Source organism: Hemiscyllium ocellatum, chromosome 2 (genome assembly GCF_020745735.1).
Source record: "Hemiscyllium ocellatum isolate sHemOce1 chromosome 2, sHemOce1.pat.X.cur, whole genome shotgun sequence".
NCBI classification, from domain to species: domain Eukaryota; kingdom Metazoa; phylum Chordata; class Chondrichthyes; order Orectolobiformes; family Hemiscylliidae; genus Hemiscyllium; species Hemiscyllium ocellatum.
In genome coordinates, this window is record NC_083402.1 from 63,660,851 (window position 1) to 63,904,643 (window position 243,793).

General features: G+C 39.5%; 1 protein-coding gene across 2 annotated transcripts; it reads right to left on the bottom strand.

Annotated features, from left to right (window-relative positions):
• Positions 1–10,403: 10,403 nt before the first annotated feature.
• efna5b (ephrin-A5b) lies at positions 10,404–224,387 on the bottom strand. Of its 2 annotated transcripts, XM_060837208.1 has the most exons (5): positions 223,664–224,387; positions 45,740–46,032; positions 18,010–18,075; positions 17,597–17,677; positions 10,404–13,069 (listed from the first exon to the last, which is right to left on the bottom strand). In XM_060837208.1, the coding sequence occupies exons 1-5, from the start codon at positions 223,780–223,782 to the stop codon at positions 12,951–12,953; spliced, it is 678 nt and encodes a 225-aa protein (XP_060693191.1). In that variant the 5' UTR covers positions 223,783–224,387; the 3' UTR covers positions 10,404–12,950. The 2 variants fall into 2 exon arrangements, with proteins under 2 accessions (XP_060693191.1, XP_060693200.1); XM_060837217.1 differs by lacking the exon at positions 17,597–17,677.
• Between the last annotated feature and the right edge of the window lie 19,406 nt (positions 224,388–243,793).

Consider the following 243,793-nt stretch of genomic DNA (forward strand, 5'->3'; position numbering starts at 1 on the left):
ATGGCTGAAGCCGTTTGTCTGAGATTGGGACAATGGAAGTTGACTTGCTGAAGGCTTGAGTTGTCTGGAGTTGAAATGAGCTCATTGCTTGAGATTGTTCTCCCTGTTGTGTCAGAACCGCAGAGGTTATCGGTTTTATAGTCCGATGATGAACTGTCAATTAAACTCGGCGGGAGAAAACAAACAGTATGTCAAATCAAATGGCCCGTAAAAATGCAGGCCTGCCAAATGCAGAAAAGCCTGCTCTTGCCAATGTAATGACTGGGAATAGTTTAAGGACAAGGCGACAATTAGAATTTGTCATCATTCGAATCTAATCCTCATTCAAGTTTGCCTTCAACCTAATTCCAAAAGTATGTTGACGGCACGATGGCTCAGTGGTTATTGTTATATTCGAAACCTTAAAACGATGCTTAATATACTTAAATCGCAATTCTAAACTAGAACTGCTACAGTACATGACAAATTTACAATTTATGTGCTATCTGAAATGGCCCAAGCTTCGGTAAAGAAAGGAGCCGATACTACAGGGAGAGGAATTTGATGGGAGTAAATATAGCTGGAGTAAAGCAGAGTTGGGAAAAGGATTTCAAAGCGCACGGCTCTGAATGCTGTGAGCCAGGTATGGAACTCCAGTCATCACTCAGGCTGGAGGGGGTGGGGTGGGTGGATGTGAAGGGAGTTGGGAGGGAGTGGTTGGAAAACTTGAATATGAAGAGGAGAAAGCAATGAATGGAGCTAAAGTAAGATCAGCCCAAAGCTCAAAACTATTGGTAAGACAATAGGAGCATCATTCTGAGCCACATTCCAAATTAACCTTTAGTTCCCAATTCCCAACAGAAAGTCAGAACCATAAATTGAAAATAAACTTTAGATTATACTAATCCCAGATTCTAGGAAGGTTTCTAATAATCCTACTGTTATTTGCATAGTTCTCACTGAAAGCAAGTGCCTATCATTAGGTATTTGGATGTGTGACCTTAAACTAAAATTAATAAAATCTGCCAATGAACTAACCTTCCTCCCTATAAAGAGAGGACTTTGAGATCACAAAGGTTCAGGATACCTCCCTCACAGAAGCAATGCTGCTTTCCTTTGTACATGGATAGGATTTATTTCCCGTTATGGCATGTTTGACAAACAAGTGGAAACTGGTTGAGCTGTGCCTCGACACCCATATGGCAAGCACTGTGACACACCATGGTGACATGACAAGGAGTAGGATTTGAATCCCAGAATTTCTTGCGCAGAGGCAGGAACACTAACACAGCACCCTAAAACTCCCTGTACCCTCCCTGAACTGACTTTATGTTGCAAAGTGTTCAGGTGTCCAGCAATGCAAACTGAAAGGGAGATTAAAAGAATTTTCTGACCAAAAAGAAATTCAACAGAAAATGATGACATTCGTCTCGAACAGGAGGGAGGCTAGGAGTATGAATGATCTGAGATTGGGGATGATTTTAAATGTGAGAAAGTGCAATGGCAAGGGGACAGAAATGGGGAAAAGGAGGGCAAGACATGAAGGCACAAAGGGTCTTGGTGTATTCTTTCGGGATGTACAGGTTATGGATGGCAATGATATGCTACTCTATCAAACACTGCCAAGTGTATATGAAGTACAAGCAATTCCATTCTATTTGAACTTTATTTCTTACCCATTTGTTTGTTCAGTTTCAATTGTGTAGGATTAAATGTTCAGAAATGAGCTGGTCTTAGTGCAATCTCCTCAGTGGTGGAAAAATCCAAAATCTAGTGACTGCAACAAATGGTTAGTAAGAGAGTCCTAACCCTGAGACTAATGAAACAATGATATATGGGGGGGGGGGGGAGCAATGGCTAAAAAAAAACATAGACACGGGGATGCGGGGGGAGGGGGGGAGAAAGATGAGAGCAGCAAGTGCATAGCCCAAAAAAATCAAATATCAATGTGGAAAAGGAAATAGAATCATAAAAAGGAGATTTAATTAAACAAGAAAGAAATTACAGAATCTCAAAATATCCCAGGGTAATCTTATGATTAGGATCATTTGTCCATCTGTATTTTCTTAGTGAAGTACGAACTTAAAGAGAATAACCACCATGGTAGATGAGAAACCCTGTGGTGAGCAGTTTCATTTTCCTACCATAGCAAGTTATAAAACTGAATCCAATATATCTGGTCAACTGCTAGTTTGGATCAGAGTAAAAGAAAATGAAAGGGGTCTAACTATCTCTATTTTGTCAGGCAATACTGACTATACTTTTCATTACGTAGTTTAATATATGCTCAATGACCTAAGACATTGGGTTGTGTAATCAGTACTCAAAGCAACTAGGCAACTATGTCACCACACCCAGAGAACAAACAAATGAAGGTAGCCTATGAGCCTAAGGTAACAGTTATCATTAAGATTTCAGTAATGTATAACTGTGACTTTTGAAACTTCCTGTTCTATGTGTTCACAAACATAAACAAATAAGTGAAGCTTTATCCTTACACATATGTGCTCTCTATGGAGCAACTTATATGTTACAAATTTCAAATTGTTAACTTTCTACATCTAAACATTGCCTGCTTTTAACTTTCTTGATCTGGCAGCTCATGGTGAATTGTTGTTTTGTTTGTCATTAGCCTTTGAAATAACTTTACAACAAACTCAATTTTACTTATCAAGGTTTGGAAGATTACTTCTGTGCAGTGATTGGAAAATTCGTTTGTGATGGTTTGTGATCTGATTTGGGGAACAGTTTAGGTGAACAGTTTGGAGACTGGTTTCCATGCTGTCTTGTAGACTGGTTTTGATGTTAGTTTTGGGGATTGATATTGATATTTGAAAGTGAGGACTGCAGATGCTGGAGATCAGAGTCAAAGAGTGTGGTGCTAGAAAAACACAGCTGGTCAGGCAGCATCTGAGGAGTTAATTCTCCTGCTCCTCGGATGCCTTTCCAGCACCACACTCTTCCAACTGATATTGGTGCGGTGTTTAGGGATTGCTTGGTTCTAGTTAGGTGATTGGGTTTGGTTCTGGTGTGGGCAATGGTTACAATGTTTGTTTAGGGATCAGTTTTTATGCGTGTTTGGGTTAGGTTTTGGTATTGGTTTGAAGACTGGCTTTAATGTTGGTTTAGGGACCAGTTTTGGTGTTGGTATAGGGACAAGTTTTGACGCTGATTTGGAGATTGGTTTTGATGCTGGTTTGAGGACTAGTTAGGAGCTGATTTTAAGTTCTCATTTAGGGTCTGACTTGGGAATCCAATTTCAGAGATTGGTTTGAGATTCATAGTCATAGAGTCATAGAAATACACAACACGGAAACAGATCCTTCAGTCTAACTTGTACATGCCGACCAGATAACCTAACACAATCTAGTCCAACCTGCCAGTACCTGGTCCATATCTGCCAAACCCTTCCTATTCATATACCCATCCAGATGCTTTTTAAATGTTGCAATTGTACTAGTCTCTGCCACTTACTCTGGCAGCTCATTCCATACACGTACCATCCCCATTGTGAAAAAGTTACCCCTTAGGTGTCTTTTATATCTTTCCCTTCTCACCCTAAACTTATGCCGTCTAGTTCTGGACTCTCCCAGCCCAGGGAAAAGACTTTGTCTATTTATCCTAACCATGCCCCTCATGATTTTATAAACCTCTGCAAGGTCACCCCTCAGCCTCTGGCGCTCCAGGGAAAACAGCCCTAGCCTATTAAACCTCTCCCTATAGCTCAAATCCTCCAACCCTGGCAATATCCTTGTAAATCTTTTCTGAGCCCTTTCAAGTTTCACAATTTCTTTCCAATAGGAAGGAGATTAGAATTGCACACAATATTCCAACATTGGTCTAACCAATGTCCTGTAGAGCCGCAACATGACCTCCCAACTCCTGTACTCAATACTCTGACCAATAAAGAAAAGCATACCAAATATCACTTTCACTATTCTATCAGCCTGTGACTCTACTTTGAAGGAGCTATGAACCTGCATTCCAAGGTCTCTTTGTTCAGCAACACTCCCTAGGACCTTACCATTAAGTACATAGGTTCTGCTAAGATTTGCTTTCCCAAAATGCAACACCTCGCATATTTCTAAATTAAACTCCATCTGATCAAGATACCGCTGTAATCTGAGGTAACCTTCTTAATTGTCCACTACACCTCCAATTTTGGTGTCATCTGCAAACTTACTAACTATATCTCTTATGCTCACATCCAAATCATTTATATAAATGATGAAATGTAGTGGACCCAGCACCGATCCTTGTGGCACTCCACTGGTCACAGTCTGAAAAACAACCCTCCACCACCCCCCTCTGTCTTCTACCTTTGAGTCAATTCTGTATCCAAATGGTGGGTTCTCCTTGTATTCCACGAGATCTAACCTTGCTAATCAGTCTCCCATAGGGAACCTTGTCGAATGTCTTACTGAAGTCCGTATAAATCACATCTACCACTCTGCCCTCATCAATCCTCTTTGTTACTTCTTCAAAAAACTCAATCAAATTTGTAAGACATGATTTCCCATTCACAAAGCCCTGTTGACTATCCCTTGCCTTTCCAAATACATGAACATCCTGTCCCTCAGGTTCCCTCCAACAACTTGCCCACCCACCGACATCAGACTCACTGGTCTATAGTTCCCTGGCTTGTCCTTACCACCCTTCTTAAACAGTGACACCACATTAGCCAATCTCCAGACTTCCGGCACCTCACTTGTGACTATCAATGATACAAATATCTCAGCAAGTGGCCCAGCAATCACTTCTCTAGCTTCCCACAGAGTTCTCAGGTACACCTGATCAGGTCCTGGGGATTTATCCAACTTTATGCATTTCAAGACATGCAGCACTTCCTCCTCTGTAAACTGGACATTTTGCAAGGTGTCACCATCTATTTCCCTACAGTCTGTATCTTCCATATCCTTTTCCACAGTAAGTACTGATGCAAAATACTCATTTCATATCTCCCCCATCTCCTGCGGCTCCACACCAAGGCCACCTTGCTGATCTTTGAGGGGTCCTGTTCTCTCCATAGACACCTTTTTGTCCTTAATATATTTGTAAAAACCTTTGGGATTCTCTTTAACTCTTTGCCAAAGCTATCTCATGTCTCCTTTTTGCCCTCCTGATTTCCCCCTCAAGTATACTCCTACAGCCTTTATACTCTTCTAAGGATTCGCTCGATCTATCTGTCTATACCTTATTTATCCTTCCTTCTTTTTCTTAACCAAACCCTCAATTACTTTAGTCATCCAGCATTCCCTATACCAACCAGCCTTTCCTTTCACATTAACAGGAATATGGTCTCATTTCTGAAGGCTTCCCATCTTCCATCTGTCCCTTTACCTGCGAACGTCTGCCCCCAATCAGCTTTTGAAAGTTCTTGCCTAATACCTTATTGGAATTGATTTCAATTAATGAAAACAAAGGTTTTTAAAAAGCACACAAAAAGGGGTTTTATACAATCTGTGGCAAGAGTAGTTTGAATTTAAGAATTTTTCCCAAAAGCTTAAACACAATAAACACAGACTGAAGTCACATTAAAATTTAATTTAAAAAGGATTTTTTGTTTTAATTGTGGATATTATTTGCATGTAATTAAGTGCGTGGTAATCAACGTGATAGCTTTGTGATTTTAGCAATTATGGTATGAACTGATTTCCTGATCTGACAGATGAACTGAAAACCTGTAAAATCTATGCGTCCTATCTACCCACTAATTTCCTGGAGCCGTTAAATCATAAAACTCAAATAAGTATTTAAAACGGCGCATTCTATCAGTGTATGCCTTACAGCAAGATGCATGAATATTTTACCGTTGGCAATAAACGAGATGACCTTGTTTGGGGGAGGGGAAGATGGGCGGTGGTGGTTTTCCATTTCCTTAATATAGAAGTTGTGTTTGGTGTCTCTGCTGCCACGCGATATTAAATACATAAATCACTGACCTTGAGACACCATATCTGATTTCTAAACAAGTCTCCTTAACACTACTGCAAATGCCTATCTGAAAGGAAACGAGTCTCATTCAAGGATCATACACTGTTCAGAAAACAATGCGTCTGATACGTGTCATCATTGAGGTTTCTGCTCCACAAGAAAATATCAAATTAATAGACAACACACAATCTTGCGGATTCCTATATACATAAAGACACTTTAATAGTTAATGATAACTAGTTCACAAATACACATGCGTCTTACAGGAAATTAAAATAAATATGTTTTATTTTATATTAGAGTCATACATTTTAGCTCGACTTATACTTTCGAAACTTCATTCTTGAAGCACATCCCTCCGGTAAAATATCAATCTTGCTTTTGAAAAAAAAACAAAATATTTGTTTTTACTTCGGTCTAAATCTCAATATTCAAGGGTAAACCTAGTTTAGAGGGGTGAGGGAAGAAGATGAACTGTGAAGATTTGATGCTTTATCACTTCTTAAGGACTATTAGGGATGGTAATAATATACTGACCTTGCCCGACGCTCATTTCCCCCTGCACGCTTCAAAACAACTTGGCGGGCAATGAGGGGTCAACAAGTGCCAACTGTTTCGGGCAATCGATGAGCGCAGATTGCCAACCGTCAGCACTGGGTACAGGAGAACTGTCAACTCCTCTTCTCACTAACGATGGATGTCATTGGCACTGGAGTTTGTCACGTGTTAAATGTACTTTCGAAATGATTTGGAGATGCTGGTGTTGGACTGGGGTGTACAAAGTTAAACATCACACAACACCAGGTTATAGTCCAACAGGTTGAATTGGAGCCACCTGCTGAAGGAGCGTCGCTCCGAAAGCTAGTGCTTCCAATTAAACCTGTTGGACTATAACCTGGTGTTGTGTGATTTGTAACTTTGTACTTTAGAAAGTTCTTTTTGTATTAACTTGAAGGATGAAACTAACATGACTGCCCTCGACAACTTTATTTCCATGAATGGACAGTAATGGAATCATTGATCTAAAAAAATTCCAACGCGTTCATTGTTTCGATATTCGACAATTTGTTTTCAACAGGCATCTTTAAATATTATCCCAAGTGTTTTCTTGTCCAGAGTGTTATAACTTTGGCGCGACAAATGCCTTTTACTCTGCCAAGTGTGCTTGCATGGGGTCAGGAATCGCTCTCACAGAGGCTCAGCAGGAAAACCACTCTGCAACCACTTCATTCCTTTGCTTTGCCATATCACACTAACAGAACTCAGAGGCGACCTGTGAGGCACTTACTCGCCAGTGGCGGCTTTCATTCCGTCCGGATTGCTGTCAACTCCTCCAAAGGCGTGTGTATCAAGTGATTTATTTGCCTTCCACCCCTGCGGTGTTTGCTTTGCGGATATTTTCCTGTATTACCTTTCCCCACAAGTGATGCTCAGGAGCTTCAGCTAATTTAATGTTTTGGCATTACGCCTCCGACTGGTTCAAATTTTTGCACAGGCACGGTTTCAGATCGGATTTCGATTTGAAATGGGATTATATCCTTGCGGATGCCATGATTATATGCAATTTCCACATTTGATCCTAGACAGACTATAACACCTCAGTGTATGCGAAATTACACTGAAGGTTCTGCAGGGGCTTGGACCTCCTTCGGAATTGACAAGATACGGTGGAATTTAGTTCATCTGAACAAATAATTAATTGTGATCGCACTTCCTATAATAGTGAACATCCGCTCAGATGAACCATCAGAAATTGTTGACCTTATCGTAAATTTTTTGGATGTGCTCTGTTGTACTTTTTTTTTCACATTTAAGTCATCATATCCTCGCTATATTTATAATTCTATTTATTGAACATTGAAGTTTCTTGAATAAAGTGCTTCTATCTCATATTTTCACAGTTTCTGCCCTTTCACTTTTCCCTTACAACATCTGAAATACACCGACAGCCGCGGGTCTCTGGAATAACGTGCTGGATCGTGTTTTCTAGGTAGTCACTCCAGGGCACCTTCATAAATATAAACAGAGTACGTATGAGAGTGTTTGGCACAACATTGGAAACATTCTCTCGCCCCCAAATCACGTGTGCAAATAATATAAAACGCTTTCCCTTTTGAACGTTTGATCGGTCATTCTGTCAAATTCCTGAGGGTCAGTGCAAATTCGATGGGCCAAATGGCTTCCTTCCGCACAGTAGAGATTTTATTACTCTTACTCCAACATTTTTGATAATCGATAGTGGCGCATGCGAGAAGAGCTGTGGAGATTGCAAACAACTTCACAGCGCTGATCAAATCAGCAGCTTTCATTACCAAAGAAAAATTACAAACCCATGTGTGCAGTTCCCATTTCGTTGTGAAAGAATAGCCTTTAACCTCATTGATAACTGCAGTTTACGAAGTATAGTTTCTGATGGGGAAACGTCTCTAAATTAGTACTTCGTGCGAAAAGTTCAATTTAACGATGTCAATTTACATTGGGACTCACAGACCACGTTGTTCGATTGGATTTGGAGAGCAGTATGAAAATTGCCGGATTTGTACAAAGTAAGGATTCCTTCAGTGTCATCTAAAATTAATCACGGTCTATGTTCTTTAAACATATATTCATTATGCTGCTATACGTGACAGGAAATGAAATGTACACTTTATTTCAGTCTATGCGGCACGCATATGAATAAGTTCCGATCTAACGTCAATGATCTGCTGCTCAAACAGGCATCTTATGTGCTTGTATTTGTGGGACACACCAGTAAAAGATAACAGCGGGCTTTTCAATATTTATGTTTGCATCGTTTAATTTTGCTGGAGATGCAGGAGGCGGTAAAGATGAACACAAACATAAACATAGATCTGTTCTTCAAAACCCAAAACGGCGGAGATTCTAAGTATGTTTGACTATCTTTAAATCAATAATGTTCAAAGTAGGTTGCACCAAGTTCTATTTTTGGTAAATAGGCAGGAACAGAGGATTGCATTTTTTTTCTCTCAGCTCTGTGCTCTTCACATTTTTGGCTTGTCATACTGTCCTTGTTCTGAGTATCAGACTGAAAGCAATGGATTCTTTTGAATGACTTTTCTGACCTCGATACAGCTCGCACATTCGTCCTGTGATCTCAAAGGGCTTGTGTGCCAGTTTGTGCTCACGTCAAGGGGTCTTTGAAAAAAAGTGTCAGCTCTACATTGTAACATTTAAAGAGCAACTTTCAACTATGCCCATTTTCCAGGTTTCTGAATGTTTTTTTTATTTCAATACGTTAACAGCCAAGTGCTATTCTAAATGCCAAAGAACAGCTTGTTTAATAAAGATGAATAGTTAGTGCTTCTGGTCTTTTATTGGTAAATTGAAAGGGACAGACTTCCTCCCCTGGATTTTCAACCACATTAGAAAACAATGAAACGGCTATGCACCAGACTATTAAACAACCATAGATTTTACATGAGAGGCAAGTCAGCTGCCGGAGATTAATTTTATATTTTAATGTATTACAGTTATAACAGGATACAATCTCAGCAACTCAAATGTAATCGCTATTGTAATCATAACATCTATCTGATGGATGAATTTGAAACGCACGAAGTTAATACATTCAAGAGAAGGTTCAAAAGAGGTTTCATTTATTGTCCTACTCATCAAACTGAGAGGAATATTGGTTCCTAGGAATGGAACACTTTCTGCTTTATTCACTTTCTGAGGTATCAAGCAATAGGAAATGATGATTTAAACTGGGTCAAGTATCGATTCCCCTCTACTCTCCCTTTCTTCTACTCAGAGAAGAGCCTGCATTGTTCCAAAGCGATTAGTCCATTGCCTCTCTACCAGCTGGCTTCCCCGTCAGGTCTGACCTTTGGGTTGAAGTGCGATCAGTTTTGTGCTGTGAATCCATGGTCACCGAGACCAGAACGATTTCGCATCGAGAACCATTACCCAACGGAAGCAGAAAGGATATTTCTACCTACATGGTCCCAACTGAATTCAAACACAGGACTCTGAGCACTCAGTTTTGTCCCCTAGCTTCTTCTTCCGAAATACTGATGTTCCAATTTTCGAACAAGTTATAATAGCACAATCGGCAAATTCACCATGACATCATATGTAACATCACTTTTAAAAGTAGAATAAGCTAGCGGCCTGATTATTTTAAAATACAGGCTCATTAAATTGTATAACCAACCATATTCCTTCTGTTTATATAACAGTTGTGTGTTATATTGTGCTGCCGTTGTTAATTAGATTAGATTACTTACAGGGTGGAAACAGGCCCTTCGGCCCAACAAGTCCACACCGACTCTCCAAAGAGCAACTCACCCAGACCCATTCCCCCACATTTACCCTTGCCCCTAACACTACGGGTAAAAACCCAACTTGCATTTTGAGTTCGCATTTCCTTTGTCCGGGACCGGAATGGTATAATTCCACCAGATCTCGGAATAAATATAACATTTATAAATGCAATGTCAAGAAAAAGACGCAGTGTGCTCTTTAAAACATATTTTCAAACGTTTAATAGCCAAAGACATTGAACATCCATACTATTTATAATGAACACCTTCAGTTTTATTTATGTATAGTTGCTCAGACACGTGTATATACAAAACAGATGTATAGAGTGGTTCCAGATGGCAGTACGCCACAGGTTTGTTTATTCTCCCCTCATAAGCAAGTCAAAATGCACTCGTCAATAAGTGCAAAGAATCTGCTTTTCAAGCGGTTCTTGAGCAGGGCAGTACAGGCACAGGACAACAATGAACTGGACTCTAATATCCAGACGCACACACAATGAGTGGCTCTAACGGAGTGTCAAGAGTAAGCTTCTAAAATAGATTTAGCGGACTCCATGAGTAACCTTCAGCATGCCAGCATTTATTAAACTGTACAGACAATGGCAGCAACGCTATTGTAAGAAGATTCGTCTCGCATCAGAGCGGTCTGGGGGCTAATGCATGGGAAAAACTTGGAGTTGCCAAATAGAACAGATTTACCCATTCACCGCTCAATGAAGGCTCCAATGAAAGCAGGGAACAGCGGATCTACGTGGAGTGAATAAAGGGGGAGTGGATTAATTTCTATGCTTCTAAAATTTATAGAACCATTTCCATTCCACATTGCAAGGTAGGTCAGTGAAGTGCGGTTGTGGTTGACAGGTATAATACACCCCTATTTGGGGCCTTGTCATGAACTGCTTCCACACAAAGGGGGGAAAAGGAACAGTAGACGAAATTTACAAAAGTATATCGACAAACGTTTGTTTTTTTTAACTCCAGTCCATACGCATGCTACAAAGATAAAGGCAAGATCTTCCCATAAAACATTCACTTCATCTCTGGGAGAGAAAGAAAACCAGGAACACAAATAGATCAACTTTCAGAATTACCAGGCCTCTTCACAAAGGGGTTTGTGACCAGAATTCTACATCGTCTCAAACATTTAGGACCAATACGTTGAATGTTAATTTTTTTTTTTGCTTCACTCTCCTCACACATAACAAGCAATTTGCAAGCTGCTCCCGTTCCTGTTCTTGCAACTTTCTGTATGTAGCGTTTGCACTTATTCGCCAAAGCAGCTCGCAGTATTGTAGCAATACATCGTCCATTCCAACACAGATGTTTGCTTAACCTGCTCAGTCAAATCCAGAAATTCTATTGTATTCAATTATAAAAGATGTAAGAATTGGAATTAATACTTTATCAAACACTATTTACAACATAGGTTGCTAATGATACAGGATTTAAACAAGTTTTTTTTTCCTTTTGCCCTCGAAGAAGGTACAAACCAATGTACTAAGCTAACACTAATGTTATAGACTATTACAGGATACATAGTATCCACTGAACAGATTGATCCTTATTTCCCTGCTTAAAAAAAGGCAACCAAAAGTGAAGAAGCAAGAAAGTGGTTGGTCGTAAATGTCCTCCATTATATTAGGGGCATCCATTTCTTGTTATAATTCTCCAGGAGTGTAAAAGTAATCATTTAATGTAGAATCCATTCTTGACTAAAATATATTGGCAACAGTCACTGTGGAACAGATTAAACTGCCAGAAATTAATAACGTCCAATAGTGAACTGTAGTCTACAGCTGCTCAGAACAAAATAATGCAATGGTTACATCACTAATAGAGTTGGATTGTAATCCAGTTTATCAGGAGAAAATGCAGTATTTTTACATTCTCAGTTCATTAACTTTTTCAATTATAGAACATAGAGTTAAAATAAACTGCAAAATTATCAGTTAAGCCCAATATCTATCCTTGTTCACATGAAAACGATCCATATTACAAATGACATCAGCATTTCTAACCTATCATTTAACCTTTATTTTTTGTTTCTCAAATAGTTCTGCAGAATGGTAGTAGCCTATGGCTAACTGCACCATCCCTCAGTTCTGTATTGCTTCCCAATTTCTTCAAAGGTTATTCTGTCTACATACACCACCTACAAAAATACTGAACCCGAACAAGGGCTCGTGAAACAGGAACTGTGTCAAAAATACAAAATATTACAGACAATGTTAGCGGCTGCATGAGCAGTGTCGCTTCAGACACGTGTTGAATTATAACTCCTGAGAGGGATGGGGTTATATCTATTCAGAATATCACCCCTCAAGTCCTGACATGGTGACTCGATGCTTTGCATGATCATCTTACGGTATTGAGTGAGAAGGTATAAATATTGCATGGAGGTATAAACCCTCTTGGGCTTCTGCTCAATATTCTTATTCTTCAGTGACTGCATCTGCCACTTCTGTTTCGCATCCGTACTTGGATGACAAGAGCTAAACCATCTAGGGGTATTTTGAAAGACAAATGTACAGGAAAATAAGAATCATTAGTCTCAAAATATAATTTGGCATTTTTGGGGGCTTATCAGTTTGGATACATCTTCCCTCTCCAATCATTCTCTACTCTCCTCATGTAAAATAAATCTTGTGTCTGGAATAAACTGAATGCTCCCCCTCCTCAACAGTGCAGTTACAGAATCCGTGTTGTTTCCTGATCCAGCCATGCTGTGTCAGAGGTTCCTTGGATTTTTGAGCACTACAATGTAGAAAGTGCCATGATAAGGATCAGCACAGTTGCCAAAATTAGCGGGGATATCCTGGGTATTTGAGCGTTGTTCTCACCACGCGATGGCTCAGCTTCATGTATGGTGTCATCTATTCAGAGAGAACAAACACAGGAAGCGATGCTGTTACATAAAATGACATCAGAAAGAATGATCCGCAGTACTTTAATTACAATTATACATCAGCCAAGCTCCTCAGGCTTGTTCCATGCTAGTGAGACAATCTGCACTGCGTTTCAAATTTCTAATTTCTTTTAATTTGGAAAGATTTTCATTAACTATGCTTTGTAGAAAACCAATGAAAAACAAAAGCAATGGTAGGTAAGAAGCACTGATGAACTTTTAATATTTTAAATAAAGCATACATTTCAGTCTATAAAATCATGAGCTGAGATTTTTAATGCCTGGGAGCTGTTCTGTCAATATCTGGGCAGTTTGTTCAATTTATATTAAGCAATTTCATGCACCACATCTACTGTTGGCTTTCTCATTAAAATATTTGGAAAGATTTTAGTATTGACTGGAGTACATTTTCCTGACAAAATGAAATGAAATATGACCACTCAGGAAGATTTTAGATTAAAACAATTTGAAGGCATTTAAAATAATTCAGATCCAGCCACTTATGAGTTTTTTCACTTTGCAAAAATATTTATTCAACCGCATTAGAAAACCAACAGAACATGTCATCAATTAACATTCACAATTAACTTTATTTGGTATCCAGACAAAGTGACAACTGAATGGCACAGTGAGTATATCTACAAACTCAGATTGAATGGAGAAATGAGGGAATAATGTAAATATTTTCCACTTGATCCACAGAATACAAAAGTTAAATTGCTGGTTGTTGATTATTTCAAAAATCTGATTCCACTGCTGTCTCTGGAACTGGAACCCACAAAGTTAGCATGTGATCTATTCGCTGTTTTGTCTCTGAGTTACAATTTTTTTTATATCAAAGAGGAGGGACTGTTTCCATTCTTCCTTTTATAAACATGGTCATTGAAAACCTTTAGATACAGAAATTTAGTACCTTTTCCATTCCCTGAACAATGGAATCTTTATCAAAGATTTTTAAGGTCTTTAAGTCTGTTTGTTATAATCAGTATTTTGCATTTGCCCAACAGTAAAAACACACAGAATACTTCCAAACTGCATAATTTTAAAATATTATCCTTTCTGGGTAAAATTGTTTCCACATTTGAGTGGAGAGATACTTGCAAGTCATTTTCTATGATTTCTAGTGCTAGTAACACTGTAAACATGTTCTTTCATTTTTTTCTGTTTCAGAAATAGCAAGCAGAAAATGTTTTCTCCTACCACTTATGATGTTATTAACAAAAGCTAGGAGGAGAAATCCACTGTCACCTTTTTCAAAACATTAACCAGGGGACCACAATTCAACAGTTCAACTTTTGGTATACAAGGCTTTGAATTTATGAATCTACTTCTGTCATTTCTACTTTGTACAGGAAATGCTACATATTTGCTATTATATGGAACACCTTTTCACTCTGAGCGGTGTGTAACCTTGGCACTCTCTTTGCTTTTGACCAAAATGTGACAGAATTTCTTTACTGCAGAACTGTGAAGTCAAAACTCTCTCTTACTTGACATCTAATATTTTCACATCCCATTTTCCCAATGTCCATCATTTTTTTTCTACCCACCAAATTATTTTCAAAATGATCTTCAAAACCTCCATAAATTAACTTCAGTCTATCTGGAAAATACTCCGACATGCTTATTTTCAGATTACCCTCATTGTTCCTCTCACTATTGTTTGTTCCTCATTCTCTGATTCACTAGCTGAGGTTGATTTTTCATCCATGTTGTCCTTGCTCCCTGGAACTTCTTTCTAAAATCATTTTGTCTTACTACTTTACCTTCTGCTTTCAAAACCTGCCCAAGCTTTTGGCATCTTTTCCCTACATCCCCTCACTCATGTTGAACATCCATCCATCCTCAAGAAAATACACTTAGATATTCAATTGCACTGTATACACCCAAGTGGTTGCAGCGGTAGTAAAAGACACAAGGACTTTCTATTCAAATTAGACCAATTGCTGGGGATAGAAAGCTTTGCCAAGGAATCCCTAATAAATGGGTTGATTTTCTTTCTGTAATATCAATGTAAACTTAAGCACTAAATCTGTCACTGATGTGCAATCTCAGTGAAAATGTTCTACTTGCTTTTTGTAGCATTGACTCAAATTCATTTACTGCCCGCTTTTAATTTGAGGGGACTTTCCAGCCTCTGTAGACTTAGGAGGAATTTTATGCCTAATTGGCACACCAGTTATTTCCCTGAGAAATGCAGATTCTTCTGCATTTTGATTTTATAATTTCTTCATGGAAATAGGCCACATTACTGGGATGAAAGCCCATTGTTGAAAGATGCATGGATCTAAATAAGGTTACAACTTTGATGTCCTTGTGATCCTTGCAGGGTATGACATTGCAGAATTGTTACTTTAAATTATTTTGCCTGGGTGCCCTCTATTTTGAGGATGGAGTTAAGTTTCAAGTAACAAACAATTGATGTGAAAAATTAAACGTAAAGAATGAAATAAAGAAAATTTTAAAATGTCTAAATCTGTTCAGTGTAAAGATCATAAAAGTTTGAGCACCATAATGCTGACTTAGCCAATCTCAGATGATGAATGCAGAAATAGCATTAATTGGCTATCATTCTGGTGTGAAGTAAAAGGAGTAGAAAGGAAAGAATGAAAATATTAGCCAGGTTTACTGTTCTGATCATAATTCAACAATTGTGTCTAATTTATGGATGCTTGAATTCTAAGTGAGAACAAGTTGGATTAGACTGTTATATTTTCCAGATTTGGACAGTCCACTAGCACTCAGTATTGAGATCACATACAAGTGCATTATCTTGTTGAGATATGAAAAGGGCACCTCTACAACATAGTGGGAGAATTGAAGACGACAGAAACTATAGAAAGTAGAAATTGCAATGAGATACAAATAGCGACAGCCCCTTCACTGACTTTCTCAGAACAAAGACTAATAGATGTTGTTGCAAAATCAAATTTCATGGTTTCCAATTAGCATTGCTTTAATTTTATAATCAGGCAAGAATCTCTGTTCCCTTAGGATGTCTTCTGTTGGTATCACTGAAGTGCAATGGAAACAAATTGCCAATAGATACAGATCTCAAACTTTCAAAATAAATTTCCTTAGGATCATAACTCTCAGAAGATAAGTGAAGCCATAGGTAATGATACTTAGGAGTCAGCCTTTGCTCATTTGGTAGCCCACTTGTTTCTGAGATGTTTGGTTATTAGCTAAAGCTGCAGTAGAAATTTTGTCACATATACTAGCCATCAAATCAGTTTGTAATTGGGCGATTGCTGGATAGTAGAAGATGTTTTCTTGCAGAGTGAATGTTAAATTGAGGGGCCATGTGGTTGGATGGAAAATATAGCACGATTCTAAGAAAATCAGGTGAGCGCTCCTAGATTCTAGGTTAGCATCTTTGCTGAAACAGATAATCTGGTCGTTTATATCATTGCTGTTTGTGAACCTCTGCTGTGCACAAATTTGAGAGTCAATTTTCTTCATCAGAACGGGGCGCACATTACAAAAAGTACTTATTTGACTGTAAATCATGAACTGCATTATGTTAATACAATCTCTTCCTTTGACAGGAAAATCATGTGAGTTAATGCAGAATATGCTTCCATTGATCTGGACTAAATCCAAACCTAGAATCCAAGGGTGAAAGGTGAATGTTCTAATTCACTGTGCCGCTCAGATTTTCACAATAATGAAATGAACAGCAATATTGAGTTGCATCAATTTTCACGTTAGGCTTGTTAAAATATTGGCAGCAGCAGTGAGTTACTAACATGATTAAAAATACTCAGAGACACAAATGGTGGTGGCAGAGTTTAATGAAAAGGACAACATTAAAAATACAGAGAGACACATGTCTGGACATTGCTGTTCAAGGCAGTAATGCTGGCAGACAACAGCCTAGGTTCTACTAAATTGAGGGAGCCATTTGTCACAAAGTGACTATTTTCAAATGTCATGGACAGAACTCTTGAAATACATGAGAACTGCAACCCCTTTCAAATTTGGAATAATCCCTTCCCTCCCATTTATTAATTACATAATTAGTTAATTGCATGCTTCTATTTTTGTAAATCGTTAGGCAGTTTTATTGTAGCACTAAAATGATTGATTAATTTAACTAATTTCTTATTAAGGCAATCTTTTTTGCAAAGCAATTGCAACAAAGCAGTTATAAAGACAATGGGACAATACATCTCCTGGATATACTGTCTCACTAAATTTGTATTAAGCAGAATATCCAGCACTGCATGGAATCAACTGACCTTCATTTTATCTCACATGCCTTTAGCTGACGGCAATGATAAAAATCTGGCACACCATGCAAAAGTTTTTGCATCATTCTGTTCCAATATATACAGAAGAAAATTAGCAATGAGGCCACCACCAAAAAAAAAGCAGGGTGAACAAGCTTTCAACATTGAACCCATGCAGGGCATGCAAACTGTGATGGAGGGTCAAGAACAAAGGTGGGATGGGAACAGACGCACTTGTTAGAAGATTCTCTAAGCATACTAACCTGCTGGTTCTAATGAACTGTCTACTCTGTCGTTAGCACCGAAAACACTTTCATGTACACCTACAGTTTTCGAACAGCTGTCTATAACAAAAATAGAAATAATAGCCAATATGTTAGTGTGACATTTTTCCCTGCTTTTTCTTTTTTTTTCAAATTGTTGCACATTGTGCACATGTCAAAAGTGCTGTTGAACTTGTCCATTTGTTTTAACCATGGAAAATTTGCAGAAACAACAAGTTAGCAACTGCCATAAAAGCTTGGTGAAGAAATGTAAGAAGAAAAATGAAAACAAAATGCAATGTACAGAACAGGTACCGCACAAGATAAACACAGAAAGATTTTTTTTTAAAACCAGTGTTTATGAGAAGGCATGCGCTAAAGCCACCCTTTGCAACCCTGTCAAAGGAACTTACTTGATGGTCGCACGAGAACTTTCAATTTTAAACAAGTCTTCTTTCCATTATCTGGGATAGCTGAAGCTGTGAAGTGTGAAGAGAAATCATTTTAAGACTCTGCAATATTAATAAACAGCATCGTTTTTTAGTAACAAGTCAAAACATGTCTGAAACCTGATGTGGAGCCAATATAAAAATAAATTAGTGCATTGTGGTCTGAGAAGAGGATTTCACATTTGTAAGTGTCATTTTACACCAGTACTGAATCTAGCATATTGCTGAAGGCAATATGTAAAGTACTTAAAAATATTTTCAACTTGAAGGCAAAAATTTAATGTCGTGCCATTACAGACAAAGATAATATTGAATATTTTGCCAGGTCTAAACCACAAAATTGATCATTATCTTAATGGTACAATTTCAAAAAAGGATTCAGGGGTGAGGTTGTTTGATTAAGTTTTGATTTTCCTCCTCCCTACAATTGTCAGCCAGTCCAGCTAAACACTTTGAAATGTGTAACAAATTTGCTGGAGCATAACAGTCTGGTTGAAAGCTCCCACTAAATCACAGCTAAGAGCTGCCACCCCTATCACTAAATTAAAGCATAGAACATGCTATTAGGTCAAAGCTTGAGGTCTGTGGTCACAGGCAGGAAATGACCACTTTCGTACTTTCCTGCGGGTCCCACTGTCCCTATGTTACAAGTGATGCTGTGTAAAGCACTGAGACTATTTACTTGTCCACAGGAAATCTAATAAAAGAGAACTTTCACAAATCCTGGGCACAAGCTAGACAAGGCATGATGTTTTCTGCATCATTCATACAGCCCTTGTCTAGCTTCCTTGAGAAAAGTTAACTTATAAATAGTTTAAAGAGAAAACAAAACAAGTTAATAAAAAGAAAACAAAATAGAAAGAAATGCAGGCAGAAAAATTACGTTAAAATATACCATAATAAAGTGATAGTGAAGAGGCTATCATGTTGGCAGTAGTACAAAGGCAAAATTCTGTGGGTATTAGGAAATTTGAAGTCAAACAGCAAATTCTGGAAACATCTCAGCCGATTGATCTGGAACACTAGGCAGGAAATTAAGGGATGGAAGAAGACTACTCACTCCCTGGAAGGAAAGTCAGCAGCAAGTTGACAGACCAGAAAGAAGCTTACCCACAGTTGTAGCATGTTATAGGCAGGCTATATGTTTAATTGAAGCAGACATTGCTGGAGAAACTTAGCAGGTCTGACAGCATCTTTCAGGAAAAAGCAGAATTAATGTTTCAAGTCCAGTCTGAAAAAGGATCACTGGTCCTGAAATGTTAATCCTGATTACTCTCCAAAGATGCTGTCTAACTTGCTGAGTTTATCCAGCAGTTTCCTGCGTCCACAGTTCTTGGTTTTGTTTTACACTGCTCCATTGTTGGACTTCTATCCTTCACCTTTGGGAACAGCTGGATAATTAGGTTAGCCTAAAGTTCTATCAGCCCTAGAAGAGCCAAAGCTCAGCTATGAGTGCTGTTGGGACTCCAGACAGAGGATTAAACATCATAGTTAACCTAAGAAAGTAAATTACAGGACTTTAGGGTTAGAAGGACTCCCAGAGTCAATAGAGGATGTCCAAGTTTGGATTGGTTGACAGATAGCAGAGAAGGAAAAGTTAAAGTTTGGAGCCCAGTATAATTTCTTCAGAATAGATCAGAATGAGTCAGACCCAACTCAATCTATTTCTTTCTCCACAGATGCTGAGTTTCTCCAGCATGCTCTGTCTTTGATTCAGTTTGAGTATCCACAGTATTTGCCTTTATTATAGAAGTACATGCGTGCATGTGTGTGTCTGTGCGTGTGCGTGTGCGTGTGTGTGTGTGCATGTTTGCATCCAGTGAATGCACAGCACCTCCTGAATGAAATGCTTTCCTTCCTTCCCATCTTTTACGTGTACCCTTTCCCACTCTACTTAATGCCAGTCCCATTTTGGCATGGGCAGCGTATTATCAAGACTAATTGCAATTTTAATAAGCTCAATTAACCTGTTATTACCTGTTGACAGATTGTTGATGGGCTATTGACCCCACCACCTACTTATCCTCTATGAAGGGGGCCAGTTCAAGGTGATAGGAAGGTGGTGGGTTCACTGTCAAACTGATATTACATGCCCCATGTCAAAAACATCACCAGCAGGTGGCATGTAATATCCAACTCAGCTTGTTGACAAATACAGCCTCACCTGCTAGCTGTTTCCAGCATTTCCTGACTCAATGGTGGTAATTAAACCAGGCCAAGCTGTTGCCTGAACAGTTTGCAGCAACTGTTAAAAGTTGCAAAAAAAGTTAACAATTATATTTTATGACAATTTAATTATGACAGTAGCTTCTGTGTGAAGAACACACAGCTGGAGTTGTCCAAAGATATCACTGTAAAACTTGAAGACTGTTCTGCTATCTCAAATAGTCCAAATTGGCCACTCCGTTTTCAAGCAGCAAAATACTCCTGGTTATTTCCTTTTCTCAAAAGAGCAATGTCGGTTAGTGAGAAACTGCAAGACAACCATGCAACAGAAACACTCAAAAAGTTAGGGCTATGAGAATTTAAGAAAAAGTAAATCAGAAGCAAAATAAAAGTGTATGCATGAAACAGCTAGTCTTATGTTAAGGGCTGGAATGAAGCAAACACAGCTGTTACTGTCGTGCTGTGGGCAGGAATGAGACCGAAAGACATTGGAACTAAACTAGCCAGACATACAGATTAAAGTAGTTAATATAATACAGTTAAACCATTCATAAATTAGTCACATCACCAGTGCTGAAGAGTCAGAAGTTGCTAAAATCTTGGCTGCTTTCATACAGAACTTAAATACAATCACAAAAGCAGTGTAGAAGCTGAAAGTTACAATCATAATGATGTCACAGTGGGCTGCTGCTCCTCGGATGCTGCCTGAACTGCTGTGTTCTTCCAGCACCATTAATCCAAGAAATGTATTTAAAAGGAAGCAGCTACATTTCTAAATGCTTTTGATGAGAGAATGGATCAACTGATTTTGTAAGGACCCATTAACTTGGTCCGTGGAGAGATTCGACTTTGTACAGAAAGAAGCACAAGTCGTCAATGTCAACTCTGAACAATGAAAATCCAAATGAAAGTTGTTCCCTCAATTCTTTTTAATTCCTGTCTCACCTTTGAGGACTAACCACGCTAGTCATGACTTTAAATGTTTCCTTCAATTTGGCACTGACTAGCCAACTGTAAGTTTTGCAACTACAACAGTGTTTTTAAAAGCAAGTTACAAAGTGCTCTGGAGGCAGTGTAAATACTTGGCTTGGTTCAAATGGGCATTTAGAAAAGCAAATATATTTAATATTCAAGCAATAAGTCACCAAGGATCTGATTAACCAAGCAAAGTGAATGAATATGACAGCAGTGCATAATTTGAAGCTTTGAGGATAATGTTCTTTTGATTATGGTAGTATTCTGCCAAAAACATAATGACAATCAAAATCTCTTGGAAATTCTATGAGCATTTACTGACTTATCTTGCAATACATAGGTGTTCCTCAAGGCACAGCAAACCAGGGCTCCATACAGCTTAACCTGTTTGTCCATCATCAGTAACACATTAAAGACTGTCATGTTTCCAGTGAAACGTCCAGAATAGGTGTCAGAGTATTACTTAGGTAGAGAGTGGTATAACTATTCTCCAAGTCAGAGAACAAGAACAGCAATTACCAAACTTGAACACATGAATTCACATAACTTTGAAAAAAAAATCACACTCATCTATGCCTTAGTAATATACCATTGCATGTGCAATGAAGACTATCACCCATACCATTCACTCTCCCCCATCATACATATCAACTGTGCCTTTCCTCAGGGAAAGAATGGATTGGTTATTTGCCAGAATAATTTAAGTCACACTGGCAATTTTAAACTAGCTTCAGGTGGTGGGAATTCCTGCAGTGCATTATAACTAGAGTGAAAACAACATTGTTCAAACTGACAGTTTGACTGTGTTGTAATATTACAAATATATATGACGCAATCTCCAATTAGTATTCGCAGGTATTAAATGTTCCTGTGACAACAGGAAACACTACATATTGATAGCTGACTTGGCTCTTATTTATGGGTTTATTCAAGTGTAGAATCATTTTGACTGACTCTGCAGAATAAAATTTGCCTGCAGCAGGAAGTTGCAGACCAAAAGGATAGGTTAAGTGGGCAAAATCTGTCAAATGGAATATAATATGGGAAAATATGAAGTTAGAGTATGCATTAAACAACGAATAACAGGAGAGTTCCAAGATGCACAGGGATCGAGATGTCCTAGTGCATAAGTCACAAAAGGTTAGTTTTCATGTACAGCAAGTAGTTAAGACGACTACAGGAATTTTTTTTAATAGATAGAACATAAAAGTAAGGATGTTATGCATCAGTTATAAAAGGCATTAGTGAGACCGTATCTTGAGAAATGAGCGCAGTCTTTGTTTCCGTATTTATGGAAAGCTGCAAATGTGTTGTCAAAGAAAGCTAGGAGAAAGTGAGGAGATCAGAGCTGAAAATGTGTTGCTGGAAAAGCGCAGCAGGTCAGACAGCATCCAAGGAACAGGAGAATCGACGTTTCGGGTATGAGCCCTTCTTCAGGAAACGTCCGAAACGTCAATTCTCCGGCTCCTTGGATGCTGCCTGACCTGTCAAAGAAAGCTTACTAGATTGATTTCTGGAATGAACAAATTGTCTTACGAGGGAAAAGTGGACAGACTGGATTAGTTTCCACTAGAGTTTAGAAGAATGAGGGTGGTCTTGATTGAAGCATACAAAATCCTGAATGATCTTGACTAGGTGGATATGGAAAGGATCTTTCCTCTTGTCAGTGAATCCAGAATAAGAAGGTTCTTTATAAAAATTAACAGTCACCCTTTATGAACAGAGATGAGGAGAAAATATTTTGTCTGAGGACTTGTGACTTTGGAACTCTCTGTCCCAGATGTCGCTGGAAACAGGGTCACTGAATATTTTTAAAACCAAGGTGGATAGATTCTTGTTATGCAGAAGAATCAAATATTATCAGGAGTAAATGAAAATGTGGAACTTGAAATACAAACAGGCCAGCCACAATCCTATTGAACGGTGAAGCAGGTTCGAGGGGACAAACTACCTACTTCTACTCCCAACTCCAGTGTATGTATGTTCAAAGACCTTCTCAGAGCCTACCATGAAACTGTTTCACATTCAAATCCTTCTCTTCTTTGTGAAATGCCTTCAAATATTTTTTCTCCCTTAGCACCTTCATACATTCTATGATGTTGCTGTTTATTTTATGGTTATCAGGCTGAGTGCTGTAGGGGTGTGTGCACGTGTGTGTGTGTGTGCAAGCTCGTGTGTGTGCGAACACGCATTCGTTTGGGATCTTTCCTGCATTTCTGCAGAAACTTGATGTCTGTGTCGACACATACACACACACTCGACAGACCCGTACACTCATGCAGACTCACTCTCATACACAAGCTCTCTCTCTTACACTGCGGCACGGTGGCACAGTGGTTAGCACTGCTGCCTCACAGCGCCAGAGACCTGGGTTCAATTCCCGCCTCGGGAGACTGTCTGTGTGGAGTTTGCACGTTCTCCCCGTGTCTGCGTGGGTTTCCTCCGGGTGCTCCGGTTTCCTCCCACAGTCCAAAGAGCGGGTCAGGTGAATTGGCCATGCTAAATTGCCTGTAGTGTTAGGTAAGGGGTAAATGTAGGGGTATGGGTGGGCTACGCTTCGGCGGGTCGGTGTGGACTTGTTGGGCCGAAGGGCCTGTTTCCACACTGTAATGTAATCTAATCTAATCACTCACACGCACCCTCTCACAGACTTATACCCCTTTATATTCACTCTCACACATATACATACACATGATGTATATGTTTGTATGTGAATTTGTACTTGCAGAATTACATTTTATTTTGCTCAAAAACTGCATGAATCCATGTAAGATTCCGTAAATCCCATTTTTAAAAATAGAATCAGTCTGAACATTGGGGCACCTCAGACCTTCAATACATTATCTGAGCTGACATGTCAGCTATTGTTAAAGTTCATTTGAGAATGTAACTTTAAAAAAACATTCTGGGATTTACATGTTAAAGAACTGAAACCAACACGGTTATTCTAAAAGACGAGAGACTTAACAAACAATCCAGGTCTTTTTCAATATATAATTTCAATTATATCACACTGTAAACTTTTGCTATAAATTCTGTGTCCTATGATCTTATGCTCTACAACCACCTGATGAAGGAGCAGTACTCCGAAAACTAGTGCTTCAAAGTAAGCCCTGTTGTGTGATTTTATAAAAAATTGGGACTAGATTAGTTAGGATATCTGGTCGGCATGGACGAGTTGGATTGACGGGTCTGTTTCCATGCTGTACATCTCTATGTGGTATCTGTCCTCCCTTTTTTACAGAAAATATTTGTGATTCCCCATTTATTCACCATGGCCTGGAACTGATCTAGCACACTACAACCTTGACAGCAGCACGGAGCAGAGCTTTGTGTCCCTAGAGAGTTAACCTTAGCTACTTGAAACAGGAGTGGGTGCAAAACCAGAAAGCCTATGCAAACTGTGGGCTGAGTTGAAAAGTAATTTTGCAAGCCAAAGCTCCAACATATACTTCTACCCTCACAACTACAGCATACGAAACAAGGGAATGTCATAGATGGTAGCAAGGGCTACAGCTTCACACATTACTTTATGCAAATGATATGACAAGCATTGCATTTAAATGTCAGATGTTCAGACTGTTTATTGTTGCCTTTTATGAGATGGTGCTAGTTTTTACAACAAGCTTTGCAGTTTTCCTGATTTTGCAGTTTGGTATGTGTGCAAAATTCTTTCAAATCTTAACTTTAACCACAGAAGAAACCACAACTCCAACTTCACTAACCCTAACCCTAACCTCTACTGCACCAATGTAATTTTTTTTCCACCTCTCACACAAGCTAACCTTATGTTCCATCTGAATGAGATAAGTAATTCATGGTAAATTAAATGGGCACTGGGTAGTAGGACTGTGGGTTTGTATCTGTTTCACATTACAGAAACCCACTTGATTTGGACCTTGCAACTTTGGCAAGGAAGAGAGACTGGGCTGAATTCAAATCAAGGTTTTGAGATTAAAAGGACAATGTATTAACATGTAGCACGCTCAGACTCGCCTTTTCTCTTGTTATTGTAGTTGAAATGCTACAATGTGGCTGGAATGCACTGGCGTTTAATTTCCCAGATTCATTGGTCAAAAATGGTTTAAAAAATCCCCATTGTCACACAGGAACCTGGGTAAATCTCAAGACAGATTTAGCAATAAATTAATCCAGTGATAGTATAATTTTAAAACAAGTGAAATCTGCATAGATTAGGAAGTGCTCTGACTTTCAGGGAGGATCTAAAATCTGATAACTGAACATTTTGAATCTTGGTCACAACGAAGAGCAGAATATCTAATTTCCTTCATTCACATGGTAATTACCAAAGACAGATGCATATTGTCATAACTAATCTACTTCTTAAATCACACTGGTACAGATTTAGACACAAAAACAGGAATGTCAATATATACTACATATGCAAGTATACATGCACACTCTCACATCTCAAGTACACACACAATTTTGCAAACAAATAGTCTACTTCAGATAATTCACAGTGAGAAACTAAGCTGAACAAGCCAGTAAGGTCCTAACGTTGATCTCTTAACCTTTTTTTTGATAGGTATTTTTATTGAAGAAAAATACATTTTTAATATCATATTATTACAATTATCTATACAATTAGATATTAAATAAATAATGGCCAAAACACTCAGCTAACTACTAATCTAACCTATAACTAACCAGAACGTATAATGAAATATCTTACATTACTTAAAAGGAAAAAAAACATAATAACTCAATAATGAGGTACATGCTCAGAACGAATTAACATTAAGTCATATTAAAACCCATAACCGTATGGGATTCTTCCCCCCGGGAGCCCCGGACCAGCCATTACCCTTAACAAGTTACATGACCTTAGCCAGAGCAATACAAAAATCTGTACACTTGCTATTAATACCTTGGGCTACATAGTGGAAAACATACTATTGTTTTCGTTCCTGACCCTGGACCAATGGAGCCTGCTTGACTTGCATTTACAAGTTAGCTATAACCTAGGGCAGCAAACCTGATTTGGGTGGAAAGCAAGAAAAGAATAGGAGTTTAGAGTGGCAGGGTGGGGGAACTGAGTCATGAGGGAGGCTAGAATATAGAGCCTGATCTCTGGCTTCAGGTTCTGGTCAGATGACATGGTGCTATTCTATCTAATTCCCATCTCCAAAAGTGATGGGACAGGTAGGTAAGGGTAAAAAGTTGGTGGAAGATGCAAGTTGTTTGACAACCTGTTCAGTAAATTCATCTTATTATGTTCTTCAAAGTCTTCAGCTGAACAGAGGCCATTCAAGGTATGTTGCACGTCCCATTGAGGCCTGAAAAGACATCCAACTTTTTCTGGAGTACGAGATTCAGTCCTGGAGAAGGTGAATGCCTTCACCAGCTGGAGATGAAGATCTTGAAGAATTCTTTGTGCTTGACCAGTTTGGGCCAGAAGATTCAGCTCCAGCTTCCAAGTGTAAATGAGCCATCCTAAATATGTTAATGATACTCTCCTTTCAATTTTGTTGGAGGCCATGGTAGTGGCTCTGCACTGTTACACAGGGGCTAGCACAATTGGATCCTGGGAGATTTTTCAGTCCCCTGCTTTACTGCTGTTTTGTTGTTTCAGGAAAGTACACTGAAAGGACTTGAACTTAAAAGGAAAATAAAGCAGTGAGAATTGTGTTAATTGTCTGCATAGCCTGAATTTAGTGCAAAGCTGGAGTAAACACAAACATTGAAGTACCAAATAATGCAGAAGCATGTGGAAATAAGTATATCAACAAGCACATTACCCATGTAATTTGCCTGCTTCTGCAAAGAACTCTCCTTTTAACCACAATCACAATCAGATAATTGTATCTTGGCAGTTGTCACTGTACATCTGAGTCTTAAATGTTTATATTAATGTAATACCATGGGGAATTTACACAAGATACTTTCATACAAAGAAGATCCAGACATGTAAAAAGGTTAAGGAACTACAATACCATTTTATAGGCTTCAGGTGATTTTTCCCAGTTTGTAGTGTGCAGAAGCATGCAGAATTCTAACACCACAGCTTGGCCAAACTCAATTTATTTCCAGGAGCTGGAATGAAACCATTCAAGCCAACTCTGGTATTTAATAAGCTCATGGCTGATCTGATTGTGGCCTCAACTCTGTTTGCTTGTCAAACCTCGATACCATTTGACTCCTTTACAATCAGGAATCTATCAAACTCAGTCCTCAAAATATTCAATGGTCCTGACTCCATTGCTCTGAGGAAGAGAAATCTGCAGACCACTGACTCACAGAAGAAAAACAATCCTTCTCACCCCCCATCTCAAAAAGCAAACTCTTTATTTTCAAACTGTGTTCCCTCGCTCTATTTTCTCCAGAGGAAGAAAACATATTCTCAGCATCTACTCTGTCAAGTCCACTCAGGAAGTTGTATATTTCAAGAAGAACACTCACTCATTATACTGAATTACAATGAAACAGGTCCAACTTATTCAATGTTTCCTCATAAGATAAATCCTTCATTATTGAAATCAGTTGTATGAACCTTCTCTGAATTGCTTATTTAAATATATCCTATTTTAAGAGAGCAAAGCTTTGCACAGTACTCTAGATGTGGTTTCATTTCAGCCTCATATAATTAGAACAAAGCCTCTCTACTTCATGTTTCATTCCTTTCACAATAAATAACATTCTCCTGTCACAGAATACCAGCATTAGTGATTCATACACCAGGACACTCAGATCCCTCTGTATCACCGAGTTCTGCCATCTCTCTCCATTTCAATAATATAGTACTTTTAAACTCTTCTTGCCATATTGGACAACCTCACATCTTCACACATTATATTTCGTTTGCCAAATTTTTCATCACTCAATTAAACCTCTTTATATTCTACACAATGGAAGTATCACACCCAATGAAGCAACTCTATTTTAAATATGCATGCATTAGGGTCTGTAGTACTTGTAAAATGCAGTAAGCTGCACCGAGTATGTGTGTATGTGTGAGTGAACAAGTGTGCGTGAACGAGTACATGTGAGCGAGTAACTGTCTGAAAGAGCACATCTATGTCAGAGAGTGCCTGTATGAGACAGTGTACCTATGAAAGAGAGTTCCTACGTGAGACAGCACATCTGTGTGAGAGACAGTGCCTGTGTGAGAGAGCACGTGTATGTGAGACTGAGTGAGAGAGAGTGCCTGTGTGACAGAGAATGCCTGTGTGACAGAGAGTGCCTGTGTGAGAAAGAGTGCATGTGGGAAAGAATGCCTGTGTGAGACAGTGCCTGTGTGACAGAGAGCGCCTGTGTGAGAGAGTGCCTGTGTGACAGAGAGTGCCTGTGTGACAGAGAGCACCTGTGTGACAGAGAGCACCTGTGTGACAGACAGTGCCTGTGTGAGAGAGTGCATGTATGTGAGACTGAGAGAAAGTGCCTGTGTGAGAGAGAATGCCTGTGTGAGAGAGAGTGCCTGTGTGAGAGAGAGTGCCTGTGTGAGACTAAGTGCCTGAGTGAGAGAGTGCCCCATATGATATTGAGTGCCTGTGTGAGAGAGTGCCCCATATGATATTGAGTGCCTGTGTGAGAGAGTGCACCCCTATGAGATTGAGTGCCCATGTGAAAGCACGTCTATGTGAAACTGTCTATGAGAGCGTGCGCCTGTGTGAGAGCATGCACTTGTGTGAGAGAGTGCCCATGTGAGAGAGTGCCCGTGTGAGAGAGAGAGTGCCCGTGTGAGAGAGAGAGTGCCCATCTGAGAGAGAGTGCCCATGAGAGAGAGTGCCCGTCTGAGAGAGAGAGTGCCCATCTGAGAGAGAGAGTGCCCGTCTGAGTGCCTGTCTGAGAGAGAGTGCCCATGAGAGAGAGAGTGCCCATCTGAGAGAGTGCCTGTCTGAGAGAGTGCCTGTCTGAGAGAGAGTGCCCATGAGAGAGAGAGTGCCCGTCTGAGAGAGAGAGTGCCCGTCTGAGAGAGAGAGTGCCCATGAGAGAGAGAGTGCCCATCTGAGAGAGTGCCTGTCTGAGAGAGAGTGCCCGTGTGAGAGAGAGAGTGCCCATCTGAGAGAGAGTGCCCATGAGAGAGAGTGCCCGTCTGAGAGAGAGAGTGCCCATCTGAGAGAGAGAGTGCCCGTCTGAGAGAGTGCCTGTCTGAGAGAGAGTGCCCATGAGAGAGAGAGTGCCCATCTGAGAGAGTGCCTGTCTGAGAGAGTGCCTGTCTGAGAGAGAGTGCCCATGAGAGAGAGAGTGCCCGTCTGAGAGAGAGAGTGCCCGTCTGAGAGAGAGAGTGCCCATGAGAGAGAGAGTGCCCATCTGAGAGAGTGCCTGTCTGAGAGAGAGTGCCCATGAGAGAGAGAGTGCCCGTGTGAGAGACTGCGCCTATGTGAGTAAAGGAGTATGAATGGGAGTGAGGGGGTTCACATGAATTCGCAGAAGCCATGAGTTTCACTTTGTATGTTTATTTTTCTCAAGCTTGGCAGTTAATAAAATTGTTTTTCTCTCAAACCCAAGAAAACCTTGTGATGGGTGCCTTACCATTTCTAATGAAATCAGTTTACCACATTTAAAATGCGAAAAGACACAGCTGTATGCGAGAAGGAACTAAAATATCTGTCACTGGGCAGGATGAAAAGGCAGGAGCCAGTTCACCATAAGAACACTTACGACAATGGTTACTTACATTTGTGCCACATTGAAAAAGTCTTACACAATAATGATTTTCAAATATATTATTTTGGAATTTTGAAATGTTAGATGACAACAACATATTGTCATTGTTTTACTGGTTGCAATCTTCCATCTATATATATGACGGAAGGAATATTTGAATTCTTATGGTACATTTCAAATCCCTGGGAAGTCAAATTTTACAGCCAGTGTACAATTATTTAAAGTGAGTTACTGTTATAAAAGAGACACGTTGAGCTTGAATAATGCTTCATGAATTACAATGGTACCCTTTAACAGGGCTTTATAGGTTTCATAGTCATAGAGAGGTACAGCACACAAACAGACCCTTCAGTCCAACTCATCCATGCTGACCAGACACTTTATATCAATCTAGTCCCATTTGCCAGCATATGACCCATATCCCTCCAAACCCTTCCTATTCATATACCCATCCAGATGCCTTTTAAATGTTGCAATTGTACCAGCTTCCACCACTTACTCTGGCAGCTCATTCCATACACGTACCACCCTCTGCACGAAAATGTTACCCCTTAGATCCCTTTAAAATCTTTCCCCTTTCAATTTAAACCTATGGCTTCTATTTTTGGACTCCCCATCCAGGAAAAATACCTTGACCCTATCTATGCCCCTCATAATTTTATAAACCTCCATAAAGTCACCTCTCAGTCTCCAATGCCCAGTTGATTCAGCCTTTCCCTATTGATCAAACCCTCCAACCCTAGCAACATCCTTGTAAATATTTTCTGAACCCGTTCAAGTTTCATAACAGCCTTCCTATAGCAGGGAGACCAGAACAGTGTGCAGTATTCCAAAAGTTGTTGTGGTTGTGTTCGCCGAGCTGGAAGTTTTTGTTGCAAACGTTTCGTCCCCTGGCTAGACGACATCATCAGTGCTTTGGAGCCTCCTGCGAAGCGCTTCTTTGATGTTTCTTCCGGTATTTATAGTGGTCTGTCCTTGCCGCTTCCAGTTGTCAGTTTCAGCTGTCCGCTGTAGTGGTTGGTATATTGGGTCCAGGTCGATGTGTTTGTTGATGGAGTTTGTGGATGAATGCCATGCCTCTAGGAATTCCCTGGCTGTTCTCTGTCTGGCTTGCCCTATGATAGTGGTGTTGTCCCAGTCGAATTCATGTTGCTTGTTGTCTGAATGTGTGGCTACTAGGGATAACTGGTCGTGTCGTTTCGTGGCTAGTTGATGTTCATGTATGCGGATTGTTAGCTGTCTTCCTGTTTGTCCTATATAGTGTTTTGTGCAGTCCTTGCATGGTATTTTGTACACTACATTAGTTTTGCTCATGTTGTGTATTGGGTCCTTATTTCTAGTGAGTTGTTGTCTGAGCGTGGCTGTTGGTTTGTGTGCCGTTATGAGTCCTAAGGGTCGCAGTAGTCTGGCTGTCAGTTCAGTGTGTTCTGTGTGCTGCAGTGTGTTGTGGCCCTTTTGAATAGTGTCCTGATGCAGCTTCGTTTGTGTGTGTTGGGGTGGTTACTTTCATAGATAAGGAATTGGTCTGTGTGTGTTGCTTTCCTGCAAAAAGAAGAAGAGGAACACCTATACAAGGTATTCGCCAAAAACGGATACCCACGCAACTTCATCAAAAGATGTCTAAGAGAAAGATCACGGAACGAGGACATGCCACAACCCAAAGGACTAGCCACACTACCATACATCAGGAGCGTTTCTGAACTGACAGCCAGACTACTGCGACCCTTAGGACTCATAACGGCACACAAATCAACAGCCACGCTCAGACAACAACTCACTAGAAATAAGGACTCAATACACAACATGAGCAAAACTAATGTAGTGTACAAAATACCATGCAAGGACTGCACAAAACACTATATAGGACAAACAGGAAGACAGCTAACAATCCGCATACATGAACATCAACTAGCCACGAAACGACACGACCAGTTATCCCTAGTAGCCACACATTCAGACAACAAGCAACATGAATTCGACTGGGACAACACCACTATCATAGGGCAAGCCAGACAGAGAACAGCCAGGGAATTCCTAGAGGCATGGCATTCATCCACAAACTCCATCAACAAACACATCGACCTGGACCCAATATACCAACCACTACAGCGGACAGCTGAAACTGACAACTGGAAGCGGCAAGGACAGACCACTATAAATACCGGAAGAAACATCAAAGAAGCGCTTCGCAGGAGGCTCCAAAGCACTGATGATGTCGCCTAGCCAGGGGACGAAATGTTTGCAACAAAAACTTCCAGCTCGGCGAACACAACCACAACAACGAGCAACCGAGCTACAAATCTTCGCACAAACCTTGAACATTCCAAAAGTGACCTAACCAATGTCCTATAGAGCAGCAACATGATATCCCAACTCCTATGTTCAATGCACTGACCAATAAAGGCAAGCATACCAAACACCTTCCTCACTATCTTGTCTATCTGTGACTCCACTTTCATGGAATTATGAACCTGCACTTCAAGGTCTCTTTGTTCAGCAATATTCCCCAGGACCTTATCATTAAGTGCATAAGTCCTGCCCTGATTTGCCTTTCCAAAATGCAGCACCTCACATTTATCGAAAACTCAATCTGCCACTCCTCAGCCCACCGGCCCATCTGATCCCGGTTTAATTGCAGAATCATTACAGATAACTTGAAGGTCGAAGTTTAATGTTCAGGCCTGCTGAGTTCACTGGTAAACCTGAGGTGAATTTTTCAGCTTTGCCAGTGAACATTTCACTCATTTAGAGAACTGATAAACCTTTATTTCTGGTGTTTAATTTGAATCCTGGTCATTGGCGTAGCTTTGATTCTAATTCACCTTGCTACTGGAATGAAAATGTACTTCTCACAGTTACTTGTAACTGCCACTTGTAACAATTTGTCTTCTATGAAAAATAATAAATGAAATTGGAGTCCTACAATGGAGAAAGTAAGGAAAAAGTGAGGACTGCGAATGCTGGAGATCAGAGTCGAAGACTGTGGTGCTGTAAAAGCACAGCAGGTCAGGCAGCATCCGAGAAGCAGGAGAGTTGACATTTCGGGCATAAACCCTTCCTGATGAAGGGCTTATGCCCGACCCGTTGACTTTCAAGTTGAGAAAATAACCATGACCATTCCAATGTAATACTCATAGGCATCAAAAGGTTATGGTAGGACTGTGAACAAGTACACCCCATTACTTGCCATCATCTAGGACCAACTAGATATGTTTTTTAAAATCTGAAATTAGATCACAATTCATCAATTTACATCATTGCGCTATTCTTGAAAAACACATATTTGTTAAAAAAAGACCCCACCAAAACATTAACCTTGCTTTGTCTTTCAGATGGACCTAAGGTTTTCCTTCAAAATGACCACCAGAAAACATTTTTATTTTTAGCCGCTGCTCAATGTCAGTTTTTGTTTTAAGCTTTCTTTTAAAAACAGTCTCAAAATCCCCTAAATAGGATATAGACTTATTTCCACCCATCTGAAAGCTGCACTGTGAAAGAAATTGCACTGCATATCTACATTAATTCAAGGTCTGAAATAACTATGCCCCATTACCTGCCAGGATGGAAAAAAAAATGGAGGGATTAATTATGCAGCAATAATAACAACAACTTATGCCAGTGACTTTCAGGCAACTGCTATTCCATTCTGTTCACAGCTTTTTTTTTTAACTGCAGGATCTGCTCATCAGCTTTTGGTTTGACTTGATGTTATATTTCTACACAATGTACACATAAACTGTGCAGAATATGAACAGGAATATCACTGGCTTCAAAATGTAAAATTGTATTGTATCTATCCTGTAATGGTATTTGTACTGCTGGTCATGAACCAAATGGCAAATTATTAAAATGATGAACTTGACTAAAAACTTGAATATTTTAAAGTTTTGTTTGGTATTATTGTACAAACCACAAGGAAATAATTACTGATACTGAATTATAATTAATACATAATTATTAGTTTCTCACCAGATAAGCAAAATGACCAATTTTAGTCTTGAAATATGTGCTTTATGGGACCAGGAATGATTATCCTCACCCCAAAACACTGTGCAAAACACCATTAGACTGGAAAATCATTTCATAAAAACAAATCAATGCAACATAACAACTGACTTAAGAAAATCTGCAAGAGGAACAGAAGTTTGACATTTTAAAATACAATATTTTATTTTGTTCTGTGATGTCATTTTCATTTCATGTTTAAAGAAAGACGCTTATCATTTATAAAGATAATCATAAAGATTCTTAAAAGTTTCTAGAATAATAAAAAATCCTTCAAGGTATTCTTCCATGCTCCCAATACCAATACCAGAAGTTAGGAACAATTTTAGCTGCGGATGTTGAATTATCTGGTCATTTGCAAGCCCCACTGGAGTGGACAGGAATGATGCTAGTGCCAGAGGGCATGAGTCAAAATTGATGTCGGGAGAAGATTGAAGTTCCTTGGAAATGGTCCCAAAGCTAGCTAGCAAGGGATGACTTTCGTTGGGGAATTCTGTAAGTCTGTATTCATGGTCAGGCTGGACAACTTACGGTGGGAAGATATAAGTTTTATTTATTGGTTCATGGGCTGTGGATGTTGCTACCTAGGTCAGCAGTTACTGTTCATCCCTAATTACACTGGAGAAGCTAGTGGAGACCTGCTTTCTTGTTCTCCTATAGTCCTGTGACGGGAACGAACAATACTGTAAACAAAGGAGTTCTGGGATCGCCATCCAGTGACAGTCAAGGCGTGATGAAATGGTTTCAACTCAGAATGGTGTATGGTCTGAAGGGAAGCTGGAGTTGGTAATGTTCTCATGTTTTTGCTGCCCTTGTCTATCTTAGTTTTCGAGATTATGGATTTGGATGATGCCGCAAGAACAGCATTGAGAGTTACAGCAGTGCATCTTGTAGATATAGCACACACTATTGCTACTGTGCATTGGTGGTGAAGGGAGTCAAAACTGAAGATGGCTGATGGGGTGCCATTCAAGTGGCTGCTTTATCCTGGATGCTGTTGTACTTCAAGCACTATAAGAACTGTGCTCATCCAGTTCCGACCTTCTGATGGAGGAGGACACTACTCTGAGAAACCTCTGCAGTATTTTGCATCAGTGTTTACTGTGGAGAAGGATTTGAAAGATATAGAATGTGGGGAAATTAATAGTGACATCTTGACAAATGTCCATATTACAAAGGAGGATGTGCTAGACATCGTAAAATGCATAAAAGTGGAATAGTCTCTGGAACCTGATCAGGTGTACCCTTGAACTCTGTGGGAAGCTAGGGAAGTGATTGCTTGGCCCATTGTTGAGATATTTTTATCACCGATAGTTACAGGTAAGGTGCCAGAAAACTGGAGGTTGGCTAATGTTGTGCCACTATTTAAGAAATGTATTAAGGAAAAGCCATGGAACTGTAGACCGACGAGCCTGACATTGGTGGTGCTATTCTTGAAGTGAAATGCTAAACTTTGTTCTGTTTGTTTATATGGGAAAATAAATCTCAGAAAATTCTTGATGTCCAGATCAACTTATCTCCTAACAACCCCATCAAAAAGTTATTAAGTGCCCATTCATTTAATTTTTGTATACAATGGATACACTATTCATCCACATAACGGCAAGCAAAACAATTCATGATCTATAAAATTTTGATGTTTACAAACAAGACCAGAACCTCTCAAAATATACAGTATTAGCCTGGACTCTAGCTTTTTCTTATTGTAAACATAAATGTCAGTTGTTGTGTTCCAAATGCAAGCCATTTGGTCAAATTATTCGACGTTAAACAATACACAAAGTTATTCAAACACTATAGTTAAAACACACAAAAGAAAGAATTTGGAATAACAACTCTGCTGGAAAACCTAACGGAATAATAGATTATTTTATGACTAAACAGTACCCATTTCAAATTAAATGTTACAATATAGTAACATCCCATAAATGTACCCTTGGAAAAATGCAAATTCAAAACATAGACTATGTCATATACAACTCGTGTAGCAGGCATAGAATCCCTTGAGGGAAAAAATAACTTTCATTCCTTCAAGACCCCAACAGCAACTGCTCCTGAAAACTAAACATCCCCAGTTCTGTGGGTGGGAGCATGACCACACCCATTCATGCTGTTTCTATTATTCCAGCTTTTAATAGAAAAACACCCAAGGCTTCACAAGTTATTTATTTTCTCATAGACTGCTGCACTAGTTCCCAGTCTCTGTCTCTCTCTGAAAGAAACCAGGATAAAACACACCTCTTAAAATCACAGCATCGTCACGGGTGTACCATAACAAAATGCATTATTAATTCTCAGTTGCTGTTGAGATATGACAAAGCTATATTTTTTACTTCTTTCGAGTTGCCCTGAAATCATCAAAGCCACACAGATGTAGAATTGATATCACACAGTCAGTAAGGGACACGGTCAATGTGAAGAAACTTTAACAGAGTGAGACGTAGGCTAATTGAGTGGACTGCAGGAAACCTTGGTTCAAGTGGGAATTCAGTGCAAAGGAGACAGTAACTAAGGCTTACTATAAGAACTAAACTCTTCAGAGCAAGATGTGAGTGAGGAGGGGATAAAGGGTGTAGATCGAGGGGCCAACCTGCAGAGTGAAGTCACAAACCACAGGGAAAGAAGCTGATTGGTGAGTAGGATTGATGAAGGGGAAATCATGCCCAAACTTTATTGGAATTTGCTGAGGAGGCCACAAGCAGGATAAATAAAATGGATTCTGTTTTTGGAATACATCTGAATTTTCAGAAGGTGTTTAATAAGGTTCAAAGAATCAGGTTATTTAATGAGTGAGCATGGCTTTGGAAGTAGTATATTAGCACGGAGAGATAATTGGATAATTTTAAAAAAGTTCGGTTAAGGCAGAATTTTCAGGATGGCAACCAATAATTAGTGGAGTGCCACAAGGATTAGTACTGGAGTTACAAATATTTATAATATAAATTAGGATTTGGATGAGCAAAGTGAATGTGCTATAGCCAATTTTGTAGATAACAAAATAGGTGGAAGTGGTGAGGATGTCTGTGGAGGGATATGAAGAGGTTAAGTGAGTGAACACAGATTTGGCAGTTGAAATATAATGTGGGGAAATGGACTTTGGAGAAAGTACAGAGGAGCTGAATATTACTTAAATGGAGAAAGATTGAAGACAGCTACAGCACAGAGGGAATTGGGAATCCTTGTGCATAAATTACAAAATACACATTTTAGCAGGTAATATGGTAAGCAAATGAAATGTTGGCCTTTATTTCTAAGGTTATGGGGCTCTATAACAGGAATTTGGAACGCTAGGCAGACCACAGCTAGAATAGTGTAAATAGTTTTGAACTCCTTTTGGAAAGAATAGCATTGGGGCTAGTGTAGAGGAAGTTCACTAGGTTGGTCCTAGGTTTGGAGATCCTGTTTTATGAGAAGTTGAGTAGGTTGTAAGTTGGAGTTTAGAGGAATAAGGGGTGACCTTACTGAATGTCCAAGATCCTTAGGGGACTTCACAGGGTAGATGCAGAAAGGTTGTTTCCCTGTGTGGGATAATGTCGGACCTGAGGGTATAATCCTAGAATGAGGGGTGGGACACATAAGACAGATATGTGGATGAATTTCTTCTCTCAGAGGGTACTGGATCAATGGAATTCTTTATCATAGAATGCTGTTGGGGGTGAGTCATTAAGTGTAGATCCAAGGCTGAGATGGACTGATTTTTAATCAGTAAGGGAATCAATGGTTTTGGGGAAAAGGTAGGAAAGTGGAGTTGAGGATTATCAAATCAGTCATAGTCTCATTGAATATTGCAGCAGACCTGAAGGACTGAATTTCTACTTCTGCTCCTGTGTCTTATGGTTTAGGTCAGACTGAATAGGGTAGGCAGGTTCCTCTTGCTTAAATATAAAAGTAAAACAAATGGACTTTTAAATCATGCTATTGGCTTTCATGGTTATTTGTCAGCCTGCAATGTGACCAGATTTATAAGATTCACTTTCTTAACTTGCCAAAAGTCAGATCTGAACTTAGGATTTCTGGCTTTCTAAGCTAGTATCACAACTACTTGTTACCAAACTATGACAAAGTCTTGCTTATTTTAAGTCACAACTTGTGATATGGTCTGGGAGCTCAACCTTCACCTTGTTCTACCGCTTTTGATCTCACAAGGTGACATTCATGAATTTTGCTGAGGAAACAAATAGTTAAATGGTCAATCAACTAATGCATGGCATCAATCAGAGTCTAAATGTACATACTGGTCAAGGGGATTTCTAATAGAATATATAATTAAACACTAAGCTTTGAAGAAACACACTTGCCCTATTTATTTAAAGCCATAAATACAACAGAAAAGCCCTGAACAATTTAAACTTCTGTACTGGCTGGTATTAACTCATTCATAAAGATATGGACAGTTCTTAAGTCAACACTGCAGTGCACTTTGGAAGCTATTTTAGTGCTAACAAACATCAGGATTTACTTTCTGCCTTGTTACTGTCTTTTATTGCACAACAGAAAATGCTTAGATCCTTCCAATCTCTCACAGAAAATATCATTACCATGTTACTCCAGGGAAGACTAAGCTCCTGTAAGTGAGAGCAGCATTAATGAATATGTAACAGATAGGCGTTCTGTGAGATCTTTCGAGAAGCCTAAAAACAAAACCTGTAGCCTAGTTTTTCCATTTATAGAACCTAACGAGAGACTTTTATCAAAGCCGAAATACAAATCTCCTAAAATGATGATTGGTTTGATTTAGTTAGTTTCACTGCATTAAATGGCAAAAGAACTTCACCACACTCGATTTCCAAATTAATCCCATGATGTTTCGTCAACATAATGTGTCTTCTGTAAAACCACAAAGTAAAAACTTTCCAGATGCCTTGACTGAAAAATTTAGGCTGGATTTCCCCACTTGCAGTCAAAGACAGTTTCATGGCATCCCGTCCACAGTGGCCAGGGGCAAATTTTCTCACATGCTCTTCTGCTTTTTATCTCATCAATTATTCAGATGAGCTGCTGAGCGTGTTTCTCAGGGAATCATGCAGTGAGCAAGGCAGAACTGTTTGCCACTGGCAAGACCTTCTGGCTTTCATCCTCTGGTGCTGAATTTAAAGCCTGGCTGCATGACACTTCAGATACCATGAGGCAGGAAATAGCTCACAAACTGCAGTGCTCAACCTTGAAAATGTTTCCGAGGAAAGCCAAGCTCACTCCCCACTTCCAGAACAGAGCACTGTCAGTAAAGGTGAACAGGAGGATAATCCTTTCTCCTGCTGACCACCAACAATGGTCATTCTCACAGACCCAGCAAGCCCAGACAGAAATTGTAGCATGGCTCAGTACTGTGTCCTGAGCAAGAAGGGACATTCAGCAATGCTGCAAGCAAGTCAATGATTTTCTGCATTGAACAAAAGTAAGTGCTACTATCTTCTCTATTAGACAGACACAGATACAAGGCCAGCACTCAGTTGAACTACATACATAACACAGGCTCATGGACTACAACTTCCACTATTGCATGCATCATGTCTACTCAAATACTTTTGCTCAATTCATCCTCCCAAACTACTCCTCGTTGTGCACTCTGTGCTTTCTATTCAGTGAGTTGGAACAGTGAACAACATCTGGTCATGCATGACTACTAACTACTCTTTGAACCATTGGCATCATACTCAGACCTTCCATTAATTTCATTAGAGGAAAAACTGCCTTTCCCCAAGGCGGATGTCTCAAAAGCACCCTAATCAATTTACCAGTAGTCCCCGGACAGCAATCTTATGATGTCAGGCCTGACTGTGGCCGAAGCCCTGGAGTATAATGGGAGCAGCAGCTCAACAGACGGTGGCAGAAAAGGTTTCTTGAGATTGAGAATCTGATTTCATTTTATTTCTCAACCTAGTTTGCCACTTCAATTAAGGGAAAATTCTGCCCATTTCCTTTTTTCCTTATCATTAAGACAGAAGCAGGTTCAAGCTACATTCAGTTCCTCCACTGAAGCAAATGTGGAGGCACAAATCAAGGGTGTGTGTGACAAGAACACACAATCAGAAATGCAGCAAAAGCCCCTTCAAAATGTGACTAGAAATATTTAGCACTATATTTATATTGTGGAAAATTAAAACTTTGACAGAAAATATGTAGTGGTTAACGTTTGCAGAGTCTGCAAAACTGATTTGAAGTCACTGTACCATACAACATCCTCCATCTCAAGTCTTAGTGGTGCCAGGATTGATTCCCACATCCAGGGATTTCCACTCGGACATTCCTTGCCGATCTTCAAAAGTTCTGCCACAAAGTAATTGAGCGCTAGGATGAGGAAAAGGGTCATTTGTCACACCAAGATGCACAAGAAATTATTCTGTATCATTCTATTCAGCCATACTTGAGAAAAGTTGTGAGGCATAAGTTCTGAAGGGAGATTTAGGAACACAGTGCTAATGTGCAGCTCTGTTCAAAAGAGGATGGGTTTGTGGGTGGAAGGGGAAAGGCACAGGAGGTGGTGGAATGAGACTAGGCATTGCTGCACAAGTCTGAGGTTCCTTGAGGCACTCCACTGAATCAGAACCTAATCCAAGGATATTGGAGGCTGCAGCAGCTAGTATAAGCAGCATCAGTAGTCACAACAGTAAGCAGGAGGGGATAAAACAGCACACAATGGGGTACTCATCTTAAATACCCTCGTGAAATGACAAAAAAATGGAAGAAACTAAGTTAAAAAATGATCAACGCTAATTCAGTAAACAAATTGTTTTCAACAAATAAATTAATGTAAAAAAAATTCCACTGCAGAACCGTCGCTGCAATTAGAGGTTGGTACACTTATGCAATTCCATGAGTCCTCATATAGGAGGGAATAATGACCAAAGTCATAATCATTGCACAAAAAAGCAAGTAAAATGGCCTTGGAACACCTCATTAGGCAGATGTTAAATGACCAGGAAGAACCCAAGCATGAAGTAGCTGCAGCAAATGGAACTCTTTGCTAAATATTCCACAATCTCAATTCCCCACAGTGTAAAATGTGAACTAGCCAACAAATGGTCAGTGTGTTCAATTGCTCAAGAGGGGTAGGAGGACACAGCTGTGCAATGGAATATAAAAACCAAAATATTTGCCAGTTATTCATTATGCAAGTTTTATAGTGCAGGCTCAAGTGGTAAAATACTATCGTCATTTATGTTTGTGGGAAGTGTCAGTGATACAAATCTTCCCAAGTATCAAGGCAACTCAACTAAGACAAATTAAAAAACAAATCAATGTTCCATCTGCGAAACATTATGAATTTTCAATGCTGGTAAGAGTTAAGAGAAAGAAGGGAAAATGAAATCTATACAATCTAAAGTGATTGCTTTAGGGCCTTTGTATCTATTATTTGTGAGTATGGTTTACTGCACATTAAAGAAACTAATTTTAAATGGCCTTAGGGAGTAGATTATCATCTACATGTGGCTTCTAAAATCAGGAGTACTAATACATGACCTGTGCACTGTATTTTTATGAAACAGGTCATTTTCACAACATAATTCCTGTGTTTAGTAACAGTTTATCGAGTCTTCTAAAGGATTAGTTGCAGATGTACAGCATTTGAGAAGTTTTCCTATATTGTACAATGGCAGTCATTTGAAGTTCATGTCTCTTAATGTACAGATTTTCAAGCTAGGTAGAAGAAAGAGGGAGAAAACACATTTGCTGGCTGAAGGTTTGAGGTGCCAAAATTAAGAAATATTGCCTCAGTTTGATTTTATCCTACATAAGTTTTGTTGATGAACTAATTTCTGTTGCTGTAAAGAACTATACCAACTTTTATCTTTGTCATCTAATTTTATCAGCAGTTCAACAAGCCATCTTGATGCCTCATACAGAACTGGAACACTAAAGTAAAAGTGGATTTTTCTTAAATAAATTGCAAGAACCATTAATCTTTAACTAAGCACTATTATAACTATTTTGTTATTGTGGCAGCTAAAAAATGTTTCGAGTATGCAACTTGGCAGACAGAACATGCCCCAATTTTTAAAAACATTGAGAACTACCTGCAATTATCATAATGACTTCAATTTTTCAGCTTCATTCAAAACAAAGCATTTAAAGGTCTAGCATAGTTGATAAGGGGAACCAGTGGATGTGGTTTATTGAGACGTTCAGAATGCTTTTGATAAAGTCCCACATAAAAGATTAACATGTAATATTAAAGTACACAGGATTATTAGGATGGTGTACTGATATGGGTAGAAAGCTGGAATAAAAGTAAAATATTGCATATGCTGTATCTGGATCAAAAACAGAGAATGCTGGAGACACTCAGCAGGTCCGGCAGCATCCATGGAGAGAGTTAACATTTCAAATCTAGTATGATTATGGAAAAGTCATAGTTTATCTGAATGGTAGCAGATCAGGATAGGGAGAAGTGCAACCAAACCTGGGCATCTAGGTGCAGCAGGTAGTGAATGAGGTAATGGTATATTGGTCCTCATTGAAAGAAGATTTGAGTACAAGTATGTAGATGTCTTGCTGCAAAATAAAAGTGGTTGAGTGTGTGGTGCTAGAAAAGCACAGCAGATCAGGCAGCATCTGAGGAGCAGGAATCTGATGAAGGGCTTATGCCTGAAACGGCGATTCTCCTGCTCCTCAGATGCTGCTTGAGCTGCTGCGCTTTTCCAGTACCACATTCTCGACTCTGATCTCCAGCATCTGCAGTCCTCACTTTCTCCTGCAATTATACAAGGCCTTGGTGAGACCACATTTGAAGCACTGCGTGCAGTTTTAATCTCCTTATCTGAGGAAGGATGTTCTGGCTGGGGAGGGAATGCAACAAAGGTTTACCAAACTGATTTTTAGAATGCCAGGACAGGCACATGAAGAAAGATTGGAATGGTTAGGATTATATTCACTAGAATTTAGAAGAATGATGGGGGATCGCATAGAAACCCATAACATTTGAACAGGTCTAGACAAGGTAAACATATGCTGATGTACCTGATGATCACAGAGGGCAGAAGAGAGGTCACAATCTCAGGATACAAGGATTGAGACGAGAAATTTCTTCAGTCAGAGAGTAGTGAGTCTGTGGAATTCTCTGCCACCCCAAAAGTGATTTGAGGCCAAAACATTGAATGTTTTCAAGGAGTTAGATAAGTGAAAGCAATGGACTAATTATCACTAGATCATTAATCCAGAGACTCAGGAAATGTTCTGGGCTCAAATCCTGCCACAGCAAATGGTGGATTTTGAATTCAATAAAACTCTGAAATTAGAAGTCTAATGATGACCACAACCATTGTCGATTGTAAGGAAAAACACATCTGGTTCAATAGTGTCCTTTCGGGAAGGAAACTGCCATCCTTACCTGGTCTGACTTACATTTGACTCCAGAAACACAGCAATGTGGTTGACTCTTAATTGTCCTCTAGGCAAGTAGGGATGGGCTATACATGCTGGCCGAGCCAACGATGCCCTCATCCTATGAATTAATAATTTTTACAAAATATACAGCTCTTAGGGCTAAAGGATTAGATGGTTTGGGGAGAGAGTGGGAACAGGGTATTGGATTAGATGATCAGCCACAATTATATTAAATGCTAGAGTAGGGCTGGATGGGCCTCCTCCTGTTCCTATTGTCTTTGTCTATGTCTAATTACAATAGAAGGTAGAGTTTAACAGTTACCATGCCTCTGCCCAAGTCCACCATCAGCCATGCCAACAATGAGCTGCAGTAACACTTCCATCTCTTTGAAGAAGGAATTACGTGCGTTTTGAAACTAATTATGTAACAGAGGACCATCTTGAACTGCACCATTAAAACTGTGTTAATGCAGATTTCCTTATGCCAAAGGGGTTGACGTAAAGTTTACTGGATACAAGTTTATTTTTCCCTGTTCTCTCCATCAGCTGATTATACTGAATGTCTGAATCCTCACAGATCAATCTACAGAGATCTTTGCTTAACCTTCATAACTTAGCTGCTGTGTTTAACAAGGACTTTCTTTTACAAACAGCCTGGGGAAAAGCAGAAACAAAAGCTGCTGAGGGCAGTTTTACTCTCTCCATTCTAAGATTTTGTCAAGGTGAGATGTAGCAGGTCTAACTAGCGCCCCTGAGAATTCAAATGGAAGAATTCTTTCCATTTCATACCACTTCGATACTTCTAAGACATTTTAATTTCCCAGAGCTCTTAGTTACACTGCACTTCTGAAAAAATTACAAGCTCCTGTATTTATTTCATAGAAAGATTAAATCAGTTATGAATTTTCTCTTTCCCTGCTGTCTAAAACCATATAATTTTCCAATATGGTGCTCCTGTTGGTTATTGCCACATATACATTTAATTTTGTTAAAAATAAAAACTTTGCTTCAGCAGTTACACACACTTCATTTCCTGCAATGGATATAACTTCTTATTCCAGGAATCTATGATATTAGTCAGTAAAATAATTTCTACTTGGCTTTTATTTCTGAAATACAAAGCAATTCTATGCAGACTAGGATGAAATCATAATGAATGGTAAGTGTTATTAAAATAAAGATTGCCAAAACTATTCAAACATCCACCAGCAAAGCTTCTGTGTCTGTTTTTTGCTGTCCCTGCCTTTATGGTTTCCATGGTTCCCAGCCTGATTACTTACTGGGGCATTTCAAACATCCAGACAGTCACATTAGGTCTTCTCAGCAAAAAGAGAAAACTAAATGCTACTGTCCTCTTCAACAGCACCCAAGCAACAAGGACTTTTGGGTCACCTGCGGGATATCCTACAGAATTACGTTGCTAGGGATAAAATACAAACAACCATACAAGTGACAAACTTGTCTGACTTTAGACCGAACCTAACCTTTCCTGGCATGTAAAATTGCAACCGATTTAGAAAGTTGGCTAGATTCCCTTAGAATCTGAAACAGTGCAGTCAATTATTTGCCCCATGATGTCTAATCCTTCAAGCAGTAGAGGGAACAGTCCAGGGAGTTCAACTCATTTGTAACCTATATGTCTACCTGAGCACAATGGTCTCAAGGTTGACACAATTTCCCAGTATCACTTATTTATTTGATGTTTCGAGTCCATAGATATCGGAGCAAAAGGCTTGTAGATAAGGTTTAATTTTGTAATTAGACCTGGTGCAGCAGCGGAATGTGGAAAATGGAGAAAATAACCAAGTTTGACAAAAGGGAAGTACACTTTTATTACCCTCAGAAGTTGATAGTTCAATTCAGCAGCTGCACTGACTATCCTTTGAAGTGCAACACAATTTTTCCAAAAAGCTTCTGCAAAATCAATTGTGAAAACTTGTGCTCTGTGATCTTATCTCTTGCAAAATCATAATTTGTGAATTAGAATAGATGAAAAACCAACTGTATTTGTTAGAAATAGCCTACTTTGCTACTTCTGTTCTTAAAATAAGGAAGATCCGAGTGCAAAGAGCTTCGTAAACATGATTTGTGGCTTTGTGAGTTACATTTTTCAGGAAATGTTTCCTGAACTTAAGGAGTGTGGATTCAAGGCGGAATTATGTTAAAGCTAATGCTCATCAACAGCCAGTGTTGTTGAATACAATATTTTCTCACTGAATTCAGTATTTCTACATCATGGGGTCATTACCATTCAAGAAGTTCCAAACAGAATCACACTGAAGTAGCCCAGATTAGTGAGGAAAAATGATTGATTTGGAGATTCATAAAGTAAAGAACAGTTATCATTCACTTTTGTCAAAGAGATGTTATATATAAGATATGAAATATGATTAATCGGTGACACATGCGTTTGTAAAACAAACACTGATCAAATGCTTGCTTTTCAAAGTATTATATCTTGCAAGAACAAAAGCAAAGGTTTAAAGCTAAATAATAAGTAATATTTTCCTTGCAAGATCAATCATGAAACGTGGTGCTATGCAGCATTGCTTTCAAACTGTTGGCAAAAAAATGGAAAAGGAAAAATACTCACAGATGTAGAAATATTCTCGTCCAGGCCTAAATTCAAATCCTAATGAAAATGGAGTAAACAGCTGGAATTTTTCAGAGAATTTTAAAGGACCATTGGATGCGTAAGGCCTGTTACACTCCCATCTCTTGAACCCTTTGGAGGTGTGATCGCATGAACTGTAGCCATCATAATTCACCATGTAGAGAACATATCGCTCAGTCTTGTCTTCCGGTACAGAGTCATCATAATGAGGGCAGAAGACATCTAGGTAATCATTGATGCATACTTCAATGTGGAAATCACCTTTCAGAAACCTGTAAATAAAACACCAAACACTATTAATTTTAGCAGAAAAACAGGAACTTTAACTGTTGCATATTAATATTTCCTTTAAAATTGCATATTTTAACAATTAAATTACTTCACTGTAAACTTCAGAATATGCAGCATTTAGAATTTTTCACCTAACTCCAAATAATAGCATGCACACAGCAGGACCAGATAACTCCCTCTGGCTGGCCTTACCAATCATTTAATTTGAAATATAAAGCAGGATCTTTCTAATTTGGTGAGTAGGTTTTACCACTATGTCAATTCCAATCTCCCTCATCCACCTCACAAACCTCAAAAACTTCTTTATATGATGTTTTTAAATATTTATTTGACTACATAGATTAACAATTCTGAATTCAAGAAGAGGTGCACTGAGTCCTTTCCAACCACCAAGGTACAGCATGGTTCACCCCAATGTAGCCTTTGCACATCTTGCACCCCATACTTACCAGAACATTGCTCCCAACATCATGCCCTACCCTGAACCACCAACTTTGCCCCACTGCCTCAACCCAAGTTCAAAAATGATTACAACTTCCATATTTCCAATTGAAACCTCCTAAAACAATGCAATCAAGAATCTGTAGAGATTAGGATTTGAACATGTCACCATTCTTCCTCTGTGTCAGCAGCTTTAGTTCAGCACCTAGTTCCAAAATCAGTTTTAAAGCTGTAATTATTTTGAAAATTCTTTCGTTATGCTATCTGATTTTTTTTAAAAAAGACTACATCTTTAATACAAAACATTGATAATATCATTTGAAGCCAAGGTTTGCAACAGTCCCTGGGTTAAAGGTAACTAATCAACACTGATGGAGATACGTTTCATTGGTCTTCGTGCTTCTCTGATTATGTTACAATGACCACAGGATTACTATAGATTACAGAATTTAGAATTGTATTTAGTCAGCTGATCCGAGACATAGAGCCAACAATGCTTAGTAATAAAGGAGTAATGTTTCAGCTTCTTTGAATATTTGTAAAGAGCTTTGACCTCAGGACAGCTTGTTATTCCCAACTAGGAGCCTGCTGGGAATTTTCACTGGACTGTCTCTCTAGCTGGCCTTGGGCCCCCCCTTGCTGCTAACCTAATGGGCTTAATTGTTCACTTCGGTGGCTCAACTGGACTGTGGGTGGACTGCTCAATGTCATCTTTCTTCCAAAGGTAAAATGCAGGGGAAAGTTAGATGCTGGACATGACACTTGTCATCTTCCTGCGCACCTTTGTCAATCTTCCTGGCTCTCAGCCTACTACTAAGGGATGACAAAATGCAGCCTTGTCTGTGGGATTATCTCAGTTAGTCAAATACTACAACCTACTTCTAAAAAAAACTCCTTCTAAGAAATCCAATGGTACCATTTATGCAAAACTATTGAGAAAAACACATAATAATAATGTGAATAATTGGCTAATCGTAATATTGATGCATAGTTGAATTTTGGAAAGAAATCTGATAGTGAGACTATTTATTTAAAATTCCAAATACTAACTGCACATATGTATGACCCAGCATTCTTAAAAAATTAGTGTGTGTTTGAATTACAAAGTGTACTGCCAAAAATCCAGTAAGAAGCTTCAAGTATTCAGATTCACATGTTATTTGTTAAAAAATGACCATGCAAATTCTAACATAAAAATGAACAAAATATGCAATAGCTGGCAAAGAGTCACAACATAGGTATTCAGCCTAACCAGTGATGACCACATTCCACAAATTAATAAAAAAAAGATACTGAGCCTTTCTATTCAGTATTCTTGTATGGAAGTAGAAGTTCACAGGAAAGTCACACCACTAGTACCATTTCTAATTCAAACATCAAGACCTAAGTCATACATTATTACAGGAATGCACAACACTAATTACTGCCGTAACTGCTTGACTTGAGACCACTGAATGAAAGCCAGCCATGAAATTTGGCTTAAGATGCTGACACAACTGCTTGTGTTAGCTAATAATGATTCTTAGATGCACACAGCAGGAGGTTTTCCCAGCAATACTCCAATAAGATGACATACACTTCTACTTGTACCTGTTGTCTGATACGGCTCATTAGGGACAATTAGACATAATAGGTCACGTTTCAAACACCTACATGATTTTGAAATAACGGATTGATGATCTTCAGTCCTCCAAGACATGAGCTCTAAGCAGGAAGATGAAGTCCCTTAGCATTTTCTACACATTCAATAATTTGATGGCTACCAGCCAAGATTTTTAAAAAAAATTGAAGTCACTAGACTCATTCTGAACATAATTACACCAACTTCCTTTCTTCTGTCCACATAAGGCATATAGATTTTCTGCTTCTTTGCTGATAACGATTTTTATTAGTTACAATCTTTGTGGATAATTTTGTATAAGGTTGCAGTTATACTTGAAGCTATTACAGTAATACTTTAAAAGTTGGAATGGCTACACAAAGATTATTTGCTGTTCACTGTACTGTGAAAAAAGTGAATAGGATTTTAATAAAGTATATTTTAAAACTGTATAGAAATGTATTTTAATAGCTATACAAATGTACCATATGTCTTTCCACTACTCAAGATATACAAAGCATATTGAATTCGAAGATAACAGGTCAGCAATTCTTGCTGATGATTTTAAAGCTTCCTTAGTGACATGCTTTGCTTTTATTTTTAAGAATAAGGACATTCTCTTGACTTTTTTTTTAAACTGTATTTTTCCCTTATATTTTGCAAGTGCAATACATACATATGGGTGAGGTTGAGGAAATTGTTAAATAAAAACAATCAATGAAATACTCAGTTCTTTTTGAGGTTAAGAAACATCTAAGGTCTGTTACATTTAGTATATTTAAGATATACAAAAGTCATGCATTTCACAGTTCTCCATTGTACATTCTATTTATGCACAATTATGAATGTAGGAATGTGCAATATGTTCAGCTAGCAACTTGGAATATGTGTTAGCTAGTAAAGGGAACAATGAGGGCACAGAGCGGCAAGATCATCAGGAAGATCTCCTGAATTACATTCAATATACAGTAGGTTACTTGAGATAAAAACAAGAAAAAGCAACATCTAACAATTTCTTATAAATATAAAACACAATGTTTCCAGGGTACTTCTGGTCAGAAACTGCTCAAAATTTAACACACTCTTGATTCCTAATGATTTTTCGATATATTAATATAGCAGATGCATTTACTTGCTCAGAATTCCATCAAGGCTCAAACATTATGAAAGTGGGCCATGTTCTAAAGGTCAGTCATTCTAAAGACTAGACTAGACTATACATTCACTTTCAAAACCCAAAGATCCCATTGGGACAAGGGCTCTCCACCAACATCTCTGAGCCATAGCACCAAAATACATTCATGTGTTCACTTTGCTCAGAATTACCCTGGATCCAAGCAGGCCAATTGAAGGTTGCAGCAGTGGAAGAATTACATGTCATTATCTTGGGTCAGCTCCCAATATATTCCCACTTCAGACTAGCCAATGAAACTGCACATTACTGATCAGCAATGGGTAGGCAATCATGCTAAATTAAAACTAGTTTTACATTGAAGCCCGAGAACAGCAGAGGTTTACTGATATGGCCGGAATCACCCACTATGGCAATGCTTCAGAGAGGCAGCCTCTCAGCAGGAGATTAGAGGTCCATCAGAAATGGACCTCTAATGCAAACGTCAGGGAGATACAAGGCAGCCCAACATAATTTTATGGAAAGGATTGCCCATAGACTCATTACCCCGACAGTCCTGGACTTTTATTAATCTCCAGGAACTCTTTTGAGTGTACTTCTATTTTGAATTCCTTTTCAGTTGCACTTTTTGTTCCCAGCATGGATGTCAGCAAGCTCGTGTTTTCATAGAAGAATCATAAAAAAAAGGAACAGGACTCGGCCATTCGGCCTGCTCTCCCATTTGATCTGATCAAGGCTGATCTGATTGTGACCTTAAGTCTAATTTCCAGTTCCCATAACCCATAAGTCCCTTGTCAATCAGTACTAGTTTAACTCAGTATGAAGTAATATTTAATGATCCCACCTCCATTATATTCTGTGCAAGAAAATTCCAAAGACAAATGATTCTCAAAGCAGCAATTCCTCCTCATCTCAGTTCTTAAATGGGAATAACCTATCTTTGTATCAGCACCAAACATGGTTATAATTCAGTCAGCCCCGGATCCTAGTCAATAAAATACACGATAAATTGTTTGATGTTAACACTGATCCCCACAATACTTCACTAGTTATAGTTTGCAAGCCTGAAAATGACTCATTTCTCCCAACTGCTTCCTATTTACAAAGCAATTCTTTACCTTTGTTAATAATTCACCACAACACCCTCAGCTCATATCTAATTGTGCAGTAACTTTGTATGTGGCATCTTATCAAATGCCTCTTGGGAACCCAGCTTAATGACATCTAGTGATTTCCTCTCTACATAGAAAAATACAGCGCAGTACAGGCCCTTCGGCCCTCGATGTTGCACCGATCCAAGCCCACCTAACCTACACTAGCCCACTTTCCTCCTTATGCCTATCCAATGCCCATATAAATGCCCATAAAGAGGGAGAGTCCACCACTGTTACTGGCAGGGCATTCCATGAACTCACTACTCGCTGAGTAAAGAATCTACCCCTAACATCAGTCCTATGCCTACCATCCCTTAATTTAAAGCTATGTCCTCTCGTAATAGCTGACTCCATATGACTCTGTTCAATCCTGCGTGTTACATTCTCAACAAACTTGAATAAATTTGCCAAAAATAATTCACTTTCATAAAATCAGCCACTGATTGCGGTATTATGTCACAAATATCCTTAAAAGCCATTTTAATAATGAACTCCAGCATTTCCAAAAGACATTTGTTAGATTAACTAGCTTATTGTTTCTAGCTTTCTGTCTCCTTCCTATTTGAATATTGGCATTGCATTTGCGGATTCTCAATCCAGAATCTAGTGGATTTTGGAATATAGACAAATGATTACACTCTCTCTCTGTACAGTCACTGCACACAAGACCCGAGGATGCAGGCCAGGAGATCTCTGGACTTGTCAGGGTTTGGTCACTTCAGTTTTCCTATTACATTTTCCTCTAGTGATCATGACTGTTTTAAGTTCTTCATTTTTGTTGCTTCTTTTGTTAGTGTTCTTGGGATTTTGTCCTCTATTGTGCAAATACAAGATACTTCTGCTGTTGCCTTACTTCTTCTTATTCATTTCCCAGTCTCACCTTATAACTGGGACGAACAGATGCAGATGCATGCCCTCACCCCTCATCAATGTGAAAACTCTTCAAACCACTGCTACAATATCAAATAGATCCAATCGAGATTAATCAACAAGTAACCTGTAAACAGCTAGTGCACTCTACTAATTGCACTGATAGGTGATGGTGCTGCTGCTGGTCACAGAGTCATAGAGACATACAGCATGGAAACAGACCTTTCAGTCCAACTCATCCATGCCAAAAAGATGCCCTCTACAAATCTAATCCCATTTGCCATATCCCTCTAAAACCTTCCTATTCATATACCCACCCAGATGCCTTTTAAATTTTGTAATTGTACAGTCTCCACTATTTCCTCGGCAGGTCATTCCAATCATATACCACCTTGTACGTGAAAAGGTTGCCCCTTAGGTCCCTTTTATATCTTTTCCATCTCACCTTTAACCTATGCCCTCTAATCTTGGACTCCCCATCCCATGAAAAGGACCTTGCCTATTTACCCTATCCATGCCCCTCATGATTTTATAAACCTCTATGGGGTCAGCCCCCAGCCTCTGACGGTCCAAGGAAAACAACCCCAGCCTATTCAGCCTCTATTTATAGTTCACCTCTGCATCATGCTCTCAATATCCATGCTAGCACATTCAGCAAGAGAGTATTCAACTAGGTCATGCCTCAAGGGCCTGAGCTCAATGCAACATGCTCCTTTTGATGACAAATGAAACACCGGACCCCTGATTTTGTGATCAATGTGTTTGGTGCATTCATGTATTACATATATCTATAACGCACATTTGGTATGAAGATGTAGGTGAAAGCTAGCTTTCTTAAAAGTACAGGACACCCACATTGTCATAACAATATGCTTGAGTCTATTTACAAGGAGTATGTGCCAAGACACAACATAACAGAGTCCCTGGATGTGAGCTAAAAGGAATCTCATCGACAAACACTGGGAAAACTGTTACTAGCTTCACAGTCAAAATCTAGACATTTAGGTAAAACATTTCCTTTAAATAGCAAATTAGTAAATTGTCTCCTCCAAAAGTTCAAACATGGCACCTTTAAAAATCAATGTTGCCAGCAGGAACACAGATTTGTAAGTTTTTCTTTAATACTATAATTAAGTTTTAAATACACTGCATGCATCTGTACTATTTCACCTCTACTCCCCTGAAAACACATGCAAAAAAAGTGAAATGAGGAAGAACTAGAATACAGGCAGTGCTTCATGGTTCTCTCCTGCTCAGTTCAAAAAAAATACTTTGAATACAGCTGTCAAGACCATGGAACTGTTAAAGGTGTGATTGATGTTTGAAAAAAGCGAGACTGATCACAGCCCATTTAAACACATGGAGTTGAGTTTATTTTTTAAGAAGTGAGATACTCAGAAAAGGTGACATTTTTCAACTAAACTGAGTGAGTTGATGACATTTTTCAACTAAACGGAATGAGTTTCAATTCTTGTAAGTGAGACTTGGCAGATATTTAAACCCTAACCGATCTGTTTCAGTTGCCTTGGTCGGCCCAATTATTCAAAGAGTTAATCCAAAGCCACTGCGAGGTTACTCAACATTTTCTGGCTATTCTTGTGCTTACTCTGGGCTTTTCTCACATCTTAGCATGTTGGCCTACTATTAATGAAAACATTGACTTTCTGTAATGAAGCGAGTGCCGTAAGAGATGCTCTGTGCTCAGATCAAAGCCACAAATTGGGTTTGCTGACCAAGCATGCAGACACACACAGATGCTTCTAGACTTGCTGAAAAAGGAGGAAGTTCATGTTAGCGTTGTGACCGCAATCCATATAGGTCACATGCTGTGCAAGTGATCTGTTCAATATTCTCTTGAAGGAGCAGAACACAGCTACCGAGCACTGCATTAAGTGTGAAGCTCCTAGCAGTTTCAAGCAGCATTTCACTTCTTGAGTCAGAGAAAGAATTTCTGCTGTCACACTCTAACCTTTTCCAGATTTCAAGTGCAGCATCTTAAAAAACAAAAGTTCTGTGTGTGCCCATCTAAATGGCAAAAATAAGGTAGATAAATTACAGTGCTCCATTGCTAAGGTGAATGCACAGTCCCAGACTCCTCATATTACTTTAACTGGAACAAAGTCAATATAAAGAACACAAAGACCTCTTTGATATTAAACTGATAAAATTCTTTGTTACAATTGATCCTTATTTCCCTCCCTCTCCACTGACTTTGACTGGGATACAGTTAACAAACAACAATTGTATATTCTCAAAAGCCATACTGCATTGGTGATGAAGGCTTTTGCCTGAAACGTCAATTTTCTTGCTCCTCGGATGCTGTCTGACCTGCTGTGCTTTTCCAGCACCACTCTAATCTAGGCTCTAATCTTTATCAGATGAGCTGCAGGTGCAAGCTTTGGGCTGACCTGGGCAGTGGTGAGGCTGCTTAGAGATCAAGGCGTGCATTCAATTAAAATTTTGGGAAGCCAAGCAGAATGGCTCACTGGGACCAAATGATCTTCCCTGAGGTCCCCTCTTTGGGCCAATGCCTTTTCAGCAACAAGAAGCTCCTCTCCTGCCTCCACATGTGGTGATGACTGAGGGTCGGGGAGCTAAGACAGTCATTACTCCTGCCACAACATACTAGTGGACCCAATATGTAAATTGGCTGCTTGCTTCCCCTTGGTGTAGCCACTTTTCATTAATTCCCACTGTTCCCTGTTTATTATTTGATATCCTTGCCTCCTCATCCACTCTGTCAAGACTGGGAAATCCCTCTCCCAAAAGGTCAAAAAACAATTTACCAGAATAAGAAGTCACCCATACCCCACAAAACGTACCATGCTGCAGGATCGAGTTAAGGTTAGGGTCAAGAGTCAGGAGTTAGTGGATATTAGGAATCCTGACTTCAGTCAGTTTTTTTTTGGCCAGGGTGGCAGTGGAGTTTGACGCTCCAGCTGAAGCTCACCTGCTTCCCCTGTTCTTCCTATCTTATCTTTTTGTCCCCTCAGTGCTCTATGTTCTTCTGTCTGATGATCCCCGGTCTCCAGTGATGATTCTAGGCCTCCGGCAAGTGATAGTTCCTGGCCTCTGGCAATGATTCCAGGCCCTCCACTAATGACTCCCAGCCTTGGGTGACAACTCCCTGCACAGTGTGCAGCCACCTCTCAGCATGGTGTCCTCGACCCAACATCCTCGGCTCAGCATGGCGGCCTGAAGCGATCTCCCAGCCTCATGATCCTCAAGGTGAAGTTCAATCTGGAGCCAGGGCCTGGTGTGAGCTGGAAGCTAGGTGTCAGTGTGGTTTGTTGTTCTGAACTGTAATCTCTACAATGGCAGACATTTTATTTCTTTATTGCCTAAAACCTTATAACTAAGAATCTGTACCTAGGTACCTTGTATCTAATTCAGTGCTGTATGGGACGGCACATAAACTTTTCACTGTACTCAGAAAAAATGAGGACTGCAGATGCTGGAGATCAGAGTCGAGAGTGTGGTGCTGGAAAAGCACAGCAGGTCAGGCAGCATCCAAGGAGCAGGAGAATCAACATTTCAGGCAACAGCCCTTCATCAGGAATGAGGCTGTGAGCCAAAGGGGTGATGAGATAAATGGGCTGGGGCTTGAGAGAAGGTAGCTGGGAATGTGATCAGTAGATGGAGTGGGTAGGTGGGAAGGAAGATGGATAGGTAAACCACTCCACCCTCCTCTCTGACCTATCACCATTACCCCCACCTCCATCCACCTATTGCACTCTCAGCTACCTTCCCCCTCGCCCCAGCCTCTTCCCATTTATCTCACCACTCCCTCAGCTCACAGCCTTATTGTTGATGAAGGGCTGTTGCCGAAAATGTCGATTCTCCTGCTCCTCGGATGCTGCCTGACCTGCTGTGTATTTCCAGTACCACACTTTTCACTGTACTCATTGAGTATGTGTGAAAATAAAAGCTAATTCTAATCCTGATTTCCTCTCTATAACAAATAGTAATTGAAGCTGAGTTCATCAGGCCTACAACATTACTATGGCCTAATTTCTACGCAGAAGACCCTCACTTCAAATTATGCAAAAGATTAAAAAAAGGAAGAGTGCTAAATATTTTTGTTTTCAGATAAACATTTTATCTGTGATAGCATTTCACATTATTAACCAAAGCACTATTTTTACTTCCTTATTTGCTACAAACCATAAAAGATAACTCAGCTTTAATAAACATATATCCTGCTTACACAATGACAGCATGTGGAGATCCATCGCAGTGCGTAAGCAATATTATTGATCCCTAAACTTTCAAGTTTCCTCCCTGGTGCAAATACTGTCCATTCACAAAGTGAAAATTTGATCTTGATGTTGAATCCTGTTTTCAAATGTAATTTGCAGGGTTAATTAAAAATTTAAGAGAAATGCCAAACTTGTTAAATTATGCTAATTGTGGTTCTTGATTAGGGTACAGATGTTCAAAGAGAGCTGTAGTGACACATGAAGGCAAGGCTGAGGAGTAAACCTGCTTACAACTGTTAGATGCTGCTACTGTACTTGGGTACTCACTGCTTTCAGCCTCAGGCGACTGTCTATGCGGAGTTTGCACATTTCCACTATGTTTGCACAGGTTTCCTCTGGGTGATCCAGTTTCCTCCTACTGAGATGTGCGGGTTAAGTGGACTGGCTGTGCTAAATTGCCCATAGTGTCCAGTGATGTGCAGGTTACGTGCATTAGCCATGGGAAATGCAGGATTACAGGGATAGGCTACGGTGATGGGTCTGGGTGGGATGCTCTTCAGAGAGGTGGTGTGAACTCATGGGCCAAATGGCCTACTTCCACACTAAGAATTCTATGGTGCTATACTTACAGAATAGAGAGAACCTTAACACTTGAAGTCTACTTTTGCACCCAATCTCCTGGAGTAAAATTCCCTTACTTGGAATACCAACCCTGATTGGGCCACTGCCATTATAATTATGCAGTTGAGTAAAAATGGCCCAAAGTCAAATGGAGCTCATCAGTCTTGAGATTACTGTTGTCCTCTAATTGCACCCTGCCCAAGAAAGGCTTTCAATCTACTATCCACACCTGCTATATTCCCACACTAACATTGTGTTCCACCGACTCAGAACTGCAAACTATTCCTAATTTTGATACACTTGAAGAAAAGATAGATTTAAACTTACACTGCATCAGTTTTCAAGACACTTGTACAATGTACTAAATTCACTTTGTGATGCCTAATTCTAGCTTTGTACTAAACTCTAGATTTATTCAATATGATAAATTCAAAATCTTTGTCAGCGTTTACACATTCCAATTCCACGAATCAGCCAACATACTCAACATAATTGGAGCAACATCTTCAGCTCCAAATTTCCATCATGAAAACTCTGCCATCTTACTAATTTTTTTCTCCATCTCTAAAGCTTCTTCAAAGCTTTTTCCATCCACAAATTTAATCATCTCTCCTAACTCTGCTACAGCTGTTCTGCCTCCAGTTCTTGCCTGTGAAGCACTTTAGGCTGTTTACCATGTCAAAAGTGCATATGGATGCAGGTTGCTGTTGTTATGCAATTCTAAGAAACCTTAATTATGACAACAGCATTATCAGTAACCAATAAATTATCATTCCTTTATAACATGGTTAATAAAATCACAAGAAGTATCACCAAAACAGATCAACTACTCTCTCATCTCACCCTTGGTTGTTGGATTCTTGTGAGTAGAACTACTGATGTTTTTCTACATAATAACAGTCATTACATTTGAAGGCATTTCATTGCAAATGAAATGCTGCAGGCTCCTTCTGAGAGATGAAGAATACGGTGCTATTTGAATGCCAGTCTATTGTTCACTTTGTAGTGTCCATGTCATTATGCATCAGTGACAGGAAGCAGACAACAGTTGGTGCAAAAATAAACCATCAATTGAATACAGATTTTCTCTAACACATATAAAATACATGTTATAAATGCCTCGTTAGTTTCTTTAAGTGACTCATTTTAAGGTCCAGATGAAAATTCCTCCTGGTTTCAGGCTTAGCTCAGTTAGTAGCAGAAGATTGTGAATTAAATGATATTTCAATCGCTTGGTTTTTATTATTGATACATTTCTTGCTGAGTACCTACATTTATAAGAGCTGGATGGTGATTACTCAAATTGTGATGCACACAGATTTCAAACTACATGCCTAGGAATATAAATTGTTATAAATGCAAGGTTTGATAAAATTATACTTTGGGACTGTTCTTTTAACTTTGAATAAAATTGAGGAATAAAGAGGCCATATGACTGGTTTTGAATCCTGCTCTCAATAAACTTGGATAAATTGCTTGTTAATGGTTAAGGACAGGCCCTGTTGCTTTACTGGAAAGAAGGTGTAAGATATTCAAACCTGTAAACAATGACCAGAACAGCTTTGCTTTCCATAGATAGACCACTAGTCTCCAAATACTGAGGAGGTGTTAGAAATTATAGCTTAAACTGTCTGTTTAATTTCAGGAGAGCATGAAATTGATTAGTGCTACAGGATAGCTAGTTGGTATTCATATCTAAATTCAAGGCCCATGTAATTCATGTTGCCATGATATTGGGCATTGAAAGGAACATGATCCATAGAAAGACATCATAGGATCAGCTTGTAGATTTTCCTAAATGTACCAATGAGTCTGAGACAATGAATACAAGCAGGTCAGAGGCAGGGGACAAAGACATGGACAGTAAAAGAGAGGAACTGAGATAGAGCAAGAGAGAGAGACAGACAGATAGACAAAGGGAGAAAGATGGGGTCAGAGAAAGAGAGGAGCAGACAGAGAGAAGAGCAGCAAGTCTCTATTATGCACAAAAATGAAAGTGGGAGCTTGTCCTTAGACTGAAGACATCAACACCATGCCAGTTTAAACAAAGCTGGCGGATTCACCTCACACTGCCTTTAGAGAGCAACCTCCAGGCTAACTCAGGTTGTGAAAATCAGTTTGGGATTGCAGCGTTTCCAGCTGGAAATAGAAATACAATCTCTTAGTGTTTACTTAAGGGAGACGGTAAATATTACCATGGAAGGAGATTTTTGATCTTTTTAAAATTTTAAATAGATGTCTTTTCTGTAGATTTGTGTATAATTTGCAGATGAAATAATGTTCAATTCATGCTGCTTTTCATTTCTTCTTTCATAGGCTTTCCCTTGAAATCAAGGATGATTTGTTTCCGATACAATTCAATGGGTTTGAAAGTCGTTTAGGTCCAATACACAATCTGCAGACTCTGTTACACGTGGGTCAAAAGGTGCTTAGAGGTTTGGATAGATGGGTTGCTTAGAGGTTCGCGAGCTCCCTCCGATATCTTAACTTTTCCTCTGTATTCTCTCAATGATGTCTCTCAATGTGTTCAGTGATCCTTCTCCATTTTTGTCTGTCATAAGTCAGGCTTTCCCATGAGCCAGCAAGGATGGCTTGACCTCTTCAGGGATGCTTTGAGGACAAATGTAAAAACTTTCTGCTGTGGCCCAGGCCTTTTCCAACCTCAATATGCTTTGAGTCTGTCAACTGTAAAACCTTATCATGTGTCCTCTTGAAATTCGGTTTTAAGCTGTGTGTTGCAGTATGAATCTTAAAGATTAATATGTATAGATGTGATCCTTTCAGTCATTTGCTGGAAGTTTAATTTCTTTTCAAAAGTTACCAGTCTCTACAGGGATTGTAACAGAAGAGTCTAACTATATCGGAAAAATACTTTGTCCACCCATCAGATAAATATCCATGACGTCAATAAAGTGAATTTCCAGATTCCTTGGGAAAACATTACCTTTTCTTAAAATTGCAAGATTTGCTTCATCTAGTGAAGTCCAACCAATCGATGAACTCAAGTCAGAAGGACCACCTGTACCCCACTAGGGTAATAGATGCTGTCAGTGAACCAAATGGTGTACTATACTGTCAGTTTTAGAGAAAGGAGCAGCAGATATTTGAAGAGAGGAAGAGCAGCACTTTAAAAAAAAAGTCCCTCATAACATATTTAAAAATAGCACGATTGACTCAAGGCAAGAATCTTATTTGACATAAGGGTATGCTGCAGCAAATAATATATATAGAATTTCTCTTCCCCACCAAATGGAAATGTTCTTGACTGATAGATGTGGACCTTTACTCAGTATTTGGTTCTTCCTGTAAGTTAAAGCCACACAGTTTAAGTTGTAATCATGTTATTTTGGCTATGCCTCCATCGGCAACCACTGAGTTTAGTCTACTCAATGAATTGTGCACAGCTCTGCAGTTCATGAAGTGAAAGGGCAAGCAAGGGCAACTCAAGTGCTTTGCTTCAGTGTCAGCAACAATCAAGCTTCACACAGCTTGAACCACAGCGAGTCAGGAGTGGTCAAATGCAGCAGACACAATAATTAAAGAAAGGGGAAAAGGTAACTAAATAAATCATTTAAAAATTCAGCGGATTTGTTCATCATGCATGAACTTTTTGATAGTATTTTCAATATGACGTGGCCCTTTGTCTGTGCCGACCAACAAACACCACACTACACTAATCTCATTTACCTACACCTGGTCCATAACTAACAATTCCCTGGCATTTTATGTGCTCATCTAAATGCTTCTGAAATGCTACAAGAATATCTGCCTTCACCACCTTCTCAGGCAGCACATTCCATATATGTACCACTCTCTGGGTGAAAGAAAAATTTACTCCAATCTCCTTGAAACTGTTTACTCCTCACCTTAAATTTATGGCCTCTTTTGGTCTTAAGACAGCGATGGGGAAGAGATTCTCATGATCTACTCTGTCAATACATCTTATAATTTTGTATACCTGAATCATTTTGTATACCCCCGGGGGATGAAGACATCATTAAAAGGGAGGTATATGAAGCAGTGAATGGAAGAAGTGTAATGTAACAGGAAGTAGTAAAGGTGTTAGCAGCTTTGAAAATAGAGATATCCACCAGGCCCTGATGAAATGTGTCTTAAATTGCTTAAAAAAATGAAGAACAATTGACACAGACTCCGACCATCATTTTCCAATCTTCTGTGGCTACAAACATAGTGACAGAGAATTTGTGATCTACTAACATTGTGCTGTTTTTTTAAAAAGGAATAGATTGCATAAGTCAATGAGCCTAACTGGACATATTGTTAGAAAACACTGGGGGATCATATTATTCATCATATAGAAAGGGACAGATTAATCAAGGGCAAGAAGCAAGAATCTATTAGGGAAGGTCATGTATGACTAAATTGGTCGAGTCTTTTGAGAGGTAATTAGGGAGGGTTGATGAGGGTATCACATTTGTTACCATTTACTTGAAACTTTGTCAGCCTTTTAGCATGGTCCCATGTGACAAACTAATCAGAAAATAATAGTATCCTAAACTGGCACAGTGGCAAAAATAAAAAAAAGCTTTCTTCCTTTACACTCATGCAGTCTTAGTTTAAAGGATCCCGACTATATATTACAAAGGGCATTAATGAAAATAAAATCAATGTTATGCTTTGATTCAATGTTTGTTTTCTCCTGGAAAATGTTACAGTCAAAAATCTTCACAGCACAAAGAGAGGCCATTAGGCCTAGAGGGACCATTCTAATTCATTGAAAGAGATAGCGGCAGTGTAATTCCTGACAATTAAAAGGAAGGATGGATTCAAATAGAGGATAAGCAACTACCCTTATAAAGTGCTTGTGGGTAAGAAAGAAGAATGCACATACAATAAATACATTTGAACAATTTATAATGACATCCAAAACTGCAAAATGGAAACTTGGTGAAGATTTATGATAAACAGTAAATCTCAAGAGGGAATTAGTGCAAGTTAAAATTATTTTATTATTAATTTTGATTAATTATGACCTAAAGGTCAACATTTACTAATATAAATGCTGTGTCAATTATTAAATTCCAGGAAGAGAGATAAAGGCTGTGTTTAAGGCCAACACTACCTCCAGACAGAGCAATGTACTCACATGAGGTGTTTTGCTTGAATGTGAGATTAGAGCCTGCCAGCCAGGGAATCTTCTCTATATGAGCCGGTTGGGTTTCAATCATAAACTGGAATTTATGATGCTATAATTCACTATTTTACTAACGTATTGTCCCATGATCAGTTCAGTCATATTACCTGTGAGCATTTTGTTGGCCAACAATATTCAGTCCACTGGCTCAAAGTTAAAATCTCTCACAATGTTAGAAGTCAGAAAGAGGACTGAAATATAAAAGCAGGCAAGATGTGCAAAAGTTTTTGATTTACTGTCCCCGCTCCAGCTGGAGTATTGTCTCTCCTATACATGCACAAGAGCACACGGGCTGTTTCACATGTGTGCAAACTTCTAGTGGCCATCTTTAATAGGATTGTGAATTGGAAAGACTCAACGCATAGATAAAGCCATCTTGATGAAAGGGACGGAGTAGCTGAAAATTTAATTGCATCACATGACTCATGTTTAATTTATGCCAGAAGTTAGAAAATGGATTATTCATTACTTCCTGCTAATCGTTCAGAGTTCGCCCTTTATGCAGAAGAACTGGATGATTCATTCTCCAGCCTTCGGATTTTGCGTGTTCACAATCTTTGTTTGGAGAACTAAGAGAAGTTTTGCTGACCACTCATGTACCATCTACTGTAATATGCCTTGAATCAGCCTCAATTTCCCACATGTAAAACAGTTCTATTTTTAGTAAACAGATTACAGGCCCAAAGCATTAAACTCAAAAGCCACAAGTGGTTCAGAATGGACAGTAACTATTACAGATACTGATGAAGTCTGAAGGGGTAATAAAGAGAATAATTACCTGCAAAAGGAATAAATCTTGCCCAGAAAGAATCACTCTTTCACTAATGCTCACTTTGACTAGCTTGTATTTACAGTAAGTAATATTAAAATAACACTGTTGATTGAATCAATACTGTTTGATGCTAAAGAATACACAACATTCAATTTACAATCGCTTCAACAGTACTAGAGTTTTGGGAAAACATGTCTTCAAGGTTCTCCAGCTCTAAAAATGTAAGCCTTGGGGCGATCAAGTGACAAATGTTGAATACATTTATCTGAAATTTCTCTCCCACTCTAGTAGCTGAAATGTGAACATATACTTTAAGCAATTGGCTAAAGTAGCAACAATGTGTTTATTTATTGCTTCACTAAGTAACTTCAGTAACAATATTTTAGATTTCTCTTGTTAAAAAGTCATTTCATGTTTTGTAGTCTCCTTCTCAGAACCTTTCACAACTGGGGGTGGGGACAGGATTGGTGAGATGTTCCTGCTTTTTTAAGTCTGCTGAACTGAGTTTGCAAAGGAATACACATGACTTGCCCAGTCACAGCATGGCTGCAATTTACAGTTTTTGGCAGCAAAAAAAAAGCAGTTGTGAAATGGGGGTAGCATCTTCTCAGATGCTGACAGACCCACGGAGTTTCTCCAGTCCATTCTGTTTTTGTTTCAGATCACCAGCATCTGCAATTCTTTGATTCATTTGAAATTTAGAGCTACTATTTTACAATGCCAAAACTGTACCTGAATCATTTTAGCACAGAATGTTGGAGCATCACTTGGATATTCACATTCAGGATGTCTTCAAACAATTTGCTTTTGATGAGGGTCAAATTTAAATACAGTTCCCACACAATCATGTGAATTACTGAAGTTATAACGTGCCATCTCAAATAACCGATCAGAAGAAGGTTATATTTCATACAAGTGATAATGTAATATTATTTGTGAAACTTAATGAGGACTGATGCATTTTTTCTGGCTTGATAACTTTAATTGACCGGTTTTGCCTCAGCAGTGTGTGATGAAAATAATTGGAGCAGATCTTCTCACTTCTAAAACTGTTCATGGGCTGCACTGACAATCTGGCCCAGTGCAGTCACCTGACAGATAACTGGAATGCTAAACGAATCGCTACAAGTCATGTTTAGTGCTATGGGTGGAAACTGCTACTGGTTTCTCATATCATTGACATCCCATTTTAGTCCTTCTCTTGTATTTGTACTCCCTTTCTTCTATTCATAGTGCTTTTCCATAAATGCTCAGCATGTGAATAATGAGTTCTCTGGCAGCTGGGACACTAGTGCATCCATTGAAAGATGTCATTGCATGCCTCAGGCAGAGTCAGCTAATGCCAGCCACAGGACTGCATTCCACAGGCTCTTCGAAACACAAGCTGAAACTCTTTCAGTGCCTTCAAGAGATCAGTTGGGAATTTGTACCATCACACCCTGCAGTTTCGTAAACACTCAGTCGATATTGATGAAGTAGAACGAAATACTAGAAATTCGAAAACAAAACTAAACATTTGAACTGCATGCAGAACAATAATGAAAACAATCATGCAACAAACAGCCTTCTATATCTGTCTCCTGAAATTCTGCTAGTTATATAAAAAAATTGATCTCTGGCTAACACCTGTTTACCTAAACCATTATTGTGCCATCTTTCTCTGTCAATTTTCTGGGTCCCTAAGGCTGTAGGCTCTTGCTGTAACATCTTGTCAGGATTTTGAAATCACCTGCTCCTGTTTGGGGATTCTAGCATGCAGCCCAAAATAATCAAAGCAATTCTCTGCCTGCTGTCCTCTGCAGACTCACCTCCACATGGCACAGCTGTATATCCCTCCTCTCACTGATAAACGTCAGATTATTAGCAGGAATTTGCTGAGATGATTATGGTTCTCAAGTTCCCATGAGCAAACGTAATTTGGCCTTCACAATATTCTCCACAATATGGTGTGCAGATGGAGATCATTTTCTTTTAATTTTGCCAACTTTTGTTCAGATGCTATGGGACAAAATACCACATCTTGCTCATATCACTTGTTATTCATTTTGCACAGGTGCCAGCGGATGGCTCCACATCAGAGAGTACTAACTAATCAATTGTTTCTGCTGTAAAAGCAGTTTGGTATCAATGAGCAGTGGTTGAGTACAACACAAGGCACATAGTGGGATGGAAAATGCAGACATGATTAGAATTTTAACCACGGCTGATTAGAAGTTCATTCAGTCATCTCTTCCAGCAAGTTAGACATGGCTGAAAAGAAGGGTCTTTACAAATTTGTAAGATGAACTCCACAGGTAGATTATTTGGAACCACACAGTAAAGTATGCAGCTACATATTCAGACTAGTATAATGGAAATTGAAACAGCAGTACACTAGAGAGAATTCATTACATATTTTTCTATCTTTGCTAAATCTTGTTAAGTCACTTTAACCCGCTTCACCTATTGACTATTTGCACTGTAATTGCAACATCTCTGTTTCAAAATCTCGCTTTTAAATAAAGGATTGTCTGTGATCAACTTCCCTCTTCTTAAAATGGCAACATTTGACAACAAGATGGACTTTCAGCACATACAAGAGTCAATAAATGGAAAGCTCTGAGTAGATCCGGGCCAAGCAGTTTCCAGGAAAATCAAGAAACCAGTAAATTATCAATGATGTAGGTGCTGAATGTGGTACAAGTGATGTTGTCAACTGCAGAAGGAAGCTTTCAAGGCTTAACCTAGCTAATTGTCTCCCTTGATTGTGACTATACTGATTAGAAAAATAATCAGCTCCCAACAGTCTACTTGCAGGGATGCCAACTGTTTGATGATGCACAATGGAAATTGGCCACAAACATCTGATTACATTTTTGCCCCATTGACAGAATAGGACAGATATAAACAATGAAAAGGGGTTCCTTTTCTTTATGGTTAATTCAATAGAATTGGCAAAAGACAATGAACAAATATGGATTAATCAACTCTTCCAGTTTATGAGGACATAAAAGCGGAATGATGCCAAGGGAGCACAGAAAAATGCATACTAAAGTTACGTACATTCTTGCAAGCAGTAATTTCCTACAAATGCAATGTGTGGATCAAAAACAAATTAGGAATCGCTAAATGTTTTTGCTCTGTTTTGTGTATTGGGACCAATAATTGCCCTTTAACTGCTGCTGCCAGCATTTGACTAAGACCAAGTGTGTTAAGCCTGCAAATGTGAATGAATGAGTTTGTGTGCCAGCATGCTCACATTGCAAGTCAGTTTCTAGCAGAGTAACACCATGTTGTAATGCCCCTTTCTTCTACACACCAACTGTTCAAACAATCTGGAGCACCAAAGTAGTACCACAAAACAAAAATCTGACATAGGTTTCCAATATTATTCTGGCTCATCAGTATTATACAAGGCCAGTTCCCAAAGTTATCTTTAGAAACCATCTGGGCACTAATTCCAGTGGGAAGATTTTGACATTTCAATTTTACGTAAGTATTCCAATAAATAAAATGGTAGACTACATAGGTATACTTACATCCCTTTAAAACATGATGCAATTGACCTTAAATTTGAATAATGATTGGGAGGGCCTTATTGCAGTTATTGTGTCATTTTCCTCTCTTCATATAGCATTTCATAATCCTATTCTTAGATTTTATTCTTTCTGTAATGAAAAGCTCAAACTTTGAGGATGAGATCAGGAAGCACGTTCTGAAGCATAATGCCAAACAGCAATTACACTATCTTAGCAACAAGAGCCTGTGATGAAACAGTATCAGCTAGAATGACATGAATGCAAATGAAGTTTGCACAATTCCAGCTAGCTCTGGTCATAAATCGTGCACAACCCTGCTCTTGTGATAGCAAGTCACATTAAAAAGGACAGCAGTCCGAAAATTTACTTAGTTGAACCAATATTTAATGGATGTTTCCTTACACCCAACAGAGAAAACTAGATTTGGGAAAACAGAATTGTTTCTGGCAAAGAGCACAACAGTGAAATACATTATATTTTAGATTAAGCAGCACCTCTTCACCAAGAAAATATGATTTACATCTCTTCCATAAAACACTGCAATCATCTTCTTAGAAACTGGCTGACAGTTCACAATAAACACAGAAATGAAAATGTTAATTTATCAGATTTTATTTTGCCAAGATCACAATAGATACCTCCTAAATGCATCAAAAATTATATTATGATGACTGAGGCACAGTTAACAGGATTATGCTGTTAATTTAAGAAAAGAATCCCAAAGGCAGCCTGCATTGGTAAACAGACAGAATAACAGACCTTCTGAATTAAACACAAATGTATTGAGCTTTACTGTACTGTGCTTTCTAAGCAAGTCAGCACCTTCAAAACAGTGCTCATTAAGTGCATCAGCAAAGTGTCATGCAACATAACAAAGGACTGACAGGGAAAACTGCTTCAGGGTTGAAGATCCTGACCTGAAAACTGTCAAAGAACAAAGGAGTCACATCTGTGGCTGCCTTATCAGTGCCCTGTGACTCTCAGGAATCCATCTCCGTTAGAAACCTCATTACTTATTTCATGACCTTATATGCTGCTGATGTTCATGGAACATCATGAAGTTAACAAATTAGTGATAGTTGTGGGATTGTTTTAGTATGCACAGACAAGACTCAGTCCCAAGTTTGGGGTAGTGAAGTCTTCCCCATCTTCATCCACTGTAGTTTATCCTCTCATTACAGAGTGCTTCCCTTGTAAGTGACTAAAACACAACTGAGCCCTCCAGATGCAGCCATTAACCTATCACTTTAGTCAAGTAGAGGATTCAAGAAGGCCAACTGAAGAAATCACTCAGTTCAGTGAATAGGATTATATTCAGTGAGTGATTACATTCAGGCTGTGCCCTTACTGCCAATCAGTCGATGGTAGGGCCATTCTTTCTTCTGATTTAACTCTGTGCCTGTTAAATTGTAAGGAGATTGATTTGTGTAAAACTAGAGTGTATCAGCTTTTGACTGGGCAGATGCATTGTACATATAGATGAGAGAGAAAGAACGGATGAGCGAGAATGAAAGATGACCTAGTGTTACACAGCAAAGCATTCTGGGTCCTGGCAGTTCTGCTCCATGTCCCACATTATTACCTTTTGAGTATTGCTGTTCAGAAGGACATGAACTATCAAACGGTGCAAAATAGATACAGCTACAATTGGCTGAGTTACAGAGCATGGATATAGTGCAGTAATAAGTGTCTGTTTCAGCAGTACCCATCCCTGTCACAGATCTTGTGTTAGTGAAGCCGTACAGTATAAATTAATTTTCATGCACAACTAAACCTATACTGAATGTATCATGTGTTAAATTAAAGTGAAAATCAATTAGCATGTATCATTCTTGCAACTTTTCAAGAGGAAATACCTCAATGGTCATAGCTTATTAATTGACCTATTCATTTCAACTGACAAAAATCAATCATATCCAACAAGTGCACTAGGCTAGAGGAAGAGGATATTTCATTCAGGGGTCTGCTGAGCACGTGAAAGTCAATCAATGCTCAGCTGCTCCCTCAAACTCAAACAAAAGATTTCTTCATGCTCTTGGAAAAAGGCATTTTAACACAAGAGGTGACACTCTGCTGCAGGCAACAGATTAGCTAAACTCCAAGGCACTACGTAGTTGGAAGCTCATATTTCCACATGACCAATTCAAGCTTTTACTTGTTTCCAAACTAGTCTTGGTGGGGTGGACAGTGGATGCTCCTTTAAATGTTCTATATGAGCTGAACTACTGTCAACACAATCTTATTTCGAGCTTTTCAAGTCATTGTGAATCATAGACTATTTGAAAGGGATACATTTGTGGTATTATACATATTATAATATTGCAGGTTGTAATATGAAAACAAAGCCCAATGAAAAACAACAATTTTGAAAGATTAAATTTCTATTTCTAAGTGAATCCTTTTTCAGGTTTCAATCACAATAAAAAAAAGTTCTGTTGCATACGTAGGTTTCCTTTACTCTGGTGCTATGGGTCCTGAGGAGACTATATAGCCCAGGACTGAATTTGCATATTCACAACTGGGTCTGACTGGCCTAAACATTGAGGTGAGATTGCAGATTTTAATACAATTCTGGTCAAAGTTATGAAAAGAAAAGACTTGTTGGAAGACTACAAGGTTTGGTCAATAGTTGAAAAATTTAAGAAGGTGAACAATGAGTCCATGGAAGAATATATCAAGGATTTTGCAAGGTTATATAAAAGGGTAAAGAAATCTAATGTAAATATTATGGAGTCTGTGCTGGTGTTTAAACTATTAGATTGCACATGACATTTGCACATGGATGGACTTCTGGTTTTAATAGGTGTCCAATTTTGTGGCAGTGATTCTTTTTCAGCAAATGGCTATGTACGTATAAGGATGGAATCATTGAAAGATGTTTTGAAGAAGGTTGTATCTGTAATAGATTTCTGCATTATGGAAAAATACAGGATTGAAATGATAGCTATCAATGAATGGATCCCAGAAATTCAGACAAAATAATTAATAAATGGTTTCAGTATGACTTTAAATATCAATATCTGGAATTGTCCAAGGATAAGGGATCAAGCATTTGAAACAACAAATGAAATAGGTAGCTTTTGAGGATGATGCAGGGTAAGGATAAGATCTAGAAACTACTGTTTGTGGCTGGAGGCTTATGTCAGGCCACGACCATCTTAGTTGCTCATTCATTCAATTATGAGTTGTACAAGATAGAGGTTGTATCTCAACAGTAGGTGGTGTTGATTGGCTAACTGCTATTTGAAAACCCTGGACAAGCAGATAAAAATAGTCTCAAGAATATGAAAGCTCTACCTTGATTTCAGGATGATAATTCATTACCATCTTTAGAGTGTAGTTCTCCTCTCTGAAAATGCAGGATTGTGCCATTTCATAAGCACTGACCTCATCCAAAGTGACATACCATTATTACTGAGTAAATCTTTGACTAGAAGTATGAAAATGCATTTGGACAACAAGAAATATTGGTGTGTCTGTATTTGGTAAAGCAGTAAATTTGCAGTTCACAGGATCCAGGCATTACTGGGTTCCATAGAGGAAACCCGTTTATTTGTTGTTGAGGGGTCAACATAGTATTATTGACCTTGCAGAGAGGAGTCTGGCTGACAAGAAGAGGATTATGTGGAAATTGTAAAAATAATTTGCTCATTCCTCCTCTCAAAATTAAAGCTACTGGTAAAGAATGTCATAGTTATAGATTAAGAATATGAATCCCCTTATAAAACCACATTACAATGTGATAAATGTCTTAAAACTGAAAGGCACTACCATGTTTAGTTGAGAGTGTTCCTTTCATCTGCGATATAATGAAGGAGAAGCCATAAATCTGAAGATACGTGTGAGATCTTAAATATTATAGTGATGCATATAGATTCAGAAAGTCTGTTCAATAATAGCTTGTGTGAAAGCAACCATGCAGTAACTGATGAAGTGCAGAAAATACTGTCAGATCAACCAAACTGCAACTCACAAATGACACTGACACATGTAATACATGCAAAATATTCCCTAAAAATGGTTGTGCGGAAAGAGTGTAGCCCATTCCGATGAGTATATGGTTGGAATGCAAAATTGTCTTCAACAGTGTACAATGCTCCTCCAGCACTAGATGGAAAATAATTACATGTAACTTAAAGATTTTGCATCCATCGAAATGTGTTACATGCTTGTAGAAAAGTATTCATAAAAGGAGCACCACAGAGACACTTCCATCCCAGTGAGTCTACAGATCTGATAACATGGTTTACTATAACAGAGAAGGACATAGGTAATAGGAAGGGCCAGGAAAGATTACCGGGCATGATGGGAAAATATTCACAACACAGGGATCAAACTCGAAAGGCACATTCTTCACAAATAGTAAGGATAGGTTATGAATTTTCAAACTCTGAAAAGGTGGGAGTAGGTGTTGATGGTGAAGCCTCTGTTATTTTGCATACCCATGAGTTGGACAATTTGGAACCAGAGGGTCAGCATTTAAGAGCTCAGGAAATACATGCTGATCTCATGTGGGGATCATTTGCAGATTCAGATGGCTGAAGAGTGACCATGATAAAGGGAAAGGTAGGCAGGTTTACAGGAAACTATAAAATCTGGCTGAATGTCAAAGATGAAGGACAAGACATGAGGGCCATAGATTAGGAGCACAGGGTATGAAATTGGAAAACTAGAAAATATAGTTCCAGAACTGATTCAGGGATACACTTAGGAAGCAAACAGTCTTGTACAATGGAGTGAATTTCTAGCCGACACTTTGATAGGACTCATTCAGAGAGATCTCAACATGAATTAAGAGGCGACAGGTAGACAAGACAACCATCTAGGATTGGCAATGAAGGGCTTTCTTGGACAATGGAAAGAAGTTGAAATCCCAATCATCAGGAGGCATTTGTGGCTACTAACAGAATGAAAGGCAGTTCGGTCTCTTTTATTACCCTAAGAGTTATAAAACTGGAAAGAATTTGGAGTATAGACATGGATGTGGATTTTTGTGGAAAAGATCCTGCCAGATAGGATCTATAAAGCCATAGCTAGGTTGGTAGTGAGAGGCTATGAGGAATGTTTGGGTGAAAGAAGGTCTCCTATGCTTGGGAAAGTAATTTTGAAAATCTTTTTAGTTATGTTAACAATATTCAGTGAAAACGTAACTTTAGATATCAAAGCAGTGTACCTTAAAGGTAATTAGTTCAAAAGGGAAGTTTTCTTAAAAGAAGCTCCAAGATTAATGGGGAAGCTTTGGAAATAACAAAAATGTGCAAATGAATTGAATGATGTTTCTTGAGTGTAGTATTTTTCAGTAAGGACAATTCTGTTAACAGTTGGGGTCTTCACAGCTCAAAGCAAACCTGGAGGTGTCTGTTGGCAGTACAACAGAAATCTTTTGGGCATCTTTACGATGAATTTCAATGATTTGTTTTGTTAGTTATGGGAGGGACAGCAATGACTTTGAAGAAAATATTATCAATTAAATTAGGAGACAAGCTTCTGGTGTATTTAAATATGTTGGATTGGCATTAAGCAAGGCTAGCCAAATGTAATTCTACTTCATGGGTCTTACTTGGAAAACATCAATTCTACTGCAGTTAGTCATACCAGACCCAAACAGAAAAATTATGCTGCTATCAAGAATAAGATGGAACAACTAAGGAGTCTTGCCAGAAAGCTTGACTGGTTAGGCACATAGCCCAGACCTAATGAAAGTTTTCATGTGCTGGAACTTAGTCTAGCCACAACAATATCCAGAGGAGCCAGTCATCTTGAGAGCAAATAAAACTAAAACAAACTGAAAATACAGAGGTGAATGCTGAGCTCTCATCTTTGGATGACCTCAATTATATGACATTAATATATTTAATGATGCCTCACATGCAAATCTTGGTGGTGGATTTTCCAGTGCAAGGGAATTGTTGACATTCCACATAGGAGCAAATGGGAACAGTTGGCTCTGGTAATTGGAGGCAAACAGCAAAAAAAAAATCAGCCACTGAAACTTTGGCTCCTGATGCTGTTGACATGGTGTTTTATTTGTCTAAGACATTAGAGGAAATATTGTTTGTAAAAGGGACTGGAAGTACAACACCAATCGAATGCTACATATATATTCAGACTTTGTGGGATAATGCATGTTCAACAAAAAGTCTAAGCAAAAGAACTCTTAGGATAAATATGGCTAATTTAAATCAGATATAGGAGAAAAATCTTTATGCTTAAGTGGATAGATATTAGTCACAGAATTTCAGAATTGTTATGGCACAGGTGGCTATTTGGCTCATCATGGTTACATCGATTCTACTTCATCACGCCAATCTCCTGTCTTTTTGCCATATTCCTGCACACCATATCTATCCACATAATCATACAGTGCTCTTCTCAAATGCCTAAATTTAATCTGCTTCATCGACATTTCCAAGCAGTGCATTCTATATGCTAACTACTCACTGTGAGAAAATTTTTCTCACATCACCGTTGCTTCATTTGTAAATCACTTTAAACCTATGCCCTCACATTCTTTTTTCCTTTCATGAGTAGGAACAGGTTCTCCTTCTATACTCTGTCCAGCTCACTCATGGTTTTAAAAACTTCAATCAAATCTCTTTCAGCTGCCATCTCTCCATGAAGAACAGGCCCAATTTCTTGAATCTATCATAACAGTAATTTCTCATCCCTGGAACCATTATTGTAAATCACTTTTGTACTTTTTCCAATGCATTCACATCTTTCCTAATAATGTGATGCCCCACAAGTGTACACAATACTGAACCTGAGGCCTAACAAGTCTCTTGTAACATGTTCAACACCATCTCCTTGCTCTTGTACTCTATGCCTCGATTAGTAAATTACCCTTCATTGCTCCCCCTTACCTTCTACACATAAGCCAACCTTTTCCCAGCTACCATTAGTTCTGAGGAAGGGTCACTCGACCTGAAATGTTAACTCTGATTTCTCTCCATAGATGCTGCCAGACCTGATGAGCTTTTCCAGCAATTTCTGTTTAATTTCTGATTCACAACATCCACAGTCCTTTTCGTTCTGTTAATAAAGCTACGAAAACTGTTTGCTTTATTAATCCCTCTTTTCACCTGTCCTGCCACTTTCAATGATCTAAACACTGGTACACGCAAGTTCCTCTGCTCCTGCACCCCCTTTAGAATTGTACCCCCTATTTTGTATTGTCTTTCATTGTTCTTCCAATCAGAGTACATCACGTTACACTTCTCTACATTGAACCTCATATGCCATCCATCTGCCAACTCTATCAATTTATCAATGTCCTTTCAGAGTTCCATACTGTCCTCCTCTCAATTTACAATTCTTCCAAGTTTTGCAAACTTTGAAACTGATCCCTGCACACCAAATGCAGAAAAGCAAGGGCCCTAATAATAATGACTCCTGGGGAACTCCATTGGAAACCTTCTTCCATGTAATCAATAGTCAAAATTTAGATTGTTTCAACCAGAGGAATGTCTCTACAGAAAAACTGCTGAAGGTTCTAGAAGAAGGAATCTTACTATTTAACAGTGGGAATATGAAATTGTGTTTTTATTTATATCAACATATCGTTAAATAAATAATTGCTTTTCTTAAAAGCAAGAGAATCTACAAGCTTTAGAAATGAAGGTCCCCTTAATGTTCAACCAGAAGATATTTCCTAGTCATCCTGTGCAGAAATGCCATTACTCACCTCTGAAGCAAGTGGGACTTGAACCTAGGCCTCCTGGCTCAGACATTGGGACGCTACCACTGTGCCATAAAAGCTTCCTATAAGATTCAAGCAGAACAGCTCCAGAGTTGATCATAAGTCATTGATGCTCAATGGACTGTGTGTTTACATGGTTCCACATGGGAGACTTATCGCTTTTCACCAGGCCCCTAGGGTGGAGTGTTGCACACAGCAGTTCCATGGAACTGCAGATTAAGGTGGTTTATCAGCTCAGAGTCTAATTGTTTACTTTGTGGTACTGTGGAGTGTGTGGACCACGTTTTATCAGTTGAGGGCATTTACATCACTTTTAGTAATTTTTAAAAAAAATTAACATTCTTTTGTTTGCACTTCAGGCCCATATTTCTGATCTTCTTCACCATGCAGGGTGTGAGGGACCTTCTTATGGGCCTGCTCCTGGGCATGACCAAGGTATCCATCAACAGTTTCCGGCAGAGGATTGTGTAGGGACTGGCAGGTTCTGATTGCCTGCCTCTCTTCCATGGTTACATTTTGATATCCCTGGAGAGGCAACATGCACTGTGCACCAGACCCCTCATAGAGATAGGAGTGCACCAAAGAGACAAAAGTACATGATTTACCCCTGCCAGTCCATTTTGATTCAGTTCAGTACCCATCCTTCATTTTTGTTATTACACTGCCCCTTTGTTCTTTTTCTAGTCAAATAGGTGATTTAGTTGTGGGTTCCTAAAAAAGGCATTATTTTCTGACAATTCCTGTCCAGTAAGTGGTAGCCCCTAGAACCACCACATAAAAATTGTGAACAGTCTTCACATGCTCTGCATAGGCTCTGGCCTGTGATTTTTGTCCCATTAGCATGAAACAGCCTCTGTTTCAATGGCAAATGTCCCTGGTCATAAATCGTTAATAGGCAGTGATGTTTTTACATCTGCTTTTTCCATTATGTTCAGAGTTTAAGAAGAAGGGTGTATGAGAGATTCTGGTTAACATAAATATAAGAAAGTAAATAAGGGACTCTTGTGGTGCAGAGGTAGTGTTCTTATGTCTGAGCCAGGAGTCCTGGTCTAAAGTCCTACCTCCATTTTCAGCAGCAGCAGGTGCAGCGAGAGCAAGGATTAATGGGCTGCTGGGAAGGTAAATTAATCCTTTAAAAGCTTACCTCACGCATAGGCGGAGCACATGCTGTGCACAAACGAACATGGGACGGCTGAGTATGAGATAATATATTTGGGCGGTTGCTTTAGCCAAAACACTACTTAGGTTTTGTAGAGGACACGCATTGTCCTCCTCTAACTAAAAACAAAAGGTTCTGTGCGCCAGATGGGTAAGGTTACTAGTTTTTTTTCAATTGTCTCCTTGGGAATTCAGAACAGAGGGAATGGATATTAGGGCAGTTGAATGCTCCTCCTGTAGAATGTGGGAGGTAAGGGTCACCACTTGTGTCCACACTGACGTCATCTGCGGGAAGCGCACCCAACGCCAGCTCCTCGGAAACCTTAGGGAACTAGATCTGGAGTTGGACTAACTTTGGATCATTCGGGAGGCTGAGGGGGTAACTGACAAGAGTTACAGGGAGGTACAGGGAAAGGTAGCTGGGTTACAGTCAGGGAACGGAAAGGGAACAGCAGGGATTTCCTGTTGCTGTTCCCCTCAATAACAAGTATACCATTTTAGATACTGTTCGACAGGATGACTTACCCGGGTAAGCCATGGGGCACAGGTCTCTGGCAAAGTCTGTCCCTGTTGCTCAGAAGGGAAGCGGGGAGAGGAGTGGAGCATTAGTCACTGGGGACTCCATAGTTAGGGGAACAGATAGGAGATTCTGTGGGAATGAGAGAGACTCACGGTTTGTTTGTAGCCGCCCAGCAGCCAGGGTCAGTGATGTCTCCGATCGTGTCTTCGGGATTCTTTAAGGGGGAGGGGGAGAAGCCTCAAGTTGTGGTCCACAAGGGCACCAGTAACATAGGTAGGAAAAGAGATGGGGATGTAAGGCAGAAATTCATGGAGCTAGGGTGGAAGCTTAGAGCTAGAACAAGCAGAGTTGTTATCTCTGGATTGTTACCAATGCCAGATGCTACCAAGGCGAGGAATAGGGAGAGAGAGCAGTTGAACACGTTGCTACAGGGATGGTGCGGAAGGGAAGGATTCAGATACCTGGATAATTGGGGCTCATTCTGGGGTAGGTGGGACTACAAATAGGATGGCCTATACCTGAACCAGGGGGGTACCAATATCCTGGGGAATAAAATTTGCTAATGCTCTTTGAAAGGGTTTAACTAATTCAGCAGGGGGATAGCAATCTGAATTGCAGCTCCAGTGTACAGGAGGTTGAGATAGTGAGGTCGTAAATAAGGTTTTACGGTTGCAAATGTGTACCCGTAGGTAGGAAGGTGGTATGAAGTGTGTCTACTTAAACAGCAGGAGCATCAGGAATAAGGAGGATGAACTTGCAGCATGAGTTGGGACCTGGGACTTTGATGTTCAGAGACATGGATAGAGCAAGGACAGGAATGGTTGTTGCAGGTTCTGGTGTTTAGATGTTTCAGTAAGAACAGGAAAGATGGCAAAAAAGGGGGACGTGTGGCATTGTTAGACAAGGACAGTATTATGGTGGCAGAAATGATATTTGATGAGGACTTGTCTACTGAGGTAGTATGGGCTAAGCCTGGAAACAGGAAAGGAGAGGTCACCGTGTTGGGAGTTTTCTATAGGCTTCTGAAAAGGTCCAGAGATGTACAGAAAAGGATTGCAAAGATGATTCTGGATAGGAGTGAATGTAACAGGATGGTTGTTTGGGGTCTTTAACTTTCTAAATATTGACTGGAAACACTAAAGTTTGAGTAGTTGAGATGGGTCAGTTTTTGGCCAATGTATGAAGGAGGGTTTCCTGTCACAGTATGTAGATAGGCCAACAAGAGGCAACGCCACATTGGTACTGGGTAATGGACCAGGCCAGGTGTTAGATTTGGAGGTAGGTGAGTACTTTGGTGATAGTGACCACAATTCAGTTATATCTACTTCAGCAATGGAAAGGGATAGATGTATATACTGCCGGGCAAGATGGCTGGTGAGAAGGCAATTATGATTCAATTAGGCAAGATGTAGGATGCATAGGATTGGTAAGGAAACTGCAGGGGATGGGCACAATTGAAATGTGGAGTTCAATGTCCCCAAAACAGATCCTTGCGGTAAACCATGAGTAACTAAACTTCAGGATGAACATTTCCCATCGACCAGAAGACTGGAGGATAGCAAATGTTTTCCCCTTGTTCAAGAACGGGAATAGAGACAATCCTGGTAATTATAGATCATTGAACCTTACTTCGGTTGTGGGTAAAGTGTTGGAAAGGATTATAACAGTTAGGATTTATAATCTCCTAGAAAGGAACAATTTAATTAGGGATAGTCAACATGGTTTTGTGAAGAGTAGGTCATGCCTCACAAACCTTATTGAGTTCTTTGAGAAGGTCACCAAAAGTTGGATCAGGGTAAAGTATTTGATGTGGTGTATATGGATTTCAGTAAAGTGATTGATAAGGCTCCCCGTGGTAAATACGGAGGCATAGGATTGTGGGTGATTTGGCGGTTTGGATCAGAAATTAGCTAGTTGTAAGAAGACAGAGGGTGATGGTTGATGGGAAATGTTCATCCTGAAGTTTAGTTACTCGTGGTTTACCGCAAGGATCTGTTTTGGGGTCATGGGGTCATTGCTGTTCATCATTTTTATAAATGATCTGGATGAGGGCACAGAAGGATGGACTGGTAAATTTGCGGATGGCACTAAGGTCGGTGGAGTTGTAGACAGTGAGGGGATGTTGCAGGTTACAGATGGACATAGATAAGCTGCAGAGGAGGCAAATGGAGTTTAATGTGGAAAACTGTGAGGTGATTCACTTTGGAAGGAGTAATAGAAATACAGAGTGCTGGGCTAATGATAAGATTGGATGAGCAGAGAGATCTTGGTGTCTATGCACATAGATCCTTGAAAGTTGCCACCCAAGTTGATAGGGTTGTTAAGAAGGTATACCGTGTGTTAGCTTTTATTGGTAGAGGGATTGAGTTTCACAGCCATGAAGTTATGTTGCAGCTACACAAAATTCTGGCGTGGTCGCTCTTAGAGTATTATGTACAGTCCTGGTCACTGCATTGTAGGAAGAATGCGGAAGCACTGGAAAGGGTGCAGAGGAGATTTACCAGAATGTTGCCTGGTAAGGAGGGAAGGTCTTATGAGGAAAGGCTAAGGGACTTGAGGCTGTTTTTGTGAGAGAAGAAGGCTGAGTGTTGACTTAATACAGACATAGAAGATGATCAGAAGATTAGATAAGGTGGACAGTTAGAGCCTTTTTCCTCAGATGGTGATGGCTTGCACGAGGGGACATAGCTTTAAATTGAGGGTGATAGATATAGGACAGATGTCAGAGGTAACGTCTTTACTCAAAGGATAGTAAGGGCCTGGAACGCCCTGCATGCAACAGTTGAAGACTTGCCAGCTTTAAGGGCATTTAAATGACAATAGACAATAGGTGCAGGAGTAGGCCATTCTGCCCTTCGAGCCTGCACCACCATTCATTATGATCATGGCTGATCATCCTGAATCAGTATCCTGCCTTATCTCCATAACCTTTGATTCCACTATCCTTGAGAGCTCTATCCAACTCTTTCTTAAACAAGACTGGGCCTCCACTGGATAACCATATGGATAGTAACGGAATAATGTAGTTTAGATGGGCTTCAAATTGATTTCACAGGTCAGCACAACATCGAGGACTAAAGGGCCTGTACTGCGCAATAATATTCAATATTCTTGCTTGTGTCATAATGTCACTGAGCATATTGATTAGAAAATAGATAAATATTCCAATAACTTTTAACTGCCTGTAACATTTTATGCAATACTCTAGAATTTATAATATATTTCATTAATTATGTTTTGTAAATTGTTCAAAGCATCACAAACTTGGAATTAGTTGATGTTGGTCTATGTTGTTACACAAGGTAGCACAAGTAAGTGAGGAATATTCTACAGAATGATTAAAAGCAAAGGTATTTTAAGTATTACTCAATGCTGTGAAGATACCTGTTTTGAAGTAAGATAAATTTCATGGCCTTATAGAAAAGTACACAGTTCTCTTTCTGGATGTTTAAGGATCTTATCATCTTCAACCTCAGGAATTTTTTTTCTAAAATTGTACACTCCTTGGGAAATGTTTGCTACCTGCAGCATCAAATTATCCTCGCAATCTTGTCACTGTTACGGTGTGACTAATGTTGCACAGCTTTCTACTCTTTCCTTTCACGGCCACTCTTCGTGCTCATAGTAGTTCAGTGGATAAATGCAATGTGACATATTCTTGAGTCAGACAGACCGAGAAAGTCTCAAGTTCAATCAGTGGCCTGTTATCTGTTTTGGGTTGAGAGCTTGTAGGGTCACGGCAGTTAACCTTTATGCCTCCACATTAATAAGGTAGAAAAGCATCAGCAATTTCTGACTGCTACCCTGAAACTTCAGTTGAAAATGGTCATATGAAGACAAGTTCAATGTCAAACGTGCTAGTTCCCATAAATGAGTAGTCAGCAACAAACTCTAACTAAATCACACATTAAGGCTGGCCAATGGCCAATGTGTATTCTGTCACACACAGACTGTACCCCAGTGTATACTATCTTATGGCTGAAAAGGAGGGAACAATCATAATGTAGCACTTCTATATTAGAAGAATATAATTAAGCAAACCTAGACATCAGCATCAAAATTAATGTCAGCAGTGTTATCGTAAAAAATGCTTTACTTGTTTGCCTGTCTGCAACTTCGCTGAGGTATTAATACAATAATGTAGAGGTGCCGGTGTTGGATAAAGTTAAAAATCACGCAACATCAGGCGATATTCCAACAGGTTTATTTGGGAGTACAGGTAGACAACCCTTTATCTGAAATCCCGAAATCTGAAAAGCTCCGAAATCCAAAGGTTTTTTTTAAGCTTTTTTTCTCATTAACAAGGTTGTTTGGCATGCAAACAGTTAACTCAACTCCACACCCACTTGATGTGTGTCACTCAGATGCGACGTGGGGGTGGGGCATGGCCCAGCACTAGCAGGCCTCGATTCTGTTCCAGGGCCTGTTTTACTCACAGTGAGTCTGCTGTTTGGTAAGATTTTTAAAAGTTGCACCATCAAACTGTCACCTATTTTGAAATTCGAAAAAATCTGAATTCTCAAAACTAGCTGGTCCCGAGCAGTTCGGATAAAGGAATCTGCACCTGTACTAGCTTTCGGAATTCTTTTTCTTATGATCCTGCTTCACAGCTACCTAATGAAGGAGCAGTGCTCCAAAAGCTAGTGCTTCCAAATAAACCTGTTGGACTATAACCTGGTGTTGTGTGATAGGTTAAATCCTCCTTGACCTACTGAGACATGAGCCTAAATATATTTTAAGTTCTCTAATAATAACATAACAGAGCATTTACATTCTATGTCATTTTTAGATGAGTAAATGCTGACATATATTTAGCCTAATTTGCTTATTACAATCACATGATATTTATGAAACATCACGTTTAATCAAAAACTTATATGCTGCATTTAGGCTAATTTTCTGTCATCTAATAGAACCAACCTCAGATAAGGCAGTGGCATTCTTTCTTTGGTTTGTTCATTGAAAACTGCAGCACAATCTGGTTTGACTCCAATTACTACCTGAGATCCTACATACAGGGACGTTTGCACATCACTGGGATACAGGAGGAAATTAAATGACATTTGGAGCATTTAAAAAAAGCTCCTCACCATAGCCACTGAAGCTGACCTGATTGATAATGCTCTCTGACACAGCACAAATGCCCATATTTGCATTGTTTATTTGCATCAAAAATGCAGAGCAAAGATAGTCTGCAACAATGCATTCTTGAGGAAAAACCATTTCTCAAAAATAATTTACAGTATCTTAAATAGTTATTGGCAAGGTCTGCGCACATCAACTGTGACATCAGAGCCAGATTGTAACCTTGGTAGAGGATTGACATTTCCCATTGGCACTTTCCTTTTTGGATTGTGAGATTTTATGACAGAGCTTTGGCAAAACGTCACAAGACACAACACTCAGCAGCACTGACAGCTTGTAAACCCAGAGAGTAGCATGCTGCTAAGGATTGGCTTCTTCCCAATAACCTATCAAGAGCGAGTCACCTCACAGGCTGGTATAAACTGCTACTCCCCAATTCCCAGCCTTTCACATTTTGCAGAAGCTGCACAAACCAGGCAGTAATTCTGGCAGATCTTGCAAGAAATGAGGAGAACTGTTCCCAACAGAATCACCAAGTTTTGTTTCAGTCTTGTTCATATCTTGTGTACTGAACCTGGGTTTTTAATCTGTCCAATGATAATAATAGCTTTTGAGACAAAAAATTCATTCCACCTGGGGAAGAAACAGCCTTGTACACAATAAACACAAAGATAATCTGGGTTCACCAATCAGCAATAGATTATTAATTTGCTCTTGAAAGATTTAATGTCTAACTGTAAGCTGGATGAATATTTGGTTTGTGGCAATAGCTCACCAAACTCTAAGATGAACTGCATCTACAGAACGTATGCAAATGGTCACATTCCTACAAGCTGCCAAGCTAGTTGTACATCATATTCATACCAATACATCACAGCTGCTGCTCAGTAAGTACAATGTTCAAACACAGCACTTGAATTGAGTCTCAGGTTTAATTCCAATGAATTCGCTCAGAAAGAGTTGTACTTCAACTTTGAAAAGATCAGCTGCAAGAAGGAGTGAAACATGGCAGGAAGGGTCTTTCCTGAAAATAAGCACTCCATAGAGGATCGACCAGGCAATCAAATGACCAATCAGTATTAAGGAAATGTCTATGGCAATGTCCTGAAAATAGATCGTCTTCTCCTCAAGAAACTAAAATTTGAATTTGCAGTGAATTCAGCAACATAATTCAATGCTTCTTTCTTTCATTATTCACAAGAAATGGAATCTGTCCATTGCAGTGGCAGAAGGCTCCAGAATTACATATATTGCCTGCAATAATTGAGTGGAAAATTCTCTAAGTACTCTATTGGTTTCTCATGCTTCCCCAGCACCTTTAGGGTTTCTCACCAATAATGACAGGCGATGGATGATGTCTGCTGCTACATCAATGGGTATATTGCAATACCAAGGAAATACAAACTTATATGAATTACAAGATAATAACACAAAAAAAAGTCACCATGTGACTAACATCACTGGTGTTACAACAGGTGGTATGTAATGGAAGCAAGGGGTGTCTTCCATTGCATGTTGCCTCTTTTGGGGAAGGTCTGTCACATACCGAACTGCCCAGCAACAAGCCTTGCCAGGGTTCAGTGATACCCTTCCCAGTCTGGGAAAGTAGAAAAAAGGAATTCTGACTGCCAACAGCTGCTTGTCACCACAGGCCAGCACATGTTCAATGATCAATAGTACTAATGAGGAGGTGTCGGGAGATGGGCAATATATCTGCTGCTAATACTTTACCAGAACTAGACTTTGGTACAGGTATGATGCATAGTCATGGTGGGGGGAACAGAGGGTCAGCACACAGAGGCAGGAGTGTGGCTCTGACTGGTACATCCTTCCCCATCATGTGTTAAAAATGTAGGTGGGCATTAACTGCCTGTTCACAGGCTTAATTGGGGAAGAGGTAGGAAAAGGTGTGCTCCTATCCACCACCCTCCCAACTGGAAATTGCCCCTGCTATTAAACTCACCATGTGCAAAGTATTATACAAGGCACACCCTGTTTAAACCAACCAAATGCAACACTTGAAATTACAAACACCAACACTCACCACACACTGCCTTCAAGTCCAATAATCCTAAACCCAATTTGGAATTAGAGATTTTGATCCTGACAAGAGTCCCCAACTTGTTATGGCTTCAGACCAAACCTCATCAATACTTATCAAAGAGATAGCTGAGACCCTAAGTTTTTCTTATTTTAAAGGCAGGTGTCTAGCATTGCGTTCCGGATGCAATTCAATTGGTCAAACTATCAGGCTTGAAGCAAAACACACTTTATTCAGACATAATTTGGAAATGCCGGTGTTGGACTGGAGTGACCAAAGTTAAAAATCACACAACGCCAGGTTAAAGTTCAATGGGTTTTTTGGAAGCACTAGTTTTCGGAACGCTGATCCGAACCTGGTGAAGGAGCAGCACTCTGAAAGCTAGAACATCCAAATAACCGGTTCGACTATAAGCTGGTGCTGTGTGATTTTTAACTTTATTCAGACACTACAGTTAAAATACAAACAAAATAAAAAGAATATTGTAACTCTATTGAAATACTTAACAAAATAATAAACTACTGATGAACTATTCCAACATAGCAATGTCACATAAGCGTACCCTTGGCAAAGGCAAGGTCAGTAAAATAGACAGTCTCACATTCAATTCTAGCAGCGGGAAGACAACCCTAGCTCTTAGCTGTAACACAGAAAGGAAAAAGAGCTTCCACATCCAGCTTCAAGAGCCCAACAATAGCTACTGAAATAAAAACTAAACATTCTGGTTCTGTGGAGCTTGACCTCACACATTCAGGCTGCTTCTATTGTTCCAACATTTTTAAAAAGAAAGCAAGACCTTACAAGCTGTTTATTGGCTTTGATCAAACCACTCATCACCTCTGTCTCAATCTCTCTTCATTAAGAACCGGACAAAATACACCTCTTCATGCCATGGTATCAGCACAAAAGGCATTAGGTTCCACTCACTAGGTGTAGCAGCGGCCATTTGAAATTTATGAAGTTTGAAAAGTGCAAAAAGCCTGTGAAGTTACTGGGCAGTCAAATAACCAATGCTTGTTTTAATTTTTTTAATTTGACAAAGTAAACAGCAGCACAATGGCTGCCAGTCAAACCACCTCGCAGCAGGCCTCCAAACCCTATTGCATATATTCTCTGCTCCTTCTCTGCCATGGGGATCTTCTGGTGCAGGCCACTGAGACCATCTCAAAACTTATGAAAATTTAGGAGCATTCTTATCACAGCCAGAACTCTTCTCTTGCTCAAGGCATCTAGATCCCATAATAACTGCAAACTTTGGCTAATTCATTAATAGTTCATACATTGTACACTGAATAAATTGATCGAACAACTAGTATCAGAAAAATGTTATTCACTCCCAGACTTCTCAATGCTCTTATAGGAACAGTTGCTGACCAGGGAGGCTCCCCATAATGTATATTCCACTAATGTAATTCTACCAATGAATTAGTTATGTTACGCCACCCACCAGAACACTGAAACCAAATGTCGCCTCACTGCTAATAAATACTGCAGGTTTAAGATCAGTTTAACTCATTCAAGATTGTATCTGTGATTTTATAGTTTTCCAGGGGTCAATATTTGCCAGTTGATTAATTTACCTTGTAAGACATTAAGTTAACACAGTAAGTTTATTAAAGTTGTTCGTCACTAACATGACACTAACTCTAACAACAGAAAGTGTGGTAAAAAGCTCAGATGACAGCACAGAAAATTCAAGAAACCTGCTTTAAATGGAAAGTTCAGGTGGCAATGCTAATATGCTTCTCACTGCACATCTATCTGAAAGGCAATCATGATTTACTAACTATGTAATAAAAATTATTCTATGCAACTATCTGCATCTATGATTTTTCTGCATTTTATGATACTGGCCTTCAAGAAATGCAGCATAACTTTGAAAGAAAACCTTATCGGAATACAAATGCAAAACTATTTCATAGAATACTGAAAAATGTATATTCTGTGAAAATGGACAATGCATTGAAAATAAACCCAACTGAATCAGAAATAAGTGCATAATCAGAGAAAATCAAACCTGTAACAATGCCTACAATTGAGTTTTTCTAAATCCACAGTTTAAATGAAGTATGACAGGATTTAATGAAGTGCATATTTCTATCCATTTTCCCACGTAACTATCTTTTGCATAACAAAACATGCAAATAGGAATCTAACTACCAGCAGTACTCAACATATAGTTTACTGTATTTTAAATTCATTATCTTCCAAACCTAGAGGCTCTGCTAAATCTCCATTTAACTATAGGGCTCTCAAATGAAGAGGGCCAACTTCCTTTTTTCTATCACCTTGCTAAGGATAGACATTTCAACTTGGACTTAATTTAGATCAAGGCTTTTGTCCTGCCTGTCTGACAAGACATTAATGAAGTGGAAGTCGCATCATTTCAGCCATCCTTTCTCCATTTCTCTTTGAATAAGGATGTAGCTGTTAACTACCCACACAACACTCAAATATTTGTTCATGTCGGTAACCCATGGAGACGTAGTGTCTGGTTCCTTTGCAATAACCATACATGTAGTCTGATGAGACACAGTTAAAGCCATTCAACAATAATTCTTCGGAAATGTAGTTGAAGGAGAGCAGCTTGCAGGACAACTAAGGGTTTTATGTCATGAGAAGAACAATAACAGCTGCCGAGTTGTGGTGACATCACTTCAGTCATGACATTATTGAAGAGTTTGATTGGAGTCTTTCTTTCCCTCTTTGTTAACATACTTTTGAACAGTACAGTGAGGATGCTAGAGTAGCAGTGATGATGGCTACACAGGCATAAGCACTGTCTAAACATGCGCAAGACTCACACAAATAGTATAAAACAGTTAAATTCTCAAAGAAGCAGATCTACAGAAAATGTGTCAGGCATATTTCAATCACCCAAAAGTTCACTAAATCAAACAAATTCCTCTCCAGTCAATATAACTAGTTGTGTGTACAAGGCACAGATTCTTCAAGATTTCAAATGGTACACAATGGTTTCAAAGTCAACAGCAAAATTACCCAAAAACCTGCTTTCATAATAGCTTTGCCACAAGTTAATAACTGCAGGATGCCATACCTGGGCAGTTCTGGTTACAGAGTGTGATAGTTTCTCATTAGAAGCCATTTAGGATTCTAATCAAAGACTTCTGATCTGAAACTTTCATACCAAAATCCCTACAATGAGGTGATCTATTCCTAACATATCTAAACTATTGCTTTTCTTACATCTAATACAAGTACAGCTTAGCAAACAGAAAACTAAAAGCTATCCAAGCTATAAGTTTCTCACTTCAGCTAAAAGAAAGAATCAATTCCTTATTCTTCCAAACAGAAAACAAGCTAATGCTTCTTCTAAATGTTTACTCTGTCCACTCACAAAATTTTCCAAATACACACAAATTCCCATTATCTTATCATTGCTCATTCTTGTTGAAAAAAATAGTTTCTCCAGAAATATTAAAACCACTCATATGTTTGGACCAAAAGGATGGCAAAGTGACTCAGTGGTTAGCACTGCTGCCTCACAGCACCAGGGTCCCAGCTTTGATTCCAGCCTTGGGCAACTCTCTGTGTGGAGTTTGCACATTCTCCCTGTGTCTGTGTGGGTTTCCTCCAGGTGCTCTGGTTTCCTGCCACAGTCCAAAGATGTGCAGGTCAGGTGAATTGGCCATGTTAAATTGCCCATAGTGTTAGGTGCATTAGTCTGGGTCTGGGTGGGTCACTCTTTGGAGGGTTGGTATGGACTTGTTGGGCCAAAGGGCCTGTTTCCACATTGTAGGGAATCTAATCTAAAACCCACATGTCACTAGTTCAAATCCAAATGATGTTAAATTGTATAAGTCAAGTATCACTCCTCAGTTCAGCTACACATGCATTTTCAAAATATATTATCTATATACTATTAGGTATGTTATTTTGAGATATATTAAATCTTTGGGAAGGTGATGGTACAGTGATGCCACTGGGCGAGTAATCTAGAACACCAAGCTTAGGTTCTGTGGACATGGGTTCAAATTTCATAATGGCAGACGATAAAATCGGGATTAAAAATCTAGACTAATAGTGACCATGTGACAGCAATGCACTGGACTCTTTCCTCTCTTCTGGGCCATCAATGCTGACCTATCCAGTGAGACTCACCTCCATGAACAAATGTCTTAAAAAGATGGATTTTGAGTTATGCATAATAAATACTGCAAATGTTTAGTGTTAGAAATGACAGGCTAGGCAAGGTAAGAGTCACAAGGTAAACGTAAGAGATTTCTTTCCTAAAGAATATTAGTGAACCAATTGCAGCTTTATAACAAGTCAACAATTTCACTTTTACTGATACCAGTTTGTGATATATGGGTGTGATAAACTGAAGTTAAACTGTACTGTTGAGATTTGAACTCACATCCTCTGAAATATTAATCCAATAATTGACCATAAAGGTCTTTGTTTGGGCATAATATTATTATCACTATACAGAACATGGAGGTGATGATATCATCTGGAAAAATGGCAAACACATATATGAAAGACCGAGGCAGGTGATGCCACATAGAACTAGATGACATTCATGAAAGAGGATATAGATTTGGAAGCTCAGTCTACCTCATGTAGACATTCTGAAACAAAAACAAAAATTGTTGGAGAAACTAGTCAGCATAGACATGGTGGGCTGTAGGGCCTGTTTCTATGCTATAAGACTATGACTCTATGAGATCCAGCAGCATCTGTGGAGTGAAAGCAGATGTAATGTTTTAAATCCAGTGACTGAAGAAGGGTCACTGGACTCGAAATGTCAGACCTGAAACTCTAGCAATTTCTGTTTATGCTTCAGATTTCCAAAATCTGCAGTTCTCTGTTTATATTGCATATATTGTGTTTCAGGGAGAAAGTGAGGTCTGCAGATGCTGGAGATCAGAGCTGAAAATGTGTTGCTGGAAAAGCGCAGCAGGTCAGGCAGCATCCAAGGAACAGGAAATTCGACGTTTCGGGAATAAGCCCTTCTTCAGTTTATGCCCGAAACGTCGAATTTCCTGTTCCTTGGATGCTGCCTGACCTGCTGCACTTTTCCAGCAACACATTTTCAGCTATATTCTGTTTCAGCCTGATACATTGACTACGGAGAGGGATGGAGTTAATGCAAGGAACTACTGTTTGTGTCAAGGTCCAAAGTCGATGAGTTTGTGCTTTCCAATGTCAGCTGGCAGAAGTTATGGTTCATCCAAGACTGAACATTTATCAAGCAGCCTGACAGCGAAAAGACAGCAGAGGAATTGAGAGATGATGGAGAAGTTCGGTTGACCTGTCACCAGTGTACACATGTAAGTGCAGTCCGTGTCAGCAAATGTCACCAAGCCATGTGTAGAGAAAGAAGAGAAAGAGAAGTGTGCCAATAGTGGGTTACCCATGTACTCTAGAGGTGATGGAGCAGAGTGAGAAAAGCTAGAAATACTGCCAGACATCGGCAACTATAATTAGAATGGTAAGACAGTTTTGAACGGAGACCCTGTTCAAAGAAGATGGACAAGGGAGAATAGGTCATGGAGGAAGATGATGCAGCCAAGCTTGTTTAAACCTGAAGAGAAGTGAAGATGTAATGCACCTTGAATACAGTGCATCTCACTCTAAAGGATACCAAATAAAATTAGACTGCTTTATAAAATGTGCTTTGTTTGATATTCAATAAAAAGTTTATGCAAGATAGCTATCAGAAGTAACTAGCCATGTGGAGAGAAATGCAATGTAAGGATTAGAAATGGGGGCAAGGAAAAGGTCTTGGAAATTAGCTGAAGTTGGCAATATTAGCCATTTTGAGGTCACAAATACTCCATAATGATTCTCATAAAAGATTGTGCTGCAGTTTCTGCTCTCTCATTTTCATCAGTCAGCTCTGCTGATCTGTTGTGCAATGTTGGCATTTTCTCACATTACCTAAAATACTTTTCTGGCTGTTAAAGTGAAAATGTATATGGCTCATGTATTTAAATGGAAAGGATGTGGCATACTTTCATTCCATTGACAGTATGCTGAAGCTTCTCTGAAATGGATCTATGTGTTCACGTTGCCTGATTCAGTATTATCTTGAACACAATCCTGACACAAATGACATCACATTCTGTAGTGATACTGACCAGATTAGATTTGTTTTCAGACGTATAAATTTCTAATAGATTCCAGGTACACCAGAATCAAAATGAGTATATTTGAGCTTCAGTCATTGTTACAATTTCCTATGAAAACCAAGTACAAAGTGCACAATCAGTTTGCCTGGGAATTATTTTATTTCAGCCCTTACCCTGCTGAATAAACACAACTACCATCTGTTTAGCACAATAAATGCTGTGACTAACACTTCAAAAAGGTTTGAACAATAATAACCATGTGAGCCAGAAATTCATGCTTAAAAGCAGAATGACTCCTTCTCCTGACCGAAAAACCAAAACAAATTGATTTTTTATAAATGATGAGGAGATCGAAGAAGTTTCAAATGCATGATTTTCGAGTGAAATCTGAAATGAGGAACATTAACCTGAAATTACTCTCTTAAAACAAAATGACTGTAAAGAAATTCCAGACTTTACTGCCATTGTAATTTTTGGTTTTATTTAGTTAGCCTCATTAACATAGGCAGTTGTGCACTAGTTATTCCACACTTGCTGTTGGGTGAGGAGCAAGAGAGTGAAATAAGTGTTGTGAAGTGCTTTATTTTATTCCAAAAATGTTTTTGCCATTTTTAAGTGCAACCATTAAATTACCTCCTTATAACTAACATACCTGTGTTGGTGGCACTCTTTTCTGTTTCAATTGCCAAAAAATAATTTAATGATACTCATTTAACCAGAGATGAACATTACAAGAATTTGCAAGCACTGTATGGACATAGAACATGGGCAAGGCAATCATTACAGAAAACATCCACTTGATAAGCTAATGTAATTTAATAAAACAATTTGCAAAGAAGCAACTCTTGCAGTAACCAGGGTGAGAGACAGTGATTCTTACAAGTATTTACCACTAATTAAAATTTCATGTGCCTGGTTGAAAAATAATGATTAACAATGTCTCGATCATACTGATTTGCAGATTTGGCTGCCGCTCCTGTGTAGAAATGAATCATCCAATCTCAGTAAATATAACACAGCAGTGCAAAATCACAAACTCTTTTTGTTATAGTGTAGATTGTGGTTAAGATGTATTAATCTCCGTAGATAATGCTCGTGCTGTTCCTACATGTATCCCTGGGAAGCTATTAAGTATTTTGTTCAGCCAAAGCTCTGATGAATCAGTTTATATATGCACAATCATAAAGGCCAGGTCCACCCGGGTTCAATTCTTTGCTAGTTCTGTTAATTAGTCTGAGACAAGGTACGCATTAGGCCAAATTTGTGATCTTGATTCTACCCCCAAACATTAGCCATAGACTTTTCCAGGTAGATATATGAATGCAAGGAAGAATAAGATAACATTATGATGACCCACCATGGTTGCTTAGCTGTGTGAGAGCACGGATGACACTCATCTTGGTTGACACAAAGAATGCCAGAATGTGGTTAGTTGCATTGAACTATTCTGATGGAAGACTCAAGGATCCACACCTCATGCCCCAAATTCCCCACGAGCACTAGTTTCCCAAAAAACATTCTATAGGCTTAAACAGCAGAGAACTTTATTTAATTCTTCAAGGGCACAGAAAACATTTGCATTACGCATGTGCTTTCTCCCATGCTGGAAGTGGATTCCATCAGTCTTGGCTTGGAGATTTCCATTTGCAGTATGGGAAATGAGTTTTTTTAAGAAATAAATGGGACATGGGTGACCAGTATCACTTCGTGCTGAAAACTGATAAAATATGTGAACTCACAGCAAACATTTCCATAGGTTGTATTTATATTGGAAAACAGGTGTGCTAATTTATAAATGGTGCACCATGTTGTCACTTGGCCAGAAATCAAATGCACTTTCTAGTTTCCCACGGTCCCGTTGGAATGTAGGATACCTGTCATAGCTGGCAGTCTGCTTTTTAGCAGCAAACTGCAACTGCTTGGCTCAGAAGGGTGAAGATTAGAATATCTCAAAATTATGGCATGTCAAACATCTGTCCCCACTTTTTCATTGTTACCCGGCAACCTAATTAATGTTCTGTCAGCTCAGTCGAGCCCCAACACTGAGCAGCCATCATCTGTGCCAAGCAGCGCTCTACAACAAAAGGAATTCCTTTGGGCCTTGTCATGACATCATTTTTGCAATGTAACCTTGGATAGTGTAAAATGAAGCTGGTATTTATACATGGGTATTATAAAGGGCTCCCATGTCAGCCATAATATGACAAGATGTCAAGTTCAGTCACAAGATAGGATCAAGGCTCTATATTTTACCTGCTTCTCACGATACTAACAAAATCCCAACTGAAAAAGCAATCGGGCAGAGTACATTTCAAGGAATGATGGAGATGTTTCATGTCTTATGATCTATAAGAAAATAATGCAGCAAAATAATTAGTTTACAGGCTTAAAGCACTTTGTTTCTGATCTTTACTTTTTCTTGTGTTGTACAATGAAGGAAGCCGATTATGATTTCAGAAAGCATATTTGCTGTGGAAATGGGGAAGTGCATATACTATAGGCAGGGTCTATACTCCCTCTCTGCACCTTCAACTACAACAAATAAGTCTTTACTGTTTATTTTTAACTCCTCTAGATCAATCTGCACAGAGCAGAGAACAAAACAAACATTTGGTGCCAACCTAGGGTTCTTAAAAAACCATCATCGAATACCTCATTGCTAACCAACTTATATTACATGAATTCTATCAAGTGAACTATTCACCACAATTCTATTTTCTATCTCTTTGCCAATTTTGTATCTATGCTGCTCCCCCTTTTATCCCACATGTTCCAACTTGTTAATAAGTAAAATACAAAACACCTGATCAAACCAACTGTACTTCCTTCATCCACCTTTTCTGTTATCTCAATAAAAAAAGATCAAATCCCTGACAATACTGTTCTACCAGTCAGAGCTTGTCCAAAGGGCTGTTAATTTTCTCATGGATTCTTTCAGAAAGCCTCTACAGTCCGAACATTGAATTGAGCAACTTGTCATTGCCATCTTTTTTTAACATGAGTACAAAATTTACAAAAGTCCAGTTCTCAGTCACTGACCCTTTATCCAAGGAAGTCTACAACAGCGAAGTCAATGCATCCACAATTCCTACCTGACTTGTCTCAGATCAAGATTGGCTGTCTCATCTGTATTAAACATTACCAAGCCTTCAGCAGAATCTGCTTCATGATATTTATCTCACCCAATATGTTAGCAACCTCCTCGGTTAACATAGCTTTGGCAAAGTCCCCTGCCCTGGTAAACACTGACACAAATGGTTTATTTAATACATCATCCACACCTCTTACCTCCAGCAACAACCCATCAATTTGGTCCCTAAATCAACCTTAAAACTCCTCTGACAATTCTTTTAATGTTAATGTTCCTACAGAACTGTTTGGATTCCCTTTCTCCTTTCATTTTTTACTTGACCCCTCACTTTTCATAGCCAGCAGAATTCTTCCTTGAATTATGAAGTTGCATCTGTCAAGTGCCACTCTTTTTAAAGCTTCATCATACCCTTAAGTTCTTCATCATCGAGCCTTAGGTTATGCCCTATGTAGCCTATAGGGGTAGCTCAGTAGTTGGCACTGCTGCCTCACAGTGGCAGGGACGCGGGTTTGATTCCCGCCTCGGGCGACTGTCTGTGTGGCATTTGCACATTCTACCCGTGTCAGTGTGGGTTTCCTCTGGGTGCTCCGGTTTCCTCCCACAATCCAAAGATGTGCAGGTCAGGTGAATTGGCCATGCTAAATTGCCATAGTGTTAGGTGCATTACTCAGGTGTAAATATAGGGGAATGGGTCTGGGTGGGTTCGGAGGGTGGGTGTGGACTTGGGCCGAAGAGCTTGTTTCCACACTGTCGGGAATCTAATCTAGCCTTTATGTGGATTCACCACAATAATGCCCAAACGATCTCTTCTTTAAAAGTAATAATTTGCTCCACTGCATTTCTGCCTATCAGATCTTGGTGCAAATTTACCTGGGCCAGAATTTAATTCATTCCAAAACCAAGTACAAGCAGCAAAAATAACAATGATAAAACTCAATGATTGGATTAGGAATTGACATAGGAGAATCATGATTTGAAGAACTGTAATACACAAATGCACTTTTTTTTGTAATGCTTTCATTTTATAAAATTAATAAGTATAGTTGAATCTGGGCACCTTTTAAAGGTTCTTATTCTGATGTTGGTGCTCTTCAAGATGAAAAGTTTAGTTGAGGTACTCTGAGTCAACATCAAGAATTCAGTTAATGCATAGAATGGATTAGGCACACAGTAAATTCTTTCCCTTTTTAGTTTACCACATAAATTTGGAATTTCTGTTCCATTTCCTGTACCAGTCACACTCAAGTCCCTGAGTGACATTACCAATCTCACGCCAATTCTTACTAAATTGCAAGCTGTTTTCTGCTGTAGGTCCATGCCCCAAAGGAACTACAATGTGATTGTCAAAACACATTTCTTCAAAACCGCGAAGGTGGAAAGCAGAGAAGGCTGCAAAGCCTGGGTTCAATTATAAAGCCAAGTCTCAGATATGTGTAATCAGCTGAACCAGGTAGTCAGCTTTACCTTTTACCTTGTCGACGCATTTTATCAAGATGTTGCTTGGGCTGGAGAATTTTAGTTATGAAGAGAGATTGGATAGAATGGCATGGTTTTCCTTGGAGCAGCGGAGATTGAGGAGAACATGATTGAGGTACATAAAATTATTCTGTATTTATGTAATGAATGTCCATGTAGGTCAGCACTAAGATCAAAGACTAAAAGAACAAGTCACTTGCCCAGTGGTGCACTCTGAACTTCACTTCTACTATTGCCCATACGTTTGCCACTTGTGTAACTGCACTTATGTCATAGGGGAAAGACAATACTGTAGTAGAAGGAGAAATCGTCCAGTGAAACAAACATCATTACTGCAAGATGGAAATAAGAAAGCGAGATTAATCCCTCCATGGCCATCCTACCGGGAAATAGTTATATTGTGAAAGGCTGCACTTTTTTCCAGGGGTTAGATTGTCACCTCTGTCAGCAGAATTGAGCTGGAAAAAGACATGATTGGCTCTGGAGCAGATCATCTGAAGCTCCTGTCTTGGTTGCCATTTTTTTTCAAAAGATGCAATGATCTCCTCTAAGTGATGGCAACAAGCTGGCTTCTCAGCTGTTGAGGGTCAAAAAAATGTTCATTTCTGGTAATCCTGACAAGGATTCATACATCAGAAATTCAATGTACCTGCATGAATGCAGAAACAGCTTTCATTGTCAGCTTTGTGTGGATTTGGCACAGACAAATTATTAATGGAAGTATTTTATGGCACCTCAGCAGAAAGAACTTCTTCTCTAAAGGTTAGATTCCTGACGATATGATTGGCGCCATCACATAAAATTGTTGCAGTCTCAAACAATAAGCTGACTTTTTTTTAAAACAGCAAAGATCTATCAAGACAATGGCAGTTGCATTGAATAGACCCCTCTTACACTTGCCTATCGTTATGCACTGTTATTTGGGAACAGAGTTGTCCTGTTGTGAACAAGTGTGAATCAGTCCAAATTATGTTTATCTCAGTCCCTTAAGCAAACAGTAGTGAGTATGCATTCAAGCAGGTCATTGCACTGAGTTCCAATGTAAAATATTCTACAAACGACAAAAAATTTATAATAAAATAGAATTTACTATGATACAGACAGGCTAACTAAATTTATACAACAAATACCAGGGAGAGAAAACTGTTTCAGTCACATTGAACTATTCGTCTTGAATGTGAATATGCAAAAAAAACAATCGAGCTGCCTTTAGTAGATACAATTGCACAAGTGCTTTTACAGGTTTGAGTAAAAGAGTCAGTCAATTCACTTCCTAACTAGTTTTTGCTAGGTTCTTCATGCTAAGAATTAAATTCGTTCCCACAAGATCAGGTTTCATTGAGAGAATGTTCCATTTATGTACTTTTCATATTAATCCTTCAACTATGGTCTGGACAAAAAATGCATCTTGTACGTCTAGTGTACATATTAAATAAGATAAACAATAACATTAATTAAATAAATTTTGTAGTTTCTCTCATTTTCACAACTGTTCCTAATTCGGCCTTGATGTTTAGCTGTGGCTAATTTCGCTCACAGTAATAATGGATCAGTAAAGCCTTTGTCCTCTGCTTCATTACACTGATGTGAGCCAACTGACATTGACATCCTCAAGAATACATGCATCAGCAGAGATAGGTAAGGTGATCTAATTTGTGAGACATCTGCTGCTTAAATGTATGAAAATGAGATGTACATCTCCAAAACATATCTTCTGTTTGTTGTAAAACATTTCTCAAGGTACAGCACTTTAAAGAAACAAGAACACAATTCAGCATGACATGAGTTCATAGAAATCTCTGTTTTGGACTTGATCAGCTTTCAACAGCTTCACTGTCGTAAACATTATTCTTTAAAAAAAAACAAAATACAGTTTCATTCACACTGCAATAAAAATGCAGTAGCATCCAAGTTTTATCTCTGGGTATCAATAATGCAGTTCACCAACTGAATGCGGCAAATGCCAATGAACTTTGTAAAAAATGGATAAATTTATGAGTTCATGAACGGACAATTCTATTAACCACAATTTTAGGAATTCGATCATTTACCCTGTCAAACACACAAATACATTTGCCTGTCACATCTAACTGAGCAATAGATGGCTAAAGTTTCAATTGTGCTATCCGTTTGCTTTAGCCCTGTTAAAAATATTTGCAGTAATCAGACCTATACAGTCCTTTCAGAGCTCGGTTTTATGATCTCTCTGCCTCAGGGATTACGATCCTGTGGTAGAGAGCAGAATAAAAGGTCAGGCAGACAGAAGCACTGCATGCTGGGATGCTAATTGCATCTTTCTTCTGTTTTTATCATAAACTTGTTATATGTATGTTTCACTGTATAGCTCATTGTTCCACCTCAGCAATATATCTATTAAAATTGGATTGTACAGCAAATAAACTAAACAAATTTGCCACTAGACATTCAAATTAACAATTTGAAGATTGTACAAAGTTCTTTGCATCCGAACTACAGGAAGTTTCAACTACTGACTGTTTATTTCAAGGGCAATCTGACTAAAGGAATGATTTACAGCTCCCACAAATCTCAGCAGTGTGAGATTATGTCGAGATTACATCAGTGCTGTCAGTGCCTTATCACAATATTGCAGGTTTTGCACATTCAGATCATCACATTTAGATTGTTTAATTTTGTCCTGTATATACTTATTCCAGGATCTGAAATAAAATACTGGCAGATTTAAAGGCAATTTATGAATCTAACCTTCAAAGTTTTAGATCAGTAAATTATCAGTCTTATCTGAATTTTTAGTTGGAACAGTGGAAGCTAATGTCTCTCTAAAAAGAAACAAAAAGACAGGTGGACATGACCGGGTGGCGAACCCAAACATCTGGTGTTGTATTGATATCTCTCCTCTACGCTTCACATAGCCTTGGCTTCCCATTTATTAGTGCCTCATTCATAAGCATAATTTACATAAAATTAGTGTTACAAGCGGTTGGCTATAGAAAACGCATGTTTCAAAAACTATAATATTTCTGCGTTTAATGGATTAAAATGCATTCATAGCAGTACTACTTTTTATAATCTTTGTTAACTCATCTGCCTTGCTATCTGATGTAAATATATTCAAGATAAAAACATGCTCAATCCTTTTTCACCACAAGGATGTGACAAATTTGGCTTCCATCTCTGACAGCAGCAGCAGCAACGGTACAAATCTACAATCCCAATGTCACTTTTCATTTTGACAATTTAGACAATTTGAAATTCGGCCAACAGGAAATCAAAACACACAATTTAATTTCAGGAATCTTTTGAAAATGAGCCAGGAGTTTTCTGAATGACCTAGCCAAAAATGGACATGGGAATATTATGTTAGCCACTGGCACAAATATTAAACAACCCACTGAGGTCTTTGTTTATCCCTACTGACAAGGTGGATATCTCTGTGTTGCCTACACTTGAAAAAGTCAATAAGTCAGTCTGCTGATCTAAAGTTCAGTCATATATACATTGTGAAGAAACATAATTTGAGATATGTTTGAAGATTATCCAAAAATTCTCCAAACACATTTACCAGAATCCCAGCATGTCTTTTGGAAAAGAAAGTTTCACCTCAAACTTCATTCACTTTTTGAAGTGGTGACATAATGCATTGGGTCCAACAAATATTAAAATAATAGTAAAACAGACTGGTGACTGGTGAAGTCTCACATGAATCTATAGTAGGTGCATTGGCTTTTGCTATCCTTATTAATGATCTGCATAAAGGCAACAAGGGAGCAGTCCCACAGTCTGCCAAAAGACATGCAGCTATGTGCAGGAGTTATGATCCTTTGACAACATAATCGCAGAAAACAGGCACATTACTGCAATGCCAAGGACCTATATAAAAGAACTAGCCACTTTGCTAAGCAAGTTATTTCATTACAGCTGTGACAATGGCATATATGGACAATTGCAAAATTACTTACTTTTCACAAAAATAGGCTAAATGCAATGCGGCCATTTACTATTTAATTAGCACCTTCTCAATCATCAGTAACATTATGAAAGAAATCATTAATGTGCCTTCAAAAACCTATCAGTTTGCTGGTGGCAAGTTAGGATTTCACAAGAACTATTAAATTCCAAATCTCATTGCATCCTCAATTTTAACATGGATGAAGAGCTAAATGGATGAGAAAAGATGTGAACAGCTAATGATGAAGAAGAAAGCCATATGAAGAAGAGCCACTGGATTTGAAACGTAAACTCTGCTTTCTTCTTACAGATGCTACCAGACCCGCTGAGTTTCACCTGAAATTTCCTTTTTTGTTTAAGAGTCGCTGACCTCAACAAGGCAGTATTTGACCAGTAAAGCACCATAAAAACCTTGGAGAAACTGAAAACAATGAGGAATGTTGTTGGTTACAGGCTTGGGCTAACAAGATGTATTCAATCACGCAAATGCTATTTGAAAAGATCAAGAGTCTAAACTTTGGATCTTAAGTAGCAACAACACTATCCTGAGGGTCATGTGGAAGTTAGGAATTGGCCAACCTTATGAATATGGTGGCAAAACTGATGGACAGAGATTGTGTACTCTGTGATAAGTCCTTCAAAGCCTATCCAACATCTACTGGACTAGAATGAAGAAATGCTCAACTTTCTGCACTTGCAAGAATCCATGCAACAGCAAAGAAGTTGAACACCATATAGAATAGAGAGGATCAGTTCAAAGCAATCTGGGATGTTCAATAAATATGGGAGCACTCACATTCTGAGAGCCAATAGTCTGCAACATGATATTGGCGGGTTGGAGTAATGTCAGACATGCCTGTAAAATTTAGTCTAAGGATTCCTGAAAATGACCTGGAGATTGCCATTCATAAAATATGGAAAGTTTATTCAGGTTTGCAAGGCAACTAGAAAGTTTGGATACATAGTTAATGAGTAAGCAGTTTGGTACTTAATTTTAGCTGTCAAGACAGACTGTTAAGCTCTTGCTAAACTCTGAATTGTTTGCCTGTTCTCAAATATATTTTGGTAATTTTGTCTCAGCCAACTGCGTCTGGTAAAAGGTCCCAGTCAATAGCAATTCAATGCAGCTGTCACTGGACAGCTATTCAATCCAGAATTCTAACTCAAATGCTCCAGTGGTTAGGCAGACTTTCCCATTATGTTATATCCATTCCATTATCAAATCAGAGAAATGCCATTTGCAGCACAGCCTTTTGTTATATATTTCAAAGGAAACTTCGAGGAAAACATCTTAACTGTGCAGAACAAGCTGGCAAATTCAGGAAAAAATCTTAATGAAAGGCCAGATCATTTCATCCTCAAAGCAAAATCATACAAGGTGATGAGTGGAAACCTTGGGCTTAACTGTGGTCGCACTCCTTGAGCCACAGAGGCAAAAAAGCAACTGTGATGTCCAATGCTGCAGTTGTGTATGCAACATAGATGAGGGAAGGATCAGGGGCACAATACTACCGGTAGCTAAATCGTCACCACCTTCACTACATTCACAGATGAAGAAAGATCAATTGGGTGAATCATTGGTTGCACCCCCACCACCCCCTGCTCCCCACCTCCAACCCTCAGCGACAACCCTCACTTTACAACGGGTGGAAAGAACTTTAGAATAGAACACAGAATAATAAGCAACATCACCAACAGAAAGAGTGTTGTGAGATATTTTGTGTACACACAGTTAAGAACAATGAAGTAATTGGAAATGGCAATATGCAAAACCTTGATATTCATTATTTGAAAACTGTAATGAAAAAACTGAAAATGGACTGCATCAAATACAGAACTGTAATGTGGCAGTCAAGGTAATGTTGAACTTCAGTCATTAGCCGCTTTAAAACATCATACATGAAGATACTTTTTTTTTAACTGAAGTGAAAGAAAGCCATGCCCTTGTGCATTTTCAGTTGACTGCATGGCATCACCTACTTTCACTAATTACTCTTCTTCGCTGCACCTACCCTACACCCATACAGTACTTTTTTCCTGCAAATATTCTAAAGTGTTCAGCCAAGCTGCTTCCAAGATGCTTGATCATCATAGGTTGGGACACCATTCCCCTCTTGGGAAGTCAGTTTCCATCTGACAAACAGAGCTGAGATTGCAAAACTTGGATACAACTGTCAGCAATGCTCAAGATGCAAATTCTAATCTTCTTTTGTGTTGTTCTGAGGCTATGGTTGCATCATCGCAATACAACTTAGTTGTAACATAATAACTATCTGGAAATACACATTTGAAAGATTAGCTAGGATTAGAATAGAATTCAATGGGATGGTAGAGGCAGAAACCTCATTGAAATGGTACTTCGGCGCTCAATTGCAATGCCAAGGCATCCAAGGTAACTGGCCAAGTCTTGGAAAATGAGATTAGAATAGTTATGTGGTTGTTTTTGACTGGCACAGACTTGATGGGCCAGAGGGTCCTTTTCAATGCTGTACACCTCTATGACTCTAAGCCTGTAATTCCCTGAGAATACTTATTAACAGAGTACCCTCTGCCTTGTAAGGCCTGGTTCTTTCTACCCACAAAAACATACCTTTAATGAGAGCCTTGCAGATGCTGGGCACCTTCCAATGCCTCACCCAATTGACCTTTCTTCATCTGTGAATGTAGTGAAGGTGGTGACCATTTAGCTACCGGCAGTATTGTGCCCCTGATCCTTCCCTCATCTATGTTGCATACACAACTGCACCATTGGACATCACAGTTTTTTTTTGCCTCTGTGAAATTTAACCACAATTAAGCCCAAGGTTTCCACTCATCACCTTGTATGATTTTGTTTTGAGGGGTCATGGTACAGCCTTTCATTAAGATTTCTTGCTGAATTTGCCAGCTTGGTTCAGTGCAGACAGGTAAGACTTATTTTTCTCTTTTTCTATTAGATCATCTTTCATTCTTCCAAACTCCAGAGAATACAATTCCTATCAACTCAGTCTTTCCCCTTAGCTCAGCAATCAATCCAGTAAACTTTGTTGTACTCTGTCTGAGGCAAATACGTCCTTCCTTAAATATAGAACTCAACATACAATTTTGGAGAAAACGGACCTTGTAGTGTGTGTGGAACTATTTTGTTTGATACACTCGCTGATTTAACTACATTTTTCCTTTGACAAGATAAACAAATTAGTCAAGAATAACTATACATAACAAACTGGAGTAAAGCTAGTCAATATGAGACCCTGTGTGCCACCAGCAAATGATCCTTTAATATGTCAGTTAATATAAACTTATAACAATCTTGTTAAACCTTCACTGTTCGTAAATATACATCCAAATTATGCATACACTGTTGTCGAGCCAAATGTCAAAACAGTTCAATTCCTTCCAAACATTTTGTTGTTTCATGATTGCACGACAAAATGCCAAAAGTATCTTTCTTCCATGAGACTTGTATAGCAAGTGGAAGGATGAGGAATAGAATTCAACATAAGCAGGGGTGCACAGCAGACCCAGAGTGAGGAGGGAGGGGCAGGGTGGGACATGACTAAAGAGCAGTCAGTCAGTCAGAGGACTGAGCACAATACTAAGGAGAAGAAGTGAAAGGAAGGAGGTTTCCTGTCACTTGGTGACTGGAGTCAGCAAAGACTCAACATGGACTTCAATAAGGCGTTCGACAAGTCCCCCATGGAAGACTGGTTGGCAAGGTTAGATCTCATGGAAAAAGGGAGAACTAGCCTTTTGGATACAGAACTGGCTTGAAGGTAGAGAACAGAGGGTGGTGGAGGAGGGTTGATTTACAGACTGGAGGCCCGTGACCAGTGGAGTGCCACAAGGATTGGTGCTGGGTCCACTACTTTTCGTTATTTATATAAATGATTTGGATATGAACATAGGGGAGGTATAGTTAGTAAGTTTGCAGATGACTCCAAAATTGGAGGTGTAGTGGACAGCGCAGAAAATTACCACAGATTGCAATGGGATCTTGATCAGATGGGCCAATGGGCTGAGGAGTGGCACATGGAGCTTAATTTAGATAACTGTGAGGTGCTGCATTTTGGGAAAACAAATCTTAGCAGGACCTATACACTTAATGGTAAGGACCTAGGGAGTGTTGCTAAACAAAGAGACCTTGGAGTGCTGGTTCATAAGTCCCTTGGAAGTAGAGCTATAGGTAGATAGGGTAGTGAAGAAGGTATTTGATATGCTATCCTTTATTGGTCAGAGCATTGAGTACAGGAGTCAGAAGGTCATATTGCAGATGTTCAGATCAGTGGTTAGAACTCTTTTAGAGTCATAGAGTCATAGAGATGTACAGCATGGAAACAGACCCTTCGGTCCAACCCGTCCATGCCGACCAGATATCCCAACCCAATCTAGTCCCTGGTATCCTTCCTATTGGAAAGATGCTGTAAAGGTTCAAACAAGATTTACAAGGATGTGGCCAGAGTTGGAAGATTTGAGCTATAGTGAGATGCTGAAAAGGCTGTGACTGTTTTCCCTGGAGCATTGAAGGCTGAGGGGTGACCTCATAGAAGTGTATAAAATCATGAGGGGCATTGATAGGGTAAATAGACAAGGTCTTTTCCCTGGGGTGGGGGTGACCAGAACTATAAGACATAGGTTTAGGGTGAGAGGGGAAAGATATAAAAGGGACTTAAGAGGCAACCTTTTCACACAAAGGGTATTGGGTGTATGGAATGAGGAAGTGGTGGAGGCTGCTACAATTCCAACATTTAAAAGGCATCTGAATGGGTAAATGAATAAGAAGGGCTTAGAAGGATAAGCGCCAAATGCTGGCAAATGGGACTAGATTAGGTTAGGATATCTGGTCAGCATGGACATATTCGACCAAGAGGTCTGTTTCTGTGCTGCATAACGCTATGATCTATCCAAGGTTCCACTGCATTGTTTGTAGTGTATTTGTACTGTTCTACTACAAACTATGACACAATGTGCTGATGTGGCCATGATGTAAGAGGAATTAATGCTATTGAACTGTCTTTCTTAAATCTCTAACTTCCTATTGTTCCTTACTATATGATATTTGGACTGGGATCCCTGCTTCTGGGCCTCACCACTATTCCCTAGACACACCTATTCTCAGTACCTTAGATCCACCTCCTGGCTTCGAGCTATAGGTTCTAATCTGGCCCAATTTTCAAACTCAGCCTTCAATTGTATTGATTCTTACATTTTTGTTGGATATCTTGCTTGTGTTACTGCAAAAGATGGTGAGAATGCTGAGCAGACTTTCTAGGACAAGGGCCATGATATCTTCCCCTCATCAAGCAGTGTGGAGGACAGCAGTGAACCCTTCCCCCAAAATCTAATCTCAAGAGGTGGGCATCCCACTTAGCTTGGACAGCTACATCACCAAGACCACTGTGGCTACTGCCAATAGGACTACGACACACAGGATAGTATGATCTCGGGTGAGTGCTTTCGGAGGTAGGGATGTGTTTCTTTTGGTTCTGGGAGTCACTGGGAGAAGGGGCTCAAAGCATCCCCAATCTCTATCCAGTTCCTCAATCATGAACAATAGTGACATGAACAATGCAGATAGAGGGACCATCTCCCGACCAGCATACTGCCAGGAGTGGTTTACCAGTCAGTTGGGCCAAATCATTTATTGATATTAAATGGATATAATTGTAACCCTGGTGGAATTAAGCACATAACTCGTCAATTATGTGACTAATAATAACAGTAAAGTGGGACTGTCCATCTTGGGCGTTCCTGCTCAGAGCTTAAATTGGATGGATGTGGGAAGGTTTGGGGTTCTGAGAATCCAGGAACCAACCTAAGTCATCTGCCTTCCTGTTTCCAGGTCCACCATCTCTGGGATTGGAAGATACTGTCTGATACTATTCAACCTTTACAACCCATAGTCAAAATGATTGGCACTTGGGGCCATGGCCATGACTGGAAGTGGTAAGGGGCTCAGCAAAGTTGGAACTGGAATCTAATTCAGAGAGGCTTGCCCAGATCTTAGTCCATCAAAGTCATAGCAGCTGCTGCACACTTCAGTGTTCTTTTGCCCATTCCCAACATTATACTTGTCTGAAATGTGAATCAAAGGTTTAATAAAGCTTCAGTAGCTGTTAGTCAACTTGTTGAATCATTACATCAATCAGTGGTTCAGTCAAGTTAGCTAGTTGGCATCATTTAGCAACAGTATAGCACTGTTAACTTTTTGTGATTCAGGATTCATCAGTGATCTCTCACTGTACAGCAGGAGGGTAGAGTATGGTATATAATGCAAGATGTCTTATAACTCACCTTAGAAAAACACCTTCATGTCTGAAACCTTTAAGGTCATTGTAGCCATGTGAAGCATAATGTATATTATTGAATGATGATGTAGCATTCCCTTTGATCACCAATGGTCGGATGGATAAGTGCTTGGAGCATCTCTTGGGTATTCCTCTCGGTTAGCAGTGAATGGTGAACAATAAGCTGAGGGTAGGGTGAACTACTGAATTAAAGAACATACACTTAAAATTTGAAAATCATTTTGTGTTACAGATCTGTGATGGTAGCAATGTAAAATGGGCTTAGTGTCTCCACGGTATCCACCTCACTGTTAGTTATTTACAGTTGTGTTATTTTTAATTTTGTTCTTGAATGGACTTTTCTCATGCTCTCCAAAAGATTATTTTTCAACTCTTCACCCTTTCTGGTGTCCTTTAATACAGGATGTTTGGATCAGAAACAGTTAATGGGCTGGTTGTATAACTTTGTAGCAGTGATGCAGAACACTGTCAAAAAATTTGAAATAGTATCTGACATTATGTAACTGTAAAAATGGGCCCTACATAGACATTCTGACAGACACCAATGTGTAAGCTCACAATTATAACATTTCTGTCAAAACATGTCAATGTCTGAATGAATCATTAATGATTTTCTCACACACACACACACACACAGAATAAACATGTTTCTACAACAAACTGCATAATGTTAATGCTATAATAAATGTTTAGGAGAGAAAGTGCTGATTTCTGTCATGTGACTAGCATGAGCTTTATAATGATACCTATAGACAACATACAACTAGATATCAACTTACAAAGAGGCATCTTTGAAAATTCAGCTTTTCAAAAACATCTTATTTCTTGAGTTGAAAAATGTTCATCTTTTTGAGATCTCTACTAACACAGGCACAAAAATAAAAACATTTTGTGAGACTTTATGCTATCAACAAGGTGGGGCGACATGGTGGCTTATTGGTTAGCACTACTGCCTCACAGCTCTAGGGACCTGGGTTCGAACCCATCCTTGGGCGACTGTCTGTGTGGAGTTCGCACATTCTCCCCATTTCTGTGTGGATTTCCAAGTGTGCTCCAGTTTCCTCCCACAGTCCAAAGATGTGCAGATTAGGTGGATTGGCCATGCTAAATTGCGCATAGTGTTCAGGAATGTTTCGGCTAGGTGGTTAGCCATGGGTAATTGCAGGGTTATAGGGATCTGGGTGGGATGGCTTTCGGAAGGCCGGTTATGGGCTGAATGGCCTGCTTTCACACTGGCAAGATTCTAACAAGGTTAAGCAGGCAGTTAGAGTATATTGCAGAATTGTGAGCATATTGCTCAGCTTTTCTTCTGCTGTAATCTATGGTATGAAGTTAGCCTGGAAAAGGTTAATGGAAAATGAGTAATGGCAAATCAGTAACAGTTTGCATCCTGACCTATTTTCTTTCTAATTGCCTTTGATGGAAAATAAAATCTGGCAGAATGTAAAATGGGCCCATGATCAGTTTTGTACTAACCACATCCCACCCAGGACAAATTTCACTCCCAATATTCTCAGAAACCTTTAGTTATAAATGAATCAGATTACATAATTGGTAAAGTATAAATTCCTTTTCTTCTGGAGAATTGCCACCTGAATTTCCAAACCATCCCTGTCATCCTTTCATTATTTTGCCTTCTCCTTCAAACTTTCATACATATACACTTTTCTCTCTCACTATAAGTATGCCTAAAACTTAAGTGACAAAGCTCAGTTAACTCTGCCAGATCCACTCTTGTGTTGTGAATTGTTTTGAAGCAGTCAGTCAGTCATTGTATTTTTTTCAGATTGGCATGCAGGATTTCACTGGGAGAAGCAGAGAACTGCAGACAAAAGAGTTTTGCTGAGTATTCACAGCGCACAGGCAGCTTTGAATGTATATTTACCATCTGAAGACATCCCTGTAAACATTTTCTCTGATTCATGAAACACTATTGTTCCATATACAACTGTGCATAATCCCTTAAAAATACTTGAGATTCATTTATAGCTGAAGCAAAGAGCTTATAGCTTCATCAAAAGATCAAATTAATTTCTTCATTCCTTCCCATAACGTGCATTTAAACATATTCAATGTAGTTTAAAAATAAATTTTCCTTTCACTCAGACTAGCTTTAAGGGAGGTTCAGTTCTTCACATACATTTTCCTTGCTTCCCAAACCATAGAAGTAAAAAAAAAGTTATCTAATGATCTTTTCCCTTTGCACTCTTCTGGAAATGTCTCATGATTAAGCCCAAAGTGAATAGTTTCTGTTGTCCATGAACTGAATAACTTGCAGGCATGCAGCAGATCATTATGCTAAGAATTGCAGATTGATTAGCAGGAAGAAACTAAGCATCAGCAACAGTGGTTTCTTCCATCCCTTCACCTTTGCCTGCAGAAGGACCTACACCCAAATACCATCGTCTCTAGCAGACAGTCTTTAGTGAACAGTATAATCAGGAGCAGGTTGCATAATCTACCCACAGCACAATCATAATTATAGCTTTGACTACTAAACCAACTACCTAAGTGAGAATAGGAAAATATTAACATTGGCCCAGGTAACTCAGGCCAATGTTTTTACTGAAAAAAAATCTCTGCTTCTTTTAAATTGAAACTCCAATTTCTTCTGGACTGCCAGCTTTCAATCACTGAAGAATCACCATTCAGACTGAAACCAAAAACCAATGCCACTAGAGCTAAAAATGAATCCACAAAGAAGTTTCCAACAGTTCCATTAATTTTTGTTCTCTGTTTAATAGTTTACATTGATTATCTGTTTTACTTTTCCATTATGGTAAATGGTAATGCTAGTATCAACTGTCCCTCAATTCAATGATGAAGTCTACTCAGAGGAGCAAGTTTCTGCTGTGGGTCTCTGTGTGACTGAATAGACTGCAGATCATTGGGCATAGAAAGCAGCCATCCCCTGAGGTAATGGGACCCATAGTTCAGGAATTTATTTTTACCTTTTCTTCTCTGTTACTGTTCAGCTTCAAGTTCTACGCCCAGAACTGTTTATTGTGAATTCTTATGCAAATATTTCAAACTCTGTCTCCACTGTCATGTTCAGCTTCTCTGTACCCACAGTTGGCTGGCCATAAACATATCAACTAAAAGACAAACACTCCTTTTGCAGGTTTCCACTGGAAGGAAGGCAGCAATTTGACAGATCTTGCCTAGAGCCAAGATAAAACCAGGGAAGTACCCACAATTTGTAATATTTATGATATTTACCATCCTCCAGTACTTTCACCAATTCCCATAACTAAATGTTACTTTGAAACATTCATATCACTTGGATTTGATGACTGTTTTTTGTACCTTCAAATTTCATTTGCTAATTTCCAATGAACAGCTCCACCACAGCCTCCTCAGCTCTTTGTTCAGTCTGATTTTTCATCTTTGCCCAAAGTCATGAACTTCCTCTGGGTGTATGCTTCAACAAGAGCTGGTCATCCTTCACTGTATTGCCCAAGTTGCCATTATTGTTGTCTGTCTAAGCAACAGGTTATTTCATCAAAGAAACATCACTTTTAGATGCACTCCTATCCTCCCTCAATATTGATATAAAACCAAAGCCAGGATCTCTGGGCAATCTAGCCTATTTTTCTCTTCTTATTCCAGCGATGCAAAGATCAATCTTAACACCCCTATTCACAGCCTACAGAGCTAACTAGAACAGATGCTGTCTGACAACATTTCCTATTTTTATTTCATATGTTCATATATTATGTGCTGGAGAAGGAAAAAGCATTCATTTGCTCTTCTTGTCACAGTTTGTCATGATGCACTTGTTCTATTATTATTCCAAGTGTCAGCCACTCCTCTTGAGTAAGTCTGATTTAAATTTAAATACAGAGATGGAAAACAAGTTGCTTATTCAAATTACAATAGCAACCTAGGATCACAAAAATTTCACACAATCTCTGATTTGGATGACTTTATAAACCTCAAGAGCTTGATGTCATTCAAATTCCTTCTGTTACAGTCTTTAACACTCTCTAAGGTAAGTATTAATCTCTGTGTCATCTTACTTCAACAGGAAATACTGGAACATAAAAAGTGTTTGCTTGGGTATGTGAACTAAAAAGCCACCAATGAACCACAAGATAGTAATGTGATAGCCCTCTCTTGCAGATGCCATAAAACACCACCACATAACTCAAGGTATTTGCTTATGTCAACAACATCAAACTCATAGATTGAATTACTGTTCATACATCAACAGATACATTATACATCAACAGATTTATACTGTTCACAGAAGTTTTGTAAATTTTCACAGCCAAATTGTAGGAATTTTAAGATGTTAGTGCATGCTGAGCCAACCATAATTTACAAGATGAAGCTCGTTTTTTGAGAGCTACAAATATCAAAAGATACAAGAAACAGGCAGGTTGCTGTGAACTTTGTTCATGAGAACTGTGAAAAATATGCAGTAGCATAATTATAGACTTTTGTATTGCGTGTTACATATTACATCTGGAGAGAGTAGTTACCTTTTATCATGTGACAGTGGTTATTAACAATAGGAACAAATAGAGTTGATGAATTAAGAGAATAACAATAATGATAATAAAAATAATATTAAATAAATTAAAATTTCCTACTCATTCACTGACTAATGCTGAATAATTTCAGAATTTAAGACATTGTGTTTTCTGCCGGTGATTGTTTTGGGTAAGTTTCTACTTAATTTGCATGCAACCATTATCTATATCATTCTGGTGGCATTGCAGTGAGTTCCTAGTCACATTGGGCTGAGGTTACCATGAACTAGTAGTTGCAGAGGGTGGAGCAGAATCCCTGGGTCTCAGATTTTGTAGATGAATTTTTTGGAATTGATCTTTCTCACCACCAATCATCTCTGTCTAATGATAGAGTAGTCCTATAGTCTGGTCGGACTATAATGACTTTACTTACACAGAAAGTGCCAATGACAGGTGTCACTCACTAGTGAGAGTGGAAGCCTGTGAGGCAGATAGAAAGCTGGGACAGAACAAAGAACTGCAGATGCTGGAAATCTAAAATTAGAAAATAAATTGCTGGAGAAACTCAGCAAATCTGGCAGCATCTGTGGAGAAAAAGCAGAGTTAACATTTCAAGTCCAATGACCCTTCTTCAGAAAAATGTCTGCTGCCCATATTCTCGCCAGCAACAAGTACTGTTGGCTAACATGGACCACCAGTCCATTATCGTAAAATTATCATCCACATCTTCGCTCTCCCCTCCTTTTAGCTCAATACTTTTCACCAAGGTTTCAACAAAACTTTCCTCTCTGATTGGCATTGATATTCGTTGAATTACACTTCTAAATCACCTTCTATGATTGTACATAAATGTAATTTGTTGTTTTTCTTGAAGCTGTAATGCAAATATATTAATGACAGAAAATAAAAAAATCACGATGCATATTGGCCATTAGTGTGTAAATTTCAATATGCTCCACCATTTGAGTGGAGAAAGGTTTCTAAATTAGATCAGGGAGAGTATGTGAAATTCTCCCACCTCATGATGTAGCATGCAAATTCAACTCAGTTATTATTAGTGAAGAATATTTCTGACATGAGTAAAGTAGGCTATCATTTACTGCATTGTGTGCCTGGCAGAATATTGATTTGATTTGATTTGATTTATTATTGTCACATGTAATGAGATACATGAAAAGTACTGTTCTGTGCCCTAACTAGACAAAACATACCTTACATAAGTACATCAGGGTAAGAGAACAGAATGCCGAATATATCGGTACAGCTGCAGAGAAGTTGCAATTGTAATGTATGAGATTCATCCATAAGTCAGATAGTAACAAGGAAGAAGCTGTTCTGAAATCTGTTGGTACATGTTTGCAAACTTCTACATCTTCTGCCCTGTGGAAGAGGGTAGAAGAGAGTATAACTGGGGTAGGAGGGGTCTTTGATTATTTTGGCTGTTTTCCTAAGGCAGCAAGAAGTATCGACAGAATCAGTGGAAGGATGAGGCTTCATTCACAACTCTGTGTAATTTCTTGAGGTCTTGTGCAGAACAGTTGCCATTCCAAGCTGTGATGCATCCAGATACGATGTTTTCTGTGGTGCATCTATAAAATTTGATAAGTCATTGTGGACATGCCAAATTTCCTTAGCCTTTTGAAAAAGTAGAGGCATTGATGCACATTCTTGACTGTAGCATCGATGTGGATGGACTAGTATAGATTGTTGGTGATATTTACTCAGAGGATCTTGAAGCTGTCAACCTACTTCACCCCAGCACCAATGATACAGATGGGGGCCTGTCCTCCACTCCACTTTCTGAATGATCAGCTCCTTCATTTTGCTGACACTGAGGGAGAAATTGCTGTCTTTACTCCATGCCAGCAAGCTTTCAATCTCTTTCCTGTGTCTCATCGTTGTTTGTGATTTGACCAAATACAGCGCTGTTATCAGCACCACCAATGGCCACCAATGTGAGTGTACGAGGAGTATAGTAAGGGGTTGAGCCTTATGGGGCACTGGTGTTGAGGATTATCGTGGAGGAGGTGTTGTTGCATATTCCTACCGATTGCAGTCTATGGGTCAGGAAGGTGAGGATCCAGTTGCAGAAAGGGGAACAAGAAAGGGGAACAGAGATCTAGGCCTCAGATTTTAGAGATGTGTTTGGTTGGAATTACTATGTTAAAAGTGGACCTAGTCAATAAAGAGAAGTCTGATGTAGGTGTCCTTGTTATTCAGATGTTCCAGAGATTAATGTAAGGCCAGAGAGCTGGCATCTGTTGTGGAAGTGTTGTGACAGTAGGCAAATTGTAGCTGATCAAAGCAATCTGGAAGACGTGTGCCATTACTAACCTCTCAAAGCACTTCGTGAAATGGATGTCAGAGCCACTGGGCAGTAGTCATTAAGGCACATAGTCTTATTTTTCATTGGCACTGGGCTGAAGGTGGCTTTCTTGAAGCAGGTGAGAACATCACATCAAAATAAGGAGAGGTTAAAGACATCTGCAAATGGCTCCCACCGGCCAGTCCATGCAGGATCTGAGTACACGGCCAGGGACTTCATCTCGGCCAGTCACTTTCTGTCGGTTCACTCTCAAGAAGGCTGATCTGACATCTGCGGCAGTGACTCGGTATAGGTACACCTGAGGCTGTTGGGGTGGGTGACATCATTTCACTGACCTTCTGTTCAAATCGAGCATAGAATGCATTGAGCTCCTTGGGGAGGGAAGCATTGTTGTCAATGATTTTACTCGACTTCACTATGTAGCCCGTTATACCATGTAAGCCTTGCTACAGTTGACATGAATTTGTGCAGTTAGACTGGGATTCTGGTTTAGTCTGGTATTGTCTCTTGGCATCACTGATGGCCTTACAAAGGTCATAACTAGATTTCCTGTATAAGTCAGGGCTACACAACTTGAATGCCTCATACCTGGACTTCATTCGGGAGTGGATCGCCCGATTCTTCCATGGGGAACCTACAGGTTAATGTCATTGGCACACAGTCCTCTACATGCTTAGCGTTAAGGATGGGCAACTGATGCACCCACATCCCATGAATGAATAAGAAGAAAATGTGGTTGACAATGAAACTGGCCTCATAAGCTGTTCAGTTCATGGTTAATTAGGGATGGGAAACAAATGCAGATTTTGCTAGTGATGCTCAAATGCTCAAAAGCATTAAAACAAAAGCACCCTGGAGACATTTTAGGTAGCTCATAAGTTCATTGCCTCATCATTAGTCAGTGCAGTGGGGCAATTAGAGAGGAATTTGTCAAAGGCTGCCACAGGTAGCCAGGTTGGGATGGCATGTAAGAGCAATACTGGCAGTACCTCCAGATCTACAAAGTGACAGGGAGGTTGAGCACTGCTGAAGGAGGGCATGCTTCTCACATTATCAGGTTCCTCACAATAATGAATTACAGACCAAATGTTTGGCCATTCAGGTTGAGGCAAATACTAAATTACTTTCTTTACATTTTTAAGGTCTTCAGCAACCCTACTTATAATGTTACAACATGATTCTCCCCCATCTCAAAACAGTATAGATTGTTGAAAAGATTGTTGATCTTAATAACGATGACGTGGTGATTTTGGGCTGTCGCAAGAATGCATTCCCCTGAATTGGGAGGAAATTCATATCCAAGAGGCTGTCACAGGGATTTCATGATCCTCATGTTTTATAATAATAAGTCAACAAGATAGGTGTAAACATCACCGCTAGAAGAATAATTTTCCAACTTTGTACTCCCAGCAGACAGCCTTGCTTGGCAGGAAGATATATTGAAAATTCATGCACCGCTACATTCGTTGGAAATGAGTGCTCCATACATGCCCGGATTTCCAATTTGCATTCCTGCTGGGTAAAGCTCTCCATAAGCAATGTAAAGTCTGATAATAACCACTGGAAGTGGAAATACTGAAGTACAAATGTTTCTGTGTAATGTCCTGTATCTGATGCAGTATACTGTGCAATTTTGACGAACGTTCATGGAAAGTTCAAGAGAGGAAACAGAGGACTATGTCCATGCTTTCTTTGACTCTAACTTTAAAATAAATTTGTCTGAAACAAATGGAGCTTTAAACAAAATGAGGTCAGGATTAGCAGTCAGTGTAATTTAGTTTTTGCATCATTTATAGAATAACTATTCTATAACTCGAATAAACTTCCTTTCCTGGTGAAAAAATCTAATCATAAGGAAACACTCAAGATATTAGATTCCCCAGTTTTACCTCAATCATCATTTTACTGCATACAATTTCATTAATTACTGTTGTTCCAATATCAATTACCTTGGGAAAGCTGCATCTAACTGCAGAGAAATGATCAAACCACAGCCCAGCCAATAAAGCTCCCATCATCTGTGGGGATGTGGATGTGATTTGATCTTTGTACAATGTAACTGTTCACAATAAAAGTGATTAAACTATAGAGTACTTTAAAGGGACACAGGGTTCAACAATAGTTTCAGTTCACAAAAAGCATCGTTAATGTAAAATCGATGCCTCAAAGCATTCCACAGATGGATGCATGATGGACAGATGGCAAAGCCAGAAAACCTGTCCATCTAGAATGGACATTGAAAGCAAGGCTGTAAAAATGAGTTTTGAGCTGGTTTTAAAGGGGAACAGTGGAGAGTTAGGAACTTCTAGAAAAATGAGCCAGTTGCCCAATGGGTTGAAGGAGAGGCATTCACACCACACAAATACTTCAGAAGCGGAGAGTTGATAAAGGACTATTAAGTGTATAGTGCAAAGAATTTAAAGATGGGAATGTGATTTTAAATTTAGCTCATTGAGAGCAGGGGAAACAATGCAGTTGTTGTGCAAGACAGTGTTGACATGTGAGAGGGTCAGAATTTTGGGTGACCAATGCAGGGCAGGCCTAACAAATGAAAAGGGTACAATATTGGAGAAACCATTTCAGATGAGCAAGATAATATTCAGGGGAACAACGTGTATGTAGTAGAGTTTTAAGTAAGTTGGACATTAAGTAAGAAGGCTGCAAGAGTGCTTGAGCATACAAGGACTTTACAAGAGTTTTACTGGAATTAAGATTAGGGTAGGGGCAAGCACGTAATAATACTTCAAAGTTCTGTTGGCTTTATTGCTTTTTTACCTATGACTAGGACAACAGACGGTAACATCCATTCAACAAATGACTACCAATGGATTCTAAACAATGTGTGGCATTCAGTCAACAGGCATAAGCTTCTTTAAGGTTAAGCTATTTGAATTCCCCAATGCCGTAATCTTAAAAAGCCCAGCCTAAAGACTGACACCCCAGCACTCTGCATGCGATTGTTAGTGATAGTTGACTTATTTCAGAGCTAAGAATTGAGAGTGTGGTGCTGGAAAAGACAACACATCAGGCTGCATCCAAGAAGCAGAAGAATTTACATTTTGGGCAAAAGCCATCTTGACCAATACGCTTTTCCAGCACCACACTCTTGACTCTGATCTTCAGCATCTGCAATCCTCATTTTCTCCTTATTTCAAAGCTAAATTGTCACTGTTAGAAGATGTGCATAAACATTATAATGGAGAGGCAATGGCCTAGTGGCAATATTGCTGGACTGTTAATCCAGGAATTTCAATTCAATAAAGAATGATGACCATGAAACCATTACCAATTGTCAGAAAAACTTATCTAGTTCAGGAATATCCTTTCAGGAAGAAAGCTGTTATCCTTGCCTGGTCTGGCCTACATTTAACTCCAGACCGACAGTATGTGGCTGAATCTTAACTGCCCTCTGGACAATTAGGGATGGGAAATAAATGCCAGTGACGGCATCATCCCATGAATGAATTTTGAAAAATCACAGTTGTAGACAAGATGAGAATCGGCTACAATGACTCCTACAATTGTCATGTGTTGACATTCACTCTTCAGTTTAAGACATGGTAAAAAGAAAGCCAAACAGGACAACGAGCAGCAAGTACCCATGGAACCAAACTACTCACAGGAAAGAATGGCAGAAAATTAGGACAAATAAAGGGCTCCAACAGAAATAAGACAATTAGCAGACATTGGCAGAAGCCTAAGGCCAAGAGCTGCCGATTACTGCTCATTCTCTCTGTTTGCATACACTTCCAGCCAATTAGTAAACCTCCTTCTTGTCCGCACATTCAGAAGGGTCATTTCAGTAATGTGTCTGCCCAGCTTGTTTAATATTGTTCGACAACTTGACTGACAGTCCTGTTGATATGTGAATTGAGATTGATAATGTACACATTTGCCCAAGGAAGGATGTGTCTGTTCTTTGTCATAGTGTGATCAGAAGGCTTTTCTCTCATTTCATAGATGCTCTGTCCATTATGTGCAGTGGATAACAATTAAGGGATCAGTCACATTTTATATAGGGTTGGTATGCAAGAAGGAAGCTCAAGTCAAATACATGGGCACAATAATTAGGCTTCAACCAAATAATCATAGCTGGTATTAACAGAACACTTAGACAAATTTCCCGGTACAGTCCAATCATTTCAGTGAGAATTCTTGAAGTTCAGCAATGGAATTTGTACATGCTCTCTAGCCCAACGAAACATAAACGTTTCTGAGAGACTGGAATGAAGATCAAAATTGAGCAGCAAATCTTAAACAAGGGCTGAATTTGTATGGATGAAAGCTGCGTAATCCTGTTATATACACTACATGACAGGACAGGTGCTATACGTATAGTTGTGCACAGACTTACATACAATAGCACATCTATAGAAAGCATACAATACAACTTAATACAAATTTTTCATGGACCAACGCATTCTCACTGAGTTGCTGGCAAATATGTGGTTTTCACTGTATTTACTCCGAAGACAGCGATAAACTATTAAACATCACCACTGACAGGATCATTAAGCAAGCTTTGCTGGTGGTGTTTGTAACACCAAGTTATATTATTCAGTTCCACTATTCTTTCTCAGCAGGAAAAGATGATATTGTAAAGGTTACAATGTCGTATTCTGTATATTAAAACTTATCAAGTCCATCACAATATAGATTTTCCCAGGAACCAGATTGTAGATTAAGACCAAGAGATTTCAAGGAGAGGCTATTTCTGGCCATTGCAAGCAACAAGTGACACAGAAACATAGTGAAGGGGAAATTGTGGCTAATCTCCCCTGTGTCCATTCTGCCCAAACGTAGATGCCCAAGATACATGATGACTGTCCAGATCTCAAGACTGGGCATCCACGAGGCATTGTGGGCAATCAATAGCAGAACTGTACACCAACACAATCTGGAACTTTATGGCCCAGCATATCACCTTGTCAACAATTACCATCAAGCCAGGGGATCAACCCTGGTTCATTGGAGAGTGCAGGAGGCCATGCAAGGAGCAGCTCCTGGCATACGTGAAAAAGAGGTGTCAACCTGGTGAAGCTACTGAACAGGACTACTTGTGTGCCAAACAACATAAGCAGCTAGTGACAGATAGAGCTAAGTGATCACACAAGCAATGGAACAGATCTAAGTTCTGCAGTCCTGCCACATCCAGTTGTGAATGGTGGTGAACAATTAAACAACTAGGTGGAGGAGGAGGTTCCACAAATACCTCCATTCTCAATGATGGAAGAATCCAGCACATCATTACAAAAGGGAACGCTGAAGCATTCATAGCAATCTTCAGCCACAACTGCTGAGTGGATGATCCATCTCTGCCTCCTTTAATGGTCCCCAGCATCACAGATTCACTCCATGTGTTTTCAATAAACAGTTGGAGACAGTGGATACTGCCAACATTCCAGCAATAGTACTGAAGACTTGTGCTCCAGAACTTGCTGCTTCCCTAGCCAAGTTTTCCAGTATAGGTACTACACTGGCATCTACCTGACAATGTGGAAAATTGCTCAGATATGTCCTTCACATGAAAAGTAGGACAAATCGAACCCAGCCACTTAGTGCCCCATCAATCTACTATAGATCATCAGTAAAGTGATGGTAGGTTTCATCAACAGTGCTATCAAGCAGCACCTGCTCCGCAATGTGCCATTTCATTTCTTTAAGTTTTTGGACGGCACGGTGGCTCAGTGGTTAGCACTGATGCCTTACAGAGCCAGTGACTCAGGTTTGATTCCCGCCTCAGGCAGCTTCTTATCAGACGTGGTATAAATCTGCAATTTGTAAGAATAACAAGAAGATGGGTACTGGGCTAATAGTTGAATACTTGGTAGTGTGGATGAGCAGAGGGATCTTGGTGTCCATGTACACAGATCTCTGAAAGTTGCCATCCAGGCAAATAGTGCTGTGAAGAAGGCATATGGCGTACTGGCTTTTATTGATAGAGGAATTGGGTTCCGGAGTCCTGAGGTCATGTTGCAGTTGTATAAGGCTCTGGTGCGGCCGCATCTGGAGTATTGTGTGCAGTTTTGGTCGCCATACTATAGGAAGGATGTGGAGGCACTGGAACGGGTGCAGAGGTGGTTTACTAGGATGTTGCCTGGTATGGTAGGAAGATCGTATGAGGAAAGGCTGAGGCACTTGGGGCTGTTTTCATTGGAGAAAAGAAGGTTTAAGGGTGACTTGATAGAGGTGTACAAGATGATTAGGGGTTTAGATAGGGTTGACCGTGAGAATCTTTTTCCACGTATGGAGTCAGCTATTACGAGGGGGCATAGTTTTAAATTAAGGGGTGGTAGGTATAGGACAGATTTTAGGGGTAGATTCTTTACTCAGCGAGTCATGAGTTCATGGAATGCCCTGCCAGTAACAGTGGTGGACTCTCCCTCTTTATGGGCATTTAAACGGGCTTTGGATAGGCGTATGGAGGATGGTGGGCTAGTATATGTTAGGTGAGCTTGGATCGACGCAACATCAAGGGCCAAAGGGCCTGTACTGCGCTGTATTTTTCTATGTTCTATGTTCTATGTTCTAAATGCTGTTGGTTGCAAATCTTAGCAGATCAAATGGATGGGTTGGCGAGACAGTTAGAAGCAATGAGGAATTTGCAGCAGGAACAGTATGTGATGAATGGCAGTAATAGAAAGGGGGAAAAGTCTCAGATACAGTCACACGGATGGGGTAACTCCAGGAAAGGTAAGTGAGGTAGGCAGCTAGTACAGGAGTCTTCTGTGGCTGTACCCATTTCAAACAAGTATGCTGTTTTGGAAAATGTAGGAGGGGATGGATTCTCAGGGGAACGTACCATGAACAGCCAAGTTTTGGTATTGAGACTGGCTCTAATGTAATGAGGTGTACGTCAGGTTCTAAGAGATCAATTGTGTTAGGGGACTCTCCAGTCTGAGGTACAGACAGACGTTTCTGTGGTCAGCAGCAAAAAATCAAAATGGTGTGTTGCTTTCCTGGTGACAGGATCAAGGATGTCTCAGAGAGGGTGCAGAATATTCTCAAGGAGGAGAGGGGCCAGCAAGAGGTCTTTGTCCATGTTGGAACCAACGACATAGGAAGGGAAAAGGTTGAGATTCTGAAGAGAGATTACAGAGAGTTAGGCAGAAATTGAAAAAGGAGGTCCTCGAGAGTAGTAATATCTGGATTATTCCCTGTGCTACGAGGTAGTGAGGGCAGGAATAGGGGGATAGAGCAGATGAATGCATGGCTGAGGAGGTGGTGTATGGGAGAAGGATTCACATTTTTGGACCCTTGGAACTCTTTTGGGGGATAAGTGACCTGTACAAGAAGGAGAGATTGCAGCTAAATTGGAAGGGGACTAATATACTAGCAGGGAAATTTGCTCGAGCTGCTCGGGAGGATTTATACTAGTAAGGTGGGGCGGGGGGAGGTTGGGGTGGGTGGGACCCAGGGAGATAGTGAGGAAAGAGATCAAATTGAGACTGGTACAGTTGAGAACAGAAGAGAGTAAAACAGTCAGGGGAGGCAGGGACAAGGTAGGACTAATAAATTAAACTGCATTTGTTTCAATGCAAGGGGCCTAACAGGGAAGGCAGACTAACTCAGGGCATGGTTCGAAACATGGGATGGGATATCATAGGAATTACAGAAGCGTAGCTCAGGGATGGGCAGGACTGGCAGCTTAATGTTCCAGGATATAAATGCTACAGGAAGGATAGAAAGAGAGGTAAGAGAGGAGGGGAAGTGGTGTTTATGATAAGGGATAGCATTGCAGCTGTGCTAATGGTGGATATTCCTGGAAATACATCCAGGGAAGTTATTTAAAATAAGAAAGGGATGATCACCTTATTGGGGTTGTATTATAGACCCCCTAATACTCAGAGGGAAATTGAGAAACGAACTTGTAAGGAGATCTCAGCTATCTGTAAGAATAATAGGGTAGTTATGGGAGGGGATTTTAACTTTCCAAACATAGACTGGGACTGCCATTGTGTCAAGGGTTTAGACGGAGAGGAATTTGTGAAGTGTGTACAAGACAATTTTCTGATCCAGTATGTGGATGTACCTACTAGAGAAGGTGCAAAATTTGACCTGCTCTTGGGAAATAAGGCAGGGCAGGTGACTGAGGTGTCAGTGGGGGAAGCACTTTGGGACCAGCGACCACAATTCCATGAGATTTAAAATAGTGATGGAAAAGGATAGACAAGTTCTAAAAGTTGAAGTTCTAAATTTTGATGGTATTAGGCAAGAACTTTCAAAAGCTGATTGGGGGCAGATGTTCGCAGGTAAAGGGACAGCTGGAAAATGGGAAGCCTTCAGAAATGAGATAATGAGAATCCAGAGAAAGTATATTCCTGTTAGGGTGAAAGGAAAGGCTGGTAGGTATAGGGAATGCTGGATGACTAAAGAAATTCAGGATTTAGTCAGAAAAAGACGGAAGCATATGTAAGGTATAGACAGGATAGATTGAGTGAATCCTTAGAAGAGTATAAAGGTAGTAGGAGTACACTGAAGAGGGAAATCAGGAACACAAAAAGAGGACATGAGATAGCTTTGGCAAATAGAATTAAGGAGAATCCAAAGGGTTTTTACAAATACATTAAGGACAAAAGGGTAACTAGGGAGAGAATAGGGTCCCTCAAAGATCAACAAGGCGCAGAAAATGGGGAGATACTAAATGAGTATTTTGCATCAGTATTTAATATGGAAAAGGATATGGAAGGTATAGTGAGTAGGGAAATAGATGGTGACACCTTGCAAAATGTCTAGATTACAGCGGAGGAAGTGCTGGATGTCTTGAAATGCATAAAGGTGGATAAATCCCCAAGACCTGATCAGGTGTACCCTAGAACTCTGTGGGAAGCTCGGGAAATGATTGCTGGGCCTCTTGCTGAGATATTTGTATCATCGATAGTCACAGATGAGGTGCTGGAATACTGGAGGTTGGCAAACATGGTGGTAAGGACAAGCCAGGGAACTATAGGCTGGTGAGCCTGACCTTGGTGGTGGGCAAGTTGTTGGAGAGAATCCTGAGGGACAAGATGTACATGTATTTGGAAAGGTAAGGACTGATTAGGGATAGTCAACATGGCTTTATGCATGGGAAATCATGTCTCACAAACTTGATTGAGTTTTTTGAAGAAGTAACAAAGACAATTGATGAGGGCAGAGCGGTAGGTGTGATCTACATGGACATCAGTAAGGCGTTCAACAAGGTTCCCCACGGGAGACTGGTTAGCAAGATTAGATCTCATGCAATACAGGGAGAATTAGCCACTTAGATATAGAACTGGTTCAAAGGTAGAAGACAGGGTGGTGGTGGAGGGTTGTTTTTCAGACTGGAGACCTGTGACCAGTGGAGTATCACAAGGATCGGTGCTGGGCCTCTACTTTTTGTCATTTATATAAATGATTTGGATGCAAGCATAAGAGGTATAGTTAGTAAGTTTGCAGATGACACCAAAATTGGAGGTGTAGTGGACAGCGAAGAAGGTTATCTCAGATTACAACAGGATCTTGGTCAGATGGGCCAATAGGCCGAGAAGAGGCAGATGGAGTTTAATTCAGATAAATGTAAGGTGCTGCATTTTGGAAAGGCAAATCTTAGCAGGACTTATGCACTTAATGGTAAGGTCCTAGGGAGTGTTGCTGAACAAAGAGACCTTGGAGTGCAGGTTCATAGCTCCTTGAAAGTGGAGTCACAGGTAGATAGGATAGTGAAGGCGGCATTTGATATGCTTTGCTTTATTGTTCAGAGTATTGAGTACAGGAGTTGGGACGTCATGTTGCGGCTGTACAGGACATTGGTTAGGCCACCGTTGGAATATTGCGTGCAATTCTGGTCTCCTTCCTATCGGAAAGATGTTGTGAAACTTGAAAGGGTTCAGAAATGATTTACAAGGATGTTGCCAGGGTTGAAGGATTTGAGCTATAAGGAGAGGCTGAACAGGCTGGGGCTGTTTTCCCTGGAGCGTCAGAGGATGAGGGGTGATGTTATAGAGGTTTACAAAATTGTGAGGAGCATGGATAGGATAAATAGGCAAAGTCTTTTCCCTCGGGTGGGGGAGTTCAGAACTAGAGGGCATAGATTTAGCGTGAGAGGGGAAAGATATAAAAGAGACCTAAGGGGCAACCTTTTCATGCAGAGAGTGGTACGTGTATGGAATGAGCTGCCAGAGGAAGTGGTGGAGGCTGGTACAATTGCAACATTTAAAAGGCATTCGGATGGGTATATGAATAGAAAGAGTTTGGAGGGATATGGGCCGGGTGCTAGCAGGTGGGACTAGATTGGGTTGGGATATCTGGTCAGTGATGGGGTGGACCAAAGAGTCTGTTTTCATGCTGTACATCTCTATGATTCTATAACTGTCTGTGTGGAGTTTGCACATTCTCCCTGTGTCTGCATGGGTTTCCTCCCACAATCCAAAGATGTGCAGATCAGATGACTTGGCCATGTTAAATTTTCCCACAATCTTTGGTCCATTAGTCAGTGATAAATGTACAGGAATGGATCTGGGTGGGTTACTCTTCAGAGAGTCGATGTTTCCAAACTGGAGGGAATGTAATCTAATCTAATCATAACCTGCTCAGTGATGCCCAATTTGGGTTCCACCAGGGCCACTCTGTTCCTGACCTCACTACAGCCTTGGACAAAACAGCTGAATTCCAGAAGTGGTGAGAGTGACTGCCCGAAATATCAAGGCCACATTTACTGAGTGTGGCATAAAGGAGCCCTCGCAAAACTGGGATCAATGGGCATCAGGGAACAAACTATCCGCTGTTTGGAGTCATACCTATCACAGAGAAAGGTAGTTGTGGTTGTTGGAGTTGCCAGGATATGTCTGTAGGAGTTCATCAGAGAAGTGTCCTAGGCCCAACCATCTTCAGCTGCTTCATCAATGATCTTCCTACCATCAAAAGGTCTAAAGTGGGGATGTTTGCTGATGATTTCACAATGTACAGCAGCATTCATGACTCATCAGACATTGAAACAGTCCATGTTCAAATGCAACAACATCTGGACTAGTCTCAGCCTTGGCTGACAAGTGGCAAGCAACATTTACACCACACAAATCCCAGGCATTGAACATCTCCAACAAAGAATAGTCTCATCACCACCCTTGATATTCAATCATGTTACTATTACTGAATACTGCACCATCAAGATCCTGGGGGTTATCACTGACCAAAAACTCAATTGGACTCAATACATAAAAACAGTGGCTACAAGAGCAAGTTGGAGGCTCGGAATATTGCAGCGAGTGACTCACATCCTGACTCCCCAACACCAGTTCACCATCTACAAGGCCCAAGTTAGCAGTGTGATGAAATACTTCCCACATGGCTGCGTGAATGTAGTCCCTACAACACTCAAGACACTTGACATCATCCAGGACGAAACAGCCAACTTGATTGACACCACATCCACAAATCATCAGTCCCTTCACCAACAGCACTCAGTAGCAGCAGTGTGTACTATCTACAAAATGCACCGCAGAAATTCACGAGAGATTCTTCGACAGCACCCTCCAAACCAACAACCACTACCATCTAGAAGGGCAAGGGCAGCAGATACGTGGGATCACCATCCATTGATAAGTATCTCTCCAAGTCACTCACCATCCTGAATTGGAAATATATATTGTTGTTCCTTCAGTCACTGGATCAATATCCTGGAATCCATTCCCTAAGGGCATTGTACATCTTCCTACACCAGGTTTACAACAGCAGTTCAAGAAGACAGCTCATCACCACCTTCTCCAGGGCAACTACAACTGGGCAATAAATGTTGGCCAGCCAGCCATCCATGCTATGGCCCATGAATGAATAATATAAAGGAAATGTATGGTCAGTAAATGTGGGCATCTCTTTGTTTTCAAAGAAATAGAAGGGCTTCTTCAATCTTGGAAAAGCTAGTCCTCCTTATTCATTGAACAATTAAAAGTTTCTCCTTACTGAGGAACCAAGGTAATTTTCCACTGCACTCCCTGTATGGGACTTGGCAAGCTGCCCCTTGTTTGTTTACTGTCCAATAACCACTCTCCTGTTAAGGTAAACCCTTCATTAATTGTTTCTTCCCCTCCCCTCTCCACCTCACCATTTCCCTCACCCATTTGGTGTTTTCATCACATCCGACTTCTTCCCTTCTCTTGCTCTTCCCTATTTCCCATTCCCCCTTTCTACTTTTGTTCTTAAATCCCCCTAAATGTTTTCCCTTCCTTCTCCTCTTCACCTCTTTCCATGTGGTTTCTACCAATAAATTATTTTGGACCTGAAGATAGCATATTGTCTTGAGGTTTAACACTGCAGAAAATGAATTGTTAAGTTAAAACTCACAGATTGCAAACATTTTGTGTTCTCATGATTTCCCATTTCTCAGCTCCGGGGTTAAAAAATTCCTTACAAACGTGGAATTTCTGGCAAGTACAGCCATCGCAAATGAAATGCTGCAGAGGTGCAAATAACCTTCTAATGCTATACAGGACCTCTGGACTTCCAGAGGTTTCACATTTTACTGTGTTATCTTAAGAGCAGAGCCATAGCTAGTATTTACACAGGCTCCTCCACTGATAAAACCGAGCTCCATCTGGTGAAATCAGCCGGAACACACATACAGCATTCTACAGTGAAGAAGTGTGTGCCAGGGTAATCAGTAAATGTTTGTGGTAGTAAAACTGCTGTTGGAAACAATGATCGATAGTTACAGCAGGACTGTAAAAACTTTGCAGAAAATAAGGTTCCAGATAAATTATAATAATTTTATACCAGGGAGTCCTTATTTTCACATGTTTTGTTTCCAAATAATAACACCAGAATAGTTTTTACATGAAGTTACTCAACCCTTCTGTTGAGGTAACAACAGGTTTTCAAATTCGTCACTGTTCACAAAAAAAGAATTAAATTCTAGGTTTTAGTTTGCCCTCATTCGAAATTGCTTTCCAATAATAGTTTATTTGTTATGCTTTTGTGAATTCAAATGCATTTACAGCTTACAGTAAAAGCTGAAGCCTTGTTCTAGTCACCTTCTATCCAAATCTCTCACTGACAAATGCAGCTCAGATTTTATAGGTATCATTGTGTCACCACTGAAATGGCATTCGCCTTTCTTATGAAAATATGAAGCAAAGGAAAGGACAATGACTCTCAGAATGTTTCCCTAGAGTTCCTGGTTACTTGCCTGACAGAGCAGGGAGGCAAATGAAGATAAATTAACACTGCTTCTTTTTGGTCAAAAAGGTTCAGCTATTAAACAGTTTAAGTACTATTACGCCTGTGTCAGAACTGATGAAGTGTGTATAATTGTGACAAAGCAGAGTGAATCATATTACCATTTGTCGTGCGATTTTCCACTCGCCACTCAGGATCCTTGCCATCCAATTGCCACAGGCTGGTATCAGAGAGTTCAGAGTTACTGGGGGTGGGGTAGTGTGTCATTACAATTTTCAGGAGCATGCGATGCAGACATCAGGCTTTAACTTGGTAAAAATAAAAGACATTTTTATATTGTCACGTGAAGTGCACCTCTTTAAACAATGCAGCAATGTAATCCTATTAAGTGCAGCAGCAAGCTCATGTCTATGAAGTATTTTTTGCAGCTCATACTAAACTGGAGGCTCTTCCAGTTTTTAATGGTGATATTACTGAGTGAATACAGGAAAGAAAAATACAGCATTGTGCACAATGCAATATGATGAAATTCAGAAGTGTTAAAGTGATCTTCTTTACTGGATACAAGGAAGATTCTTGTAATACTGAAGGGATTTAAGTAGGCTTATCTGTTATATCAACCTCTTGTTCTTTGCAGGGGAAGAATGAGCCTTCCTTCTAGTGTTATATTGTGTAGGGATAAGTTGTAGCAGGATTGAATCCCTATTCTCACCACTGCCCAGTACCTTTCTCCTTCATTACCACCCACTTTCCATCAATATGAGGTTCAGCCCACACCCCACCAGCAACCCCACACTTCCACCACATCCTGCTCTCATCCCCACCCTAAAAGAAATCCTATGAATTCATTCATAAAATTCCCAATGCAGCCACAACACCCCATCAAATGATTTCTCCAATTATGTTAAAGCACTGCAATAGCCACTTCTAAAACTCATTTACCTGTAACATCTCACCTCAGACATTACTAAAGCTTCTTCTGCACTTTCTATTGCCTGCCTGACACTTATGCTCCAGGTGCATAAGGTCTTTTTTTCAATTTGTTGGCAAGATAAAAACTATTATTTCAGCACCCACCAGCATTAACGAGTAGATAGCTCTGATTCCCATCAACTTCTCTCAAACAAAGTCCAACATTGCATCACCTCAGGATCCAGTTGAAACCTGTGCAAGATTTTTCTGCCTTACATCCAATGTGCTACAAAATCACACTCACTGACATCTGAAAGATTTCCCAATGGACCTCTCTCTCACTGCTAATGAAAGCTTAATCTATGCTCACATCAATTCAAATAATAATTTCTATGGTAATAATGGAAATCAATCTAATTAGTTAATATTTCAATATAAGATAAGTTTTCTTCTCAATTATCTAATTCATCAAGAACAGTCTTTTTTATTGAGTGTAGTTGGCAGAGAGGGAGTTGCAAGATTTTGACCCATGTTAGGGACCAGGGCAGACCCCCTCAAAACATTTCAAAAACGTAGCCCAGACCCTAACTTTGCCAATTGTTTTTAGCAAGTGAAATGCAGATATTCCAGGAGGGATGCAGTTGGTCAAACCACATAGTTTTAAGCAAAACATAATTTATTTACAAGATTACCGAATGAAACACAAACAAAAGAGAACAGTATACCAAATAACCTATCCGAAAATCCAACAAATTATATTAACTTAATGTGCTGTTCCCAATATTGCAACAATTCCCATAAATACCCCTTGGCACATAAGGTAAAGTCAAATACAAGATCTTACAAGAAAGACGTCAGAGAAACAGAAGGATCCGCACGAACCTGCTTCTTTGGGTCCAGCAGCTTTTACAACTGCCTGATTGCTTTCACTGAATAGCCAGATTGTCAAAACCAAATCAGACCAGAGAAAAGCTGAGTTGGGAGAACTGTCCACTCCCGTTTCATTGTACAAAAGTGTGCTTTTAAAAAAGACTTGAGGCAGTGTCTGTTAGCAGTAATCAAACTGGCCCGAAAACACATCCAAGCCCAGACGTTTCAGAACCTGTGTTTTTACAACCTCCTGAGAGAAAAAAAACAAGGACAACACCTTGTTAAAGGAGCAGCATCATCCCACTCAGCAACACTGAGAGAATGGCAATATAGTTCTGGGTCAGGATGCTGAGAGCCTTGGAGGAGAACTTGTACATGGCTGGCAACCTGAGCATTTGTTACCTTTGTCCTTCTAGATGGCAATGCTAACGGGTTTGGAAGCATATGTCTAAGGAGCTTTATAAAGTTCCTGCAATGCATCTTGTAGACAGTTTGCACTGCTAGTCTCAATCATCAGTGAAGAGAGTGAATGTTTGTGAATGTGATGCCAATCAAGTGGATTGCTTTGTCCTGGATGATGTCAGGCCTCTTGAGTGCCATTACAGCTGCACTCACTCAAGCAAATGGGTAATATTCCATCACGCTTCTCTTTTGTGCCTTGTATTTGGTGGACATGTTTTGGAGAATCAGAAGATGGGCCTATTATGCAGGCACAGTAACTTTAGGCTAGTTTAGTTCTGTTTCTGGTCAATGGTAATCCCATATTGGTGGTGATAGTGAAGGATTCAATGAAAGCCATTGATCATCAAGTGGCAATACGATTGTTTCAGGATGGAATTGGCCATTTTCGGGCACTTGGGCAGTGCATATGTGACTTGCCACTTTTCAGTCCAAACCTGCATACTGGTCATGGCCTTCTTCTGGACCTGAGGAGCTTTAAAGGTTGCTAATTATTTTCAATCAATCATAGACAAACATCCCTACTCTGCTCTTTTGATAGAAGCAAGATAATTGATATCGAAGATGAAGATGCTTGGGCCAACACTGAAGGGCTCCTGCAGAGAATTCCCAGAGCAAAGATAACTGAGCTCCGACAGCCAACAACTAGAAGCATCTTGCTTGTTTTAAGTATGACTCCAACCAGGGGACAGCTTGCTTCCAATTCTGATGGACTCCAGTTTTGCTAAGGCTCCTTGATGCCACAATCAGTCAAAGGCTGATTGAAATCAAGGGCAATTGTTTTCACCTAACTGCTGGAATTCAGCTCTTTTGTCCATGTTGAACTAAGGCTGTAATGAGGTTAGGAGTGGAGGGGCCCTGTTAGAACCTAAACAAAGTGTCAGTGAGCAGGTTATTTCCATGCAAGTGCTGCTTGATAGCACTGTTGTTGACCCTTTCTATCACTTTACTGCAGTCAATATGATGAGTATGCTATGTTTACTTAAAACATCACTAGTTGTCAAGTAAAAACATATGACCATGATAAGTAGTAAGTAATGGATCAGTTTGAGCATGTTGGTCTAGCATGTGTGAACAGCTTCATCTTTCTTCTCATTTTTATTTCCTTCCGAGAACCTCATGTCTTCATGAATTCACAAACTGCCCAAGGGTTTTAGCACTGATCTTCCATGAAGAGTTTCTCTTCATTGCCTACTGGACAGAGGTCTCCCAATGCCTTTTCCAAGAGTGGAGCTGGATGGATTATTGACAAGAGTTTATTGTCCCACACACATTTTCTTTATTACAAATGTTTTGTGGTCTTTATCTAAACTAAGGGGTAAAAACTTCACATAATGACCAATATTTGGCCACCTCCTGCTACGTTCCAGAGCCTTTGCACATACCTTGCACATCACCAGTGCTTCACACCATCTTTCCGCATCTCACCTGGAACTATTTGCACAACTGGTTCCACATAATCTGCAGCCTTCTAACTACATTTCAGAGCTCATTTTCTTGTGCTGGCCTGTTAATGAACTGTTTAATCTTCATCAGACTATCGGATTGTACTATAGTTCACAAAAGTGACTTCTATTCTAATTCAACACACTAACTTTGCATTGAAACAAGCATCTTAATATGTCAAGGTTAAATGTAAAGCTTAGCATAGTTTTGTAGTGATTATAATTCTTTGAAGATCTATCCATTGCTCTCCTACTTTTTCAGAGGGTTTCAGAGGACTTATCTAACCCTGGCCCTTTTTCAGGCTAGCTACTGCTGTCATCACCCAAGAAAACTGTCCGCACCGTACTGCTTTAGCGAAATAAAACTTGAAGCAATTTCCAGTGAAACAAAAATACTTATCTATCCTTTTACCAATAAGTAATACAGAATAGATATTAATTCTAAGCATATTACTAATTTCTAATGTTTTCAATATGCTTAATGCAAGCCTCCCTGATTCACAAACTAAAAATAATCCAAAACTCAATTGCCTTTATTTACTTCCTTATCCTCCACGCTTCCCCCCCCCACCCCACCCTCCTGCCGTAAAAGTAGTCCACCCATTTCTTGAAATAGAAAATTCATATCAAATTAGAATGAGCAGTGATATAACTCTCCTGAGGATTTTAATGGAAAGGTTGGAATTGAGATGCAAGTTCATGTGATGACTTTTAATTTTGAGTTTAAAATTCATTGCATAATTTCTTTACACTAATATCATAAGTCATTGTTTCAAATAACTCCTACCTGAGAGTTCAGGCTTATTTTTGAATCCAAAATTATAGTAAGGAACCATTTAAACTGGGAAACCTGCTGGTTTTCTTGCATGTTTGCCAAGATCCCCATGTAACAACATAAAACACAGAAAAAGAAAAGGCCATTCAGCACACCAAGATCTTAAGGATGACTTTCAGACAGGAAGTTGTATAGTGTCTGTAAGGTTAAGCAGCACATTTCCACAGTCCTAACAGTGTTACTGGGGTTCAGTCATAACAGGGCCCAGTAGGGTAGTGCAAATTTTCCAGATAGTACTTCTCATGCTCAAGGAAGAAAATCCAGCTCTGAGACAGGAAATTTCACAAGTGTCAGATGCAGATGCCACAATGCAGGTGCTCTTCCATAAATGTAACACATCAATGTGCCAAGCGCTACTGAATATTGGAACAGGAAGATAAGTCAGATGAGCGCATGGCTAAAAGGAACGTGTAAGAGGGGAGAACTTTAGATTTTTGGATCATTTGATGGATTCTCGGAACCTGTATAAACTGAATGGGCTGCACTTGAATGGAATAGGTTCAACACCCTTGCTGGGAGGTTGGATTGTGCTACTGGGGAGGTTTTAAACTAATTTGACAGGGGGATGTGGCAGACAGTTGATGTGAAGGCAGAAGCAAAGTCCAATTGAAGGTAGAAAGAATGACAGGACAGTCAGTAGATGGAGAAAACAGGAACAGGCTAAGGCACCTGGAGAGTTTGGAAAGCTAAATTGCATCTATTTTAATGCAAGAAAACTATCTGGTCAGGCAGATGAACGTACAGCATTGATCAGTGTGTATGATACTATTACAATCACTGTGACGTGGTTGAAGGAATGAAAGGACTGGCAGCTCAACATTCCAGGGTACAGAAGTTTTCTTTTTGGGAGGAGGGCAACTAGAGAGATGGGGTATTGTATTATTGCTAAAGAAATCATCATTAGAATAATGAGGGAGGACGTTGTAGAAGGGTCTTGAAATGAGGCCATCTAGATACAGCTTAGAAATAAAGAGCTATTACCTTTATAGGATATAACACTGCACCCCTGACAGTCAGATTGAGTTACAGGAGCAGATATGTCAGCAAATTACAGAAAGGTGTGAGAGAAAATGGGTCATAGTTGTAGGGAACTTCAACTTTCCTAACATTAAGGAGAATTACCTTAGCATGAAAGGATCAGATGGGATGGAAATTTTATAGTGCATCCAGGAGAGCTTTTTGTGCTGTTGCATGGATAGTCCTAGTTGAGAGTGTGGTGCTGAAAAAGCACAGCAGGTCAGGAAACATCCGAGGAGCAGGAGAAGCAACATTTCAGGCATAAGCCCTTCATCAGGAATGAGGTGAGAAAGTGAGGACTGCAGATGCTGGAGGTCAGAATCAAGAGTGTGGTGCTGGAAAAGCACAGCAGGTCAGGCAGCATCTGAGGAGCATAGATAGTCCTACTACAGATGGGGCAGTACTTGACCCAATCCTATAAAGCTGGCCAACTGGATGAAGTTTAACTGGGTATGCATTTTAGGGATAGTGATTGTAATTCAAAGTTTCAAAGTCATTATTCAAAGGAATGAGGATTGTGCACAAATTAAATGGCTAAACTGAAGGCCAATTTCAATATCATTGGACAAGATCTAGCATAGACTGGAAGCAGTTACTTGCAGGTAAGTCTATGTTTTGAAAGTGGGGATCTTTTAAAAGTAGTAATAGTGAGAATTCAGTTCCTCAAAGAGTGAAGGTCAAGGGTAGCAGGTCTAGAAACCCTGGATGTCAAGGAATATTGAGAGTTTGATAAAGAAGAGAAGGAAACGTTATCCTGCACAGGAATTATGAGTGAAGCTGAGGCTTGAACTTAAAGATCCCAACTCTTACAAGGCAGCTATGGAACTGTTAGGAGCTGTTGTTAAGAAAAGGGAGAGCTTTCAAGAATGTTATAAGTAATCAAACACTTTCTGGGCAAGCAATAAAGAACAAACAAACTTTGATTTGAGGATTTTAGTTTAAAGTTTCTGTTTTTGTGTTTATTGCACATTTCACTGTAAAAGTACAAGTAATTACTTAAGATAATCTAAAAATAATACTTGCTTTTGAAAATGTTCTTATACAGTAAATGCTTGTTTCTATTTAAATATGAAATCTTGTGGTGTAATTTCTTGTGGTTGATCAGCGGGTGTTCAAGTTTCTATTTAAACTTTAATGGCCTCTATGGGGACCATAACAGAATCTGCAAGTAACTTGGCACTGCTTTCAAAAAGACTAGAATTCTGTAGTGCGGTGTTAACATATAAAGGTGTCATTGAGATTTCATTCATGTTGGCAAGTTAAATGGGAGGGGGTGAATATCAGTTCCTACTAAGTAATATTTCATCATTGATTTTAGCTCATTTGTTACAGTAAAACATTTTTAAACAGGAAATATTCTTGTGTGATCATTTGAGTCAGTCACTGGGAATTCAAAGCTCATTTTAAAAGTTATCAGTCTCTACAGGCTTCACAACAAAGGGCACGGACAGCAGTATTCAATGATATCATGCAGGGTAGATATGGAAAACCAGCCATTAATTGAAATAGCTTTTGCTACCTATTATCTTGACATGATCAGCAGAGAAACTGAGGCTGGGGTAAAGATATTGAGGTGGAAATACTTGGTCTTCACAATGACAACAGATACGTTCAGGTCATCTCAGCATCAAATATGATCCCAAGATTTGTAACTGTCAGATTCATCCTTTGACTATTGCCACAATGAGAAACCAACAGCAGATAATATGCACTTGGATAAGTGTTGAGGGACAAATGGTGTCTACTAGTAGTTAGGAAAAAGGGAAAATCGACAGGTAAGTTTATTGTAATGAAGGGAAGCTGGATGGCGATATGCAGGGAAAGAAAAGAGGTGGAATAAAAATGCAGGAAATAGAGAAAAGTTATCACTGTGATATCTGCAGACCAGGTTCAAGGAAGAAATATAGCATTGGTTAGTTTGATGGAGATTCAGTTCCACTTGACCTTCTCGAAACTGATTGTTCTCCATTTCTTAGTCTCCCTTGGCTTTCAAATAAAACAAAATACTACAATGCTGGAAATCTAAAATAAAAAGAAGAAATGTGGGAGAAACTCAGCAGGTCAGACAGCATTTATTGGGAGAGGAAAAGAGTTAATGTTTTGAGTTCAATATGACTCTTCCTCACAATGCAGATCATTCAGGAGGCTGAGGGGGTAACTGAGAGGAGTTACCGACAGTTGGTCACTCCTGAGGCTCAGGATAAGGATAGATGGGTTACAGTTAGGGGGAAGAAAGGGGACAGACAGACAGTGCAGGGATCCCCTGTGAACATTCCTCTCAGCAGTAAGTATATCGCTTTGGATACTGCTGGGGAGGGGGATGACCTACCAGAGGAAAGCCATAGTGGTCAGTTCTCTGCCACTGAGCCGGACACTGTGGCCCAGGAGGGAAGGGGGCAGAACAGAAAAGCGCTAGTGGTAGGAGACGCGATTGTTAAGAAAATTGACAGGAGATTTTGTGGTCAGGATCAGGATTCCCGGAAGGTTTGTTGCCTCCCTGGTGCCTGGGTCCGGGACGTCTCTGATCGGGTCTATAAGATTCTGAAAGGGGAGGGCGAACAGCCAGAAATCGTGTTACATATTGGCAGCAACGATATAGCCAGGAAAAGGATCAAGGATATAAAAAGTGATTGTGGAAGCTGCAGAGCAGGACGAACATAGTAGTGTTCTCGGGTTTACTACCAGTGCCACGACATAGCGAGGTGAGGAACAGGGAGCGGGCATAGCTTAACACGTGGCTGCGCAGCTGGTGTAGGAGGGAGGGCTTCAGATATGTAGATAATTGGGATGCCTTCTGGAGAAGGTGGGACCTGAACTGGAAAGGGACCAATGTCCTGGGTGGAAGGTTAGCTCAAGTTGTTCAGGAGGGTTTAAACTAGTATGGCAGAGGGTGGGAACCTGAGCTATATGGAGGTGAGAGTTGATGGACATGACGCAACAGCAAGAGGTAGCGCAGCCAGTGGGAAGGAATTTCCTGGGAAAGAACCAAGGGAATGGTTAAAGTGTGTTTGCTTTAATGCAAGGAGTATCAGGAATAAAAGTGATGCGCTTAGAGCATGGATGAGTACCTGGTGCTATGATGTTGTGGCCATAACAGAGACATGGGTTTCTCAGGGTCAGGAATGGTTGCTAGATGTTCCAGGGTTTAGAACATTTAAAAATAATAGGGAGGGGGGAAAAAGGAGGGGGTGTAGCACTACTAATCAGAGAGGAAATCACAGCTACAGAAGTTACCACTGTCGAGGAGGGTCTGCCTACCGAGTCAGTATGGGTGGAAATTAGGAACAGCAAGGGAGCAGTCACCTCATTAGGGGTTTACTACAGGCCCCCCAATAGCAGCAGGGAGATTGAAGAAAGCAGATTTTGGAAAAGTGTGAATGTAGTAGGGTAGTTGTAATGGGTGACTTTAACTTTCCCAATATTGATTGGAACATCCTTCAAGCAGATGGTTCGGAAAGAGCTGTTTTTGTAAGGTGTGTTCATGAGGGTTTCCTAACTCAGTACATTAACAGGCCGACGAGGGGAGAGGCCATTTTGGATTTGGTGCTCGGCAATGAGTCGGGGCAGATGTCGGATCTTGCGGTGGGAAAGCATTTGGGGGATAGTGACCACAACTACCTCACATTCTACATAGCTATGGAGAAGGAGAGAAGCAGGCACAATGAGAGGATATTTAATTGGGGAAACGGAAACTATGATACCATCAGAAGTGCATTGGGAAGCATGGACTGGGAACAATTGTTCCATGGAAAGGACACTATAGACATTTGGAGACTGTTTAAGGAACAGTGCGAGTGATCCACAAAGGTGTTCCTCTGAAACACGCAAGAAGGGGTAAGATAAAGGAACCTTGGATGACAACAGCGGAGGAGTTTCACGTCAAAAGGAAGAAGGCAGCTTACGTAAGGTGGAGGTAGCAAGGGTCTTGCTCAGCTCTACAGGATTACAGGCAGGCGAGGAAGGAGCTCAAAAATGGTCTGAGGAGAGCCAGGAGGGGGCAGAAAAAAGACTTGGCAGAAGGATTAGGGAGTATCCAAAGTCATTTTACACGTATGTGAGGAATAAGAGAATGATCAAAGAAAGAGTAGGGCCGATCAGGGATAGCTAGGGAATTTGTGTATAGAGTCTGAGGAGGTAGGGAAAACTCTAAATAAGTTTTTTACTTCTGGCTTTACTAAAGAAAAGGACCTTGTAGTGAAAGAAACCATTGAGGAGCAGGTAAGCATGCTGGAACGGATAGAGATTGAGGAAACTGATGTGCTGAAAATTTTGACAAACATTAAGATTGACAAGTCGCCAGGGCCAGACCAGATTTGTCCTTGGATGCTTTGGGAAGCGAGAAATGTGATTGCTTCACTGCTTGCAAAGATCTTTGCATCTTCGCTCTCTACCGGAGTCATACCTGAGGACTGGAGGGAGGCAAATGTAATTCCTCTCTTCAAGAAAGGAAATAGGGAAATCCCCGGCAATTACAGACCAGTCAGTCTCACGTCTGTCGTCTGCAAGGTGTTAGAAAGAATTCTGAGGGATAGGATTTATGACCATCTGGAAGAGCATGGCTTGATTAAATGCACTCAGCACAGCTTTGTGAGGGGCAGGTCATGCCTCACAAATCTTATTGAGTTCTTTGAGAATGTTACTAGACAAGTTGATAAGGGTCGAGCGGCAGACGTTGTGTATATGGACTTCAGTAAGGCATTTGATAAGGTTCCCCATGGTATGTTCATTCAGAAGGTCAGGAGGAATGGGATACAGGGAAATTTAGCTGTCTGGATACAGAATTGGCTGGTCGATAGAAGACAGCGAGTGGTAGTGGAAGGAAAATATTCTGCCTGGATGTCCGTGGTGAGTGGTGTTCCACAGGGCTCTGTTCTTGGGCCTCTACTCTTTGTAATTTTTATTAATGACTTGGATGAGGAGATTGAAGGATGGGTTAGCAAGTTTGCAGATGACGCAAAGAGTGGAGGTGTTGTTGACAGTATAGAGGACTGTTGTAGGCTGCAGCGTGACATTGACAGGATGCAGAGATGGGCTGAGAGGTGGCAGATGGAGTTCAACCTGGATAAATGCGAGGTGATGCATTTTGGAAGGTCGAACTTGAAGGTTGAGTGCAAGATTAAAGACAGGATTCTTGGCAGTGTGGAGGAATAGCGGGATCTTGGTGTGAAGGTATATAGATCCCTTAAAATTGCCACCGAAGTGGACAGGGTTGTTAAGAAAGCATATGGTGTTTTGGCTTTCATTAACAGGGGGATTGAATTTAAGAGCCGTGAGATCTTGTTGCAGCTCTATAAAACTTTGGTTAGACCACACTTGGAATACTGCATCCACTTCTGGTCGCCCTTTGATAGGAAAGATGTGGATGCTTTGGAGAAGGTTCAGAGGAGGTTTACCAGGTTGCTACCTGGAATGGAAGGCTTATCTTACGAAGAGAGGTTGACTGAGCTCGGACGTCTTTCATTGGAAAAAAGAAAGAAGAGAGGGACCTAATTGAGGTGTACAAGATAATGAGAGGCATAGATAGAGTTGATAGCCAGAAACCTTTTCCCAGGGCAGAAATTGTTAACATGAGGGATCATAGTTTTAAGCTGTTTGGCGGAAAGTACAGAGGGGATGTCAGAGGCGGGTTCTTTACACAGAGAGTTGTGAGAGCATGGAATGCGTTGCCAGCAGCAGTTGTGGAAGCGAGGTCGTTGGGGATATTTAAGAGACAGCTGGACATGCATATGGTCACAGACATTTGAGGGTTCGTACATTAGGTTTACCTCACATGAGGATTAATGGTCGGCACAACATCGTGGGCTGAAGGGCCTGTTCTGTGCTGTACTGTTCTATGTTCTACGTTCTAATGTTCACATAAATGGGATTTGTATCCACTACAGGGCCTTGGTGTTGGTTCAAGAAATTTCACAGGATCAGGCTAATCTACGGTTTTCTTTAGTAGCAGGATACCAGCATACACTTGAAATCTATACTGAGGTTCTACTTGACTTTCTGAAACAAAGAAAGTCTGGCAAAACTGGCATGAATGGCAAGGAGGAGTTTATTGTATTTGATTTCTGGCTTAGAAATATAAAATGTTGATGACTGCATTAGGTTCCAACTAATCCGAAGATGTCACTCTGGAGTGGGAACGAAGTCCAGCTCAAAATTCTGATGGGGTCAGACATGTTATCACTGCCTCTCAATTGTTTTCATAATTATGTTTAACAAGTTAATATAACTTGTATATATTGTCATCCTGGAAAGAAGCTACACTTATTCAGACAAGTGCCTCTTCTTGTTAAGACTTACTAGTGGTTCATCTTGTACTAGTGTTAACCAAAGAGGTCCTCAGGCCCAGAATTAAAAGGAGTAGTGGTCGGAGAACTCTACACCAACCATTCACTTGTAATGATTAGTTCTGAAATACATTTGACAGAGCTTGTTATCAATCATTCAAAATGAGGATGGTGGGTCCATCAAACTGCATTACGCTGTCTTAATAACACCTGGAAGAGTAATAGACAGTGGAAACTTTACAACCATTAAAATGAGTGCTTGAAATGTCAGAACATTAAGACTATGGGTCAAGTGATGGGAAGTGGGATTAGTATAGATAGGTTGGTACAGATTTGATGGACTGAAGAACCTCTATGTTGTATGACTCTGTGATATGAATGAGGTAGAGTAGTGGCACAAAAGATCTACAGGGTGAGAATCTACTTGCTCAGGCACATGACAACCCTATGGTAGAAGCTTGCCACTCCAAGAACTGAGGTCAACCAACTGTTTGTTAAAAGGCGTGATTGGGGGAAAGGTAATGAGTGCTGTAGGATTTGGATTTCACAGTAGTTTGGCCAACAATCCCTGGGACAATAATCTAAGTTTATTCAATGCAAATCATTTACACAAGTGTATCTATTACACTATTGTCAGAAAGCAACTGAACTGTACCAAGGAAATTTGACCCTCATTAAAACTAGATGCCAAGAACACAGCACTGCCATGATGCAAATGCCCACATGCATAACATATAGCATACCCTTGTGGAAAGCATAACTCCATTGGAACATTCCAGTTACCTCTGCTCACTAATGTGCTATGGTAATCAAGAGGAAGATGTAATTATTAAAACTGCAATTTTAACAAGATCTTTCCTTCGTGGGCCCATTCCAGTTTCTTCCAAATATTTATTTTTTTCTGATTAATTCATAGGAGATGGGCTTTAGTGCATGGGTAAGCATTTAACAGTGAACCACACTGTATTTTTCTGACATCAATAATGGCTTCATGGTCATCAATAGACTTTTAATTACAGTTTTTCAAAATTCAAATTCAACCATCACTCACTGAAGTGTCACCTGAGTTTGGATTACTAGTCCAATCACAATCTACTACACCATCACCTTTACTTCAGTTTATTCCATCATTATTCATATATTCCTTTACTTCAGCGAAAGAAGTTACTTTATTTTGCTTACCACCCACACCTGTTGGCAGTGCAGTCTATCATGACAGATTTGTAAAGTATGCAGGCTTTAAAACTTGAGTCATGAAGTTGATGTTGGCATTTTAGTCATTCCATGTGAACACTTGGATTTTCAGCAAATAGTTCACTAGCTGTAGGCTGTGGGCCATTAAAATGTTACATTGATGTTTGACAGTAACTGTATCACAAACCAATGTAGAAGGAGCAAAAAGAAATGTGAAAATATATATTAAATGGCATGTGATTTGTCTCCGTTCTTGCTAACACCTCCCTGGCCCCAGACTGATGAAGTACTGATCTCTACAGATAAGCTGAACATTCAGTCCAGACTTCCTCATACCAGAAGAAAGGTTTGGCACTGACATGTGCTGAGTAAGCTGCCATTAGCAGGGACTATAAAATGAACATGCTTCCTTGTTCCATTAATCTCCATGATAATTGATTTTTCAGCAAATACTACCTGCCCATCAGTGACTCTAGTCATTAACACCACTGAAGTGACTGAGTAGGGACTGTAGTTCCACACCAAGCCCTGATGGACTAAAAATCTAGTGAAAGTGATAAAGTAATATGCAGCTGTCAGCAGCTTCATTCTGTTGCTATCACCATTCTACTTGTAGCCTTGTGATTTAATTCAACACTGGACTCCATTTCCACTGAACAAATCACTTTAGTAGCACACAAAACCACTTCAAAGTTGCTAAACACTCCCTGTTAACTTACAGGCTCTCAGTGTATTTTTTTTAAAGAAACAGTCTATTTCAGTTTGTCTCCATCTGTCTAGTGTACCATGACTATAAGCCCATGCATGCACAATCAGACTGAAGTGATGAGAACTTTAGAGGTGAATAAATCCCTGTGGTATAACAATGCATCCACTAGAATATAAAATCCTACACTTTGGAAATAATAACTGTGGAGAAAGGGATGCTGTTGGTGTCCTGTCTCCTTTCTGACCTTCTGAGATGAACAACAGGAACATTTCTTCAATGTACTTCATTACAAAATAAAGCATGGTTTATAACTAAAAAGAATTCTGTCATTGATCAGGCAGGATAACCTATTATTTCAAAGAAAAGACGAGCACAGCAGATGCTGGAGATCTCAAATAAAAACAGAAAGTGCTGGACAAACTCAGCAGGTATAACAGCGATTGTGGAGAGAGAAACAAAGTTGATGTTTCAAGTCCAGTATGACTCTTCAAGTTGCATCAAATTTGAAAGATTAATTTTGTTTCGCCCTCCACAGATGACGTCAAACCTGAATTTCTCCAGCATTTTTTTAATATTTCACTGATTAACTCAGTCACTATAGAACAGACTATAAACCACTGACAAATCTGCCATATTGAGTACTTTTCCCTGCTCTACATAGGTCATGTCCCTGAAAGGCACATTAAGTTAAGCTTTAATACAAAATAAATAACTCAGATGCTAAAGATCTGAAACAAAAACAGGAAATATAAGAGAAATTCAGCAGGTCTGACAACATCTATTGAGAGAAAACTGAGTTAATGTCTTGAGTCTGGTGACTCTTCATCAAAACATTTATCAGTGTTCTGATGAAGAGACACTAGACCTGAAATCTTAACTCTGATTTCTCCCCACAGATGCTGTCAGACCTGCTGAGTTTCTCAAGCAATTTCTGTTTGCGTTGAAATCGAATAGGCAAAATCTAAAAATATACTGACAAATGTTTTTCACAGATCAACTGTGCTTAATACAGCGTTATCAGTATCATCAATATCAGTATTTCACATGGCTATCATCTTATTTACTGAAATTTTAGTGACAATACAGCATTGACCATCATCACTAACAGAAGCAAAGTGTTTGTTTTTAATATCTTCAGGCCAAATACAAAATGATAAATCAGTCTTGGCAAGCTTCAAGTTGGACCTCCAGACACTGAATATATATTAACAATCAATCAAATGATTGTTTTAGCTTTCATGAAACCTTAAATTGCCTCTTTTGCTGCTGTTTTCATTTTGTAGCAGCTCCTTATGATATGACTTCAAATGGGAAAACCTTTTCATGTAGCAGTTAAGATTTGTCAAGTCTATGTTAGCCTGTCACAGTAATCCACAGATAAAACTTGCAGCCATTCAAAGTCTGATGGATCTAATTTTATCTGGGCAACTTTATTGGTTATGGCCAAAAAGAAAGAACTGAGGAGCTTCGGAAAGCACAATAAGAAACACTATACCCTGCGAGTAGGTCAGACAAAACCAGACGCTGTTGCTGCAATTGAAAATAATTAAAATACAAATTGATGTATATGCTGTTATTTAACGCTATGTCTTTTTGCCAATTCCCAACTGTTTCCACAGACAAGTTCCACTGCTACTACATTATCTTCTAATATTCAGTACTATAACATGCAAGATATTCAAATATGGATTTTCCAATCACCGCAAGAGTGAGGATAAGGAACAAAGATCATCCTTAAGTAGAAGCCAGGTTCTTGAATCATTATAATCAGAGTGAGCTGTGCAGGCTAAGTTTGGGTCAGTAATATCTCATCTCTGAACCAGAATGGTTGTGAGTTCAAGTTCCTCTCCAAGAACTTCAATGAAATGTCTAAGCTGACTCTCCTGTGTAATATTAAGAGAGTGCCGCACTGTTACAGGAACTGTCTTTCTGGTGAAACGTTAAACTGAGGGCATTTTTCAGACACTAATTTCAAATAAAGGTACTTAGTGTCTTGGTCAATAATTGTAACTAATTTAAAATCATAGAAATAGATTACCTGATCATTAATAGATCTCTGTTGGCAGGAGTTTCCTGTGTGCAAATTTACTCATGGAAAATACTGATGCACACTTTTTGTGTACTAATACAGTGACTATACTCCAAAAGTGTACTTAACTGGCTGTAAATTGTTTTGGAAACTACCTCACTTGTAAATTAAAACAGCAGCACAGGTCCACTTGGTCTACCTGATTCCTCAGATGCAACAAAGCCTCTTTGCTATTTAGACTGAGATTATACGTGTTAAACAAGTTCTCCTGAACAGATTTCAGGAATGCTTCCCCTTTAATATTATCCCAACTGATATTTGGGTAATTAAACTTTCACACCTTACCATTCTATAGTCCTTGCACATCTCTATGACTTTCCCACAAATATGCTTTCCAGCCTCTTCTTTATTACATTTCACTCAACCACATGATCATACTTTCCTTTGTTTCTCCACTCTTACATCCTTCACTACAGAAGCATTCACTTCCTCCTTTCAAGGATGTCTTTCATAGAACTCCTAGTGTGGAAATAGGCCATTTGGCCCAACAACTCCACATTGGACCTCTGAAGAGTAACCCATCCAGACCCATTTCCCTACCCTATTACTCTACATTTACCCCTGACTAATGTATCTAACCTACACATCCCTGAATACAATGCCAATTTAACATGGCCAGTTCACCTAACCTGCACATCTTTAGATGGTGAATGAAAACCAGAAAACCAGGAGGAAACCCACATTCACACGGGGAAGGTGCGCAAACTCCACACAAACAGTTGCCCAAGGCTGGAATCGAATCTGCGTCCCTGATGCTGTGAGACAACACTGCTAACCACTGAGCCACCATACCACCCCATGGTCTTCCCAAATCAGTGGTGCTATTTGACCTTTTTTTTACCTAACCTGATCATTTCTGCTTTATATTTTATTCTGTCCACACTATGTTTAAGCCATGGTTCCATTATTGCCATCAGGTCATGTTCCCACAAGGCTATTTGTGCTTGTAGTTCACCAGCCTCACTCCTCTCCCCCCCACCCCACCCCCTCTTTTGGCTTTATATATGTGCATGTCAATAGCCCTCATAGACCTTCTTGGTCCACACTGATGTAATATGGTACTACTTCTTTCTCTAGCTCGAGTTCTCACTCCATTTTGCATTTTATTTCTCTTTTCTAATTCCATTTATTGGATCCATTCTCTCTGCCAATTTGTGCAAAAAACATCCTTGAACTTGCATGAGGACATTGGTAAAAACAATGATTGCAGATGCTGGAAACCAGATTCTGGATTTGTGGTGCTGGAAGAGCGCAGCGTTCAGGCAGCATCCTCGGATGCTGCCTGAACGCTGTGCTCTTCCAGCACCACTAATCCAGAATGAGGACATTGGTCCCAAACCAAATGAAGTACAATTATTTTAATTTGAATCAATGCCTCTTACCCAAGAATAGGACCCAACGCCTCAAATGGAATGTGTAAACTGGCATCACTGCTTCATCACCAAAAGAAAATATTCAATAATCAACTGAAACTATAGCACATCTTTCAGAGTTAAACGGTATTTGAAAAAAATCCCTCTACGGCCAACAAAGAGACATGTGTTTCAAAGGGGAATGAATTTTCCATAGGATTGTGCTTCAGATTCTTTACCATTTATGTCAGAACACATCATAAAATATGCAAATATATATAGAAATACACGCAGCATCTGTCGCCTGTACAGGCTATTTGTTGGATCTCACTGCATTAGCAATTATGTAGCCATCAAAGATGTGGAAATAAAATATTGCATACAACCTAAAATTTCTATAGACCATTGTGAGGTGTTTTGATTGATTTTTAAAACAAAAGTATAAGCTCAATCCAAATAGAACTCTAATATCAATATCACCTACCACTGATTTCCCACATTCAGAGCCAGACTTAGACAAACACCAACTGGAAGGTCAAAGGTTTACTCTGGAAGTGCCAAGGCAAAGAGGAAAAGTTGCTCACTGGGACATCTCCAGTAATTGCATTCTGTCAAATGCTCCAAATCAGAGGGGGAAAAGTGATATTAATATCATGGGAAATCCAACAGGCTGCATTGAATTTTTTTTTTATTGATCTGGAAATTTTGTGGCAATAACTAAAAGGCAGGAAAATAAAAATAACACAACAAAAGAAACAACACAGAAAGAGACCAAGCAACACAGGCTATTGGAATCCATTGATTTTCTGGTGTTATTCTTGCAAATCTTGAGGTAATTGTTAATTTTTTCATTCTACAGATCAAACCAATTGTACTCAGTTGTTTTTTGCAGACATTGGATTCAGAACATGACAAAGAAAGATTACCATAAATAATAAGGCAGAAAGCAAAAATAAACAGGTTCTTCATTATAATTTGTTCAAAAATTAGTGTCAGTGTTCAATCTCAATTCCTTTTTTCAAGTAGCTTAATACAGCTCCCACACTGGAGTTGTATATTTGTTCAGAGCACTGTTTGCTTCATTACTTTAAATATATGTGTTATTTGATATTGACGGTTAAATGTTTCCATACTTGGAACTTTGTGTCTGGTGTGAGTTAGTTTTATTCTCAAGGCTGATATTGTTTCACATCAAGGTCAATGCGCTATGTTGTAATATATCCAGTATATTTTAACAGTAAAGTCAAAATGAGCTTTAACTTCTTTATATTTATAAAAACAAACTAGTCTCTCTTTTTAAAAATTACAATTCAACTGCATCATACAAACCTCTGTTTAACAATCTACAAGTGTTTTCCACTGAATTTTGTAACATTTAAAAACATTCTGACAGGTGATTGAATCAATTATCTTTCACAAAATATTTTCAGGTTCACACAATTTTACAATCATGGTATACATTTTCTGACATGGTATAAACTATGAAAGGCATTAAATACCCAAACGTGGGGTTTGGGTGAAGAAACTTTAGGTGCATGGGATTTGAGGCTGTGTCTCAGAAACACAGGACTTTTTAAGGACAATTAAAAATGGCTAATAGTTGGATATCACTTTAAAGTTAGGTATATTCTCCTACCTCAACTTAAACTCTTACCAAGTTGACAAGAAAGAATACACCAGCATCTTAACAGGTCCAGCAATTACACAGCTTGGTCAACCAGGTTGAATGGACACTTGAGTGACATCAGAAAGAAGCTTTCTTTGACTGAACTGCATTTCTCAAGAATTTCCAAGCTGAAGAGATGGTAAGTAACTGACTCCTACCCATTGCAGAACCCTACCAAATAACTTACCTGAGAAATCAGTACAGATGGTTTTTAAAAGTGATTATCCAAAATTACATAACAATCCCTTTTCTATCTTTTATTTTGCTTGAGGATTCAAGACACTACTGACATCTTATTTCTACCTCCTCATGGTAAATAATATTGATGGAAACAAAGCAACTCTTTAGACATGGAAAGTTTTGACATTTTGTACTTACTTCACTGAACAAAGAAAACAATAATCCCACAATGTTATGAAGGCATGTTTGGGAAAGAACAAATCTCATATATCTTACATATCTCAGTAATACCAACATTATACATGTACATCTTTATTAAGCCACAGGCAATGCATAAGGATGTGACAGTCTAATAATATCTGCCAGCTTCCTGATAATCCATCGAATAGTTCTACCATATTGACCATGTATCACTTCAATGAGTTTATTGGTCTGTGTTGAATTAATTTGTAATCCACCACAATTCACTGTCTCTTGGAGGAGATGAAATGAGTAGATACAGCGTGGTGCTGGAAAAGGCAGAGCAGGTCAGGCAGCATCTGAGATGCAGGAGAGTCAACATTGCAGACAGGATCCTTCACATTCCTGATGAAGGGTGTTTTTTCCAGCACCACGCTCCATCTACTCTGACTCTCCAGCATCTGCAGTCCACACTAGCCCAAAGGTGAAATGAGGAAGTGAACAGCACCTCTTACTTCTAACCATTATCTATTGTCTCATGTTAAAATGGCAACATTAACTGTGATGCTTCCCAAGATGATTGACACATTCATTAATTCGGAGTTGAAAAGTGTACCACTGGAAAAGCACAGGAGGTCAGGCAGCATCTGAGGAGCAGGAGAATCGATGTTTTGGGCATAAGCCCTTCATCAGGAATGTGGAGATAGCCAGAAGACAACCAACCATCTTGGAAAAACCAAAGTTTTATATTCTGAAGAAGACCCACTGGACCCGACAAGTTAACTCTGCTTTCTCTCCACAGATGCTGCCAGATTTGATGAGTTTTTCCAGCAACTTCTGCTTTAGTTTCAGCTACTTGGAACCTTAGTTCTACAAATGGGCAATAGAAGATGGCGATGGAATTCTGGTTTGCCAATTCTACTGAGAGGAGATAATTAGAACAGAAAAGAATCACAAGAAAAGAGATGTGGCCATCAATACAAGGACTTTAAAGGGCTGGAGGATCACAGAATTAGGTCAACTCCAGAGCCATTTAAAAATGGTGGGTGGGAACCAATCCCAGGATTCAATTTTCAGCAATTTGCAGTCACATGAGATAAAGGTAAAGGTAGCAAACCTACACACTCCTTTTCTGATGTGATCAGTCCCATTGCTTGGCTAGACATCTTATGGCACCCTACAAGTTTTTTGGAGTCATGCTAGCTTTTTCATGACTCAATGTCATTGTCCATGGCCTCTCAGAGGAATTGTGAACCCTTGTCTGGATATGGGAACCTTTTGAAAATTTTAGTTAATGATCTTACTGATGTCCCTTTCATGTCTCTCATACCACCTCAATCACCATTTATCTACAAAGTACTGAACCATGCAATGAGCCATACAAAATTACCATGGCGAGTACTAGAATGCTGGAGAAAAATAACACCCATTCAGAAATCTGTTCTGAAAATTAGAACTGCCGTGTGAGACACTTTATTAAAAAGGTCAAACAGGAAAAGTATATTATCAATAAATGAAGCTTCACACTTCTTAATCTTGCCCAAATAAACAGATATTGATGAAGGTAAATCCCAGAAGAAATTTCTCATGTTCCCTCAAACTGTCAATCAAGCAAAAACTCCACTTTGTCCAAAGGACACTCATTTGTATTTTGGAGCTCAGCCAAGCATTTGTAGTGAGCTCAGACAGGAACAGATGTCAAGCCATCTGGTTTTGGTGATACAGCTCCCAAAGGGATTCATTATGAATGTTTGGCTGAGCTCCAGGATTCTCAAATGTATTGGCTCAGTAGGGGAATATTTGAGTGTTTACTTTGCTTGACACTTTTATCGGATTGCAGTTTTTTTTTGTGGAACATATTTATGAATGATTGCTTTTCTCCCTTCAGCATTTCAACATTTGTCAATGTTATTATATGGCTCAGTTGCTCTGCACATAGTGCATATCAACAGAGTGGGCATATAAGGGTCATGAGAAACCTGGAGTTGGCACAGAGAGACAGTAGAAAGTTGAAAGTGTGTAAGGGGTGAGTGATAGTGGGCCTAATCAACTTTCAATACAAGTGTCAAAGTCTAAGAGGACAAAGGCCAACCACCTCATCAATCTACCTCAGTACTCATCTGTCAATGTTGATTGGTCATGATCTCTTCTGCTCCTGACACCCTGGACGAAAATCTGCATGTAATAAACCCCTTAAACTGAGTCAGATCTACTGAGTCAGGAAATTTCCCAACTCAAGCTGCCCACCTTAGTGGTCAAAATTTGGCCTGAGAGGCTCTTAGCTAATTGCAACAAGAACAATGTGCAGTGTATGTAAAATCTCTTACCATCATTTGCAATGGTAAGATTACAAGTACAACCATGAATCCTCCAGCATGGAGTAAAGTTGTAAATAAATGGGATCTCAGAGAGTTAAGAGGTTGAAGATGATTTTAACACTAGTTCATACTTTCTGGTCGAACTTTGAGTTGGTTAAACTATCTGGTTTTAAATTTCTAGATCAATCAAATGTCCACTAGGTTGTCAAATCACACGAAGAACAGTACACAGTAGTGAACAGTGAATATCTTCAGAAGTTCACCTTGAACTTTTCAAAATACATGCATGTTCAGAACTCAATTGCAAAGCTAACTTTAAAATCCCATTAAATCTCAAACATTGAGAGATTTCTGTAAAATAGTGGATTGTGTTCTCATCCAGAGTTTCTAATACATGCATTGTGAGAAGTGACAAGATATCAGCACCTATGTGTGTAACATTCTACAAATTAGTCACTAAATCTTTCTTTTTTTTTGCTTTGCAGTGAATTTCAACCACACTCCTCCCTAATATAAAGCTCAAGGCTGAGGCCATCACTTGTAGGAAAACAGTGAATGTGCATATCACGTTTCAGTGCTGAGGACTGTGTTTTCTATGAAGTCAAGCTTAAGGGGGAAAAAAACTTTAGATATTAATAATAAAGAAAATAATGCTAGTGTTCACATGAGGCCCTTTTAAATAACACATGGTCAGCTAGCAGCTGAAGCACAGCTTCTATTCTACACAGAATTATTTGGAAATTCTTAAGAGCTGCAACCACACCAACACTTCATGCTCCAACAAAATAAAATTGCAGTATGAAAAAGGAGCCTCCTATTCTTTCAATAAACAACATCACAGCTTGGCAAGAGATCAGATAACTATGGAATAATAAAATATTCACTGGCGTGAAGTTAAATTGGCCCTAAAATAGATTAAGGAGAGCCACATTATTTCATACTGACCAGTCCAACTGTCTCCTGAGGTTTTATTTTGCAACAGCTCTTGCTTTAAAATGAAATGTTTTCCTACCATAATGTTATCCAGCTAATGACAAGTAATTTAATGTATTAGTGATAAGCAAAACAAATCAAATACTCATGAAATAAAAAAGCAATCAATGGAACACAAAGTGGGGTAGGGGAAAAGAATATGTGTACTTTTACTGTCAATCTACTACGTCAATTATTTTCTTTTGCTTAATGTTTTCAAAATGGCACTCTTCGTTACCTCAGGATTCTTTTGTGGATTTGATCATTTATTTTGGCAGCATTTGTTACATTCTACAATGTCTGAGGTTCACCAGTAACATTGCATAATAGTGACTGTTTCTCTGGAATTAATTTGGGATTGGGTGGAGCTTGTGAGCACATATAAAGATTTCCACAAAAGAAGCCAAATTTTAATAATTTTCAAATTTAAGATTTAAACACGACATTCCATAATGGGAGTCCAGAAGTGTTCCAGACTGTTGTTCTTTTGAATGTGACACAAATCTTATCGTAAGTGTCTGGAATGGCTCTTCTGACAGCAATTCTGCCTTGGAGTCAGAAAGCTTTGGGTTCAAGATCCATTTGAGCCTGAAACTATGGAAGTTAATTACAAATACAGAGGGTAAATTGCATTCCTGGTTCCCCTTTTTCAAATAAAATTGAAAAAAAACCAAGACCCCATCAATTAACTCAGATGGGTACCAGCAGATCGCCCTGCCCTGCACCGTCACAGCAAGGAGAATGAAGGTGAGAAAATAAGTAACAAAATGTGGCCTACATATGCAGATATTTTCTGTCCAGCTTGTTGTGTAAAGTCTCCAAACTGAACGTTCCAATCTTTCAGTGGAAAGGGCAAAGTGAGAAAAATGACTAACATGTTGTCATCTTCAGAGTACCTCTATCATTTCTTAGTTTACTTCTGATTGAAATATGGCATTAAAAATATTACAGGAAAGCAAAGACAGGTTCAATTGCATCTGGAAATAAATCGTACTTGCTATTCAATATGAAGGTACTTTGAATTATAAAGAGAGACTGTCCATATCAACTGAAATATTTATGCAACCATGTGCATCACGTTCTTTTAGTGAGCAGTTCTTTTACTCAAGACTGTTCCTAGCTGTCAATGATGAGTTCTCCTGATTAAATACGAAAAGAAACTGTCCACTTCTGTAACGCGAACATGACAGCATACTTGTTTCATTGAATTACATTTGAGAGTTTCGCTGTCCAAATATGATATACTCAATAACGAACAGCAGGCTTGTTGCTTTGAAGAACAAGTACTTCATTATTTTAAGACCCCAACACAAAATATTTGAAGAAGTTTTTCTTTTAAAAAATGAGACTATCCACATTAGCTGGTGAACCTAGGCCAGTTACATGGTTATCGATTATTAATATCATTCAGACCAAGCACCCTTAACACAGTTGATTTGTTTTGTAACAATAAAGAGGCTTTTATCATTCCTGTCAAGTCTTGAGTTCAAGGTGGGAGGGCAGTGACACTAAAATCCAACTCGGAACCTTCTAATCAGTTAACAAAATCTTCTATCAATTCCAAGTTAATGTGCAATGATTTTTTTCTGAAATTTAGAACATTCCTCAATCAATATATCAAAGTTAAAACACAGTAATCTTAAACAAAACATCAGAATTAGAAATCAATGCTCTCAAAATTACAAGAATATCTTGCAAATGTTTAAAAATTCTAAATTGAAAATTTAAGAGATATTAGGTTTCAATCAGATACACCATTTCCAGCCTTTCCAGTATTGCCCTGCTCCCCCCAACATGTTAAATTCTATATTCATGCCAGACATTTGATGAAGAGAGCAAGAAGCAAGTTGATTGGTATTATCAATACTGCTATGTATTTGATCTTTAGCAATGCAAGAATCTGAATTCACTCCTACCCGAAAACACATGGTTCATCTTTTCACATCCCATCCCAACAATATTTTCTTCCCTACTCCAAAAACTTGTTCAAGTTTCACTCTAAATGAAAATGGAGCATTCAATTAAGAGCAGGAGTGAAATTTGATTTTCCTAGCTATGAATTCAGTCTTTTCTTCAATACAGCAAGTAAACCTCAAACTCCTATTTACAGTTGATTCTGACAAATGTGAAGATTAGGAAAGCCAGGCTACAATTTTAAGGAAAGCACTTCTTTGTAACACGTTTCTGGATTAGAATCCTCTGTACATGCCAATCAGGGTTATAACTGGAAAGAAAAGCAGAAATTGCTGGAAAAACTCAGCAGATCTGGCAGCATCTACAAAGAAATCAGAAGTAACATTTTGGGTCCAGTATCTCTTCTTCAGAACTTGTTAACTCTGACTTCTCTTCACAGATGCTGTAACACTTGCTGAGTTTCTCCAGTAACTACTGCTTTTGTTTCTGATTCCAGCATCTGCAGTTCTTTTGGGTTTTTGTTTAGTGTTACAACTGATGTCGTTTTCACAATTTAAAAACTTTTACTGGGTGCTAATCAACATCTTTAAATGTCCATTTCCCAATGCAGGTATAACCCTTTCTATATTTGTAGCACTCAGTCCAAGTACCTTCAAACATTACATTGACATCGAACCAGAATTCTGTGGTTCATTACCTTCTTAATGAATGAACCACTTTTGATGGGGCTTAATTTGAGTGAAATATGTTTGCAATTTTGATAAATTTTATCTAGTCAGCTGATTCTTCAATATGCATTGATATAAAGTCTCATTTTGATATTAATGTGTAGAAGAATACTTAATAGATTGTGCTTCTGCATGTTGATGAATAGATTTATTTTCAGAAGAAAGCTAATTCTGTGAAATTATATTTGCATAAGCTTTAAAATAGTCAAAAGCAAGAATAATGTCCACATCTATTTTCTGAATCTGTATTTTTAGTCAGATGTAATCCTTTCGCTTTAATTCATGCTTGGCTTTCAGACAATGTTTTGTATGTTTTACAAATTTGAGCTATGTTCATTGATAAAGTACCTGTGATTCCCTGTTTTATATGATTCTAAAGTCACTGTGATATATTTTTGGCCCTTGTGCAAACATATCACACAAAATTAAGTACTGTAATTGAGGAGCCATGGACTTTGTCCCCATCAGTACAAGTTTCTGTGGCAACCATGCTGTGAGAAGAAATGGAATGGCTGCTGCTTGGAACATGATATATTCAGCTTAAAATCAGACATTATAGATGAGGCCATGCTGTTCATTTATTGGAACAATTAGGAAATTGTCAAGCAGCACGCTCACGTCAGCGTTCATCTCTGAAAGGGAGCTCACTGCTTGTAGCACAAATCTGTTTTCCTAGCTTGGGTGAGTCCCATCAGCTCCAGTTAGTTTACCAATATAGTCACAATCAGGGCAGAAACCGTTTAATCTCTTGATGTATAACCAATCTAATCTCTTTTTTGACATGGCTACAGCGTTATTGGAAATAATTTTATATAAATCTTGCAACAAAACTGGACTCTAACATTGAACAGGTATCACATACGTGTATGTATCCATTTATACATACATGTATGTGCACTCCCTTTGTGCCACTTATTTTCCACTGTACATACTTGGCAGCAAAGCTACACCTCCTGAAGGAATCAGTGCTCAATGCATCTGGATTGGTTTGTTACCTTCTAGGGCTGGTGTTTCAATTATGTTACAAATACTGAGTTCACAATATAAGAGCATTCAACTTACAGCTCAAGTTATAATGTGACCTTCGATATTGTAAACAATATATGTTTTAAAGCAACTTGAGACGTAATAAATAACTTGAAAGGGATTTTCTTACTTTAGCCGCGTAAGATGTTCACAAAATGACAATCAGACCAATCTAATAATACAAGAACAAGGACAGCAGAAGATAACCCAACAGCAACAAATTAACTGCTCAAGGCAAGATTTCAAAAAAATGACTGGCACCCATATAGTGAATGAACAAAACACAACATCATGTCCTAACCTAATCCAGATTTTAAATTTGTAAATATGTTGGTCTGAAAACAGCTGCAGGAAGGTTGTGTACTTTGGCCAAGATTCAATTTAAAGATATGAAGGCTCTCAGGTGTTTGTGTAAGTCAGTTTCAGGGCAGGGTGCCAGGACACTTTCATTTACGCAAGGACCGTAATATGTTCTTGCTGATTGAAAACAAATAACATTTCCTACACAAATGTTAAATGGGAAATTTAACATTCTAAGCTTATATCATTAAAATATTTTTAAAATCAGCATAATTAGTGAGAGAGAATGTTTTCTGGGAACTTCATTTGCTAATTTCCACATCAGATCAGACACTGAGTTTATGCCATCCTGCAATGCAACATCACACAGTTTTGTGAGATTGCCATAACTAAGACTATGCTGTTGACCATAACCCTCAACAAAAGTCAGCAATGCAACTTTGAATTGAACGCCTTTTAAAAGATTAGGTCACTGCAAACCAACTCAAACTGCACCACATCCATCCAAAAGTTATGCAAAATATTTAATTAAGTTTTTCTCCTCCCAAAAACTGTTGCACATTTTATTCCCTTGAACTCAGCCTTGTGTTTTAACTAGTTTAATAATGAAAACAACAAATTAATGACGAAAGAAAATTTACCCAAAAGAGGGCTATTTTTGGCTGTAGTATAACAACATCTTTAACAATTTCACCAACTCCTTCAGTAATAGAATTTGAGGAATTCCACTGACTCCTTCAAGTTCCATCTGGCTCAGACAAGAGTATCAGGTAATAAATCTGAGATGTAGTGAGGGTAACTCGAACTGGCTATTTATTTAACATTGCAACCAGAAGCAGTTAGTGTTTTACCAGCAGTCATTAAATTGGTGCCAGTGACACTGCCTGAAACCACTAAAGCTATGGCATTTAAAATTCATTATTCTTTTCCAAGTTCTTCCCCCAGGCAGTGAAAATAGAAGCATTTTCTACCAGGCTCATTAGGAAATATGGCGAAGTTCACACGAGAAACCAGATGGCTCACATTCTAACAGAATACCTAACACAGGACTGAGTTCAATTCCCAGTCTTTGAGGAGGTTTCTGATCTCACTCAGACTCAGCATCACGGCATCCCTGTCTGAATGAGCAACACGATGCATTTTGTTGAGGGTAATATTTGCCTCAAATCGAATGGGACTATGGTAAAATACAAATTAACACACATTATCAGGATTAACAGAGACATACAATATGGAGAAAACTATTAAGCCTCTCCAGTCCCTGTTTCCAGTAGGGAAAGGCAGGAAGGAAGAAAATTAAAAGTTAATCTAAAACTAAGGAGAAACAAATGGTTGTTTCATAGTACAGAACTTGCACGTAGCTTAAAACAAGAATTGAAGATTTTCATCTTGCACTCATCTGGACAAATTGCAAGAATATTAATTTAAGGGGAAAATCCAACATCAATACCACAGGAAAGAAGTTTTGAAGTAGTAACAAAGAGGATTGATGAGGGCAGAGCAGAAGATGTGGACTTCTATAAGTATTCAACAAGGTTCCTCGTGGTGGACTGGTGAGTAAGGTTAGATCACATGGAATACAGGGAGAAAGAGCCATTTGGATACAGAACTGGTTCAAAGATAGAAGAAAGAGGGTGGTGGTGGAAGGTTGCCTTTCAGACTAGAGGCAGAATGTTGGGTTCACTGTCTTCCATCATTTATATAAATTATTTGTATGTGAACATCGAAGGTATAGTTAGTAAGTTTTCAGATGACACCAAAATTGGAGTTTACTGTACAGTAAAGAAGATTACCTCTTAATACAATGGGATCTTGATCAGATGGGCCTATGGGCCAAGGAATGACAGATGGAGTTTAATTTAGATAAATGTGAGGTGTTGCATTCTGGACAAGCAAATCAGAGCAGGACCTATCCTACACACTTAATGTAAGCGATGCTGAACAAAGAGAAACTGGAGTGCAGATTAATAGTTCCTTGAAAGTGGAGTAGCAGGTAGATGGGACAGTGAAGAAGACGTTTGGTATACTTTTCGTTATTGGTCAGAGTATTGAGTACAGGATTTGGGAGGTCATGCTGTGGCTGTATAGGGCTTTGGTTAGGCCACTTTTGGAATATTGTGTGCAATTGTGGCCTCCCTCCTATCAGAAAGATGTCGTGAAACTTAAAAAGAGTTCAGAAATGACTTACAAGTTTCTTGCCAGGATTGGAGGGTTTGAGCTATGGGGAGAGGCTGAATATGCTGGGGCTATTTTCCCTGGAATGTTGGAGGCTGAGGGGTGACCTTATAGAACTTAACAAAATCATGAGAGGCATGAATAGGATAAATAGATAAGGTCTTTTCCCTGAGTTGGGGGAGTCCAGAACTAGATAGCATAGGTTTAGGGTGAGGGGAAAGATATAAATGGAATCTAAGGGGCAACTTTTACATGCAGAGGGTGCTGTGTGTATGGAATGAGCTACCAGAGAATGTGGTGCAAGCTAGTACAATTACAATATTTAAAAAGCATCTGGTTGGGTATATGAATAGGAAGGGTTTAGAGGGATATGGGTCAAGTGCTCGCAGATGGGACTAGATTAGGTTCGGATATCTGGTTGGCATGGACGAATTGGTCCAAAGGGTCTATTTCCATGCTGTCCATCTCTATGACTACAAGAGCGCTAATTGGTTGACAAGTGCACTCTTGCATTCCTATGGAGAAAACATTCATCATTTTAAAACAGGAAGGTTATTTGATGGATAATTCTAAGCATTTACAGAATTACACTGACAATTTGCATCACTACTCAGATTTGCAACATAGCACACTTGCATTTACTGGAAGCTACATTTTAATACCCAGAGACTGTTTCTTTCAGATAAATAATATATTTTTGCATTGTAAAAGTTTCAACAAAATAGGTGACAACCATCCATTGGTTCATTCCTCAGGGCAATGCCTGGATCAGAGTCAACCTGCCTGGTTTAAATTTAAGTAAAGCTGGTAGTTCATTATCAGTCAGGATTCTCCATGGTGACGCTTCTAGCAGAGTGCACTGGCCAACCATTCAGTGCTCTCCACCCATGCAGGCTTTGTATTGGTTTTCTATCTGAGCTGGTATTCTTGCAAATTGTCCCAATGAATGCAAGACAGCCAACTTAAGACAAACTGTTTCTTTTTTCAGCAAGATTCAAAGTGACACTCTAATGCTTTAAAAATAGGATGGGAATATAACTGAGCAGGCCAGTATTTATTATTCTTCCTGAAATGTCCTAAAGGAGGTGGTGATGAGCTACCTTCTTGACTTGCCACAATACCTCAGGTATAGAGATACCCACAGTGCTGTGAGGGATGGAATTCCAGGATGTTGGTCCAACGACATGGAACAAATGCCAACATATTTCCAAGTCATGAAGATTTGTGACTTGCAGGGAAACTTGCAGGTGGCTGAATTCCCATGCATCTGCTGCCCTTATCCTTTTACTTGATAGAGATCATAGGTTAGGACAATGATGTCTAAAAAGACTTGGTGAGTTACTGTAGTGCATCCTGTAGATGGTACACACTGCTGCCACTGTTCCATGGTAGTGAAGCGATGTGGTGCTAATCAAGCAGTTTGCTTTGATTTGCACGGTGTCAAGCTTTGAGTGTTTTTGGAGCTGCATTCATCCAGACAAATCAGAAATATTTTAACGCACTCCTGAATTGTGCCTTGTAGATGGTGGACAGGCTATGGAGAGTCAGATAGCAAGTTACCTACGACATGATTTTTAGCCTCTGATTTAGTCCTGTAGGTGCAGTACTTATATTGTTTCTGTTCAGTTTCTGGTCTGTGGTAACCGCCAAGATGTTGATAGTGGGGGAAGCCCTGCAGCTTTAGCTGTGCAGGTCGGTGTCAGCCAAAGGGTGAATCTGGCTTTTCTGGTTCCTTGCAACCACTGAGTGATCATTATCGCCCAGCCACCACCTTGCACTGTTATTTTTCAGACTGCACAGCTGCCAGCTCTCTGAGGTGGGATTCCTTCTAAGAGAGGGGCAGAAATTCTTGCTTCCAATTACTTAATGCTTCTCCAAACCATGTTACAGCCACTGATGAGCTCTTGAAGTGTAGTCACAGTTGTAATGTAGAAACCACACAGCAGGATCCTACGCCAACGTGCTGATGAATAAAATGATTGGTTTTGGTAATGTTGATTAAGAGATCCACGTTAGACTAGACATTAGGGCGAGGTCCCTAGCTCCTCAGCCTATTTTGACTTGTGAAGGAAGATGGAAAATCCTAATAAATATGAAGCAGTAGATAAATAAAGGTGTAGTTCGTACATTAAAATTCATTAAATAACTACTCCATTTCCATTGAGCTGTTGAGTTATGAGTAGGACATTTCTTCATTAGCTGGGAAGGCTCAATGGAACTTTGAAATATCCTAGTTCAGCTGTCAATAGATACGAGGCAGCAACAAAACAATTGCCCCCAAATCAGCACCTATTATTAAGTTTGTACTTAAAAAAATACAAAGGTGCCTGCTGTGACAATTCAAAAGAATGAGGCCGTAGTGGAATGAAGTAACATTGTCCCAAAACCTCTGGCCCAGATCAGGGTGGGGGAGATGACTTGGGGATTGAGGTTGGGTCAGGTAGGAAGAGAGTTGGGCTGGTGAAATGATCGGACCTTTTAGTAATAGGTTGGAGTGTGTGTTCAGGTCAGGGAGTTGTTATGGGATAGGAATGATGGTTGGATCTGTGAATAGTCTAGGTATAGTTCAGCAGTAGCTGAAATTGTGGGAGTTAATCAGGTGGGGAGACAGGGCAGGCAGTTGGAGTTAAGACTGGTCTCTACTTATCCAACGCTTCCTGGGTAATTATTCAAGTAAGTGAATTGCAACCCTCTGAATCTTTGACTCCAGCTCAGAATTGGGGACTTTTTTTGGATAGTCCCAGATGAAGTGTAATTGTCCATCAAACATTTAATTCCCAAGTAGTCACTGCATCTGAAGATATTACTTTTCTTTAACGCTCCTATACTTGCGCTGAGAGTACTCTGTAGATACTGAATCTTATGACCCATTTAAGGTAATACTGGAGAAGTCAGATCTTCGCATGAAACCTGGCTTGGTAGATTATACATTTATTTTTGCAGATGATTGCTTAACTATTACTAGTTTTCCTCTTTGAATTGCTAATATAGTGTTACAACTTGCTACTGTTTTTTATGACCTCAACTTCTTTTCAGCTTAGAAGACTTGAAAACTTCCATACAAACTCTCATAGCTACAAGACTTCACAAACTAAAGCCCTTCTGCTAGGGTGCTCATTCTCCTAAACTGAGAACTTGATTCTTCCGAACTGAAGTCAAACTAGCTAGTGCCTTCTGTTTTCTCTGTCTGTTTTCAACTCAGCAGTATAAATATTTCATCAAATAACACCACAGGTATCCTGCTAGGTGTTTGAGTGAACTGCATGCTTTCTTAGAAATGCATTTTTCAGTCACTGTTCTAAATGACTTCCTCATCCTTTTATAAAAACAAATTCCCTCCACAGAACTGAAACCAAAATCCACCTGTTTTAAAAATCGAAAAACCCAAACAATAAATCTATAATATAATGCACCATGTCTGTAATGAGATTGACACAAAGATACAGAAAGATAATCTCCTTTATTCTGACAAGTAAAAAATTCAATAAAGGGAAACTTGGATCTGAGAAAGCACATTATTTTAGTGTAACTAAGGCAGCCTTCTGTCTTGTAAAACAATGCTCTGTGATGATCAACTCTGAATTAAGTCGGGTGTGACTGCAATCTCTCTCTGGCATAGTGATTTCTACTGCATTCACTGTCAAGCAAGATGGTGCACTGAGAAGTTGCAAGATTTGTTAGCTTCTATTTTCTCTTTGTCCTCATGCATAAATCTGAAAAGGCTAGTGTACAAGTTCAGCAGTTAACTGGAATGTTGGACTTTACTTCAATGAGAATAGAGTATATAAATATGACAGTATTGCTAAAACAATATAAAGCATTAGTTAGACCACACCTAGAATATCATGAACAGTTTGATGTCCTTATTGAAAGAAGGATGTATTGGTATTGGAGGCAAGCCAACGATAGTTCACTAGATTATGGCAGGACTGACTTATTAGGAGATGTTGAGTTGGTTGGCTCTGTATACATGGTTAGTAGAAGACAGAGACACGGTGGGCAGCACGGTGACACAGTGGTTAGCACTGCTGCCTCACAGCGCCTGAGACCCGGGTTCAATTCCCGACTCAGGAGACTGACTGTGTGGAGTTTGCACGTTCTCCCCGTGTCTGCGTAGGTTTCCTCCGGGTGCTCCGGTTTCCTCCCACAGTCCAAAGATGTGCGGGTCAGGTGAATTGGCCATGCTAAATTGCCCGTAGTGTTAGGTAAGGGGTAAATGTAGGGGTAGGGGTATGGGTGGGTTGCGCTTCGGCGGGTCGGTGTGGACTTGTTGGGCTGAAGGGCCTGTTTCCACACTGTAAGTAGTCTAATCTAATCTAACCTTATTGAACACACAAGATTCTTAAGAGTCTTGACAGGGTAGATGCAGAGAATATGTCTTCCTTAATAAGAGAGTTTAGGATTAGAAGATATAATTGCAGAGTAAGTGGTCACCCACTTAAGGCAGAAATAAGCAATATTAGTTCAATGCTTTGTGCTTGCACAGCTGTTCCAAAGTTCTACACTTGCCAATAGGTGTTGGCACACTGATCGCAGCATTGACTTCTGTCATGGAAGTTGTTGCCGCACATGGATCTCAGCTTCCCACAGATCAGGAATGAAAAATTAGAGGGAATGCTGGAGATGAGGAGGAATTTCCTCTCAGAAGATGTTGGATCTGTGCAATTCTTTAGTGTAGATGATTATAGAGGCTGGGATATTAAGTTTCTTCAAAGCTGAGATAGACAGACTTTTAATCAGTAAGGGAATTGAGGGTTATGGGTTAAAGGCAGGAAAGTGGATTTCAGGATTATCAGATTAGCCATGATCTCATCGAATGAGAGAGCATACATGATAGGTACAAAAGTAGGCCATTTGGTCTATGTCTTATGGTCTCTTCTTGGCCAACGGAGCTTTTATTTCTGTTCACCTCATCCAATGCCCTTCCAAACCGTCAGCCTCCACAGCTCATGGCCATCAGTGACTTGCTTCCTAGTTGTCAGTGTCAATATATTGCTTTCAGGTGTTTCTTGTGGTGGAGATATGGACACCCAGGAAGTTGTGAACCAGTGCTCAATAAACTGCACACAAGATCTTTGGCTATACAGTCATCAACCATTCAATTAACATGGCTGAGCCAGTGCTTTGCATTGGCTTTGCAAATGACTGTAACATGATGGAATGAGTATACTCTCGAACCTCTGAGTTGGTGACCTTCCAGGAGATGTCAAGGATGTATCTGGCATGTCAAAGTGTAACTGCAATTATGACCACTTTTGTTCTTCAATTCATTTTTCTAAATAAAAGTAAAGCTCAGAGTACACCAAGGATCAGTCATTATGTCATGCAGATTGGTGCTTTTCCCATGTCTTAATTAGAAAGCAGAAAAGATTGGGATAATTACCCACAAGACACTGCAGTTTACACATACTAATTGACTCTGTGCATGCCAGGTCATTGTTGCATTCTGTCAGGCAGTGTATGTAAAGGCAATGATGCGAGCCACCTGCTTCTCTCAATGTATTAAAACATGCTGTTGCTTATGAAATTATTGTTGTTTGACATTTAAAATGGAGCATTAATCACAATTAATTATGTGACATAGTGCAACACATGCCAGAGGCCAGTTGCAAAACTAACCACTGTGGGTGATTTAAAGGCAAAATGAAGTGCCTTGCAGTGGATGTTTTGATTTGTAAGTGCTGCTTATGTGGAGCAGTCATCTAAAGTGACAATTTGTTAAGAAATATTAGGAGAAAGACTCTGTCCTGCAAGCTGAAACACACCTGAATGACTTGATGGTCTGAAAAATACTTTGACCAGTATTACAAGAAATAGTGAAATATATTAGTTTTTTTTGGAGAATAAAACATTAGATATTTTTAGAATGGGAGGATTTAAACAAATTTAATTTTTAGGCATGTTAACAGATGGTCATAAATTTGCACAGATCCATGAATTTCAAAATGAAACTGAACAAAATTTCACTCAAGTAGTAAAATAAGATGCCTTGCTCCCAACCATTGGTAAAATAAATCTTTCCGTGCAGCTGAGAGTCGAACTTCATGTTAGGCTCATACGTGTGCTATTTTCTGAATCTTCATGGACCACTTGCGAAACCATGTAGGCATCTTTAAGTGATTTTTGAGAGAAGGAGGTGGGAATAACTGACTTGAGCTGATTAGCTTTGCATATAAAGAACAAGCAGATGGTGGAGGAGGCAAAATATTACTGCAGCATGTCTGCATCTATATAATGTTTACTTACATCTGAACATGCTATAGGAAGTTGCCACTTATTTAAATTTTGCAGCTGCTACTTCCTTCCAGTCCTACTCCTTCTGCTTTGCACAGGTAGAATTTGACTGTCAGGACAAAGGTTTCACTTTTTGTTACTGTGAAGTATTAATAAACCACTAACTGCTGCCATTAGCAATGTTTTTGCAAAAAAACCAAGAGTTGCTGATTTAAAATGCTTGTACATTGACTGAAAGCCAGTTCATTTCCATTATGTTCAAAAAGTAGACACATGAATGGCACAAATTAATCAAATTTAAGGCAAGAATAGAAGGTTTTCAGCAGCTAAATGCTTGTGAAAGCATTTCTTAAAACGAGGGCGAGGACCCGTCAAATACACATAAAAAATGGTTTGTTTATTAAGTCTGTGGAATTGTGTTGCTTGACCAAGTCTGTGTGCCACCATTGAATGGGGAACAAGGCAGTAGGTTGCGCATGGAGACATTTCCCCCACCCTGCTTAATGCTGCTGTGACTATGAACGAACCTCTTGCTGAGCTGGTGTCAGAGGTTGAAGTGAGTGTCAGCTGACAAGTTTGCTTTTCTAACGATGGCAGTGGCCTATTCAGAGACAGAGATGAAAAATAAACCTCCACCAGCAGATGCTGGAAGATCACTTAATGGCATTTGTGACAAGGAGATCTTGCTTTGAAAGCTCAGGGATTTAACTAAAAATGTTACACTTCTGTAGTTTACCATCTCTTTTGCTATTGTAAGCAACAATTAAAGAGCAATGATTACTTCGTGCTGACCATTGAGATAGCTTTCATTTAAATGTCGCTGGGATCCTTTATTCAAATACTCACAAATTTAGCAGAAATGTATAAAATGAAGAAACAAATGAATGTCAAAATTCAAATTAAATAAATCACTTTAATGCTGGGAAAAGGAAAATGATGCATGTGAAGTCTTTACTAATTGAAGAACGTAATCCATGTGAAAATGGTTATTTTAGTTTTTGCTCTTTTAGACTGTCCTTTGACCACTTTATTTAGGCACTATTCTGAAGGTTGTCAGTCTGTCAGAGATGTAGCTTCATGAGATTTAAATGCATCTGATACATGCTTTGGAATCGTATTATCTGTCATATCTTTACAGATCAATGAATTGAGAACAGTGATACAAGGATATGGTACATCACAGGACTTCATGGAAAGAATAAAATAATGCCTCTATGTTGTGTAATTTCAGGAAGACTTGCTTCCTTGAAGTCCTTTATCACATTTCAAAAATACTTCAAATATTTGATGACTGTTGGTATGAGGCAGGTGCTGCAACCAACTCAATGATACAAACAAGAGTTGGGATACCTGTTAACCTGTGTGATGGCATTTGTTTACGGAGGACCATGAACCTAAAATCCCTTTGGTCATCTCCAAGTAAGTACTGGGTGACCTTCTTGTCTGTTTGTTGAACAAGCCCTACTTGCTAACAAAATGTCAACAAATAATTCTAATTGTGTCAAGAGCATTTACATCCAGCAAAATTAACCATGTCGAAGCACAGTGTTGCTATGCTTCGCCTTGCTTTCTTTCCCCATGCCAAACCTACACCACCATCCAACATCGTAGGTCAGCCAGGCTTTGTAATGGTGCTGACAGATTGTTAGGTCTCATTGATTGATCATCAGCTCCAAATATGCAAAGAACTCACTAACAAACCATGAATTTGGCAACTTGCAGACTACCTCTGTTGGTTGGTTGGTTTGCTCTGTCCATTTCTCAGCCTCTAGTCTTTTATTTGTTGATGTGACAGTAGTTACAAGGATCTTTCTGCCCACACTGTGATTGTTTAGTGGCCCAACGTGGCACATATTTGTCGAGGCAGGTACCTGGAATGGCTTACATACTTTTGGTAAGCTCTGTTTTGTTTTTATCTTGCTCTAACAGCTGAACATGACAAATGTTTAAGCACAAGTGCTTGAGGCTGAGCAGAATATGTGCCTTCAGAAATTTTATATTCTTCCATGCATGATTGGAGAGCCGTTCTCAAGTGGAGAATGTTGATTGATGCTGGTCCCATTTTTACTTTTGATTGTATCTGCTGCAGGGTCAGTGAGCAGATCTCAGCTTTGTTTTGCCTCCAATGGCAGTTCTGAGAACCAGCAAAACTTTAGATAGCAAGAACTGTGAATGTAGATACTTTGCCTCCTTTCATATTCTTAGGTACTCACCCCACTCTCTCATGTATGGAGTGAGGTCTTCCAGTTGCACAATATGATGAACCGACCTGAAATGCAATTTCCACTTCCTTGTTGTGATTTGTCTTTCTGGGTGGGAAACCTCAATACATTCAAGGACAGGCATGCAAATTAACATCTCCCCTGTCACATGTATACCTACAGCAGGGGCAGGAGCTGGTGAGGAGCAGACAAACCACTTTCAAACCTTCAAGTGGTGTTCCAAATTTCTACTCAAAGCAGACAGAATATGTAGTTATTTGTGAACTGGACTTCAAAGATGTCAGTGCTGCTAATTATCTGAACAAGGATGCAGGAATGAATCACTAAAAGCTTATGCAAATTGAATTCAAATACAATATTGATAACATTACAACAAACACTTTAAAGTGTACATGGTAAAATTGGGGAACATCTTTGATATCTTCCCTATTCGAGTTTCAGGTTATAAAGGTTACAATTCTTCAAAGCTACCTTATTGCCATTCTCCAAATCTCTGAATAATATTTCTTCCTGAGAAATGACCCATGTTCAAAGCAGGTGCTGTTTGTATTTCATTCTGTGTTTTGAATTTTGATGTTGAAGCCCATGCTGTTAAATGTTTGCTGCCTAAATACCCTGCTGAAATCTATTGAGATGTCACTGAGTTTTTCTGTAAATAGCAGGAAGCTTTCAAAATGGAGACATCTGAAAACAGAATGATTTAAGTATATCTAGCTGCAACACAGGACAAATGATGCATCTCATGCTGAGGCAACAATGGAATCAGTTAACAGATCTCAAGTTCAAAAGATGGCATTTGTCATGAAATTATCAGATTTTAACCTTTAAATGGACTCTTACCCAATAAAGATAGTATGAACTGGCAAAATTATGCAGTTTACTTTGGACTATTTTGGAACAGAGATGGATAGTTCCAGTACTCCTGCAACAAGCGTACCTCAAGAACATTTCAGGAGTAATTGTTCTAAAGCAAAGGCAACATGAAGATTACTGTTTCAACCCCTCAAAGGCACATTCTGTTCAGATAACTTTATGGTCCATTTACATGCATGACTTTTAAAAGTGGCCTTCCTTGTTTACCCTTTGCTGAGTTCCCCTTCAATCTCTCTCTCCTTCAAAAGTACTACCTGAAGAGTGTCTTCTGAATTCTTTCTTCAATAAACAATGTTAATTTTTCTTAACAAATGACACATTAAAGTGTATAATGAACTTCGTTCAGACTAGTAATATCACTTTTTAAAAATGTGGAAGTCTGGTCAGGTTTTTACTGAAAGGATAAAGACAAAGTTTAAATCAAAATAACCTTCATAAATAAAAATCAAAGAACATGAACACTAATAACTTTTGGTATGTCTTCTCAGACAAAAGGTTTTGGAGGGTTTGTATTCTTTGGTGTGCATTCACTGGATGGTTAGTCAACACTATCCATGGCGAGCAGATTCTCCAACAACAGATAAAAGTGAAGGGATAGTCGCTGCTGGGGACTATTTAATCCAATTTCTCTCCCTTTTCCTTTCACGTTAGTCCCTTGTTATGTCTCAAAAGAGCACTCCCAATTTAACATAGCTTGGCCAGCATTTATGAACATAAAATCAAACACTCGGCCTAACAAGCCTGCTCCACCATCAAATAAGATGATAGCTTGTCAGATTGCAACCTCAAATTCACATTCACACCCACCTCCGATACCATTTCAACTCTTCTTTATTAACAGTCAATCCATCTCTGCTTTAAAAATATTCAAAGATTCTACTTCAATGCCTTTTCAAAAAGAGGGTTGTAAAGATGCACATCTCTCTAAGAAAAACATTTTGCCTCTTCTCTGACAATGGTAGGAAGTCCTTGAAATGTTTGTGTGGACACCCCTGTTCCATTTGATCAGCTCCCCTCTGTCGTCCATTCCAGAAAATGTAATCAGTCCCGGATGGGTGGGGGTTGTGATGTATGCCTGCCAATGGATCTCAAAGATGCAATGAAGGCTGGACTGCTGCAAGTGCTCTAGGTTTCTACAAGTTATTGATACAGGACCCATGACTTAGCACCATACAAGAGGTGGTCATGACTAGGGCTTCATACATTTTAAATCTGATCTGTGTTCTGAGAGTCTGCCAAATGATCTGACTGCTTTAGAAAACTATTATCTACTTCCTTGGCAATGGTGCATCAAATGACATGGTGCTCCCCAAATAAACAGATTGTTTGATAGCTTCCAGCTCAGGTTCCTTGATGACAATGCTAGTTGATGTATACTCTTCTTGGGTGCAGACAGATGTAGGACTTAGTCATCTTTAAACTGACCTTTAGTCAGGGTTGTGATGCTTCAGAATTGTACATTGCAATTCTGACTGTCTGTGGGACAGAAGACTGCAGTCATTAGCAAAAAGAAATTCATGGGAAATGTTTTTCTTCCGTCTTTGTGTGGGTACTGCACTGATAGGATAGTTGAGGCAGGAAACTTTATAATCTTTATTAAGTAGTGAGTCTATGATTCTGTGAAGTATTGTATAAGCACATGAAATGTCATAACATTCAAGGACATTGGCCAAGTGATGGAAAGTGGGACGAGTGTAAGTTTTGAGTAGCCTTTAATCAGTATAGACTCAATGGGCTGAAAGACGTCTTCTGTACCGTACAATTCTATGAAGGCTCCTTGCATCTCACAATCTTGCCCAGTAATGTGCCATCAGTAAACAAGGACATGTTGCATTTGGTTTGCTCATCCAGGTCATTTGTATATACTATGACTAGCTGAGGCATAAGCACCTAGTCTTGTGATATCCCATGAGTCACTTGAAAAGGTCCATTTATTCCAATTCTGTTTTCTGTCTATCAATCAATTCTTGATTCTTGCAAATATATTACCCTTTATACCATGTGCTAAAACTTTGCCAACTAACACTTCTAAAAGATCTAATCAATCCTCTTCTGAAAAGTCCAATCCACTAGTACTCCCTGATCTATTCTCGTAGGTACATCTTCAAAAGACTCCAGGATATTTGTTAAGCATGATTTACCTTTCATAAACTCATGATGATGTTTTTTTCCCCAATCTCTTTAATGCTAACTCCTAATGTTAAGCTAATTAGTCATTTTTGTTCTTTTTCCTTTCTCCCTGCTTTTTAACAAGTTGGTTACATTTGCCATTCTTCAATCTGCTCTACTGTTTGTAGAATTTTTGAAGATGACCATCAATGCATCCAATATTTCCAGGACCTCTTTCTGCAGTACTCTGAACGTAGATAAACAGGCCCAGCTTTTTATTGTCAGCCTCTAACTCTGGTGAAGACAAAACCAAAAAAGGCATTGAATTCCTTGTTTTATATTATAGTTTCTCTGGTTTTCAACTGTACTGACCTGATTTTGTGTTTACTAATCTTTCTTCTTCCCATATTTATAGAAACTTTTACAGGCATTTTCGATGTTGCCTGCCATTTTATTCTCATACTCCGTGTTACGCCTCTTCCCCTTAACACAGAAAACAGAACTTAAACTTATTTTGTTGTTACCAGCATATTTTATACACACTTAAAGGCATCAAAATAAGCTGCTGATCAGTTATCTGATCATAGTCTTCAATCTCAGAGGGGTTCACAACCCCTTGAGATTGATGCCTTTCCACTTGCAGTATAATTTGTTTAGATTTTAGAGGAGAAAGTGAGGTCTGCAGATGCGGGAGATCAGAGCTGAAAATGTGTTGCTGGAAAAGCGCAGAAGGTCAGGCAGCATCCAAGGAACAGAAGAGTCGACGTTTCAGGCATAAGCTCTTATTCCTGAAGAAGGGCTTATGCCCGAAACGTCGACTCTCCTGTTCCTTGGATGCTGCCTGACCTGCTGCGCTTTTCCAGCAACACATTTTCAGCTTTGTTAGATTTTACCCAACTATTGAATGTTGTAGTTACCAGCATGCCCGAATGCTCTGCCTGAAAGCAATATATTTAAAATGGAAAACACACCTGAAGATAGGTGTTGTGACATTTATAGTCTACATTATTTTTTCCTCTCAAATGAATGAGACCAACTTATTCAAGGAATTTGATCTTTATGAAAAAAATGCTGACAGACTTTTTTGTAATAAATACAAGTCATTTGGTAAACAAATTAGCCCTCTCTAGGTATTTTCTGACACGAATCCATTCTTCATCACTTAATAACTCCACAAATAACAGAAAACCCAGTGAGGCAAACTGCATGCCTCTATTTTAACACTCAGTTTAAATCAGAAGAACAAAAAACTAACTACACCATATTCTTTTTAAACTCGCAAATGCAGGATATATTGGAAACTTTAATCTAATGCTCACAGTTCACATTGGTCAAAGGCTTAACAAGCATTTAACACGTAACAAGTATTACAGACACAAATACTGATCAAAAGACACTAGTAATATTGCACTGGGATCACAAGAGAAACAGTTCCAGCTTCCTCAGTGTTAAACCGTATAATCTAGGCAAGCTGCATGCAGTAGTAATACAATTACACTGCTAAACAGGGCGATTTAAGCAAGGGAATAAATGCTGTGATTGACACAAGAAGTTAATTTATTTTTTCCCTACCCTTTGTTCTGCTATCTATTCAGCAGGTACACAATTGAGCGCAAGATGCTGTCCAGGAATCAGTCTGTTTTCCTCAGTATGCTGTACTCGAGCGTTGATAGACAATCCCCATGTCATGGGACAATAACCATGACTCCTAATACATTCCCACCATTATCAATTGTAGATGCAAAAAAAAAGCAGGCGAGTTACTTCTGTTGAGGCATCCACTCTCAGAGCAAACTATTCTATCGTAAGCACACATTCAGTGCAGACTCAAACAGTGGACCTTTGATCTTGCTGCATTCAGGCAGGAATTCCTGCTTTCCCAGTACCCAGCTGACATCAACAGCTTCCTGAGCAAATACCCTGATTTTAGTCACACTGGAGAGCTTGCTGTCTGATTCATACAAAAATAACATCCCCAGGGATTCAAGTCCTTTATTTTCTTCCCACCTAATGACTTCAAAGAGTGAAGGAAAATGAACTGTTTAGGAATCAATGGAGAAATATAATAGCGAAAGTGCAATGTGAGTTCATGTGTGGACATGTCTTGCCATAGTGGTCATAGTGCTTTGTTACAGCAACTTCGTTTCTGTCTTCCTGCTGGCTCCCAATAGAATAATAACTATGATCCAGACAGGCAAGAAACTAACTCATTTTTCCCCCTATAATAGATGCTGTAATTTTTTAGGACTGAACTTGGCTTTGCATTCTTAGGAGTGTTTCTGACAGGTCTTCAGAGGGTATTTATGTGATATGTTTTTAATGTAAAAAGAATCTGACAGTTTACATAAGGGATGTGACCTCATGACTGCAACCCCTGGCTCTCTGATTTTCCAGATGGAAGCAGATTAGTCTCCAGCTTTCATCCTTTAACAGGAGGGGCCTTTTTCTTCTGGCATAGCAAAGCTGGTGGAAAAAGTGATCTTCATGACTGTATAACTTGCACAAAGGCATGCATCACAAATGTCTACTAAAGTCTAGGCCTCACAAAGCTCTCTTCTAAAAAAAACAAAAAAAAGTTAATCTTTAAGTGAAAGGGTGACGGCAGAATTTAGTTCAATTCAATGCATCCTAGAAGTTAACATGGAAATGATTCCTCCAACCTCTTCTCTCAAAAGAAAAGGTGGGAAACTATTTCACAATAATCCCTAAAATGTACCAGAAAAAGAATGGCATGAGAGATTTCACTTAATTCTTTCTCAAAAAAGGAAATGGTAATCGAAAGACATGGGTGGCTAATCAAAGGGGGCCAAAAGGTGAATGCACACTGTGCAAGCACATATCCCATTTTACCCAGAGTCATAAACTGAATAATCAGATTAGAAAGAAAGAGACAAAAAATGTGTGCGTGGGGAGGGGGCAAAGAATATGAGCACCATTTACTGTTTTTAGAAAAGCGATAGCAAAATGCTGTGCTTTTTACCACCTCCGCATCATGAGCAATTACCTCATCTTTTACTTTATTTCCATCTCTATGGCAACTCCACACAGAAGGCATCTTAGCTAACTAAAACCTCTCTCACTGATAATCACCTTAAAATTATCTGCATAACATACACCACATTCTATTTTCTTAACTTCCATGTATGCGTTCTTTTGTTTATGCAGAGCATCTGCAGTGTACAAACATTAACAGTTAGTTCTAGCGAATGGTGTCACTAATAAGAACTACTGCCAACAACATTAAAACAAACCACTGTTTCAAAGACAGTGTGATATCTAAGGAAGCTTTAAACAAATCCAATCCACAGGTCTGAATGACTAATTAAGTTTTCATCTTCAATCTGGAAGAAGTAGAACTCTTTCAAAAAAAAACAAAAAATGATTTCACAAAAACCTTGAATTAGCTTTGCCAAATTTAGAAACAACAATTTCAAATCAAGTTGAAAATCTTCTTCAGACTAACTGAGCCTCACATTTGCTGTCTGCTCAGAACTAGTCCAGATCTCAAACCATTTACCCACTACAACAAGGCGCTTAAATGAGGCAAGAAAGCCATTACATTAGGTTATGACTTTGGTCACTATGCGTGCCTAGTAAGTGGACACTTAAAAACAAGGCTGCAGGTTATAGATCAAAGTACAGGGATCAGCAATGGCATAGACCTCTACTGAATGACACTTCCCCAAGTTAATGAATTCCTTGTAAACCCAGTGCTTGCTTAGATCAGCCAAGTGCAGCAAACTGTAGATACTTCCTTTTTTTCCCGTTTTAAAGTTTCTTCTGAAACTGGTCATGCTTAGAAACAACTCCACACATTCTAACTGCTAAATTGTACCTTTTCCTTATTTTACTGGAAAAGAGACATAGCAAGATGACAGAACATTTAAATGCTGGATGACTTAAAATAGCATTTGGAGAACCATTCTTTGGTCCTTCAGAGTTCAACTAATTAAGTGCAGTCCAGGGAATTAATCTGAGCACCTCATGATCTGGAGGGTTTAACTCAGAAGGTAATTCCCCCTCAAAAAGTCCCAGATTGCCTCCTCTTTCCACTATTGCAACCCGCCTTCCCATGTGGTTGATGATGCCCTCCAGTGCACCTCCTCCACTTCACACTGCAATGCCCTTGAACCCCATCCCTCTGAACCCAACAAGGGCAAAACCCCTCTGGTCCTCACCTTCCATCCCACCAATCTCTGCATGCAATGCACCATCCTCCGCCACCTCCAAACGGATCTCACCATCAGAGTTATATTTCCCTCCCACCCCATCACCATTCCCATTCCCTCCATGACTCCCTCATCAGGTCCACATGCCCCCCACCCCCACCCCCATCAGCCTACACCCTACTCCTGGCATCTTTCCCTTGCCACTGGAGGAAGTGCAAAGCCTGCGCCCACACCACTCCCCTCACCTCCATCCAAGGCTCCAAGGGATCCTTCCACATCCATCTGAAATTTACCTGCATTTCCACCAATGTCATCTATGGCATCCGTTGCACGCGGTGTGGTCTCCTCTACATTGGAGAGACAGGACGCCTTCTTGCGGATCATTTCAGAGAACCTCACTGGGACACACGCACACACCAACCCCACCACTCCATAGCTGAACACTTCAACTTCACCCCCCGCGCCCCCCACTCCATCAAAGACATGAAGGTCCTGGGTCTCGTCCACCGCCAAAATGTTACCACCCAACGCCTGGAGGAGGAATGCCTCATATTCTGCCTTGGGATCCTGCAACCACACAGGATAAATATGGATATCAACACCTTCCTCATTTCCCCTCCCCCCACATTACCCCAGTCCCAAGCCTCCAACTCAGCACCGCCCTCCGAATCTGTTCATCATTCCCTCTCCTGACTATCACCTTCCCCGTCTTTTCATCCACCTATTGCTTTCTCAGCTACCTTTTCCCAAACCCACCCCCTCCCATTTATCTCTCAGCCCCGACGCATAAACCTCATTCCTGATGAAGGGCTTATGCCCGAAACTTCAATTCTCCTGCTCCTCGGATGCTGCCTGACCTGCTGTGCTTTTCTAGCACCACACTCTCTACTCTGATCTCCAGCATCTACAGTCCTCACTGTCTCCTAGTTAATGTCAGAAGGCAGTGTGTTGATTCACTAAACCAATCAATGGCATTTATATCGATAGAAGTTCTAAAGTTCTCTTAGTACAGGAACAAAATGCATAAGTTTTAATGCTAAGAATAAGATACAAACAGTAAGGGCATGGATGTTTTCCTTGACTATGCTGTCAGTATTATTAACCGACTAATTTTGAAAGGCTCTGCCATTTGTTTGGTAAAAATTCTGCTTAAATCTAGCTCAAAGCCACTTTCTGAAAACAAAGTTAACCTGTTATTAATGCACATACAGGACTATCAACTAGGGTTTGTTGCACAGTTCTCAAATATCAAAATTACCAGGCGTACACCCCCCTTAAAGAATCAAACCCTTAGGTTCAAACACCAGATGACGAGCTACATTCCAGTGAATGTCCAAGAATACCACAATTGAGATTGAGCAAGAGATACTGCAAATACGTTTAAATTAACATAGGAATGTTTTAGTTTAAGAGTCACATGAATGGAGATAGTTTATGTTTTAAAACTGCACAGCTAAGTGCCACTCCTAAAATACCTGGGAGTCAGCAGGCAGGGTACACCGCCTGTGTGTTCACAGAGAAGCGAGGAAAGCATGTCTGAACTGTTCCTATTGACAACTGTATCAGTTAATTTTCAGAAATACATCGGATGTCATTATTCAAGGATCTTATCATGAATAACATGGAAATAAGCCCGTCTTGCAGCTCCACAACTTAGAAGGAAGCATACAAGTGTACAGATGTTACAGATTAGCAGAATAAACTGAAAAGCTACAACAGGTGCATTGTTGGCAGGATTCACTTATTTGCAAGCCAGATTTTCTTATATGTTAACAAGGCTTATAGCTATGGAGTTTCAAATCAAACTGCCACCTTTTTAAATAATGCGATATTTAACAACCTAAAGAGCTACAGGAATTGGTGAGTGAAGGCGATACAGCTAAAACTTGGGAAATTGTCAGACTGCAGGTTTGGGCTTGCTGAGTTTAACAGGGTGAGTGGATCTTGACAATTTGCAATAGTATGAAATGAATGATGCAACTGGAATTAAAACCAGGAATAATCCAAACAGGGCTGTGGTTCTACCATCACTCTTTTTTTCACAAGTGCAAAAAGTCAAACTCTAGCTCAGTGAGTTTTCAAAACTTGGCTAAGCTGTCTGGAAGAGACACAAATTTTTAAAATAAAAGTACATTGGTTTTCCTAAATAGGAATGAAAATACTGAGATTGAGAGAACAATCTTTAAAAGAGCTTCTTTCCAAATGATGCTTAGGTCAAAGGCACTGAAAGAGTTTACCTCCCTGCTGACTTAGCTGATAAATGATGCAGGGCCTGAAGAATGGGAAAAAGATAATTACTGAAAGGTTCTTATTAGAAGTCAATATATCCCTTCTTCTTTGATAATGCTGTGAGCAACAAATTAAGATTTCTGACATGACATTACCTGCAACTCAATTTCCTCAGTAAAGTGACAGTAATGGACTCAGAGGTTCAGTTCAAAGTCAGAGCCAAAATCTTTGTTGAAATGCGTCTATGTTTAAAGAGATTTTTTTCCACAAAATGCCACATTTATCATAGTTATAGATCCAAGCAATCATAAATTGAAATAAACCTTTCATAACTTTGACATTCACTGTTAATATCAAGCATTCCCCAGTTTAGTCAAAGAATAGCTGGATGAAGTATATAACTCCACGTAGTCTGTCTGGTAAACGTCTGGTTTGAGTCTACACTCTGTGTAGTATCCAGTCGATAGGTGCAGGAATTTTTCCAATTCAGATAATAATCACCAAGTAGTACTGCAATTTTTAAATGGTCAACACCATATCCTGTTTCTTGTATCGACCAGAAACTGAGCCAGAACAACACAAACTCATTTAAAGTTGAACTGCCACAACCATCTGACAAGGGAATTGTTCAACACATCAGTCTGAGCTGGATTCCAGGCCATGGTCCAGAGTTACATACACTGTGTGTTACCTCAGCTACTGTCACTTGGCTAACTAGGCGGAGATCTGAAACAACTGTTCTGAAAGACAGCGAAAATTATTAACACACAATGAAGAATTGTCTCAGTCTCTTTGAGTTCAGTGACCAATTGAATTGTGCTCCCCGAAACCAATTCAAAATTGACAACTGTGCCAGTTAATTTTCAGAAATACATCGGATGTCATTATTCAAGGATCTTATCGTGAATAACATGGAAATAAGCCCGTCTTGCAGCTCCACAACTTAGAAGGAAGGTAGCGTGCAGGTAGGATTCATTTCCCATCCAGTCATCTTAATTTTCAGTATGTGATGTGGTCCCAAAAAGTAGCACCCCATTAGAGATCTACTAGACCAATGGTTTTAGTATTGTAAGGGATAAATAGCAGATTCAGAGCAACTTTATTCCAGTATTCAATAATTATATTGCTTTTGCCCTCATGAAGGTGCAGATTTATTTCAGGTACAGTTCATTTGAGCTGCCTTGACTGGTTACTTATAAATTCTGCGTCCGATGTATTGTCTGTCACTAGCTACCTGAAGGAGATACGGGGTTCCGAAAGCTTGTGGTTTCAAATAAACCTGTTGGACTATAACCCAGTGTTGTGCGACTTTTGACTATTTTTGAGGAATTAAAATTGTACTCTAAGTTCCCATCTCAGAATAACTGGGGAATGGAGTCAAATTCACAGAGGCCTGACAGGAGGGAATGACAGATTAGGCTTCGTTCACATTGCAGATGCTAGGGTAGTTAAGGCAAAATTGTTTTAGCCCACCTGCTGGCTGGGAAATAAGTGAAAAGTAACACTTACTCATTTACAGGGATTCCTCCCTGTGTATTCAGAAAATAAACAACTTGCTGAGAGATAGATTGGCTTCTAGCCACTAGACTAACAGCAGCAGGATCTGTGGTGCCAAGGATCAGCAGGCAACCGCTGAGGAGGAGAAAGGCAAATGAAAGCCAGACAACTGCTCTAGCTAGACAATATAATGTGTCATAGGAAACAAAACATTTAGAATTAGCTCCTTCAACAGCTTGAAGATTAAGAATGTTCAAAAAAGCGTTGGATTAAAAAATAATATTGGAGTATGAATGAAGGTAAGTGGAAGGCAACTTAATTGTTCAGAAGATGATTTAATGAAAATAACGAATGTATTTCTGTGCAAAGACTTCTACTTCTCCTGAGTTAGATTTGTAAATTGGTTTAAAGAGAGTAAAGGAAAGGCTAAAATATCTGCCCCAAAAGCAGTTAAATTCAATTTATTACACAAATATTATTCCTTTCCTATATACATCAGTCTCCCCTTCATCTACCTGTTGCCATTTCTCTTGTGCTGGTTAAGCTAATTCATGTTTTGTCCGTTTGTTTCAGATTTCAATTAATCATGTGACGAAAGATTTCAAAAATAATTCTCCATCTTTTAAAATATCTGCTTGTACTAGTAAACTATTTGTTAAAGTCTTTAAAGATGTGCATTGTCAGCAAAGCAAATGAGAGGCCAACTAGAATTCCACTGCTTCTCTGGATTGACCCCTTGACTATATCAACATCCTGGTTGATTTTGTACTTGCCAAAACCATCCCAATCCTGACTTTAATTCAAAGTTTCTTTGGTTGAAATAGTATGCAGTTTCCTAGTCACTTTAAATATTAAGTAGGAGAAAGTGAGGTCTGCAGATGCTGAAGATCAGAGCTGAAAATGTGTTGCTGGAAAAGCGCAGCAGGTCAGGCAGCATCCAAGGAGCAGGAGAGTCGACGTTTCGGGCATGAGCCCTTCATGCCCGAAACGTCGACTCTCCTGCTCCTTGGATGCTGCCTGACCTGCTACGCTTTTCCAGCAACATATTTTCAGCTTAAATATGAAGTACCCTATTAACCATTTCCAAACAACGAGGAGCAAGATTACATTTGTTTAATACGATGGCTGCTGTGTCTAAGTAGGGTATATAATGGAGAAAATCCCACATGGATGGGGAAAATAGTAGAATGTATAGGCCAGAAATTCACACTAACAGGAAAAAAAATTTAGAGGCAAGAAAAGACTGATCAAAGTAAGGCAATGTGTGTGTTTAATTTACTCCGAGCTCAGTCTCAACTGAACTGCAGCCAAAAAGTTCAAGGTGGGATTTTGTCTCCATTAAGGTGTTTCTGTGCTGGCTCTTTAGGATGCCCTTTGCTCTTCTATAATTTGTTACAGATTGTTGCTTGTTTTCATTTGAAAGACTGGTCAGAACCTTCTATTAGAGCCTTGTTTATTGTTTGTGTTGGTAATGGCCATTAATGCTGAAAGCGGGTGAAAGGATGTATTTCTATAGTCAGACATTTAGTACTTGTTTGATTTAGACATTCATGAATGTGTCTTCTAATGAGGGGATATCCAAAAGGCTGGACAAGTTTGTTTGAAAATGTTTCTTTCAAGTTCTCGAAATTTATACCAATTTAAAATGTTTTTCTTTCCTGACAGAACCCTCATACGTCTGCACATAGCAGCTCAAAAGCATTGAAAAGTTAAACAATTAACGCCTTGTCGGCCAATATGTTTATTGGGAGCAAACTGTGGACTGGGAATCCAGTGCTTTGTGCTGTGAATGCAGGTGGCCATTTTAAGCAGCTTCTTGTGAGAGAACCCATTGATCTCCAGAAAAGAAATTTCTAACTCAATTCAAATTAACTGCTGATCTGACAGTGTTCTCAATATTAGAACAGCCAGTCACATTGAGAAGTAAACAAACTGCCTGCTCGGCAGAATCCAACATGGCGCCAGATACCAAACCCACGGTGGTCTCTCCCACAACCCATATGAAGTATTTAATATGGGAATGGTCTATATGAAAGCTTTACCGTTTAATCTCTTCAAAGAAAATGCTGAAACAATCATGGCAGACTCTTCTGTAGCCAAGTAGTTGCCTTACCCATAATGCAAGATGCCTTGATCCCACAGTCTCAGTGGGGAAGCCCAGTTTGACAAGAGCACAGGTGGGAGGTCAGCCTACAAGAAAGATAGCCTTGATTCTGTGATCCATGGTCATGTTGAGTGACAGCACAGGATCACCCCGCAGGGTTGCAATTGTTTTTCTCACCCTGTTTTAAGGCAAGTGAGCAGAACTATATAAATGAAAACTGTTGTTTTCCATTTAAGGTTCTCAAACCATGCTACTATTCAGTCATTACACTAGATAGGTAATGCGTTCTGAAATTTTGTTTAGGTCGAGACTCAAGTGTTGTCGTTGAATGGGGAGGTCAATATCTTTGTTTAAATAGCAGACAAAGGAATTTCTGACAAAAGATTCTCAAGCAGTTAATACTAAATTCATGCAAAGTAATTTTAGTCCCCAAGACCTTTACAATGTGGCTTCCCCTACAGTAACTGCACCAAGTTTAAATAAGTAATTTGTTCTTGCAGTCACGTGGGCAAGATATTGATCAGAAATGGCTTGTTGGCTTTCTAACAAGGCAATAATGGTTCTTGCTCCTGAATTCACATGTCACTACAATTGTACAAGCTACAGTTAAGAGCAAAATTCCTGCTGTCCTGATTACAGCTTCCAGCCTAAAGCACAAAGCTATTAACAGCCATTGTCTTCTGGTCTCCCACTTTCAACATTGACTTGGAGGAGCTGGTGTTGCAGTGGGGTGGACAAAGTTAAAAATCAACTAGGCAAAAGTATGGACTGCAGATGCTGGAGTTTAGAGTCAAGAGTATGGTGCTGGAAAGACACAGCAGATCAGGCGGTATCCAAGGAGCAGGAGAATCGATGTTACAGGCAAAAGCCCTTCATCAGGGCCTTTCCTGATGAAGGGTTTTTGCCTGAAACATCGATTCTCCTGCTCCTTGGATGCTGCCTGACCTGCTGTGCTTTTCCAGCACCACAATCTCAAAGTTAAAAATCATACAACACGAGCTATAGTCCAACAGGTTTATTTTGAAGCACTAGCTCTCAAAGCGCTGCTTCATTATCAGATGGTTGTGAAACAGGACCATAAGACATAGAATTTGTAGCAAAATATTAGTTATACAATGATACATTGAACAAACTTAGATTGTTATGTCTTTCATCCTCGAGAATGGATTTCATGGTTTCAGTCCTTTAATATGTAAATCCCAGAACTTCTTTTAAGTCACATTCTCAAGATAATTTAATGATTTGGAGATGCCGGTGTTGGACTGGGGTGTACAAAGTTAAAAATCACACAACACCAGGGTATAGTCCAACAGGTTTAATTGGAAGCACACTAGCTTTCAGAGCAACGCTCCTTCACTATCACCTGATGAAGGAGCGTCGCTCCGAAAGCTAGTGTGCTTCCAATTAAACCTGTTGGACTATAACCTGGTGTTGTGCGATTTTTAACAAAGGTAATTTAAGGTTTTACAACAAAAGGTGACATCTCGGCTCAGACAGCACCTTAAAGGTGTAAAGTTAGAGTCTGTCTGTATCCCAATCTTGAGTCTAGAGCTCTACTTCCAAGTGGAATTTACAAATATTATATGGATTGACTGCCTGAGGGTTCTGTATTTTTTGAGCAAAATAGAATGTATCTGCAAAAATAATTATGCAAATACCAATTCATCCCATAAACCTATATGTGTGTGCACTTGCAGGAGAGAGAGAGAGAGACAGAGTGAGTGTGTGCATGTGAGTGTGTGTGTGTGAGTGCACATAAGAGAGTATGTGCTTGCATGTGTGCAGGCTTGGTAAAGTGTAAGAGTGAGTGTGATGGGGTATAAGCCTGTGAGAGAGTGCATAGTGGTGTGAGTGTGGGAGGTGCATGTGTGTTCCTTATGAGAGAGGGTTTGCGTGTGTGTGAGAGAAGATAAGAGTATTCATGTGTGTAGTGCAATGGGGTCACCTGTAGTGTGACATGAACCCAACGTCCTGGTTGAGGCCATCCTCATGGGTACTGAACTGGCTAACAATGAGGAGGGCCTCAACCGAGTTCTTGGGTTCAAGTCACACTACAGGCGATCCCAATGCACTATACACTCTCTCACTCACACACACACACACACACACACACACACACACACACACACACACACACACACACACACACACACACTCTCTCTCTCTCTCTCTCTCTCTCTCTCTCTAACCTCTCACACCTTTAAGGCACTGTCTGAGCCAAGATGTCACCTTTCGTTATAAAACCTTAAGTTATCTTGAGAAGGTGACTTAGAAGTAGTTCTGGGATTTACATATTAAAGGACTGAAACCATCAGATCTATTCTAAAAGATGAAAGATTTAACAATCTAGGTTTGTTCAATGTATCATTGCATCACTAATCTTTTACTATGTCTTATGGTTCTATGTCTTATAGTCCTGTTTCACAACCACCTGATGAAGGAGCAGTGCTTCGAAAGTAGTGCTTCCAAATAAACCTGTTGGACAGTAGTGGTGTTGTGTGATTTTTAACACTTTCAACATTGGGTGTACAGAAAATAGGGCATGTTGTCACTTTCCCACAGAGAGTCATACAACGCTTTCATTGATGGGAGCATTATTTTTGAAATTGGGGCAAAATATGGTAGGCTGCCTCTGGCATTAAGGAAGAGCTGGAAAGACTCCATAAACAATGAACATCAGCCTCTATTGCTTGGAATCAACTTGTAAGCATTTAGCAATGGTGTAAATTGATCCTCTACATCCCCAGGCTATTCTCTTTAATCCTCTTTTAGTATTTCTTGTATAAAAGCATGCAATCTCCTTCTAAACAACAGCACTAAACTAATGGCTATAATCTGCAGAATCTGGTCAAGAGCTAAATTATAGCACTTTGACATTGCTGCACTGGGTTCAAGAGAGCATTGTGATGTCAGTTCCAAGTACCATTTTCCTCACTGACATTGCACCAGCTGCATTCTAAATCAAATGTCAGTCCAATCGGAAGCTGGTGAGTCCAGCAGCTCATTCATAAAAATGACAGAAAGTGGATATCTTCTGCCTCCAGAATAGGCCAAATTGTCACTTTGCATGTTTTCAAGCGAATGTTAGGGTGACATTGTAAAACCGCATTACTCTAACACAAAAGCATATTTAGAAGCACAGACTCCCAGTTAATATCAGGAATATCAATGTCACAACCAGTGCAGGATGCACCAATTTTGTTATAAATTGCAGTGTTCTGGATTTTTTGCATAAACTTCTAGTTGCTTCAGTTGAACTGAACAATCAAAATAATTGTTTTCAAAGCGGTGATGGGGAAGGCTGGAATGAAGAACTATCTCCAGGTTAATAAACGGTATGTTGTGTTTATGTCATCATCCTATCATTGCAGTGCATTCTTTGGTACTCTGCCCATTAGAACTTGGTTAAAAGTATTAATTTATTTCTGCAGATATTTTCAGGGCTCTACCTCTGGTATTCCACCACCATTCACAAATGCTGGATTTTTATGTAAGCTTTCACTTCCAATTAGTCCCCCATTCAAGGTGATAGTGCATGTGGCTCCCACTACTCATGCACTGTGCACATCTTATCGTGATCCAGCAAAGCTCAAAGCTCTGTAGTTCCCTCCCAAGATTCCTAATCCTGCACTAACCTACTTCCTTTGAGATCCTCTATAAAATCTTTTGATCACACTTCTTTATCTCTCCTCGATTGGCTCAGCGTCCCTTTTTATCCAGGTCAAACACTCAAGAATATAATTCCTCAGATGTCAGTAATCCCACAATGCTTTGATTGAGGGTCTCTTTGTAAAATGCAGCCACCCTGAGTGCAGAACAGCTGCACTCAGCAAAACAGGCAGTATAACTAGGATACCTTAAAGTGACCACTGGAAGTCACCACCAAAAAGGTACACCTTTGTCTGAGGAATGTGGATATACAGCAATGCTCTTCCAAAATCCACTGAAATGTTGAAGGCTATCACTAATACCATGCTGAGGGGTCATCTATTTCAAATGCGTCACCCTGACTCACCTCCAGATGATTCAGAAATTGAACAAAGGAGGCCAAGCAGGTGTCTGAAGCTAGCCAATGTCCCAGGTCTAATATCAAGCAGATCTCAGTATCAGGTAGGCCTAATATCAAACAGGAATCATTCAGAGTCTAATTTCTACTCTTTTGTTTTATAGAAATGGTTTTGGCAAATTAAAATATTATTTTGTTGATGAAGTGATTAAGAAAGATGAAATCTTGAAGAAAACAGATTTAAGCTTGAATATTTTTGACAATGAACTTAAAGTTATTTCTTCTGAAGAGGCAAGAACATAATTGAATAATATTACACAATATAAATAAAAACTTAATAGACGAATGTAAGGCATGAATTATGCAGAAACAACATTTTACTGGAGTGGAGTTTTGGGCTAGTAGTTGTAAGAATGTTTACTTACTGAATTTTATAGCAGAATAGTGATGGGTAATATAATAAAGATCAAATGTTTTCCAGCACTTAAACAGACTTGTGGAATATTAAAACATACTTAATGTTGATATCATTGAATCCTACAAAGGAACTGACTCAGCTAAAATGCCTATTTCCCAGTTAGGCCCAAAAGCAGACAATGCCTGGGTCAGTTGATTTCTTGAATGAATGCTGCCAATGGCACTGCTCAAGGTGCACTCACAGCCTAGCAGTCACAATGACTGCCATGTCACTGACACAATGCTGCAGCTAGTTATCTGCACCAAAGAACAGGGCCAAAAACAAAACTGAGCAGTTTCCAAATATTTTAAATCAATTCAAATTATTGTATGCTCATTGCCCCACTCCCAACAACAGTATGCTGTGCTCCTAACCCCTTGATTCCTGCCCGCTCATCATCTGCAGGAGACAGCAAATGAAGTGATATGTGGAGAGTCAGAAAGCATGACTTCATGGCAACAGCAAATGGAATGAGGGTCACAGAGGTTTCTTGGGAGTCCATAGCACCACACATGCACTGAGTTCCAGTTCCAGGTATTCTTCAATGATGTCAGTAGAACAGAAATCCTGTGCCACTGCAGTGGCAGGAGATGCATTGTTTACTATATTCTGAAGATAGCATTATTTTAATCACTCTGGTGCTGCAAATCAACCACAAAACATGCAGGGAAGTCTGGCAGAACGCAATGGTTGTGTTCCTCTGCAACCTCGTGATATAGAAAATGGTGCTATGGAAAACTGCTACAGAAAATCGCACTGCAGAAGATTGCTATTTTTTAAAAAATCACTATACCCATTTAACAGAAAGTCTGTGCTATCCAAACAGTGTCCACAATTCGTCAATTGCATTATAGCCAATACGTGTTGATGAATCTCGTGTTATACCAGAACAACCTATAATGTATTTAAAATGAAGAAACCTTTGAGCATCATAGAGCTTCTCAAGTTATGAGAGATTTTGAAAGTAATTAAAAGCTTTGAATGCTAATTTATAATTGGGGAAATATGCAATCATTGAAAATTACAAATAGCATCCAGGTAACAAATGCAAAGTAAAAGCTGGTTCATCTTTTGAATTCCCGACATGACACTGAGCCTCCAAGGGGTTGTGTTTCAAATCAGACTTAAACAAACAGGTTTATAAAACTACAAAGACAATTCCAAAACTCCTAGTATAGAAAGAAATAGTAAAGCAAAAGTCTACTAACCTCCAGACTGTGTTACTTCCTTTTTTTAAAAAAAGGGTCAGGAAGTATTTTTGAGATTGCTCATAAATAACGATTCAAGTCTAGCTCTGCTGCACTATTGTCAATCTCATTACCATACTCTCAGAGATCTGAGATTTTATGGCAGGACAGTAATAAATCATGAAGTTGTATAAGTAGCTGTATCCGCTCTGTACCAACATCACTCACTCCACCCCCACTTCCGCAGCTCTCAGTCAATCTAGATTGAAATCTCTTGTTCGTAGTTTGAATTTCTAGAATAGTTCACCCCAAACAACATGCCTGCTGCCAGCTGCATGACCTCTTTCTTCAACTGTCAATTTAGGGTTCATCACAGGCAAATTTTCAAGCATGTGCTCACTTCTCAGCAGGTCGGAAATTGGAATGATTAGCTTGGAATGAGTAAATGAGCGCTGATCACATGTCTGAGCTTGCTCATCTCAAAACATTACTGCAGAAGTAAAAGCCATCGCAAAATAAACATTCCAATCTTAATTTATTCATAGCACTGACTGGCTGCTTACCTTGGCATTGTGGTAACTTCTGCAGCAGAGTTAAGGAGAGGGAATAACTCCACCATGTTTCGACATCTAGCCAAAACAGGCAGTGAAGAAATCTGCAGTCAAATAGGTAGGGATTATTCATATGTGAACAAAGACAAATTGCATTGAATGATTAAAAACTAATCACCACTTATACTGTCACAACAAACTCTGGCAGTTCAAATCTTTATCAACTGTACCCACTTTTTGGATATTTGGAAGCTTTACGTATTGTGCAAGATAGTATATTGGGGAGGTAGGTAATACTGAATTGGCAACTCCAATTCCTCATTTATCAACTGTTGCACACTTTACCTTCAACAAAAGCTTTCAGTGCAGTTTCAAAAAATCTTGGAGCAGCTGTTGTCTCATGTTGTGCCATGATTACATCTTTTTCCACTTTAGAATGGGTTCCACAATACCATCCACTACCTGCACCAGCCAGAATACACTTTTCCCTCCCCTTCTAACCCACAATTATTTTTCTTCTGGCGTGAAGTCTTGCAGCTAAGCTTTACTTCATTCTGGCTTCTGCTGAGGTGAGTAGTCAGTCAGTGATGGCTGAACACAATCATGTTCATTGCCAGGAAACACAAATTGGCTGATGTAGCTTCAATGGAAGCAACTGGCATGAGTTAGTTCTGCATCAGGATCACAGCACTCATTCTCAAGAACTCTTGAACTTCGGTCCCTAAGTTCCAGGAGGGGAGAAGAATTGGATAGTATGGGTAGAAAAGATACAAGTAGAAAACAACACGTGATTAAGACTCTGTTCACAGGGTTCTGTACACCTCTCACTAAGAAAACTGACCTAGCCAGCCCAGCTAAAAGAGTACATACAACAAAATTATTGCCTACTCCTTAGCTTAACCAGATTCTTCTGATCAGGTGATCTGACAAGCTCACCTGAAGAGATCTGGAGATGTTCTCTTTCTTATGATACAATTGAAGTATGGCTAGACCTAGGTGCTTCTTTGTCTTAAAGGACAGGAAGCTGATCGAAACCTTTTTAAACAGATGTTTAGTTCTCCCACAATGAATAAAAACACTGAGATTCCCAAAAATGCATCCGTAAATCTCAGCAATGACTTTTCTACAAAGGTTACTATAAGACTTAATTTATTTCAAATAAATAGGAATTATAACAGAAATGACAACAGATGACTGCAAACTGGAGAAAAATACAGCAATATTCAGGTCATTAAGGTCAGGTCTGGCTTTCTGTGAGGCATTTAAGATTCTGAGTAGCCCTGATGGCACAACAGTGACAGACAACTGGATATTCACAATTTGCACACCTCCTTTCCCACCCTGCTGCACTCCTCACAACTCTGACTTCTGTTAGATGTGACAATTACTTTGCAGCCGCTCTTCACCAATACCAGTCAGACATTTCAAACAAGAAAAGCATTTCAACTACTAATTTAGCCCACGTGATTCCCACTCCCCGAGGAGCTGTTCACCACTTCCTTCCAAATTTTAGCATGATGCAAACCAAACAGTTACTGAATAGGCCCAATTCAGATCGCTATTATTTAGATGTAGACCTTTCCCAACCCTCCTCCCCAGCCACCTACCCTTCCAATCAAAGCTACAGATGAAACCTGTCATACAGTCTAGTTTACAGTGGAAAACTCTTCTTAATCCAGGCAAATTGAAGCAAGAATGTGGAAGTCATTACAAAACAAAGTTAAACATCACACAACACCAGGTTATAGTCCAATACGTTTAATTGGAAGCACACTAGCTTTCGGAGCAACGCAACTTCATCAGGTGATAGTGGAGGGCTTGATTGTAACACAGAATTTAAAGCAAAAATTTGCATCTATTAGAATATAGTGATAGTTTCACTTCTTTCATGTGTAAATCACAAAACCTTTTTTCAAAAGTTGCATTCTCGGGTTAGCTGTTAACAATGGTGATAGCTAGACAATATGTTGAAGGTGTTAGCCCCCTGTGTTCTCTGTCTATGACCTGACGTTTAGATTGATTCTAATCTAAAAAGTGAGATAACAGAGTTTTACATAATTTCATGCACTTTTTGAGCTCAGAGTTCTATATGAATGTATGCAGTTTTTGAGCAAAGTGCAATGTAATGCTGCAAGTACAAATTCACCCCACAAAATATATATGTGCATGTGGGTCTTTGTCTGTCTGTGTGTCTGTCTGTCTGTGGTGGGGGTTGTGAGTGTGAGAAGTGTGTGTGTGTGTGTGTGTGTGTGTCTAGTGAGTGCAGAGTGTCTTAAGTCTGTGAGGGGTTGCATGTGTGAGTGTGGGAATGTGTGTGTCAATAAGGGTATGTGTGCGTGTCTGTGTGCGCGTCTGTGTGTACCTGTGTCCGTGTGTATGTGAGAGTGTGTGCGTGTAGGAATATGTGTGTGTGTGTGTGTGTGTAGTGCAATGGTGATCACCTGTAATGTAACATGAACCCAAGGTCCAGGTTGAGGCCCTCCCTATGGGTACCGAACTTAGCTATCAGCCTCTGCTCAGCCACTTTCCTCAGCTGCATGTCCCGAAGTCCACTTTGGAGGATGGTCACCTGAAGGTCCGAGGTTGAATGTCCTGGACTACTGAAGTGTTCCCCAACTGGGAGGGATCTCCCAGCATCTCCAAATCAAGATTACAAAACAAGATTTCCATTGAATTGCAAAATGGAGAATGAGACACAGATCCAAACTGGATTATCAAGCGCTATCCATCAAGGTTCAGCATTTTCTACTGTGATGAATAATGAATCATTGTAGATGATTAGCAAAGTTTATTTTGTGAATAACAAATGATTTTACAATTCTATGGACTTTTTTCCTTGTAGATCATTAGGTAAGACACTTCACCAAAGAGCTCTCTCTACAACACTCGGTCTAGCAATTGTTTTTTCCCCCCAGAAAATAATTGTTTTTTTTGTTTTCTTATATATCTTTCACAGATACTATTTGAAACAACATATATTTAAGATTTATTCCTGCAGTATTTTTAAAATAATTAAATTCAGCAAGATGCTTCATGGAAGCATTAGAAAATAAAATTATAATGCTGAAACACATAAGGAGATACTAGGTCAGATGCCAAAAGATTGTTCAAAAAAGAAAGCTTTAAAGGAGTGTCTCAAAGGAGGAAAGCAGAGAGGCAAAGGAGGTTTAGGAAGTAAATTTCAGAGCCTGGAGCCGAGGCAACTGAAGGCACACTCACCAAAAGGGCAATAATTAGTATCTGGGAGGTGCAAGACATTAGAATTACAAGAGCACAGATATGTTAAAGAACTGAGACTGCACTGGAGGTGGTACAAAAGAGATGTATCAGGACGGTGTCTGTGTTGAAACATTTCAGCTATGAAAAGAGCCAAAGTAAGCTTGTGTTGTTTTCTTTGGAAAGAGAGGGTTGAAGGGGTAAACCTGATAGCGGTGTATAAGATTACAAAGTGAATAGTGAGCAGCTGTTTCCCCTTCATCAAAGGGCCAATAATAAGGGGCAGGAGGGGATTTGAGGAAAAAACCTTGTCCAGAGCATGGAGGAGGTCTGGAACACACTGCTTGGGAGGATAGTTGAGATGGGAAACCTCCAAACAAAAAGTACTGGATGAACACTTGAAGTGTCATTAACATTCAAGGCTATAGATCTGCTGCAGTAAAGTGTGACTAGTGTAGACAGCACTATATTTTGGATAGTAAAAAGTGAGGTCTGCAGATGCTGGAGATCACAGTTGAAAATGTGTTGCTGGTTAAAGCACAGCAGGTCAGGCAGCATCCAAGGAATAGGAAATTCGACGTTTCGGGCATAAGCCCTTCATCCTGATGAAGGGCTTATGCCCGAAACGGCGAATTTCCTATTCCTTGGATGCTGCCTGACCTGCTGTGCTTTAACCAGCAACACATTTTCAACTATATTTTGGATAGTACAGACTTGATGGGCAAATGGGCCTCCTCTGCACTGTATCATTCTGTGGTCCTATGATTGTGAGGTTGCACGAAATTAGAGATAAGGAAGGTCAAGGCCAAGGAAGGATTTTGAAATCAAGGCATTCTCTGACTGGGAGCCAAAGTAAGTCATGAACAAAAGGGTGATAACAGAATGGAATAAGTTGCAAACTGTAGGCCAGTTAGCTGAATGCCTGTTATTGCAAAAATGTTATGGTCCATTATAAAGGATGTAACAGAAGCATTTAGAAATACATAACACAATCAAGCAGAGTCAGCCCGGCCTGGCAAATTTATTAGAATTCTTTGAGAAGGTAACAACCAGGACAGAAAAAAGGTAAGCAGTACCCTGGATGCAAAGGTATTTGAATTTCCAGAAGCAGTTTGATAAGGTATCACACATTTAGTAACTAATATGATAGAGAGTCCATGACTCTCGAGGTCATATATTAGCATGGATAGAAAAGGGCTTTTGACACAGTAGTAGTTTCCTACCTCTGGGTTAGGAGGCCTCAATTCAAGTCCACCTGCTCCAGATATGCGTCATAACATGTCTGAAATGATTAATTACAAATATCTATCAGAATGCGTAAAGGATTGGCTGACTAACTGAAGACAAAGTTGGGCTAAGGTGGACAATTTCAGGATGGCAACTTGCAACTAGTGGAGTGCCATAGTGATTCAGGCTGGGCCTGCTTTTATTTACAATATAAATTAAATGACTTTGATGAGGGAAGTGAATGTGCTGTAGCCAACTTTGCCACAAAGTAGGTGGAAGGGTAAGTGGTGAAGATGACACAGAGTCTGCAGAGGGATATACTCAGGTTAATTGAATGGGTACAAACTTGGCAGATGGAATACAATGTGGGAATATGTGAGGTTATGCACTTTGGAGGAAGAATAAAGGAGCTGAAAATTATTTAAATTATGAAAAACTGCACAAAAAATACAGCAGATAGTTAGAAATCTTCATTCATACATCACAAAAACATAGCATACAAATTCAGCAGGCAAATGGGCTTCTGGTCTTTATTTCAAATGGAATGGAGTACAAAAATAGCTAAGTCTTACTTAAACTACACAAGGTATTAGTTAGAACACACCTGCAAGACCATAAGGTTTGGGGGAAAGCTCTGGATGCCATGTTCAAGGAAAAATATATTGCCATTGGAGACAGGTTTGTCTTATGAGGAGAGATCAAGTAGTTTCATTGAAGTTTGGATGAATGAGAGGCAACCTTATTTAAACATAAAGGACTTTTAGAGTACTTGACAGGCTATATGAGGAAAGGTTGCTTCTCCTTATGAGAGAGTCTAAGACCAAAGGGTATAATCTCAGAGTAAGTGGCCATCTCAGTCCAGACAGAGATGAGGAAGAATTTTCTTCTCTCAGAGTACTACGGCTGTGGAATTCTTTATAACAGAAGTCTGTCAAAGCTGAGGTATGAGTATATCTGAGGATAAGATAGACATTTTAAAATCAGTAAGGGAATCAAGGAATTTGGAGAACTGGAGGGAAAGTGGAGTTAAGGGTTATCAAATCAACTGTGATTTCATTGAGTGTTAGAGCAGACTCAGTAGGTCGAATGGCCTATTTTTACTCCTATACCTTATGGACTTGCAACACAGACAGAGTTTGGATGATCTCAAGTTGACAAAGCATAGAAAATGGAAACTCAGCCAGGGCCCATAGGAAGTAGCCAAGAAACGATGAAGACAGGGACCACAGTTTCAGTAGCACACAAGCTAAGAGAGGAGCAACATCAAGCAATGTAGCAGAAGTTGAAATAGTTGGTCTTAGGGAGGTCATAAATTAATCAAAACTCATCTCAGGATTACACTACAATAATGGATTTTTTCTATTTGCTTTGAAAAACCAAAGAGTTGTTCACTAACTACTTTACATTTGTCTTGATCAGAAAAATTCTTAACTCAGTGCAATTTAATTCATTCTACTAATAACAAATTAATGCACTCCTCACATCTTGACAGTTTGTGAATATTCACAATATGGAACACTCCACTAACTTCAGGGCTATTGCCTTTCTCTCCACCATTATGGGCAGGCACCATACTGGGCAAACAAATTTGCTTTTCACATTAAACTGCACAGTTGAAGAACTTCTGCATATCATTCATGGAAGCTAGCTTTATATGCCATTTTGTTCAGATTTCTTCCTGAGGGAGGTTTTGACTAGAAGCAAGTGGAGATTTCTGTACTCTTGAAGAAAATGGACAGGTAATAATGGCTTGTTGCATATTGCCTTTCCTCCCTTGGTAGGATCACATTATAAATTGTCATTATTATGACATCATAAAAACATACTGCTGTAATAAATTGCACAAGCAACGGATTTATTCTCCTCCTGGGCATTTGAAAAAAAAGTAATTTTTGTTTTAAAATAAAATGTTATCTTTCAGGTTCAAGTGGGACTCATTCAAATTCATTCATGTGGACCTATAAAAGTGAGTGCCCATAAACCAGCAAACAGGAAGGTGGCAGGAAGCAGCAGATCCATCTTTTCTGTTGTTTTACAATATGGAGCCAATTCAAAAGTGACAACACCAAAAACTGAGGCCCAGATATCACAAGCACGCTCTTTTTGCAGCTAATTTCATCTTGGTGTAAGCTTGATAAATCTTCACTCCAGGAATCTACTCATAAATACACAACATTTATGCAATGGAGTGGAGCAAAAGACTGTTGCAAGGCCATTACCTTGAGCTTCCAAGCTCTTTCAATCCCATTCTCTAAAATATTTCTAATCTTCAGGGACGTTCTGTTTCATTGCAGCTGCATGACCTCCTTTGAAAGCATGCTGTAGATTCCAATGTCCTGTTAGTTCATATTCAAAAGAGCAGCAGCACAGGTAAAATTGACCACACTGAGTGAACATCAAGAATCTGTAGAATTTGCATTTCAGCTGTGTCCTCTGATAATTTAGTTATGATGTAACATCATCCAGAAACAACTCAGGCAGATGCTTCAACTCTAAAGTCTTATTTCAACAAATTAATGTTTTACCCAATTATTTGCTCACACAGTGTTTACCTTTATGATTCTATTGTTAATGAAGATTATTTCATTATTGCCATCTGAATTATTTGTTTATTTGCAAGAAAGGGTTATTCTGTTGTGTGAATCTTGAAATGCAGTTGGGAGTGTACATATTAATAAAATTTGAACTGGTTTTTATAAGAAACATCAAGTTTAGACATTATTAACTCCAAAGTATAGATTAAATGGTAGATCTTTGATAGTTCCTTGATAAGGATTTAGGACGAAGGATGAAGATTTCTTTGATGTGTTGTTGAATACATTTGTCAATCCCATTATTGTAAAAGTCCAGGGCTGAATAGAGCCTTGGTCTATGAAGAAGTTAAAAACTGTCTACAAAGCATTTAAAAGCTAAGTGAAGAAAATTTTCAGTGCTATTACAAAATACGTTTTTCAGAACTTAATTGCACTCTCAAGGAGTCCTCCTCGCAACCAATATTGATAGGTTGGTGTTTGCCTGCATTCTAAATGGGCAACTCAAGAAAGCAGGGGTCCTTCCACTCATCCTGTGAACTTTGGAAGGATCCGTGACAAGGTCACAGAGGATGTAGCATAGTTCGCATAAGATGTGCCTAGATTCTCAATGACTAATTGTTGTTTGGCTCAATTCTACTTAGAACGATTTAATAATTTTTAAATGCAATATTCTGAAATTTGTTACTTCTCCACAAAAACCTCAAATTTTTTTTCTACTTTTCATTTTTTAAACATCAGATGCATTTAGAAAGCAATGTGATCAGTTAATGTTGTGGGGACTAACCTACTGAAACATAGACATGAGTTTGCCAACCTGTACCAACCAATGTTTTTTCTAATCAACTGAAAAGAATTCCTGGGATCCTCATCGTTTTTCAAAAATTCAGGTCGGAAATGTAACATTGCGAGTTAACAGATTGGTTCTCTAACTTGCATTAGTGGACCAATTCATACTGGCTGCATTATTCTACACAGTTATCTCAGAGAGAGATCAACTCTTCCAGGAGTTCTCACTGCCAGTACAGGCTTCAGCACCGTTACATATTCAATCACTTATATTATATTGACACTGAATAATTGAGAATGTGTCACTGAGGTCAAAATTGCAGTCCAAAAATAAACATAATAGGTACACTGAATTGTTGACATCAAATTTATTTTCCAGAATCAACTGATTGAAATTGCATTGCGATATTAGTACCACCTGCATATGTATGAAATTATTGTCCACTGTATTAACAAATGCATTTAAAATAAATTAACATTAATATTAGCTAAGAACAGAATTTCATATGAATGAAAAATAACACATTTTAAATGTAAAGAGATCCCCACACTCCAGACCCTGTCCCACATGGGCTGCTTTCAGCATAAACAACCCATTTTCATGTACTTACGGCCGCCATTACCAAATTTTCTTTGTCATTGGCATACTATCATCCATGCCCTTGTCTGCCAAACTGTCATTCTCCCTCTGGGCTTAACCTTCGCCTAGCCACTCACTTCTCCTATCCTCCCACCCCTGTCTTCTCCTACCCACTCTCAGTTCTGAGGAAGACTTCATATGTTAACTTTGTTTTCTCTCCATGGATGCTGCCAGAACTGCTGGGTTTCTCCAGCAATTTCTGCTTTTATTAATCATTTTCAATTGCTGTTTTCACAATTTAAATAATGTGTTGCAAAGTCCATACTGAGCTTGTTTTAATCTCATTGTTAACTCATTTAAAACAAAATGGGTTAAAATGGCATTAAACAGTGCATACAGGAGTTTAATGCAAAGTCCAAAAAATAGCACACAAGAGGAAATTAAAGTCTCAAGTGTTTTTGTACCTTAATGAGGCATGTGCTACACTGAATGTCTCACACTAACATTCACCACAGCATGAGAAAATCAGGGACCAATTCCAGTAGCTCTCTGAATGAAGCTACTATTTTATGTTACACAAAATTGCTGGAGAATTGCTTTTATTTTAACTGCTTTTATATGTATGGTTTAGAACAGGGGGTCGGTGCTTTCCGATTTTTTTCCATGCTAAGGCAAGACTTTTCAAGCACAGCTTGCTTTAAAACCACACTCAACCTCAATTGTTGTGATAGCAGTTTCAAGTCATTGAGCCTGGAATTAAACCTGAAAGCAACGAAATGATCAAAAGTTAAAAGGTTTTAAAACAAAACGCAACTATAACGTAAGTCTGGTAATGAAGTGTATCATGCGAATGTATTACTCTGTGCAGTACAAATCAGCTTTATTGAAAAGTCCTATTTGCTGCCAGTATATTACAAAAAGAAATTATCTTTTTGATTGACACACCTCACACAAACCAAGCTAGGAGAATCCTAAATTTAGAAACACCTGTTCTAACGGATGCCCCAGTCTCTTGGAGAGCTCTTTACTCAAATCATATGTCTTGCACTCTTTGAAAACAGACAACCCTTTCATCTGTTCTCCATTTTATCAACATTAATGACAAGAATAAAACTGCTGAATCTAACAGGAGTGGACAAATTCAGAGAGAAAACTCAGTTTCCACACAGCATGGAGCTCCTTTACATAGGCACTACATTTCTAGCGTGTACTGGAATGAATCAACAGTATCTATATCTGTTAACCCTCAGGCTCATGAAAGACTACAAGATGAAGAAAGGTGAGACTGTTCACAATTTATTTTAGGGAAAAGCAGGAACAAAATAGAAAGGAAAGTTGTGCTTAAGAATTGAATTTTTTAAAATAAAAAATGTGGTATGGAATATGTCACTTAGCCGAGGGATAAGTCAGGTGAATAGGATGCACTTGGGAGTAATTCCAGCCTCTTTTCCTCAAGTGACGTTTAATCAATTTTTCCTCATACCATCAATTGGCTCCTTGGTTGTTCACAGAATGTCTCAGGCTATTAATAGAATATTTAACATCCAATCACTGTTGCAACATTTAACAATCTATCCTTTTCCAGCCTTCATTATAGAAAGAAAAAAATAATCTACTTGAGATCAGCCTTCATTACTGCATTCTTCAGTGTAGTGGTCATTGCTTACAGCTCCCTGTCCAATAGACAGTCTTTGTGAAACAGCTTCTTTTGCAGGCTATAATAGAATCACAATTATGTAGAAATGCATTTTGCACTGGTATTGGAAAATGCATATCTTGAGGTTACAGGGCAGGATTTTGTCTTTGGAGATTTAAAAATATTTACAGTCTGAAAATATTAGCATTACATTTGGTCAACATAGCTGTCACAGGCAAATCAGAATTGAGCAATAATTGAATTTAATGGTGCTACATATGCAGAGTCACAGCCCAGGAAAACTGATCTACTTGGCCAGTCCTACACATTTTTTCTCTGAAATTCTTTTGCATCATCATACAAGCATAAAAGAAAAATTACAGATAGGGGACTCCATAGGAAAATACAGACAAAGTTTTGAGAATCAATTGGATGCAGCTCTCGAGGGACACGACTGGGCAAGAGTCTGAATTCAAATGACACAGCAAATCTAATAAAACTGTTGCTCTTCAGCATTGTACATAACTATGGTGTATAAAAAGTCTTTTACTTTTGTCACTAGAATGCTGCTTCTCTTAGTATTTATTTTGTGTAATATATTTAGTGGAAACCACGAAGTGGAACTCTTCTATGAAGTGTTGCAGTGGTTGAAATTCCAGATTTAACACAGTACAACAGCTGTGGTTACAGTCTGTTTAGAGACAGGACATATTTTCCAGTCAGAAACTAAGGACGAATAACTCACCTGCAGCCTGTTTCAAATTAATTCGCAATGAAAAGTACTTATTAAGATCACGGCAGTTTATTGTCTCTCTGTTTCCGATTCCCTGCCAATATTAAACTCTGTTTCAAATCAGTCTCCTATGTGGCAAATTACAATGGCACCTGTCATCATTTGACAATTGCCATGAGAAAAATAACTCTTATTTTCTTCACTGTTGAGCTAACATAGCTTCACTTAAAAGAGACTCTTTTAAATGCAGTTTTGTTTAAAATTCAGATATTGTTCTAAACTCAAATAGGTGTGTAAAAGATTGCTCAATTTTGAGACAGAGGACTCTCTAAAAATAAACATTTCTGTCCTCTGTTGTTTTTCTGAGTGATTTTAGAGGTTTTTAAAATTTTGAGGAAAGTATCACATCTCCAACCTTACTGGAGTTATCGGTTTTCTACTGCCTCACAGATTTCTCAATATGACTCAACAAATCGTTAATTTTCTTCAAACAAAAGTATAATTCGCTCTAATTACAGGGGTAGTTATAAAATAAGTGAAAAATAGTTTTCAAATAATCTATATTGATCTATATAACCTTATCTTAAAATGAAAATAATGAGAACAAGGTTGCTAAATGAACAGATATCTTTGTGCTTCTAGTTGGGTCTCACTTGGGCTATTTCTTCCCCACTCCAACATCCTTACTATTTTGATATATTGACAAGAAAGGATTAAACGCAGCATTCAAATTAATAATGTTTTTAAGCAATACAGTAAACTCTGGAGAATTATTCTTTAAGTTTTTAATTTGTCTTACTGAAAGCAAAATTTAATCAGTGGCCCCTCTGAAGTGAGCTGAAGAGGGCACTACTTGAGCTGTAAAGTTGAGAGTTTGTGCCCACATCACTCACGTGAAAGCAAAAAGGGCCAGAATCAGGCACTTGAAAACATACGCAACTATAGGAAACTGACACCCTGCTGAATCCAAATCACTTTGCCAGTATGAACACTCCCCCTGCCAATCAACACCCTGATTTTGACCAAAAGACCCTACTTTGGTCAGTACTGATCCTGCCCTTTCAGACCTCCACCAACGGCCCCAACAAATCCTGACCACACCCAAGACATCAGGCTCCTTCCTACTGTACACATCTCTGCCCTGACCCCACCCAGCGACTTCCCTTTAAGCTATCTTCCAGTCCTCCACAGACCACCCAGAAACTTCCAATATTCCTCACCACAGACATTCCTGGTTGTGAACCTATAACTAAATTGCCGTTCTCTTGTGCCACAGATCTCAAAGATAAATGCACATCTCAAACATGACTACACCAAGACGGGAAGCGCACATCTCAAATATTACTATACCAAGACAGGACATGAACAGCATCTTTAAAATAGATTAGATTACTTACAGTGTGCAAACAGGCCCTTAGGCCCAACAAGTCCACACCGACCCGCCAAAGCGCAACCCACCCATACCCCTACATTTACCCCTTACCTAACACTACGGGCAATTTAGCATGGCCAATTCACCTGACCTGCGCATCTTTGGACTATGGGAGGAAACCGGAGCACTCGGAGGAAACCCACGCAGACACGGGGAGAACGTGCAAACTCCACACAGTCTGTCGCCTGAGTCGGGAATTGAACCCGGGTCTCAGGCACTGTGAGGCAGCAGTGCTAACCACTGTGCCACCGTGCCGCCCACGAGATATCAAGTGGATGTTTGAAGTATCCTATACACCAGTCACTCAAACTCAAACGTTGAACTTAATTTCAAAAAATTTTAAGATAATGAGTATTCATGGCATCGACAGGAGCCTGCCATGCACTACTGCCACACTGTCAGCTTACTTTTTCAATCTTAACCCACTGTCAAAATGTTGATTCCTGCACAGTCAACTCACCCTTCTCTTTCAGCATCATCATTAAATTTGATTATGAGCATCTGCTTTCTATTTCAACCTTTAAGTTACAATTATTTTCAACCTAAGACACCTAGATGTATGCTTAAAGATGAAATGGAGAATAGCAGTGAGTAGGACAGGAAATTAAGTATGTAAAAAAACACCAATTAGGGGATACTAATGATTTGGTTACAATGTCCTACAGACGAGTTGTTACAAACTCTGAAGATGAAGTAATTTGAAAATTTTAAATACAATTCTAAAGCAAAAGAGAGAAACTGACACATTTTAAATCGGACTATTCATTTTTCTTAAATAAACTCCACAGTGTGCTACAGTACTAAGAGCAAGCAAGCCACATAGTACTTTAGGTTAAACTGTCTTAACACAGCATTGCTGTGTCTGCAGTCTCTCCAATCACAAAAGCCACTCCAAAACATTCTACTTTGTTTTATTGCCTTTTATTGATGGATTAAAATGCTGATACATGAAGCATAATATATTCAAAGGAAATAAAGTATGATGTGTATACAATATACAATGTTAATTGTACAACATACAGCACTTGGGTATGGTGGCCATATATTCGAATGGACAGTAAGTCATATTTACCTGAGCTCTGCTCAAAACCAGGCTATTGCTTCAGCCATTAAATTAATATGTTTGACATAACAGTGTATCATCTCATTACCCTCAAAACAAGATCTGCAACTGGACTTTAAAATTGTGTAATTAATTATAGTCAATAAATCAGTGCTGAAGCTGAGAGTTCTGAATTCTGGAGTTATCTGAATATTTCAGTGATTTGTTCAAGAATCACATTCAGTAAATTGCACATAAGGCTTTTCTACCATTCTATTCTTCTTCAGATTGTTATATTTTAAGAACATACTTATACAGGATGATATTTTAATACAGAATTTTGTTTTATTGACAGATATATTAAAGAATTATATTAGACGCAATTCATCTGGATTTTACACATTAGTTGTGGATGGGTTTCAGCAGAAGGATAATGAATAGCAGCAGCATTCTATGTATCATTGTCTTACACGAAAACATTATATTTATTTCCTACATTACAAAAAAGTGACTATTCTTCAAAAGGCTGAACAGTAAAGATACTTTCGGACATCCAGAGGTTGACACCAAGTCGAAAAATAGACTTGAATTTACAATCAGCCATTCCTTCTTGCTTTTGAAATTAGAGTTCAAGAATGATCAAAGATTTCCTTTATTTTAATTTCTTTGAAAATTGGATGCCTTTATGTAATTTTATAATATATAATATTTCATGTTTAAAATTTGTTTAAATATGCAAAAAATTATGAAGTAAATTGGAAAAAAAACATTTTTTCTTACGATATGTACTGTAAGTCAACAAAAATATATTTCAAAATAACAGCAAATTTACATTTTGACTTTGGTAACATGGAATTTTCAAAGGTTTACCTCAGAGCGTTGTATAACACCAAGTCTACAAGATAATTGTAAGTGCCTCTACACCCATCACTAAAAGAACATAGGAATTCATTTAGTAGTAAGTCCCTTCTCACTGTAGTTAGGGGTATTGTTGAATGAATGCTGATTTCATTGATATTTCAGAGTTGAAGCCTGTCAGGATTGAGTATGCAACCCATTTCGCCACTTGCGTGCACACGGCAAGAATTTATAGCACGAGAAACGTTAACGCTTCAGTGGGTTGAAATGGCAACTTGGGCATCGATCGCTCTGTCTGAAACAAATTTTAAAATGGCTTAATCTGCCCTGATAGATGAGTGATTTTGATTTCCCATTGCACAGAAACTTGATTATAAAACATATTTTGAGTCATTCTCTGAGCGCAGATAATGATTCATTAATCAGTGCTTTCATTAACCCCCTACTGACTCACCAAACATATACAGTCCAGTTTTGAAGTGTAAAATGAAAATGAATACACAGAAAGTGACACATTAATGGCAGCAACTCAGATCCTCCTCCCCAAAACTTAATTATCTGCTTGTCTGTGATGGTTGCTAGGCTGTAGTGAATTTTCAGCCAATTGTAATTTTAAAGCAGAGGAAAATTGTTTTATGGTCTATTTAATTCTCAAAGTACTGGACTAATATTTCTGCATTGGTTCATTAAATAACACAAGATTGGTTGAAGTGAATATTTTACAACTTTCACTCATCATCATTTGCTTAAATCCATGCTAATGATTTAAATTAACGGGAAGCCTACCATATATCATTAATTAATTTCATTCTTAAATCAAGACAAGGAATGGAAGCAAAATCCAGATTTTTTCCTCTGCTAAAGAAAAATACATCTACTGGAAGTTCATTAACTAAAATAATTAGCTATATGTTGTTTATAAGAAAGGCTGTGAAGATCCTTAGCATTTACCAGAGAGCATGATCTTATCTGAACAAATATATGTTTAGATTATTCTTTATTTATCTTATCAAGCTTCTTAAATACTGCAGTTTTTTTATTGTATTGACTTCATTCAATGCTGCTGAACAAGATGGTGAAGCAGACAAACCACTATTTCAGCAACTAACAGTCATGCTCCTTGGCCGCTTGCCTCCTGCAGTTGTCCTACCAAACGGTACTGCAGTATGTGGTTACAATAGTGATCATACTGGAAATACACTAGAAAATGCATCTGCAGTTCAAGGTTCAGATGGTCATATCAAAGGAGCTTTGCAAAAGATGCTCTTTTGTTCATGGTTTAGCTATTGCCTGGCTGTCTAAAGCAACCTCTCGCATTCCAAATTGCATTTTATACTGTCAAATATGGCGATAAAGATGTAGAGATTTGCAATGGTCTGCTCTGTAGTTATTGATTCCTTCCTAATCAAGAAATAATTTAAAATAGTGAACGTGGTTTACATAAGATGTTGTTTTTGGAAATTGCATAACTACAAGTATCTTTCTCACTTTCAAACCACCTCAATAAGATTATTGTAATAATAATGATAATTGCACAGGCATTTTCCAGTGAGTAACTAAAACAATATTTTGTTCAGAAACTCAAGAATAAAATAACTAACAATTAGACTGAACAATTAGACTGAACAATTAGAGTGAGCTTACATTAAAAATGGGATTGCATTTTTGTATTAGCAATTTGACATATAATATACTCTTGTGAGCAGTGACAAAATATTCCACTGTGCTATTTGCAGCATTTGGCAGAGATAATGCGGGACAAAGCTTCAATATTTTTCTTATCTCCTTATATTTAAAAATAAAATTGAAATTTAAAGTCTACCATGACGCCAATATGACTTTTTCAAATCAAACCCCAGATCAAGCCCTCTCCAGCTTAAACCAGTGTTTCGGGTCAGTGAATGAGAATCAACCACACTACCCACACCTCACTAAAATGGAAATATCCCTATATTTAATTATCTCAGATAAGAGGAAAGATATATCATGACAATCCAGTATTCCTGCTTCAAATGCTCATGTCAATTAAATAAAATATACAGAGGACAAAAAGGCATCTTTCTCCTCCTTGTACATTCAAAATTAGCAAATACAGCCGGAAGAAAAAAAAGATGTTCAGCAATAGGGAAAACGTATTAAAAAACAAAACAAGGGAACTGTTTTTTCTTGTTCTGGTAGTTTCCGATCCTTCTTTACCTTCTCCAAGTGGTATCTGTTAATAATAATCTACAGAGATCTGTACAAAGGTGTTTGCATCCCTGTGTAGCAGAGGTTTCAAACACAATGAAATGCTGATGCGCAAGCTCCATATGTGCCAATAGATAGAAAACAAATTGATTTTAATCTACAACTATTTTAGGTTCATTTGCTTATCTTCTATAAATTCCTGTTAGACAAATATATTTTCCCTCATTATTTGTTGATGGTCACTTTTTAATGGAATTTTACTGTGCTGACAAAACACAACAGAAAAGTAAAATTTAAAATTGGCTATGCTATCTCAAATTAAATCTGTTTAATTGTAAGATGACACAGTATTCCATCATGTTTTTAAATAAAACGAATAATTTAAAATGTGGATTCATTCACAATGATGTATTCTTGCTTATATAATTATTACCCCCACCCCCCCCCCCCCCAACCCAATGCAAATTGGAACTGGTTTGCATAAAAAACAAATAATAAATTTTGGTCTTGTTTCATTTTGTGCCCTGAGGCATTCAGACAGCCGCTATTGCAATCAACGGTTGCCCCAGTACAGATGGTTTATAACTATAAACCAATACCTTATGATCTGACAGCCATCCAGTCGTTGTTAAGTGTCAAGTCCTGTTATATTTAGATGGCCCCTTTCTCTGCTTCTAGCTGTGCATGCACTGGGTTATACACGCAAACCAGTGATTACTGTACCCACACATCACTGCAGCGCAATGCCAGCTGACTGAGTTGCTGGCTCAATGCACATTCGCATCACATTACTTCTGCTATTCTAACTTTTCCAGTTCTGAGCACCATCAATTATGCAAAAGAATAACAGAGCCATGGCTTAGAGATGTAACATAAAGGACGATTATGACTGTAAATAATTTAGACACCTGCGTGCCATGCTCCTTTTACCAGCAAAACTAGCCCAGTGCAAGTAAGGTACTGACAGCGCAAGTTCCTCCTCCTAATGTACTGACAACTCCCCGTTTACTCTGAAGTCTGTAGAAAGTTCCTGCATTATTCAGCTAGCGGTCTCTTGTCACTGATGAATTTTAGGATATTCTTTTCACAGTCCCTCCCTCCCCTAAGTTTAGGGGCAAAGATACAAACAATGGTTGGCACAAATCTTTTCTAAAAAATAATGAAGTCAAAAACAAAGGTGATCTTTGCGATTTCTACTGCAATTTATATTAAAAAAAATTCAGCACCCTTCTTTGTTAACAGGGCAAAAAAAAACCTCACGCCCATTGTGCAAGGTCCTCAAGTCTCCCCAGGCTTATGAAACGCAGCTGCAGTCACGTCATTGAAGCTAATGGGAAACTTGCGTGCCACTGATCAACTCTCAGTTTTTTTTCAATTCAGAGCTGGGGTCATACCGTGTAGTTAAATCACTTTAATATCAGTATTTCTCACGCTATCTCAAACAGATTCCAAAACCACCTAAACTGGAATCCAGCCAGCAGCCTTTTAAGTGTTACACTGTTTAAGAAGGGGTACATTTGCAGGAATGCTTCAAATATAAAAATAACAGATTTAGACTGTTTGAGGTTTATTAATCCTGATGTAAAATCATATGCACATTAAGTGCTCAAAATAACATCAACAATCACCTTTCCATTTCATGAGGACAAGCTATCTCCTACACAGAAAGCAACTACAAGAGAAATCATATCCTACTTCTGTCTACATTCAGTTTAACACAAAAACTCCCACAGATGATCCTTTGCTGTGAGACTCACATAAATATGACAGTTCCAAGGTCCTTTAATAGATGACCAGACACTTACTTCATGGTTATATTTCAAAGGAAAGTAAAGCCACCATGAACAATTAGAATTGTATGTCAGGTCAAAAACAGCCACAATTCATTTTCAGAGTATTAAAGAAAATCGAAGAATACTCAAATGTGCTTTGTATTTTTCTGTACAATTATTACTATAGAGATAATAATAAGATTATTCTGGAAATACACTGTAGGTTAATCAGCACGTGTAAAGAGTAACTATAGCGTGGCGTTTAGGATGTAAACCCATCATAGGAGCTAACATTCTGTTAAAGGGACTGCACCGAAAACATTAATGTACAGATGCCGACATTTTCTGCTTCCACCCAAGCTGTAGTCTCTTGGCAGCGAATACTAATTTTATCTGCTCAAAAATAGATTTTGAAGGCTATTTTCAATATCTTCAATCGCAATTCAGTCAGTATACAGGAAAATACTGTACCTGTGGAGAATGTGGAAAATGCACAAAGGTGGGAGCAATACACAATGACTATGTCTAAAGCATTTAAAGTAGTCTGAAGCAAGATGGCGATTTTTTTCCCCATATGACTATCATCGTACAGACAGAAAAAAAAATGATCTAGGCAACAGAAAAGGATGCAATATTCTAAAAATTGGTTACCTTGAATATAATTTTTTTAAAAATGTATTGAAGGGAGATCAATATTATGCAAACACAAGAAAATATATTTTGTACAAAATGCTAAGTGCAAACATTATTGTTTAAATATAGGAAGTACAATTTCCTCAAAATGTCCTTTCATGTGCGTGCGAAATTTTCATGCTTTGCTATGCCACTAATTCACGGGCATCTTTTAATTGTTCATTTGCCACAATGTTTTGAGTGTGCCGAAATTCAATGCAAGGAAATGCGTTATCACTTCCCTCACAGACTAATAATCCATCAGAACTCTAAACCAAACATAATTCACAGCAAATGTTTAGGAAATGATGAACAAATCTTCAACACTTTTTCTAAAATATATTTTAAAATGGCAATTCCCAAAACACAGCCCCACTAAACAAGCAAATAAAGTGGCTTAGGTAAAATGCAAGTTTTTGCTGGATCTGGGTCTGAAAAGACAAGAAATAAGTATTATTCCCTTAGGTTTTTAATGTTAAATAAAATGACCTCAAACTTTATAAACAGACCAGGAAAGCATTGTACTGCTCGGTCTTTAAAGTAAGCATTTGCAGACAACTGCCAACCTGCATTGTTTAAATTTCCAACCTAACTTTACTAACATATAAACAGAGAACCCAAACCTTCAATGCTTCAGTTAGAGATTTTATTGTTAGTTAAACAAAAGTCTGTCTGTCAAGAACACGGAGTAGTCACTGGCCATATATATATTATACATTTATGAACGTATCCCACAGCCAGATGACATATTCAAGCAGAGTAAAAGTAGTATTTAAATAATAACCAAGTCACTGTATAATTATTCTCCAAACACTGCCTGTTTCCTCAGAAGTTACATCATTATTGTACATTATGTAACAACTTCCCAAACAGGAGTTCTTTACATTAATGACAACAAGGAACTACTTCATTCTAATATAGTATCAGTGCGTTCATTTTGATTAGTTTGATCAAGACATTATAATATCCATTCCTGACTAAACACGCCATTACATACAACATTGCAAAACAAGGTTCTGAAAAATCTCCAGTCTAGATATTTCAATAGAAAGGTTATCGCTGAATATTTTCTTCAAGCAACAATGGTAGCATTTTCTATGTCCCCCTTGCCACTATTAGCACGGTACAGACAAGCACAATGCAGGAAATATTTAAACTCCAGCTTTTCAAGCGAGTATGAACTAGAGTTTCCAACAGACATGAAAATGACTTCAAGATTTAATAAAATAAAGTATGTTATTCAAACAATTACAATCTAATCAGCTGGTACATCTTGGAATGTTTTAAAGAAAACTTAAGATTGAATCATCCAAAAGACAATAAACATCTCCCTTGTAAATTGAAATTTGTTTTACACTATTTTACTGCATGTGATAATTAAAGGCACTACATAGTTACAGTTTCAAATCAAAATCTGAAAAGTAAGATAAAGTTCATCAGACATTGTTTACATATTATTTGAGCCTGACACCAACCTCTGATGCTGTGTAAACAAAAAGCAGTCTTCAGCTTCTGCTGAGAATGTGAGATATTAGTTAACATTAGAATGATTCAAAATGTAAATTTTCTAGGTTTCCTTGGTGTACAATGGAAAGGCTAAACAATTGTTAAAACTCAGTTCAGAACCTGTTTGAAGTTAATTCCATCTAATGCCAAGGATCCATGCCGTCATGGTCTCCCGTACCTTGAATTCAGATTTCCAACATCCACAATACTTTCCTTTTTACTTCAGTGAGCTCCGGATCAAATTGCAAATCCGCTATTTGAATCCTGAATAAGCTATGATTTCTGTGTCTGCACAACTCAAAGTTTTGCGCAGTGTGGTTGGGGCCTGACCTTTACTGCACCTGTAGAGTGATAACACGTCACTCTTATACACATGCATACCAAAAAATACACTTTGCATCTACAAGTGTAATGATAGCAATTGATCAGTATTGTCAGCCTTAGTTAAGCGAAGGCACACTTTTCAGAGCCAGAAGGCTCTGTGTGTCCAAGTTCCACTGAGATGTTTGAGTACATCATCCAAGCTGACACTCCGAGGTAACTTAGCACCGTCAGAGGTTATGTCCTTCCAATGAGATATTAAGCAAAGGCCCCATTTGACCTCTTAGGTGGACATAAAGATCCCATAGCACTACTTGAAGAGGACCAGAGGCATTCTCATGGTATCCTAGAGAGTAACTATTCATCAATCAAAGCCATCAAAATCAGACCCTTCTGTGATTTCTCCCATTGTTACTTTTGGAACCTTACTGAACATTGGTGACTACCAAGTTTCCCAAAAGACACCACCGTGAAAAAAATATTTTGTCCTACATTAAACATGTTGGGACATTCAGAGATGGTAAAAGATGCAATCTAAGTACAATTTGTTTATTTCTTAATGCACATTCAGAAATGTGTTTTTAGGGTCCATCATTAACTCCATACCACAGTATGATATTATACATTATATCTCATGCATGTGTGACATAATGATTGAGCACCAATCTAACCATACCACATCAATACAATGTGATGTCATAGTACACCTCCACAGAGCAATATTGCAATTTATCATTAATGCATCCACACAATATGATATTACAGTCTATAAGGTGCAAATCACAATCAATTATTGATGGGTCTACATGGTGCAATGGTATAATATCAATGATATTCTGGATTAGTGGTGCTGGAAGAGCACAGCAGTTCAGGCTGCCTGAACTGCTGTGCTCTTCCAGCACCACTAATCCAGAATCGGGTTTCCAGCATCTGCAGTCATTGTTTTTACCTAATATCAATGATATGCAATCTATCAGAATGGAATTACATGATGTCACAATCTATCACAGCCTCACATTGTATACACAATGTTAAAATAAATGCCTGCTGTAACTGCACAGTATGCAAGTATGCTCCATAACTTCTCTAACTTCACGTTGTCAACATAAAATCTATAACTGCTGTATCTACACAGAGTGAGGATGTGTTCTACAACTGCTGACAACTGTGACTTGTTCAGCCCATAAGCATATGGTTGGATAAAACACTTCTGACTCCCAGCTGCCACCACCTCCACAGTACTGTGTCCAGCTTCTCACACAGTACCAGAACAAGCACTTCAAGCACTCCAGCCTATTAATCCTGAGAGAGCTTGAGGACTTTGCTGCTGAAGAAAATGTGGTTTGTATCGAGCATCTGTTAATAAAGAATGTGATAAAGACAAAGCCCAGATCACACAAAAGGTGAGTACTTCTGGATTATAAAGGGACATTTGGAGTTTTGGCCTTAACTAGATGTGGGGGCAGAAAGAAAAACAACAAAAAAAATCCTTCTGCTCTTCTGACCCAGTTAGAAATCTTCATGGATATTAAGCAGCAGCTTACATGAATAAAAATCTCCAGCTGCTACCGTTTATGAACTGGAGTGGACAAAGGAGGGGAAAATGAAGGCTAAAGGGGCAGGTTATTCAAATAGACTTCACTGACAACAAGTCAGTAGCTAAGTCCCCAGTAACCAGCTCAGCCTTTCCTGCCTTTCCCATGGTATTTTTCACCGAAAACAGTGAACTAATTCCTTGCTTCATTGTTTCGCAAGCCTCGTCAGAATATGATTGAACAGGGAGGGGGCAAACTAATACCCGAGGAAAAACTTGAGAATGTGTTGACATCATAGAAAAACAAGAGCGATCTATTCTCTAAAGTCCAATCTATTTCTTCTGCATCCCAACCCCCACATCCCCCTGCCCCCACACATACAGACACCCTCCTCAAACTCCCTTCAATACTGCTGACATGGAGGGCTTAGGACAATTTGAGGTCCTGCTTAAGATCTATTCATCTCATTAGCTTTAAGCCGATTAATAAGAATGGCCAGTTTGCCCTCTGGATATTTAAGAAGTGAAGAAGCTAGCTGAAAGATCTCAACGGAAGGCTTTTGTGTTCAGGACAATGATAAGGTGCTTTTTTTAAAAAATCCTTCATCACTCTTGGATAGGGAGTCTACATTCAAATGAACTGGAGCAGGTCAAATTGAGTTCTTTATGCAATCAATTTATTGTGTATTCTCAGATGTTTTTTCTAAGTATAAGACTTTGCGCTTCTGAATTTTTGTACTTTAAACATAAATTGTGCTCAGCATGAAACAACTTCTCACATAAACCGGCAAACACCAGCCTTGCTGAAACATTTCTCCCATGAGACTGGAAAAGTTTTTTTGATATTGTTTGTTTCGGAGTGGGATGAGGAGGGGAAGGTTTGGTGGCATAGTACAAAAGGCTCCAAATAAAAAGGGGTAAAACTGCACAGCAGGTTTTCAGATGCAGAACCCTGTGTAAAAGGTTCAACACATGTTCTGGTGCTGGGGAAGGATGAGAAAAATATTGGGCACCTAGCCACAATATCCAGTAATGAGACCGATCAACAGACATAAAGCTACCAATTAATAAGAGCTGCAACAAGACTGCAGTAACAGATAAGCCTATACAACCAAATCTCTAAATTTCACATCATTTTGTGGATAGACTCCCAAAAGTATAGTCAGAAAAATCAAAATCTCCCAAGACAAAAATATCACTCATAAAGAATGCTGTATTTGCATGGAAGGATATGATGCACTTTTGTCGCAGAGCATATTTTTCACATTACTGTAGAATTCAGCAATTGCACAGTGAAAAATAAACACATTGTGTAAGATATTTACGGCAATGAAGTTGATCAGGGAAGCCTTAACTTCCTTCAATAATTTCTGAAAAATTTGGAGGCCTTCACTTGTTAAACCTTTTTCTTTCTGCTTTGCAGAAAATTCCGTGCAACAATAGTTTGCAAGACTTTTAGAGCCACTTATATTCCCACCTCGTGTTACAGAAACTATCCCATTTTCATCATTATTGATGAATAGTGTCAAATTTGATATTATGAGACACCCACCCTCATATAACTATGGATGACTGAAGTAGAATATAATTTTTCTACCACGGTTTTTACTCTCACCTTCTGAAGAAACTACCTTATGCTAGTACATGGTTCTAAGGGTGGCAGCAAGGCCTGTGGAATAAACACCTCCACCTAAGTCACCATTTTACCAGTGTGAACTTTCACACTGTCTGTAGGCAGTTATATCAAGGAGGCAACTACATTCAAGCTTAATTCTGCTAGACCTGATTCCATATGAGCACTGAATAGAGATCTATTAGGATAGAGTCAAGGAGTCATCGAGGTGTACAGCACGGAAACAGATCCTTCAGTCCAACTTGTCCATGCCGATCGGATATCCCAACCCAATCTAGTCCCACCTGCCAGCACCTGGCCCATATCCCTCCAAACCCTTCCTATTCATATTCCCATCCAGATGCCTTTTAAATGTTGCAATTGTACCAGCCTCCATCACTTCCTCTGGCAGCTCATACACATAGCACCCTCTGCATGGAAAAGTTGCCCCTTAGGTCCCTTTTACAGCATGCAACTCGTCCATACTGATAAGATATCCTAAATTAATCTAGTCCCATTTGCCAGAATTTGGTCCATATCCCTCTAAACCCTTCCGATTTATGTATCCATCCAGATACCTAATAAATGCTATAATTGTACAAGCCTCCGCCACTTCCTCTGGTAGCTCATTCCATACACAGACCATCCTCTGTGTGAAAAGGTTGCCCCTTGGGCCCCTTTTACATCATTCCCCTTCTCACCCTAAACCTATGCCCTCTACTTCTGGACTCCCCCACCCCTGGGAAAAGACTGTCTATTTATCCTATCCATGTCCCTCATGATTTTATAAACCTCTACATGGTCACCCCTCAGCCTCCGACGCTCCATGGAAAACAGCCCTAGCCTATTCAACCTCTCCTTATAGCTCAAATCCTCCAACCCTGGCAACATCCTTGGAAACCTTTTCTGAACCCTTTCAGGTTTCACAACATCTTTCTGACAGGAAGGAGACCAGAACTGCATGCAATATTCCAACAATGGCCTAACCAATGTCCTGTACAGCTGCAACATGACCACCCAACTCCTGTACTCAATACTCTGACCAATAAAGGAAAGCATACCAAACATCTTCTTCACTATCTTATCTACCTGCGACTCTACTTTCAAGGAGCTATGAACCTGTACTCCAACATCTCTTTATTCAGCAACACTCCCTAGGACCTTACTATTAAGTGTATAAGTCCTGCTAAGATTTGCTTTCCCAAACTGCAGCACCTCACATTTATCTAAATTAAATTCCATCTGCCACTTCTCAACCCATTGGCCCATCCGATCAAGATCCCATTGTAATCTGAGGTAACCTTCTTCATTGCCCACTACACCTCCAATGTTGGTGTCATCTACAACTTAGTAACTGCACCTCTTATGTCACATCCAAATCATCTATATAAATGATGAAAACTAGTGGACCAAGCACCGATCCTTGTGGCATTCCACTGATCACAGACTCCAGTCTGAAAAACAATCCTTCACCACTACCCTCCTACTTCTACCTTTGAGCCAGTTCTGTATCCAAATGGCTAGTTCTCCCTGTATTCCATGAGACCTAATCTTGCTAATCAGTCTCCCATGGGGAACCTTGTCGAACACCTTACTGAGTCCATAAAGATCATATCTACCGCTCTGACCTCATCAATCCTTTGTTACTTCTTCAAAAAACTCAAATCAAGTTTGTGAGACATGATTTCCCATGCACAAAGCCACGCACAAAGCCATGCTGACTATCCCTAATCAGTTCTTGCCTTTCCAAATACATATACACCCTGTCCCTCAGATTTCCGTCCAACAACTTGCCCACCACTGACGTCAGTCTCACTGGTCTATAGTTCCCTGGCTTGTCCTTACCATCATTTTTAAACAATGGCACTACCTTAGCCAACCTACAGTCTTCCAGCACCTCACCTATGATTATTGATGATACAAGGAAGTCAAAAATCAGCCATGGGGTTCTATTTCACTTCAAGGCTATTTTAAAGCAAACTCAGTCCAACTATTGAAACAAAACAGAAATTACTGGGAAGAAACTTCAGCAGACCTGGCAGCATTTGTGGTGAGAAAGCAAGTCCAATTCTTATGAAGACCCCAACTATGTGAGGCCACTTGCAGTGCAGTGGTAGTGCCCTACTTCTGAGCCAGGAAGCCTGAGTAGAAGTCACACATGCCTCAGAAATGTGTAATGACATTTTTTAACAAGTTGATTAGAAAATATCATTACTCATTTGTGAATTGACATCACATATCAAATTGTAGTTGTTTCATAATTGAAATGCTGGGTCTAATAAAAATATTAGATCAATTAGAATTAGTTGTGACTTATTAAATCCAAGCACTGAAACCAAGAAAACAAGTTAATTCATGTTACAGAGATTGCAAATTCATTTATGCAAAATAAACCTGTTTATTCTTAGGTGCATTTGGTAATACTATCAGATTAACCTTTAGTATTAACAAATGACCAACACAAAAAAAAGTCAATGGCATTAGGAATACAGTACTTAACGGTCAGTGATTACTGCACACCTTTCTCCAAAAAGGATGAAACATAGCACTTGTAAGTTACACCGGGTTCTATGTTCATTAATAGGTATCTGTGCTTTTGTTAAGCAATCAGCGAAACCAACAGGAAAGGCAAGGCACTGCTGAATGTCATAAATCAGTGAGTGGGGAAAATTAGAAAGCAGTGATTATGTGACAACAGGCTTAGGTTCTAAAAGTCAGAGTGGGAGGCTGGATGATCTCATCTGTGCGGCACCAGTTTCAAAATCTAGAAGAACTGTTTTGAACCAGTTTGTAAATTATTTTGGTGGTATGAAGAGGAAATGTATGTTCAATGGCAACTCTGAAGTTTCAGAGGTACAAAAGAGGAAATGTCATAGGACTCTGCGTATTGAAATGCTGATAAAAAGAGAAACACTCAAGACAAATTATGGAATATGCTCAAACCCGAAATGTTAAAGGTTTCCACCATCAGTAAAATGGGTCTTGATTTCCAAAGGTAGAAATTGTTTGTACAGGAAACATCTCACATCTCGACAAAAGGATACTGCATAAAATTGAGCAAGGTAAATTTAAAGGAGCATGGATAAGTATTTAAAACAATCTAATAACCAGGCATTGAAAAACATAATTAGCAGTCAATACACCAGGTCAAAATGAAAGTATTCGCTTTTGAGTAACCATTGTATGAATAATATTAATAACAACTGAGATTCAAAGCACTGCTTTATGGAATTCCATTTATAGTGCTGTTAATTATGTTTATGCTACAGTAACTTCTTTAGCTGGAAAGCAAAAGAGATCTGTTTGTAACTTATAATTGTTAGCAGCATTGAACATTTGTGAATTCATCAAATATACATTTTGCTGCTGTAGGAAATGGAATTTTTGGTGTCTTTACAGAGCCTTGGTGTGTTGGCATTGATCCTGACTGGCCATAACACTGTCTTATCTTGCTGACTGCAGCACAAAAAGATCAAACAGAAATAGTTGGATTTCAAAACTGACAAGACAAGAATTTCAATGGTTGTGGAACCATTTCTTCACCCATCTTTTGGTATTAGCTGTAATTTGTGCAAAGGCAGAGACGCAAGTGGGATGAGGTGGGAAGTATGCATCCCAAAATAGCATATATCCTTAGAGGACTATTTCCTAGCATTAAGCACAGGCTATGATAACATACAAAGGCATCAGGAGTGCATGAAAATCGCAAATGCAAACAGCTATGCAGTCCGTCAATTTCCTTGTAACCATGACCCATCAAACTGCAATTTCCTGTGGAATTGTCTGTAGTGTATCTTAACATAGCTGACATTATTCTTTAGTTGCTGTAAAGTTCTCTTGCATGCAATTGATGTGCACAATGTGCAGAAAATTATTTTTGTGTTGAATAAAACTGGAATGCATGTTGAATGCTTAATGATACCTAAACAGTTCTTAAAATAACTGCTAAACTTGTATACATGCCCTGAAGTCAAATGTTAACTCAATTGATCCTCTCACTAAAAGCACTTAACCGGCTCCAATCCAACAGTCTTGGACGTTGTTAAGAATATTCATTTGAGGTATCTGTTAAACTAAATGGGGTAACACCCATTATAGTTACCCATTCAATGAGAGATAAAATGTGATAGACTGAATCATTTTTGTGCCAGTAAGCCCAACAAACACTATTTCACGGCTCAGGGCATAATACTGGGCCGACAGTATTAAATTAGCATTCACTGCAGGCACAGTGTTTTTGCCTAGAATCAATGGCAGGGTTATACATTTACCTTGGTATGCTGAGTGAATTCTTTAATTTACATCACTCTTAAGTCTGTCCACTTGATCACTACCAAAATTGCAATTAGGCTTCATAATTCTCTGTTCATCTGGGTTCAATTTGCGTATCAAATTATTTTAAATTCATAACTAATGTAATTCAGAACTACAAGTTAACTTTTATTAAATATATTGGAAAAGCCCCATTCTCTTTTCTCTGCTACTAACTAGTCCAGAGATGCTTTCTGATTTGTTTTCTGAACAGATAGAAAATATTAAATTCAGCTGAATCTATATATACCATGAATATATCATGTGTTAAGATCTTGCCCAATAGCACACAAAGGGCAAAATGTTAAGTGCATCAATTAGCTCCGTCCATCATAAATCCAACCTCTCCATAAAGGCAGACAGTGTTTTCTTTTGGCTCTGTGGAAGTGTCTGTAATTCAGTGCAAGTCAGTGCTCTTTTGTGTATGTTAATTTCCTTCACACTAGTTCTTCGAGATTCCAATGTTTGGAATGCTTGTTTTAATTCCCTCACTCATTGCCTCTTTTCTTCTATCTTCCTTATGTTGATTCTTAGCTTTTATCACAAAATGCTGTGGTGTTGGTCATGGAGAACTGGCTCAGGGCAGAACAACAGCAGTCTTTTAATTTGCTGGTTCCCACTTTCAAAGTGGTCACACAGTCAATATTTACTAAATTTGTCAGTACCATTTTAAGGTTCCTTCCAGCTGGAACTCAGCAGCAGGGAGCCATGAAAGGGGCCTGGACTTCCAGAAATATTAGGTTATAACATTAAAACAGAATTTTTAAAAAGATGCAAAAAATAAATTACTATCTCAATGAAATACTGCTGTGATACTCCCATCACCATCAAAAAATCTAGAATGAGAAGAAAAACACTGAAGGATTAAGTATCCCAGCAGAAACATCACAAACACTGTGTGCTGACTTGTCAGGAACTTCTCATGCATGTGACTCTGTACAAACCAAAATAATTTTCTTCAATAAATCTACTGGATTGGAATGTCAGCTGTTAAAACAAATTATTATATTACAGCATTCTAACAAGAGAGCCAAATCCAGTATCAAACATCAGTGGCATCTGAACAGTTTTACGTGCCTGCTGCAGTAATTTTGATTCTCAGAGGACTGCAGATCTGAAAAGGGGAGTTGTTACTTTTAAAACAATCGTTTCAGAAACAATTTTGAAAACTGCTGCAAAACATAAACTGTGAACACCTCCCGCAATGGAAAGAGACAATAAACATTTTTAAAACAATAATTTGTTGCTAAAAGAAAGTTGGAGCCCATTAGCCACAGTGAAATATTCAATGTAATTCACTGACAATGTGAAAAATCTTAGCATTCTAGAAATAATTTACCGCTGTGCAATCTCTGGAACTGTAATTCAGGAAGAATTCATGCACAAAATTGTTTTTTATTTTATAAACTGATGTTTGTTGAAGATAACAAAAACCCTTTGGGCTAGATTTTGACATTGTGCAGTATCGTCAATTGGACGGTGACAAGTCAGCAGCCAGCTTTACATTACTCCAGATTTTTACTTCCATTGAATTCAAGAACGTATAAAGAAAACATCTTCTGAGAACCACGATGAATCAAATGGCCTCACTCACCTGTAAGTATCTGTCAATGTACCCCTTGCGGCTACTAATTCTTTACAATCAAAGAGAATAACTAATTCAGTTCCTGGCTGCTAACAGTGACTGCATGAGAAGCCAAGGTTAGTTCACATGTTTAAACTAATCTCATGAATGCAAATCTGTTTTACCTTCAGATGCCCGAACAAACTTTGTTTTGTTTGCAATGCTCTCAAAGTGCTTTGCGACAGCTTCGCTAAATATGAACAGGCATGTTCTGCTGTGCACCAATTATGAGAAGACTTGTAAACAGAATTACCCTTTCACATATAGCTTCATCACAGTTTAGCTTTGTTTCTACGAAGATTCCCACACTGCAATACTGTAATTTCTAGTAGAGATGTTCAGCAGTTTGTGGTCTATCTTTCAAACACGGAACGAACCAAGATTCTGATGTTCGATATGAATCAATGTGTGATGTGATTCTTTCAGTTATACAATGTATTTATTATACTATCAAATTGGAGTCTCCTCTTAAAAGATAAGAATAATAGATGTTAGCCAAAGTTTTCATACACTGCCCTTTAATCAATAATTAGACAATTTGAGTGTTGGTACCCATTAAAATCATGTCTTGTGCCATCAACAAACTCCAGCAAAATCAACTAAAATTAGAGTATTTTGGATGAAATTTATGAAGAAGTAGTAGAAAAAGTAGGGAAGTGATGATGTGGAAGAACTGCTACTGGAATAGTAATATAGAGGCACAGATAATGATCTGGGAATATAGGTTCAAATCTCAACAATTGGTAGAATTTAAATTAAAAATCTGTAATTAAAAGTCTAAGAATGATAATGAAATCATTGATGGCCGCCCTAAAAATTGTCTACTACACTAATGTCCTTTCAAGAAAGAAACTGCTGTCCTTAATTGGTCAGACTCATGTGCCTCCAGATCCTCAGTAAAGTGGTTGCTTCTTTATTGCCTTCTTAATATGAACCACTTGGCACCAACATAAATGGCAATGGCAAGCTGTGCCCTGTGATTCCTGAAAAGTCCACCTTCCCAACATCTGGGAGGAAATCCCAAAATTGCGAGATCTGTGTCACAGACTAGTCAAGCAAATGCCTGACACAGTCATACTCACGGAATTGTACCTTACAGACATTTTCCCACACAACGCCATCACCATCCCGAGGAAGGTCCTGTCCCAATGTCAGGACAAACCCAGCAGAGGTGTTGAGACAATGGAATACAATAGGAGTCCTTAATATTGACTTCAGACATCATAAGGTGTCACGGCAAAGGGCTAAACATGGTCCATAAAAGCTCCGGATGATTATTACCTACAACTCTCTCAGCTGATGAATCAGTACTCTTCCATATTGACCACCACTTGGAGGAGGTACTGAGAGTGACAAGGACTCACAGAGTAATCTGGAGAGTTCAATGTCAAACACCAAGAATGGCTCAGTAACACCACTAGAAAGAGGGAAAGAGATGTATAGCACGGTGACTCATCCATGTGACCAGAAATTAATTTGGTCCCATTTGCAGACATTTGTTCATAGCACTCTAAACCCCTCCTACTCATATACTCACCCTTTTAAAAGTTGTAATTAAACCAACCTCCACCCACCTCTTCTGAAAGCTCATTCCATACATTCACCATCCTCTGTGTAAAAACGTTGCCCCTCAAGTCCCTAAATCTATGCCCTCTAGTTATGGACTCCCCTCACACAGGGAAAAGACCTTGTCTATTCACCCTATCCATGCCCCTCATGATTTTATAAACATCGATAAGGTCACCTCTCAGCCTCTGAAGCTCCAAGGAAAACAACCCCAGCCTATTCAACCTTTGCCTATAGCTCATACCCTACAACCCTGGCAACATCCTTTTTAATAGTTTCTGAATCCTTTCAAATTTCACAAGATCTTTCCATTAGCAGGAAGATCAGAACCGAATGCAGTATTCCAGAAGTGGCCTAACTAATGCCCTGTAAAGCTGCAATTTGGCCTCCCAACTCCTGTACTCAATGCACTGACCAATAAAGGAAAACTACTGACAGAGTGGGTAGTGAAGAAACCAGAGGGAAAATAGACTTCACCATATTCTCACCAATCTTCCTTCTGCAAATACATCTGGTGAAGGGTCACTGGACTCAAAGCATTAACTCTGTTTTTCTTTCTACAGATATTGTCAGACCCTTTGTGCTTCTGCATTTTCTGTTTTTGTTTTCATATTTCCAGCATCCGTAGTTCTTTGTTTTATTTTATGTTATTGAACATGATCTATCCCACAATCACATTGAGGATGCCATCCGTCATACTGCTCGGCACTACTACTGTATTATGGAACTGATTTCAAACAGATCTAGCAACAAAACGCTGGGCACCCATGAAGCATATGGGCTATCAGCAGGAGTCGAATTATTCTCAAACACAAACTGCCACCTCATATCGTAGAAGCCCAGCATATCTTCTATTCCACTGTTACCACCAAGTCAGGGGATCAACAGAGACTGTAAGATAGCACTCCAGGAACAGCATCAGGCATATCTAAACAAACATCTACCAACCAAAGCCACAAAACAAGACTACCTGCCATATCAAATATAACAAGCAACATAAATATACAAGGTTAAACAATCCTACAGCCACTGGACCAGATCTAAGCCCTGCAGTCCTGTTACATTCAATTTTGAATGGTAGGGAACAATTAAACAACTCACTAGAGGAGGCTCCACAAAAATTTCCATTGTCAATGAAGGGGGAGACCCACACATCAGTGCTAAAGATAAAGCTGAAGCATTTACAAAAATCTTTAGCCAGAAATACTCAAGTAGATAATCCATCACAGTCTCCTCCAAACATCCCCAACCCAGCCAAATCAATTCACTCCACATGATGTCAAATCAGCTGCAGGCACTCAATATTGCAATGACCTTGGCCTGACAACATTTCTGCACAGGTACAACACTGGTATTTACCCAACAACGCAGACCATTGCATAGATACAGTGCAGGACAAAAACAACCCAGGCAATTACCAGCAATCTGCTCAATGAAGTAATGGGATCAGCAACAACCAACTCATTAACTTTCAGTTTGAGATCTGTCCAGGCCATGTAACATGGGATCTTTTTCATCTATTCAAGAAGGCAGGGTTTAATTAAATACCCAGTAAAATAAATTCCTCCAACAGACAGTACTTTGTCAAGACTACAATGGAATATCAGTCTTAGTTGGTAAGTTCAAAAATACTTACTTATGTCTATGTCGAACCTTTAACATTAGATGAAAAGCAAAGCACATCCTAGGAACATTATAAAACAGGATATGGCACCAAGCAGCACAGGGTGGCATTGGATCAGAGGACTAAAAGCTTTGTCAAAGATATAGGTTTTAAAGAGTATATTAAAGAAGGCAAGCAGGATGGAGAGACTTTGAGAGGATATTCCAGAACTTACAGTCCAAACAACGGAACGCATGGCCTCCAACAGTAGAGAGATTAAAATCCAGAATGTGCAAGAGATCAGAACTAGATGACAGCAGATATCATGAGTGGTCATGGGATTGTTCGAGATTAGAAAAGGGAAGCCATGGAGGGATTTTAAAAAAAGGATGAGGATTTTAGAATCCTGCTTGATAGTACACACCGCTGTGACTGAGCATTAAGGTGGAGGAAGTGGATGCTTGCGGGTGCAGTGCCAATCGAGCAGGCTGCTTTGTCCTGGATGGTATCAAACTTCTTGAATGTTGTTGGGTCTGCACTCACCCAGGCAAATGGGAAGTATTCCATCACACTCCTGACCTGTACCTTCTGGAGGGTGGACAGGCTTTCGGGAATCAGGATGCGAGTTACTCGGCACTGTATTCCTAGCTTCTGACCTGCTCTTGTAGCCACTGTGTTTATGTAGTGAGCCCAGTTGAGTTTCTGATCAATGATAACTCCCAGGATGTTGATAGTGGAGGATTCAGTATCGGTAACACTACTGAGTGTCAAGGGGTGGTGATGGTTAGATTGTCTCTTATTGGTGATGGTCATAGTCTGGCATTTGTGTGGTGCGAATATTGCTTGCCACTGGTCAGCCCAAGCCTGGATATTATCCAGATCATGTTGCATTTGGACACAGACTGTTTCACTGTCTGAAGAGTCGCAAATGTTGCTGAACATTGTGCAATCATCGGCAAACATCCCCAATTCTGACCTTATGATGGAGGGAAGGTCATTGATGAAGCAGCTGAAGATGTTTGGGCCTAGGACACTACCCTGAGGAACGGGTAGTGCAGATATGTCCTGGAGCTGAGATAACTGATGTCCAACAACCATAACCATCTTCCTATGTGTCAGGTATGACTAACCACTGGACAATTTTCCCCTGATACCCACTGATTCCAGTTTTACTGGGACTCTGTGATGTCACACTCTGTCTAATGCAGCCTGTGTGTCAAGGGCTGTCACTCTCACCTCACCTCACCTCTGGAGTTCAGCTCTTTTGTCCATGTTTGAACCAATACTGTAATACTGTCAGGAGCTAAGTGGGCCTGGTGGAATTCAAACTGGGCATCACTGAGTAGGTTATTGTTGAGCAGGTGCTGCTTGATAACACTGATGATGACACCTTCCATCACTTTGCTGATGATCAACAGTAGACTGATGGGGTGACAATTGCCAGGGTTGGATTTATCTTGCTTATGAACACAGCATACTTGATTTAGTATCCCTACAGCGTGGAAACAGGTCCTTCAGCCCAACAAGTCCACACCAACCCTCCGAAGAGTAACCCACCCAGACTCACTTCTCTACTCTATAATCCTATATTTACCCCAACCAATGGACAATTTTCCGCATTGTCAGGTAATGCCAGTGTTGTAACTGTACTGGAAGAGCTTGGCGAGGAGAGCAGCAAGTCTTCACAGTACTATTGCCAAAATGTTGCCAGGGACCAAAGCCTTTGCAGTATCCAGTGCCTTCAGCCATTTCTTGATATGATGTGGAGTGAATCAAATTGGTGTAAGATTGGTATCTTAATGCTGCGGACCCCGAAAGAAGGTCGAGACAGATCATCCACTCGGCAGTCCTGGCTGAAGATTGCTGTGAAAGCTTTCATCTTATCTTTTGTGCTGGGCTCTTCCATCATTGAGGATGGGGATATTTGTAGAGCCTTCTCCTTCAGTGAGCTTTCTAATCATCCACCACCATTCATGAGTGGATGCAACAGGACTGAGAGCTTATATCTGACTCTTTGATTGTGGGATCGCTTGTGTCTAACACTTGCTGTTCATATTGGTTGGCATGCAGGTAGTCCTGTTTGGTAGCTTCACCAGGTTGATACTTCATCTTCAGGTATGCCTGATGCTGCTCCTGGCATGGCCTCTGGCACTCTCCATTGAACCAGGGTTGATCCTCTGGCTTGATGGCAATGATTGAGTGGGGGATATGCCAGGTCATGAGATTGTGCTCGAGTACAATTCTGCTGCTGTTGATGACCCAAAGCCTCTCATGGATGCCCAGTCTTGAATTGATCTGTTCAAAGTCTGTCCCAATTAGCATGGTGATAGTGCCACATAACACAATAGAGATTATTCTCACCTCTATAGTGAAGGCAGGATTTCATCTCCGCAAGTATTGAGCGGTGGTCGCTCTTACCGATATTGTCATGGACAAATGTACTTGCAGCTGGCAGGTTGGTAAAGATGAAGTCAAGGAAGTTTTTCCATCACTTCCTGTTGCAGACCCAGTCTCGCAATTACATCTTTTAAGACCCAAACAATTCAATCAATAGTACTGCTGCCCAGCTACTCTTTCATGGTGGACATTGAAATCCCCCACCCAGAGTACATCATTTGCCATCCTTAGTGCCTCCTGCAAGTGTTGTTCAACATAGAGGAGTGCTGATTCATCAGCTGAGGGAGGACAATACATGGTAAGGTTTCCTTCCCCATAAGACCATAAGACATAGAAGTGGAAGTAAGGGCATTCGGCCCATCGAGTCCACTCTGCCATTCAATCATGGCTGATGGGCATTTCAACTCCACTTACCCGCATTCTCCCCATAGCCCTTAATTCCTTGTGACATCAAGAATTTATCAATCTCTGCCTTGAAGACATTTAGCGTCCCGGCCTCCACTGCATTCTGCAGCAATGAATTCCACAGGCCCACCACTCTCTGGCTGAAGAAATGTCTCCGCATTTCTGTTCTGAACTTACCCCCTCTAATTCTAAGGCTGTGTCCATGGGTCCTAGTCTCCTCGCCTAACGGAAACAATTTCCTAGCGTCCACCCTTTCCAAGCCATGTTTAACCTGAAGCCACAAGACCTCATAAGGTCCAGAGTCAATGTTGAGGACAATATTGAGAGCAACCTCTTCCTGACTGCATATCACTGTGCCGCTACCTCTGCTGGGTCTGTCTTGGGATGGTGATGGTGGTGCCTGGTGGCATTGTCTGTAAAGTACATTCTGTAAGTATGACTATATCAGGATGTTGCTTGACTAGTCTCTGAGACAGCTGTCCCATGGAGCCAAATACAGCAGTAAGGTGACTAAAGACTGGTTTAGTCTCAGATTGTTGCCAGGGTGGGGGCTGGACTTGGTAGCTGGCAAATGGAATTTGGAACAGAGACCACGTACCACTGCTCTAGCTTCCCCAAGATTTAACTGGAGGAAATGTCTACACATCCTGTACTGGATGTCAGAAAACAATCTGATAATTTATATCTTGAAACAGGGCGTGAATTCACAAACTTCTAACTCAGAGGCAATACTGTTAGCACCTGAGCCAAGGGTGACAGCAATGTAATCTCAAGCATCTTACAATGGTGTTGACCACTCGAGAACTATTAAATACCACTGCAAGTTGCAGCTTGCTCTTTTGATATGTTCAATTACAACTTGCCAGTTCTCACTCATCACTTCTTCCTGGAAATATAGTCATCCACTGTTTTCACCCATCTGCAAGTGATACTTAATTTCTAAGTTGTAAAATGCAATGAGCAATCTTTGTTGTTGCAACTTGAGAGCTATTTTGTAAACGCACAAGAGTGTGTATCCTGAGTAACACCCTGTAAATTAACAAATATAAACTTTTGAAAAGGGTCCAGTTTTCAGAGACAGACCATCTGTATCGTTTTAATTGTGTCAGCAGCAGCAAGCATCCTTTCAATACTCAAGTTAATCCTTGTACTTAATCAAGAGTGATTATTTATTGGCTTAGAGGGATATTACCTTCAATCATCATACAAGGCAGATGCTAAGCTTATCAAGAGTCAATTCCAACCAGTGGAAAGGGATTCTTCAATGTTTCAATCTGCTATTCTCAAGACTTTCCGGCAACATCCATTTTGAAGGTAAATCTTATAAACTATATGCACCCACATGTAGAGTTACCCTAGCCAGCTCTGAGAATGAATGCATCTCAAAGATCGTTCTACGTAACTGAGATTGTGATGTAAATTTTCACTGTCTGAAAACAAAGAGAGCAGATCCTTTCCTCAATACATTAATATTGTAATTTTATATGATATCCAATTGTTATTAGATAATCTCCACCAAAGCACAGTTTAAAGATCTGTTCAATTTTAAATTGAATGCCTTAATCCCACCTTTCTCTCCTCTCTCTTCCTCCTCCACCCACCCACCGCCAGCCCCCACATCTTACTTTGGACTCCATATCATTTTCTTCATTGCCCTTCCTCATGTCATCAAATAAAAACTCTCTGGTTTCCTCTGGGACTTAACCTGTGGAACTAAGTGATGAGCTTTTTGCATTCACAATACAAAAATGCTCTTATTATGTTGCTTTTGGTTATATATGAGGAGGCACCTGTTTGCACCAAAACAGGAAATGAAATGTCCACGAGTTAAAAAGTTCTGAAGTTCTCATAAAATAAATATACCCATAATTCAATTAAGAAATGAATCACTGTTTAAAATATTTTGTATTAAGAATGCTCATCAAATATAAACTGACTCTTAGGAAATTAGATTAATGCATTCAAACTGATGATTCTGTCAAGTTTGACTTAAGGTGCAATATAAATGTAATAACTAAAGCAGGAGTGATTGAATTGCCTGGGGTCAATTCAAAATAGTCAAACCCATAAGGTCAGGAAACGTGCACAAACTGTTTGAGGTTTTGATTAGTAGCAATGTTCTTATGTGGGACCACTGTCTAAATGTTGAGCTTTATCTTATTTACTAATATGTAGAGCTAGTGTCTGTCATTCTGCAGACTTGCTGAAGTGTGGGGCTAGATTTGAGAATCAGGTTAATTTTAACTAATCTACTTCCAACTATTCTCCTGTGCAATCTCAGGCACTTGTGAGCAAAACACTGCAAACATTAAGCAGTCCAAATGGGATACACAATTGAAGGCTGGATTAGTCTGTGATGATACAGTTTTAAAGCAAATCTTTAGACGGGGATGAGGGAGTGATTGAGACTTTTAAAAAAAGTAATATTGGTTCTGGCTTCCTTGTCATAAACTGCCATTTAAACTACACACTTTGGCATGTTCTTTCTGCCCCCAATTGACAAGTTTAACAAAAGTGACATCCATGTGTGTAATTAGTTTTCATTGTTCTCTTGACAGACATTGTTGAAAAAAAGGACTTTGTCATTGCTATTTTAAATATTGTGGAAAATGCTCCACTGACAAGTTTTTAATTACTCTGTGGTGCTGACAGGTCATGATGGGTGCAAAGGAAAGACTGACTGCCACAATCATTTCATAAACAGTAACAATGGGCAGGAATGCTGTTCCTGTCTTTGACAGAGCCATACAGAGTGATCATCTTGAATTTACAGTATTTGTCGCATTGAAACATGTACTTCCCTGGAGTGCACAGTGTTAAGAGAAAACGGAGGTAGAGATAACATGAGGGAATGGATGAAAGCTTGGTAAAAGAGCTTAGTATGAAGGAAAGTGTGAAGAAGCAAAGAAGTTTAGACAGGAAATTCAAAGAGGTTGAGGGCACAGTGGTCAAAGTGGGGAAGTAAAGTGGGGAAGGAAGCACAATAGGCCAGAGAAGTTCAAAGAGGGGTCTATAAAGCTGCTTGTGCTTTTCCCTAGAACCGCTGCAATGTTATAGGAGGAAAACAAAATATAACTGTACAGATTCTGACAGGTAGTTGGTGAAAACATAGGTTAAGCTCTGAGAAGCAACAAATATGTTTGTTGACTTTGGAAAGAAAAGGGAGGTTGACACAGAGCTAGTAATTAACAAGGATAGAAGAATCAACAATATTTCTTTAGGGTGTGGTGGCCTTGAAGTTCATCACAGCAGTTTTGGAGAAAAAAGATGTCCAAGAAACATGACATTTACAATGCCATTAAACGCTCCTCTTTCTATTGACCGGTCTGGCTCCTAATTAGGAAGCAATTATTATTTGAAATACAATTGGGTGCATGTATATCTGAAGCCTGGGAAATTATCTGAGACTGTGCAAGTTAACTGTAAAACTATATAAAAAGGATAGTGATTACTGAGGAGATTTCTATTCCTACGTCTGGTGCATAGATTTACATAAAGCAACTTTCTACGAACCTAAATAAGTTTATGTTCCTTTTATTACAGCTGCTCTGAGCAGTCAATGCTTCATTAGGCAATTGCAACTACTTTTAGCATAGCTAAATACGAGGAAAAAAGCACAAAACGTGAAGAGTATCGCGAAAATTGCCCTATTATCAAAAATTCAGGTAAACGAGTTTGTAAATAAAGTAATTAATTCTGGGATTAGATGCAAAACCTGAAAGCATTGTGCCTACTCAGGATTTAAAGTTTTTCTTTAGGAAACAATATATGTGTTTATGTGAATGAGTGCATTTTGACTACTTTACATTTAATCTTTGCACAACTGCAAGAAAAAGCTGAAATCTTCCATCAGAGGGTCAGCCCAGACATTGTCCTTTGCAGGACTGAAATTTCCTCAAAAAATCAAGACGTCGCAGAAATGTTTGCTCAATCGCATTTTGATATAGTATTTGCAGGCAGAGATGCACAAACATGAAGCAAAAGAATCAGTTTTTTTTCGATATAAATTATTTCATTTTCTAGAAACTACAGGCAGCACAGTGGCTCAGCAGTTAGCACTACTGCCTCACAACACTAGCATCTCAGGTTCGATTCCAGCCTTGGGTGACTGTGTGTGGAGTCTGCATATTCTCCCTGTGTCTGTGTGCGTTTCCTCTGCGTGCTCAGGTTCCCTCCCACAGTCCAAAGATGTGCAGGTCAGGTGAATTGGCCATGCTAAATTGCCCGCAGTGTTAGCTGCATTAGTCAGCGAGAAATGGGTCTGGGTGGGTTACTCTTCGGAGGGTCGGTGTGGACTTGTTGGGCCAAAGGGCCTGCTTCCACACTGTAGGGAATCTAATCTACAGGGCAACATGTGAACATATCTTAATTCTATTTACTTTGTACTGGTGTCACTCAAAGAAATTATACCCAAAATTTGGACTTAACCATTAATAGGGAGCAGCACAACTATTAATGAACAGAAATTAGAGAAGTTAGTCAATTTCCTTATATCAAATAAGTGAAACAATAGTTTATGTTTTCCAAGTTCCTGAGGTACAAGTATGAGCTTTAGTAAGGTCTCTATCCTGTGTGCATGACTAAAGCTATGTGTTCATATGCTTCCATCAATGAATCACTCCATTTCCCTTTCTTCTCTCCTAATTTTCTCTTTCATCCCCCACACAGTGAACACAGGACTCCTGAAGGACTAATTGCATATATTCACCAACTCAGCACAGCATGATGTGGAGGTGCCTGTGTTGGACTGGAGTGGACAAAGGTAGAAATTACACAAGATTAGGTTATAGTCCAACAGGTTTATTTGAAATCACAAGCTTTCGGAGCAAAGCCCCTTCATCAGGTGAAGTGACCTGACGACACCAGAAAACTTTAAATTTTGAGTAGGCACAACTAATTACTTTGCTTTACTTACAAGCTCATTTCCCTGAATGTTTGATACTAGGGCAACTTTCATCACCTGATGAAGGAGCTACGCCCAAAAGCTTGTGAATTCAAATAAACCTGTTGGACTATAATCTGGCGTCGTACGATTTTTGACTCAGCAAGGCATGGTATTGTTAGATTACTAGACTCATAGCAACAGATAGGCGATAAAACTCATCTTTTGTTGCACCTCACCAACAAGAGACATAGCGTCTGGGTGGGATGGAACACAGGTATTTGCAGCTTTGAATGGGAAGAATTTATCCTTTTTTTAGAAAAAGTGAGTGGGGTAATTAACCTCTAATAAGTAGCCTGTTAGTATGTTTCCTCATGAGGCAGCAGTCTGTGAAACCCTTGCTGGATCCTGGTTTCTCTCAAGCTCACACAAAGGGACCACATTGAAAAGCTGGGTTTCCTGCTGAAGCAGTCACTGGATGCAGTGATGCTATTAACTTTCACTAAGCACTATATAATGAACTGCAAAACCCCTTTCTGTTGAATTTTACAACCAAAACCCGGACACATTTATGAGCAGCAGCAGTTTCCCTCACCCCCTGTGAGTGCAGAGAGTATGTAAATAGTAAACTCGAACTTTCTCTTGCAAATAAAATTCTGGCAACCACTGAGTCTTAATAAGTAATATTAACCCTTCAGGCACAGAGTGATTTAAACCTAGAGAGCTGTATTGTGTGCTCTTTCCTTGCTCAGTGTTTTTATTTTCAACTTTCTTTTTAAAACCTTTTGATACAGAAATATAAAATTGAAACAGAGGCAACAAGTAGCAAAATAGATCTGTTTTCAATAATGAATGTTGAGGAATTACTGCATTCAAAAACTTATATATTCAATCATAAAGAACTTGAGAGTTCCAATTTTAAAGTGCTATTATTTAATTCAACCTGTCATACTATACTATGAAATTTTATAAATTTTTTCTTTTTATTTTCAGGTTTCAAAACTGCTTAAAACTAAAACACTACAGTTATTATCCATACAACCTGATCATGTTTCTCTAATAAAAGCTGCCTAATTTTTATTTAAGAAAGGTTACATTGTCGTTTATCCACAACTTTTGCTCAGCTGGAAATAGATTTACGGCCATTTGGAGGTCAGTGGAAATGGCTGATAATGACTGACTGTGCACTAACCAATGCCATTGGGGTATGTTAGAGTCTATGAAGGAAAGTATCAGAAAGCCCTAAAATGCAGCAATGTTTACTCTGCCAAAAAGATGACATTTGGATTTGCAACATGCAATTTTACTAATCCTGAACTCTGCTACCATTCTGCACCCTTTAACAAGGAATATTATCCTGAGCCAGTTTTCTGAAGGCAAAGGTTATCTACAGTCATAACCCGACAGTCCAGAGAACTGGAGTCCCACTTTTCCATTGCTCACAACTGGCAAGACTAAAACAATGGATTTTTAAATCAGCACTGTAGAATATTACATTCAATTTATTTCTATATAAACAGCCTTCAAAACAGAATGCCATATTGTTAATTTGTTCAATTACTTGAAATGCCGAAAGATAATTCTAACTCATAAAAGACGATATCGTATTGTGTGAGTGCAGGCATAATTTTCTTCGATAAAAATAATTACTGAATCCTGCGATATACAGAATCTAGTAATCATAACAAAATTTAGCTTTTTTGGTTCTAAATTCATCAAATTTAGACACGTGAAAGAGATTCTGGTTTTTCAATCATTTCAACCCGGGTGAGGAAATTCTCCCAATAGTTTAAAATCCACTTTGTAAATTAGAAACAGGTTTTTCCCTGACAGTGTAATAAATTCATAAAAAAACATGCCCTGTGACCCAAATTCGTTTGTTCATCACAGCTTAAAGTGGGACATCACCTCTGTACAAGAAAAAAAACGATATACTTAAAACAAGGGATAATATTACTCAGGAAAGAATATACAAAGTGGGATAATTATTGGAATACAGAGACAGACACTTGTGCAAATTTATAAATAATAGTACCAAAAAAAGGGAGAAAATGCAATGGAGAATACAGAAGCAAAAAGACTAAAAATATTGAGAAGCATACATATAAATGTAATCAAAGAGAAAGACAGAGTGAGGTCAAAGTGAGATGTAGCCACAAAGAAAGGAAAAAGTTACTAAACTAATTCGAGGAAACAGGAATTAAGAATGAAAGTAGAGAAATAAAGTGATACACACAGAATACAGAAACATATAAATGTGGGAACAACACATGCAAAATCATTCAGGAGAGGGCTCACATACACAATTGGAGCAACAGACAGAGAAGGAGCAACATAATGGGACAAGAAACAGAGGCCAAAAGAAGAATACTAACCCAAACCACTCACTGTAGGTTTAAACTGTAATGTACAACTTAGAATGAATCAATAAAGCAACCTTTTTTTAAATTGTACTCGCTCTGAATCCTTTAAGTGTTTTCAAATAAAATGAATGAACTTAGGGATGATCATTCAACCTAGATTTAAATGAAATGCAGTGTCTCATTTGTTTGTAGCAAGTAGTTCTTGTTTCTTGTGAAAAGTCTTTATGCATCCTATTGTAAAACTGAGCGTCAAAACATTTTCAGTTTTGAAAGCTCAGTAACAAACTCACAATATTGAATTAGAGAAATATTTGGCTATTTTAATCAAAGTTGGCCATGTGTCATATAAATCTCTGATAAAGAAACAATGGGTGACAGAACTTAACGGTGGATAATAAATTTATGGCGACAATTGGTAACCAGGTTGCTAACTCTGTTTGCGGCACAGCACCAGACTTCAAAAATGTGGTAATTCCTAATGATCTATAATTAAAGTCTCCCTCACAGAAAGAGGTTACTTTTTTTGTTTTTAATCCTCGAATTGCTTAGTAATTATCTAACACATCGACTTGCACTTCTAGTTCACGTTTATAATTAAAACTTTCAGCCTCAATAATAAGAGATTAGTGAACGGGTGCAGCTGCTATTCCAAATCCAGATGTTGTTCCTCAAACGAAAGAAATGGTTTATAATTTCGGTGTCAGAAAGAGGAAAACAGAGAGGCAGCGCATTTAAGGCAAAGGAAATTTGAAGAAATGGAAATGGTCAACTTTGCAAATAACTGTAACTGTACTGATCAGAGTGAAACTTGGAATAAAACAAGGCGAGGCTTTTTCCAAGCGTCCTGACCTGATGTTGCTTGGATGTGTGCCGACTCCGGTCACAGACTCAGGACTGAAGCAGACTCCCAAGTTTACCCAAACTTTTAACTCTTCTACCCCGCTCCTAGGAACCAGCTCGCACACCCCCGGGATTTACATACAGTCTGATTATTTCATTAAATATTGCACGTTGTTCGTTTCTAAACTCCCAAATGTAATCATCGCCCGGTTATTTTTTTTAAAAAGGAATATTTTACACGCTTCTGGAGAACGGACAGTCAGGCGAGAAGCCACATTGTTATCCGATCTTACAACAGTAAATCCAACTTGGCTGCGTAAATGCACGGGAGCCATGTGGAGGAGTCTGCTGCCTCGCTAAGTTTGATGGGGCTCCTCCTGAATTTCAGCTGCGGCCCCCGGCGCCACAGGAAGGCGGCTTTCAATTCGGCGGCACACCGGCTTATCATGGGCCCGCTTTAAAACTCAGGGGCTGCAGCTTTCAGCGCACACAGACCCGGGGGGGGATGTGGCAGAGAGATGCGGCCACCTCAAACAACCGGACCATGTGCTACCTGTGTGTCTGTAACTTGGGCAGTGAGCTGCATTTCAATACATTCCCAATACCAAGCCAGTATATGTTCAAGTGTCACCAGTTCACCTGAAATTACCCTCTCGCCCGCTTCATGCATTACCCAAGTCGGTCTTGCCTGCTTTAAATTATTTCTCTCCCCCCCACCCAACCCCTTTCCATTCTTCATTTATTTCTTGTATTGGTGAAGTCGTAATGTCAGGATGATCTAAACCCAAGATAATTCTCATTTTATTTTAACTTAAAAAGCGAGAGCAGTAAAAGGTGGAATCCTGTCTCGCCCCCTCAGCCGGGACCAGGAAAGCGGGTTCACTCACTTTCCCCCCACCCCCGGCCTCCCCCCGCCGCCGCTCCAGGCGCGCCTCACCTCGGGTTGCTGCTGTTCCAATAGACGGCGTATCGGTCGGCAACCACTTTGCTCGGCTCCTGCGACCAAACACACACCCAGAGGACGACCAGGACGACAACCGTCTCCACGTTGATCATCGCTGCAGACAGGGAGGGAGCAACTCGGCTGCCTCGTTCTTTCTCCAAAGTTTGCAGCTTCAGATGACCCGTCTTCTCATTCACTGTCCTCCGGGGCAAGAGCGGGGGGGGGGGGGTGAGGGTGGGTGGGGAGGTGTGGGGGGGGGAGAGAGAGAAGTGACAAAGTCCCGGAATCGGAGAGGCAAAGTCCAAGATCGAACAAGAAGTGTGGAGAGAAATGCCGCCAGTTGGTGTTGTTCACACACACACACACACACTGCGGAGTCTTGGCTGGGAATTACAGAGGCATCTGAGAGCTAAACGTGATCGGCGAACTCAAAAGTCAATCCCCGAGCCCGCAGCGGAGAGTGCGATCGGCGCAAAGTTCTGGGCTGGTTCTTTACAACGAGGTTTAAGTCCGCAATCTGTGTGCAACTGGCAGCAGAAACGAGGGGCCCAGGTGCGTTGTTGCTGCTGCGGGTAATGTGTGCGAGAGAGATCAATATGTTTAAATTATATATATGTATCTATATATTCAGTTACTGACGGGGGGAGAGCAAGGGCAGCTGGAGATTCCTGAGGCGGCAGCCAGTCAGTCATAGCATCCTTTTCTCTTGCTCTCTCCGGCCAGCCCCCTCTGACAAAATAAAATCCCCCTCCCCCCCCCCTCTCCGCCCCCCCTCGTGAAGACAGACTTTGAAAGATGTGGTTAGAGGAGCTGGAACACAAAGTAGACGCTGCAATCTGCACTCAGTCACTCACAGACACACAGTCAGTCAGTCCCGGTTAGAGCTCTGCAAACACGGTCCGGGAAACAGCAGCCGAATGCAAAACAAGTCTCTCCAGGTTTGGGGAGGGGGTGCTGCTGCTGCTGCTGTTGTTGTTGTTTAGGGTGGGCTATGTGTGCGTCCCTCCCTCCCCTCTCCTCTCGGGATGAGAAAAGCGAGCAGCCGGGATCCGAAAGAGAAATCCGGGTCGGGTGACTGACTGAGCGAGTGGTGCCGATGGGCGGGGGAAGCCGACAGAACAGCAGCGCCGCCGTTTCATTGACAGTCTGGCGGCTCGGTGATGTTTTGGAGGCGGATCTGCCAGCCTTTGTTGGGGAGGGTGGGGGTTGTTTGGAAATTCACCCCCTCCACATGTTGAAGGGGTGGGGCATGTGGAAGCCGTCCCCTCGCAAAGGCTGATAGGCTGCTCTCGCCCTGCCCTCTGGCTCCCTCCCACCAATCGCCGTATGTACTCCCAGCCTTGCCCAGGAGCAGAGGCGCCTGCAACATCCCTTCTCCGTGTCTTAACACGCTTCACAGCTTCGGCTTAACTTTCAACAGAATCTCTCAGCAAGTCGAGTCATTGTGTCGAAAATAATTGCAGACCTCCCCTCACCCTCTGGTTCTCCCAGAACTGACAATGTCATTAAATGATAGATTAATGTTTTCAGATGAACCCATCTGCTAATAAATAAACTAGGGAAGAAAATAATGCTGCCTGAACTGCTGTGCTCTTCCAGCACCACTAATCCCAGAATCTGGTTTCCAGTATCTGCAATCATTGTTTTTAACCAAGAAAATAATACCCCCCGATTCAGTCGTGGCTTTATTGTCAGGTTAAGTCAACGGGCGTGAGTAATGTGTAAAAATAAATGGTCAGTCCTTCCCCTGCTGGAAGAAAGACCTGGTGTCACTGCCCCAGGCTATTGGTTACAAATGCAGCGGCTCCGAGGCACTATTTGCATAACTATAAAAAGATTTTCACCCAAAACATTCATCAGGTCACACTCAGCTTTCTGCCCACCCCATCTGCAGTTTATCGAATTGCTCCAAAGATGCCTCGTACCCGTGTTTCTCAGGCTGTGTCTGCTTTTCCTACTTTCCACTTTATTCCGGGCTGTTTGGCGAAATCACCCAGTCCCCAGGATTTAGTTCACTGATCGGAAACTCTTGTTACACAGCTCCAATACTCCTCCTGGTGGCGCGACCACTTACTACAGGCACACAAGCACCACATGAATATTTTGTTACTCAGCTTAGCGTTTTCGATCAAAAATTGTGCATTTCTAATATGTAGTATGTTTTCTTCAAATGTTATAGATAGGTCCATAGAAAATATACTGCACAGAAAAGAGCTCATTCAACCCATTGTGTCTGCTACGGCTGAATAAACCAGCTCTCCATTCTAATCCCACTTTCCAACACTTAGTTTGTAGGTTCGCAAGTCACAATACTATAGGCGCAGATGCGAGGTGATTTTAAGTGAGTTGAGGGTTTTCACCTCAATCACCAAACTGAGCAGTAAATTCCACATTCGAAAAGTGTAGTGCTGGAAAAGCACAGCAGGTCAGGCAGCATCCGAGGAGCAGTAGAGTCAACGTATCCAGCATAGGCTCCTCGGATGCTGCCTGACCTGCCGTGCTTTTCTCTGATCTCCGGCATCTGCAGTCCTCACTTTCTCCTAGTAAATTCCAGACACCTAGCACCCTTTGGATGAAAACATTTTTCCTTTTGTCCCCTGTAATCCTTCTACCAATGACCCCCAGTCTGTGTGATCGCTGCTGATTGACCTTTTCATTCCGCGAAACAGGTCTCTTCAAAATCCACTGAAAGCAAACCCTCAGTATTTTGTACAGTTCGAGTAGATCACACTTCAGCCTCCTCTGTTCTAAGGAATACAATCCATGAACATATATAGTGGGTCAAATGGCATAGTCCTGCTGCTATTTTCTATGTTTCTATTTTTGAATTCTATCCTGTACTTTCCATTGGATAAGCAAGATCAACTGTGCCATGCATTAAAAGTTCTTATTGATAATGTAGGTGAAACAATGAGACAGAGAACCTTATGTTTGCAAAGCCTTTGATTTAATAAGCAAGTCAGCAGACATTTTGTTGCTAAGTTTGAATTGACAAATGAGGCAGAGCTGGTTACATTGTGGTAGATCTGGACTTTATTCAGCAGAGATCTGTTTCGCATCTCCTTGTTTTTATTTCCATTGAAGTCAATAGGTGGTGGGAGACTTTTAGCTGCAGAGAGTTTTGGAACCAAGTTTTAGTTGTTTTCACTTTATATTTATTTCATTTAATGGGGTTAGAAAAGGACACGAGCAAGAAAGAAAGAGCTCATGGGGACCTAAATGCTAACATTAAGCTATTTGGTGAAAAGTTCTATTTCAGTGCTCTAAATTATATGGACCTGAGGTTTTAGAGAGCTGACTTTGGCTGTAGCTCAATCATTTGACATTCTTAACTGTAGGAGTTCTGGAAATGATGGGCATCTTGCTAGGATGCTGCAACATGATCTCCCAACCTCTATACTCAATGCACTGACCAATAAGGTGGGCGGCATGGTGGCACAGTGGTTAGCACTGCTGCCTCACAGCGCCTGAGACCCGGGTTCAATTCCCGACTCAGGTGACTGTGTGGAGTTTGCACGTTCTCCCCGTGTCTGCGTGGGTTTCCTCCGGGTGCTCCGGTTTCCTCCCACAGTCCAAAGATGTGCGGTTCAGATGAATTGGCCATGCTAAATTGTCTGTAGTGTTAGGTAAGGGGTAAATGTAGGGGTATGGGTGGGTTGCACTTCGGCGGGTCGGTGTGGACTTGTTGGGCCGAAGGGCCTGTTTCCACACTGTAAGTAATCTAATCTATACCAAAAGCCTCCTTCACTATCCTACCTACCTGTGACTCCACTTTCAAGGAAATATGAACCTGCACTCCAAGGTTTGTTCAACAACCCTCTCCAGGACCTTACCATTAAGTGTATAAGGTAAAAACAATGACTGCAGATGCTGGAAACCAGATTCTGAATTGGTGGTGCTGGAAGAGAACAGCAGTTCAGGCAGCATCCGAGGAGCAGTAAAATCGACGTTTCGGCCACAAGCCCTTCATCAGGAATACAGGCAGAGAGCCTGAAGGGTGGAGAGATAAGTGAGAGGAGGGTGGGGGTGGGGAGAAAGTAGCGTAGAGTACACTAGGTGAGTGGGAGAGGGGATGAAGATGATAGGTCATGGGGGGAAGGGTGAGTGGGTAGGTGGAAAAGAAGATAGGCAGGTAAGACAACTCATTGGGAAAAGTGCTGAGCTGGAAGTTTGGAACTGGGGTGAGGTGGGGGAAGGGGAAATGAGGAAACTGTTGAAGTCCACATTGATGTCCTGGGGTTGAAGTGTTCTGAGGCGGAAGGTGAGGCTTTCTTCCGCCTCGATCTGTCTACCTCCTTCCCCCACTCCAATCTCTCATCCTCACAACACACAGCCCTCCAATCCCTCTGTTCCAATCCTGACCTCACCATCAAGCCAGCAGATAAAGGGGGCGCAGTGGTAGTCTGGCGCACTGACCTCTACACTGCTGAAGCCAAACTCCAACTCGAGGACACTCTTCCTACCGCTCCCTCAACCATGGCCCCACCCCCCATCACCAAACCATCATCTCGCAGACCATACAGAACCTCATAAGCTCAGGAGATCTCCCACCCACAGCTTCCAACCTCATAGTCCGGGAACCCCGCACTGCCCAGTTTTACCTCCTTCCCAAGATCCACAAGCCTGACCACCCTGGCTAACCCATTGTCTCAGCATGCTCCTGCACCACTGAACTCATTTCTACCTACCTCGACACTGTCCTATCCCCCCTAGTCCAGGAACTCCCCACATATGTTCGAGACACCACCCACGCCCTCCACCTCCTCCAAGACTTCCATTTCCTCGGCCTCCAATGCCTCATCTTCACCATGGATATCCAGTCCCTCTACACTTTCATCCGCCATGACCAGGGCCTCCAAGCCCTCCGTTTTTTCCTCTCCAGATGTCCCCAATAGTACCCTTCCGCCAACACTCTCATTCGTTTAGCCGATCTGGTCCTCACCCTTAACAATTTCTCCTTCGAATCCTTCCACTTCGTCCAGACCAAAGGGGTAGCCATGGGCGCCCGTATGGGCCCTAACTATGCCTGTCTTTTTGTTGGCTATATAGAAGAGTCGATCTTCTGTAATTACACCGGCACCACTCCCCATCTCTTCCTCCGCTGCATTGATGACTGCATTGGTGCCACCTCGTGCTCCCGCGAGGAGGTTAAGCAATTCATCAACTTCACCAACACATTCCACCCTGACCTTAAATTTACCTGGACCATCTCTAACACCTCCCTCCCCTTTCTGGACCTCTCCATCTCCATTAATGACAACCGACATGATATCGACATTTTTTACAAACCCACCAACTCCCACAGTTACCTGGATTACACCTCTTCCCACCCTACCTCATGCAAAAATGCCATCCCGCATTCCCAATTCCTCCGCCTCCGTCGTATCTGCTCCCAGGAGGACCAGTTCCACCACAGAACACACCAGATAGCCTCCTTCTTTTGAGATCGCAATTTCCCTTCCCACGTGGTTAAAGATGCCCTCCAACGCATCTTGTCCACATCCTGCACCTCTGTCCTCAGACCCCACCCCTCCAACTGTAACAAGGACAGAACGCCCCTGGTACTCACCTTCCACCCTACCAACCTTTGCATAAATCAAATCATCCGCCAACATTTCTGCCACCTTCAAACAGACCCCACCACTAGGGACATATTTCCCTCCCCACCCCTTTCCGCCTTCCGCAAAGACCGTTCCCTCCGTGACTACCTGGTCAGGGCCACGCGCCCCTTCAACCCACCCTCCCATCCTGGCACCTTCCCCTGCTCCCACACCTCCTCCCTCACCTCCATCCAAGGCCCTAAAGGAGCACATCCACCAATATCATTTATTGTATCCGTTGCTCCCTATGCGGTCTCCTCTACATTGGGGAGACTGGACGCCTCATCGCAGAGCACTTTAGGGAACATCTCCGTGATACCTGCACCAATCAACCACACTGTCTTATGGCCCAACATTTGAACTCTCCCTCCCACTCTGCCGAGGACATGGAGTTCCTGGGCCTCCTTCACCTCTGCTCCCTCACCACCCGACGCATGGAGGAAGAACGCCTCATCTTCTGCCTCAGAAAACTTCAACCCCAGGGCATCAATGTGGACTTCAACAGTTTCCTCATTTCCCCTTTCCCCACCTCACCCCAGTTCCAAATGTTGCTTCGGCCACTTTTGGAGTATTGCGTGCAGTTCTGGACTCACTGCTTTAGGAAGAGTGTTATGAAACTTGAAAGGGTTAAGAAAAGATTTGCAAGGATGTTGCCAGGGTTGGAGGGTTTGAGCTATACAGAGAGGCTGAATAGGCTGGGCCTGTTTTCTTTGGGCACTGGAGGCTGAAGGGTGATCTTATGGAGGTTTATAAAATCTTGAGGGTCGTGGATAGGGTGAATTGTCGAGGTCTTTTCCCCAGAGTGGGAGAGTCCTAGAAAACCAGACGGCATAGGTTTAAAGTAAGAGGGGAAAAATTTGTAAGGGAGCTAAGGAGTAACTTTTTCACACAGAGGGTGATGCATGTATGGAATGAGCTGCCAGAGGAAGTGTTGGAGGCTGGTACAATTACAAAATTTAAAAGGCATTTGGATGAGTATATGAATAGGAATGGTGAAGAGGGATATGGGCCTCTATATGATTGTATAAAAACTGACTGTTAAGATAACTGTGCTGCTCAGCATTTATACTTTGGTCTGAATTTAGGGTGTAAAACTTAATATTAATAACAGTCAGTTTGCAGACCATGCAACTATCAGGTAGTTGACAGAAAAGGATTCTGACCAGAAGAGAAATATCAAATTTGCCCTCATCATTGGTACAATATTTTGTTGACTGTTTAAACATTGATTTTCACTGTCACCTTCAAGACGCAACCAAATTTTACAACAAGAAGGTGTTCCACACACTGGATTTCTGAGTGGACTGTTTGCGAATCATTATTAATTGGGTGTTTAATGGTACACACTTGGTGGTGGTTAACTGGGGATTCATCTATGTTCTGAAAATGTGTTGCTGGAAAAGCGCAGCAGGTCAGGCAGCATCCAAGGAACAGGAGTTTTGACGTTTCGGGCATAAGCCCTTCTTCAGGAAAACCCTTCCTCACTTTCTCCTCAAAGATTCATCTATGTTCATATATATTGAAGTATTTGCTGCTGTGCTTGAAGGCTTCCATGACAAGTGAACCTTACAACGGAAAGCATGCATCATCAACCCGTCAAGTGACATTTTAATTAAGATTATCAACTTTCCTTTGAGATTTTGTCCTTTGCTGCAATACCAATTGAAGGGGCTTCTACCTATATAGTTTGTTCAAATTTGGTTTCATTTGGGCTTTCTCATGGCATTCTCAAATACAAAGTAAAGGAAACCTTTCGCTGACCACAGATTCCCACCAATGCCAACATCACAATCCATGCCACTCTCCCCACCCCCACTCTACCTAACTGGTGAATCAGTGCCCTTCCATGTTGAAAACCACTGGAAAGAAGCACTGAGGGTAGCAATAGCACAGACTGTACTCTTGGTGTAGGACTTCAATCTCTGTCATACTGAGGTCTAAAATATATAGCTGTTAGACTGGGTCTACAGCAGGGTGGTAAGAGGGAAGCAACAAGAAATTAAAAACTTACTTGACCTCACCTAGCCACTGTATAAACATTATGGAAACAAAGTCCCATCTTTATTGAAGGTATGCTCCACAATGTTACATGCCACCATATTAAATAGAACAGATTTCAAACAGATCTAGCTACTCAAATCTGGGTACTCATGAATGTGGTTCATCAGCACCATTGCAATTGTATTCAACCACATTCTGTGACCTTGTGATCCAGCATATCCCTCATACTTCCATTACCTTTGGATCCTTGTTCCTTCCGCATCTACAATCAGACCCTCCTGTCCTGATCATAGGTGAAATTTGAATTACCTAATCTAAGGGGCATGATCAAGTGTTGGAACAAAGTGTGCAGGTAACGTTTGCCTTCCCTAGTGCATTAAAATATATTCAACTCAGACTCCATCTCTTCAACTCACATCTGAAGTTATACCAACTGCAAACATTTACTATAGATATGTCCAGAAGCTCCCACTTGCCTCAGCTGCAACACATCATCTCACCATCCACTTTTATCAGATTATAATTCACTCTAGTATCCCTGATCTTTCCATGTAAAGAATCACTACCCTTAACTTTATTGTGATTCTCTTCCATTATCAATTGAAGAACTTCCACATTGAAGACAAGAAATACTTGCCAATCACTTGCTTTCCTCGAGCAAAATAAACCCCAAATCTTTCTGCTTTCATCACTTTACTCCAACAGTCTATTGTAATTTGCATTCGAAGGCTCAGTTTCACTAAGTTGGCTACTTTTATATGTTTCCAAACAAAATGTCTATCTGAGTCAACTAATAAGAATCCAGCTTCAGCTGGGACTTAATTATGCTGCTCTTTCAATGTAAATGTAGTTTTGGCTGAGTGGTTAAATCCCTACGTAGGTTCAAATCCCGCTGACTACATTTCTCATTTTAAAGTCACGTTGTCCATGGAAGGATTTCCTCAGCCACAGTAAGCAAGTGGCTCAGGAGAAAAGATACTGGCACTTCCCACTGCAGTTATCATAGAGCTGACACCCATTGCCTGATCTCATTACCATGCTTGGTGTTACCACACACATTAGATATGGACTTGTGCATGCTCTGTGCCATTATAAAGAATTTTAGAGGCAGGGTGCTCACTGCATCTTAAAGGTAGTGGCATACAGGGATAAATCTTTGAATGTAGGTTTCATCCTTGAAATAGTCCACTTTGCCTTTTTTGCATTTAAACAATATCTGGGGTCTACATGACTATACTAGAAGAGAGCTGGAATATAGAATAGTGCCAGCTAGTGAACATTTATTGATGATTTACAGAAACAGATTTTAGCAGGGCTCGTAGTCCCTCAGATTCCAGTTACATGTGCTCTCACGTTACTGATGATGCCTACTAATAATCGATATAATAATTATTAATGCTTTGTATGAAACTACAGCACAGCTAAGATTCAAGCTCTCTGGCAAGCTGTTGGGGTATCTCACCTTCACTCTTTAGAGTGCAACAGTGCACCAGTTCTTGCTGAGCGTCCAATGCAGATCCCTGGAGCTGATCATTTGCTAATATATAGAGTCAGTCTCTAAGCTGATGCTTAGTAATTGGATTTGAGTGGCTCTGTTCCATTGTGGTTGATGCTTGTTGCCATTTCTTCTTTTTTTGATTGCTCTACACTTTATTGAGTTGAAGCTAAGTGAATGTGTAGGATAAAGAAAAGAGTAAAATGTTCTAATTATATCCACTTAACAACTCAAAGTACTTTTTTGAAATTCAGTCCTTGTCGGGAACATGGTAGCAAATTTACATGCATCAAAGTCCCACAAAGGGTGATGAGAGAAGTAAACAAACAATCAGCTTTTGTGTTGTAGCTACCTGTAACTTGGGATTTTTACTCTACTTGGGAGGATAGATACTATTCCAGTTTAATGTATTATCCAAAAGACACCATCACTGAAAGTGAAATCCCGCAATGTTAATCTTGATGTTTGAACTGAAACCCACAGCCTTGAACCCACCAATAAGACCACTATTAATGGAACCCGCAGCTAATAAGGAGGAGTAGATGAGTGACCATCAGAAAAGAGCAATATTTACAATTACTGCACAAAAATAACAGGATGGATTGTGAAGTAGGATCAGGTTAAAAAAAATGCAGAGTTTTCTTTCATGAAATATTAAAGATATTGGGCTGGAGATTCAGCAGCGCTGTCAGTATAAGGTATCAAAACTCCAAATATTTTCACATTGCAGCAATCAGATCAAAGTCTTCAATTTAAAGCAAGTGTCTAGTATAGGTTTTGCTTCAGTCTTCTGTAATTATATTACTCAGGATAATTTTAACCAATGACAATAGATATGAGGCATAGTGTTTTTTTGGCTATCAACTACAGATCATTTCATGACATCTCTGTAAGAATTATTTCACTGTCCATAATAAATGTCATCATGGATGAGGGACATGGAGCACAATGGCTTTTGGCATTTAAACTGAAGGCCAGTGCAGACTCAAAAACTGAATAAACTTCCACCCAAAATCAAAACAGTATATTTTCCAAACAGTAGCAGATACCGCAAAGTGATTTCAAGGATGTAATCAAATCCCAGAATTGGATGACAGCCATTAACCTTTGGAGCTCCAGTCTTGTGGTTTGTGATGTCATCTGAACCATTTGATTAGATTACTTCCTTGTAATCACTATGTTTAAAAGGCTGTCTAATTGTAAAGTAGGTCCCTGGGACACTCTTAGTTTCTGAAATCCTGTTTATCTTGTCTGACATGAAAGCAGGCTTGACAAAAGTTGGGGTCTTCCATAGAAGTGTGTTTTATCTTTTACCAAAATAAATCCATTGACAAATACAACGGGATATGTTAATAGTCGTCATAAAAGTGAAACAGTGAAAAGAGTTGCCGTAAACAGTGTGGGAATCAAACAAGGAAAGGTAATTGAGGCAGCTCTTTTTGACTTCTCTTAGTTGGTCACAACAAATGCAGTTATTAGCACACAGTTATTACACTTTATTTAAAACTTAGTTAACTAGATTAAATTAATGGTAAATTGTAAGGTTTTATTGACTGAAAGGTAGAGAAATCATTTTGCCTGAAATAATAATAAAATGTGACATCAAACAATCACACACAAACACAGGTAATAAGTTTGAAAGGAAGGTGAAAGATTGTCTGTGCAGAAAAGAAAGTAAAGGCAGTTACAGTTTAGATGGAGTGAGAGTCATTGATTTGTGAGAGCAAAACCCAGTCCCAACTGTGCAGCTCTTGTCCTGTTTCCTCATGTAGCTGTTGATTACCTGGATTTCTCAGTATCTTTTTTTTTCCAAGTTGCTTTTTCACCAGAGCTCATTTCCGAAAATTAGAGAAAAAAAGGAGTGAAAAGCTTTCAGTATCCTTCCTGTTATTAGTCCAAGTCGCTTTCGCTCTCCTTTGTGCACAACGGTCATTATTGATACGCAGGTCTTTTGTGGGTTCTGGTTTCTGTGTCATTGTTGAATTAAAGCTGGATAGTTAGAGGTGACCTTTCATCTCTCAAATGTAAGTGCTAGTAAAACAAAAGTGAATTTCTTGATACCTCACAGAATTTCAGTATCTTTTGATTAAAATAATAATTCTGATGCAGAGGTTTCCTATATTATATGTTAATTATTTGGGCTTATTAGATGATCACAGCATTAGTGTCCTTTTTAAAACCACCTTTAGTCCATGAAACTCTTAGGAATTAAAATCCAATAATCGTAGTCAAATATTAATAGTCTTATTGGATTAGGGTTGTAACAAGAAGAAAGAAGAGCAAACAGAGTCAAAGCGATTGGAACCCAAAATTAAAAGAGCTGCTTCATTACCAGAGTATATTACACATTGCCAAATTGGAGGAAGAAAATAGGGAAGAGAACTTTACAGTCATTTAGAAAGATAAATAAGATTTACAAATATTGTGTTAGGAATTTGTATTTGAAACTGCTATCCATTTAGCAGTTGATCATAAGGGAAGCAATAGATTAAAGTAATTGACTCCCTAGAACACATGAAAAATTTCCAAAGGATTGCATATAGATTTATAATAGTGGAGCTTTTCCTAAATCTTGTTATAAATAGTGGCATAGATAAGGTTAATGAACTAATTTTTGTAAGCACCTTGGGAGTAGTGTTAATGTTTAAGATTTAAGATCCAACTAGATAAAGGGAAACCTAACTAGAGGATTAGGAGTGTGCTAGACAAGATGGAAGGAGAATGTAACATGGGACCTTAATGTAATGTGGGTTGTTTTAAAAGAGAAAAAAAATGCCTCTATTGAAAAGGGAATAGGCCATTAGTTTTAGAATGCCCTGAATAAATAAAGAGATTAGAAAACCAAAGAAGTTGAAGAAGAAAACTTTGATGACTGAAGAACAATAATAATGAACAACTGAAGGAAAATTTGAGAAAATGAGAGGTTAAAAGCAGGAAACCAGAAGTAAGAAAGGCATATTATTAGATACACCAAAATATCTGAAAGATTGGTACAGCATTTTATATATGTAACAACGTTGATTGAATTGTGAAAAGAAAGATAAGAACTCTGAGGGATGAAGTTTTTCAATTTGTTGACAAACACAAATATGGCAGAGATATCAAATAAGTCACTTGCTGAAAAGACACATTTTGTCAAAGCTGTTCATTTTGCATTAGTCAGGACAATTCAGAAGAATGCCAATATAAAGGGGAACAACATTTTTATATTGCATGCTGATTGGTCGGTAAGTGCACTCTTACTAGGTGATCCAGGACAACCTAAAGTAGACTAAGCACTTTCACAATTGGACGTTGTGACCTTTAGCCCATTAATAACTTTGCATTATATATAGGAAGAAACAATCTGATCAGGGTAGTCATTATTCCACAGGATGGCTTTGATGTGCCTTATTTCAGCATTAAGCTTTTTAAAAATTCATTCGTGAGTATGGATGTCGCCAGTTAGGCCACCATTTATTACCCATGCTAGTTGCCCAGATAAGAGTCACCCACATTGATGTGAGTCTGGAGCCAAATGTAGGCAGGACCAGGAATGTATGGCAGTTTCCTTTCCTGAAGGACCTTTGTGAACCAGATGAATTTGTCTGACAACTGACAATAGTCATCACTGGGCACTTAATTCTAGATTTCTATTGAATTCAAATTTCACCGTCTCGAGGATTTAAATCCAAGACCTCAGAACATTACCTTGGTTTCTGTACTAATACTTTAGTTCTAATACTGTTAGGCCATTACCTCCTCTTGGATAGGGAGCAACTGGCTTTCACCTTTTTTTAAGAGGTTGCCATTAAAGCCAGTATTATTATATAAGGAATCTCAATGCTTATGTTGCCCAATGGAGTTAGTCTTCCAGTATACAGTAATAGAAGACTCTTCATAGATTTCTCAACTGGCACATCAAGAAAAGAGAGCTCATTTGACTACTACGTTGCAAAAATGAAGTTGAGTATTGGATGCAACCCATTAAGCAGTGTAAGCAACCATCGACTCAAATGTGAATCATCTACTTTTTGAAAATATGCAAATGGTAGAAGGTTTAATGTAATTTCTTTAAGGACATGTTTCTCATGAAAACCTAACAAAGATGTTAGTGAAAGCTAGGCCTAGTGGTGATTCCATGGCAACACCATCTATTTGAGCATTCATGGTTTCACTTTATCTGAGTTTAACTGCATGATTTTCTGAATTCATAAATTCAGTGATTACTGACTTATATAATGGTGGCAGGGACTAGACCATTGTGATATTGTGCTGTAGTGTAAACGTCTATAGTTTCCTTAGTTGGCACATTTGGTGAATATGGTACATGGACGCAACATTGCTATCAATCTGCATGGTCTTTCTAAATATGAAGGCTAAGATATCTCAAAATGTTGAGCCACAAGAGAAGTTGGCTGTTTTATGATATTCTATGTAGTCGAAATATAAGGTGGTGTTTCCCACTTGTGCGATGCTGCCATCAAGCCAAAAAGATATTCTGCCTATCACAGAAATGAGTAATATGGTATATGAATTTCAATGGCAGTATGATGCCAGTTATATATTGGCAGATCATATTAAAGCATGCCCCTTTAAACATGGTACTGACCAAGCCCAAAAGCCCATGCTTGAAAACATGCCACACAATATCCAACATTAGATGTGATTCTGCAACTAGATAGCAATTGCCAAATAACTCTAAATGTGTTAAAAATTATGCTGACCATCAATTTAATATTGTTTGCCAGGCTTGCAATGTGGCATTTTTGCGCATACTAGAATTGTTATAATATTAATTCACAGATGGAAATAAAGTCACAGTTTTTCTCTGATCTATTCCTCAGGATAATGCTTTGACCAATCATAGTCAACAAAGTTTGACAGTTATCTGTCAGTCATCATTGAATTGGTGCATTGTCCATGGAAACACCTGTTCATATTTAGAGTCCACTTGCTGATCAGTCAGCACATTCTGCTCGTGTCGTATAAACATGAAATTCAACAAGCTTCAACAGAATATGCCTTTCTTCAACAAAACTGTACACCAAAGTGATTGATGAGGGCAAGGTAATAGTTGTGGTCTATGTGGACTTTGGCAAAGTCTATGAGGGCAAGTATGCCACATGCCTTCTTGACCATCTTATCCAATTATGGGACACTTTCGGGAAATTGTGGGTCTGTTTGCCTAGATTCCTCTGTATGTTGATGCTACTAAGGGCAAAGTCTTTGACAAAGTCCCTTATGTCAGGCTGATTTAAAGGTGAAGTCATCTGGTAAGATAGGTACAGAATTGTCTTACTCACTGAAGACAGTAAGTAGCCATAGCAGGTTGTTTTTCTGACTGGAGATCTGTGACCCAGTGGTGTTCCAAATTGATCAGTGTTGTTCCCCAGTTGTTTATAGTGCGTATAAATGATTTGTAAGTCAATATAGGTGGCCTGATCAGTAAATTTGCAGACAACACATAGATTGGGAGAACTGCAGACAGTTAGCATTGCCAGAAAATATAGAAATAATGGCTGGAAACATGGGCACATAGAAATTAATCCTGCCAAATGTGAGGTGATGCATTTTGGAAGATCTAATGCAGGAGAGAAGTGTACAGTAAATGGCAAAACCCTTAGTAGCATCAGCATACAGAGGGATCTAGGCAAACAGACCCACAATTTCTGAAAAGTGGCACATAAGTGGATAAGATGGTCAAGAAGGCATGTGGCATACTTGCCCTGATCAGTTGGGGCATAGAGTTTAAAAATTGGCTAATCAAGTTGCAGCTGCATAGACATTAGTTAGACCATATTTGGAATATTGACACACTACCAGAAGGATGTGAAGACTTTGGAGAGGGAATAAAAATAGTTTAGTAGGATGATGTTTGGTTTGGAGGCTATTAGGAATGAGAAGAGATTGGAAAAACTTAGTCTGTTTCACTCAAACATCGAAGGATGAGGGGCAACTTGTTAGAAGTTTGCAAAGTTATGAGCGGCATGATTAGACTGGCGAGTCAGAGTCTTTCTCCCAGTGCAGACATATCAATAACTGGGACACATAGATTTAAGGTAAAAGGGCGTAAGTTTAAAGGAAATATGAAGGGCAACTTTTTACACTGGAATGCACTGCCAGAGGAGGTGGTGGAGGCAGGTACAACAGCAATGTTTAAGAGGCTTCTTGAAAGATATATGAATTGACAGGAAGTAGAAGAATACAGACCACATAGAAACAAAAGTTTTAAGCTTAGAAGAGCATCATGGGTTGAACAGTCATCATCTTGGCTATCCCTCGAGTTTGAGGATGATCCATTTATGGGGTCTCAGGTGGCTTATGAGTCCAATCTTGAATCTTGCTTTGAAAGTTCTTCTGCATTCAGAACAAGTAGTTCCAGATGGCAGAAGGGGCTTTTGGTTATTGCTGCCTCACTTTCTGTTTTCTTTTCTTCTAGTTCTGCACATCTGTTGGCTTCAAAAGTTGCAGTTGGGCCAAAGGGCCTGTTCCTGTGCTGTACTGTTCTTTGTTCTTTGTTAAAAGTACTTTGTATTACATTTTACCAAAAAGAAGGATATCAGAGAGGATGTATATGCTAAGTTGTTGAGAGCAAACAGAGTAATATTATGATAGAGCAAAATGAAAATGTAATGTTTATTAGTGAAGATAAAAGAAGTTATTCTATTAATGCCCAACAATATAATTCATTCAGAAAATGGCAACCACTTTGAAGATTATGAACTGACAAATGACAGAGGTAGAGAATTCTCACTGTTGGTAAGAAAAGTGGGAGCTGACTCTGTGGTGGGACCTTGGGTGTCATTTTCTGGTAGCAATGAATTAACAAGTTGCTGCAGGGCCCATCATCCAGTTGAGGATGGCAGTCAAAATCTCAGAACTACCAACCCAGTCAAACAATCAGCGACATCAATCATTGAACTAATACAGTGGACAGACTGTAAATGGATTGTAGGAAAACCTTTGAAGAGGTTCAATGTGGACATCAACAAAATAACATTAAGAACTTCAAGGAAGATAGAAAACTAGACTAGAAATTGGTCAGAAAGGGAAAAACACAGTCAAATCATGTTTGGACCTCACCATGTGGTAGGGTGCCAGCATTCTCTTTAAATGTAGATATCTACATGGATTGCTAGTTCATGTGTGATAGAGGAAAGCAACTGGTGTAACCAAGAGAGGCTCTTGTACTGAACAAAGAGTAGCTTGTTGCATGTTAGTAGTTACTTATAGACAATAGTAATGTGATAGACAGTGGTACAGAAACTATGAGGAGGATCTGGTTGTTATGGCTTATTCCTTCTAGATCCAAAGCTATGTTGTCCACAAGTCCATTTGACTTCATCTTAGTGGGTGATGCTTACTTTACTCTTTAGTAATAACCCTTTGCAACTCATATGGGCGGAGGTGTTGGCATAATGGTATTGTCACTGGATAAATAATCCACAACTCCTGGCTAATATTCTGGGGAATGAGTTTGAAGTCCACAATCACAGATGGTGAAATTTGAATTCAAGAAAATCTAGAATGAAGAGACTGATAGCAACTGTGCCAATTGTCCTTTAGGGAAAGATCTTTATCAGTTTCATTTGATCTGGCCTACATGTGATTTCATATCCATAGTAATGGATTGATTCTTTAATACTCTCTGAGTAATTAGGAATATGCATTAAATGCTGGCCTAGCCAACCAATGCCCTCATCCTAAGAACAAATACAATAAAAAAGTAGTATTTAATGAGAAAAACCGAAAGACCATGGATGTAGTAAATCAGAAACAAAAACGGAAGTTGCTGGAAAAGCTCAGGGGGCCTGGCAGCATCTGTGAAGAGAAATCAATGTTAACGCTTCAGGTCTGGTGACCCTTCTGCAGAACTCTTTGACGAGCTTGGACTGCATGATGATATGTCTCTGGCTTTAATTTTGTGACTGCTGTATTTATTGGCAGCGGTGGAAGTCCACAATATTCAGCAAAAATACAAATCTGGATATAGATCCTGGCAATTCTTAAAACATTGATGTTTGATATTGGGAGCTAGGGTGAATTCCTCTGAATTCTATACTGCAATTTGTCACAGCAGTGAACACTTCAGCAGAGTTTCCAGAGCAGGTTGTCGCATGTGCTTTGGCCTGAAGCCTCCATAACGAAATGAAAACTCAATAAAATATTTCATTTTTCTGCCTTGTAGTGACAAAACATGAAACACGCAGTGAAAATCCTTATGAAAAATTTGCAAATTTGTCATAATTTTGAGCCAACACAGGTGCGCTGGAGGCATGCGCTTTAATAAGTGCTCTCCTTACATGTTTATAATACTTTCTCAGGCCTCAGAAACTCAGTGAGTCAGGTTTAAAACTGGAAAACATATTGTACTGTAACTTCTCCAGTCCAGAGTTTTTGGAACCAAGTCATTTATGGATTCCAAAGCTTTTTTGAACTTTAGAATGATAGACAATAGGTACAGGAGTAGGCCATTCTGCCCTTTGAGCCTGCACCACCATTCATTATGATCATGGCAGATCATCCTCAATCAGTATCCTGTTCCTGCCTTATCTCCATAATCCTTGATTCCACTATCCTTGAGAGCTCTATCCAACTCTTTCTTAAACGAATCCAGAGACTGGGCCTCCACTGCCTTCTGGGGCAGAGCATTCCACACACCCACCACTCTCTGGGTGAAGAAGTTTCTCCTCATCTCTGTCCTAAATGGCCTACCCCTTATTTTTAAGCTGTGTCCTCTGGTTCAGGACTCACCTATCAGCAGAAACATGTTTCCTGCCTCCAGAGTGTCCAATCCTTTAATAATCTTATATGTCTCAATCAGATCCCCTCTCAATCTTCTAAACTCAAGGGTATACAAGCCCAGTCACTCCAATCTTTCAACATAAGATAGTCCCGCCATTCCAGGAATTGACCTCGCGAACCTATGCTGCACTCCCTCAATAGCCAGAATGTCTTTCCTCAAATTTGGAGACCAGAACTGCACATAATATTCCAGGTGCGGTCTCACAGGGCCCTGTACAGCTGCAGAAGAACCTCTTTGCTTCTATACTCAATCCCTCTTGTTATGAAGGCCAGCTATGAGCCTTCTTCATTACCTGCTGTACCTGCATGCTTGCCTTCATGGACTGGTGTATAAGAACACCCAGATCTCTTTGTACTGCCCCTTTATCTAACTTGACTCCATTTAGATAGTAATCTGCCTTCCTGTTCTTGCCACCAAAGTGGATAACCATACATTTATCCACATTAAACTGCATCTGCCATGCATCTGTCCACTCACCTAACCTGTCCAGGTCACCCTGTAATCTACCATCCTCCTCACATTTCACCCTGCCACCCAGCTTTGTATCATCAGCAAATTTGATAATGTTACTATTAATGCCATCTTCTATATCATTAATACGTATTGTAAAAAGCTGCAATCCCAGCATTGATCCCTGTGGTACCCCACTGGTCATCGCCTGCCATTCCGAAAGGGAGTCGTTTATCATTATTCTTTGTTTCCTGTCAGCCAACCAACTTTCAATCCAAGTCAGTACTTTGCCCCCAGTACCATGCGCCCTAATTCTGCCCACTAACCTCCTATGTGGGACTTTATCAAAAGCTTTCTGAAAGTCCAGGTACACTACATTCACTGGATCTCCCTTGTCCACTTCAGAGTTACATCCTCAAAAAATTCCAGAAGATTAGTCAAGCATGATTTCCCCTTCATAAATCCATGCTGACTCTGACCTATCCTGTTACTGCTATCCAGATGTGTCATAATTTCAATCTTTATAATTGACTCCAGAATCTTTCCCACCACTGAGATTCCTGCTTTCTCTCTCACTCCTTTCTTAAAAAGTGTTACAACATTAGCCACCCTCCAATCCGCAGGAACTGATCCTGAATCTGTCGGACTCTGGAAAATAATCACTAACGCATCCACGATTTCTAGAGCCACCTCCTTCAGTACCCTGGGATATAGACCATCAGGCCCCAGGGACTTATCAGCCTCCAGACCTAACAGTCCCTCCAACACCAATTCCTGGCAAATATAAATTCCCTTCAGTTCAGGTCCTTCAGCCACTGTTACCTCAGGGAGATTGCTTGTGTCTTCCCCAGTGAACATAGATCGGAAGTATCAATTCAACTCTTCTGCCATTTCTTTGTTCCCCGTAATATATTCCCCTGTTTCTGTCTTCAAGGGCCCAATTTTAGTCTTAACTGATGTTAGAATACTAACCACACCTGAAAGATGAAACAGTGTTAAAATGTTATAAAGTTTAAATGATAAATATTGCATTTATCCATGTTGTATCTCCCATGTTTCCACTTACGAATCTCTGCACTGCACTGAAACAAAGTCAATTACTTGGAGGGTCTGCTCAAAATATTTCCAGGAAACTGGTGCCTCCAAACAATAACCTTTTGAACTTTAAAGCTGAAAATGAGCAGATTAAAAGTACAGTTGACAACTGCTTTGAGATTTAGTTTAATTTTATAGGTCATCTGACCCAAACCATTCATTTTTAAGAGAATAAAGTTCACGGTTAGTAAAATGATACAAATCTAATTGGCAAGAGCTGTATTGCTGTGAATCCTCAAATCTTACATTTTCTGCCAAATAAAATTGGATTCTAAAACAAATGTTTTACGTTCACTGAGCTCAGCTGTAGGAGCTTTAGCTTAATTGTAGTATCCCTGGGCTAAAAAGAAAATGGATTAACTTACTTCCCTTTTCTTCATTTAGAAACTACAAAAAAGGGACTAAATTTGTTTGGTTCCCTCGGATGGCAATCAGTACTGATGTTTCCAACTATGAGACAAGCACATTGTGATGTGGGTGATGGTTACTTTCAGAAATGATCTGTCTTCTTACTAAGTGCACAGATTTTGACAAGGTCAGTACTGGAATTCAGTGGTGTGTACAATCCTTGTTAAATGCCAGAATTATACCCACATAAATTTAAGTTTAAAGAATCTGATTGTCATTTTTTTTTAACTCTTTAGGTATTCACTTGCAGCAAGCACCAGAGAAAAACATGACAGACTTTCACTCGC

Coding starts and splice junctions, on each gene's coding strand:
- efna5b (XM_060837208.1), bottom strand. CDS start 223,782: ATGATCAACGTGGAGACGGTTGTCGTCCTGGTCGTCCTCTGGGTGTGT. Junction 17,678..18,009: donor AGTTCTCGTGCGACCATCAA/GTAAGTTCCTTT, acceptor TTTTTGTTATAG/ACAGCTGTTCGAAAACTGTA. Junction 13,070..17,596: donor CAGTTCATTAGAACCAGCAG/GTTAGTATGCTT, acceptor CTCTCTGAATAG/ATGACACCATACATGAAGCT.